At 40.6% G+C, this 211201-nt stretch overlaps 7 protein-coding genes across 12 annotated transcripts; 3 read left to right on the forward strand and 4 right to left on the reverse strand.

The window, feature by feature from the left end:
- Window positions 1–2490: 2490 nt before the first annotated feature.
- Window positions 2491–81164, forward strand: LOC117425956 (hydrocephalus-inducing protein-like). Its single transcript, XM_034043296.3, has 86 exons — window positions 2491–2562; window positions 3355–3518; window positions 4791–4916; window positions 7563–7682; window positions 10448–10582; window positions 11451–11650; window positions 14099–14223; window positions 23102–23303; window positions 23810–23993; window positions 24715–24814; window positions 26157–26275; window positions 28259–28482; window positions 29317–29384; window positions 29523–29755; window positions 31219–31319; window positions 31573–31708; window positions 32869–33033; window positions 33652–33804; window positions 41772–42010; window positions 42306–42561; window positions 43105–43248; window positions 44776–44919; window positions 45383–45696; window positions 47917–48018; window positions 48554–48704; window positions 49681–49791; window positions 50006–50215; window positions 50488–50628; window positions 50765–50942; window positions 51053–51183; window positions 51373–51503; window positions 51754–51890; window positions 52377–52504; window positions 52864–53058; window positions 53488–53637; window positions 53728–53967; window positions 54124–54268; window positions 54435–54590; window positions 54756–54929; window positions 55492–55665; window positions 56304–56530; window positions 57098–57235; window positions 57623–57806; window positions 58073–58214; window positions 58685–58853; window positions 58945–59649; window positions 59917–60132; window positions 60406–60596; window positions 61517–61699; window positions 61798–61917; window positions 62109–62268; window positions 62423–62595; window positions 63019–63217; window positions 63498–63597; window positions 63855–63954; window positions 64124–64292; window positions 64461–64702; window positions 65053–65104; window positions 65594–65798; window positions 66240–66475; window positions 66774–66925; window positions 67416–67611; window positions 67920–68031; window positions 68279–68533; window positions 68926–69071; window positions 69160–69378; window positions 69574–69734; window positions 69864–69976; window positions 70137–70350; window positions 70493–70714; window positions 70885–71023; window positions 71350–71515; window positions 71979–72126; window positions 72539–72746; window positions 73084–73305; window positions 73496–73659; window positions 74803–75001; window positions 75302–75460; window positions 75862–76142; window positions 76650–76869; window positions 77295–77507; window positions 77739–77902; window positions 78169–78319; window positions 78577–78807; window positions 79142–79366; window positions 79677–81164. The coding sequence occupies exons 2-86, from the start codon at window positions 3384–3386 to the stop codon at window positions 80157–80159; spliced, it is 15351 nt and encodes a 5116-aa protein (XP_033899187.3). The 5' UTR covers window positions 2491–2562; window positions 3355–3383; the 3' UTR covers window positions 80160–81164.
- Window positions 81165–90117: 8953 nt separating this feature from the next.
- Window positions 90118–144177, forward strand: LOC117425491 (N-terminal EF-hand calcium-binding protein 2-like). Its single transcript, XM_034042451.3, has 13 exons — window positions 90118–90452; window positions 95099–95123; window positions 105977–106085; window positions 112377–112402; window positions 112819–112916; window positions 125790–125929; window positions 127404–127522; window positions 130534–130613; window positions 134518–134574; window positions 140807–140919; window positions 141507–141584; window positions 142328–142419; window positions 143056–144177. Exons 1-13 carry the CDS (start codon window positions 90144–90146, stop codon window positions 143082–143084), a joined length of 1275 nt encoding a protein of 424 aa, XP_033898342.2. The 5' UTR covers window positions 90118–90143; the 3' UTR covers window positions 143085–144177.
- Window positions 144178–145285: 1108 nt separating this feature from the next.
- LOC117425158 (putative sodium-coupled neutral amino acid transporter 8) lies at window positions 145286–153977 on the reverse strand. Its single transcript, XM_058993848.1, has 10 exons — window positions 153712–153977; window positions 150346–150544; window positions 149731–149887; window positions 149137–149241; window positions 148428–148485; window positions 147325–147439; window positions 146795–146942; window positions 146377–146576; window positions 145674–145725; window positions 145286–145395 (listed from the first exon to the last, which is right to left on the reverse strand). The coding sequence occupies exons 1-10, from the start codon at window positions 153886–153888 to the stop codon at window positions 145293–145295; spliced, it is 1314 nt and encodes a 437-aa protein (XP_058849831.1). The 5' UTR covers window positions 153889–153977; the 3' UTR covers window positions 145286–145292.
- Window positions 153978–159834: 5857 nt separating this feature from the next.
- On the reverse strand, window positions 159835–165585 carry LOC117425062 (oxidative stress-induced growth inhibitor 1-like). The gene is made up of 6 exons (XM_034041723.3): window positions 165372–165585; window positions 163311–163415; window positions 162996–163132; window positions 162232–162423; window positions 161785–161876; window positions 159835–161569 (listed from the first exon to the last, which is right to left on the reverse strand). The coding sequence occupies exons 2-6, from the start codon at window positions 163375–163377 to the stop codon at window positions 160606–160608; spliced, it is 1452 nt and encodes a 483-aa protein (XP_033897614.2). The 5' UTR covers window positions 163378–163415; window positions 165372–165585; the 3' UTR covers window positions 159835–160605.
- Window positions 165586–167340: 1755 nt separating this feature from the next.
- LOC117425854 (membrane-bound transcription factor site-1 protease) lies at window positions 167341–185943 on the reverse strand. 2 transcript variants are annotated; one of them, XM_058993850.1, is made up of 23 exons: window positions 185697–185943; window positions 182556–183044; window positions 180065–180322; window positions 178884–179087; window positions 177839–177949; window positions 177594–177703; window positions 177317–177433; window positions 176728–176795; window positions 176336–176438; window positions 175784–175935; window positions 174916–175077; window positions 174288–174432; window positions 173788–173976; window positions 173406–173578; window positions 173012–173127; window positions 172693–172849; window positions 171178–171302; window positions 170908–170985; window positions 170570–170710; window positions 170092–170223; window positions 169597–169723; window positions 169380–169510; window positions 167341–168140 (listed from the first exon to the last, which is right to left on the reverse strand). In XM_058993850.1, the coding sequence occupies exons 2-23, from the start codon at window positions 182725–182727 to the stop codon at window positions 167944–167946; spliced, it is 3168 nt and encodes a 1055-aa protein (XP_058849833.1). In that variant the 5' UTR covers window positions 182728–183044; window positions 185697–185943; the 3' UTR covers window positions 167341–167943. The 2 variants fall into 2 exon arrangements, with proteins under 2 accessions (XP_058849833.1, XP_033899032.2); XM_034043141.3 differs by having other exon boundaries at window positions 178884–179090.
- A 261-nt stretch (window positions 185944–186204) lies between these two features.
- Window positions 186205–194246, forward strand: LOC117425782 (dynein axonemal assembly factor 1-like). Of its 5 annotated transcripts, none has more exons than XM_034043043.3 (12): window positions 186205–186254; window positions 186646–186815; window positions 188068–188170; window positions 188355–188446; window positions 188835–189056; window positions 189848–190014; window positions 190197–190318; window positions 190777–190943; window positions 191857–192054; window positions 192378–192487; window positions 192752–192811; window positions 193257–194246. In XM_034043043.3, the coding sequence occupies exons 2-12, from the start codon at window positions 186665–186667 to the stop codon at window positions 193617–193619; spliced, it is 1755 nt and encodes a 584-aa protein (XP_033898934.3). In that variant the 5' UTR covers window positions 186205–186254; window positions 186646–186664; the 3' UTR covers window positions 193620–194246. The 5 variants fall into 5 exon arrangements, with proteins under 5 accessions (XP_033898934.3, XP_033898935.3, XP_033898932.3 ...); XM_034043044.3 differs by having other exon boundaries at window positions 186211–186254; window positions 186717–186815; XM_034043041.3 differs by lacking the exon at window positions 186205–186254 and adding an exon at window positions 186270–186426.
- Window positions 194247–195174: 928 nt separating this feature from the next.
- On the reverse strand, window positions 195175–205232 carry LOC117425783 (serine/threonine-protein kinase H1-like). The gene is made up of 3 exons (XM_034043045.3): window positions 204503–205232; window positions 202502–203569; window positions 195175–197755 (listed from the first exon to the last, which is right to left on the reverse strand). The coding sequence occupies exons 2-3, from the start codon at window positions 203459–203461 to the stop codon at window positions 197447–197449; spliced, it is 1269 nt and encodes a 422-aa protein (XP_033898936.1). The 5' UTR covers window positions 203462–203569; window positions 204503–205232; the 3' UTR covers window positions 195175–197446.
- Between the last annotated feature and the right edge of the window lie 5969 nt (window positions 205233–211201).

Genomic DNA, 211201 nt, shown 5'->3' on the forward strand with positions numbered 1-211201 from the left:
AAATGATATGTTATCAATACCTGTCACTTTTGCGTCCAATTAAAAACTTACAATGTACATGTAAATATTGGTTCAGTTGATTATATATGTACAGTCATATCAGTATATACAGAACATTAACAATATAGAGCAGTCGACATGGTCATTTCACAAACTGTGTTTATGACTTGAAGAGCGCGGAACCTGGACCCGGATCTGTAAGAAAATGAAACATCTTACTGGCATTCGTTTGCCGGAAGCCATGGCAACTGCTGACAATTTTTATTATAACTAGCCTTTCCCTTTTTTCTATGTGAATACAGTAAAGGTACTGTATGATTACATTTTCCACCTATGTGACCATATGGCTGTCTAAAAAGCCATCAGAAATCACTTACATCTTGAAATTGTTTTGATCACACAAACAGTCCCTCCATCAACATATATTATATCTGCGCACATTTCCCTGCAAACCATTGCAATGTACAACCTTGTATCTTACCGGGCTGTGTTTCTTCATGTCTTTGCTGCACATCTGCTTTCATCTCTTTGAAATCAGGAATGGCAATACTGCTTTTTTTTCTTCTTCCAAACATCTGTTCCCTCATTAGGCAATGGAGTACACATAAATAAAACAGCGATCAACAGTATAAGATTGAGTACAAAGAATGGGGCAGATTTGCTAGGGCAGCAGTGTAGAGTAGTGGTTAGGGCTCTGGACTCTTGACCGAAGGGTCGTGGGTTCAATCCCAGGTGGGGGACACTGCTGCTGTACCCTTGAGCAAGGTACTTTACCTAGATTGCTCCAGTAAAAACTCAACTGTATAAATGGTAATTGTACGTAAAAAATAATGTGATATCTGTATAATGTGAAATAATATGATATCTTGTAACAATTGTAAGTCGCCTTGGATAAGGGCGTCTGCTAAGAAATAAATAATAATAATAATAATAATAATAATAATAATAATAATAATAATAATAATAATAATAATAATAACAACGCAGACAGACAGAAGAATGCTCATACAAGGTGAACATCTTTAAAACAAAGGAGCCACCACTGCTGAGCAGCATCAAACCACTGACTGCCTCACAATAGTGCAATGGCGCCACTATCGCTTCCTGTTCATCTGGGTTGCCCTGGCAGTCGAAACTGCCATCTGCCGCGACCAAGTCAATGGAGCCGGTCATCCATTATCATCATGCCATTGTCGTTGGCCTCATGGTAGGGGTTAAGAGTGTTGGCCACCCAGGTCCAGTCACAGTGCAGAGAGTTGGACTTGAGGTAGTGGTTCAGGCTGGCGATGAAAGCATCAGAAGCCTCGCAGAGATGCACAGAGTTGAGCTCGCCATTATGAAGGGCCTGTTCGGGAAGCTGGGGGAAGGTGCCCAGGATTTCATAGAACTTGCACCATGCCTGGGTGCATATTTCAGCGTTACCCGCGCTCCTCACATGGAAGATGACCTTGCCAGCCTTGTTGCCGATGCCACACTTCAAGGTTCTTGTCGCTGAGTTGATCTTTAACTTCATTCAGAGATTCTGGAGTCTCTGGTTCGGTTGTAGCTCGTACTTTAGGGCTTCGTTGGGGTCTGGGATGAGCCACTCCCCGGAGGGTGGTTTAGCATATGTAACAATTTTGCAGAACAATTTTGCTGATGAACCACAGCAAACTTTTTTCTAACTCCCTGGCCTCTGCTCATTTTCACTTCCTTCCTTTCTTTTTTGTTTATTTTCCTTTCTTACGCCTGAAAGAAGAAAAAAATCAATGACAAACTCATTAAAAAAAAAAAAACATGATCTGCTCCAATGTTAATTAAGCATCTCTATTGTATTGTATATAATGCTTGTATTTTTTATTGATTTATATATATCGGGTACAGACACAGAGGTAATGTCTCGTTCGTAAGGGTATCCTAGGCGACGACACAGCAGGTAACCACAATAAAACCCATTTGTTGCATCACATAAACATACATGCAGCTGGACACTTCCCTTTCTGATCCTACTTCTTTGTAAATATACCGACACGGTGTCTAAATCATAACCTTTTTTTAATAGGAATGCAAACAAATCGCGCTCTGCCCTTTAACTGCGGTGCAGTGCCTTGGTTTCAGCAACAGCGTAAATGACTTACATACAACGGGGCAAAACCTCAAAGCAAGTTTATAGATACGGCTACGTCACGCGTGCCATGCGTGACAATTGGGCTTCCATTCACACATGAAATTGTTTGGAAACATTCATATTGCACTGCAGTTCGGGTTGAGTGGAGAGCAAACACATTTAAAAAACACTAACACTAAGTATTTTCTAAAGAAGTGAAGAAAGTCTTATTACCGTACTCCAAAACTTAACATGGCCCAACTTTCTAAATTATTATCAGCACCTCCCTCAGCTTCATTCTCGTTTCCATGGCGCTCCCTGCCAGCTTACCAATCAAAGGAAAGAATAGAAACCGGCAACAGGCCAATCAGTTAACGTCATATTGAAACTTCAAGGTAGCTGCTGTCATGACAACTGATAAACAGTAACTGCAGGTAGGAAACTCATGTACACAGAAGAACCACCGATTTATACTTGTAAGTAACACGCACATGCCTTTGATTTGAAATTAAAGCGCTTTTGTTAAAAGTATATTTATTTACGCTTTAAAAATAAAAGGATAAAGTTAGGTCATTAATGGACCTATTGAAATGTAGCTAGCGTTTCTGAACTGTCACTGTACGTTATTAATGAGATTCACGGGACAAAACGTTTTTTATTAAACGGAGTTTTTCCTTTTAACATGTGTGTTTGCAACTAATATTTACTGACTTTATTTGATCTATTTCCCCTTTGCAACCAACAAACACTGTCAGTATACGTTATCTCATAAACCAAGGAATTAATTCTGAACAACCGCACTTTAAAGTATGTACATATAATGTCAAATACAATAGCCATTGTAAGAACTAGTTAAAAGTATTAAGATCATAAAGTTGTTTTCATAATATTTGTGTTTACTTTTTCAAATATGTTCTACTTTAGTGTGTTTCACAAGCGTTGGATCCTCGGTAAATAGGTCTACCTTCAACTGCCACCCAGTGTCACTAACATTTACAACATCTCATTAAAATAACTTCTTTCAGTCATCGTCCATTGTAATAGCTTTGCAGCTGTATGACAATCACATATCTCTCCAGAGTATATCCTTCCATAAGTGCTTTTCCTTGATTTCCACCAAAATCAAGCATCTGTTTGGACCATTATGTTCTCGCAGCAATATATCAGATATGGGATAAAGTGTAAACATTATTATTATTATTATTATTATTATTATTATTATTATTATTATTATTATTATTATTATTATTATTATTCTTTCTCCTCAGATGAAGTGAAACAATAAGGACAAGTTAAGATGCCAGCCAGTAAGGTTCAGGCACCCCCAGGGACGTTGCAGAATTTGTCTTTTAAAATGCCAGACGGGGTTAAAAGCAAAGTGGTAGCACCCCGTAACCCTAAGCTAGTTAAAGGGGAGGATAAGCACATAAGGGTATGTATATCATTCTAGTGAGCACTGTGTTTAATTTGACTATATTCACCAAATGTGTGAGTGTGTGTCTGTGTGTGTAGAATTATATATATACATATATAGATCTGTGTTCAACAACTATCATTTGAAAACAAACTTACAATATTCAATGTTCTACTTTAAGACCTAGGCGGATGTTACCAGTCACCAAAAGTAGTGATAAGCTATTTTTTCAAAACGAGATTGTTCTCTTGTTTTTAAATTACAGAAAGTTTTTCAAAGATTGGATGATGTTTCTTTAATACATAAATAACCACTGGGTATTAAAAATGCAATATATTTATTATTCATTTATATTGTAAGAGCAGGTCTTTTCTACTTCTAACCTTAAAATAAGTTGGTGTTTTTTTTTTTTTCATGTTTGTTGTACAGTTTAACAGAGATCCTCATTTGAGAAAAAAACCAAAAACAAAACTTAGAAAAACCTTCTTGGTATATAATGTCCTGTGTCCTGTCTGTGACATATTTAGTATTGAGCAATGACATTTAAGTGGAAAATAAATTTAACAACAAAAACTGGTAACACAACTGGAGTGACCTTATAATAAGTGCAGTATTTACCATACTGCAGTATGGAACCAAGTTATAAAACTAGAAATCGTTCTTTTACAATGTAAATTGTCTGTCTACCACCTGCAATCTACATTTTACATCTGCTTAGGTGCTGAGATGTTTTTTTGGGGAAAAAAAACAGGACTGATTTCAAATTGGCTTTAAATTAAGCCATGTGTTAGATGACTTAAGATACCTTTGACTTTAGCAAATGTTGCATAATGTCCTACTGGGGTTATATGCATAGAGTGTTATGTAATAACAAGCAAATAATGCACTTTGGGACTGCATTACCATGGCACCTAATCCCTAGGGGTGAACAGATCAATTACCAGCTATAGTCTCCCAGGTGTGTGCCATCTCAAAGATCGCAAATGAGTTAGTGGAGATATCTAGAGTAATTATTAAAAAAAAACAACTAAAACAGTCTAATCTTAATGTTAGTTAATAGGTGGCATTATTTAAATCTGATGCAATTAAGATAATTGAAATAAACCAAGCATTGACATTGGTTCTTTATTATTTACTCCTTTTATCTTTCTTTTAAATGCCTATTTTTCTCTTTTGCTATATCCCTGTGATCGGTTTAAAATTGAAAGTGAAAACTATATTAACAGAATGGGTCTTGAAGTGTTTCATCACCTAACATGTACATGGTTTAATCTTTTTTTGTAATCCCAGTTAACTCCGTCTGTGTTTATACAAGAAATGGCCCTCACTACAGAGCAGAAGCTGGCGAGCATACGTGAGATGCACCCACCTCGAATTATAGAGCTCCTAGATATGAGTGAAACGACTCATCAGAAGGTAAAGTCTTTGATCACTGTACATATAAACATTCTATACATATATCAAAAGATATATTTTTTTTGCACTTGAATAATCATAGTTATCATCATTTGTATGTTTCAGCCAGCGCTAGGTAAATCACCATAGGGACCACTATGTCTCAACTACAGACTAAAACCCGCAGTGCCACTGCTCACCAAACGTTTTTTTTGTTGCTGATGGCTCCCATTTCATTTCAAATCTTTTGACTGTTTACATCTGACTTGCAAAGCGTGTCGGAGTCATATTCTTACAATCTGCCGTACTGCCTTTGTTAAGTCTTTTTCAATGAATTGTCGTCATGCAAATCTTCATTTTGGTTGGGAATTTGTATAGAGGATCTGAGAGGCCAGCTGAACTGCTGCGGTTCCTTGCTATGCAAAGACACTTTCCATTCTATTTGACATATCTGGGAGGTTAAGCAAGGTTTACCTGGACCTGTACTCATACTGAGAGGGCGCAAACATGTGGGCTTTACGGTACCTCTAATTGCCCAGTAAGTGCCCTTGCAAAACTGATACTTTTTCACAGATTCTTTCCAGGTTTGACAGTCTCTGTCATTCATGGCCTGCTTTTAAGAAAAAGAAGTGAGCTCCTGTCAGCTTTTCTAACCTGCTTCGATTTGGCTGGTTAGTATGTGCGTGGGCTGGATTTATGCCTCAAGCAGCTGGAAACAGCTGAACGCAACTAATTAAATAAAATCACATTTTCTGAAATAGAAAAAAGGAAAGTGGAGGAGGGGGCCGGTTTCTCGTCTGTAGAGTTTTAATGTGATGTCTGATCCTTCAGTGTTAATGCAAAAGCTTTATTTTCTGTTGAATGATGGGGGGACACGAGAATAACTCGTATATCAGAAGCATACATGATGAGGAGACGGATGAGCCCGTTGTATCAATAGCCAAGTATAATCCAACTCAATTAATTAAATGAGATCCCGGGTTATTCCTGGTCTGTCATGGATGGCTAGGGTGGTGCGTGTGGGTGGTGATGTCAGACCAGGAAATGAAACACCACCACAGGATGGTACGGGCAAAACGGCGCTGCTACGCCCGTATTTAATAATAAACAAAAATAAACAAACAGTTTAAACAAAACACTCCAAAAGAAAACGGCACATTGGCCAAAGCAAAATAACACGCACACTAACAATTAATGTAAAAAACGATTACCTTTGTTCGCTGTAATACGGCAGCATTCGCTCTCGCTTTCTCTGTAGTTTCTCCTATAACTCTTCTCTCACTCTAAGCCCGGAGTGGGTCTTTTATATTGTGGCTGGAGCCTTAATTACCTATTTAAACGATGACCTTATTGAGGCTCCAGCCACATTCCCACAGGTTTTTCTGGGATGGGGTTAATCCTGCCAGCTACACTTTATGAGACCAGCTTTTTCGCCAGTCTCAAACAACAAACAACTTTGGATGGCTTTCGTCCGTCCGCACAAAAATAGAATTTATATATATTAATAATAATAATAATAATAATAATAATAATAATAATAATAATAATAATAATAATAATAATATTAGTAACAACAACAATACATAAATAATAAAAGGGGCGGGCATCTTGCCGCAACGCCTATAACTATTGTAATCTGACTAACTGAGTAATAAGAAGAACATTTCTGTACATCATCCTGTGAAATAAACAATTAAACAATGGCACTGAACAGTGGCTCAGGCTGCTACAACACAAACCTCAGCCTGCTGGGGTCACTATTAACAGTGGTGGAGAAATCAGAAAATGATATATATACTGTGTGTACGTGTATAATATATATATATATAGATATATATATATATATATATATATATATATATATATATATATATATATGGACTGGAGTGGAAAATTATTGACCTGAGTTACCAACAGGGGGCTATAATACCCGAAGCTGCAGGTAACAATAGTCTTCCCGAGGGGCATTTCATTTTTCACTATGGCTGAGTCTGCAGTACATATTGAATCAGTCAAGAAAATAAGTGAGGCAAGGTTGGATAGTAAATACGACTTTATATATTTTGTTTAAATATAGCTGATAAAACATAAGTAAATAAATAAATAACAGAAAATGTTTTTGACGTTCATACCGCATAGTTATCAAAGTTTTTTTGGCGTACAGCTCTTCGCCAGGTTTGCTGATTGCTGCATAATCCAGTTTATATCTCGCCCGTCATATTTGTTCTTGTTGAGTTGAATTTGTTTGAATTTCAGAAAGTCAGAGAACAGTGACAGTGACGTTTTAATCATCATTTTCTTTTGTAGTATGTTTTGTAATTAAGTTTTTGTTAAGTCACAGAATCAGTGTTCAGCCATTTTGTCTTGATGTGAGGAGTGGAGATGAAAGATGTTCCTTTGAAAAGGGGCGGGACTGTCAGTGAAGTGAACCAATCACATGACAGACTATTGCCCGGTGGTGTAAGGATGTCAGGGCAATAGTTAAATCTATTTTTGCTCCTATGATGAGGTTTTAACCAATCATAGGCCAGAATTTCCAACCACTGATTCATATATATATATATACATACATACATACATACATACATATATACATACATACATACAGAGAGAGAGGAGAGAGATTTTTTTTGTAATAATATATTTTTTCTAATTTTTATGTCTTAGTTTACAACAGTGGACATCGACCAGGCAATGTTCCAGCCATTCCCTTCAGAGATTGTGTTTCAGAACTACACTCCCTGTGAGACGTATGAGGTGCCGCTGGTCCTCAGGAACAACGACAAGGTGAGAAGTGCAGTTCATCATCACAGTACAGCAATCCTCTGCGGGACTGAGGAGAAAGCACGGGAAATTCTGCATTGCAGGGTTACTCAAATGTAAAAAACACATGAGGGATTTCATAAGCATGGCTTGTCATGTTAATTGCAAAACAGAGTACTGTATATGCACAATGAAAAAAGGGAGACTGCTAAAAAAAAAAAAAAAAGAGCTCAATATTTTGCACAGGATTAACCCAAACTGTCGACTGAAGTTTTATTTTAAAGATATGACATGAACCACGCTAATGCATATGCTGCTAGATTCACAGACAACCCACAACCCAACCTTACCTAAGGTGACATCAGGCAGACCAAGATTGTGCTTAAGGATCTCTGAAACCAGCTGATAGAGTTCTCAAGTTCTGAGTTGTTGGTTTCATTTAAGTTTGTTGATCCTACTGTGCACAATCATGATTACCCTTTTAACACCAGTTATGGCCATGTCTGGCACTCATCTGATGCATGTGTGATTGGAACATAGACAATTTCATGTAGCAGTTTTGCTCATGTTTTTCACAAGCAGACTTTAGCTACTAGAAAAACAAATGAAACACAACCAGTATATCATTTGAATAGGAAAAAAAAGGCAAACGACATACTCTAGCAAAGAGATACAGTATCCCCAGCAGTAAAGATGTATGCAGATATGCATGCAGTCATTTTGGGAGAAATATAGACTTTTTCCAACCTACAAACTGGTGGATGTTTTTCTCTAAAGTTGCACATGTTGCAACAAATACTAGCTTTTGTTTTTTTCATGCTGCCTGCACACATTATCAAGCCCAGTGATTTACATATTTAATCTTGTGGTTTGTTACATGTTTAGATTATGCAACAAAAGTCACTAGCTACATTTATTTTGCAACTGAATACTATCTGAAGAGTGACATCAAACCCCCTGTCAGCTCCTGATCACTCTGTATTAAGCGCTTGGCCTAGTTTTATAACAAGGTTGAGTGAACTATTCAGCATGCATTGCTCTTGTGCCATTGTAATGGAAACAGAAGAACACAGTACTGGTTTGTGGTATGCATGACTGAGCAAATGAACACCATGTGGAGTACAAGATTCATGGGTTTTAAATGAGGAGATGCAGACCATAAACCAAATCCCACTTACCTGCTTGATTTTTTCAATGATACCTATGCCAATACCGTCTCTATTATTCAGAACAGCAGGATACAGTATTTATTATTAACAAAAGAACTATCAGATGCTATTTTAGCAACAATCAAGCTTAAAAATGGTAGGTTAAATCTCATGTGAGTAGGAGGTTTAGATGTGTACGGATCTGCTTTATCTCCACCTATGATGAACAAAACTAGAGCTTGGCCCGAGGTTAAGTGAGCTCCTTCCTAGGAAAGTTAGAAAAACACAAATTACTGCAGACAGTATGTATTATTAGGGACTGGAGTATTTCTAATGCTTCATTATGCATTATCATGGACGAAAAGGGGTCACTCTCTTATTGGTAGTGGTATCCTTTAGGGCTATACCTGGTTATCATCTTGGTTTATACTGCTGTGTAGCTGGCTGCTGATCAGGAGCAACCATCTGCCGACAGTGTTGTGAAGAGCTTGAGGCTATTCCAGCCCAGCACGGCTTTCCATGCAATCAAGTGAAGAGGTCATCGTTTTGGATGAGTGGTAGACTCAGGGAGAAAGTAAAAGCCTTTTTAAAAACTGCATTCCATCATGCCTTGTTTTCTTTCTGCATCAACAGCACAATTAATGAACACTGAATGTGTTCATTTTCTGACATCTCTTTATTTTCTGAACCTGGATTGACCAAGCTTGCAATTTCTCTGTTATAAACTAGGCTAAAAATGGATCAAACATTGAGTTATCATTGTCTCTACAACGTGAACGCTCCCCGTATATTCCAGTAAAATAATGTCAGTCATTCATGAATTCATGCTAATCTCCACAAAGCCCCAAAACCCCCCAACCCTACTGTGGTAGAACACTAAAGCTTCTTTGAGGGTTATAACAACCAGAGTCACTTCCCTTGTTTTCAGTGATAATTGTACTCACAGGTTCACAAAGCCGGTACACCATCACAGCTCACTTAAACACAACTAGAAGCTACACATGGCCTTCCATGTGTAGCTTCTAGTTATGATTTAGGAATTTATCTTGTGTATATAAATAAAGAGAAGGCGTGATACCTTTTATTGAACAAACTAAACAATAATTAATCACAAGTTTCAAGACCTCAAAGGTCTCTTCTTTAGGTGAAAGTACTCCTTCTGTTTGTCTGTCATCTCTGGACTGATACAGCTACCATTTCATCTGTCAACGATCTCGTGCATATAGAATTATATATCTGTATATCTAAACCTTAATAATGTCCTCATCTCTTTGCCTTATTCACACACAGGTGTTCATTTGGGTTGCAATTCTTGCTTTAAGCTACTATAGAAAAAAACAAATATTACATTTACCTCTGTTTAAAACTAGAGGGACTGTAACTACTGACGCATTTATAACATCATTTCATCGTTAGCGTATTTAAATGTTAAAAAGAGGTCTTGTGATTTTTCATGTGGTTGACTTGAACAGATAAGTTTGGTGAGGTTTATAAATGCTAGGATATAACTGTGCTGCAGTTCTCGAGACATATCACAAATTATTCCACCACAATTGATTTTAAAATATATACAATCTTTTTGAGGTATTGGATTTTTTAATCTCACCACTCAGTTCTTCATGCAATGTTGTTTTGATCTAGATTCCACGACTGGTGAAAGTTATTCAAGAGACTAGCCCATACTTTCAAATCATCAGTCCCCTTGATGTGTGCAGCAAAGTGGCTCCTGGCATGGCATCTACATTCAACATTCTCTTTACTCCAGAAGAGAACAAGGTAGTGTAACTGCAGTGTGATGTGAGCAATGCGATTTCTGGTTCTGTGCTACATACACACTTCAGTGTTCAGTATAGCACAGTGCCCCTGCATTGTGATTTTTGTGTGCTACAATGCATGGTGTTCAGGTTTACCATACTAAATATATTTTTCTTCAAGGTTGTTGACTTTAAAGCAACATTCCACCAAATACATAGAATGGGAAAGCTAGATATTCATTAAAAAATAAATTATTCATTTTTTTTTTCCTTAATGTCTGGATATTCAGACCTCATTTCTCATAATGAAAGCCTTTGTAGAACAATATGTTGAAGCAAGCTTGTATACTTATTTATGCTCTTATAAACATCAACACCTCCATTTACAACTTGCCTTAATAAGCATGGAATCTGGAATTTCATTTCCTACACCCACATCCTATGAGGATCATCAATCAGTCAGCTGTGGTTACAATTTGTACATTCATAATTCCAAAGAAACAATTCATATTTTAAGCCTATTAAGTGCATGCATAGATGATGATAATCATCAATACACGTCTGCAGTTGGTGTTTAAAAAGTTTTGTTTTATCAATCTGCCTAGGAAACATTATTAGTATTTGTCCTTTTTGTGGTTCAATCACATATGTCACCTGCAGCTTATTCTTTATCACCAAATCTTACTTCTCTTGTAATGTGGAGTGATTATTTAGCTGGTTTCACAGACCTCAATTAGGACAAATCATAGACTAACTTAGCTTACCTGATGACAGGTAGCCCAAGATTAGTGCTAAGTGGGTGTCTTACATGTGTCTTCTAAGTAGATACAAAAAAAATGGTGGCAAGTTGTCCATCTCTGTGATTGAAATAATTGTGTTATTATTTGCAGGACTATTTGCACAAGCTGGTTTGTGTCACTGAAAGGGAGAAGTTTGCAGTGGCAATAAGAGCAATTGGGGCGCGAGCGCTCCTGGATTTCCCTGACCACCTGAACTTCTCCACCTGTCCAGTGAAGTGCTTGTCTCAGAGAACACTGCTTGTGCGCAACATCGGGAACAGTGAGGCCAGATTCACGCTGAGCACTCAGAGGTAAGGACGTGGAAACTTCCAGACTCACTTATTTACACTCTTTTTGTTTCTCTCAGTCTTTAATATATTTTTCTCCAAGTGAAATAGCTTTCCTATAAAGGGTTAATGCTTTCAGTACACTCCCCCCTTGCTTATACGGATGGCTTATGTTCTTGAGTTTGCCTCCTGCAATTATATGGACCACAACTTCCAAGGAGTGATATTCATTTAGAGTGTAGAAGCCCTCTGCTGTTGGTACAGTGAAGTACAAAGCCCGCCAGGGCAAGCTGTATATTAAAATGATTAGCTTAGGCATACTTTTGAGACCTCAAATTAACCTTATTTCACTTTGTAAATATAAAAGTGTCGTTTCACAGACCCCGGTTAGCAATAATCTACCTTACTAATAGGGGTCTCTGCAAAACCAACCACAACAGATGTATTTTTCTTTCACAAACAGAAGTGCAAATTGAATTGGGGTGTGAAGGACCTTTGTTACATGTGTACTAATTTGGCTTCAAGGCTGTCTATATTAATCATGTTACTTAGATGTACCTGTAGGGTGCACATTATGTTTATGGATATTTGGGGCCAAAGATTAATTATAGTCTGGTCTATGACAAGCAGAAATGTTAAGTGGATGAGCAGATGATATTAGCCAGGGATCTAAAACCACTTTGGTATATCCTTTATAGTATTATTTAGTACATTGTTAAGAAGTTGAAATAGTGAAAGAGTGGGCTAGATTATCAAAGCCATTGACTCCAAAACTTCATTAGCATGATATTTTTACAAAGTAATAACACAGCCAATAAAGTTACCAAACGAGAAATAAACAACTCAGACATTTGATGCTGAGTAGTCTTGAGATGTTTCTTACTCATTTTAGAATTATAAATTGTGTTTTTTCCCATCAGACAAAAATAATGCTCATGACGATTTGGAGTAAATATCTTTGAGAATCTCACCCTGTGATTGAACCTGAAGCTTCACCAGCATGCTGTATTTGTTGGATTATAGTGTACATAATGAGTAAAATGAGGGTACTTGTAGGCATTGGATGCATTTAATTGTTTGTCTTCTTAAAGTAAATACAAGTTGTTACAAAGGGTCAAAGCTTGACACAATTAATGGGAACTAGCCTAAAATGATGGAGTACCCCCCCCCCCCCCCAAATCAGTGATAATCCCCTTTGTCAGCCGATGTGAATATTTTAAGGATTTATAACAGATTAGTCCAAAAGGTTAGCAATGACACAAACATAAATAAACCTTAGCTGCTTTCATATGGCTTCATTTAGTGGAGATTAAAAATATGAATACATTTTCTTATTGAGCTGGTAAACATTACAGTAGCCAGGCAAATCATCATACATATTTTACTGCAGCAGGTGGTGATAAAACACTTTGACGGTCAGAGGGATAGAACTTGCAAAAGTTACTATGCAGCTCGGAAATGGGATGCAAAAACAACCTTACGGGAATTAAACTGAGCATCTTTTCTCAATGGCTAATTTTGACATTGGTCTTGTAACATTTACAAGTAATCTCAAAACCAGAGACGGCAACATACAATGGTTGATGATTTAGCTTTTGCAGTTGCCATAATACTTCATTTTTACAGTCTAATAATAACTAATCAACATGCTGTGAACAGTATACTGATATCTGTTGTTGTGCTACTCTGTGTGAATGTACAGATTTTGTTTGAATGCAGGTACTGCTCTTCAGGTACTGAAAATGTTAGATTTTTTATTAGATTTTGTTATTTGATGGACAGGGATCAGTAATGATATTTTGCAGGGCAAGGGAAGGAATAAAGTAACAACAGCTTTTTGAACAGGAGCTGGGACTAATGAGTTCGATATTAAGATCAGGTTGAAACAATAACTATGGGTGCCACTGGTAGAAGAGTAAACTGGTAATAGTCAATGCATTCATTTTCAAGCATTGACACTTGTGTAAATTGTCCTCCTTCTTGTCCACTGTTTAAACCAAGCTTGAACAAATTGGAACAAAGTGCCAAGAAGTTTTAATAAATATGCTTTCAATAAAACTGCTTTCCATAGCAAAAAGTACTGTTTTGTAACAAAATTAAAAAATGAATTGCTTGAACATCGCATTAAAATAAACAACCCATAAATGATTCCTCTTATGGGACTACATTTAATCATTGGCAACCATTTGAATTCACTCACTGCACCATATTAACATAATAGCATCTGCTGTCCTTGAATGCTACTCATTCTGTGGCTGCAAGTGCATGGGTGACCTTTGGGGCCAATCCCATTAGCTGGGGGAAAAAAAGTGCATTCGTAAAGGACCAGTCTTAGACAGGGAAAATGTGGATCAATATCTATTTGGATTGAATTAACAGATTATAAGCATTGCTCCACATTTGTTAGTACAATAAAATGAAATGAATAAGTAACCCCAATCACAAATGGTTTTAAATGTATGCTTCTTCCAGTCCTTTTTGTGTTGAACCCTCCCTGGGGACTCTTGGAGTTGGGGAGACCATGCAGGTGACTGTGGACTTTCTCCCGAAGCAGACTGGGGATCACTCTGAAGACCTGGTTTTACACTATGATACAGGTATATTAATAGCACACATTGTACATTCATTATCTCTTTCATTGTGAGAGCAGCATTCTAGAATGAAGGTGACTCATAGCACAAATTGTCAGTTCTTGGGGTTAAAGGAATACTTGAAGCCTTGTAAGTAAAGCAACTTTTTCTCTGCATTTTTCAACGGGCTTGCTAGACCAAAAATAGAAACCTATACCTTGAAACTGACAGGGCTTTACACCACTGAACCTCTCGGATGTCAGATCAATCAAATTGGGCCGAGAGCAAGTGAGGAATAAAACTTCTGCACCACTCAATTCTGAAGTGAAGGAGCTGGATGACTGTGTCACAAATAAGTTAAGCACAAGCGCATTAAAACTCTGGACATGAGATGAGAAAAATGAAAAGAGAACTTATTCCCCTGTGCACTGTGTGTATTATGCAAGAGCAAAGACAGTTAAATTGCTTTTCTTCAAGTAGCTGTCTCGGCACTGTGTATAATTTATCAGAATGCATTCTGTAACTAAATAGAATGAGAAGCTTTGTGTGTGTTGTGGGGGGGAGGGGGGTGAGTGAGTGTGTCAGGAGGTCTTTCGTATTTCTCACAGAGGATTTGCTGCCTCCTGGCATAAAATTGCAGGTCTGGCAACAGCATTAAGATTTTATAGTTTTCTTTAAAAATAACACTTTAGTTATGTCATGAGGGTGTCATTTTTAATGTAGCTTTTCAATAGCTTTTCAGAGGTTTAAGGTTTAACAACTCAAGAATCCCATTGTGCAGCTGTAGCTTTAATACAGTAGTTTGCCAGCCTGCCAGTTCTATTATTCTGTAACAAACGTCTCTGTAGTTAATTGCAACTTTAATGTTACTTTCTCATTTCCAAATTCATGTTTTACAGTGGGTGTGTTAAGTAACCGAGCCGCTCAGAGCGAGAATTTTTTGCCCGTAGCGCTCTGAGCGGCTCACTTACTTAACGCGCCCACTATGTCTTATCAGGATGTCTGTACCTCTGCAGTACTCAACCACTTCATTCCATGCATAATTGATGGAGATATTCAGTCTACTAATAACCCTTTGACCTTCTGGGCTGGGGCTATAGAGAATTAAGATTAAAGCTTTGAAGGATCTCCAAGACAGATGATCCCAAATTGCCCTCCAAGATTTGGTATATGGGGTCTTGTCTTGATATGAAGCTGTACAGTATAGTGGATGTTGTCAATTAGAGTACTGGAGGCAGATATACACTGCACTTAGAAAAGGTGCAGCTTGTACAGCATAGGAGTCAATCTTCATTAAGCCTCTTTTCACCCTAACATTAAACTGTAGAGGTAATTAGCTAATAGAGCAGAAGGACAGGAAGTAATTTGGTTTAGACTGGCTGGCTCTGCAGTCTACAATACAGCCAAGGCACCTGATTTGAAGCAAAAGGCCCGAGCAAGCACAGATACTTTTAACAGAAGAATAAGGTAAAGAAAATTGTAACGTGAGGAAATCCAACATCACCTCCCCACCCTTGCTGGATGAAAATGGGCAATATTTTGTTTTTGGATGGAATTTGATTAGAATTTTTATCTATTAAGTACACGTAACCTTCCAGCATATGTGGTTAGAGGGCTGTGTGTTTCATAGCTTATTGTTGTAAAGTGTATTTGTGAAAGAGACTCGTCCCGAGCAGTTTCCTGTACTGCTCCAGTTCATTGCTAGTTCATTTCACTCACCTTTGTCTTTGATGGAAAGCTCCAGCTGCTGCTGTTCTTTGCATGTCTGTTTTGTTTTTTTGAAACCATGTTTACTTAGACAGACAAAAAAATGAAAGCTAGCACCCCCTAAATAAACAAAGGATTTCCATGTTCACTTGTCATAATCCCTCGTTAAATATTCACCACATGGCTTTTATCTGATAAAATAATGTGAGTTAAAGACTTGTTTATCGTAGCATTGATGTTTTTAGAGCTGAAAATGTTGATATTAAAAAAATGTATGGTTACAATAATTCTACCATGTGGAAGTTTCAAAGACCATACAGCTTGTTTTCCTCCATCCCACTTTAGAGGGTCAGTTTTGATTGGCATCCAGTGGAGATCTAATAACCGTCATTGGCTCATAGTCTAGGTTTGCCTTGGAAACTTAACTCTATAGGTAAAAAGAGGAAGGCTTCTGTTGGGTATTTTTCAGTTTTTGTTTCTTTTTTCCTGCAACAAATACTGCTTATTTCAAACCAAACCCCACACACATACATATCCAGCAATTAATATTTTATCAAAAAAGCTGGTACCGGATATATATATATATATATATATATATATATATATATATATATATATATATATATAATATGAGGACTGATATACTGATTAACAGGAGATAAGAACCCAAGTATCTTTGAAGTTTGTAAAGAATTGACAATGCCACATGATCTAAGCTACATAGAATATATTAAGATGTGGGGAAGCAATGCAGTCACTTCTGTAAAAGGATGTCTTTACATTCATTGTCCATATAAAGGGCTCTTCTTGTCTTTATACTGCTCTAGATTTAATTAGATTTTAGACAAATGCTTCATTTTCTGTCTTTAATGAAGATGTGCATACACTCGAGGTTTCTCTTCCTCCTTAATATGCTTCTGTAAAGTCTTATAGATTTTTTAAATTCTACCATTTATTATCTTTGAATGTTTAGCTTATGCTCAGCTTCTGTTAATTGAGAGAGTTATTGTCAGGAACTGGTACTTAATCAGCAAAACGGAGACTCACAAACATGGGAATTACAGATTTTACCTGTGTTTTCATTTCAACTTTGGCAAGATTTGCATAAAACTTGTTTTTGATGTCTCTAAAGAGGTTTTGTGTCTGAAAAAGGCCACCATTTCAGCCTGCATTAAAATTACCAATGGCTTGGAATTTGGTTTGGAGCAAAGACCATCAAAGATATTTGATTGTTTTAAGAGCTCTTAAATGATAGCTATTTGAATAAAAAATATTTAACACATACTGTACGTGATTATAATGACGTTTCAGTACTTGTAAGTATCCTGGTTAAAGGACTGAATGCTGATTGGAACTTGCTCTTTAATTACCTTTATGATTGTGGGCATTTTATATAGCTGTCACCTCATATTTTTGCTGACTGAGCATTTAAAGCAGCCCAAAAGTACAGAGCTGATTTTGCATTTGTGTCAAGCTGCTAAATGGTCATGAACATATGACATGGTGCGGAAATGTTGTGGATTTCAAATAGAAAACAAACTGGGCAAGTTGTGGGGTGTAATACCAGTATAGGGTTTAGCTGTTGCTGAACATCTGTCAAGAGCAAGCTCACCAGCCATCTATCCAGAGGGTGGGAAACGTTTTCTTGGCAAGAACACAAATGCTATATAGAGACCAGAATTTAGTGTGTGGTGCCACAGCTACTGTGCTGCAGGGGGAGGTGAGGGTGCACAAGTCAGAATAATGAATCCCTCTGAGAATCCATGTGTACTCTGCTGCTGATCTACTGTGCTATCAGGCAGCATAGGGATACACATGCAGAGATACAGAGGGATATAAACATTGCAACGAAACTTTTATAGGCACTGGTTATTTACCCATTGCAGTTGTTCTGGACACCTCATGAAATACGGAGTAGGTAAAAGGTTTGGTAAGCTGCATACTTGTTATATACTCTATATGAAGCCATAGCCACTGAAAACACCAACAACCTATGCAAGCAACAGCAAAGAATGCTGTGCTTTACATATTTAAGAAAGTTTAAGCTCATGTTGAAAATATCAGCACTTTATATAGATATCAGTATAAGAAATTGCAGCAGTACACTTTCTACACAGGTTTGCGATAAGTTTAAAAATATACAAAACAACTTCAACTTGGGGAAACATTTAAAACACTTCTATTGAAAAATAACAAAATGCTTTAAAATATATTTGTAGTGCACAAAACCACGTACTTTGGTTTCTTGATAGCATGCTGGTTTGTGTACTTCCTGCTTGGCCTTGTTCAGAAATGCAGTAAATACAGTGCTAACACAGTAAAATGAACTGACTGTCTTGGCAGGTAAAAATATAACATTTCTCAACTCTCTAATGTTATTCATTCATTAGATTTTTATTAAACAAACCAAGTAGCTCACAAGCACAAAAAGGGTTGAAAAACAAAAGCGTACTTGGAGATTGAAATTGTTTATGCGGTTTTAAAATACTGTGCAGAGGAAAGCTTGCAGCACAGATCTTTGTATAAAGCTTTCATGCTCAGATAAAGGGGCTAACACCATCTATTCCCGAAAGCTTGCTACAAAGCCGTTTCTGACACGCTTTGCAGGATTCTCTTAACAGTACGTTTCAAAACCTGATGTCTCCTGTCAGACTAGTGTGTCAATCAATGGAAATGCTGTACACTTGATGTAGAATAGCTGCAATTGGGGTTAAAAATGGCAACTGCGTTTCAGCTAATGTAAACCAAAAATGTATGAATGTGTTAAAAGTATAGGAGGAGACAGAGAAAGAAGGAAAGACAGAACTGTCACCACTTCCTGCTTTTGCAATTATAATCACACTGGTAAATTAGAGAGAGTATTATGATAAACATATTATAAAACAAAAATACATACGACACAAATCAGCTCCATGTGGTTATCAAAATATCTACAATCCTAAAATGGGCACAGAGAAAGGTGACAGAGATCTATGACGTCATACCCCAGGGCTGTTTGCTTTGTACTGGCCCTTTACAAACACTGTTTTGGCTGTGCACCAGCTGGATCACCTACTGTACAACGTCAGTCTGTGGCATTATATTCATTTACAATAATATCTGACACGTCAGATTCATTCATTGTATGAGGATAGCAGTGTGGAGTAGTGGTTAGGGCTCTGGACTCTTGACCGGAGGGTCGTGGGTTCAATCCCTGGTGGAGGACACTGCTGCTTTACCCTTGAGCAAGGTACTTTACCTAGATTGCTCCAGTACAAACCCAACTGTATAAATGGGTAATTGTATGTAAAAATAACGTGATAACTTGTAACAATTGTAAGTCGCCCTGGATAAGGGTGTCTGCTAAGAAATAAATAATAATAATAATGAGACAAGGCAATCTGGTCTCTGCCAGGTGTGTCTGCCAAGTTCTCTTCACTTAGACCTACTCTTCCTCCCTGCATTCTCCTAGTGGAGCACAATCACATCTGTCCATTGTGACCAGTGAAAGCACCTCCTGTTTTTACATCTGCCTTTGTTCTGCTTTAAGAGCAGTGGTGTTTTTGTTTATTTAAATTTTATTTTAAGTGCATGTAATTGCCTTGCCTAGCTTGTTTGAAATTATTTTATACTTGTGTGCTTCTAGGAGAATATCATAAACTAATGAGTAGAGTAATATCCTTTGGTCAAGTGTTGCAGATATGTGCACCTTTATAGCAACTCATATATTATAAATAAAACCAAATCACAATGGGTTTTCCTTTATAGCAACTCATGTATTATAAATAAAACCAAATCACAATGGATTTTCCTTTCATGAAAGAAAAGGCACAAAATTGCATTTTTTAAAATAATTGAATGAATCTGATAATGTTCTATAAAGCTTTAATATAGTTGAGATAATTTCCACTACAGCGTTCATTTCATTGAAAGATGCATCTACTACACTCCATTTTATATCTAAAAACAAAAAAAGGTTAACTTCAGAATTTACAGTATGATAAATATTCTCATTTCCTATTGTTTTCATACACACAGAGGATCTAAACACATGTTTTGTTTGTCAACAGCATGTGTGGAATCTTAGGACATGCAAATATGTTCCCTTTCTGACTCAAACCAGTTTATTCAAATGGTACTATTCAAAACTGGGACACAGCTAATTCATGTGTTGTTTTTCTTTTAGTTTTTCTGATTAGCTTCACTACACATTTCTCTGTGTATTGTGCGAGATTCACAGGGAGGAAACGGCTGCTCTGCAGTATTGTACCTTCAGATGTGTTTCAAGTTCACAAAACATATTGTATTCGACATTAAAGATTGCACTTAAGAGTGATAAAGGAGGCAGTGAAAGGGGTCATAAAGAAAGCCTTCATCTCTAATAGCCCTCCTTTGTGTTTCTGAGGCACTGGTAAAAAAGGAAGCTTACATGATGGATTTAGGAATACTAATATCTTCAACATCGTTCTAATATGCTTCAGAAAAACTCTTGAAGGCTGATCGTGGAGAAGTGAGTCGGGGAAAAATATTAGCGTGCACAGGCCTCATCTACGGGGTTCAGTGCACAGTGCAGCACTTCAGTCAGGCTGGGGAGCCTTCATAAAAGCAGCTTTTTGCTGGAGTAGTTCAGTAGCATGGCAAACAATGATCTACTGTAGACACAACAATAGACAATCATACAGAACACAGAATATTAAACAGCTAAGAAATGAAATATTGTTTCCCTTTAATCTCCTTTCATCATGCAGTTAGACATTTTTTTGTACAGTGAAATCATATATATATATATATATACATTGGCTGAGAAGGAGCCAATGTATATGTTTTTTAATTTAATTTTTATCAGCAATGCTGCCTTTCACAGCAGAAAGGTGAATACCGAATCAGCAGAGTAATGGGAGATTAGATCTTAGTGTGTGTATATATATATATATATATATATATATATATATATATATATATATATATTGATTTGGCAACAGTTCATTAAATATCACTTTTTCAGTTTGCTTTCCTGACACTTTGCATTCTCACTTTAGATTAAACCACAGCTCCTGACCATGAATCTGTCAGCATCTCTGTTATTAAAAGCAGTTCCCTCATTCTGCACCCCAGACTTATCCGGGGGGGGGCGTCATTTTTTTTTTTTTTTTTACAAACAAATGAGATATTGAGCCGATAAGAGAGAACATTGATTTGATTAGGGGAGCTGTCATGTTCTCAGGATCACTGGGTTTTAGGTTAAATTGAAAAATAATTCCCCCATGCAAGAATGACTACCAACACTTTGATTCAATGCTTAATGATTATATCTCTCGTTCGAGATATATCTAAGCTGATGGGGAGCTTGATTTTGCTTGATGCACTGCAGGGATCCAATTGCAAATTACCTTTTTTCATTAAAATACGTTTAAAGAGAAGAAAAAGGTTCTGAATTGAATTGCAGACATAGGTAATCAAATGCCTTTGTGCCTTTTGCCAGCCACAGACACCCAGAGCTCGGTGACATCTCACTGGCAATAATGTGTGAACACATCTGCATAGCTTTTTGTACCTTGCGTCAGGTTCGCTCAGGTGATTTAATGAGGCAGTACAAAATAACTTGGCACATTTTTGTTTTGAAATGGCATGATTTTAAGGGGTGCGGCGTATTTAACAAATGTGGGGGACACTAGAAATGCAGAATGAACTTATTATGATGATATGTCTAATAAAAAAGTTGTCTACTTTTTCCATTTTTAACAACTTAACAAGAAAAAAAAAAAAAACCTTGAAAAAGAAAACGAAAAAGTGCTGTTTGTCCCTGAAGTGCTAAATCTACTGTACATACGGTGCTGTACTCTCCCATTCAAATCACATTGCTGTTGATGCATTAGTATCCAAAATTGCATTTTCAATAACTTGGTAACAACCATTAGCTTTTGATGTTTATGTCAGAGCCTTCCCTGACCCTCCCTGGGCACTTAGCCATTCAGTTTCACTGGGGCTAATAAGAGATTCATTGATATCAGATTGGGAGGCTGTCTGAAACACCACAGACCTTTCTTGTTTATGGAGATTTCCAATGTTTTATTTATTTATTTATTTATTTATCTATCTATTTATTCATTTATTTATTATTTTTTATTCTGCTTCATTGTAATGCTTCGTAAAGACTACGATATTGATCTGTATGTTTAGGATTTTAGCAAACTCTAAATCAATACAGTCATTTTGTGGAACATGTTTAAAGCAGCATGTTTATCAGACCTGACGGTGAAACGTGGGCCTCTTACTTTTTCCAACAGTTTCTTAACGGAAAGGGTTAAACTAGAAGAGTGTTTTTTTTATTCTAATATGGAAAGGGACTACCCTTAGCTCATACTTTTTTATGGCAGATTTCAGGAAGACAACTTACTAGTGGATCGAGTAACAATAAGGTGCCTTGGTGTTTAAAATACAGAAAGAACTTTCCACAGTATGTAATACACCGCTTGAAATTAGCTGGAGAGGTTGTTTATGTGATTCAGCAGATTTGCTTTGGGATGTGCTACCCTACACAACCCTTTTTTATTCCACAGAGACCCTGCTTTTAATCTGTTTGTCTATCTGTTGCGGTACTTTTCCACAGTGTTTTCAAATTGTATGCAGAAAAATAAACCCTGCTTGCATTAATCTACTGAAGAGAGTTATATTAAATACATACATCTCAAAGAAGATCACAGCTGTTAAATATATCAGTTATCCTTGTGGTTGTTTTTAGTGGCATCAGCTTCTGAGAATCTGTGGAACACTTTTAGTATTGTACAGTATTGCAGCATGTCAAAAAAAATGGTAAACACTGGAAAACGTGTGGTTGATACATTTGAGCTGTACAGCATTGCTGTGTTCGATTCTGCAGTCATGTTGCAAATTCCAACTTTAAGTTTGTTACATTTATTACAAATAATTTAATATGTGATTAATTATATGTATAGATACATATTTAGATGTAATTATTTGTCAATATTTCCATTTCTATACACATGCAACTGGCTTGGATTCCCAGTCACAGCCATGCTGTACAGTATTTGATGAAACTGTCCCCAGTAACATCACTTACACCTTCATGCACAAGAGCAAAAACAGCTTCTTACCCAACAACACCACCTAGGTGGCTCTCAATGGAACTACACTTTGTCCATAGTCGTTTATATTTTTGCCATCAATACTGTAATTCTTCTTTGATTTCTGTTTTCAGGGGAAGACATTTTTATCAGCTTATATGGAGCGGCAACAGACATAAATGTCCGACTCGACAAAAACTCAGTCATTATTGAAAAAACCTTTTTGTCCATGGCCAATCAGAGATTGATTACCATTAGTAACAGAAGTGATGTCATAGTCCACTTCCAATGGAAAGCCTTTGCTACACAAGAAGAAGAGGATCAACAAAAACTCAGGTGGGTTAACGTAAGCTTTCGGTGCTGTTTGAACCTAAAAGTGTTGAAAGTGTTATTAACCTAATTTTCATGAGAAATCTGCTTTTTTTCCTTTCTTCTGTCTCTCTAGTTTGGCCCAGGGCTTCAGAGACCACATATCTATATACAATCTCACAAATGAACCATACAGCTAGCACTTTCAAATCATTTGCTTTTACTTGCATTTTAAGGAAGATGTAACATAACCCTAGACGATTATACGGTATTGTATCTGGAAAACCTAAGGCTCAAAGGGGCTGCATTCATAAAGCATGTACAATTAAAATCATTGTAGTCTAATAGTTTCATTGGCATGCTAATGATTTCTGAATATGACACAAGGTGTTAAAGTTCTTTTTCCAAGGTCACGCAAACAGGGACAAGCAGAATGTTGAATTTGCTAAAAGGGCATCTCCCGTCTAGAAACAGGAGGGCAAAAAGCCTGGTCTTCAATTATGTATTTTGTGAGATTTATGTCTATCTTTTAGGTTCTCCTCTGAACTGCAAAAGGAGGAAGACGATGACATGGACTTCTTCCTAGCAGAGTGCAGTGCTGACCCTACACTCCGTGAGCGAATCTCTGTCCTGTCGCGCACCTTCCAGAACCGGCAGAGACTGCTGCAGGATGACCAGATGATCTTTTCTGATGACATCTTTCACATCGATCTGCTGGTTTGTAACTGTATTTAGATGTACTTGATGATTATTATAATTACTATAATTATCAAGCAAATACCACCCAGCAGTAATCGCCCATGTACTTAGATTCTTAAAGTTTTTAATTACATTTTTTAAATCACCAGTTACAATCAAGACACCTAGTAATCCTTAAATATCCGATGCCATGGTGACCCATGGCTTTCCTTGATCCAATCATCAATTAGATTAGGGGTTTCTTTTTCACTTGGTGCAAGGCCCATTCATGAATTTACATAATATTGATGGTACCTTTTAATTTATTTTTTATTGACCCAAGATGAGATGCTGCTTGTCATTTCTAGTGGATGCTTCTGTCACTGAACCAGTGTTACTAGCATATGTTGCACTAGAAGGTGTGGACTCTCAAGCAATACATGCAAGGGCTGTCAAAATGCAGAAACTCGTAGTACAATTGCATGACTCAGGCCTTCAGTGGTAGGATGCAGAGTTAGTGCATTGAGACATGACACCTTTCTGCATTCCCTGTTAACTTCTGCTCACAACATAATGTTTTTAGAAGTTTATTTTGGTACTACAAAAGTCTTCTGATCCTAAATCATTTACTGATCCTCAAAGTGAAATATAGGCAAAGGTACTAAAAATAATAGGGTTGATGGTTTTTGAGTATTATATTAAAATACAGCAAAGAAAATAAGATATTACTTGGCTAACCTATTTTCTGGTTTAATCACAGGAAGGTGACATCTGGCCTAATTCAACAGCTGAAGTGAATATTGTATTTAAACCAAAAGAGGCCAAGGTTTATCAGCAAACTATCTACTGCGACATTACAGGTAGGGTCAACAAGTTTGGGTGGTTTTAGCCCAGTTCTAGCACAAAATAATATTCTGCTGGCACTTTTGTTAGTAGAATTTTTCAGCGATGCCGAGGAATAGATGAGAATGGAAACTGAAATAGTCCCTTGTGATAACAATGGGGCCATTCATTATTATCTGTGGGATTTATAGTAAGCAAACGCTCGCTAAAACTAAGTGAACATGCAGAATGTATCTCATTTCATGATCCCTGAAGGTAGGGTTGAGGGGTAGATCAAATTTGCATCTGTCACTGCTTAACTTATAATAATATTGAATGATGGGCATACAGTATTAACATACATTTACAAGTCAAGCAGAATGCTCCTTAGTGAGCAGGTTGCATGGAAAAAGAATCACTGTAGGTGTCCTTTCAGTGCGTTGTCCTTCCTCTAATAATACAGGGGGCTGAACATTAATGTTTTTTTTTACTTGCATGTGAATTTCAGAATACATTACATATTTTAAAAAGGTCAATTACTTTTTAATTGCAATGCAGTCTTAGTTTGGCTGCTTCATGGCAATGAATGTAATCCTGGGAGGTCAGAGCCGCTACTCTTTCCAACTTCATTCATAAATAAGTTATTTTAATTGAAACCCAACCTAATTTAGCTGGCTGCTGTTCTGGTGCCAAGTTGTTAAGGTTCTCCTGATATCCAAATTACCTTGGTTCCAGATCAGTATAGCAACTAATTATTCAGTCTTGGTTACTGTGATCTCCTTATGCCAAAAAAACCCTAAAAAAAAAAAAAAAAAATCCCATGCTCCTTGATCCTTCTGATCACACCATGCCTCTATTGCAGGTTTAATGGGCTGGTGCACCTGTATATTGGAATGATACTTGACATTGCAACAAAATATAAAAAATATTATGAAGAGCTGCATGTTCAAAATCACAGAAGCATTTTGCATGTAACATCTAGACAGAATAGAGTCAGATTTCAGTAGGTGTCTGGCCCCATAGCTCATTAATAAACCTGTGCTCCCTACTGTGGACAAGTCTACTTTCCTACCCCTAGTAGGGGACCCCACAAGCAATGTATCTGAAGAAGAAAATCCTGTTGCATTGCATTAGCATTGTACCAATTCAATATAGATATATAGTTATTTAGTGTAGCTATGTAACAAACCAATGAATTGGCAATAAATAGAAGCAGGTTGCTGTTTCAGTGTTTCTGTTGTTGCATTGTCACAGCACCAGACACCAGACACAGTAGTTTATTAATCTTAAACAAGAAACCAAGGTTAGATCGGATTAGTTTAGGCAAGGCTATCCACCTCTAACTGAAATCTAGTTTGGCTTTCAAACACATTCCCCTAGGTCGTGAAACTCGTCTGCCCCTCCGGGTAAAAGGGGAGGGCATTGGAGCCAAACTGCTGTTTAATTTCGACCAGCTGCACATGGGGAACATCTTTGTTGGATCGAAACACAGCTACGAGGTAAAAACAGGCATTGGCAATACCCTCTACGTTTCCTGACTGTTTGTTTTATTTCCTAACCGTTTAATAACTATGTGTGTTCTCCATCATGCTGTATTGTTGTTTTAGAAATGGCCACCGGGGGAGTGCAACTGTAATTTCTACAGCTGTTACACCCCATGGGATTCAGCGCATATTCTTTTTTCTTCTAAATCTGCAGCAAGAAAATAATAATAATAAAAAAAAATCTGCAAGCAAAAACTTGAAAAATATATATATATACTGTGTGTGTGTATATATACATATATATATATATATACTGTGTGTGTGTGTATATATACATATATATATATATATATATATACTGTATGTGTGTGTGTATATATATATATATATATATATATATATATATATATATATATATATATATATATAATTTTGTGTGTGTGTGAAACGTTCTGCAGTTTTTTAAACCACTTGACTTCAGAAATACAGACTTTAGGAGTGCAGTAGTTGGTTTTGCTGGAATAGTTGGTATGCATATTAAATAATGATGTAAGCAAAAACAACAATAGAGAATGATTGGGAATACAGAGACAGAAACTGACTATTTAAAAAAAAAACAATATCCCTTTAAGGTTTTACAAGTGCTGTAAACCTACTATACGTCATTTGCACTACACAAATATGTATTTGAAGAACAAAAACATCATTTGTATTAATGGTTTAATTCACTTTTTTATTTCTTTTATTTTATGGTAATGTGAAATAAAAGTTGCTTCCAGCTTCTTACTGGATTATATTGAATGTCGTGGACTTTATTAAAAACATTTTATAAATAATTAATCCAATTACATTATTAAACATTTAAACCAGTGACCCAAGAGTGTCGTACAATATGGAAATTTCTACTGTGATTGAATGCACATGTTATATATTTTCATGCATTGTATTTAACATCTTAAATCCATAGTCCTTACAGCCCTAACGCTAAAATGTCACCCATCATTACATTTTTATAAATATAATGACATTAACCCAGTCCAAATCTTAACATGAGTTAAATCCCCAAATTAGAAATATGATGTGATTTCTATAACACATTGTTCTTGCAAATATTGGAATATTATATATATATATATATATATATATATATATATATATATATATATATATAGTCCTTTATAGTAGTAGCTAGTGCTTTGTATAAGTTCTTGGTATCACAATCTGGATCATGTCTGCGTGAGTTATTAACAATCTTATCGAATCTAATTATGTTTTTGTTTCAATAATTTATTCCACATTCAGTACTTTGATGTTAAGTTAGTTTATGTACTTTTCTATTGCAGCATGGGATCTTTATTGTTGAGTTGACTTATCATGGGAACTGCTTTTGATGAACCTGTGTAGAGACATTTTCAATAGATATTCTGTTCCTTGACATTTTAGTCATGAATAATCCAGAGTAATCATGTTGTATAATTTATAATTGATTATATTAACACTAGTTATAAGAATAAAGCTGAACTGACACATTTTATTAGATAATTAAATATTGATTAACAACTCCATCCATTAGGGTGTTTTTTGAAAAACAAAATCAATGCTTTCAAATAATTAACGATGATTTTCCAGTGCTGTAACTCGGCAGAAAGGACACAATTAAAGGAGGCAGTTGTCCAGAAAATGGGCACGTAGCCTCTGAGTACATAAACCACACATCATGCGATAAATTAAGTCATATCATTTCCCAGCGATATGGAATTGCATGCATGCAAAATTAGAAACTCTGCTTCATAAACACTCGATCAAATGATATATACTAGAATTTAAAAAAATAATAATAATATTGGACAATATTTCTATATTGGAAGGCACAAATTATTATTTTACATTGGGTTTAATGGAATGCATTAGTCCTGCTGTTTCACTGTTTTAGACAACTGGATCCTGCTGTTCTTATAGCCCTCTCTACCTCCACTCCACCCTTTCCCTGTGTCTCAGGCCATCCTGTCCAACAAAGGGGACATTGATGCCATCTTCAGCTTGGTGCCCCCCTCTTCTGCCCTGGGCTCCTGCTTCTCCTTCATCCCCAGTGAGGGCATGGTGCTGCCTGGGGGCTACCAGGCCATCGAGGTCTCGTTCTCCTCCAGCATTGTTGGGGACTTCCAGGAGGAATTTCTCTTCTCCATAGACGGCAATCCTCAAAACATCAGTGTTACGTTCAGGTGAGGCAAGGCTCGCATTTACTCCAGTGCATAATATGCGCCATGTTTTGGGGAAAGGAAAAAACAACACTATTAATATACTAGTTAGATGTAAGCCTATTTATTCCTGCTGACCAACGCTTGTCTTGTTGATAACCCTATATGGAGTCAATGGTGTTATAAATATTAAGTTAAATAGTGCTCTGAACAATGAGAGTAAAGTACTAAACCCTCTCTGAAACAGTAGAAAAGGGGTTGTATGAACTTCAAACTTGCTTTTATTCATTAAAGATCCTATAAAATAGTGCTTAAAACAGTCCTTAAAGGTTTTGAATAGGATTCAGTGCTACCTTGTGCTTTTTTCTATTACTTGCTGAAGCTTTTTTAATTTTCACAAGGTATTCCTCCTGGAAGCTAAGTGCATTCTTTTATACATTTTCTGTTGTACATTTCTCCCTGTAATGTACGAAGCCTTTCACCTGAGCCAATCATGAAAGATTGGCTGTCCGTGAGCTGCAACCTTTATTCATTTTCAATTGTTTTACTTTTTTTGTAGACATTTTTTTTCAGCATCTTTATGATTTAATGACATGGAACTTGCAAATTATGGTAAATGGAAGTGGTGCCTCTGAACCTGCATCTATTGACACTTTCACCTTGGTTGAGGTTCATTCTCATTGAAAGCTGCTGAGTGTAGCTACTGCTCCTGTCAGCCTCGGAACGGTCAATGATTTCTTTTTTTTTTTTCTTCCTCAAATAGTGACCTTCGCGCCTTTTCTGACGCATTGCTAATTGTTGCAGTGGCACATTTGTCGAATCTGCACATTTCTAAGATCTGCATAATTCTTTTAACAGGGGTTGCGTCATTGGACCCACTTTCCATTTCAACGTGCCTGTACTTAACTTTGGAGATGTGTCCTTCGGTGAGTTTATACACTTTTCTTGTGCCGTTTGGAAAGAAAAGCTGAGACAAAACATAAATTGTAACTGTGTAAATAAATACAGCACTTACTGTACAGTAGTGATACGCACACTAATGACATCTTAATTTTATGTCATAGGTTTTCCACACACATTGACATGCTGCCTTCATAACACGTCTCTGGTACCCATGACCTTCTATCTGCGTGTCCCTGCAGACGGTAGTGGAGACACTTGTGTGACGAGTTCAGCCCAGGTCTCAGACACCAATCGAACCATGTGGAGGGGCAGCGACCAAGCTGTGAGTCCCAGGGAGTTCACTGTGACTCCTAGCACTGGGACCATACGATCACAGGGACTCATGGATGTTCAGGTAAGGGGTAAACTGCAAGTAAAGCACAACAGCTGAATTTTATAGGTGTTACACTAGCCTATATAACGGACATCATCCCACTTAAAAAAAAAACTAACCATCTGACCCCTTCATGCTCTTTTTTGTGAAAAATGTATTACTATAGTTTATTAGGAATTTTAAATTGACACCTTCTTATGGCCACACAGTTAATACAATAGCAGCAGTGTTAAGAATATGAAACATCTGTTTAGTACCAACCAGGACCACTACTGGTAACTTCAGCATCTTTATATTGATGTCTCTGTGAAGTGCCTCCAAGCAAATCTTTCCCAACTTGTATCCAAGGAGAGTTGCAATATCACCCTGTTTATTATTCATGAATGTGTTTTAAATGTACTTCATGCTTGATAAGCACATTAAGCTCTCTTCACCTCATCCTGAAGTGGGCTCCAGGGTTTTCCCTTCTGTTTATCTGACTCAGATTCCCCGCGTTGCTCTCTTCAACAGGGTTTTTGCTCTCACTCATCAGCTGACTGCTCTATGAAACAGAGCTCTATTTCATAAATATTTTCCAGACTCCTCAAAACCACTGACAACAAATCTCCAGCTCCATTCACTTAAATGACACAGAAATGTCATGGCTGCACTTCAGAATGACTTTGGTTCTAAGCTCTACATTACTAATATAAATGATAGCAGCATGACATGTTAGCTGGAGAATGAGTCTTGAGCTTTCAGGATCTACGATCCTTATATAGTATTACTGTATTACCAGATTTGAGTTACTTACAGCTGCTACAAATACATTCTCAGGCAATTTATCAACTGTTCCAGCTTGTAGTTTCTTTAACTTTTTCCTTTAAGAGATGAAAGTGTCAGGACAATCTATCTTCTCACACCCAAACTCAAAATTGCTTCTAAGTAAATTGTTTTTACGCTGCTATATCGTCTCTTTTTCCATATAAACAGAACCATACATACTGAAGAGAGTATGTAATCACAGTGGTTTATTGCTGTCTTCACTGTAAACCCTCAAGTGAATTGCTTCCTTGTGTAACTTTTTTTTTCTTCAGTTTTTCACTTTAAACCTGCCATTATTCTAAATTCATGTGTTAACTGTAGGACCCGAGCTTGTTAATATTGTTATTTTTATTTTTTAACTTGCCTGGAGAAAAAGATCTGTGTTGAGATCTAAACATCCATCACTGAATCCTATTCAATTAGACATTTAGAAGTAATGTAATGAGATATTTAATGTGCAGGCGAGGCATTCAACATTATAGGCATTTATCCTAGCTGCAGAACATATAATAATAATAATAATAATAATAATAATAATAATAATAATAATAATAATAATAATATTTTAGTACCATCTTCAGAAGTACATATATAATTCCTGCTTACTGAAGTATCCCCTTGTGAAATGTGTCACCCACTCTAGGAGTTAAACCTTGTTGGCTGTACCTTGTCTCTCCCAGGTGACTCTGTGCTCCAACAGAGTTCAGAGGTATGAGTTGGCCTTGGTGGTGGATGTGGAGGGCATAGGGGAAGAGGTTCTGGCTCTCCCTATTGTTGCAAGGTATACATTTCCTACACATGTCATATGTACAGTATATACAGTAATGTCACAATGTCACAATTGACCTATTTTATATATATAAAGTCTCTAAGTGTTTTAAATCCACAAACACGTTGTAAAATAGACAGACAGCTGGATCCCTGTTTTGCTTGGTAATAGGGGCCATGTCCATGTTAATAACAGATTGATTGGGCAGCGATTGCTATACTAATTTGCAGTCATGTTAACACGTTTTTAATGTCTTGTTTTCTAGGTGTGTTGTTCCTTTGTTGCGTGTGGAGACTCCAGTTTTGGAGTTTCGAAGATGCTTCCTCAATTATTCTTATCACCAAACAATTCAGCTGGTCAACGACGATGACCTGCCTGCATGCTATGGTTTGCTCCCACAGGTCAGTCAGTTTTTTACATGCAGCATTTTGTTAAAATCTTAAATTTGGGGGCTCCCGAGTGGCGCACCAGCGACCCCTGTGGCTGATAGGGCCCCTGCGGGTCTGCAGTGGAGCCATTCAGATCTGTGTTGTCCTCCGGCACAATAGGTCTGGTGGCTTCGCTGTGGATCCGCAGTGCGGTGAACTGGGATTAATAATAACACATTTGGCAATTCTAAATTGGGGAGAAAAATGGGGTAAAAAATCATTGGCAACGACTAAATTAAAAAAAGAAAATCTTACATTTGATCTTAGTTCAGCTGCTTTTCAAAACCTGAAGAGGAATGTGTACAGTAAGTATCACTGTAGCTGAGGGATTTGACACAAATTCTTCCTACACTCCACATAACTAAATGCAGTCAGTCTTTTTTTATTATCTTTATGAACAGACCAAAGAGGCTGAGCAATTTGAAGTCTACATTCATAAAATAACAATAGAATCAGCTGTAAAAAAACACAGTAAGACATTGCATCACAATACTGTCGTCTGAATACACTCTTGGTTAATTTGTGCATATTGCCATTTGGACCTGAGAAAGCCATGGATACACATCATAACCGACTGTGCTGCATTATTTTTCTCTCTTTTTTCTTTTTCCTTCTCTTTTTCCTTTTGGGTTCAATTCCAAGATAGGGATCTACAGTATCTATACTATATTAACAACTCTGGTTGATAAAGTTCATCTCCGAGATGTAGGCAAAGTCTATTCAACCTTGTTTTATATTAGCTGCTGTGTTGCTGCTACTGTTTCATGTATTATGCTACTATCATGTATTATGCACTGATTTTTTTTTTTTTAAACAGTATAGCATGTATTATGCATATCTCTGTATTTAAAGTTTTATGGATTTTCTTGTTGTTACTGCATCTTGTAAAGTGCTTTGTGATGGTGGTCCACTAAGAAAGGCGCTGTATAGAATAAAAAAAAAGTTTGATTTGATTTGATATCCTTGAAGTCATTGAGAACGTTAATACTGGCAGCCAAAACAGGGGCAGAAACTTGTAACTGCAACTGTTTTGCATGACATTTTGGGAGTAGAAGTGGACATTTTGGGAGTTTGGATCTTCAAAAACGAAAAATATGAACACCATGTGTTTCTGGTTTCTTGGTGTACTGTAGGTCTATGAGGACAACTCTGCCTTGCTGTACTCCAGTCCCCAGCCCAGAGGTATCATTGAGCCGCACTCCACACTGGAGATCCCCCTGGTGCTGCAGGCTGCTCTTGTTGGAAGGCTGGACGCGGTGGCAGAGGTTGCCGTCTTTGGCAGTGAAGACCCACCGCTCGTACGTTTCTAAATAGGACTCCTTCAGACTGCGTGCTTGGGTTTATTTAGTTTTTGTTTTTTAATTTCAGCGGTTTAAATGATTTTAAACACGCTTGAGCTTGTTCCTCTGATTGTGCATATATTTATAATGAAATTAAGTAAAAATAAATAAAAAAAACAAGCGCATTTCAGTTAAAAAAAAAAGTGGGTTCCTGTATGAAAAGTTCTTGACTGCAAAAACAAAAAAGTGATTCATACCTTATTCATTCTGCTGCACAGAGCATGAGAAATAGAACATCTTGAAAAAGTCAGGAGCCAGTATCAAATTTAACAAAAAGAGTTTTGCGGTTATTTATATAACAATGAAGAGGGACAAGACAGCTGTACCAGCCTCTCGCAGCAATGAAGTAGAAAATCAGTATCCAGTACCATCTGTACTGTAGGAAAGTTAAAATAATAAGTTTAGTACCACATGTTGGACAACAAACAAGGCATAGAAATAAGTTTGTCTTCAAAGTGTTCATTTCAAGTGTGAATAATAACGCTTCAAATGAAAACGAATTTAGCCAGAATATCCAGTTTATTTTGCATGTCTGTATACCCCCCTGAATTGACTGTCCCTTTCCCACATTCCCAGGAGGTGCTCCTGTCCTGCATGGGAGAAGGACCTGTAGTTCATGTCAGTTGCATAGATGTGGATTTTGGCAACATCCCAGTACTGACAGACGTATCCAGGACACTGCAGCTGTCTAACCAGTGCCCAATCCCAGCCCACTTCCTGGCACAAATGGTGAGTATTTCAATCGTAGAACCAAGGGACATACTCTTAATCGTTAGCAAGTATAAGCATGTATTTAATTACTTGTGGGTTCACTGTAATTCTTTGCTAGACTAAGCTCAATAATTTACTTGGGGATCTTCTATAATTCAAGCCTCAATATAAACTAATTTATATTGGTAGTGAATGATCTAATTAATTAATCTACTTCATTCTGTATATTTATAGTGGAAGCTGTGTAATATTGGCAGGTTGGATATGGGACTAAACTTTACAGGATGACCCCTTGTGGAGCTACTCCCAGTCTCTGCTTTCACCCGCAGTATAAACATTCAAGTATGGTGCCTGCACCTAGTCCATTATTCCGAAAACTGTTTTTCCATAACATTCATTTTCTCTATAGGCTGCAATTGGCTGAACATCTAGATGTTTTCTGCTATTGTTTTACACCATGATCTCCTAGGTCCTGGTCTTGGAACTAAGTCTCTGTTAGATTTGTAACGTATATCCACTTGCCGAAAAGCAAAGATCGCTGTTTATTTCTGATTAATATCATCTTTTTAACATAAGCTTCTTTTCTACTTTAAGGCAATTTATTAGTCTTGAATTTATTTATTTATTTATTTATGTATTTATTTATTTATAGCATTTATATAGCTTTTTTATATATACTTTTATACAAAAGTATCACAAAGCATTCTACAGTACATAGCAGAAAAAAAGAACAAACCACAATACATTTGTATAGCATGTCACACATGCAGCTGCCACAGTAAGACCATTTAAATAATATATTTAAATAACAGTATACACATAATACAAAAGCAGCAATTTTAAAGTTACATTAAAACCCACTAAGATAAGAAAGCCATTTTATAAAAGTGCGTTTTTAGTCTTGACTTGAAAACTGTAACGGTCCCAGCTTCCCTGACAAATGAAGGCAGAGCATCCCATAATTGAAGGGCTCTACAAGGAAAAGCCCTACCTCCCGTGTTGCTTTTGTTGACCCTAGGAATAGCCAGAAGCCCAGCATCCTGTGATCTCAGAGTGCGGTTTGGAAGGTACAGGGTCAGTAACTCAAGCAAATAACTAGGTGCTAATCCATTCAGGGCCTTGTAAATTAACAACAATTCTATACTGCACAGGGAGCCAGTGTAAAGAGGCCAAAACAGGGGTAATATGTTGACTTTTCCTGGTTTTAGTCAGAATTCTAGTGGCAGTATTTTGAACAAGCTGCAAGCGGGATACCACACGTTTTGGGACACCAGAAAATAGTGCATTACAATAATCAATTCTAGATGAAACAAAGGCATTCATTAGTTTGGCTATATTTCTCAAATGTGGGTATTAATAACACCAAGAACATTTTTAATAGTTTTGTAGGACTAAGATTAAGAGAGCATGTAGTAGCTCTCGTATGTCGAACTAGCTCTGTCAGTTCCTGCAAGGTAATCAAAGAAAAAGCCCCCATAGTAGCCTTTTTAGGTGCAGCTGGTAAAATTGTGCTCCTTAATTGATGGTTTCTGTGGATCCAACAGGTAGTAGACCTGAGAGAATAATTCTGCATCTTAACTTGTTTAGAATCTTAGATATTCTGTTCCTTATGTCACAAATGCTCAGACTTGGGATTATTAAGTGTTCTGTAGTAGATTAAAATACACCCATCCACCCCCGCCATTTTTTTTCTATTATTGCTATTTTATACAAGTTGTTATGTCTCCCAGTGCTCAGTTTAATTTTGATTTTTATTATTAAAAATGTTCACATTCTGTTCTTGGAGTTAATCTACTTTTGTAATTTACATGCAGAGATTCTACAATTGATTTAATCTTGTTCAGATGCTTCTATTATACCTAAAAAATCTAATAGATTCTGCATGCAGAATACAGTATTGAATAGATTTGCATATAAACAGACCAGCTGGTACAACAAGTGATTTATGTGTCCCAAAGAGGGTAGAGATTAGTTTTAGTTTGAGATTTCAGAATTTTTTCGCTATTTTAGAGATTACCTTTATCTTGGAGGCAGTGTGGTATAATCATGTAAAGTAAAGGACTATGAGCTTGGAGGCCATGGGTTTAAACCTTGGGCAAGTTATTTGGTGTCCTTGTGACTAAGTTCCACACCATTGCCTCAGGTTTGTTGATGTTGATTCACTGTAGTAGGGCTGTGCAAGGTGAATTATTTCTAAATATACATTTAAAAAAGCAAAAGCTCTCTGCATTTTTTAAATTCCAAAGTGATTCACACTTCTGTTTACTTAATTGGCTTAAAAGCACTGGTCCAGACCACTCAATGATGGTAGGATACTAACCAGCACATTGCAGAGCTGGGCTATCATCCTGAGAATCATTGATCCAAGTTTGTATTTTGTAATTTATCACAAATACTATTTAAAGATTGAGAGGATGGGGTTTGAATGTAGAAGATGGAGATCTGAAATCAATAAGGATGATATATTGACACTTAGTAGTGGTCCAGACTGTGTTGACAATGTTGTTGTTGACAGTGCTTGACAAAGTGTTAAGGCTGATTCATACTTCAGTGGTGGGACCGTCGCTGAGGGTGTTTTCCAGTCTCTCTAGTCCATATCTCTCCCCTACAGTGCCACCAGTGATTTCCAACTAATTGCTTCACTGAAAGCTCTTGAGCCCTAATTATACGGGGGTTTTTTTAGTTTTTGTTTTTTGAGGAACTTGGAAAGCTCAGTGACATTTTGCTTTGCTTACGCCGATGTTTATACCAGATAAGTCAGAGCTGTCCGTATTGACAAGATAGACTAATTCACAGTTTTCAGGGTTTTTTTTTTTTTTTCAATCAAAATGTTAATTTGTTATAGCTGCCTGGCAAGAAAATGACATTACAATTTAATCAGAGTTCATTTTTTTTCCCTTTCTTAATAATCTGTGCTTCTATAATGGTCTAACACAATTTTTTCTTCTTTGCGACTGGCAAGGAAATGTAAAAGATGAAGTGAGAACCCTGATACTAGTGTACTCCCGGATTTAAAAAGAAGCCCTTAAATGATGCAGTTTAAAGCAATGAAGAGAATAAAACAATTGTGATGCATGCCTGATCAGATTATTTAAATCTCACTCTGTTAGGTGTTCAGCCAGATATCTGTTGTTACCTTTCCAGACATGTGTCCCTGGTTTTCTTGGTTCAGTCTTGCCCAGAACAGCTTTTGACTCACTTAAAGTTTAGGATGTTGCTGAATACTGTAAATTAACTGGCCAACAATATATTTTTTTTTAAAAAACTAGCATTTTAGAAGAAAGGGATACATCATATAATGAAAAATAAATAAATAAATAAGAAAGCCAGACAAGAATGTACTTGGCAAACAACAGATTACTGTTTAATTATGTATAAAGGGTTTTGAAATATATACATTTTAAACATATTGGGGCAATTTTCATCCTGTGCATAGAGCAGTTCTCCTACCTAAAAGATGACATCTCTTACTCAATAAGAGACACCTGTGAGTGTCTCATTACTGTAGTCTGTAAAGTTTGCTGCAATCTGTCTAGAGGCTCCAAAATAAGCAATTAGCATGTCTGCTTGATTTGATAGTCAGCCAAGATAATAAAAAATGTTGTTAATTAGTACACTCTACAGTAACATAAGCTCACAGCGGCACGATGTTTACAGCTTTGTTCTAAAGGAGGCCATTCGTTGTAAAATGACTTTCGCAGGGTTTATAAGCATCACTACAGAGGTGACCTATCACTCACAGAGTGCCTTGTGACTTCTCTCACAGTGCATTTAAAAAAACAGTTTGTTTTAAAATATTTTTTAGGTATATGTGCTCCTAATGTGTACAGCTAGCTACTGACCTGATGGCACGGTTGTAAATCCTTTTTTTTTTTCTTTTTTTTTTTTAAATAAATTTAGTAGTTACTAGTTAGTTTTTTGTTATTTTCTCCCCAATTTAGTAGTGTCCAATTATTTTGTTTAGCTCAGCTCACCGCTACCACCCCTGTGCTGACTTGGGAGGGGCGAAGACTAACACGCTGTCCTCCGAAACATGTGCTGTTAGTCGCCCGCTTTTTTACACACTGCAGACTCACCATGCAGCCACCCAGAGCTACAGCGTCGGAGGACAACGCAGCACTGGGCAGCTTACAGGCAAGCCCGCAGGCACCCGGCCAGACCACAGGGTTCGCTGGTGCGCGGTGAGCAGAGGACACCCCTGCCAATCTAACCCTCCCTCCCCTGGGCGGCGCTCGGCCAATTGTGCACTGCCCCTCCCGGGAGCCCAGTCGGCAAAGGAATAGCCTGGACTTGAACAGGTGACGTCCAGACTATAGGGCACATCCTGCACTCTACGCGAGTGCTTTTACTGGATGCGCCACTCTGGAGCCCCTATAAAGTCTAAACCTAATACATGAATTTACTAGTCCATTTAGGTAATTACGTTTTATCGGTAGGACCTCTCATACTCTCATTCAAAATATGTGAACATACCATATAATGTTTTTTGGGGTAGATTTCTAGGAAGGATTGAAACTTATGATAGAGTCATTGAAGATGTTAAGGACTGGATATTGCTAGATTTATATTCCAATTTAAAACGGGAACATGAATAGTGAAAGACCATGCAGGGTGCTGTGAGAGTTAAGGCCTTCAGCAGTAGTCTGCAGATTCCCAACCTAGCCTTTATATCAAGGAAGAACTGGTAGGAAAAACGTTTGTGATTACATTTATAATTACAGTAAAGTTCAGCTGAGTGAAGGAACCCGGCACAGCTGGAAATCTTGTGGTGTTCTATTCATTTTCAATCAGTCCTTCCTGAAATGGCAATTGAAATTGGATGTATTGGAAGGATACACATAGCACATATTTATAGAAGTGTATAGTTTTATGGTACTTGAAACCGACCTGTTAAAATCATCAACACTTGGATATCAAATTACCTAATGTATCCCACATTAATTTGAGGAATGAGGGGTGAAGTGCATAATTTGAGTTGTATTGAACAGCGATGCTATCAGACAGACTTGCCTTACTATCATTGGGTGGTTATAGGAGGCTCTGTACGAATTACTCATTTTATTGCATGAATTGAAAACCACGCAGGTTACTGTAGCACTCAATATGCAAAACCTAAAAAGAATCACTGGCATGATTGTGCTTACCTGGCCTCATCAGCATATCTCTCATTAATCTGGCCCTTAGCGGAGCCTGGAGAGAATAAATACTGTGCTAGGAAATCTCCCTCCTTCTGAATTTAAAAAGAAAGAATTGGAGGCAAATTGCTCAAAGCTGTGGGGATCTAAAATGGGCTGTGCGTAGGTGGATGGCAAACTTGTTTACCATTTGTTCTGCAGCGATGTAAAAATTAGAATAAGTATCTCTTTTTTAAATCTCATTTCATGAATTATTTTAAATGTATGCATTAGGGTAGGAAAAGCCAGGCTGAAATATGACATGTTATCTTTCATAGTGTCCTGGCGATGGTACAGCAGATTAGAAGCAACACATCGTTCATGCAATTAAATCACTTTGTTGTTCTCTGTTGCTTTTAAAACCATCTGTTTGTGTCTATTCCCAATAGGAAATTTAAAAAAGAAGTGTTAAAGAGAGATGTTTTTTCACATTAATAGTGTATCATATAAATGGGCCATTTTTTGCGAGTTCTGTGTATGAAAAAATAAATAAATCTATAGATTTAGTGTTTAGGAACCCTAGCTTAGAGTTTACTGTATGGAATAACCTGAAATGTCCTGAAGGTGAGACTATGGGCAATTATTGCTACTAAGCATATTGTAGGAACAATTCAATAATTGATAACTTAATGTTTATCTGGGTTGATTAGTTCTCTTATTAATAATATTTAATTAACGTGTTAAAAAGCTTCAGGATTTACTATGAACACACATTCATGCACAGACACAAGGAATAGCAGTATTTTGTTAAGTACACAAATAATAAACAGAAATCAGAAAAGTCAGAAAGTAAATGTCTTAGCACAAAACACAATTTAAAAACTGTCACTGCACTCATGCTTGACTAGCAGGCAATTGAAATATGACACCGCCTGTTTCCTCACACACAAACTGCAGCGCATGAGCAAGCTGTGACTAGCAAGTCACTCGCTCACGCCCACATACAATCACAGCCTCAACTGAGATGATGCAGACAAGCTCATTAATGGTATATAGATGAAGTATATGGCAAGTTTACTTTTAAAGAAATTCTTTAAATCTGAGGTAGATTACTTATACTTACTTCTTCAAGTTTCACTAAAAGTTAATTCACACGCAAAGTGTGCAAACTAAATAATTAACAGTTCAATTCTATTTGAATGTGTTACCATTAATTAATTTAGTTCCATGAAAGGAAAATGCAACTGGAATTATACTCAAAGGTTCCTTGAAGCTTACACTTTTGGTCTGCTGGCTTGGAAACTCAATCTGTTGAAGTGTCTAGTACAAAAACTCTCCTCTCCGCAATGAAGTCTTCAATCCTACATTGGATCAAACTCGGCAACAAAGCTTTCAATTCTCGATAGAATCAACAAACAGCTGCAAACAAAGTCTTCAGTCCTCGGTATAGGATCCACAACAGCTCCCGTCCGCTCTGTCCTCTTCCCTGAATCTTTTAACTACGCAGGTAGCAGGGCACAGTTTCTTTTGGATACTGTGGCTTTAAGTGTACAGCAGACCGAGACTGGTTTGTCTGATAAGTCTGTGTAAGTTTTACGGCAGTCCTTCAGCCGTGCCTCAGTCTCATTGCTTGTGGTTGTTGACTCGCTAGCAGCTTGCTTCCTCCTCTTGGGTCAGTTTTCAGGCAGAGTTCCGTCTTGGTTCAGTTTTTAGGCAGTGTCCCAGAGTTGCAGCTTTGTTAGCAGAGTGACAGCACCTTGTTTAGCATTCGATGTGGAGCACAAAATGTTCAGTTTTGCTTGGATATTTATATTTTTTTTCACTCTGCTAAATACCACTTTCATGAGATCATTTGTGTATCTTGCCTTTTTTTAAACTCACAGTCCTTCGATGTTTTAATGTCCTTTTCCACTGGGACATTAAAACACTGATGTCTTCCTTGCATCAAAATGATTGTTGTTGCACATGTGAATTATCTGTACATAATTCAACTGTCCGCTCAGCCTAATCCAGTTCAGGCGCCGGTCCTCTAATCAGTAGGTCACATAGTTCAGAATGTCTGCCAGGAACTAAGGGACTCTTTTTCTTACGACACAGCAGTTTCATCAATTAGTCCAGTTATATCATTAATACACGTTCATGTATTATCATATTCAGGGAATATGTCCCACAATATATTGGCACATTTATATTGGCTGCCTCTCCATATTGCCGTCAGTGCATTCTGTATTCAACAGAGCTTTCCTGCACAGGCGTGCAGTAAATTCTTATTAGAAAATGCGGCGTGCAACAACAAATATAGGCGTGGGAAGCCATTTTCCCAGTTATTACTTCAATGTCTTTGCAAGTGACTGATCTGCCCTTTGGATCAGATAAGGCTCTTTTGCTTGCTTTTGCTTCCCTGTGCGGGCTGCAGGCTCTCCTGTTCAATAGCTGATTGCTTAGCAAACATGGGCTCCCAAAGCATTTTGAAAGCTGTCTCCCCTTTGAATCTAGGGCAGCTTGCTCGGAAGAAATAGAAACCTAAACGTGAGCCTCAAGGGTTGCTATTGCTTCGAAATGCAATGCAGATAATCCATATAAGCAAGTGTTTAGTGTTGGGGTTAAGAGGGCATGTGCCTCCAGTCTATGATGTTTAGATGTACAGTGTGTTTTAGTACTCTTGAGGCTTTGTCTGTCCGGAGGCTAGGGGAATCCTGTTCACTTAGAGTAAATGGTCATGGAGACTAATGCTGCTGCCACATCTGACGATGTGATATGGACACTGAAGGCAGTATGCCTGTATATAATCTAAAATGATGTTTGAGTGTTACTATAATTGCCAGGGAATGGTGCCGGTAGCAAAGTCCTCTGTTGTTTGAACCCCTTCAGGTCCGCAGCAACTCGCACTGGCGATTGGAGCCCAGTGAGGGGGTGGTCCCTCCAGACGGGGAGACGGAGATCAGACTTGTGGCGAACTTAGACGACACGTTGCGCTTCCAGAACAAGATACACCTGGTGATTGAGAACAGTCAAACACACACCATTCCAGTCATGGCCACTGGAACTGGCACAACCATTGTAACGGATAGACACTTCGCTCCTGAACTCAGTCTGGGGGCTCGTTTCAGGTAGGGTTTCTCTGCTGTACCTCTTTGGTTTCTACATTAGCTAGCAGATTCCAACACATTATCTTCATTAAAAACAAGTCTTCTTTCCTTTTATTTCCCATTGTCAGAAAGCAGCACCTCAGTGTTGCTTTGAAATAAAGCATATTCAAGAATATACATTCAAGCATGTGCTTAACAGCTAAAACAGCTCATTATAGTTATTTGTAATGTGAACAATGTACCGTGGTCATAGACAGGGAGCTGTCATCCTGCTTACAGTGTCTCTAAATCTCCTTGTTCACGTCTCCTATTACAGCTCAGGGTCCTGCCAGTACCACTTCAAGCTAACCAACATGGGGAGGCGCTGCCACCAGCTGTACTGGATGACGGAGGGGTTCCCCCAGTTCCGCAGGCGTGGGCAGATACCCCTGGGCAGAACACAGGGCAGCAAACTGAAGAACACCGTGCCAGAGCCACCCAGCCCAGTCTTCAAGCTGCACCCTTTGAGAACAGAGCTGCACCCGGGGCAGTCTGTCGACATGGTGCTAGAGGGATCGTCTGACACCCCTAAGGTATTCATCTGCTTTATTAATATAAGAGGATCATCAGTCTGAAGCTGGTATGGCACAGGCGCTCCAAAGACAATCAAGGAAGTATGCTTCCCTCCTGCCCAGGTGGAGGGGCGATCCCTCGTCCCATTTATCCAGCTTGGCTTCACCCTTGCAAGACTGACAGTACAATTATGATGTGACATTGTGCAATAGAGATACAGCACATAGTGAGCTGTGATCGGCTGAGAATGTATCATGTAAACAAGTTGCAAACCACTGCTAATGTTTCCAATGCTGCCAAACATGACTGCAAGACTTTATTGATTTGACTGTGAGGTTTTATTTGGTGTGAAAATAGCTACAAAAATAAATCAAAGCTGTACCATACTGTATCTCGGATCCTTGCACAAATCTTGAACACTATCCTATTTTCAGTGCTTCCAGATAATGTATTTTCAGATTGCCCTATAAATGCGTCTCAACAGAAAGATATCCTATGCTCAGGGTTTCGTCCTTATCTCCTTCTGCAGGCCTGTGACCTGTCTTTATCTCACACACACACAGGTAGTAAAGGAAACGCTGATATGCCAGGCCATCATTGGGAAACAGTCTGGGAAGGAGCGGATCATGAAAGTGGATGTCACATGTGAGTTCATCGCACCTGTCCTGGACATTTCAAACAAACAGCTGAGCTTCTGTGTGGAAAAGGTGAGAGTTTCACAGAGTTTATTGAAGTTGCACTTGCATATAACTGTTTCATTTAATGTTTTTTTTTTTTATGTATTTTATTTTAATCTTTATTTTACTAGAAAGTCATATTGCAATAGAGCAACCAGCCTTGACCTCTATGGTGTGAAGTCATCTACCTCACAGCTTCTTCACTGGATATCTGATGAAAATCCATTGCCCTCTCTGTTGCTTCTGTCATCTTTATTTATTCCCTTCATCTTACAGGAGCTCACCAGGCAGTGTATTTCTCCACTGGAATTCAGTCTCTCTCACTCTTTTACTCATTTATAATATTAGCGAAGAAAGAATAATTACAGGAGTCTCCAGGTCATTTTAATGAAATGGTGCCCACTGATTTTCTGTCTCCTCTTTAATTTGTATGCGAGCCCTATATCGCTAAAGCTGTCTACTGCAGACAGCTGCTTTCAGGCCGCTTGCCAAGCCGTGTGTCAAAACTTAACATGCAAATTTATTTCTATGGCATTCTTTTATCTGAGGCTGCCCCATTCATCTCTGTGCTGACAGCTTGCTGTTTGATTTAAGGGACGCGAGCGAGGTAGTGCTATCTCGGATAAATAGCTAGACTGGTTCTTTGCACTTAAAAAGCTTTGTAGATCAGCCAGCATCTGCTGCAGAATTTCATTCCAATTTTTTTAATTAATTCAGAGATGCCTTTACACATGTAACAATGGAACAATCTGAATTTGTTAAAGTCAAGGTATAACTACCGTATGAAATCAAACCTCCTCCAAGGGGGCTGCTTAAATGAGACTCTTGGGTTTGGTAAATTCAAATGTGAATTTTAAAGGGGAGTTGATTTTAGCCATAATATTGATACTTATTTTTCTCACCTTCAACAGCAGCATCAATTCCTATGGTTATACCTGCTATCAAAGCTCAAAACCTATTCACAAAGCTTAGTCATGAGTTATTGAAAGAAAGTTTGTATAAAATAGTTTGATTTTCATGAACCTCCTCTTTTTTCATGAATAATTGTTACATATTTTAAAAAACTCACTTGCTGAATGTGATGCTGAACATGATACACTTTCACAGCAGTGTGCACATTAGATAAGCAGCTGTTTCTATCTGCAAGACAGCACATAGCAGCTGTCGGTACAGGCTGTGTGTAGACCAATCATGATTGTAACGTTTCAAAAATCATCATAATGCTTTCAGGAAAAGACTTCTGAAGTAGTGACACAAATTACATAATAATATTCTGAAAAAGCCGAAAGGAATATTTCAATAGAGCACCCTCATGTATTGAGCATTGCACTTAACTTTTTACAAGATCCCCAGACTTGATTAATAGGAGTGTTACACGTTTTGTGTTATGGACACATGTGTCACAGAGTTTCAGCCTTGGAGAATGTTAAACGCTTATTAAACGTTTTATGTACAGTATGTTTGGTTTGATCATGTCGTTAATCATTCTGGATTTTTAGTGAGACCTGAAGCTGAACCTAGTGAATAATGTCTGTGATCATCATGCCTCTCTTCCAGGGGCCCACTAATGTGCTGGTTCCTCAGTACAAGTCTGTCCTGCTGAAAAACGTCTCCTCGCTGCCACTCAACATGCAGCTGACCTTAGAGGAACCCTTCTCTATCTGTGACAAGCAAGGAGACCTCAGCCTTTCCACGTCAAAGGTACAGATTTTCAGATTTCAGGACTGCCTGATTCATGAGTTGAATTGAATAGTCATCCAGATTGAGGATAAGCTTTTCTTCACTTTCATTGTAAATAGCTGTATTTTTTTTATAAGGGCCGATCTAAAAAAATCTAGATTTTTGGGCAGACAGATGAGAAACATAAGGAGGCTGTGTGGTCCAGTGGTTAAAGAAAAGGGGTTGTAACCAGGAGGTCCCCGGTTCAAATCCCACCTCAGCCACTGACTCATTGTGTGACCCTGAGCAAGTCACTTAACCTCCTTGTGCTCCGTCTTTCGGGTGAGACGTAGTTGTAAGTGACTCTGCAGCTGATGCATAGTTCACACACCCTAGTCTCTGTAAGTTGCCTTGGATAAAGGCGTCTACTAAATAAACAAATAATTCAATATAGGTGATATCTCCCCTAAAGTCTTTATATTACTCCTCCACCTCTTTCCCCTAGACACTTATGCTGAGTGTGGGTGAGGAGGTGGAGCTGTGGGTCCAGTTTGAGCCCTCTTACCGGAAGGACTGCTACTCGCGGGTGGTGGAGGAGTGTTTGGTATTCCAGTACCTCGAGCACCCACAGAAAGACTACATATCCCTGCACGGGGAGGTCCACTTCCCCAACCTGCACTTCTCCAGCATGGAGGTCGACTTCGGCTGCATCCTCAACGACACTGAGGTCCTGAGGACCGTGGACATGTCCAACTGCAGCCCCCTTCCTGTCAAATATCGCTGGTCCTTCCTGGTAGACGACTGGGAGAACAAGATCAGGTAAGAATATCAGTCTTAAGGAATAGATTCAGTCAAAACACACTGTGCCATTTTATGATCTGCATTATTTTCCCATTCCCTGTTCTTTGGTGACATTCAATATCATTTTCCATATGTGTTAGCAAATTGATTGGCACCATAAAACAGGAGAGGTAGCACAGGTATTTTTGAGCAGAGAGACTAATACATGGACGAAGGCTATATTTACATCCTGAGCCATTCTAAAAAAGGTATAATACCACAGTGGTGACGTCAAAAAGTGATAATTCCTCTAGAGGAAAATATATGTGAACTTTGACTCATTCGGCTCCTCGACCATCACTTTCAATTCAAACACAAAATGTCTCGTTTTCACTCGACAACACCAACAGTACAGAAATGTTCATTAATGATCAACAAAATGAGAATATGTTAAAAAAAAAAAAAGATGTAAAGCTGGTACATTTGTATCTCAGAGAAACTGAACGGATAACGACACAGAACGTCCGTACAGCACTGAAAAACACTATTTAAAAAAAAAAAAGAATTGTAATGCTGAACCTCGTCTTCTTTATTATTAGCATCACAAGGGTATCCATGTATTATACAAAACAACAGATGGGCCTCTTCAGTGAGTTACAGGAAAACAATTCCATCTTGGGATTCTGTGATAGTTTATAAACTACTCGACCTCCGGTCTTGTAATTCACAACGTCACAGAAACCCTGGGTGAAATGATTATCCTGTAACTCACTGAAGCCCATCTTTTATTTTTTTATATATATATATATAAAACAGTGTTCACAAGAAACTGAATTAAAGAAACTACTTTAGACAACAGTTCACTCCTTTTTTTATATATATATATATATAAAACAGTGTTCACAAGAAACGGAATTAAAGAAACTACTTTAGACAACAGTTCACTCCTGTTGACAGTAAATGTGTCACATCCTCTGCGTCATAATTTAATGTGAAAATGGCAGATCAAAATTCAGATACCAGGAAATACTAGGCAACAAATTAATGGAGTGTTTACTACATTTATTTCTCTACTGTATGTTTGCCTTTCAAATTAATTTGAAAGGCAAACCCTGTTGGTTAGAGACCTTTTTTTATCAGTTTTCCCAAGAGCAGTCACAAATGCCATCTCTTCAAAACAGACCTGTGGTATGATTTTAAATGCGTCCAATATACATAGACACTTTGCATTTGTCAATCAGCAGCAAAGAAAGCATTTACGACTGAGACTCTGCAACAAGTCATGCCAGCAAGCACACTTTACTTTAGTGAATGTGTCTGAAGTGACCTTGAATGTGTCAGAAGTGACTTTGCACAACTGGAGTTTCACACCTGAGCAGGTTCGCGTTGGAAAAGCGATTGAATCATAAAAAGGAAAGCATGTTGACTTCAGGCTTGTTAACCAGAGCACAGTGCATGAATGCAGGGACCTGCATGCTTGTGTGGGACTAACACACATACACACACGACAGACACCCTGTACTGTGCTGGTGCTTTGCAAAACAGCTCTGCTGGTAAAGTATTGCAGTTGAACATAACCCAGTACTTCTGGGAAGGTCTTCCATCTATGAAAGGTTTATGAAGACGTATACTGTACTTCTAAACCCTCTTGATTTTCGATATTAAAATGAAGTACTTTTTTTCAGAGAGTTGTAGTTTTTATAATGTTACCTGGAGCACAGTTTTAGATTCCCTCAGGCTAAATCATTTTGATTTGGTAAAAAAAAAGTGATCCTGGATTCTTAAAATAAATAAATAAATAAAAGACCTATTATCATTTCCCAATAAGCAGCTGTCTGACTCCTGTTCGAGCAGTTTTTATTTTAAGTCAATGCAAAGGTACAGGGAAGGAGATTTAATTATTTGCACTTTTAATTTCCCACTGCAAAAAATCGACAGAGCAAGGGCCTCCCTCATCAATGTGGAGTGTAGTATATACATCTTTTTCATGTGTTGTTTTTCCTTTTTGTAATTGAAATATCTGCTAGCTGATTACATTGACAAATTAGTTGTTGATGAAAATGTAGATAAATATAGATAAGGCTGCAGCAGAACTCATTTGTATAAGTGTGCACAAATACATACTGTACAACTGTAAATAGATTTTAAAAATACAAGTAAAAATAACACAATAGGATTAGAAAGATGTAGAATAAGCAAAGCACTGGATTTATCTGCATTGTTGATGACTTGGTATTTCTCACCATTTACTATCCCCAGGTGTCAGAAACAAGGCATGTTTGCCCAAACCGAGGAAAAGACAGAGGAGCAGGGGGAAGAGAAAATGAGGGGTGGTGATGATGCCATAACAGATTCAAACAGGTCAGGAGATTGTGTTCACCCCAGTCTGCTAGTATGGGAATATCACATAATGACAGAAATGGGTCTAGAATTTATGTATTGACTTTGTTATATAATTTAAAGGTAACATAAAGCCTGGTCCAATGTGTAACTTCAGAATAAACATTTTGAAGCTTGTAAGTGATAAGAGGTGAACACATCGTTCTCTAAGGTGCTGAAGCTACATACAAGGAGAAATGCTCTTCTGTTGTGTGACCTGTATCAGATTTTGTTAGGAATTTTACACACAACAGTGCCACCTGCTGATTTTAAACCAGTTTACTTGGTTTATAAACATTTGTTCACACATCTTCAGTGGTAAATCAAAGAGCCGTTCACACATCTATGTTTATTAAAATGTTATTTATTGTAAATATATTGACAGAGGGAAAGGTGCATTGCGACAATAACAGGACTAGAGGAACAGAATGGTTAAGTGTGTATTGAGTTCTGAAGAAGTGATAATGGAATGCAGGTTTACTCAAAGAAATGACTGATTTTATAATTTTATTTTTAGAGAGATCGAGGTTCCCAAACTGACCTTTGCCTATGCAGAAGAGGAGGCAGATGCGGTAGAGAAGACTGATGAAGAGAACGAGAGAAGAGAGGGCGCGGGTTCCCCTAAAGACCTCTTGCCTTGTCTTAGCGCCCACAGCCTGATGAGAGAGGTACTGGACCTGCACCTTTAGATGTCATATACATTTGATCTATGTGGTGTTTCTTACATCTGCCAGTGGCAGAGTGGTGCTGGGAGATATGTTAATAAGTTATTGGTTGCACTGTAGTTTGCCTTATTTACTTGGAGGTTAGACATGATTCAGAGAGTAAACTTTTTCCATGTAAAAAAGTCACCATAATGTAATGACAGAAACAGAAAATGATACAAAGGGAATCTAAACAAAAATAATTCTTTTGATAAGATACCTATTTCTGGTCACTGGTCACCTCGCTACAAAAAGGATAGTAGTTCTGGTCACCTCACTACAAAAAGGATATTGCTGCTCTAGAAAGAGTGCAAAGATGAGCGACCAGAATTATTCCGGGTTTAAAAGGCATGGCATATGCAGACAGGCTTATTGAATCTATTCAGTCTTGAACAAAGAAGACTACATGGTGTTCTGATTCAAGCATTCAAAATTCTAAAAGGTATTGACAATGTCCACCCAAGGGACTTTTTCGACCTGAAAAAAGAAACAAGGACCAGGAGTCACAAATGGAGATTAGATAAAGGGGCATTCAGAACAGAAAATAGGAGGCACTTTTTTACACACAGAGTCTGGAACCAACTCCCCAGTAATGTTGTTGAAGCTGACACCCTGGGATCCTTCAAGAAGCTGCTTGATGAGATTCTGGGATCAATAAGCTACTAACATCCAAACGAGCAAGATGGGCCGAATGGCCTCCTCTCGTTTGTAAACTTTCTTATGTTCTCATGATATATCACACTCATATCAAGTTGATCTCCAAGGACAGGTTGGATAATTGAATGACTGCATTATTCTTGATTGCTGTATAACAGGTCAATTAATAAGTATTTTTTTTTCTATTATAGATTATAAAGTGAAACATTATAGATAGTCAAATACAAACAACTTTATTGCTCCAGTGTGAGTTGTGTTTTGTTTTTGTTTTTTTTAACTTCAGCCTGTAGGTTCAAGGGGAGCAGACAGACTGTCTCTATCTTACAGCCAGGATTTCACAAGCATGCCACTATACGAGCATCAGGAGGAACATCACACCACTGGTGTGGAAGAGGTAAGATCCAGTACCTTGTTTTATATCAAGGGTATTCGTTACGTCTGGGTAATTCAGAGAAAGTGAAGTGGATCAGCCTGGCACCAGATTACTTCAAGTCCTGCTGTTGCAGACACACATTGTGTTCATTGTAAGGACTGTACTGTATAGATGTCAGTATTAGGTCATGCTCAGTGACCTGGCTTTGAAGGTGTGGCTTCCCTCCCTTTGGCAGGTGTTTGATATTTTGCCGCTCTACGGGATCCTGCAGCCCAACGAGACCCAGCAGGTCGATTTCACGTTCTACGGCCACGCAGATATCAGCGGCCAGGTGCTGGCTCTGTGCGAGGTGGAGGGGGGGCCCACCTATGAAATCACACTGAAGGGAGAAGCATCGCTGGTCAGATACGCCTTCGACAGGAAGGAGATAGACTATGGGCAGCTGGTACAAATGTTTCTTTACTTTTTACCAGCAGTGGATATTTTCTTGTTGTGTTACTACTGAAGTATAATAATGCCTTTTAAAACATGTACATTAACATGGTAATTTACTCTTATTTAAATATTAAATAAAGCTGGATTACAGCATTCCCAGAAAAGTCTAATAAACAGAATTCAGCCCTTGCTTCAGCCATTGCTTCAGCCATTGCTTCAGATTCTGCCGTATGTTTGACGAGCTCTGTTGCTTGTATCTCTGCCACTTGTATCTCTGTCCAGCTGTTTGACCACGTGGCAGAAGCTGAGATCACACTGAAGAACACAGGGAAGGTTGGTTTTGAGTTCAGCACACTCAGTGTCCAGCTGGACTCCTCTCCCAACAATCCTCAACCTGGACTCCCACTGGTCATCCCCTCTTCGGTGGGTATAAGGAGCAGTCAAGCCTCAGGAAAATGGATTCATTCCATCAGCGTGCTAAAAGGCCCAACATATCACTTCAAACAGCTTGCTTCATTGTGTTTGTTTCCTTCACTACCATCAATCTTTTTCTATGCAGGGCTTTATTGAGGCTAATTCAGAACAAACGCTGTCCGTGTTTTATCTTCCTGGGGTTCCAGAGCATTTCCACAAGTACTTTGAGATACAGGTGTCCTACTTTGAACCAGATAGCATCTCTGTGAGGGGAGAGGGCATTTTCCCCAGGATCTACCTGGATCTGCCCAGAAATATTACAAGTAGGGTTTAACAGTTGTCTGTTAGTTTCTGGTTTAAACAAGTCCTACACGTTTTATCACCGTTTACATGTTTTTGCTACCCCCCTCCCCCACCTCTTCCCCCTCTGTAGGTAACAAGTGGTACAGCGCAATGCTAAAAGAGGCAAGGGGATCTCTGGAGAGAGAGACATGGAAGGAGGAGACGTACAGCCGGCCAGGGACAATGACAGGGGACCAGTCTGCAGAGGACTACATCCCATCTGTGAGTAACAAACATACAGAGTCATTATGTGATTCTAGCACTGGAGCAATATAATGGTTACTGCTTGACAGTCAAAAAATGTGGTTTTGTAAGCTTCCTACAGTACCTAATGTGCACCTAGATATATAAGTTATGCAATAATAACTGAAGAGCTTGCGGTAACATTTCCTGTTTGCCTCGTGTGTCCAGTATGACTCCCTGCTCCAGATGGAAGTGGAGCGTTTGCTGATGAAGGAACATGCCCTGGAACAGGAGGGCCTCATCTCTTCCTGCAGCGAAGACTCCAACCCCATCCAGCGATGGCGCAAGAAGCTGTCCAGGTAACCAATTACCGCTAATCAAACGGGTTGTACTTACTCTGATATGATTACAGTACACATTGTGTCTTTATTAGGACGCCACAATTCTGTTGTCAGATCATTTTTACATGCATTAAGTGGAGGGTGATTATTATTCTTATCACCCAGAGGGCCTGTCGTGTCAGCAGTAAAAGAGTGTAAATTGCCAGGAAAGAAATGGTTTCTAATGCCTTTCCCGCTAGATCATTCTTGTCTTGTGCTTTTAATCCAGATGCTGCTTAGCCGAGTACACCCTGGACTTTGGCTATGTGATTCATGGCAATGTGTGCACTCACATCGTTAAGGTGACCAACACAGGGCCTCTCCCTGTTTCCTTCCATGCAGACAGACGCAACCTCGCTATCAACGGTAAGGGGTGGACTTATCCTCGGGTGTGGGCTCGGACTTCATTGCTGAAATGTATTATTATTATTATTATTATTTGTTTTTGTTTAGCAGACGCCTTTATCCAGGCGACTTACAGAGACTAGGGTGTGTGAACTATGCATCAGCTGCAGAATCACTTACTACGTCTCACCCTAAAGACGGAGCACAAGGAGGTTAAGTGACTTGCTCAGAATCACACAATGAGTCAGTGGCTGAGGTGGGATTTGAACCAGGGACCTCTTGGTTATATGCCCTTTTCTTTAACCACTGGACCACACAACCTCCTGAATCCAGCAAGTTGTTCACATGTTATAAGAGTCACAGGCTTTCATAAAAACAAACATCCGTCCATACAAGAAAATGTATTAACACAATACGCTGCAGGTTTGTGCACATAATGAAATGCCAGGAGGGTAATGCTCAAAAATCTTTCCTAGATAAAGTGGTGATATTTTTTTTTTCTTCCAGGTTTCAGCACAGAACTAGACAGGGTGAAGAACCTTCCCTACTGTGAGACAGAAACGTTTGAAGTGAGGTTCGATCCCCGAGGGGCCAATCTCAACCTGGGAGAGATCGATGCACTGATGCCAATACAGGTGGGCATGTGACCATAAGGGGCTCAGTGGTTGGCAGGAGTTCAAGACCTGGTTTCATCTTGCTGCAAACTATTCATTCTGCATGAAATCTGCATGTTCTGTGCTGTCCTTGTTACAACCAGAAATTACTACAAAGACACGCATTTTACGAAATAAAACAAGCAATAGTTATATATGGAAACAGCAAAGTCTGTATTTTGTGGCATATACATATTGTATCTAAATACACACTGCAAATATAAGTGGTAAATATACATGAATGTATTTACTTCTTTGTATTATTAGTAGGTTGTGATAATACCTTGCACCTTGCAAGTTTGAAGAAATGCCAACATATCTTTGTTACCTGTGTTCTCCAGGTTTTGGGAGGGCCGACGATCCATGTCCGGTTGCTTGCTGTCGTGACCATGCCGTCCCTCACTGTCTCCACTGATAAACTGGAGTTTGGCACAGTACAATGTGGGCAGTGCCAAGTGATGACAGTACAGCTTTACAACCACCTGCAGGTCACCTGTGAATGGGCAGTCAAAGAGGGGGAAAAGACCAAGAAAAAGGTAAATAGCAGGATCCCCCCAACAAGAACACTTTTCACTGTCTGTATCAACATCCATAGATATCCAGTAAAGCCAGTTTGACTGCAGTGCTCCCTCTTCATTTCGCTGTGGCATACACATCAAAAAGAAAAAGTGAAATATTGTAAACAGTGACTTAGTGGAAGGCCTTATACAGGTAAATATATGACTTCTAGAATTTACTGTCAATGTGGCATAACAGTAAATTCACCAAATTAATGACTTATCGAATCGGGGGGGCACTGTATTACATACAATGTATTTTGTATCCATCATAATCATTGTATTGCAAAAGACAAGCAAGTTTGACTTTTTTTTCTCCCATTCATGTCCTATGATGTGCAGTTCCTGTAAAGAACACATGTACTGTACTGCTGTTTTATTCTATTGGTTGTTTTGTGTGTCAAACAGATTGACAAGTACATACCCCTCCACCTGCGACGCAAGGCAAGACAGGAGTTGAAGGCTGAACCTCTAGTGTTTGAAATGCTGCCCGCTTCTGGAGTGCTGCTGCCAGGAGAGCGAATCAACGTCCAGGTCAAATTCAGTCCTGCAGAAGAGGTAGAGACCACTTGACCTGCCATTTATTTTGATGAAAAAATGATTTCTTTGTTGCCATTAAATGCAAATTACTTTTTTTTTTTTTCCAAGAAACTATACAGTCAGCGCCTTGCTCTGTGCATTTCCCAGAGCAGCCACCGGGTGATGCTGTTGGCCCAGGGCAAGGGTCTAGAGCTGCGGCTTGATTTCAGCCCCACTGTGCTGGAGTTCGGGCCGATCCTGCCCCAGAACAATGGTGACGATGTGGATGTGCTGGTGAAGAATCCGTGCGCTTTCCCCATTGAATTCTACGCCCTGGAGTATGACAAGCAGTACCTGGAGGAGGAAAAGGTGAGACCCTCCTTCATTCCCTTTAGCTTGTATTATCCCCTGGGCACTAAGGCACTCTGAGTCATGACCTAGAAATCAGACCTAGGAATACTTTGTCAAACAGCACAGGATAGTAGGAAACTTTCTCTGACACACTTTGAATTGACCCCAATTCAGATTCTGCGGAAGATTAAGGGGTACGATTGTCACAACAACATTCTCTTACCCCCCCGGGCCCCAGGGGAGAAGCTGCCCTCTGAAATCCTGGAGTACTTTGAGGAGCTAAGGAGAGTGAGAGAGGAGCAGCCCAAGCAGGAAGGAGGTAAACCAGTTCAATTCCACATGACACTTTCTGTTTATAGACACCAGGGCTGCTGCTGAATCAGCCAACACAATCAAATGGGTTCATTAGGCTCAGGAATCTATTGGAAAGGAAAATGGGATTGTTTTGAAGGTGCAGTTAACAGGCAGGCTGATTTGGTCCCCAGGCTCAAAAAAGGAGGAAGAAGACAGAAGTGTGCCTGAGCAAGGGGAGAGGCGAGACCTAACTGGTGCCCCCAGTCTGGAGGAGAGTGACACCCAGCGGCCAACAGACACCCAGAGTGAGGAGGCAGACGTGGAGATGAGGGTGGAAAGAGCTTCAGGTATTGCATTCAAAACAAGCTAAGTAAACCAAAACTTAATGATCATGATGATATACTTTTTGATATGTAGAATTTTCAGTAAAAATAAACCACAGTAAGTCATAGCGTTCCAGACATTTCCAGCAAAGTTATGTTTTTTGGGTTTTTTTTTTTTCCCTCCAAAAGACACAAAGGCAGCGGTTACTGAAAGCAGCAGCAGTATTGGAGTGGGAGATTTGGATACGACCCCGGTCTCAAAGGTCATAGCCAAGCACATGGGCATTGACCTCTCCCCAGAGGGCCTCGCTGCCAGGAACAGGAGAGGCATTGCCATCATAGTGCACGGTGCCCCTCTGTCAGGTAAGGTTTGCAGCAATGCATCATCCATAAGCAGAACAATGAGGTTGCAGTGATGTAACTTTGGTTTCAAAAGTGTGTGTGGGAGGGGGGGGGGGGGGCAGTTTCTGTAGCTGGGGTATATAGTAATACAATTAAAAATAAACGTTCATTTCATTCAGATTGGTGTCTTTTTGCGGTCGTGAACTCCCTCTTCGGAGGACCGGGCTATTCACAGTCACTCTGCGACAATATGATTCCAATGTTCAAATAGAAAATATTTTGATAGTATTGAGATCATGGACATCTGAAATGGTATCACGATCGTCCCCCACGTCCCTCTTGTAAATTATGCCTATGACAGGTTGTGTACTAAACAGACGGCAGAACTGTTAGAATTAGCATCTTTGAATCGCAGGTCTTCGCTTTGATTTATGCCTGGGTTCATTCTTATAGGACAGGAGTATGCGGGAGAACTGTAGTGGCAGACAAGCCACCTGTCAGCTGTCACCTTTCAAGTTTACTCCGCCAACCAAATGCAGTGTATACATTTTCTTTTTTTCTTTTTTGTTTTTTTTTTTAACAGGGAAAACCAGTACGGCAGTGACCCTGGCGAAGCACTATGGCACTCCCTGTTTGAACATTGACAGCATGGTACTGGAAGCTGTCTCAAATGGGAACAGCCCCGTCGGTCTGCGGGCTCGAGAGCTGTGTGCCAGGGCTGCTGTGGAGCAAGCACAGAGGAAAGCAGAGGATGCTGGTGAGTGCACATTTCCTGTATTACAATGCCTGCAAAACAAAATCTGCCCTTCGCCAAGGGACTTTGCACAGAGCACAGGCTACAATTCAGCAGTTAATTTATTATAATTTGAAAGTCTCCAGGATGCTTTTACAACATGCATCTCAAAATAGCTGGATTGCAGCCTGCATTCTGGGATTGATCACAAGTTGAAAGGCAGGTAAATACTCTAAGGTATTAATGGCAGCAGGATAAGAAAATTATTGCTTCATATTTTGTATAAAGGCCTATTAAAGCACAGATGTCTGCACTGATTTTGTATTTTTATTTTATTTTTTTAAATGTATTTATGTGTTGATTTTTTTTTAAATTTTTATTCTGTTATGAGTTGGATTCACTCACAGGATGTTCATGAATAAAACAGTGACAGATGTCTCTCCTCTCTGAAAATGTGCATTTACTTTTGCACTTGCTTCAAAAAAGACCCTGTGCTATTTATATCCAGATGACTTGACATGCTAAATATATAAATCCTCATGCAATGCAAAACTACAAAATGCTTTCTAGAGGAACATCTTTGGATTTGCCGCTACAGACGGTCCTTGAAGCAGTTTGTGACTGTGAATGATGAGTAATGGTTTGCATTTGTTCCTGATCAGCTGCAGAGGCAGCAGCAGCAGCAGCAGGGGCTCAGGCTCCTGGCTTCCTCAGCGTCGAGGCAGTTACCAAACACACAGCAGAGGGCAGCCAGACCAGCGAGGGCAAACAGGGGCCTCACTCCTCTATCTCCACCCGCAACAAAGCCAGCACCGTGGGGGGCAAAGGAAAAACAGAGAGCTCCCACACCCACAAACAGCAAACCTCCGAGCACATCGCTGTCTCACAGGTACTGTGCATGAAGCTGCTGGCTGTGGCCCTTTCACTGTATACTGAATACATCTTCTCCTGGCTATCTAGATATTTATTAAAATCATCAATCCACACATTGCCTCATCTCAGAAGTGCATTATTATATTTGCACCAACAGGGATTTAGATGTCAGCACCCGTTTTCCCAAAACACATTTTAATTCGGTTGTTTTTTATGATTAGATTTTTTAATAGGAAAAAAGAAAAAACTTCTACAATTAAATACCTGCTATACACTATGCAGGGTGTTGATAGGGGGAGTTAAAACACTTCTAAAAGCTCAGAGGACCATAGATGATTACATGACATATTACAGATATTTATGTCATATGCTTTCATGTGAATTTGAATTCTGCTTTTTATGTAAAAAGAACATTAAAATGAAATGCTGTAGCATGTTGGCTTGCCTTGTTGGAAATCCTTTGGTCCACTTGAGCTGGAAATGGATTGTATTGTAGTTTGTCTGGTATGTGCTGTGGCTTTAGTGAATCTACTCCACCTCTTATTCTCACCTGTTATTTGAGTCCCTGATGTTTGTGTTGCAGAGCCTCAGTGTCCCTGTCCCTGCAGGGCTGCCTCAGCGCAGGCTGAGTGTCAGTGCCAGTGTGGCAGGAGAGTTGGGGCTCCTGAGCTGCACCCTGCCTGAAGAGCTGCTGGTGGATATTCTGACCGAGAGGCTGCAGGTACAGTACAAGTTTGAAAGGTGACGGGGGAGAAATCTGTAGGGGAAGAGTCTGCATCTTCACCAGCAAATAAAGACTAATACTGACCAAGACCCTCACTGGCCAAGCACCTTCGGGATTCCAGACCGGAGCTGCTTGAGGGGGTACAGCAGTGGTGAACTCTGCAGTGTGTCCAGGGGCTATGCCACAGCTCACAGGATAAACAACAGTTGTTTATGATGTGGAGAAACCCCATCCCCTTAAACCCAAACCTGATTTTGTTACTGTTCCTAAATCCATCTGTTCTTTACATTTTCCCATGTGAGTGCTATAAAGACCCATGCATCATTCACAATGTCAGAGCGTCCTGTTGTGTATTCTGACTGTTACCTTTCTCTCTCTCCTCAGCTTAATGACTGTCACCGGGGAGTGGTGTTTGACAGCCTGGAGACCCTTTACTCCCGCTCAATGACAAGCACTCTCCATGCCATCCTGAAAGCTCTCAACAACCGCCGGTACATCTACCTGATCAACCTCAAGCACGACTACGCAGCCTTCAAAGCCAGGGAAAAAGCCCAGACAGAGGAGGAAGGTAAGGCCAGCTAAAGGGGGGATGTAAGGTCATGCTGATTTATAAAACAATGTAGTTTCTGCTTTTGTGGCTTAGAAGTTAGTGTACTTTTTTTTTTTTTTTAAAGAAATTGCATTATCTCTCCTCACATAAATACATTTTGAATTTTACGATAACCCAGGCATAATCCATTTAAAAGCATTACATGCCTTTCAATTATAAATAGGCAATGCTAAAGATGTTCAGGGCGTTACCTTTACCATTTCAAATCTGCTTTTCGCTCTCAGAGCGATTGCTGAAGGAGAGTATTGAGAGGGAAAAGGTGCATATGGAGGAGATGGATGAGGAGGAGTATGATGCGCTTTCAGATGAAGAGAGAGCCAGGATCGACCGCAGGCGTTTGGATGAGATACGAGAACGCAAGCGCAGGTGAGCACACCGCACAGGTTCCTTCACGGAGTACAAGCTCTGCTGTATGGCATCTCTCTGTAAAAGCACCATGATAGTCATTTCATTACACCCAAACTTCTGTAACTGCTTTCACTGCTAATATGTGCTAACAGCATTTCATTTCTATTGTATGACACATGCAACACTTTCAGTTACAGGCCCATTCTACGTTATGTGTGTTTCAGTTTGGAGCACACCCTCCTAAATTGTAGTGTAGGCTGAAAACATGGTGGAACATATATTGTTTTAAGTTATATAGCCAAAAGCTTCTTAAAGGACTACTTAATTACAATTTTTAAAAACATAAGGAGTGATTTCCAGAGTCCTTAATGTTGCAGTAACAATATATAATGTGGAATAGGCCTACATGAATATGAACTACTATCTTAGAAAACTCCAAACGTCCCTGTGAGCTTTGAGCCCTCTGTTTTTGTGTCCCACCCCCTCAGGGAGCAACTCAAGCTGGAGCGTGAGATGGAGGAGAGGAGGCAGCAAGAGGAGCTGGAGAGGCTGCGAGAGGAGGAGGAGATGAAGAAGAAGAACAAGAAAGGAAAATTGAAGGAGCTGAGCAAAGAGGATCAGCTGCTAGGGAAGAAGAGCCAGCAGGGTGTTAAACAGGTACAGCACGCAATCAGAACCCATTCCCTTTCTTTTTACAGATTTACAAATAGAGAAACACATTAAGACTTGACCCTGTTAACTTTAATAGGCGACAAACAATTCCGGGGGGCGCTCAGACACAAAGATGGAACAGCTTATCGGAGAAAGAAAAATGTCCTACCAGGAAAAGCCTGAATCCCTTCCCACCGAACACAGTGATGTAGAGGACGGGAACAAGAAGAAAAAGATCAAAGAGGGGAAGGATGGGAAAGCTGCACCTCCTGAGGTGAACCCTTCCTCTACCGAGGAGGCTGAGAAGGAGCCAATGAGTGAGGGTGAGAAGCTGCTCGTGCAAAGGTTCAAACTGTACAATCACAGCCAGAAAGCTATCTCCCAGACTCTGGACTACTGGGACCGGGTGCAGGGGATCCTAATACACCCATTCGCCCCTGATGAGACCCCACAGGAGGGGGAGGAGCCCATCCCTGAGAGGCCAGTTCCAGAACGACCAGGCCCAGAGCGAACAGTCCCCTCGGGCAAGAAGGGAAGGAAGGAGCGGGAGAAGGAGAGGGCAGAGAAAGAACGGCTAGAAAAAGAGAAGATAGACAGGCTGAAAGTGGAGGGAGAGTTCAAGGCCTGCCTCTCCCCAGCTCCCAGCCCGCAGACGACAGACGGAGACGGGGTGGAAGCAGAGGAGCAGCTGGAGGCCAGGGGGGAAGTGGGGGTACCCCACATCCTATTGAACGTCATTGGCCAGGACGACCCCAGCGCCCAGAAGGTCCTTGAGAGCAAGAAGCTGCCTCCACTTGATGAGGTACCGTTTCCATATGTTCAGTCAACACTCATCAACTAGCAAAAATATGTATCAACTCTTTATAGCGATAGCTTATTATACATTGACACTGTATATACAGTACAACACCCACTGAACTGATAACATGCATATTGTACATAAAACACAACAGCTAATAGTGGGCTGTAATTAAATTGCCAGAATGTTTTTTTTTTTGTTTGTTTGTTTTTAAATATGTATTATAAAAGCTTTAGAAATATACCTTTTTTCTTCTTTTTCTCTTTCTAGGTTTTAGACGGCCTTGGGCAGGGTCCCAAAGGCCCTCCAATACCACCTTCAATAATCTTCTCAGTGGTGCCTTACCCTGGGAAGAGGACCCCCCCGAATGGCCAGGATAACCTGAGCCATTTCGAATTCTTGGTACCGTTGTCAGAGGATGTTGCAGAGGACAAGAAAGAGGCAGAGCTTGAAATGGACTCAATGGGCTCTATCAGCATCCTCAAGGTAGACTTTCAGGCAAAAGGAAGGGCAAATTCTACTTCAGGATTGCGTTCTATGTTTTTGTATGGCTGACATTCCTCTGTCACTGCAAACACTTTACATTTAAATACGTGAAAGGGTTTATTAAAAATAATACTATTCCTTACAGAGTGGCACCAGATTTGTTGTGGCCATTATTGATCGTTAGCTTAATGTTTTGAAAGAAACATTGGCAGTATATATGCAAGGTGTATGTATGTGTATATATATAGTGTATATGCTCTGTATCGTTTTCAGGAGGATGCGGTAACTTCTACCAGAGGCCGTTTGAAGAAAGAGAAGGTTGACCCCCAGAAGCTCCGTACAACCACCAGGAAGGGCCAACGAGGGGGTGACACCCACTCCCCGTCACTCTGCGCTCTGACCCCCGTATCTGACGCTGACCAGAGCAGTATCACCGGAGAAACCCTCCATGACAAGAGCCAGAGGTACACATGTTAGCCCACTGCCACCTTACAGCCTGTTCAAAACTGCTGTAACAAGGGTTAGAAAAAAGTGAAGGGAAACGTATCTTCTATTGTGAAACTTGTAGAAACCAGCCAGGTCAATTACAGTACTGCGATACGATGTGTGTCATGATTAATACCAGCCAGGTCAATTACAGTACTGTGATACGATGTGTGTCATGATTAATACCAGCCAGGTCAATTACAGTACTGCGATACGATGTGTGTCATGATTAATACCAGCCAGGTCAATTACAGGACTGTGATACGATGTGTATCATGATTAATACCAGCCTGGTCAATTACAGTACTGTGATACGATGTGTGTCATGATTAATACCAGCCAGGTCAATTACAGTACTGTGATACGATGTGTGTCATGATTAATACCAGCCAGGTCAATTACAGTACTGTGATACGATGTGTATCATGATTAATACCAGCCAGGTCAATTACAGTACTGTGATACGATGTGTATCATGATTAATACCAGCCAGGTCAATTACAGTACTGCGATACGATGTGTGTCATGATTAATACCAGCCAGGTCAATTACAGTACTGTGATACGATGTGTGTCATGATTAATACCAGCCAGGTCAATTACAGTACTGTGATACGATGTGTGTCATGATTAATACCAGCCAGGTCAATTACAGGACTGTGATACGATGTGTGTCATGATTAATACCAGCCAGGTCAATTACAGGACTGTGATACGATATGTGTCATGATTAATGTGATGGTCCCGATAGGCTACTCGTATGATGTCAAAAGACCATTCAATAATGGACCTATTTTGTTAAAATACAAAATTGAAACAAGTTACACCCCTAGTTCTTATATGCAGAGTTAAGTTTATGATTTGATCACTAGCAGTCCAATTTGCTATGTCTCCCCCAGACTGACCACCTTTCGCTGGCTCGTCCCACCGAACGGAGAGGTCACTCTGAGAATTCACTTCAACTCCACTTTGGTGGGCACGTTTGACCAGACCCTGAACTTTGAGCTGACAGGGACCAAGAGACGCTATTCACTTTACTGCAGAGGAGTGTGTGCCTTCCCATCAATCAACAAGGACCCCAGGTAAGTGCCACTGTGTTGCATTCTCATTCAGCACACTGTTCACGTGTTACTCTTTTCTTTTCTATCTCTGCACACACGTTTTTTCTCACCTTTTTCAGGGTAGTGTTCGCTCACCGTCAGAAGATGAGCCTGCCAGACAAGATTATCCACAAGAAATTCATCATGAAGACAGATGTGTTTGAATTTGGCCCACTGCTCTGTGGAAAAACAAGAGACAGGTAAATACTGTGCATTCTGTAAGTTCTGTACACATGTTTTGAGGAAGTATATATAACCTGTGGGGTTTTTGCTGCATTTTTTATTTTACTTCCTCAACATGGTGAAATTGTCTATTAACACAAATGCACGCTTTATAAACTGTAAATCTTTTTTAACACTTTTTTTACAACCATCTGGTTTTGTTTGGCAGGTACAAGGAAGGGAAATACCCAGAAAACATGGAGAAGCTCACAATCCACAACAACTCCCCCTTCGATACAGAGATTTTCTTCTGCTTCCAAAATGACATGAAAGCCACCACTTTTCTGTTGGACCCGCCCACTATATCCCTCAAACCCAATGAAAAACAGGTATCTGGGACCACCATGATTGTATAAATGGATGGTTTATATATATTTTTATTTCAAATGTCCGTGTTCGTTTATACTTTACGTACTAGAAATCAAACATATTCAAATTGAATGTGGTAGTTCACCTGGTAATAAAATGTTTCTTCTTTCTCAGGAACTGTCTGTCTGGGCTTACCCTACCACCCCGGGTGTGTTTGAGGACACTGTGGTTTGCTGCATCAAGGAAAACCCAGAACCAGTGCTGTTCAAGGTCTCCTGCCAAGGAGTGAGACCTGAACTGGAACTAGACCGGAAAAGTATTCATTTCGACAGAATCCTCTTGCACAGGTCAGAGGTCATAATTGAATGTGCGTGTGTGTCCGTGTGAATGTTGGGATCACTAAACACTTTTTTATAACCTGTCCCCTGGCCTACTAAAATGCTTTTGGGGGGATAGATAGCAATCTGGTATCCAAACAGATAATCTGGTATCCTCAGATGCTAGATGTTTATACCGTGCATATGTCAATTGCTATACTAACCAAAACATTAAAAAAAAAAAAAAAAAAGCTAGACATTACTATTTATTGAGAAAAAAATAATACCAGCATTTATGTGAAGCAGTACACTGTTGTCTCATTTCACAGCCACTGATTAGCACTAATCACGGACTACCTAATGTTACCTTCACAGTGTGAAGTGCGTCTGTGTAACCAGAAGTATTATTTGTTTTGTAATTGCCTTTGTTTTTTTCTTTCCTTCGTTCCACAGAAAGGATACAAAGACGATCCACCTAAGAAACAGCAACCGGCTGCCTGTGGCCTGGAAGCTTAGTGGGTTAGAAATGTTGGGGGATGAATTCTTGGTGACCCAGGACCAGGGGATAATCGAACCCAAATCTGAATTCCCTCTACAGATGCACTTCAAGGCAGTGAAACCTATCAACTTGAAAAAGGCCGTCAGGCTCGAGGTACCCTAGACTGCACCAGTTACCCTTGCTTATTGTTAGCTTTGATACTCATAATTTACCCTTTAGAAAGTCACTTTGACCAGAAAAAACGATAAAACAATGCACAAGGAATTCAAATGTTATGTCCTGCATAAACCAAAATATATTTTCATATTAAATTGTGATAAGTTCCAATCATTAAGACAATGAATTAAAAAAAAAAAAAATCTGGGACTACAAAAAGATAATGTAATACATCTTTTGTGTCTCTCAATTTAAATTTTTTTTTTCTGATTGCCAGGTGTCAGATGTGGAAAATATTCTTGGTATCGTTCATACAGAAAACATCCAGATCCATGCTGAGGCCTATGATGTGGCGCTGGACCTGAGCTTCCCCAAAGGTACGCTTTTGAGCAAAATCCATGTACAGTAGGAATTCAGCTGGGCTATTCTTGGTTGACATTATGAAGTAAATTCAAAATGAGTTGGTACGGTAATAGATCATTAAATATTACAAAATGTTTATGCTTTTTATAAAGTTTGAGTACTACCTTCAATATGCAAATATGCACCTAGTTTATTAAAGTATGTTTTGGGGAGATTTGAAAGTAAAGAAGCATGTATCTTTGTAATTATCTTGTCCTTTGTTATTGTTCAGGTACTGATGGTGGCCTTGACTTTGGGGTTATCAAAGTAGCAGAAGAAGCAAAGCTGACTCTCTCTCTGAAGAATAAAGGCAAATATGAGATTGCATACAGGTAGGATGAGAACAAATGCAGTGCCAGTCAAACAATATTACCTTTTGTGAGATTTGCAAAGAAGCGCATAACACACAGAAATAAAAGGATAGTGTTTAAATGTGTGTGGTACAAACAGATGGTACCTCACTGTATTGTGATGTTGTATTTGGCATGCCTTGTTTTTCAGTTTTACTCTGGAGGCCACAGAGCCTGACATGCCTGACCTGCACTCTCTGTTCACCATCCAACCCCACAAGGGGACTCTGAATCCCAGTGAGCGCCCCATGCAGGTCCAGATCCTCTTCCGCTCTCGCAAGGAGGTGGTCATCAAAGACCAGGCCATCTTGCGCTGCAAGGTACTGTTTAATGCAACTGTGCATCACACTTTTACCGTTTTTTTCACCATTTTTACCCTTATTTCAGACAGTAATAAAAATGTAATGGATTTGCAAGTCGTCCAAAAGCCAGCAGTGGTGCAGAATATATGCATGTAGAACTAATGCACATTTTATGGTTCCACCCAGGTGATTGAGCCCAATGTGTCTGAAGGGGGAGAGACCATTGCCTGCATTCCAGTGAAGGTCTCCATTCGTTCTCTGTTCAGCAAGTACAGCTTCGTACCGGGTAACGATCTCAACTTCGGGGCCATCGTGTATGGCATCCATAAAATCCGCACCTTCACCATTGAAAACAAGGGGGAATTCGAAATAAGATACACCATCTTCAAAATGATGAAGGAGCTGCCCGTGCTTACACAGAAGAAATGGTAAGTAGCTCCTCATTTCAGAAAGGATCCCTACTTTTTGCAGGGCAGTACCATGGCTAAAACTTGTTCCTTCTTCTAATAGCTTAAAATAAATCTGCAAGAAGCTGGCAAGAAAAAAAAATAGTGCTGCAATTGTTTTTGGTACACAAATTAAAAAAAAAAAAAAAATGTGTATCTATAATTGAAGGTAGTACATACTTGTTTGTAAATCAATTAGGTCATTATTAATAATACTAATCAAAAGAAATGGAACAGAACTTCGAACGAGCTAATCCGGTAAAGTTCTCATGCTAAAACCTTTTTGGTAACGTTGCAATGATGTTGCTGGTCTTTGTTGCTTCCTCCTTCAGTGGCCCTGCCAAGCGCAACCGTTCTTGCGAGGATATGGGCATCACTCCTCAGGTGGGTACTGACTTAACGAAGGTCACTGGGGAAAAACGGCCCCACTTTCATTGCAGTGAATTCTTTTAATCTTTGTACAGTAATGTGAACCCAAGCTCATTATACTCATTATATTGCACTGGTTTTACTCAATACTGAATAGTATATAGTTATATAAGTAAAGCTTCACTTAATTTTACCAGCATCTATCAGTGCTTTTAACCCTCCCAGTCCTGAATTATTTTATTTTGCATTTATTTATACGTGAAGTTCCAACGTGATTTCCGAAGACATATGTTAACATACGGCACTAAGATAAGGTGGGACTGAAAAGGTTAAACACCAGAAAAAAGTCTCCTTTTGCACCCTGTCCTATACAGTTCCTCGATGAGTCACCAATCCTGTTCACTTTGTAATATAAATAAAGAAAAAGGTCACAGTACACAGTTTGCATGTTCTGTTAGTAGTTTGTCGTACGAGATGTTGTAATGGATGCCTCTGTTTCCACAGGCCCGGTTCACTGTGGGGGCATTCACTGTGTCCCCAGGGTTCGGAACCCTGTCCCCTGGGGGCCACCAGGTCATATCAGTGGATTGTGCGGCAGACCAGGCTGGGAAGTGCGAGGAGATTGTGGCCATTGACATCTCTGACCGAGACCCTGAGGACCAGCCACGTGGGATAGCCTACAGGCTTGTGGCTGAGGTCTGCATACAGAGTAGGTGTGAAACAAGAGTCATCACCAAAACACAAGGGAACGGAGCGTGCTTATAAAAGAGTTATCACCAAAACACAAGGGAAGGGTGACAGGGTCCAATGTGATGGATTGTATCTACAGCTATGGCCAAAAGTTTTGCATCTCCCTATAGAATTATAGAATTAACTAATTTTGCTTCAGAAAGTCGAATGAAACCTGCTGAAATAATATTGCGTTAACATATTGAATTGCATACCACTTTGTAGTTTTCCATACAGGTACTTAATAAAAAAAAACTAACAAAAAATGGAAAAATGTGACATTTTGAAATCTAACATGAAGTACTGTACTATTATGGCTTCCGGTAGACGTTTGCAATATCATTTTGTAGTTTCTTTGATTACATAATTATACATGTAATTTCCATTGCTGTTTCCCCTTTGTTTCTGTATTGGCTCCTAGGCATTGTGACAAATGACATAGCCTCCATCTTTGAGGAGCACAGGATCTGCAAGAACATCAACCTTTACCAGTCCTTGCAGACTATGGACTGCGGTGGGATCTTTGTGGAGGATGAAAACAAGTTTCTGTTCAACAATGTCCTGGTGGGGCGGCAGGTCAAAGCACGGTTTAAAATCATCAACACGGGCAAAGTACATTGCGACCTGTCTGTGACAGTGAAACCTGTATCTAGCAAGGTAGGGTTTCTATGAACAAAAGTGACTACAAACACCATTGTTGTAATGCATTTATTTTCTGCATCAGTTACAGTGATAATCAGATTCTGTGATCTTGCACATATATAACGTAACATTAATATAACATTTCTTCTTGAAAAAAACACTAAAGAAAGTAGCACAGAGAAATGTGTCATATTTCTTGGATAGGGTATACATTTATTTCCATGACAGATGATCAGATCCTTTTTTTTTTTTTTTTTTTTAAGATTAATAAATGTTCCTGTTTCAGAAGATATAAACAGATTCTTACTTTCAGGCTGCTGCTCGTATCACTGAAGTATTTGAAGTGGAACCCACGCGAATGTGTGTCCCGAGTCACTCACATTCGTTTGCCGTGGTGACATTCAGCCCGCAAACCATGCAGAACTACCAGTGCATATTTGAAGCTGCCGTTGAAGGATTCACAAGGTATCCCGACTGGCATGTCTCAAAATTGTCTGTTTTCAGTCCATCAAACAATAAAAGCCAAATCCAGTTGCCTCAATGCTACTACCAAGAATAATACAGTACTAGAAAACTCTATCATAGCCAAACTGACTTAAATGAATTAGCTCTTTCCCATATACTTTCCTCTGTTGGTCACTATAAAGGCGAATATTTTTTAACACAACAGACTTCTTTTAAACTTGTCGATACTAACTACCTCCAACAGGGAATGGGAATTTTACTTAATATACATTAGGTTACTACGTCGTCTGTAGCGTTTTCCTTATTGTATAAGAGATGTTACCTAGTGCAGTGGAGGGGATTTGAAAGTTTGCTGTGCACACCTTTTCAGTAGAAGTGTCTCTGGATGTTTGTACTGTGTATGGTTGGAAAGTATTGCTGTTCATTACTGATGCATAGCAAATGTATTTGGAGTTGTATTGATATGCAGCACAGTCCATGTGTCTTTTAGTTCCGGCTCTCCTACCAAGACAAAGTCGTTGATGTTCGATATAGCAGGGGACGGGAACCTTCCTCGAGTGACTGTACTTCGCCCTTCACTGCGGAACAAGAAAGGAAACCCACTGCTGCTATTCAGGCGCCTGCTGCTGGGGTGCTCTGAGAAACTGCCTCTCCTACTGAAGAACGACAGCAATGTCCCTGCCCAGGTGAGAGGAACAGCAGCCCTTCCACTATGAGAGTGATCGGTTTACAACATTACCTTTTGTTTCTATTGTGAAGTTTGGGGAAAAAAAATAATCTTGTAAAACCTTTAATAAATAACTTGGTCATTTAAATTGAAAAGCACCAGTATAAACTGTTATTTTTTCTTGTTGGTTCTTTAAATTATATTACTATTTTACAGTACATTATAGAACACAAAAAATGTTAAAAGCAATCATCGACTAACCTGTGAGGCTAACTAACATATAAGCCAGTCCAATGTCAGCAAGCTGGTGATGTTCTCGGTTCATAGGTTAACATTGACCTGCTGGATGAGCATGGAGCATTCACTCTGCAAGCAGCTCCAAACACCCATTGTACCTACATATCCCAGTCCAGGAAGGAGGACGACAGCATCGTGTCAGGTAAGAGTGATCCTAAACCCACATTTACCCTGATAGCCCAATTGAGATGCCAAACCTCAGGGTTTATTCAGTTGTTTAATTCATTAATGCAGATCATTCTCTGTTCTTTTTTTTTTATATAGAAAAAAACACTTAAGAGCCTCAGTTGCACTGTTAAGTGTTTGATTTGCATCATGTACATTTTCAGACCGGTGGGTAATAGCATTGCGAGCTGCTCTGTACTAATTGTTTTTGCTGTTTTTGTCAGGGAGAAATGCGCACACGTCCTCCCTCAACCTGAGCCCTGGGCAATCTGCAGAGTTTGCGCTTCTGTTCAGCCCTTCGGCAGTTCGGCGCTACAAAGTGACCCTGCGTCTCCTGGTGGTCGACAACAAGTACGAAGAGACCGTCGTCCAGCTGTTAGGGGAGGGATATCAGGATGAAATCACCCTGGATAACATCCACAAAGCCGGACAGACCTGGGACATCCCAGAGTTATTGATAGACCAGGACACAGAGGAAGGTAAGAGAACCACTGAGTTCACAGCTCCGAACCGTAGGATGATGTGTGAATGAACGATGGGGATTCAGCAGTAATTATATGTGGTCTATATGGGCAAATACCTGTTTCTGATTAAAACACACAAATCTGTATAGAAGTCAGTGAGAGTAGCAGAATACATGATGCCTTGTACAATGTGTACCACAGCCACAACTACATAAATACTTAAAATAAAAATATCAGAACACCTTTGAGTTCCTGCCGCAATAACTGGACAAATACATACAAATCTTTAAGTAATCTTTATTTGTGCATAATACAAGTTAAAAAAAACAAACACTGGACAATACAAACATCCTCTGGCTCCTCCCCTGAGTAGTGGTATGACACTATACTTACCTGTTCTATTTCAGCAAACCATTCAGAACACATTTACTTGGGATACTGTCACATCGGGAGAGCCTATCAGGAGACCTTCACTATGACCAATCACAGCAACGCAGACGCAGTGCGGTTCGAGTGGCCTGCAGACAGCTCTCAGCTCAAGTTCTCCCCACAGGTTCTTTTGGCTATTCATATTTTACTTGATGTTTTCAAACTTCTATTTGGCAATACTCTGTATTACATTTGTGTATACCCTTGCTTAGGTTGGACATCTCCATTCTGGCTGCGCAAAGGATATCACTATGACATTTCGGACTGAGACTCCGGTAACCCTCAGAGCTCAGCTAGTGAAATGTAAGATCTCTAAGATAGCCTTCCAGCAGCCTGTGGACCAGGTGCCAGACTGGGACAACAGGCAGCGAACAGTTAAATGGATGGACATCGGGAGACAAGCAGCAACACACAGGCCTGCCAAGAAAAAGGTAACCTATCTATATATCTACCTATCTATCTATCTATATTGCTGACATTTTTCATTTAGTACCAAGATTAGTGTCTACTTATATAAATGTAATATTTCTTGGAGGGAAGGAAGTGATGTGAACATACGTGAACAATAGATGGAGCGCTGCAGGTTTTATTTTGGTGACTGTGCCTCTTAACTGGCCGTACCTCAGGTGATCGAGACTGACCCAGAGCCTGCGCACACTGTGCTGGAGAACACAGCTCGAGAGCTGCCACTGCAAGTCAGTGCAGTCGCTGATTACGCACAGATCGAATGCAAAGCTGAAACCATCCGCTTTAAAGACACCCTCCTCTTCCAGACTAGAGTCTTTGAGTGAGTGTGTGACCACTTATTATTCTTATTATTCTTATTATATTTCAAGTTAATACCGTATTTCTCAGCTATTGTTGAATACATCTGTTCAAGCTGGAGAGCATATAATTATTGTTTTTCCTCTTATAGATTCCAGATGTTGAATAAAGGCAATGTCCAGCTGGAGTTCTCCTGGCAGGTGTTAATGGAGAGCTGTGGAAAGGGGGTCAGCTTCTCTGAGAAGCACGCAAACCTACCAGAAGGTAAAGGAAATTATCGGGCCTTTAAAAAACTTAAATAACATTTACTCTAATTCATAAGTTATACGTTTGATGAACAAATACACTAATGAAGGTCACTAGACTCGGGTGAATCGCATGAACTTTGAGTAGTCTGAACCGGGAAGTCTCTGTCTTTCCCCAGGTCAGGGCAATGGCACTCAGCCATTGAGCCGCTCAGGGACCCGGCCAGTGAGTGCTTTGGAAAGTGTCTCACCCCTCCTCACCGGGGACCCCGATCTGCCTCCCTTCATTGTGGAGCCCAGCACTGGAGTGATAGCAGCCAGGAAGAAGCAGGTCTTCCTGATCAAATTCTCCCCTCTGGATGTGGCTGAGTTTGAGGGGCGGCTAGTCTGCAGGTCAGTTTCCACATGGAGCTTTATCAGGAAAATGTCTCGTTGAGACCGATCCTGATTTTTTTTTTTTTTTTAAGAGACAAGAACCTTCTCCATTCACACCATTTTAAGCCTCAGTATTGTATGTTGTGATGTTGTGTTTCAGTATACCCAACCTGAAGGATGCCCAGGGCCCCACCATGTCTGTAAAGGGCCGGAGCCTCCTCCCTTTCTGCCACTTTGACCTTGTGGACTCTGATTACATCAGCAGTAACCAGAGAGACCCTGAGCTTAGGGGCCCCCGTGGGGCACCTCCTCGGGCCACACTTGACTCTAACACCAGGGTCATCGAGTTCTTCTCTGTCGGACTCAGCACAACCATCACTAGGTACTCCTTCCCTTCCTTTACACATGTATGCAGTACTTCTTTTTAATACTACTAAACAATTTGTCATGTGATTGAAAACAATGTGGTCCCTCTCTGTACCATTCCGTTTAATAACCTGTACCGCAGCTCTGTTCCAAAAAAAGCCTTATTAGAACGTCTGTCTCTACCAGAACCTTCGACATCATGAACCCCACCAATGTAGCCTACTCGTTCCAGTGGAGGTGTGACGATCCAGCAGATCTGAGGTTGCAGCCTGTGTTCCGGTGCCTGACAGAGAAGGATACCATCAGGGCTGGCAAGAAAGTGGAGGTGTGTGTGTGTTCATCCGAGTTCTTCCACATTGTATTAATCTATAGTTATTTATTTATTGATTTTTAATCAAAATAGCCCCTCAAGCTTATAACGTTTGCTAAAGATAAAGACTGATCACATTATTTAAATGAATGTTTTGAACCTTTGACTCCCAATTATCCGCGCAAACTACTGGGCTGGCTATGAGCAGTTTTCACAGCATGTTAATATGACGATTTATGTTGTGAAAAGGAAGAAGCAGCTCAGACAAAACAAAATCTAAATTGAATTTAGTTTAGCATTTAATACTCACAGATGGTTTTCATGACCTGTTCTTGTGTTAGAACACCTTTGAGTTTCTGCCGCAACAACTGGACATCGCAGAGTCTTTCTGGACCTTCCTGATTCCGGAACATAACATTGCTGTGCCTTTCCTGCTGGTGGGCCACGCGAGAGAGCCATCCGTGTACTTGGACCGATCCTACCTCAACTACAGAGCTCTCCTTATTGGTATGGCCACACATTTTAATCACAGCCCTCTTAGATCAACCTTTAGGTACAATGTACCTTTGGACAATGCCCATCCAATTGTGATAATGCCACACCATTCTATATCCATGGATACAGTTTATTCCAAATTATGTCACCATGCTGCTATGAGCGTCTTTGCTGGGAAAAATGACAATTTGCAGCCAGCACAATGGGCCCTTACCTTCTACTCTTCCAAGTTAAACGCTGGTAGAGCAGAAGAGCTATTCTGGAAGAGGTGGAGGTCAATGGAGTGGTGAAGCAGACTCTACCGCTCTTCTAGAAGAGACAAAGGAGTGTGCTCCTAGCTTCACAGTGATTGAGCTTGTCTTTATATTCCTCTTCACTGTTGTCATCCAGTGTTTGACAAACACAAAATAAAGTGCTTCCTGTCTAATCTAATCGTCCTTTTGATTCCCTTTCTAAACCTTATCATCATTTGCAGGTCTAGATGCCCATGAGACTGTGTACATAGTAAACAGTGAAGAAACAGCATTCAACTTTTCATCCAGAGAGACCTCCCGACACTCGGAGGGGTTCCAGGATAGTCTCACCTTGCAGCCAATGGAAGGAGTAGTGCCTCCTAAGAGCAGGTATAAAGGAGAAGGCTAGGGTTGTTCATCTTAGTATTCCTTTCTTGAAACGTTGTATTCTTTCATGATGTTAAGCATTTGTAATTGGTGCTGGATTGACAGCACTTTAGACTGAATACCTCTATATACCCACAAAGCAGGCTTCTCCAATAGCTTCCTTGCCAATGCGCATCCTTTCAGTCCACCCATTCTACGAAGGAAAAGGCTAGTTTATTTTCCATGTCCAAGCAGTCATCAGGATCTCTGAAAACTTGGACTGAATCACTGAAGTGACACCAGACTAAAGAATGCACTTATTCTGCCTGTTCATCTTATTATTATTATTATTATTATTATTATTATTATTATTATTATTATTATTATTTAAACAAAGCTGAAGGCAGTTTCATCACAAATTCTCGCTATTGCCCAGGGTCCCGGTGGTAATCTCCTTCAACCCAACACACGAAGGGAAGGTGAACATTAACCTGATGTGTGACGTGAAGGGGAAAACCTTTCCTTTGACCATGAACGTGAAGGTGGACAGCTACTCCATGAATGCCAGTCTTCAATATGAGAAGACAGAGGGGGAATTGAACCAGTTCAGCCTGGACAAGGTCAATGAGATCAACTTCCAGCAGGTAAAGGGTTGAGTCATAGTCTCAGTATCACACACACATACCAAGCGGGTTCTGGCTGAAGTCCACAGTAATATAACAGCATGGGTATCGAAAAGATGTTAGAATAAAGTTTCATTTCAGATTCAGCATACACAGTAGTCACTAAACCAACATGAGCAGAAGGACATAACGGTCTCAAATAAATGTTTGTTTATGTTAAACTTTTAAAATGGCCAGTTTACTCATTTTTCATTGACAGCACTGCGCACCAGCTCTGTAGCTATGTTATTAATTAATAATAAAATAGAAGACGTTTTGACTAAAGGTTCTGTTTCATTACCCTAACCCTAAACCGCAGGTGGAGCTGAACGAGAAGGCGCATTGTAATTTCATTGTCTCCAACACTGGCAAGTTCATCCTGGGCTTCCAGTGGGAGCTCTGGGGTCCAAAGGAGCTGCTGCGATTCCTGAAGGTGGTTCCAGAGACTGGCAGTGTGGTGGTCGGCCAGCAGACTCGATCCACGCTCTCCTTCTACCCCCTGCAGAGGTGTGTGCTGAAGGATGTCGGGCTCAAGCTCAAGGTAAAACAGCACTGCAGGAAACTGGGATGCAGGGAAGTAACTGGTGCTATCATACTGCAGAGGTCGTCACTTCTAATAACGCAATCATGTGCTTTGTGCAACATGTTGCAGTCATGCTGCTTTAGCCCCCAGTGGTAATGGGAGCCTTGATGAGCTGTTTACTCAAGTCCTGCCTCATGTCTCCTTGCAGATAAAGAACGGCCCTACATTTAACTGCACGCTGGCTGGTTCAGCTGTACCTCCTGGTGTCCATTTCTCATTCACCAAACACAACTTTGGGATGAATTTCATCGCTGGTCTGGTTCCCTGCTCGCAGAAACTCGTCATTACCAACAAGGGGGAGAAAGAGGCCAGGTAATGCAAGAGGCTCAAAACACTGTTAAAGCAGGTTATAGTGAAATTGAATTGCTCATCTATCTGAAACACGCATGAAGATGTAGAAGTACCAACTACAAAAAAGTGTGCAGTAAATGTATGTGATACCCCTAAATATATATTATTTATTACATTACCATTAACATATTGTTAAGTTTAACTAAGAGTTAAGCTAAGAGAACACCCCTCGGGAAGCAAGCGAGGTGTTCTCTTAGCCGAAGTGTTCTCAAAGACAAAGCTGACCACCGGACACAATATGAATCAATAAATAAATGTATATTTATTACTTGTCATGACAAACGTGCATCAACATATGAAATGAACAGAATAAGAGAAAAGCAATAGGCAAGTGTATGTTAATAAACTATAATAATAAACTGTCAAACTAAATTAACACAGCACCCCTACACAAGTTAAAAAACACAGCAGCAGCTCTAGATTGAGCACGTACAATATTCAAGACATGCACACAATTATTTAACAGAATGGTGAAGCAACTCACCAGAACGGGAAACACCAAATTGCTTGGCAACTTGTGTCAGGTTTTTTTCAAGAACTTGAACAAGTTACAACTTTTTGTAGCAAGAGAAACAGCGGCGTGTTTACATGCAGCGTTTGTTTACATGCCATTTTGTAGCGATGAGGTGCGCTCGTGGAAATCAGAATAAAAAAATGAGTCAATGGTACGACTGCAGCTCTGGATAGATTTAATAAAACAATCAGTGTGCCTCAAGACACTCTCACGATGACAAGTCGTTTTTGAAAAGATTGAATAAACCATTTCAATTTAAGTTTGATGATGATGAGTTATCAGGTTACAAAACAGTACTGTATCAGTTGTGAACGAATCAATATCAGTGCCAAAAAGGTGTTTCTTTAAGTGAAGTTCCTGTTCCTTTAGATGGAGTATTTACAATGGGAATAAATCTGTTTCACCACAAGGTTGTTCCCTAAGCCGTTCTCTTAGGAGGTGTTCCTATACGCTGAGACTACTGTACAAGGAAATGTATTACATTACCTTTTTTTAAATGTAAAATGAGATATCCATAATAAAAAAATTAAATAAATAAATAAAAAACACTGTGAGCCTAGTGTAATTAAAGAGACCCCCCTCATCCACAGCATTGAGTGTTTGTTCACCAATACTGCCTATCTGGTGGTGGGGCACCTGTCTGAAGTGCTGCCCCCTGGAGGAGTGGTGGAAGTACCGATAACCTTCTACCCCAAAGAGGCCATCAAGTACAAGGAGACGGTCACCTTTGAGATCAATGGCTTCACCCAGCAGAGCGTGGAGATCCTGGGTCAGGGCATTGAGATGAAGGTGAGGAGACTTCCAGGCTGGGCAACACATTAACAACTACTCTTAGTCAATTACAATGGGCTAACAATGGCTTATTGGGAGATATTTACCTGGGTAAATAGTCAGATGTATTTCATGAGTAAATCTCTGTTTCTTGGTTATACAGTGTATTTCTGGTAACAGTAAAAAAAAATATGTATTCCCCTTTTTGAATAATGGTGTCAAAAACCTCTTTTGTTAAAATACAGTTGATAGACATCAACAAGCCTAATGCCTTTTTATTGCTTATGGTCCATCCCTCCACTTTCTCTTTTCACTCAGGTTGAACTTGGAGACCCGAAACAGAAGATGGTGAATCTTGGGGCTCTGCGAGTCGGGCAGACAGTAAAGAGATTGATTCCTCTGGTCAACAACAGCCATGTCCCCTTGACCTTTAACCTGGTTGTGAATCCTAACCAACAGGCACTGATGGACCCTAAGGTACATGATACAGTCGTCTTTAGAGCTTTGAGACTACGTACATATGCCGCTTCATCTGTGGAGCTGGAAAAGAAAATAGACGTCAATATTTTCAATGGGGGATGAACCTCAGCCTGCGTTGACGCAGCACCTTCTCTCAATTCCTCTGTTTGTCTGTCCACATGTCTGTTTGATTAGGTAGGTAGTGAGATAGGTTGATGAATATACTGCTTATATAATAATTCACTGATTGACTGCCCTTTTGAAAACGTATGCTCAGATTAGCACCTCAGATTTTGCATACCAGTAAAGCTTTTTGCACTCAGGATGTTACTCGCCAAAACAAATTCATTATCATTAATTCATTTAAAAAACAAGAAAACCTGCATCACTGTTATGAAACAAATTTGCGTTTACTCCAGGTGTTCAGCGTCAGTCCCCAGGGAGAGGTGACTCTTAAGGCCAGTGGGGGGCGCTGTCTTGTGGAAGTGGTGTTTTCCCCAAAACGCAGAGTGCCCCCCTTCACAGAGGAGGGGATGGTTGAATGGTGCGGGACGTCCCGCTCGCTTTTCATGCTGCGTGGGTGCTGCCAGGCGCTAGAGATCAGCTTGGATCAGGACTACATTCCTTTCGGGGCTGTGATCATGAACAGCCAGGCTTCCCGCAGGATTCTGATGCAAAATACAGGAGACATCGGAGCCAGGTAGGGACTGTTCTACAGTAGGTCGAATGTAAATGTAAAAAACGTTTTGGCACTAGCCTAAATAAAACTTTTGTCTACTAGTTTCTTAAAGTTGTATCTTCTTCCATTCTGAATGAGGTTCAGGATGCACAGTAGATCTCCAATCCCATGATATAACTCAAGTCCAAGCTTTGGACCCGGGGAGCTTCTGTTTAACTGCACTTCAATTAAAAGATTTAAAAAAATAATGCTTCAGGTCCTTGCTTTTGTATATATTAAAATTGAATAGTTTAACTAACATTCTGTGAGGTTGAGTGTGTCCTGTGTCTGTGAGCATGTGCTATAGAGACTACAGTGACATAATAGATCAAATGATGACATTTCAATCAACAAACTTAGAAATCAAGTACATGGCTTAAAATGCATAGAATAGAGAATTGAAATGTCATGTGTCAAGTTACCAAACATCTTGTGTCAAGGGAACTTCACAAACTTCGGATTTGTTTCCCATGACCTTCTTTTGTTCAGCTTTAAGTGGGATGTGCAGAAATTTGCCCCTGACTTCTCGATCAGCCCAGTGGGAGGGTACATTTCCCCTGGAATGGAGGTGACCTTTGATTTGATCTTCAGCCCCCTCAACCTGAGCCAGGACATCCGCTATGATAACCTGAGTTGCTTCATCGAGGGAGGCAAGCCCCTCAAACTGACCCTGACGGGATCCTGTGTGATGGCACCTATAACCAAGGAGGTAAGCAGCTCCACACAACACCTGAGAAACAAATGCAGCGCAGAGAACTGTCTAATAATAAAGCAATGTCTCTTTTGCAATGTCCATTTAATCACATCATCTTAAATGTCTGCTGGTTGTGCACTGTGCTGTATACTAAGCAATAGAAAAACTGTACTGTTTGTCTTTCATTGCTAAAGTTTATGGAGTTGTTTAAAAGATTAAAAAAAAAAAGTATTTTGCAGCATTCATCATTTTAAAGTCAAAATTACATTTAAGTGGTTAACATAGATGTTCAGATATTATTCCCATGATACTCTTTTTGAAATCCACGAATGGGTGGCTGTTATTTCTTTTTTGACAGCAGTTTAAAGAGCGACTGGAGGATTTGGAGTGCTGGTTTACACTGCTCTTTGGTCTGACTGTCCAATTCTTTCTCCTCTTAGGTGGTGAATTTTGTGTGCCAGGTCCGCACCCGGCAGTCCCAGTCGATCCTCCTGCAGAACAAAACAAACCAGCTGTGGAACCTGCGTCCAGTCATAGAGGGGGAGCAATGGAGCGGGCCGCCCTCTTTTGTTGTTGAGCCGCACCAACAGAACAAGCCCTACGAGATCACATACAGACCGCTCACCATGACCCTCGATGGGAAGAAGCATCAGGTAACAGGACATGTACCAGCTCCAGCACAAAGCTTGACCGTTCAATGACAAACAAACTACAATATAACTCGGAATGTACATTTTAGGGCTGTTGTGCACACAGAAGATTATATGCCTTAAAGAGAAGCATGGACACTCTGTATATCATTTTCTGTTTCAGTTATCACGTCTCGATGGCTTTTGTACACCACTGTGGCCTCAGTAGAGCTGTGTTTGTGTTTTCCCCCCCAGGGCTCAGTTTTCTTTGCCTTCCCCGATGGTACAGGACTGCTCTATTTGTTGCAAGGCTTTGCTGAACCGCCAAAGTCATCTGGCAACATCACCCGTGAGGTGCCCAGCAAGACATCCTACTCTGAGCTCCTTCCCATTAGCAACTGGCTCCCCAAACCACAGCGGTAAGATTGTGGGGACAACAAAGGGATTTCATGTAATGCTTTTAACACATCAAGCAGACCTTTTTTTTTATTAATTTATACAGTTCAGCTTTTGTTATTTTCAGTCTGACACAGACTTTCTGAACAAGAATGGAATGGCAGAGTTTATTTTAGTGAATGAAACACACACATGTCTACTAAACGTACGCTGAGCTTACACAAGTGTCTGGCTGAGCTCTGTGTATATTGTGTTACAATAGTATCTGTTTTTTCTGTACCCCTTCCAGGTTCCGTGTTATAGTAGAATTGATCAAGCCTGATAAACTGGACTATACAACTCTCCTAAAGGGCCTCGACTACATTGAGGTCCCGGCTTTAACCAAGAGGGACTACAAGCTCAACTTCTTCTCATACAAGGAGGGGCAGTTCAGTGCCAAGGTGGGAATAGGGGGTTGGTGGGGTTTTTATCCTGGTAAAACGAATGAAGCTTCCAAATGCATTCCTATAGTTTTTAAAGAAATAACTTTCATTTTATTGCACTTGCATTTTTGCACTGTCACGATGGGCATTTGCAATGGTGCTTTCATTTGTGTTCTTTTTAGGTCAAAGTTCTCATTCTAAAATATTAAAAGTCAGGGCATGCTTACTAATTCAGTGGGGATCCTATCATGACTTTTCTTTCCTTGGGTTCCAAGGTCACTTTCCGTAACGAGACAACCCAGGAGTACCTGTACTATACTGTCAACTTCAAGGCCACACCCCCTGGTATAATTAGTACCATTGAGATGACATCACCGGTGCGCCAGTGCACCTCAGCCGTTATTAACGTGGACAACCCACTGCTTACACCAGTCACCTTTACTACCGACTGTAAACTCCAAGACATCAACTTCCCAACACATCTGACAGTCCCAGCCCAGTCAGAGGTAGGAGCACACAGGGAACAACGTTCAATCTGCAAACTACAGACCAATTACTCTGCTGGCAGAGTCTCTGGGGCTGATTCAGGATTTAATCAGTGGCAGCACTTAATACCAGCATCTTTAAATTGATAAACCTGATTTTACGTGCTGTACATCATTGTATTCATTTTGCTACGCAGGTCAGTTAATCACCTCCTAAGTGGGTCAGTAAACACCGACAAGATTATTGCAAAAGGGCAGCAGTATTTAGATCAACCACTATTAATGTCATTAAAATAGAGAACTCAATAGCATTCTGAAGTAACATTCACATTGTGCTCACCCAACACCTTTCCAGGGCACTCTGATGTTTGAGTTCCAGCCTCTGAAATCGGGTGAAACCACGGGCCGGCTGACCCTGCAGCACCATGACCTGGGCATCTTCCAGTACGAGCTGGTCCTCAAGGCTCTGCCCGCCGGGCTGGAGAAGCCGCTGTACTTCCGCACCATGCTGAGCAGCAGCCACGCAATCAACACCAAGTTCATCAACTTCTGTCGGGTAAAGACCGAGTACACCTGCAAGGTAAGGAGAGAGGGAGAGGAAAAGAACAGCAGCCCACCGATTTTTATTTCGATTGTAAACACATTGTTTCTGTATTTCTTAAACAGCATATCTAAGTAGGCTAAAAAAAAACAGTCATTTTAAAATGAAAAAAACAAAAGGAAAGTGCATGTATACTTGAATTCTTACAGAAATTCATAATCCACTTAATTGCCCCTAATGCCAGTGGGAAAACAATTACTGTGCACAAAAAAAACATAGTAAACATTGGTAGAGGAGTGTTATATTTATATTATTCCAGTGTTATAATTCTTACCCTTTCCCTTTTCAGATCGACAGTCCTGACTTCCACCTGGAAAAGACCATTAGTGCTGCTCCAGGGTCCCAGGGGGGTACGGAGGTCAGTGTGGAGGTGATCTTCGAGCCCAGCCAGCTTGGGGAAACCCGGGGAGTCCTGAGTATCTCCTCTCCCGTCGGAGGAGATTACACCATCCCACTGTACGGATCCTGCGGCCCCCCCAAAGCACAGGGCCCCTTCCCTATCCGGACTGGCTCCACTGCCTCTATCCCCTTCAAGAACATCTTCCTTCAGACCACCGCCTTCTCCTTCCAGGTAGACAACCCAGCCTTCACGGTGAAGCCTCTGGAAACTGTCCGCTCCAAGAAGACCCACAGCGTGCTCGTCTCCTTCGAGGGCAACCCCACTGGCGCCAAGACACCTGTGAGTGGAAAAATGACTGTATCCTGCCCTCGCTCCGAGGGGACTGGCCAGAGCATCAGCTGGGTGTATTACTTAAAGGGAGTCACTGTTTAACATGTCTTATGGCACTAATGTTGTAGTATTGCACCTGATATTACTGCACCTCAGGTAAGGTAGTCCAAATTGTTAATTCAGTTTTTTTTAAATTCAAACAGGACCTAAATATGATATTTAAGACATAGTGTAATCCAAATTAAATACATATATTGCTGAGGACCAAAAAAGTGGACTATAAGGGGGACCCAATGTATCATAATAGATTGCAGGTTCATGTTACTATGGTTTTACATACAATTTCTGAAATGGTTAGTTGTCTGTAACATGTACGACCATTTTGATCTGAATTCCAATCTTAATTTCTAAATGCAGGACTGCACTGTGAACAGATATTTAGCTTCACATTTTTAAACATTTTGTGGCCCTTTGCTAATGTCTAAATACTGTAGGTACGACACATGTTATATTTATATTTATATATTTGTGTTGGTAAAGGTATTTTTCACATTGTAGTATGTACAACCAGGGCATGTTAATGGTATTGTTTCTTCTTTTTAGTTGCATTTCACTGAATTAATAAAAAAAAATATATATTAATTGCAGCACCCAAAGGAATCTGTGTTCTCCTTTTTGACAGTGGCTTCCTTCCCAGTCCTTAGAAAACTCGAACCTACATGGAACTATATTAATCATCAGCAGTAGTGGTCCCATAAAACTCATAAATCGTCTCTATCTCTACTATTTCCATTGCATGTGGTGATGTTAATTAGGGGATCAGTAGATTACTCATAAGCAGAGCTGCAGTAATATCATATTAAAGGGCACCAGTGTACAGATCTGCTGCTGTTTACATCATTAAAATGATCTCCATGATTTGTCATTGGCTGAGCTGAAGCTCCTAACTAACAGCAATACGGTCTCTGGTGTCTGATGCTGTTTGAGCTTCGGTATCAAACAGCATTAGCAGACTTTCATGTCATGCAATTAATGATCTGTATAAGGGCTTTTTTACTGTATACAATATGTATTCCAGCCGCCAGGTATTGAAAGATGGACCATGATGTACCAAAAAGCAAAAACACTTGATCATGGATCTTGTTACTCTTCTGTAGAGGACTGTCCTTGCAGTCTGCGTCAGGTGTAATTCCCCTTCAACAGGTGTCTTGTATAAATGTTTGTGCCACTAAGTGGCAGCTTATCCCTAAAGGAATTTGTATGAGTGTCTCTATGGGAAGGGTACCACGCCTGTACTTGTACACTGAGCAGTCTTTTCATAGTTGTTCTGGATGGGCATTCGAGGGAGTTTACAGCTTTATGAATTGACTTTTTTAATTATGATTCACTGCATTTATTCAAGGTTTTATTACTTTTGAGACTTTTATTTCTTTCTCACACTATAAAAATGATGATGTGATCGAGGAAGCCTTTAATTAGGCTTTCTATCAGCAAGGAACATTATAGCCTTTTAACAGTGTGCAATTCAGGGTTTTCATTTACTAGGGTAGGTCTTTCAAATGAGCAGGTGTGCTTTAATAGGGACTGTTTAACATGGCTGAAATGTAGTTGTATTTTGTTTTCTGTTATACCGTTCCAATGATCTACCGTTCCTAGTAACTGGAGAGGGACCGTGACGTTGCCCACAGAGTGAGAACACTTAGTTTGTCAGTGAGGCATCCGGCAGTGTTCATATTGATTAGTTCATTGATTGTTTATTGATTTTTCCCCCAAAAACAAAACTCGCTCCTGTTGTCCACTACATTGATTTTTTACTTTCTAAAAGCAGTTGGTAATTTTGCAAATTACCGGTATTGTGACACTTAAGAAAATGCATTTTATTGTTTTTATCACACTGTTAAATGAACACTAGGATACAAACTGAGATGGCCCTGGTTTAGTCAGCTACCATCAGCACAGTAGTGTTCCGGTGACAAATGCCTCTAGGTGGAGGACAGTAAGGTTGAGTTGAAGAGATATTGTCATTCGACTATACTGATTGCTGTCCTTCTCCTAATACATGTTTGTTTTTTTTTTGTTTGTTTTTGCTGCTAATCAGTCAAGTCTCTTGGAATAAAACAGTTTCTGCTCAGCGCTGTGGCGACAGGTTCTATTTTACTGCAAACACTGACAGTGCACATTTTAAAACAGAAAATAAAATCCTTCCGAAATTCATCTGGGAATCGTACTGTCATCTTGCTAGAGGCTCGTTTAAGGCATCATTTGGAGCGATAAATCTCTGTCGTTATAATCCTTAATGAACCCTGCAACTCTCTTCAGAAGAAACGTAGTGCAGTTATTTTGTCTTTCAGGCGTCTCAGATCCAGCAGTACAGTATGTGCCCATAGGAACCCAACGTATACGAATGCAATCTGCTTTCTTTTAATCTGTAGCTCCCAAGTCTCATTTCTTTCCTTGTTTCACTCGCAAAACAACAAGATTAAAGTGTGAAAAGATTATAGTTTAAATGATGTGAAGTGGCAGGGAGCGAGTGTGAATGTTGTGAACTGTGCAGTAAGTAAGGTATTTCAGGACATCCCAGGAGTGATTCCAGGGGTGTCGTGTAAATTTACAGCTAAGTGGGTCCAAAACATTTAATTTAATCTGAACATTCGTGCTGCCAGTTCCCCTATTTATAAAGATAAATGCTTCGACAGAATAGAACAGGGATATTCGAGATATGAAGGGATGTGTCCCTTCCAATCCACATTCTTACCAATTCCCAGAACTCATCTCAAACCACAAGGCCATCTTATTGCATACAAATCCTTTCTCTGTCTTCTGCAGACTGGGATTACTGCCCCCCCCCCCCCCCTCCCTCTTTGCATAAATCAATTTAATATCCCCATTATAAATGCATGTGATATACAATTGACAGAAACATTAACTTGCTAATAGGGATTTGTGTTTGCAATAATTTGTCCCTGTCAGCTTTGCACCGGAGCATGTTATTCTGGAATCTCGTGTCGTTGTGGGATAAATAGACCCAGCGTGTTAAAATCTGGACCTCATCCTGGCGGAGATTAGAGCGTATCCTGGGACTGATGACTGAGAAAGGTTCATAAATCCTGGGTATCTGCTTGGAATTTCATATCCACTAAACACCAATACGAGCAGCAAGGTGCCAGTGCTGATTGAGAGGTTGGCATTATGAAGTGCAATAAGACAAGGCTGCTTTCCAAAAAAGAAGTCTATAGAGGGGGGGGGGGGGGATTAAACCAAGCCCAGATATTCAAACCCTTGTTAGAGGTCAAAGTACACTGCTAAAATGTAATAGTATGCATTTTATTGGTTTCATGTCAGAGTTTGCTCAATTAAAAAGTCATTTTTAAACTCTCCTTTTCATCTAATTAGTCACTAATCAGCAAAACTATTGATTGCACATAGCTTTGAGCATTTATGCTATTTGTTTGTTTCTTTGTTTGCTTGCTTGCTTATTTTATATATACAAGAATCCAAATCTTAAAATACACAGCATTTCAATAGATTTTTTTCATCTCGCTCAGTCTTTACTATCTAAAATACATCACATAAAAAAATAAAATAAAAAAAATAACAACAGGCGCCTCTGGTCATTTTTTGTTAATTTAATAATGAGAACTGAAAACTACGCATGGAAATTCTACACCTTAATATGTACGTTAGGGAGCCAAAAAATACAGCTAAAAAGCACAGCGAAACATTGAAGTGTACAGTACAATATGCTGTGGTTTAACAAGGCAAGAACGGCAAACCCCATAGAATTGGGTGAAATCTGTGTTCTAGAACTGTATTAGTGAATAGTGAACTGCTGGCAGCTCCTAACCCTAACAGGGTTGCTATGGCAACCAGATCTTCATTCCCATAGCGAGCTCTCTTGACACAGTATTTCAAAGGAGCCATGTTCTATACGGAATGTTTTCAAGGATCATGCAATTAATAATGACTTTGGTTTCTTATGCATAATGCAGCTATGTTTTTTTGTGCACCTTACTTACCTGGGCTTTACCAGGATTGACCCTTTCATCCAGGCTTTACTACTTTCAGGAATTTTCATTGGCTGCTGCGTGCACGATGTGCAATAAATCCCCTTCAGTTGCATGTGCATAATTGCACTATGTTAGGTTTCCTACCTATGTATTTATTTTACAGTGCAATTATGTTTTGGTTTTTTTTTTTCAAAGTTTTGGCAGGGCAAGTTCTTGAACTCCATATAGGTCACACAAACTGTTATGAACATTTCTAAAAATGAAATTTAAAAATCGTGACAGAAGGGGATATATGCGCAATACAAAGTGCAATGGACAGATATGTTTGTACACAAGAGCAGAGACTGAGAGCATCTCTCTAGATGACATTGATTAGGGCTAGATTGCGAAAGAACACTCATTTCTAATGTAACCTCAAATAATTAATTTTCTAAACTTATAATTACTGATGTGTGTGTGATCAGAATATGATTAAAAGGTGTTCTCTTGAGAAGAAAAGATTCAATTGCCTTTTTATATATAGTAACATATCTGTATGCGCTAATAGACACTGGAAGCACCATGGCCCCACATCAGTGTACTTGATCTGTTTATTGTTATTGTTTTGTATGAAGTGCCCTGAGATTTCTGCTATCAAATACTCTCTGTGCTGCGTTGTTCAGTGAATTCAAGCGTGCAATGTGTAGTTACAGTTCGCTCCATGAAGGTTGTACGGGCCAGCGCAGAGTGGGCACGCTGCAAACAGCACCCCGCTGCTCCACAGCCAGCTACTCCCTGTCTGGTAATGGGGCAATCAGCAGAACAGCATGAAAGCACAAGTTATAACTCGGCGACACACATCCTTTCAGAGTAAAGCGCTGTTTTTTTTCACTGTGTTTTTTTTATTACGTGTTTCCATGGCCTGTGGCTGATAGTCTCCTGGCACCTCAGCCGAGGGATCTGATTGTTCAGCATAGCCTCCCACTGGGGCCGGCTAGTTAAAGGGCATGGACCCCTTTGGGCCTGTGTTTAATGCAAAAGATCCATGCCAGAAAAAATGTCTTCAAAGACCAGTTTTTTTCTTGTGGCTGCAGTAGACTGTACAGGAACAGACATGAACAACACACAATATGCACTGCTTACTATCTCTTCCCTCTCTGTCCCTGAGTTTCCTGGGCATTGAATCAGTGAGGGTCTCACACCTCGGTCCAGGTTTTGTTCAGTAACCAGGAGAACACGCTTCTTTCCCTGTATTGCAGATTTCCAGGGCATGGACAAGAATACCTGTCAGACCCCATGCATTTTCTCTGTGGTGAATGCCCAGGCTCTGCAGAGGTCAGGGCAATCTGTCAGTTCAGTCCCTTCCCCAGCCTTTCTGACGGTCCATTGATGGATGCAAGTTAGGTTCTGCTACCCAAATGGTCTTGCGTGACTTGTGTTTGAAAGTTTGCATACAAGATACCCCTTAAGTGTGCTTGCTAATTCCATATCAAGTGCCTCCTCTCTGATGCTTGTATTGGAGAGATTTGACAAAAGCACTAAAATACAGAATAATGTGTTTAAGCTGTACAAAAGAGTTTTATTGCAGCCCCACCCCCATCTCCCCATTTCCCCTTGCAAATAGACAACCTATTGGGCCGGGAGCACCCTCTTTCATAGCTTGACTAATCAGATTGCTTCATTAGAACATAAGAACATAAGAAAGATTACAAACGAGAGGAGGCCATTCGGCCCATCTTGCTCGTTTGGTTGTTAGTAGCATATTGATCCCAGAATCTCATCAAGCAGCTTCTTGAAGGATCCCAGGATCCCTCAGCTTCAACAACATTACTGGGGAGTTGGTTCCAGACCCTCACAATTCTCTGTGTAAAGATGCACAATGATGAAGCTGTCACTCATTTCATAAATAATATATAATGCTTAGGTATTCAACAGAAAAATAGTAATAGGTTCACATTCTAACACATATCAGTCATATTCTATATTCAAATATTGTTTTATGTAGAAAGTGCTCTGAGATATCAGCTGTCAAATAATTTCTGCACTGTGTAGTTCAGTAGATTCAAGCATGCAATGTATTCTAGTAAAAAATAAAGAAGAGAGAGAATAATGCAATTTGAATCCTTCCTCTCAAGAGCATGGTCTATAAAAGCTTTATGCATCTGTTTTTTTTCTTTCTTTTTTTAAATTCCATTAGAAAAAATAAAAGCGCTGCAGGCTTCTAATGAGTACATCTCATTATATTAACCGTGGAACCACATTACAGGATAAAAGCTCTTGCAACTTCCAAGACTGTGCTGTGCTGTGGCTGAGAAGACTAGCCCACGGTTCGTATGCTTCCAGTCAGAATGATGTTATAATTAAGCTTGCGGATTTAGGCATTCATTTCAATCACTTGTGCTTAAAGCAGTCATTATATCATAACAAAGTGGGTTGGGATTTTTTTATTAACACGTTCAATGATGAGTTTATCGCTTACCATTTTCATTGAGCACATGTTTTTTGGGTCTTTCCTGAAAGGGTGTATTGAATTGAATTGAATTGCCCCCCTCACCCCTGAGAGGATCTGCAAGGAAGACTGCCAGTGAAAATCTCACCTTGCCCCTGCGTGCACTCCCTCTCTCTCTCTCTCTCTGTGGGTACAGTACATTGAAAGGACTGCCAGCACCTTGTAATGAGTGCTAAAAGGGTGAACCGTTTCCTTTACTGTTTCAATCTGTCACGCTGTAGCAGAGAGACTTTGCGCCTGCCTCGCTGTGCTGCTGCATCTATAAGAAATGGAAGAGGCCTAAATAAGTAATGAGCTCCTCGATATCTGATTAATAAATAAACACGGCACTCCTTCCTCACCTTCCTCATTAGAACAGAAAGCGCTCAATTGGCCATATTGTAAAACGACGAGCCAGCCAGTGAGCAGTGACTGGGGTTGCAGTGCCTCTTCATGCTGGGGTTGCAGTGCCTCCATGATGGAGTTGCAGTGCCTCCATGATGGGGTTGCAGTGCCTCTCCATGCTGGGGTTGCAGTGCCTCCATGATGGAGTTGCAGTGCCTCCATGATGGGGTTGCAGTGCCTCTCCATGCTGGGGTTGCAGTGCCTCCATGATGGGGTTGCAGTGCCTCTTCATGCTGGGGTTGCAGTGCCTCCATGATGGGGTTGCAGTGCCTCCATGCTGGGGTTGCAGTGCCTCCATGATGGGGTTGCAGTGCCTCCATGATGGGGTTGCAGTGCCTCTCCATGCTGGGGTTGCAGTGCCTCCATGCTGGGGTTGCAGTGCCTCCATGATGGGGTTGCAGTGCCTCCATGATGGGGTTGCAGTGCCTCTTCATGATGGGGTTGCAGTGCCTCCATGATGGAGTTGCAGTGCCTCCATGATGGGGTTGCAGTGCCTCTCCATGCTGGGGTTGCAGTGCCTCCATGATGGAGTTGCAGTGCCTCCATGATGGGGTTGCAGTGCCTCTCCATGCTGGGGTTGCAGTGCCTCCATGATGGGGTTACAGTGCCTCTTCATGCTGGGGTTGCAGTGCCTCCATGATGGGGTTGCAGTGCCTCCATGCTGGGGTTGCAGTGCCTCCATGATGGGGTTGCAGTGCCTCCATGATGGGGTTGCAGTGCCTCTCCATGCTGGGGTTGCAGTGCCTCCATGCTGGGGTTGCAGTGCCTCCATGATGGGGTTGCAGTGCCTCTCCATGCTGGGGTTGCAGTGCCTCCATGCTGGGGTTGCAGTGCCTCCATGATGGGGTTGCAGTGCCTCCATGATGGGGTTGCAGTGCCTCTTCATGATGGGGTTGCAGTGCCTCCATGCTGGGGTTGCAGTGCCTCCGTGCTGGGGTTGCAGCTCATGTTCCTCTGGGAGGTACACTGCACCTTGAGAACACCTCAGTTTGTGTCATTTTAGGATTTGCAGCATTGAAAACTGAAGCCATCCATGTTTCCCCACAAAGCAGGGTCAGTGCATTGCTTAAAAGTCTGTCCTTTGAATCCATTATACTATGTACTGTAGGTTTACCACATTATTATTGCACAGTATTTTAACAATTGTGCATTTACCATAATTTCCCTGGCTTGCCATGTTTGTTAATATGTTTTACCGTACCTATTCTTTACAATGCTTACCAATGCTTTACCATGCTTTCACCGTGCAGTATTACACGTTGCTATGCTTTTACAATGGTAAAGTTATATAAGGAGAGACCTCTTTCTTAAAGCAAAAAGAGCTCTGTATAGTACAGGGCAATGACGGAATTCAAGCAGCATGGCTTGGCTTGTGATCTCTCAGTTAAAGCACAAGCACATATACGAATATATACAAGGCCATTCACAGCACAGTGTATCACAACATGGTAGTGCACTTTTAAATGCTTTGAAATGAAAGCACAGTGAAGCACAGATCATGGTAAAAAAAACATGTAAAAACCAGTAAAGGAAAACAAATGTATTTTAAGGAGCTTATTTCCCTCAGTGGAAGAATCTAAAATCGGATAAGAAACCAAATGAAAATAAAACCCACAATCATACAGCCTTACAATCAAACAGAATTACACAAGAACAGCAGAATGGCTTCCCTGTCTAAATGTTTAGCATGGTGCAGATAGAGAAGTAGTGTAGGAGTCAAACAAACCAACTAAATAACACCATTGTACAGTATAGCTATGAGAATAAAAGTGAACCTTTATAAGATTAAGCAATAAGCAAATCACAGGTCAAAACCAGTGCGGTGCCTCTCGTTCTTTAATTCCCTGTGTGCCGGGGGCCCAATCAACAGCCTCTGCCCATGCAAAGTGTTGGTCTAAGTAAGTGGCCAGTGGAATGGCTCTGCTTCTTGGAGCCATCAGTGCACGATAGGAGCCTGTTAATGAATGGTGCAGAAGGGCAGTGTTGCACTTCCTTTGAAGTGAAATGTCACATTTACCTTATGCTGCAGAGACGATAATGAGAAACAGGCTAAAAGCAAACTAATACTGATGGAAAGAAAGAATCTTCTATTACACAAAATAAAATAAAAACACAAACAGCAGGTTGAATCGTGTTCAGTTGTTTGTTCCAGCACCATGTCTTCAGTTTATTAACGAGCAGACAGTATTAACCCTGAACCCAGGTCCTGATTTGCAGCAGTAAAGGTATGCCTTGAATCAGTAATAAAAAAGCAGCCAGTTTACCCGATCAGTGCTACTGATTCCAGTAGTCCACATGCACGTCTCTCACCTGTGGGCTTGTGCCTTTAGGGACAGATAGCTTGTGTTCAATTACCTAATGTAATAGCTTAAGAATCCTATCCTCACCTTTACTCCAGACCCATTTAAACCCTTTCAGTGCTTGTATTAAATGTGGAGTCAGTGAGGTTTTGAAATCCACTTATAATGGCTTCCTTGTACAACATTCTTTGCTGTTGAATTTTTCATTTTTAAAGCTGTATGTCAAAAAAATGGAACCAATTAAACCTCCATCCAGACCCTGAAGTCTATCATTTTGCCTGTTAAACCTGGAGTGGATTGACCCTTCGGTACTGTGGTTGGACACACCTGCATGTATGTAAAGCTAATGTGATAATTGTAAGTCGCCCTGGATAAGGGTGTCTGCTAAGAAATAAAGAAAGAAATAAAGAAAATAATTGTAGCAGAAAAAAATAGCAAAATGCAAATCTTGAGTTTAAACGTCCTAATAGGGAATTATGGTGTAGGAATGACATGTTTAAATCACTGTATGTATTCTGACTTCAGCCTAGCCTTTTAACTAAAAGTACACGGTAGAGCCAGACAGCAGAAGTATCTGGCTAATAAGGTATTAAATAGATTGTCATTAAAACCCAATATACGATTTTATAATAGAATAATAGTTTATACTTTATGAAGTACTTGACATGTGGTTCACAGGTTAAACCATTTCTTTTTTAACTACCGTTTCCATTGATAGCACTATCGTGGTTTAATGTATTGGTAATGTTGCCTGCTCTAGTTTTATACAGTATCATGTATATATGTGTATATAAAAGTATTTTGTGACTGCTGCGGTCATGATGTAAAATGAAAGAGGTGTGTTTTCGAGGGGTGTACCGGGTGATGTAGCGGGGTGGGAGGGAATACCCCAAAGCTCTCAGCATGAATGCTCTGTGCCGAACCCGAAGCGATGTGTGAGCAGGCTGCCCGTTACTGCAGAGACGGCGTCCACAAGCTACTCAGCAAAGAACAATCCAAACTCCGGTCTCAGAACAGCGAGACAGAGACGGCAGCGCAGACAAGCAGCGGCGGAGCTCAGCTCGGTGGAATAGACGGGCTAGTCCGCTGGATAGTCACCAAGATGAGCGACAACAAAAACCTCTCTTCCCGGGAATTCCTCAAGGAGGAGTCGGCGGTTGCACGGGAGAAGTTCTTCAACCCGGAGCCACGGAAAGGCATCTCTGTCATATTGGATGTAGGTATCCTACCTTGTCATGCATGTGTACTGTTACAGTCTTACTGTAGTATAGGCGCATTGGAACACGCACCGCTTCTCATCTGCTGCATTCTTGCGTAAAGAAAGAATTTAACTTAATTTAACTTCGATTTAACTAGGATAGAGGAGTGATTGAAATAACAATGCAATAGTTAAAAGTACGAGTTTTGGTGCAAAAAAAAAAAAAAAAGATTTAAAACAATCTATGAAAATGAGAAGCTGTCTGAAGAAAGCAAGCTGCGAAACGTTTTGGGGTTTTTTTAGCAACTGGAAAAATATAGATGTAATCTTATTCTTGGATGAAGTTTGTAAGATTGACCTGCACCTGAGTTTAAATGCACCCGAGGTAAAGGATGTATGACATTTTAAAAGCATAAATAAAATACATTATTTGCCCGGGTGAAGAATAAAACGTAAACGCATTTTGCTTTCGATTTCTTCTGTAAATGACAACTTCAAGGAACACAGTTAAGATGCTGTGATACCGCATCGGACCTATGAATGAACCCTAGTTCAGATCCTAGTATTCCTCTTTGTCGACAGCGGTATTTTGTGAAAATGTAAAAAGCTATATTGATTTCACTAGAAACTTTAATGCAAATAGTGTTATTGATATTTTCATACATATCATGGACACTTGTGTATTATTACACCTTACAGAAATCAAATTCGTAAATACTACTACTACTACTAGTAATAATAATAATAATATATATATATATATATATATATATATATATATATATATATATATATATATATATATATATATAAAAATACCAATGAAGGTTCCAGTATTAGCTGATGTGTTAAAAAAAAATCTATAGCGGTACAGTATATTTTAAAATATGAGAGGGGCGTTGCTAGTTTTTTTTCTGAAATTAATCACTTTAATAGAGAGAAATGTTAATACCACCGCGTTAATATTTACTTTCCCGTTTTCAGTTTTCAAAGTTAAAGTAGTAAACTTTTTTTTTTTTTTTTTAACTCAACACAATATGTATGTGTTTGTGTGTTTATGTATTTGTCTGTATCGCAATACAGCTGCAGCACAAAGCGGATGTACGCTGTAGGGCATGTCACAGTAAGAGATATCAAAAATAAAGACAGATGTTACAAACAGAAAGGCAGCTGTTGCCTATGGTTGCACAAAACAGCTTCTAAATACAAGTACCCATTTCCCTGCCTCTAAGCTCAAGGCCAGTACAATATAAATACCGGTACTTATCTTTCTTCACCCGCGATGTTAAACTGCCGGTAGACCAGGAGCAGTCTGTTAGGGGTTTCTTAGCGGCAGTAAGTAGGATTTGTACTGGTAATAAAATCCCCCAAACAGCTGCTCCCAGTAGATTTTCTACTGGCTCTGGCCAAAGATAGTCCTTGACTCACCACTGGCAATGCGGTTCATATGAAATGTGTTGAAATAGAGACATGTTATAAGTGCAGTGAAGGGGATCCATATCCACATAGATAGACACATCTGGAAAGAAGAAGAAGCAGGAATGCACATCTGTGCATTTGTATTTATGTATTGAAATGTTAGGGAGCTCTTCTTGTAGCAGAGGGAGGTTCCCGTGCTCAATAAAATGCCCGTGATCAATATTGCGCTTGGCTTTGCTATCCTTCATGTACTTTTAATAATTGATCAGAAAATGTTGAGGTTATGTAATATGTAATCCTGCTTCCATGTATGTATTCATATCTGCATCCATCAATATTGCTGATTGATTTCTGCATTTTTTTCCATAAATCTATATTGGAATACACACAGTACTTCAGTACATTTACTGTACTTCAAGTATAGATATAAAGTAATTTGTTCACATGCTGTGTATTGTATTTTTAACACATCAGCTAATATTGGAACCTTCATTGGTATTTTTTAAATTTATTATTATTATTATTATTATTATTATTATTATTATTATTATTATTATCATTATTATTATTTTAGTAATATACAAGTGATTGTGTTCATTTGAAATTCTCAATGCAGTAATTGCTGTTTGTTAAAATGAATTTGAATGATCATTTTTTCCTAATTAGACCTTGCAGGGATAGCTCCTTCTTTTAAATGTTGCTGAGTATGAAAGCAGTTTCAGTCTTTTTAGCAGTTTAATTGAAGGTGATAAGAAATATCTGCTGAAAAAAAAACAGTAGATAAATCTTTTTTTTTTCTTTTTATCTTAATATGCATTTGCATAAGCTGTGATCATTTTTCTTACTGCATGACTACCCAGTTTGCTAATTACTAGAATAAAATCCATACTGCATATCTTAATGAGATACTTTAAGAATCACATTAAGAATCACAGGGTAGACAGAACAGGCCGGGTCAGGGGTTAGACCTCGTTCTACCTGAAACCAGCTGCAACTTTTTTTGTATAAAAGAAACAAACCTGTAAAAACACAAGCAAAGAATCCAACAGAAGAGAAGGGGCACCACTGCTAATACGAGGTAAGGACATGGATTGTAAAGTATTGATTAGCAATCAGGTAACATGTATTCTTACCAACAATAACATGTTGTCCGTTACTGTAAGACATGAGTGCACACATCTCCTCCTGGTCTGTGTTCCACCCATGCCCTACATTACCTTATTGAACCAATTTACCTTCTTTCCAGGTCCTAATCAGTTGCAATTAAATTCTGTCTATAAAACCTGGACCTTGAGGATCAGATTCGTGCCCCCCTTCTGTAAGATATCCTGGCTTTGCACTCTTTCCAGATTGTAGATGGTAAAGATAAAACCATGCTGTGGTGCAAGGAAATAAAAAGAACACAAAGACTGCAAGGCTCCCTGCCCTGCCCCCTCCCCAGCGCTGGTCTTTCCCTCCTGCCTGCTCTGCTGTTTATGTAACCCTGGGAGTGCTGGAGCGAGGGGGGGTGGGTAGGGGGGTTGCCACTGGCTCATCTATAATTTATTTACAACGAGAGCTACTGAACTGCAGATGGCTGATGTGTTTATTATGCTGCTTTAACCTCGGAGGAATAGATGCAAGTTTTTTTTTCTATATTAGCTTACCTTTTCGATACACTACAGCATGTCGCACGTGCACTTTTTAAAATGTCAAGCACTGAAGAAATGCGTGTTTTTGCAAGTGTATTGCACTGCATGCGCATGCACAAAGGCATGCATACTGTGCGTTTCTGTACACTGTGTGCATAGCTATATATAAGTAAAATATCCCACATGAATATGCAGGGAGTGAGGTAGCAGTGGCACCCTTTCATTTCATTCGAATCGCAGCAGTGTTTTTCTCTCTCGCTCTCAACCTGTACAGCGTTTGAAGTGCTATCGAGCAGTACTGCAGTAACATGCCGAGCATTTGTATGGAAATCTCAAAGAGATCAGCCCTGCTCATTTATTTGAGAACACCAGGAACATTTGTGTGTTCATTCCATATCTGTGGAGGGTTAGAAATAAGACTCCTATTGCATAGCAGTTTCACCCATTCCAGGTTTTACTACGAGCTTGATTAGCCACAGTAACAAGCTCAGGGGTGTCTTATTAAACCAATAGTAAAACCAGGAACAGCTCAAACTGCTATGCAGCGAGAGTCTTATTTCTGTCTCCGCTGTAGTTTGACTCCTGGCCAGAGGTTAAACAGGTTCTTGCTCGGGATGACTGCCCGCTGCCCCCAGCCGTTCCGCTACTTGACTTGCATCTGCTGTGCCAGTCTGAGCACTGAATGAGACGTTAACAATCTGGATCCACTGGCGCTCGGCCACTTACTGCCAAACTGACAGTAGAGCTGCATCTGTGTACTGTACACGCACGCACGCACACACACACACATAGAATAAAAAAGAAACATGACTGGTGACAACCGCCACATCTGTTAAATAAGTGGTGTAGCACATCTCACTTTGTTGAATGTTAAAAACATGAAAACATGACTGATGATTAGAGACAGTGCTTCCTTACCAAGGCTTTGAAGTCCATTTCTTTCCTCTAGCCCTAGCAGCATTATCACAGGCTCCCCTTTCCTTGTGCTGAAGTGTGGAGGAGGCACCAAATGATGATTAACAAGGTTCCAGAACTAACGTTCATTAATTGCTTAACATGGGCACCCTTTGTCTATTTGTAAATGTGCAGATCCAGCTTGATGGGGGGAAAAAAGGACAATGTTAGTGAAACCACTTCTAGCTATTGAAATTCTCTTTTTTTTTTCCAGGCCATTGAGGTTTCGTCAGGCCATTCAAGCACAGTTGCAGTTACATGTGCAATGATTTCTGTCTGAATGTCTTAAAGACAATAAAACAGAAGCAGGGTGGTTGTTAAAAGGTGTGGTGCCCAATATACAGAACTGTTCTCTAGAAAACTGTTTATTACATAAAGACAGTTTCCTCGTGTACTGATAGCTACAATGTAGACAAAGTGGACAGTGAACAAGTAGCTGTGCTCTGCTTAAGTAGAGTGAGCATGAGGCTAAAGGGCTGAATGCAGTATTAAGGGACACTAAGGAATTCTATTCTAGTGTGAAGCTGTCCCTGACTGCGGAACACGGCTGCTTCAATGTGACATGCTGATTGTGCCAGTGCTCCCTGGAACCTCATCAGGGATGTGCTGAGAACCTGGATCCTGTTCTGATGTCGCTGTGTTCTGTTTGTTTCGTTTCAGATATTCCGAAGAGCAGATAAAAATGGTAAGTGTGTGGCATCTCGTTTGGGTTCTGAAGTGGGCTAGTTCATTTATAGCCGTTGTATGAATTCAAAACTGTCTTGTCTACTTTGTGTGTGTGTGTGTGTGTGTATGTCTATATATATATAAGTAACAGGCTGATCTGTATTTGAAGTCATTCTGAGCCACACACGTCAGCCAGATGCTCCCTCACCTTCACACTTAACATATTCGCCGTCCCAGTCTGCAGATTTCCAATCGTACTGTAAATCTGAATTAATGATGATATCTGACAGCTTGGGGCATGGAGATGTAATAATGAGGCCGCTAAACACCGCGGCAAGTCAATCACTTAGTCTTCGGATTAGCCGTGTTTGATAGAGCTGAGCTTCCGGAGAACGCTCTCTTCATTAGCTGTGCTGTGTGTCGCAGTGGCAGCCGTGCTGGATAGAGCTGAGCTTCTGGATAACGCTCTCTTCATTAGCTGTGCTGTGTGTCGCAGTGGCAGCCGTGCTGGATAGAGCTGAGCTTCTGGAGAACGCTCTCTTCATTAGCTGTGCTGTGTGTCACAGTGGCAGCCGTGCTGGATAGAGCTGAGCTTCTGGAGAACGCTCTCTTCATTAGCTGTGCTGTGTGTCGCAGTGGCAGCCGTGCTGGATAGAACTGAGCTTCTGGAGAACGCTCTCTTCATTAGCTGTGCTGTGTGTCACACTGGCAGCCGTGCTGGATAGAGCTGAGCTTCTGGAGAACGCTCTCTTCATTAGCTGTGCTGTGTGTCGCAGTGGCAGCCGTGTTTGATAGAGCTGAGCTTCTGGAGAACACTCTCTTCATTAGCTGTGCTGTGTGTCGCAGTGGCAGCCGTGCTGGATAGAGCTGAGCTTCTGGAGAACGCTCTCTTCATTAGCTGTGCTGTGTGTCGCAGTGGCAGCCGTGCTGGATAGAGCTGAGCTTCTGGAGAACGCTCTCTTCATTAGCTGTGCTCTGTGTCGCAGTGGCAGCCGTGCTGGATAGAGCTGAGCTTCTGGAGAACGCTCTCTTCATTAGCTGTGCTGTGTGTCGCAGTGGCAGCCGTGCTGGATAGAGCTGAGCTTCTGGAGAACGCTCTCTTCATTAGCTGTGCTGTGTGTCGCAGTGGCAGCCGTGCTGGATAGAGCTGAGCTTCTGGAGAACGCTCTCTTCATTAGCTGTGCTGTGTGTCACACTGGCAGCCGTGCTGGATAGAGCTGAGCTTCTGGAGAACGCTCTCTTCATTAGCTGTGCTCTGTGTCACAGTGGCAGCCGTGCTGGATAGAGCTGAGCTTCCGGAGAACGCTCTCTTCATTAGCTGTGCTGTGTGTCGCAGTGGCAGCCGTGCTGGATAGAGCTGAGCTTCTGGAGAACGCTCTCTTCATTAGCTGTGCTGTGTGTCGCAGTGGCAGCCGTGCTGGATAGAGCTGAGCTTCTGGAGAACGCTCTCTTCATTAGCTGTGCTGTGTGTCACAGTGGCAGCCGTGCTGGATAGAGCTGAGCTTCTGGAGAACGCTCTCTTCATTAGCTGTGCTCTGTGTCACAGTGGCAGCCGTGCTGGATAGAGCTGAGCTTCTGGAGAACGCTCTCTTCATTAGCTGTGCTGTGTGTCGCAGTGGCAGCCGTGCTGGATAGAGCTGAGCTTCTGGAGAACGCTCTCTTCATTAGCTGTGCTGTGTGTCACAGTGGCAGCCGTGCTAGATAGAGCTGAGCTTCTGGAGAACGCTCTCTTCATTAGCTGTGCTCTGTGTCACAGTGGCAGCCGTGCTGGATAGAGCTGAGCTTCTGGAGAACGCTCTCTTCATTAGCTGTGCTGTGTGTCGCAGTGGCAGCCGTGTTTGATAGAGCTGAGCTTCTGGAGAACACTCTCTTCATTAGCTGTGCTGTGTGTCGCAGTGGCAGCCGTGCTAGATAGAGCTGAGCTTCTGGAGAACGCTCTCTTCATTAGCTGTGCTGTGTGTCGCAGTGGCAGCCGTGCTGGATAGAGCTGAGCTTCTGGAGAACGCTCTCTTCATTAGCTGTGCTGTGTGTCGCAGTGGCAGCCGTGCTGGATAGAGCTGAGCTTCTGGAGAACGCTCTCTTCATTAGCTGTGCTGTGTGTCACAGTGGCAGCCGTGCTGGATAGAGCTGAGCTTCCGGAGAACGCTCTCTTCATTAGCTGTGCTGTGTGTCGCAGTGGCAGCCGTGCTGGATAGAGCTGAGCTTCTGGAGAACGCTCTCTTCATTAGCTGTGCTGTGTGTCGCAGTGGCAGCCGTGCTGGATAGAGCTGAGCTTCTGGAGAACGCTCTCTTCATTAGCTGTGCTGTGTGTCGCAGTGGCAGCCGTGCTAGATAGAGCTGAGCTTCTGGAGAACGCTCTCTTCATTAGCTGTGCTGTGTGTCGCAGTGGCAGCCATGCTGGATAGAGCTGAGCTTCTGGAGAACGCTCTCTTCATTAGCTGTGCTGTGTGTCGCAGTGGCAGCCGTGCTGGATAGAGCTGAGCTTCTGGAGAACACTCTCTTCATTAGCTGTGCTGTGTGTCGCAGTGGCAGCCGTGCTGGATAGAGCTGAGCTTCCGGAGAACGCTCTCTTCATGTATTGAACAAGTGTTGGTACAATGTTTGTGTTTAATTAAATAATGTGCAGAGGTTAAATTAATAATGGCTGTTTCAAAACTACCTGATTCCATTTGTCTTAAATCATCCATGGGGTATTTGAAATCTGCATTGCTTTACATTACGGGTAAAACAGATTTAATCTGCTCTGATACTTAATTCTATGGTCTGTGGAGGGTGCAGTACGGCACAGGGTGTCTGTGTACATCTTCTCAAGAGGATGGGGTTTTTTGTTCAGCGTTGAAGGTATATTGTAGGATAATTATTTAATATTGAAAATTGACAGGAAATGAGTGTCCTTATATCAGCTTAATTAATATTGCGTGGCTTTAAGCTTGAACATTCTTCTGCAATGACTTATTTGTTTGAAATGAAACACTGAGCAGTGGTTCTGAAGACAGGAATGATGAGAGACACTTAGTTTATTTACAAGTAGCTCAGAGAAGAAGCTGTCTGATTGCTCTCTGAATAAGTGTATACTGAGCGCTTGATTTTCAAAGAGATGAGCGGGTCTCCTTGACATCACAGCCTTCCATTAAAACCATTTCCATGGATTGTTAAAACTGATTACCTAAGCTTCTGACAACTTACTGCAGAAGAGTTTCTCGTTTCCATATGGAACAGGATTTAGGACTGCTGAATTTGTTATTCAGTGTCTTCTGTGTTTAATATACTGCTGTTCAGTGGACTGCTTTTTAAACTTTCTGGTAATGAGAGCTGGAGCCTGCCAGCACATCACAAGTGAATAATTGGACTGGATTGCACTGAAGTGGAAATATAAAGATCTAGCGTCCGTTTATAGAAAATGAGACTGTTAGTGCAGTACGCTGTTTCCAGGATTAACCAGCCTAATTTACTGCACATTGCACGATAATGAACAGAAAATCATGCTGGTTATCGGGCTTGCATTGCGAGGTATACTGTATTATTTAAAAACAAGAAGAAAACAGAGAGGACAAGACTTACTCAGTGGGGTCCCACCACAAGGGTGAGAGCTTGGATCCTCGCTGTTCCTCGTTTATATAAATGACACACACTGCAGGATTGTTAAACCAAACCAGGGGAGCAGTGGACTCAGAGACCGTAGCCAGGCTAATTCAAAGAGATTTGGATCGTTCTTGTAACTGGGCAGACTTGTGGCACATTCGTTTCAGTGTTAAGTAATGAAAAGTATTGCATGTAAGAAGTAAAAATCTAAGATATAAGAAATCATTTCGCACTTATGAGTGAATACGTGTTGTGTAAGGTGTGTCCTTTTGCATAACGGATGATGGCATTGTGCAGTTTGGGGCGAGACCTCAGACGTTACCAAGTGATGTCTCTTATGCAACAAGAGATTTACAATGAGGCTGTGTGTTCCATGCACAGGGTGACGTCTGTACACGCGATTGGTTGATTTGTCATACATGCACGTGATTTATCATCTGTATTTCTTAATAGAGAGCTTCACAGTGGCTGCAAATTGCATCGCCGCCTGGTATAGTAAACTGAGATTCTCAGTGAATACACCTTCAAGGTCGACGCCGGCGCTACAGCACAGGCTTTGAGGACACCTGGTCACCTCACAGCTGTTACAGGGAGCTGCCAGTGGAGAGCTATTCTGGGAGTAACCCAGACAACCGGAGCACAACTTCATTCTCTTTCTCCAATTAAAAGAACAGCATGCATTCTTTTTGCAATCATTATCAAAGGTAAATAACGGTTTAGATTACATTGGCCCAATACTAAAGCCTTAACACAAAAGATTTCAAGACGCAACTAAATAAACTTGTGTAGCCAATATCGAAAACGCTGTTGAAGTTTACATCGTGAAGTGTCACTGAATACAAAGTGATCTGCTACAAAGTGATCTGCTGTGTGAGACATAAGCATGCGTTTGTATGCAGGACTGGTTTACAAGACTTGAGTCTACCCAAAATCTGGTATATAAATCCAAAGAAGTAACTGCACTATCACAGAGAACAGTATATAAGCCCATACTGCAAGCCTATTTGCATGATTATACACCAAAGCGCCATGAAATTGCTAGGAATGAAGTGTACATAAGATGCAAACCCTGCTGTGAGATTGGGTAGGATTTGCATACACTGACAAAGCAAACACGGCACACATAAATCCTGGCTTATTGTGCTTTTAAAATGAAACCTCTAATCCGCTACATGATATTTAATTGCCGTCATCTACAACTGGCCTTCCCACTAAGGGCAGAACTGCACTGAAGATGAACGCAGTGCTAACAGCACGCTGAACATTTATGTGTTTCTTTTTCTCTTAACGTTCATTCACGCCGTTCTTACTTCAGGCGTGCTATTCAAATGCAGCTGTCATCTGAGCTCGAAAGACTCCACTCTGAAGCAGCAGAACCGATGTTCATAACTAATTTCCAGTCCCTGAATGCCCACGCAACTTATAACATGAAAGCTGTAGTTAAATATTCATGGCGTCTCAGTTAGCCGACGGGGTGGAAAATAAATAAGTTTGATCTGCGCTTGTCCAAAGGAAATATTGGTTTGGATTACATTGGCCCAATACTAAAGCCTTAAAACAACAGATTTACAGATGCAACTAAATAAACCTGATGTCCATATCAAAATGTGTATGGAAGTTTATTAATTACGTTGGTATTCTTACCACAACTTGAGTCTTTAGCCACAAGCTGGTACATAAACACAAACAAGTAAAGTTAAAAAAAAAATAAAAAAATTTACACTTGGATTTACACTTGGACTTTCATCTATGTTACGTATGTTCTTAAAAGTTTATCTTGCAACCTTCCCTTTAATGTATTCCTGCAATTTAACCCCAACTGCTGTCCTATCATCTTATAGTCTTTTATTTGTCATACTCTGTGCTTAACTTTGGCAGGTTGAGATAGCAACACCTTCTTTACAAGCATGTCCCAAGAGAGCCGGCAAGTCTTCTCTCCTGCTGTTGAATGAATCACATCCAGGGCCGGCACCAAGAGGGGACTTTAGGGGTCCGTGCCCCCCCAGTTTAGATCTGGTGCCTCCCACCCTCCAGTTCAGATCCCAGATTGATCTAAAAATCTGGTACCCCCCCCCCCCAGCACAAACTCTGCCACCAGGCCTAATCACATCCCAGCCAAGCAAGCTAGATAACGTTCCGATAATCCCCAGAAGAGGTGTAAAACTGGGAATTGTATTTCTCCTGGCCTGGAGTATAAAATGTGCCAAGCTGTCCAAATGCATTTATGCATTTCAAGCAGTGCAGATACAGTAATCTGCTGCACACAGCTTGTACCGCCTGCTGCAGACAAAAGAAGCTGTCCGGAAACTGACATTGATGTACAATGCTTATTAATGGCCAGAAATCCTTAGCAGAAACCAACCAAAAAAACCCCATTGCTTCCCCTGTGTGCTTTGCTGTCCCTGTATTAAACAATGCAACAGGACTGAACTAGTTTAATATAGTATGCTTGTGGTCATGGACACAAATATAAGGTAGCACATTGTGTGTGTGGTGTCTCTTATTGTATGAGAGATGTTATCTCACAGAGGCTGTGGCTGTCAAAACCATTCAAAATGTGTATAAAAAGAGTCACCCTTCACACAACTTCACTTTTTATACTGTGAATCACACCAACGGATCTTGCACTCAGAGACATAAAGTGTTTATTTATTTATTTATTTTTTTACTTTTCATTGCTTACTGAGAGCCTTCAGCACTCAGATAATGTCTCTCTGCCTAGTTAACACCACTTTCCTTTGCTGGCTGCACAAGGGCTTTAACCCAGCTGTGCAGCATAACAAAAGCATTCAGTGTCTCGGCTGCAAAATAAGTGAAACGAGAGAGAGAGAGGGGGGGGGGGTGCAGCTGGGAAATCCTGACTCGAAGCAAGCTGCATCCAGAATCTCGTTATCCTGGAGACCTCCATGCTGAATCACTGCAGATTAAAAGAGCTGTTAAAACACTTACAGATGATTCAAAGCGAGCTGATCGGGATTACAAGCAGGGATGTCTGATGGAAATTGAGATAACGTCTTGAAACGTTTTTTTTTTTTTCATTAAGGCATTGTCTGCGTCGTGCCAGAATGAAAATAAGTTCAGTTACTGCTTTGACTGCCTCTAAAAGTTTGTGTTCAGAAGCAATTAAAAGGGTTATTGGCAAAGTCCTGCTAAAAGTAATATATATATATATATATATATATATATATATATATATATATATATATATATATATATCACTCTACCCCTCTCTCTCTCTTTAATTAGGCAACACTGATTTATTTTGTTTTTTCTGATGAGAGCTGTACTGTATTATTATTATTATATATTTCTTAGTAGACGCCCTTATCCAGGGCAACTTACAATTATTACAAGATATCACATTATTTCTACATACAATTACCCATTTATACAGTTGGGTTTTTACTGGAGCAATCTAGGTAAAGTACCTTGCTCAAGGGTACAGCAGCAGTGTCCCCCACCTGGGATTGAACCCACGACCCTCCGGTCAAGAGTCCAGAGCCCTAACCACTACTCCACACTGCTACCCTTGTATGACTGTTACTGTTTGTTGGGTTGCCTTTTAGGTGGGAGATTATTGGTGTTTTCACTGCTTTTATGGTGCTGGAGAGTACACCACTTCTCTGTGTATTCTCAGCGTAATTGCTATGTTGCTTGTAATTAAACAAAAGAAAATCATTACAAACAGTGACTTCAAATGTAGCATCATAAAAACATCTAAATAGCTTGTAAATTATACTTTAATTTTCTCTAAGAAATATATACTCAAAGTGCTCCTATACACAAGGCATGTAACCCATGGCCACTCTGTCATCACACACAGTGTGCGTTATATTCTGACGTTCGTGGGAATGCAGTCTAACAGGGCAGAGGCTGGGCTCGAACCAGTGACCCTGCACACTGAAAGCGAGCATCTAAATCCCTATGCAAAAGAGCCCTGCTCATCTACATTCATGATTTTAGAGCTTTTAACGTCATCGCACCGACAGAGGACAGAATCTGTAACGGCCGTGTATCACACAACAATGCCCATTACAGCAGCATACTGTAGGTTCAATGATCTCATACCTGCGGCCAGGATCTGCTTTGGTTAGATACACTTCTGTGGGCCGGAACAAGCTGGCTCATGGGTTTCCAGAAAAAAATACTTACACAAGCTACAGTATCTAAACTGATGCATGGACTTCAGAGGTGCGCAAATAATTGACATCAGCTATAGAAACCTCAACCAATTCGCAAAGCATTAGAAAATGGTCTTTCGAATAACCGTGCCTTTGGAGCAGACTGAAATTTGATTGAAGCCAGTCGAGAGCTCTAAAGGTTAGGGGAATATTAAGACAAGGCTAATTTTCAAGTGATTGATGTAAATGGTCAAATTAGCATTTCTTTCGAGGGAGCCGAGACTTGCGTTTTTGGTTTTTTGGAACCCATCGTTTCTGTGGTACGTTATCTGTGTGGTTTGTTGTGTTCATTTCCATAATCTGTTATTTGGCAGGAACAAAGAGATGAACGGAGTGGATAGGAATGCACTCCTATTTGCCTCACACAGTATTAAATCACATATTGCTCTGTAATTGTTTGCAATCCCTGACTGGATATCATTTTGAATGTCGTTTCTGTATTGAAACCTATTGTTTCTGTGCTGATGACGGCTGTATTTATTTTCTTAATCTTGCGTGCCCGTGGAAACTCTCAAGGGGGAACGAATTCTCCTGCTGCCTGGTAATATGTTTTGAAATGAAAGCCTAGTAAAGCTGGAATCTCATCAATCTCATCAATCTCATCTGAAGTGCAGTGGCATGTGCGAGGTCTCCAATTCTATTGATAGAAACATCAGAGCAAACTCTGTTTTCATTTTAACAATGCAATGTTTGATACTGTAGAAAAGTTAATAAAAAAACACCATTGTTCCCCCTTTATAATGCAGTAGTCAGGAGCTGTCTTGCAACCAGAATGCTAGTGCTAGTGTAATGGTATTATGGGACAAATGGGAGCCATGACCGTGCCATCTTATAACCTGTTCCACAGTATAAAGATTTGCCTTATAAACTGGGAGCACTGAATCTCACAGTTTTCAAAAATGTCCTTTTCCTGCTTGTACTTCCTGGGGTCTTACATTCCAGGATAAGTCAATTAAAGTGTTTGTAGCTAATAAAATGAATTGGTAAATATTATCTGGTGTGTACTGTTCATTACACAGATTTAACGTATGTCCCGTTTTGAAAGAAAAACACGTTATAGTCTTTTAATTTTGAAGCATGATATCTGGTTCTACACTTGGTTAAAGAAATCTCTGTCTGCAAGCCATGCTTTCAGTTAGTTTTGCACTTGCTTGGTCTTTTAACCTAGAAGGTGAAATTGTCCCCACCCCGTCCGACAACTTTGTTCCTGTTATTAACAAATCAGCTGTTTCCCCTTTTGACTGACAAGCTTTCAGCCAATAACATGCTTTGACCCAGGAGACACCGCAGAAAGTGCAAACAGATACCCTGAGAATAAGGCATACAAACTGAGAACTTGTCTTAACCTAAAGTAGTACCAAATGTTTTAAAATGAAAACGCATGTGTTTCTTTCAAAACTGCACATTGTTATACCTATGTAGCTAATGAAAGTGCATTACAGGTAAGAATAATAATCATATAAAGTATTATGGAAATATTAAGGGAAAATGCAATATACAGTTGTGACTTGCATTTCTACTTTTAGAAATGCTAAATCCTCATTTAAACGTATCATTTCTAAACACATTATGAATACAACAACACAGCATTAACGGTAAACCTGGGTTCATTACATGTTTAAACAGTGTGGCTTGTGATTTTAACCAAAGAGGAACACGTTGATAGCACCCAGCTCAAACTGAGGCTTAAACTTAATTGTAACTTTAACTTAATAGAATTTCATTATCTACCCAGCCAGGAAAAGAAAGTGCACTTAATTGAATATATATTTTATAATATTTCAGATATCGTGCAAGGACTGTATAGACAGGTACCATGTGCAGTGCAGTATTTCAGTGTTTATCTGTTTTGACACAGAGTGGGCCCACTCACTCACTGAGTCACTCACTTACACACAAACTCGCCACCCTGAAACCATAGCTGTAAACTGGGTCATCCTTCAACTCGCTATACGTATCAGATACCTAGGATTTCGAAATGGATTTATTCTGTTATTGGGAGGGCTGACTGCATCCTCTGCTCCTCAATAATTTAAACTGGCCTTAATATTTTTTTTTTAAAAAGCAATCTGCTGCTGTGATCCGTGTGTGTATCAAGCTGTCACTCACTGTCGTTAGCCTGTCATCAGTTTAATTGGAACGCGGAGATGTTCTCTCTTAATCAGGAAGTTAGCTTGGAGAAGAGACCCCTATCTGCTTTTCTGCTCCGAAGAGGGCTTTCAAAAAAGCTGTGGTGCGAGCTTGAGAAAGTGACAACTTGTTAGCCTGCCCATAGCTACAGCAGCACTACACCAGAGAGACCGCCTGCCCATAGCTACAGCAGCACTACACCAGAGAGACCGCCTGCCCATAGCTACAGCAGCACTACACCAGAGAGACCGCCTGCCCATAGCTACAGCAGCACTACACCAGAGAGACCGCCTGCCCATAGCTACAGCAGCACTACACCAGAGAGACCACCTGCCCATAGCTACAGCAGCACTACACCAGAGAGACCCCCTGCCCATAGCTACAGCAGCACTACACCAGAGAGACCGCCTGCCCATAGCTACAGCTGCACTACACCAGAGAGACCACCTGCCCATAGCTACAGCAGCACTACACCAGAGAGACCACCTGCCCATAGCTACAGCAGCACTACACCAGAGAGACCGCCTGCCCATAGCTACAGCAGCACTACACCAGAGAGACCGCCTGCCCATAGCTACAGCAGCACTACACCAGAGAGACTGCCTGCCCATAGCTACAGCTGCACTACACCAGAGAGACCGCCTGCCCATAGCTACAGCAGCACTACACCAGAGAGACTGCCTGCCCATAGCTACAGCTGCACTACACCAGAGAGACCGCCTGCCCATAGCTACAGCTGCACTACAGAGAGACCGCCTGCCCATAGCTGAGGTTATAAGCTCTAAAAACCCCTCACAAATGCAGACAAGCCCAGTTCTTTTGCACTGTGGTTAAGACGTTTGCTTGCGGCGTGCAGGGTCATCGTTACACACCTCTAGTACCAACTCTGCTTCCGTACTTTTTTGGTGCAGTTTTTATATCACGCAGCAGTCACCCAGGCTGACAATGTTCCTGACTCTTGTCATTCTCTCCCTTCCAGATGATGGGAAGCTCTCCTTGGATGAGTTCCAGGCCTTCTTCTCTGATGGGACTCTCAACGAGGAGGAGCTGGAGAAACTGTTTCACTCGATAGACTCAGACAACACCAAGTAAGAGTTTGTTTGAGATATATTTTATAAATATATACCGTACACTATATTGTGTCCCCCAAAGGTCTTTTGTGTATATGTGTGTGTGTGTGTGTGCCTGTATATATATATCAATCATCCTATATGATACCTTAGGAGGACTTTCCATTGACTGCAATACATTTTAAACCCTATGGTTTGGTATGAGAGGTGGTGGGGAATACCCTGCTCATTACTAACTCTGGGCCACCTTGGGGGTATCCAACAATATTCTGTGGCTGTGACATTAGTAATTTCGTTCCCACACTATATTGTGAACCCCAAAGATCTTTTGCAGATAAATATATGTATATATTAGGGCTGTCATTCGTTTATAATTTTTGATCGGTTAATTTATGGGCATTAGTTGATTAACCGGTAGATTAATCGGTAGCTGAATCAGTCCACATTTTTAATGAAGGTAACGATCTTATAGTGGCTGTCCTGCATGTAATATCGATTGCTTAACATGCAGTCGTAGTCAGAAATCAGAGACAGTAATTCCACATAATTACCTCTGTTTGGGGCCTTCATCGTGCCCTCTGAATGCCAGTTCTTGCTTGCCAAGATAAACAGCAGAATCAATCAAGCGTTTAGAACCTCATGATTTTGTCTTACTTGCTCGTTGTGATGTATTGTATCCCTATGCTTCTGCTCATCCAGTTGGACATCAATCTGGGTTTTTCTTTTGAATGTTTTTGTGCTGACTTTGATAGACATCCTAGATTGCTGTAGCCAGTGCTGTTCCATATCGCCTTTTCTCTAGCAGTATTGTTTTTTTTAATTGACAGCTACCAGTAAGCCACGGATACCTTTTATAATTTAAATTTTGGAAGTGGCGAGTATATCCCTTCCCTTCCTGTGTTGGTTTGCATATTTGTGGTGTGTATACCTTCCGTTTTTTTAACAATCTCCAATTTTTTCGGAGAAAGTTCTTCTTGAAAATGGATTCGTAACCAAATCAACTACGGTGTCTCTGTTGTCTGATGACATTTTTTAATTGTAAAAAGTAATTTGAAATATTACTTTGAAGTTCTCAATATAATTCTCAATAACGGTCTCTATAATAAGCAATATCGCGCAAAATTCAGCTATTCTTGCACCGTTAAACCTAGCATATTTATGTCCCGCCTCTGCTCACTAATGATTGGACAGCTGCAGAACCAGGGCAGAACTTTGACATTACTATTGGTTAAACTCCCAAGACCTTCAACTGAAACGGAGAATACCTTCAGGTTTATGTCCCGCCTCTGCTCACTCATGATTGGACACCTGCATAACAAGGGGCAGATCTTTGAATCTCTCATTGGTTAAACTTACTCAAGACCCTACAGCCGAGGCAGAGAATACCTTCAACTGTTTATGTCCCGCCTCCACTCTCTTACGATTGGACTGCCACAGAGAAAATATTCTATTGGTTGATTTTATTTTATATAAACAAAACAAAATTCATATATATATATATATATACATACACCCGTAAGTCGAATTAAGAATGAATTCCAGTCTCTTGGCTTGAAAGTCGCACTAGCGATACACCCAGTACTGGGTTTCAGAACTTCCCTTGTTTATGCTCCAGGTTAATCTGCCCTGAACTGATCTCCTTTATCACAGCATGAATAAATCACACATGAATCTAGGTTTACTAAACTCCTGGCTCCTGATCATTTAAATAATATACTCAATTGAGAGGAGTTCTGAAACCCAGAACTGGGTGCAGGGTTAGTGCGACTTTCAAGCCCTGTCATCTGTTTAAAGTCTTTTGAATTTGCATTTTGATTATTTAACTAATAATCTAATAAGTGTGCAGGTTCTCTTTTGGAACATTGAGTGCTGTCTGTTGGTAGGTTCAAAGGGTAGCCCTCTTCTTTAGATTTTTAATAAAACCAAGGCAACGGTACTGAATCTGTCATCCCTGAGTGGGAGGTAAGAGGGTAAACATTCGCAGCCCATACTGCAAAGCAATGCAACCTCACCTCCTCTCTACTGTGAGATGGGTTACACTGTCAACAAAAGCGCAGGGTTTGACCTAGCATTTAAATTAAAGCTGCTGCAAGCTGTCCCATTAGGAATTGGTGATGAGTATTTCCAAATAGCTAAAACCACAAGCCGCTACATTATGTAAATGTATATTTTTTTCTTCCCTAGAGGCCCAGATGTAGGTGTTTGTACCTTTCAATACAAGCCACATCTTACGTGGGTTTGATCCACACAGAACATAATGACTTGAATTGAGAGCGAGCACATGGCTCCCACCGTGCTGGCCCCACCAGTGTTAGGTAACATCTGTTTAGAAGAGGTTTCGTTTAAAAACTTGCCTGGACTGACCCCTACTCCTCTGCTAAGCAGTGAAGCCTATTGCTATGGGTTCTTTCTATTGCCTTGTAGAATTTGTGACTCTGCTGTTTGCTGTTCAGAGGGAGGGCTGGCTGCCGATATTGAGTCAGTTTAATATTTTATTTTTATTTTAACATTTGACAAGTGTTCAGAACGTCCAGGAAAACAATAATTAAAGAATGTCGCAGAAAGCATGTTGTTTTCATCTTGTAGAGTAATTTAGCCAGACATATCCATGTCATCGGAAACTCTAGTATTATTATTGTTTTACAAATATGCAGCATTGATGCATTTGTTTTTTTTTACTTATTTATTTTTGTATCTGTCATTCATTATTTATTTTTGAACACATTCGGTTCTTGCTGAATAACTTTCCTGGCGACAAGCTCAAACATGTTTAAACTTTATTCAGATGTTAAATGTTTCAAGTTGTTGTTCCAAGTTCCACTGACAAACTCGGTCCTGGGGACCCGCTGTGTCTGCTGGTTTTCGTTCCAACTGAGCTCTCAATTGCTTAATTAAACCCTTAAATGAACTGATAATTTTCTTAATTAGACCTTTTTACTTGTTTTCAGCTCTTAACAGTTGCAGATTTCAAGTTAGCTGTAACATTGTATAAGTAACTTGAACTCTTTGTGGGAGCTGAGAACAAGTGAAAATGTCTAATTAAGCAAATTATCTGTTCATTTAAGGGTCTTGTTATGTAATTGAGAGCTCAGTTGGAACAGAAACCAGCAGACACAGGGGGTCCCCAGAACTGAGTTTGAGAACCCCTGACTTAGTAAGTTGTAGCCAGACTTGGGCAAAGGAATTACTCGGACATGAAACCAGATTAGCCGAGGCCAGCGATATTCACTGGGCCCCCTGTTGGATATGAAGGTTCGATAACGGCTGACGGGTGGGTTATATTCACAGAAGATAATGGCAGAGATGATTTTATGAGAGGTGCGGACAGGCCTGCAGATTGCTGTTGAAATGAGTTGCATTAGCATACAGTGATAAACCACAGCTGGACATCACCATTATAAGGGCTGACAGCTTTCCCAATATCTTTTAGTTATTTATGCATTACCTATTTCTTTACTTGTCATCTTTCTGCAAGCTGAGTTTTATTTGTCATCTTTCTGCAAGCTGAGTTAGAACATTCAATATTCCTCTGCACAGAAGTGGTTATAACAATCACTCAACTGTACGTTCTGCATACTGAAATAGGAAACATGGCATCCTAATATACTGTGCAAATAACCATAGTCGTCGTGATCCAGAGTGTGTTGGGACAGATTCATAAATGCAGAGCACCTGGGGGTGGCACATTTCTTTTCTATTTAACCCTTTCAGTCCCGATTTATTTTTGTTGAGCTGAAGAAGAAACTCCTTTATTGAGTATACATGGGAACAGGACAGCATTGTTTTTTGTTTTTTGTTTTTTTTTTACATATATTTCTACACTACCTCAGACTGGGACTTAGGAGTCTGACAGCACATGTTAACAAACGAGGACTGAAAGGGTTAACCCCTACTTCAACCTCTTGCTAAATGGTATCCCTGAATAGATCGTCCCCTCTGCAAATATATGCAATATTTTCATGAGCATTACAAGGGCAGTGGTACTCATTCACAACCTGTGGGGATGGGACATTTGTTAATTTTGCATCAAAAAATGCACTCTGCAATGTTGACCGACTGTCAAGACTGGTGCCGCATTCAAGTTGAACACCACCCACAGAATGAAAATAGATGCCAGAATGCAAGGTCAGGTGGTTTTTTTAGTTTTTGGAGAGCATCTTTGTCACTGGTAGAGATGTTCTCCTTCACATAAACAGGATGTGAGCAGCCATGTGAGAGGCTGGCTGCGCTCATCGATGTTGTAAATAAGCAAAACAACAATGAAAGAAAACCAGCAAAGCGGCACGTGTGATTGGAATTGAGATCCGTCTCTCTGCGAAATTAAACTATTGATCGACCGGCCCGCTTTGCTCCGACCTGTGCTGTTTATCCTCCCCGTGTCCATCAGTCTACCAAGTTTGGTTGTTTTACTGTTGGGAGATTTATTACTGCAGCCTGTGTTTTCCCTTGGGTGTGCCTTGCCGTGCAGTGCTGCACTCTACTGAACTTTGCTGTTGAGCGGATTCATTATTTGAATTGCTTCAGGTTGATTCCTTGCCTGTGTGAACATGGCCTGTGTAAATGTTTCATTTCTTAAATAAAATAACCAGACGGCCACCGCCTGTTAATGTCACAGAAAGTATCTGAAACAAGACTGGTATTTAATATTATATTATAATAATATAAAATTAATATTAGCTCAGCTTTTTTTTTTACACCTGTATTTTGTTTAGCATGGCTTGCTCTGTGCCAGCACCAAAACTCACTCTACATCGGTTAGATAAGCCACAGCATGTTGGGATACCCCCCAAACGACTGTGTGCCAGGCCTGTATACATCACATGCTTTGAAATGACTGACGCGATTGCAGTTGCTGTACCACCGACAGAAGAAAAGGGCTTCAAAGAGTGTAAAGGGCAGACCGCTTCTAATGTGGACACCACTTCAGATGAGCATGCTGGGATCAGTGAGAGCCAGGCTGGGCTTGCTGCGACCACTCTGCTCTGGTATCGACAGAGCACTGTTCTTTTGAAAATGCACTTAGTGCGTTTGTGTGTGTGTGTGTGTGTGTGTGTGTGTGTGTGCGGGTTGTGAGTCTGTGTACATGTGTGTGTTTGTGAGTCAGTACATGCAATTTGTTGTAAGCCTGTTTGTCTGTGGGCTTATGGAGAAAGACAGATAGCACTTTAGTTTAGGGATCCATTCTAAGTGGTTATAAACAATAGCAAATAAAAACAATGGCAAAAGTGTATCACAGTCTTATTATGTCTAATCTTATTCTATAATGAACAGCATAATTAATAACATGTTTATAGCTTGGTTTATAATCACTTATAACGAATATCTAAACTAAAGTGTTTTTTTTTTTTTTTTACATGAAGAAAATGATAAAAACCACAGCTACATGCAGTAGGCTGAAAAAAGAACAATTTCATTCCCAATAAATCAGTTCCTTCTGTTATTTATAAAGTGAATTATCTTGGCGTTAAGCAGGGCTGCTCAATAGAAATCCCTCTGCGATATTGTACATCAGCGCATATTGCTCTCAAAATTATCTTGTCTCTCACATATTTCATCGCCTTGTTATGCAAATTGAAGCCATAATATAGAAAGACTGCATCTGTTGTGAGTTAGTTTCAGTCACAATGGGCAAGATAGGGGTTGACTGGGGGCTCCACAGGGGAAATGAAACCTGAACCCTTGAGTATTACATGAGACTGCTGGTCCATAGAGACCTGTTCAGGACTGGGCCCTGTTTCTTTAAGCTGGAGATGGAAGTGGTGCAACAGAAACAGAAAAAAAAACAACTAGAACTGCCTTAAAAAACTAGCAAGAAAGAACTTTGTTCCAGGAAGAGGCAATTACTGTAACAGACAAGTGTCTTGCTACTAATGCTACTGTACTTTGCTACTGTTTTATTCTTGCCTTTGCACTTGCTTCAAAGCGACAGTGTTCATTGCCTTGCCAATGGCTTGTATGGCATTGTTCCCCTTCTGCACAGACCTGAACGCGCCCATAGAAACATCTGGGACTCCAGGAACGTGTTCAGTAGACCTGTACATCTGCAAAACTTCCAGTGTCACACAGTCCACTCAATGGAAGCCATCGACTGAGTCCCTCTTTTATATGAAGCAGCTGTACATTCCTTTTAAAAATGTAAAGTGCAAAACAATGACCCCTGTGGTGTTGAAGTGCATGCAGTGCAGAAGAGCAGTTCATCTTTTCCATGTTTTTCTGACTTACCCCTTTTCTTCTTTCTTTCTTTCTTTCTTTCTTTCTTTCTTTCTCTTGTCTCTTGCTGCTGCTGCTTGCCTCCCTGCGGTGTCACAGTAATGTTGACACCAATGAGCTCTGTGGTGAGTAGCCTTCCTATTCTTGATATGACCTTTTGATTTGCTTTGGAATTGAAATTATGTCTTAAAAAATTATACCATGAAGCAGGGATAGAAATAAGACTCCCATTGCAAGCTGTTTGATCCATTCCTGGCTTTACTATGAGTTAAGTAAGACACACCTCAGCTTGTGTGAGTCTAATCAAACTCCGAGTAAAACCTGGAATGGGGGAAACGGCTATGCAATAGGAGTCTGATTTCAATCTCCAGTGAAGTGACCCCATAGCCCTTGAGACTGCCTTTTATTTGATCCAAGCACTGCTTCCATCGATTCACCCCCATCCTTTCTTTAATTGATCTTCCTGATTCTTCCCTCATGCGTGCTGCTCTGTTGCTCTCCCTGCTCCTGCCTCTCCACATGACCCCTCTTGTTCCCTCAGATTACTTTGCCTCTCACATGGGGGACTATGAGGAAGTGCTGGCCTCCCTGGAGACCCTCAACCTGTCCATCTTAAAGGCCATGGACTACACCAAAAGGGTGAGTGACCGTCTTTCCTCAGTCGGGTCTATCCGACCTCGTCATCAGGCACTCCCCTACATATAGTTTTTGTTTCTGTACATATTCATGGTATGCTGTTAAACATACCCTTATAGATGTTTCCCATAGTAAAAGTAGGGTTTTATATATATGTATAAATGTGTGTGTGTGTGTGTGTGTGTATCTGGCTGGTTCATGCTATGCGTTTTGTTATATTATTCAGCATTGGTTGTGATCCTGAGTGGGCGTTTTCAATTACACTGTATTCTGAACCTCTTAGCCCATATCCCACTTGCAGCACTGCAACAAGAGCAAACCCATTGCATTCAGAATGGAGAATCCCTCCTCCATTCAGAGCACTAGCAGGGGATCGTGGGCATGGTGCCCCATTAAAATACCCTTTCGAGATTTCACTAACAGACACTGCACGCCTTTTCTAGGGCTGTTTTGCAGAGGGACAACAGAAATGATCGTTGTGGGTTCAGTCAGTGGTTGACAATGCGCTGCCAAGCAGCAGATAACATCACTGCTTAAACTGAAAGGAACCAAGCTGTTGTATACACCAGCCACACCAATCCTGGCTGGATGCTAACCCCTGTGTCTCTTGCCCCTTTCCAAACAAGTAGGGATTCCTCTGAAATTACACTTCGGAACAGTTTCCCAAAAGCATAGTTCACCTTATCAGCTGGTTTGCAAAATGTTTTAAATCTTTTATCATGAACTTTGCAGTGCTTTTTGTGTGGTGTTGTATCTGGAATACGGAAAGGGAATCAAAAACAGCAAAAACAAAAAATATGAATCACATTCTATACCGGGTAAGCCCTGCTCCTACTGCAGCAGTGTTCGGGGTAGTAAAGGTTCATTATACCGGGTAAGCCCTGCTCCTACTGCAGCAGTGTTCGGGATAGTAAAGGTTCATTATACCGGGTAAGCCCTGCTCCTACTGCAGCAGTGTTCAGGGTAGTAAAGGTTCATTATACCGGGTAAGCCCTGCTCCTACTGCAGCAGTGTTCGGGGTAGTAAAGGTTAATGGCCTTTGAAATCAGCTTACATTCCTTTGAATACCTGCCCAGCCTCCTTTATAGTCGGGACTGTGGTTCTGATCAGTGGGCTTTTCAACAGCACTTTAAATCACTGGAACTGCTGACTCCACAGCAATTCATACATTGTGTATCGCATTTAAAAGCTGTTTTATACTTGGCATGCATTGCTTTAGAGCAGCGATGGGGCAGGGCTTACTGCTGAGGGGTCAGGAACCCTTTCATGCCTGACTCGCTGGCAGTGCTTTCAGTCTTGTCACAAGCAATAGAAAACTGTTTGTGTCTGTGGAGACGGTAGTAATGGGTTTTATTTGAGGTGCTAGTGGTCATCACATACTCCCATTGCGTAGCACATGATCCATCCCAGGTTTTGCTGTGATCATAATAAGCTACAGATAGGTATCTACCTAACCATAAACGTTTTAGGTAAATGCACATGAACACACACACAAGAAAAACTGCACATACACTGACAAACACACACACACACACACACACACACACACACACACACACACACACACACACACACAATGTTATGGTATTCCTATCCATGTTATAGCTGTTTGTCAGCACAGCAAATGTATCAGTTGCTAGTTTATAATGAGAGTACAACATTAACGCAATAGAGCAGATTGCATGTAAAGATGTTCTATTCCCATCTCCACAACTGTGAAATCTTTTGAAAAGGGAGAAAAAAAAAACAATAAAATGAAATAGTTGGTTTTTTTTGAGCAGGTTGATTTGTGAAGCCCCTCCCGGGCTTGTTCTGCCCTATGCCCAGCCTCTCTGCTTCTCAATACAAGCGTTAAGAAGATCTGCACCCGTATTCCCCAGCTGTGCTTCCTGCAGTGCATCCCTAATTACTGCTGCAGGGTCTGGGAGCTTTCCAGGGCTAACAAACAGAAACTTCAGAGAGGTGCAATTGGAAAAGGGAGACTGTATGTGCGTGTGCGTGTTTACATATCTGGGATCTCTTTAAATAAGAATAACAATTACATTTAATGAACTGTAGCCTTGCTATCACTCCCCCGCCTCCTATCTTGCAGCACAGAGATTACAGCGCGGTAGCATCTGAACATGGACTTACAATTCTGAATAATCTGCATGTGTGGTGAATTCCACAAAGTTAATACTTAGAGCTGTGGTCATTTACACTCATTTGCAATTTATCAAACCTATTTCACTGGGTCTCAGGTGCAAATCGTCTACAATATTAATGTTTTTGAGAACATTTGGCAATAACACAGGAGAAAATGCATGAGTTGCTTTTGAAGATTTTTGCATCGAGCAGTGGTCATCATTAAACCCACTTAGTGCCCAGACGAACATGACGGCATTTATACATTCTGTTATATGAACAAACATGATCATTTTTGTCAGTTTCAAGCAGTGCTTGTCCATATTTGGGAGTCTCTGTCCCAGAACCCATTCCAGTGCTGGGCTGCAGCGTGTTTGCCTTCTTTTTTAGGATGGAATTCAGCACATCAATACTTGAACAAACTGCATAACTATCAAAACTGTCACACTCATAGCTGGCTTGGAGCTTGCTTATAATGTGTTTGGCAAGGTATGCTCAAGAGAACACCACCCCAGCCTGTATCCCTGGGGTCCAAACGAGAGTGTTCATCTAACTGGGGGATGTCCTGCTGAAAAACATATTAAATACAATTAAATAAATAAATAAATACTACCAATAAGCACAAATGTCTGTGTGAGTAAAAAAAAAAAAAAAAAAAAACTCTAAGCAAAAAGTCAGCTTCTTTCCAAATTAGCTGATTCTTTGAAACCCATTCCAGCTTTCCTCTGATAATTCCTGGATGTTAATCAGGCAAACTATTTTAATGAGCTGCTCTCAATAATTCTCTGCAGCCTCTCAGGATGGAGTGGAGCTGTATTAATACACTGGATTGACCAGGGAGGCTTTTCCAGGACATATTTAATTTACTGATTAATTCCTTCAATGCATTCAATACATATTGTCTGCAAAAAAGTCTGCCTTTTAAAAAATAAAAAATAAATAATAATTATTCATTTTGAAAGGAGAGGTCATTGAAGTTGTTTCAGCAATTATTCTGGTAACAAATGTGATCTTTTCCCATGCGAGAACCTGTCTCTCAAACGCTGTAGTGATGCCCTAGATTTATTTTTTACAGAAAGGAAGAGGCTTACCAAAATAAATTGGCAGCTTTTGAAATCGCAAATAGCTTTGTTTATTCATGAAACTTTGTTCTTGGTTTTAAAGAGCGTTTGATTTACCTTCCTCAGCTGTTTCTGAAGAAGGCTTAGAATTCATTCTTGTGTTTCAAAAGTAAAGGGCATTCTTTAAATAAAGCAAGAGTTATTTATGAGCCCAGTGGATGTTGTTGTTTCAGCTGTCAGGTTTGGAATCAAGTCTTTCTGAAGGCGGTTTATCTTTGATGTGGAATCGTCTAGTGTCATTCAGAATGCAGAGCTAGAGTAAAGAATTTCTATCTGTGTTTGTGTGCCGAGTTTTCTTCTGGGAGTTTGTCTCTGGAATCTAGAATGCATGTGGTGTGTCTGTGATTTTGGCACATTTACAATACATGCTCTTTATATTGCCTAATACAACAATCTAATTAGGCCTGTTATCGTTCTCTCTTTCTTCCTCCCCATATCTTAATACACTGTAAAAATCCTAACGCCCCAGGGTGCATTTCTTCTCAGTAACCGATATTGATAAATGCATAGATTAGAAAATGTCACGCTAGATCTGGGGGGGCACTAGATCTCAGTTGGGGGGGGGGGGCAGTCAGTGAAATACAGTCTACAAGTCTCTCCACACAGGAGTGTTGTTTTCCAAGGTATCACTACATGCCTGCTGATATGTATCCAGCTGTGAGTGATGTTGCTAGGAGACCCTGCCTCCAGGCCATAGAGAATACAAGCCGGGCTGCGTAGCCTCTGATTATCTGTCTGCTTGACACGCGAGAGAATGGTCTTGACAAATGATTTATTTTCAACTGATTGGATTTTGCTTTTTCAAAATGATCCTTTACCCAACAACCCCAAGGAGGAGATATGGGATTCCTGCCTTTCAGATCTCGTTTAGGGAGACGCAGAAGGTGAAGTAATGCACTAAATGGGCATATTGTTGACCGATGAGCTGCCTGGGGTTGGTTCACCTCCCTGTGCCACAGCACCCCCTACTGGCCGTGCCAGGGTTTGGTAGCTTGGCGACATCTGCTGCTTCGGTTTGTCTGTTTATATGGTGCAGGTTCAGTATTCCTTTGATTCCCGCGAGAGCTTCTCTGCTCCACTGGCTTTTATCCAACAGAGATCTGCTCTTTGAAAGGCCCTCATGGGAGGAAGCTCACCCAACAGGAATCTGCTGGCATAAAAAAAAAACACAACGGAGAGTCATGTAAAGAACAAGGGGTTTAGATGACCAGACGGTAGCGCAGATATATTTCATGTACAAATTGCTCTCGGGCACCCACTTTGTATTTACAGTAATACTGTGCATCCTTTAACTGGGTATATTAAGAAATAAATAATAATAATAATAATAATAATAATAATAATAATAATAATAATAATAATAATAATAATAATAATAATAATAGTGTAATTTGCTTAGTTTTAACTTACTAAAAGCTTGCCTGAGTGTGCTGGCATAGCACGGCAAAATTGGACTTGAAGATATATGGCAACATTATTATTTTGACTCTGTAAATGCAAGTGATTGAATAGAAATATGATAGCTACTGTGTCTGGTCTGTGTGTGTGTCAGAGATCAGGCAGCCTGTCTGTATGAGTTTCCCAGTAGCCCTTATTGGTGGTATTGACTGAGGTGCTGAAATGCTATTTCTGGCTGGCATCCCTCGGCGTGGTGCCTGTTGTTCTGAGCTCTCAAGGGGAATCTCAAAGGTGAGTGTTTGAGGAGCGCTAATGCAGCCTGTTTAAATGATCTAATTAAGCTTTTAAAGATGCACTGCACCTCGACAGCGAGGAGCAGCTTGTGGCTCTGCGCCACCGCATTTATTTTCATAATGCTTACTTTGAATAAATTACAAGGTAATTTACAAACGAACCAAAACATTTCCAACTACATTCTTTTAACTGATTATGCATTCACTGCTTATTCATGCTGAAGTATTTAATGATGTCGTTGTTTTATCTGTTCAAACTGGAGTGGAATGGCCCTCCAGGACTGTGATTGGACAGCCCTGATGTAGGGTTTTGAGAGTGATTTGGAGTATAAGCCATCTGTCCCTTTAGGAGTTGGCAGTCTGTTGTAAGTGGTCTGGTTGCAATGATTCAAGGCACATTTGAAGCATAAAGTACAATACATGCTTGCTGAAAAAAAATAAAAATTCTCCTTAACAGCTAAGGTAATGACGATCAAATGAAACACTAATTATTCTGTAGTCTTAAGGCTAATAAATGTTATTACTTTCAAGGAGATGAATGGGGTTTCTTTAAAGAGCTGTCAGGCACCTCCAGAGGAACAGCTTGCCTTATAATTAATGGAGGAAGGGAAGAAAAACAAAGATTTCCTTTAGCTGTTAGAAATGGAAGCGATGGATTCGACAGATTTTAACAACATGCCTTTGCACATTGAACCTGCGAGATCCATTGGAAACGGCTCCTGTTCTTGACTTGCAGGTGCTTTGAGGCTCAGCTGAGACCCATCTGACTTGTGAATGGCTGTGTGATGTTCAGCTGGTCAGTGTGAATGTCTGTGTGATCAGCTGGTCAATGTGATGTTCTCTATGGTAGTGTGAATGGCTGTGTGATGTTCAGCTGGTCAGTGTGAATGGCTGTGTGATGTTCAGCTGGTCAGTGTGAATGGCTGTGTGATGTTCAGCTGGTCAGTGTGAATGGCTGTGTGATGTTCAGCTGGTCAGTGTGAATGGCTGTGTGATGTTCAGCTGGTCAGTGTGAATGGCTGTGTGATGTTCAGCTGGTCAGTGTGAATGGCTGTGTGATGTTCAGCTGTCAGTGTGAATGGCTGTGTGATGTTCAGCTGGTCAGTGTGAATGGCTGTGTGATGTTCAGCTGCTCAGTGTGAATGGCTGTGTGGTATTCAGCTGGTCAGTGTGAATGGCTGTGTGATGTTCAGCTGGTCAGTGTGAATGGCTGTGTGATGTTCAGCTGGTCAGTGTGAATGGCTGTGTGATGTTCAGCTGTCAGTGTGAATGGCTGTGTGATGTTCAGCTGGTCAGTGTGAATGGCTGTGTGATGTTCTCTATGGCAGTGTGAATGGCTGTGTGATGTTCAGCTGGTCAGTGTGAATGGCTGTGTGATCAGCTGGTCAGTGTGAATTGCTGTGTGATGGTCAGCTGGTCAGTGTGAATGACTGTGTGATCAGCTGGTCAGTGTGAATGGCTGTGTAATGTTCAGCTGGTCAGTGTGAATGGCTGTGTGATGTTCAGCTGGTCAGTGTGAATTGCTGTGTGATGTTCAGCTGGTCAGTGTGAATGGCTGTGTGATATCCTGGTCGGTCAGTATTAAACTTGCCGCATTTATCTGCCCACAGGATCGATTACACTACAGAAAGACAGCTTTATTTAGAAACTGCCTTTTTTCACAGACGCCCCACTGTTCATGTCTGCACTAATGGTGTAAATCTGGAAGGATCATCTGTATGTGCTGTCAATTCTCTCGCTGCTTTCAAGGTATCTCTCTTTGTTGGAGAAGATTTAGTGTAAAACTGTTTGTGTTTCATTGATTATCTTCCTAAAACACATTGTGTGAAAAGCTGTTTGCTGTAAATTTACTGGAAATAGTGGCCTGATTACATCAATATATTCAGATCAAGCTAATGCAGGAGCAAATGTGCCTCCCTCTGCTCTTCTGAACAGAGCTTTTTAAAAGCACCCTGATGCAATCCTCCCCCATTATCTATGACATTTGCCACCAGCAAGTAATAATCCATAATCACAATTTATTTCAGACGCTCAGTGGTCTTTTGACTTGACTTGCTGGCTGGATTCCCATCCTTTTTAATCTCCTTTATTCTGATATTTGACATTTTCTCGACAGTGACATATACACATTCTCGCGTCGTCTTGTTGAAATGTAAGATCACCCACTGATCCCTGATTTATGCATCACGTACAGTAGTTCAGTACCGTACTGCTAACATTTTGCTATCTAGGTGTTGCTGTCCCCGCTTGATCTGGTTGTATTGTTATTCAGCGCTGTCGATGTCAGTATTTTTAATATAATACTACCTATGGCATTGGTATACAGTGGTCTGTTTAAGTTTATTTCAATCAGGTGTACCTAATTTGAGGTGCAGGATGCAGGATTCTGAATCTGCAATACAGCATGCTTGCAGGCTATAGGGGAACATCCCTTAAGTGGTGAACAACCATTACATAAAACCAACTGTTTTCTTTTTTTACTTTAAAGCCGTAATAATTCAAACAAATAATTTGAAGTGGAATGCTATCAGCCACCCGGGGTTTATTAAATAATGGTGTGCACTGAACTGGCAGGCTCTATCTACAGCCTCTGTATCAAATGGAGGGCTAACTAATAAACGAGAGCCACAAATAGACTCTCTCTGAGGATTAATCCTAATGTAAGAGGAGCAACGAGGCATACGGCTGCATGCTGTGGAGTAAAGCCAAGACATTACACAGCGGTACATCAAAGACCGGCGCAGAAACGGCTGAATTGTCTGTTTTTTTAATTTCTTTATTTTGAAGAGAATGAAACCAGTCCCAGGCTGATCTCTACTTGAGCCCCAGTCTGACCACAATTCATCCTTGAAAAGCAGGCTCTTTAATGCTTTCGTTACTGAGTCTTTATCTCTCCACCCCCCTCTCAGATTAATTTATTTTTCATCAAAAGCCATTATCACCTTTACTTGTAGGGGTCCTTGCTTTAGGCTAATCTTGAAAGAATTAAAAAGGCATTCACTTACATACATCTTATAATTATTGAAGATAGCGTATCCCATTTCATTACTTTTATATATATATATTTTTTCTTGAAGGACCCTTTAATGACAAATCAAGAGGAACAAGTTCAATTGTTCTTGTCCTTTTCTAAAGTCACACCAAGGTCCTACAGTAAATACTATAGACAAATTTTGACATCAGTATTATTAATATGTTTGCGCATGCTGCAGTGTGGCTGTAAGTACTGTATATCACAGTATTTCAGATTCATCATCTGTGCACACTGCTGCTTTTTGAATGGCCTTGCAGTATCAAGACCCCAGGAATGTTACCAAACGTTGTGAAGAGTTACGATGTTGTTGTTGTTTTGCTTTGACAAACTGCAGTCTCATTAAGAATACTGTATTAAAAAGAAAAGTAACAGTGGAACATTGATCACAGTGTAGACTGGAGCAGTGCATTGATCACAGTGTAGACTGGAGCAGTGCACTGATCACAGTGTAGACTGGAGCAGTGCACTGATCACAGTGTAGACTGGAGCAGTGCATTGATCACAGTGTAGACTGGAGCAGTGCATTGATCACAGTGTAGACTGGAGCAGTGCATTGATCACAGTGTAGACTGGAGCAGTGCATTGATCACAGTGTAGACTGGAGCAGTGCACTGATCACAGTGTAGACTGGAGCAGTGCACTGATCACAGTGTAGACTGGAGCAGTGCACTGATCACAGTGTAGACTGGAGCAGTGCATTGATCACAGTGTAGACTGGAGCAGTGCATTGATCACAGTGTAGACTGGAGCAGTGCATTGATCACAGTGTAGACTGGAGCAGTGCATTGATCACAGTGTAGACTGGAGCAGTGCATTGATCACAGTGTAGACTGGAGCAGTGCATTGATCACAGTGTAGACTGGAGCAGTGCATTGATCACAGTGTAGACTGGAGCAGTGCATTGATCACAGTGTAGACTGGAGCAGTGCACTGATCACAGTGTAGACTGGAGCAGTGCATTGATCACAGTGTAGACTGGAGCAGTGCATTGATCACAGTGTAGACTGGAGCAGTGCATTGATCACAGTGTAGACTGGAGCAGTGCATTGATCACAGTGTAGACTGGAGCAGTGCATTGATCACAGTGTAGACTGGAGCAGTGCATTGATCACAGTGTAGACTGGAGCAGTGCATTGATCACAGTGTAGACTGGAGCAGTGCATTGATCACAGTGTAGACTGGAGCAGTGCATTGATCACAGTGTAGACTGGAGCAGTGCATTGATCACAGTGTAGACTGGAGCAGTGCATTGATCACAGTGTAGACTGGAGCAGTTAATTGATCACAGTGTAGACTGGAGCAGTGCATTGATCACAGTGTAGACTGGAGCAGTGCATTGATCACAGTGTAGACTGGAGCAGTGCATTGATCACAGTGTAGACTGGAGCAGTGCATTGATCACAGTGTAGACTGGAGCAGTGCATTGATCACAGTGTAGACTGGAGCAGTGCATTGATCACAGTGTAGACTGGAGCAGTGCATTGATCACAGTGTAGACTGGAGCAGTGCATTGATCACAGTGTAGACTGGAGCAGTGTAGTGTGGCGCTCGATCATGTTATTGACTCGAATTTCTGCAGCCTGTTTACAGACAGGCCGGGCATGCCAATGTTAATAAAAGAAAAATGATGCTATTTCTCATCAGACGTTTAATCAAGCAAAGTGCATCAATTAAATGCAATTACTTAGTCATTATTAATTATCCATTCTGAGAAATGTGCTGCACAATGATTTTTTAACAGCCTTGGCAATACCGGCTTCTTCAAACTGGAGTTTCATTTCCACACGAGAACCGAGTGCCTAATTAATTTTGAAAGTGTAAAAAAATCCCTCCTCCATTTTAAACAGACTTACAGCCTCGGGAAAAGCTGCTTAAGCTTCCACCGAAGGCCAGCCCAGAGGAAGTCATTTGTAACAATTCTCAGCTTTTCCTCTTCCAATAAGAAATCATTCAGATAGTAGTGTCTGTTATTATTAGTTATCGAGGGAGGCTGTACTGCATGGCACCTGACAGCAGTGCTGATGAATGCTGAAGTAAGCATTTCTGCTGACGCCGTCAATGTTTTTACCCGCAATCAACTGATGTTTAATGGTCCGTCATCGTTAACAGTGAAATATGACACTGATGGATCTGCTGGCCCAGTCCCTCTGCCTGGGTGGTAGGGAGATTGTTCAGAGGAACGATTTTCAAATCTTTATGAATTCAAAGTGAGAAATTCGCCTGTTACTAAGTTACAAAACTGGAACTGTGCACATCAAGTGTTTCATCAAGTGTTTCAAGTCCTTTTAAAGCACCTATTTATTATTCTTTTTTATATATACTTCCTTCTCTACTGCCGTCTTCAGAGTCACCCAGTCCTATTTTGTTTTTAAAATATTCATCTGGCTTGAAACTAGCTGTCAGAAATGTGTTGGAGAAATGTGTGTGTGGATGGCAGCTCAGTGCCACAAAAACCCATAAAGATTTGAATCTAAAGCCCTTTCATTTAGTGACCATGTACCACCCGCGATTTAGAAGGAAGGAAAAATAGAAGGAAAGTCCTTGAAGATCGGGGGAAACTCTCTTAAGAAGAGAGAGATCAATCCCAGTAGGACTGCAGCCTACACTTCAATAAGGTTCTTATAAGCTGGAGAGTCTCATCATGGTGCCCTGGAAACACGCATTGGAGCCTGAAAACCATTTCACTCCAGGCAGATTCTCACCCCCTGAGGAGAAAAGCTAGTGTGTAAACCTAGGTCCCCCAAGAGAGGGGTTTTAAAAACGCTGCTGTTGGTTTTATATCACCATTTAAGAGGTTTCTATATTTCAAAAGCGTATATTGATTACTGCATCAAACTGCAATATCATAAGCAACAAAGATCACTATGCAAAGCTGTCAGAGTTTATTGCTCCAGAGCCCTGTGCCTCTTGCGTTCCTTCACGGATTGTCAGATGCTTGTTCCCGGGACGCAGCTCATCTCCTGTCCCCTGTCGCTACTCATTGGGTTACACCTCGTTGTCACTGTAAGGGTTAAAGGGCGTGCTGTGCTTGTCCAGTCTGATCCCCCGTGTGTCCACGGATGGCTGGGATGAATAATACATTCTGCAATGCGGGAGGGTAGAATGAATTGTGATACAGTGCTCTGCTAACACCTCTAATTAAAATTGATGTGAATATTCATCTGAATTGGAATGTCTGCAGGACTGTAAGAGCACAAGGGTTTGATTGAGCTGAGTCAGAGTGTGGGCTGATTAAGCATTTAACTAAAAATGCAGTTTCTCGTTCTTCATGAAAATCAGTAATATCAATCCTGCATAGCTCTCTGCCTTATTTTATCATTTATCATCTATCACCATTAAGGGTTTGTCAGATATCTTATCCTGTGTACAGATGTAGAACATACCCCACAGTTCCAAAGTTAAAAACAGTAGTTTCTGAGTTACTTACAAGACAGCATATACTAGCACTAATGGATTGGATTAACAGTTCAAAACTGTTTATATAATTTATAATTTGAATCCTTGACGCATACTTTTTTCCTATCAGTGTTTTTTAATTATTTATTTTGTTTTACTCATATCCTGTACATAGCGTCTTGCCCTTCTTTTTCAACTTTTATACCACTGTGAAAATATAGCATTTTCTACAAAGCGTTTCATGTGCAGTGCACATTTTAATAAGATGCAAATCAGATCGAGGGTTCAGTGTTTTTGACCAGCTTCCACTTACCAGATGCATTATCAAACACACAACCTTTGCCTGACCTAAAGTTTGAGGAAGCGGCTGCTTTTTTAATAGGACTGTTGATGAAATGAGAGAACTTGTGTTTCTGCTGGAGTCAGTATTCTTCCACAAGAGAGCCTAGTCCTGTTTCAACTCGTGGCTATTTACTACTAATTACTGTAGTTAGAAGGACCAAAATTGCTCCCTTGCTTTTAAGTTACTTTGAAGTAGGCCTTTGTTGTTGCCTTAGACCATGGGTGGTCAACCCTGGTCCTGGAGAGCCACAAGACCTGTTGTGTTGACCAATTAAGAAAATAATTGATTAAATGAAGTAATTGAAGTCAGGTGGAAGGACCCTGCGGCTCTCCAGAACCTGGGTTGATTTGTGATAGCATGAACTCTCTGTATTTTTTTTTAATGTAAGTTATTTTGAATAGATTTCACTACCCCCGAAATGTAATCTTGCTAAAGCCAGCATGCAAAGGAGTAAGAGAGCAGTCTGTTAGTGCCCTGAAATTCTCACCTGCCAGAAAGATTCTTCTAAAAGCTTTTCTTTCGAAAAAATGACACTCTTATTTCAAATAAAGAACCATTCAAGTGCTTGGCTTGCCCTAAGAGGTTGGTAATGACAGCTTGGCTTCCCCTGTGAATGCTTTCTTCATGTGTTGCTCCATGGGAAGGTAAAGAATTGTGCATCTGCTTCTCTGCAACAGAAATAATTGATGCCGTGGGTTTTAGTGCCGGCTGGCCAGGGCATCGCTAAATAAGATTTCAGAGGTGAGGATCTTACCTCGAAGCATTTGCAAACTCGCTTTAGTTTAGTCCTTGATTATCCCCTGTACGGGATGCATGGATGGTGCATGTATATTTTAAAGAGAAAGCAGCAGCAAAATACATTTTTATTATTTTTTTGTCACTGTCCCCTTCCCTCTTATGTTTGCAATCATTCTGAATGGTTCTTATTATTTGAAACTTGGTAAGGACATTCTTTATTCATAATGGAGAACTTTTGTCCTTTTGTGGGAGATCTTCAGACTTAAGTGGCTTAACAGTGAGCTGGATGCTAGGAGTTTGCTGTGCCTCGAGGTCCTCCTGTTACATTTAAATTGGACTGTATCAAATGCTGGTACAAATATACACTAAGACCTGCATTGTCTGCATGAAACCCACCCACGCAACATGTTTCTTCTCTTGCTCTCCCAGGTGTATGAGCGAGGCACCAATGTGGATCAGTTTGTGACCCGCTTCCTGCTGAAGGAATCATCCAATCAGATTCTGTCCCTTCTGAACTCGGTGGAGAGTGCGGTCGATGCCATTGAAGAGCAGACCTCCCAGCAGACGGGGTAAGCGGTGTTCTGAAGGGCTTTCTTATAACATGAACAACTGCTCGCTGGAGGAGAGCTCCCTTGACAACTGGGTATAGGCAGAAAAGTTGTTATTTTATTACCGTAATTCTCATATATATATGTGCATAACTGTGCAGAGTTGGGTTCTATCCTTTGTACAACACGCACCTCTTGCATATCAAAAATGTCACAGTATATTTTGTACAACGCAAGTATACTGTGCACCTTGTATGCAATGTGCTACCAGTATATAACATGCAGAAATTCTCCTAAAATTGCGTGTTATATTGTTGTAATTTATTAAACAAGAAATCCAGATTTCAATGGAGTTTTTATATGCAAATGAAAAATCCAGATAATTCAGATTTAATGAATTTGTTAATTAAGTGTCACCATCATCCACGTGAGGAAGATAGAGGAGGCGGGGTGAGGGGGTGGAAAGAGAGAAATGGTAGAGAAATGGAAGGAGAGAGAGAGAAAGAAAGAAGGGGGCTGCAGAACCAAGACAGAGAGCAGAGGAGTGCTGCAAAGCAAACCCAATTAGTGTGGTTTTGAGGAGCGCTCGGGTACCTCTGAAGTAAGACATGGAAACAGGCTCATTTAAAAGCAGCGAGAGAAGCGCTGGATTTTTCTTGGCTTCTCTTAATGTTTTTTTTTTTTTTACTGCAGACAAGGAGGAGAACGAGCACTTTGCTCCTAGACTTTGAAAAGACTTTCCAGCGCTGGAGACAGCTCTGTCCTGACTGCAGGATGCTGTCATTAGTCCTGTTCAAAGCAGGGCAGTGTGTTTATGTGCAGGCGAGGGTTGTGAGGCAGGCTTTGGCAGGAATGTTGATCGGTGTCAAGATGTTTTTTTTGTTTCTTTTTCTAGAAGTGGGCGAGTTGTTGGCTTAGATCTGAACTGTCATTTTGTGACAGACTACAGAGCGAAACTATTACAGCCCTACATTTTGACAAAACGCGAATGCTACAGACAAGGACTTTTAACTTTACTGTAATACATGCGTATATAGTGCCGAATCTACACCCACGTCTTACTCATGCATATATATAAAGTTGAAATATAAATTTTTTTGGTACTGCTGTACTGTGAGCTGTGACATGCACAGTATTTTATGGCTCAAATGTTAACAGCCTTGCAAGTGTGCGTGTGAGTCTATGTGTGCTTGTGTATATTTGTGAATATGTGTTTGCACTTGTGATTCTGTGTATTTGTTTGCGTGTGTGTTTGTGAGTCTGCGTGTGTTTGTGATTCTGTGTTTAATTTGTTTGTGAGTCTGCATGTGAGTCTGTGTGTATTGTTTGGGTGTGTTTGTGAGTCTGCGTGTGCGCGTGAGTCTGTGTGTGCAATTTTTTGTGAGTCTGTTTGTGCGTGTGCTGTTTGTGATTCTGCTTATGGAGATTATAGAGAAAGGTGTGTAGAATATATATAGCCTGGCTTGGCCTCAGTGTGCTGGTTTCTCTCACACAGACACTACCAGAATAAAGGGGGTCACCACATCTCGGAGGCCCGGTACGAGAACCCTGTCCATGAGTACCCCCCCAACAACAGGGTCACCGCCATTGAGCAGAAGAGGAACATCCAGACTGGTAATGGTGCAGCTTTCTCCTCCTGTCCTGTTTCATTACAGATCGACACATCTGGCAGCAACGTCACAGTGCAGTAGATCAAGAGAGCTGGAGGTCAATCGATAGAGAGCTGCCATGGTTCTGTTTGCAAAAGAAATCTGCACAGACAGTGATGCAGAGATGTGTTTGCGGAACATTGTTTTTAATAGATTTGTGCACATCAAGTTATTGGAATTTGGCATTCTGAAATGGCTTCATTTAAATAGGGATCCAGTTCACAAAGCTCAAACTTATTTAAGTTATTTAAAGACTTTTTGAAAGTCTATTTTAATGGTTACAGCGACATCATGAAACAAGACTTGTTTTGTTTTGGTTTTTTTTCATGGGTAATCATGTAGATGATTATCCAGTAAATCCCTGCGTGGCTCGCCTTGTAAAGGCACGGCCGCGTGGTGTGCAGGGTGAGTACTGCAGTCAGGGGAGCCAAGGTGTGCCACGTTGTTGTTCTTGATGGCACTCCTACAGGTAGAGGAGGGAAGATCATTATAGACCGTTTATCCGCACCACGCTACGGCAGCCCTTACTGCCCAGGCAATGAGTGAGCTTGAGTCTGCAGGGCTGGCCTCTGTCCTCCAGGGGCTGGCAGCTCTCTGACATCCCCTGCCGTGCTCCTGGGTGTAAAGAAGGGATTGGCTTGGCGTTGGGATCAGAAGATACACACTGACCTTCAGTTCTCCTTGGCTGTTGTGAGGAGTCGCTACAGTGACACAGAGTAATTGGACATTATAAATTGGGTCAAACAAAAAAAAGAATTGGACGCTGTAAACTTGCAACAGAAACGATAAAAAGAAGGAGATGAGAAAAGGAAAAATACCGTCCTGTAACCTACATTCTCCGAATCAATTACACTTTCCAGAAACTAAATCAGGCTCTGTGTCTGCCTTCACTGGTTCATAAACGGCTCCTCTATTTATAAACACATCTACTGCACACCATAGTGCTGATTTATTGTAAAGGGTCTCTAAAAATAGATTGCAACCGTTGGTAAATAGCTTCATTTTTTGTAAGCATTTTTTTGCGGATTACTTGATTAAAAAATATGTCCTGCTAAATGTGACAGTGACTGCGTCTGCTGCTGGGAAAAGAGGTTATTTTGCCTCCTTGTCTTTTGGTTGTATTATATTTCAAAGAATAATTTAAATAAATAAATCACTTGATATGGCATGATATAACTGGACATTCCAAATTGGGGGAAAAATAAATTTTGAAAAATTATAATTGGGCATTCCTAAATTTAAAAGAAAAGAGAAAAAAGTCTTATCTGCGTAACATATTTTTAGAACAGTAATAATCAGGGGTTGGGGTCGATTCCTGTTTTTCAAATCCAATTCCATTTCAATTCCTTTTTCCAATCAATTCCCAATCCTTTGAAGAAATTGGAATTGATAGGTTTTAGAGACAGAATAATTGTCGTGATTGTTCAACTTTCATTTGAAGCCAATTGAATTGATTAACACTAATCAATTTCAGTCATTTATTGCCTCTGTGAGAAGCTCATTTTAACAGACCACTGCTAGTTTTGGTCAGTGATGTGTTGGAATTGATTAAAAGGGAAAGGGAATTGGAATTTGGAATTGAGTTTAAAATGGAATTGGAACTGGAATGGAAAAACAGGAATTGACACTAACTCTGGTAATAATCAGGTCTGCCATCCTTGTACGCAAAATAAAGAAATACAGCTTAAGGGAAAATGCACAGTTGAACTGTGGGATGAGGAACGATCGTTTGTGTTACTTTGGACACTACTGTTGGCAGATCTGGCACATTGGAGTAAAGTGCTCATAAATCACAGGGAATGGGCTCCAAGCAGCACCACGCCTGAACTGTTGTCAGTACCATTCATCACTGTAAGGAGCTCCGGCTCTCTCAGTGGAAGACAGATGTACATCTCAAATCACTGCGGCTAGTCCTTGACATCTTTCATCCTATTGTGCGGCTGCTGAGAAACCTGTCCGATGAGCCATGCTAATCGACAGGGCAGAGCACGGCATTCTCGTCCCTTCTGTTTCATTCTGACATGTGTCACGCTTGCGGTTATTAGCTACGTCCCGTGATAAGCTTGGTAAAAGCTGGTCTGAAGAGATAAAGCTTGATTTTTCAAGTTTAGCAGCACTGGGAGATGTTGTCACTTTGTCCCAGAGGCAAATGCTACAATGAAGAGCCACAGTTCCAGGAGCATCTACACATAACCCTTATCCAAACCTTTATCTTAATCCTAACTGTAATAACAAATTGCAATTCAGTCCCCCGGTGAGACGACTGAAGCAATGTTACAACAAATGCTATTGAGAGTGTGGCCACTCCCGGGGCATTTACTGTACTCTCTTACTCTCATTTTGTTTTACACTGCACATACCTAGAACTTTAGTTTTTTTTTTCTTAGTTAAATAAATATGTTGCAGTTTTCAACATAACTTAACAAGGCAAAGAGAAAGATCCAGCCCACTGATCCCAGGTACAGTAGGCACCAGGTGTTAGAGCAGCCTTGTTAGCTCTGGGTTACTTTAATGAATCGCTTGTACACTGCAGTGGAGCACTGCAGTGTCACCTGGCATGGCATTAAGGTCTTGATCCGCCTCACTGACACCTGTCTCTAGTTTGTCTCGTCTGGATCTGCCAGCAAGCACACAGCCAGGATAGAGCGCAGGAACTCCACAGGAACGCAGGGGTTGTTTTAACTTGAATACATTTTTTTCTGGTTTTATGTGATTATTAATATTCTTAATATGACAGAATCAATCAGGTTATACATAAAGGTTATGTAGTATAAAAAGCCAAAATAGACTGTAGTATGTTTGTCCCATTTGCAGTTCAGAAATGATCAGTTTTCTGTCATCCATCTATTAAGTATTATAGAAGGCAAAGACACTAGGGGAACAGAGCAAATCAAATCCACCCTGTAATACAGTGTGAGTTGTGCTTCATCTGTTTCCAACATTTCAAGGACAACCCTTTCTTTTTTCTCCACCCAGGTCCAGTGGAGATCAGAGAAGAGGGACTGGAGGCCCAGATAAACAGACTGTCCGAGCTGATTGGGAGATTGGAGAGCAAGGTAGGAAACCAGCTTGACGAGGCAGCGTTTTTATGCACTTTTTATACCTGAAAAACACAGAACTGACTTCATTACCAGCTCTTCATCTTAACAGGGAATAGCCAAGGCTTTAAAAACATTTTAAAAAACGTGACGCATTACTTGCGGGTCCCATTTCATTTTGTCCTGTAGATTGTGTAGTGCAGTTTGTACAACTTTAAGTGGTTGAAATAACCATAGAAATACCAGTATGTGTTACAAATCAGTTGGTTACACTGTGTTGGGATTGTTTTCCATTCCTATTAAATACAAATCCGTTGCTGAAATAACCCATCGCTGAGAGAGAGAGAGAGAGAGAGAGAGAGAGAGAGAGAGAGAGAGAGCACCTTCTCAAGCCTGCTGTCTCTTTTAAGTACCTCTACTGTCACTGACACACTTGTATCCTGGTCTTACCAGCACTGGCCCTCACTCCACACCTTCAGTAAACACCACAAACAGAGCAAAACAATTTATTCAAACTGGGGGTAATTATTCTCCCAGGATTCACTGCATGACAATGCCATTACATGTCTGTTTCTGTTGAGAATGGCCTCTGGTAAGCCAGTCATTTAAACCGCTTGCTTATTACTGTTTTGCCTCGGCTGGGGCTGTCAGAGACTAATTACTGGGGCTTGACATCTAATTGTGGTTGAGTCTGCAGCAATTTCTTCAGCCTGATTTGATGGCCCTCCGACTCCCATCTTCCCATGCGCTGAAGATCACCAAATGGAGTGTCTACTTTATATTGTCATTGTTAGTGCAATTTCTTCCAATAATAATAGCAACCCTGTCGTATTATTACACACTAGACGAAGCAGGCTTCTGATGTAACAACAAACTAACCAACACAACATCTTCATAACCCTATTGTAGACCAAACAAGTTCATAGCTGTAGATTTTGCTAATTAAAGAAATATAAAACGGGGAATGCCGGTATAGTGCTGGGAACTGCATTTCTAAAAGCATCTGTGTTTTGCGCATTGTGATATGAAAGGAGTTGTGACGGAGCTCAGCCTGGTTCTTATTGAGAAGATCATATTGTAAACGGACACGCAAGCTAATAGTCAGGCATTGCTGTACCTGGGGCATATGTTGGTGTGAGTGGAGCATGGAGACTGAATTTCCCTTTGCCTCCTGTAGAGGGCAGATTTGAGACGCCTTAGTCCAGGGGTCTCCAACCCTGGTCCTGGAGAGCTACAGGGTCTTCTGGTTTTCATTTCAAACAAGCTCTCCTCCTCATCCTGTACTCCACTATTGAATCATGCATACACCCACTGAGTGAAGTCATTGCGCAGTGGGTCTGTGCTGTTTACCTATCAGAATACTTTCTTCTTTCCTTCACCAGCTGTTTCTGCGTTTTGCATACGCATTTACCATTTCATGCATGGTGACCTCATATGGGGGCCGATAAAAATCAAAAAATCAAAAAATCTTCATATGAGGACATGGAAGACGCCAATGCATGATAGCCTCATATGAGGATGTCATTTTCCCCCATATAAAGCAATGGAAAACATTGACAAATATATTTATTATGAGTTCAAGAGAGACATCAGCTGCTAACACAGTCCTGGTTCCCGGTACTGCTGCTTTCATTTTAAAGAGACACAGCTGGATAGTGTGGTCTGCATTGTCTAATTATCTTTCTGACAGTTTCTTTTTTTAATGTTTTACTATTAAATTACTTTATTGATTTTCTACTTTTTTGCAACAAAAGAACAACAGGCTATGAATGAAGTATTATTGCAATGTATAGGATTATTTGTATACATAACCAGTTGAAAAGAAAACATAAAAAATATAATAATACTAATTAAACAATAATACCCATGCCCAGCATGCAGAAAACAGTAAAGAGAAAGAAACGTGCCAGTGTCTTAAGCCTGTCTCCCTGAGAAATTCCAGATGTCTAATATTTCTGTGATACAAGCAGCCACTCATTAAAGTATATAAATTTATGGTTTTCAAGTGGATTCGGTTGGCTCTCTGTATGGATTGGTACATTTAAAAATGCCCAAAGAGACCCAAATATCTGGACCATATTTTTATATATATATATGTATATCTGAATGTGGTGGCCCTTTGACAACCCACAAAACAGCCAACAAATTGGAAAGAACAGCCCACAAAACCAGCTTTAGTCAAGTGTTATATATGCTACAGGCATCAGAAATATAATAATAATTAACTTTGACTAGTTTAAAGCCATAAGCTGTTTAAAGGCAACCACCTTTAAAATAGTTGTGCATTGTGTGTATCTCTTGAGCACAGTTCAGCTTCCCCCCCATAGACATCTGTTCAGTGAGTAGTTTGTGGTGCCAAGCTTGCATTCATTGGCATTGACACATAAACACACACTAACATGTAAACGCAAGCACATTGTTATACTAACTGGCTTTGCAATGTCTTAGGCAACTTGTCACAGTAAATATCTTGTAATAGTTTTTCTTTTGTGATTGTTTCTTATACTGCTGATAAAAGGCACTGTATTAAATCAATATAGTTCTTGCACATTTCCGATGCCTGCAAATGCATAGCGTGGAGCAGTCAGGGGATAGAATTGTGCAGAACAGAATGCTGTGCTGTGCTTCAGACCAGCTGGTCTGTCGAGCATGTAGAAACAGACTAACTGCGCTTGGCCCATACATCTTGATAACGTATCTTCAGGACTCTTACAATTGGGCAGTGAATTATTGAATAGCCCTGTACCTTGGAGGCACATCTCTATTACTAGTGGTTCTCCAATTTACTGTGCTTTCTCTGCCCCAGAACTGAAGCTGCCAACTGCGAGGATGTCAGATAAATGGGGTGCAGTGCTTAGCAGCTCAGCTGCTATTGTTTTTTTTACAAGCCATCTAAAGGTTTCCACCGACCACGTTACATTTTTGTTGATTTCCTGCAGTTAAAGCTTGTGATAATGCACTCACAGAGAGTAGAGAGCCTGTGCTTTCCTTGCAAGAATCATTTCACAGTATAATGAAGTCAAACATCCTCTACAGTAATGAAAAAAACCCAAAGCAACACATGTCGCACAGAATCATTAGTGTAGCTGTGTACAGTCGGTTGGAAAGGACCCCTTTAAACACTGAGGTGTGTCGCGTGTCTCCTGCTACATCACAGCAGCCCACGTAGTAGCAGTGTACTTATCGATCATGATTTCCACAAGTTCCAGTGGTTTTAAAGGTTTCTTATGAAGGTAGCTTCACTTCAACTTGTATTCGTTATCATTAGAGGTAGCCTGTCCCAGTGCATGTATTTCAACAGCAAGATGAGGTTGCGCCCAAAACCTGAAGGTGACTTTAACCCAGGTTCATTCCTGTTAATATACAGTCGACTATATTGAAATGGCCTCACCCACCAGTCAAGGTGGCTCATCAACATTGGGACAATGTCAGCGTTCTGGAGTGTTTATCAAAAGACCCTTGTAAAAGTATTGCTCCAGTTCTTTTTGTAAAGTTTCAAAATGGTTGTTATTATTTATTTCTTAGCAGACGCCCTTATCCAGGGCGACTTACAAGATATCACATTATACATTATTTCACATACAATTACCCATTTATACAGTTGTGTTTTTACTGGAGCAATCTAGGTAAAGTACCTTGCTCAAGGGTACAACAGTAGTGTCCCCCCACCAGGGATTGAACCCACAACCCTCCGGTCAAGAGTCCAGAGCCCTAACCACTACTCCACACTGCCCATTGTTCTTTTTTTTTTAGAAAGGACTGGTGCAAACTCTCCTGTTAAATCTACTGCAGCCCCCCATCCCCTGCTAGGGATCCTAGACTTTCCTAGAGCGTGACAGTGTTCTGCAGTGCTGAGGCACGGGGTACTGTACCCTCTGCCCAGTGGATACTCATGTGTGGTTCTCTGATGTTCTTGTTGCAGACTGTGTGGCTTGACCTGCACCAGAGGCTGACTGACACTGACGGCACAGCCTGCGCAGTAAGTAGCATTCCCTTTTGAAGTTTAAAGAGGTCTCCCGTATGTCCCATGTGGCTGAAGTTGTTGCACGTATTATAAAGAATAACAGATGGCATGTATATTAATATTCTTACTGTACCGGTACTACCTCTGACATCTCGGGTTCAGCCTTTGCACCCCTCCTACCATCCCAGCAGTGTTTTAAAAGCACCTTGATTTCATCACTGTTAAGTGCAGGTCTACCTTTTTCACCCTGTGGAATACATTAAAGCAATTCCAGACTCAGTTTCGAGAATCCGAAATTGATTTAGGCTTGGCGTTAGGCTTAAAGAATGAAAAATTGAATAATGCTTTATATATATATGTATTGCTTTCGCCCTTGTCAGCTTTTACATTCTCTCATGTACACCTCCAAATGAAATTACTAGCAGCTTACCTGGCAGCCGGCGACTGACTGGCATGTGGATGTGCTCTCTTATTTATTTAGTTTATTTTGAAATTGGGACGGATTTCGCGATCAGGGCAGGGAATGACAGCAGGTTGAAAGCTCTGCTAATACACAGAACTGGCAGAGCACACCCCACCCCTGTGTGTTGGTGTGTCTCCTGCAGTTTCAGTGAGAAAACTGTCTGGTTGGGAATTTGCCCTCATTTCCTAAGACTGTCCGGACACCAGGATGCTTATTCAAAACCAAGACAGTCCTGGTCAGACTAGAGCAGGCTGGATAGTGGTGCAGGCTGCCTGTCAGCTGCCATAGAAACACAGACAGATGTATCTGGGGGAGAATTAAGACAGCATCTCCCAATCACCATGGCAACTGTTGTGCATGACTATTCCTATAAAAGGCTGCCCCCCCCCGCCCCACTAGGGGTCCACGTTACCTCCCACGTTCTCAGTGAGACCACCACAGGCCTTGTTACCTCGTGCTCAGAAGACTGCAGGGAGCGAGAGACAGGGGCAGCCTTTCTCTGTGGGATCATGCTGTGGTATGTTTGTTTGTTTGCGTTTTCTACCAAGACGTGCAGTTTGTGACTCCCATTGCAATAGCATCCGAAATACAAATGTGGTGCCAGTCCACTATAATTACTGTATCTGTTTAAACCTCAGTACATTGCAAACTGTCAGTTATATACGTGTGTGGGAGGCACTCTGAGAACAACACATTGCTTAGCTGCTGATTACTGAGCACTTTTTTTTTTTTTTTTTTTTTTCGCATCTGTGAGGAAATTGTACCGAATTCCTTATGGTTTTATTACACACCCCAGGCGTAAATGTGACTAAAATGAAAATGTGTTTGAACACAACACTCCCTGAGTGCGTCTGTTGAAAGGGAATCTGATTTCATTTGAAAAGCACTGGGGCTCAAAGATTTATACAGTGATCTGTAATTCCAGTGTGGAAATGGGATCTCTTTGAACTAGCAAGAACCCCTTCCTCCCCTTAGATCTATGTAGGAGCTCTGGCATCAATAAAGTGGGTTATTCGCTGCATTTGTTAAATGTTGAATACATCTAGCCCAGTTGTATATGGAATGGCTAAGTCGTTTGTATTTTATGTTGAAGGATGCTAATAGTGTAGCCAAAACGTGATGTTTAATGCTCACCAAAGCTGCCAGTTTGTACACAGTGTTTTTGGTCCTGGGCTGGACATGCACTTCTTTGTGGAGAAATCCAACACTGCTTTTAAAACACACCTTCATTCCCAAAGCAAAGGGCTATTAAATATCGGAACAGCTGCTTCTCTGTTTACAGACCTGGGCAATCATGTCCGTTTCAGAAAGGACTGTGCACATCTGGTGAGATATTGAAAACGGTTGCATTTATGCAGGGGAAGACGCCTGAGAGTTTTACAATAGGTCTTTGTTTATTTGTAATGTCGGAGGTGGAAATCGCTATGCAGAGCAGGAGAAAGTGTTTTGCTGCTTACAAAGGTTACTAATGGTTTCAATTTGTTTTCATGGCTCCCACCTGCCAACCACTGCATATAAAAACAGATTGGAAAATCAACAAGATGAATCCACACACACTCCCTCACTGTCCTGGAGAGATCCTGGCACACAGCAGCGAGTGCAGGCGGTTCACATACCAGCTGCTCGCTAATGAGTCGTTTAGAACTGGAACAAAGGAAGCAATGCAATTTAAAAAAACAATTAAAAACAAGAGAACAGGCCAGTTATTATTATTATTATTATTATTATTATTATTATTATTATTATTATTATTATTATTATTACAAAACTATAAAATAACAACTTGGTTGCAGTTAGGAACTTTTGAATTCATTGTTTTGAGTTTGTTCTTGCTAGTTTTATAATGTAAAAAGGATGACTACAACTACACAGAGTGAGAGAAGGGAAAATGACGTACGCTGTTTTCTGTGTAAATGCAGCAACGCCTTTGGTTTCATATATAAAGCCGAGTGTAAGCAGCCCCATGCTTGACGATGAGTGCAAATAGTCATGGGAGGCTAAGATGTCTATACATTTGTGTTGCTTTATAAAAGCATCGTCATTTGTGTTAGTAAAATTGCTTGACCATATTAAAGCATTGTGGTGTCGGTGGTTTTCAAATAGATTTCACTAAAACAGTCCCACGTGCTGCACAAGCCTGCGCGCTTTCCTGGTGTGTGAACACACCCTCCTGGGTGCACCTTCTTGCTCGATTATGCAGTAAAACAAAGATGACAACCTGAGGTTTTTAATTAATGTACCTGTCGCCCGGGGGGTGCTGTATGAATGACACTGTTTATTGGGAGAGCTCTATTTAACTGTCTCTGACTGATGGGTTGAAATATTTTCAGCTCTGATTTTTTTTTTTTTTAATGCAAATGTCAGCAATCAAAAAAAAAGGGGGGGTGGATTAAAATGAAAAAGACGTCTCTCTCTCTCGCGCGCGCGCTCTCTCTCGCTCTCTCTCTCTCTCGTGCTCTCTCGCGCTCTCTCTCTCGCGCTCTCTCTCTCGCGCTCTCTCTGTCTCTCATGCTCTTGTTCTAGAAATGAGCTCAGTGCTTTGCCATCAGAGAGGATGAGGGGGTGGCATGTGGGAATGAAGCGTAACTAATCAGTGGGAGCAGTACCGCTTCTAGACGACTCATACAGTGTTTGTTTAATGAAATCCTCCTTTATTGCACCGGTAACGTCTTCCCCCCCACATATGCGTACAAAGGGTTATTGAAAGGTCATTGCAACTAAAATTGCAGCAATATGTTCTCAATCATCATTGTACAATAGTATTCACATGCACAGATACACACATCATTTAGGCTATCAGCATCATGCAAGATTCTTGTTTGTTTTTAATGTTCTGGGTGATTGCTGTGCATTAGATGCCACCCCATTGAGAGTCTTTTATTTTTTTGGTATGCTGGTGATTTGTTTTAATCATACCAGTGGCGTGTAGTTAATTTACATTGATCATAATAATTGAATTAGTGAAGGCTAGTTAACAGCGGAACAGCCCTGTCGCGTTTGCAATGTTCCTCTTGCAGTAATTCTAATGTACTGCGGATCACTTGTTAAAGATGCAGGGCTAATTCCCATCAAGAACAAAGTGGAGGAGAACTGAACACAGCCAAACAACATTACCAGTAGTATCAGATATGTATATACTGAGCACCAAAAGAAACTTATCACTTATATGTGAGCACCAAAAGAAACTTATCACTTATATTTGGATAAAATTCACTAAATATGATCAAAAAATTGACAAACTGTTTTAGAGCCGGTGCAGTGACTTTTTATTGTGCTGATTAACAATTGACACTTTACTGTCTAAAGTGATTGGGGGACGGGGGATACTGCCACAGGCTAGTCGCGTGTGTGGCACCGTTGGAAGCAATACAAGCAGTACATCTGAGACGCATGCTTTGCACCAGGTTTCGGATGCTGTCTTGTGGAATCCTGGCCCATTCCTCTTGTAGTGCCTGGATAAGCATCTGCCTGTTCAGTGGTCTCCGAGCCCTAGAAGCCACACGTCTCCCAGTTCATGTCATTGACAGAGTGTGTCTGGTTATACTGTCTCAGCAGGTTTAAAATTACTGGCTGTGAGCACCCAAGACCGCGAGTCACAGTACGCTGCCCTCGTCCAGCCTCCAACATGCCAATTGCACGAAGGCGCTGCTGTCTTGACAGACGTGGCATATTGGTGTTTTTCAGTGATTTTCTTTATTGCTTTTATTCAAGTTTGCAATTCAACAGCTGAAATCACTCCATATCCAGTGTCCAATCAACTGTCTCACTAATCAGGTGATTAAGTGCATATGCTTCAGTCATAGTCACTCAAGCGTGTCATGGTCCAGGATGAATGATCGAGTGATTAAAAAGAAACCAAAAACATTTAGTCAATGTCCATCATTTATGTACCTTATTTTTTTCGAAAATATATGTGTTATAATAGTGATAAGTTTATTTTGATGCTCAGTATGTATACACACTGCTGTGCAATAGTCTTAGACATGTTGCATTTTTTTTACTCTGATGCATTATGAGCATCAACAATTTAGTCAAATGTTTTCTACTATTATAACAGTAGTTATCCATCCATCAACAGTCCAAATCACCTTTGACCATTGTTCCATTGTCCCATTTCTGTGTTCTTGTGCATATTTTAGCCTTTTAGTCTTGTTCCCCTTTCTTAACAGAGGTATTCTTACTGCAACACATCCTTTAAGTCCTGATTTCAAGAGTGACCTTCGTACTGTTGATTTGATGGACAACGACACCTGTGCCTTCTGCTAGTTCTGTTGTCAATTCAACTCTTGTCTTAAGGATATTATCTTCAAGTATTGCTCATCCTTGCTTGACAGTTTTTTGGGTCTTCCAGTCCTGGGTTTATCAATTACAGATGATGTTTCTCTGTACTTGTTGATTATGCTTTGGATACCACACCTTGAAAATCAAGTGATGCAAGCTATTTCACTCAATGTTTTTTCTTCTTTATGCAAGTCAAGGTTGTTATAATAGTAGAAAACACTAGTGGAGGCTTTGACTGAATTGTTGATGCTCATAATGCATCAGAGTAGAAAAATGCAAAATGTCTAAGACTTTTGCACAGCAGTGTGTATATATATATATATATAAAAGCGTTCTACAGTACAAAAAAAATGTGCATTCTTCATTGCCGTTTCAATGTCAGGGTTGTTTTTGTCAGGCAATCTGATAGAGATTTATTGTGGCGCTGGGAGAGAACTTTTAGTGCATTGATTGACTGACTGTGTCTCTGATAACAGATCATTCCAGATCGAGAGCTGGGATGTGTGTGTGTGAGTGTTTGTGTGTGTGTGTGTGTGTGTGTGTGTGTGTGTGACTGTGTGTTGCATCTTCTGTTAAAATAACCCCCCCCCCCCCCAAAAAAAAAGTAGAAAAACCTGACAAAACCAACCATAGTGTTGAAATTTATATTTAAAAAAAAATGTTTTTTAAAGAAAGCAATGCAACAGTATTTCCTTTGGATGCAGTATTTGTTGGTGAGGCTGTCAGTGTTCCACTGTAGTTTCGAATAGTAATTCTACACTATATGGGAGTCAAATTAACATGTGTGCGTCTGTGTGTGTGTGTGTTTCTTCATAGTTTTAGTAAATTCCTCCTCATCATCATTTGTGTCTGTGTGTTGGTGTGAGCCAGAATGCTGAAGCATTGCCTGGGATGTGATCAGATTTCTAGCTAAGTGTCGTTTTAAGGGAACTGCTAGAGGAGTTACTATGAACCCTGCATAGGGAAGCATGGCCAAAGAAAAAATAAAGTGTAGTAAAATGTGAAATGATTAGGGAGAATTGCAGTGCTCAGCTTAGGAGCAGTTTAAGAAATGGCAATGAACATTTTCAGAACAAGCTTGCCTACTAAACGAGAAGCATTAAGACCTAAAGAGAGACCCATCAATCACTGCAGTTATAGAAAACAAAAGTAGCTTGGGAGGGTTAATGTCAGGATCCTTCTGTAATTAGACTGCGGTGCTTTTCTTGTGCTGATTAAAGAACATGAAAGGAACTGATTGAAACACAATGCTGGGTACTGTATCAGGTGCAGATTAGTGAATTAGTGGCCATCACTTTCTGGCCAGATTGCAAATGAAATTAAATGCAAAGCTACCAATTCAGCAGCAGATAACACTGCTGTAATTTCGATTGAATGCAGGTCTCGCGTGAGCACTGCTGGTTCACACCAGACCGCTGCAGCACACGTGTTTTATACTTGAGGACAGTGCATGAGAAAAGGCACATGCTAGCCGTGACCGTGTCTCTCTTGGTTTTTTCCCAGTCCTTGTACCTGGTCCGTCAGGAGATGAGCGTATCCCAGAAGCACCTGGGAGAGTTCTGCGAGGCGCTGAAGCAGTACATGAAGAACGTCTCGGCACAGAGGGATTGCTTTCAGTAAGTTCAAGAGCCTCGGTGCACCTGGAGTGTTGGCTCTCTGGATTCTTCAAAGCAAATCAAGATTTCCAAAACTGATCTTAGCCCTTAGCTGCATCCCACCACCCCCTGTAGTTCACCCAGAGTGCTGGCCCTCGGCCGATACCTGATGAAACTGGCAGTGGGAGATGAGTAATGGACGGTACTGTCTACTGAGTAGGTTGCCTGTTACACTAATGCACCACCCACTGCCAAAGTCATAGAGGGCACAACTGTGGGAACATTGGCCTTGTTGAAATCCATTTAGTTTCCAAGCACACCTCCTTATACATGCCTGCAGTTTTTGGTTTGTTTGTTTGTTTTTTAGAATATCCTGCCATCTAGTGCTGTCTTTTTAAAAGATCTTGATCAAACTTCTACTCTTTCACGCAGCTCTACTGTGTTTAGAAAAAGAAAGAGACTTGCTTTTAAACCTTTGCTGTGCGAAGCCCTCAGAAGCAGTTAGGTCTCCTTGACAATATACTGTACTGTTCATTCTACAGAGCCTATTGTTAACGTGGATCTGAATCTGTTTTTAATCTTCGTTTTTCTACCCCCTTCCCCCCCAGTGTTACTGCGGTGAGGCTGCCTGATGGAATCACCTTTGTTGTATATGAGTTCTGGGAGGGAGAGGAGGAGTGGAAGAGGTAATGTACATTGTATATACTTGTATACAGACATTGAGTAAGGGTGTGACTATTGCAGTGAGCGCTCATTCCAGGATACTTGGATCAGTGGGATTCCCAGTGCAAACAGTGTAAAGGCCATTTCCCTGTGGTGATGGGCACAATCTGGATTAACAGCCAGCACTCCACTTTCACAATTCTTGCATTTAGTTCAGGTTCCGCTGCAGTTATCGACAGCGTTACAGTTATTATCGGCTTCGTGCCATTTAGTAAACACTATTGATTTTCTGCCGACAGCCTAGATTTCAGTTGCTTTGATTGCCTACAATAAGTACCCAGGCTTGAACACTGTTGCTATGGCAGCGCTATCAGTGCCTTATGTCAGTGGTCCACTTTCTGCAAATCATAACTAACGCCACTGGAAGTCTGTTCCATTTGACTGCTTTCTATTTTTAATACTGATTCTCTGCTAGCGGTCCAGTTTTTAACTGGGACATTGGATTCTCCTTTAGCATGATTGATGTTTACAGTATCGCCTAATGAGAGTATCTGCTTTATACCGTCTCACATGAAGGTCCATGAAGTGAAGTGCATCTTTTAAACACTCCCCTGTGGAGCGCTCTACTTCAGTGAGGGGGAATTGAAGTGGCTGGTGTTTTAAAGTCACTGAGTATGGTTACACGGCTAGGGTTAGTAGTTAGGATTCGTGTGTGTGCGTGCGTGCGTGCGTGCGTGCTAATGCTCTTCGGCGTCTCTCCCATCAGGCACCTCCAGAGCTCTCCCTGCAAGGTGTTTCAGCATGTGAAGGTGGACACTCTGACCCAGCCTGAGTCCGTCTCCAGCGTCGCTGTACCAGGTGAGCTGAGCAGCCTGTCACACACATGGCACCTCCATTCTAAGAGCCCCCCTTCACGAGAGACTGCTCTGTTTGAACCATTGTCTGTCAGCATCACGCACCTTGCCAATCTGTTTGAAATGCAAAAGCTCCAGGAGCATCCACTCCTCCAGCAGCTATACATAACCCTGATCCGAATCTTATTCATCTGGACCTATTAAACACTCAACAGTGTGGTTTACAGGCTTATACTGCCATCTGGTGGCAAAAAAAAAAATATATAAACCCCTAAATCAGGTGTGGCCTAAGTTGTCCCTTCCACTCCTGGGCTTTGTTCGACCCTGGTAAAAACGGTTTAATTGAACCAATTTAAACTTCCATCCAGACCCTGAAGTAGTTAATTGTATCATTTTACCTGTTAAACCTGGATTGGATTGGCCCTCCGGGACAGTAATTAGATACCCCTGACCTAAATACAACAGTTATACTTCTGTGCATCATCCTGAACAGTTAACATGTGTATGGATGCTCATATCTGGTGTGTATGGATATTACTCCCTGCTGATGGCGACAGTCTTGTTCAGGTTACAGGTAATAAGGATTGATAATTCAGAATTCATCCTGATCTGTGTGGTTTGTTTCCCCTCCCTTCCTCAGCTGCGTGGTGCTCCCTGAACCAAGACTGACTCATCCACCCCGCCCCGCCCCGGCCCAGCCCAGCCCAGCCCAGCCCAGCCCAGCCCAGACCACCCTTCTCTCCAGTAACTGTTCACTGAATGCTCTTCCCTCACTGCTGAGGACTTACTTGCATCTTTTGTAATGACTCGTCTCCAAGCAGTGTCTGTTAGATACTTAACCGAGCACACCGCAGGGAATGTAGGGTCTGTGAGGGCTTTGTGATTTACTGTTAAAGTGAAGGAAAGCAAGCAACCCAACAGAAACAGAGTGCCTCAGTGGAGGCGTTCTCTTTGAGTGCTTCAGCATTGTGTGTCTGGGAGCACAGGTGTACCGTCTTTCACTCTCCTTTCCACCCCCGATTCCTCCCGTCCTTCATGCACATACACACATACACTCCCACATACACAGCAATATGATCCAGGTAAAAAAACGATTACAGAACATTTGCTTTCAGGTTTACAAGAGGAGTGTCATGGTGGGAGGGAACACATGCAGTGTTTTAGATTTTATGTGAGCAAGTCATGTGCAACATGCTCATAGTGCAGCAGATCAGACCTGCCATGAAAAGTATTGAGACGGGCCAAAGCCAGTTCATTTAGGACAAAACTGAATACCTGTGCAAAGCAAATTGGTTATGTAATAATAACGTGATAGGATACCTATAGTGCTGGAATCTACAGCCTCTATACAGCATCCCGGGCCTCTCTGGTTGCTTTCCTTCACTTTATATCAAGTGCATGTGCTCTGGACGTCCAGTCAGTTATTTGCAGTAGAATTTAGCCGTGCTACTTTAAATGGGTTTGTGCATTTCTTATTTGCATTCTTTTATATCCTATAAAAAGGACAAAAAAACAAAAACAAAGCGGTAGTGAAGAATGAATCTGCTTGAATCACGTTTACAGCATTGTTTAAATAAATACTACTTATATGTTTGAGTAATCTCCCCGTCTCTGAGCATAGGGAGTGCAGGGATGCAGGCAGTATTATATTCAGTCTGATATTAGTTAAATTATTACAGGTAATGTACAGTAAAGTTAATCCAATAAAACAATAATAATAATACAAATTATAATAAAGTATTGGGGGAAAAAAAACAAAAAACACTGTTGTCTGTTGCCACTTCTTTACTAATCCGGTTCACACACTGGTGCTGCTGAGGCATGTTAACAACCCTAAACAGCAGTGCTAGCGTTGCCTGTGTAGGAACGCTTGTTGCTCATGTTGCTTCATCAGTAATAATGAATTGAAAGTGGAGGTAGTACAGTAGTAAGGAGTATTTAAGTTTACTGCATAGTGGAATGACAAGAGAAACATCCAACTTTTACTGTTTCAGCACCAAGAAACGTTGCAGAAAGTCAACCTGCTAGAAGTGGAATTATTTCTGCTGCACAGCTTCACATTCCACAGCTTGACCAGGGACACAATATAAAAACTGATTTTCCTATGGAAGCCAGCATGGTTATTATGTTTATGAAAGGTATGAACACTCATAGCATGGACCATGGACTGGTATTTACCTCATAGACATACTGTGTAATAGGTTTGGGTTTCATAATCCCTCCTCTCTTCAGTGGCATGAAACTCTGCAATTGTGCAATAAGATCCTGAACTGTGTGTGCAGTCCCTGAAAAGGGCCGTTCATCTCATTTACAAGGTTAGCCTGCTAGACTGGAACAAGCTAATTCACTAGTATGCTGTTCTGTTCTCATGGAGTACAGGGTGCAAATCCTTTTTTTTCAAAGAATTTGACTTTCCTATATAGATAATGTTAAAGGATACTTTTCTATATAGACAATGTTAAAGGATACTTTTCCATGAAAGTGAGATAGCACAGTGGGCTAATTCACTAAGATGATGGATTGCTCACCTTGAGGTACTGGGTTCAAATCCTGCCGTCCTTCCTTTATTTTCAAAGAATTATAATCATGTGTGAGAGAAGGATTTCCTGTAGGAGTTGGTGGCGCAGTGGACAAATCCCGCAACCTTCTCTCGCTAAAAACAGTGGTTCAAATCCAGCTCCTGGAAATGAGTTCCTGAGAAGTATTGATGTTGGTTGTGTTTCCACAGATGGAGAATTACCAGTATCCTGATTCTTCAAAAGCATACAATTTCTAATAACAATACATTAAAAAAAATAAATAAATAAAGTTTTTTTTTTTTTACATTTTATTCTTAAAATTTAAAACACTTTAAATAAAACATAAAAAAGACACAAGTTAATATTTGTTTAAAAGTTCCATGATGGCGATGGCTGTGCTCTGCCCGAAAATGAAGGCTCCACACAGGAGCGTAATGACACCCCACACTGTCAACCAGAGTCTGGAAAGTAAAGAGAGAGAGAGGGTGAGAGGGTGAGAGACATGCGTTCAGCTCAGTTACCTACAAGAAGACGAAATGCCTTGTTGCATTGTGAGCTGATCCTCAAATACCCACACCGGTCCAGGTTTTTATAACACAGGTTACAGAATATTATTATAGATATGAACACTGAGCTAGAAGCGGGATATCTATCCATTCAACGTCAAAGCTGCCAAATTGCTGCTTAGTTTATTTTTGCTCAGCTGAGAACAGTGACGCTGTTTATAGTTCAAGTTTACCTTGTTCGTGGAGAAACTGGCTCAGTTTGCATTGCAAATATCAAACAGAGACCTGCAGAGAGAAAAAAAATTAGAAATGAAACAATAAAATGTTATTAAAACACAAGTGTAATTTCACTGTGCATTCGCTGCCAGCTCAGATCAAGATGAAGAAGAAGCAGCGAGATGCAATGTGCACAGACTGTTCTCTCACAGTAACGAATGCCTGGGTCTGTCTAACCTGGGGCCTTATCCCAATAATCTCTAAGCTTGTTATTTTGTCAAACAATATTTCAAGAATCATACTGGATATCCTTGAATAGTATAACTGGGTTTCAAACCAAATGGAGCTCTGCTGGGTATAGAAACACAACAGAGCTCCAGGCCAGGAGCAAGACTGGCATACAAGGCTGTAACATTGAGTGGTGAAGTGTAGTGAAATAAATCTTTACCTTATACAAACAGTATGGCAAACAAAAGTGTATTGTGTTTAACAGGGAAAGCACACAAATGTTACCTATAAATCAGAACTGGATTACAGCAATGCTAAAGAAAAACTCAGCAAATAAACGTAGACAAACGGTAAATGTATCCCCAAGCTTCTTTCTTGTACTCCTTCTGTACATATTGGGAGTGTTTAAGGTTATGGAGTACATGACTACAGCCTGCAGCAAATAAAAAGAACACATTGACAAGTGCCAGGCAGGGGGTCTTATCTGCTGACCTGGGAAGATGAAGATGAAGAACGCGCTGATCCCCCCGATGACACTGATGACCTCGCTGATGTCCGGCACGAACAGGGCTATGATCAGGGTGACCAGGATCCAGGCCACGGTCAGCGAGATCCGCACCCACTTCTCGTAGGACTGGGTGACCATGCCACGCCGCCGCCGGTCCCTCACCAACAGGTCCTGGATCACAGACCTGCAGAGAGACAGCGGGCAGGGTAAGACAGCAATGTGAGGTGACTGCTTACTTTAACCAGTTGAGTGCAGATTCAGCATGGGCCCAACTGCTTTAATTGCAAGCCCCCGGATCTCTTTTCTACAACGAATCTGCAAGGTGTCGATCCTCCAAGGTAACCTGTGACGCGCCCCGTCTCTCTTTCATGAGAAACACACCCAAGCGATCGAGTGACCAACCTGCCGAGCAGCAGGATGATTGGGTAGATGGTGATGATGGACAAAGCAAAGAGCACCCTGGCGACAATGATGACTACGTCGTTTCCAGGATATGACATCAGGATGTCAGCAGCGACGCCCTCCCCAAACGTTAAAAAGCCAAAAATGCCTGAAATGGAAAGAGAGGGGGCTTAGTGACTTACAATACAGGGATTATAATTAAAAAGGTGCACCCTCATACACAACAATAAACATCTTATTCGTCAATACATTCATAGGAGAATATGTTCATAAGACACATTTAGCTGGTTTTCACTTTATGAAAATGTAAAACTGGCAAATAATGAATTTCCCAGTTCTCCAGGTAACTAACTGGGGGGTCATGTTGGGGTACAGACGGAGAAGAAGCTCCCTTCTGAGACACCCTGTAAAACTGGGGAAGCTTGTGCTGCTATCTGCAAAACTACACTTACATTTGCAGCCGTTTGACTACTGTAGTTTCAACTGCTGTTTCCTATACTTATTTAACACAGACGCAGCGCTCTACTAACCAGTGAAGGAATAAATAAGCAGGCAGAACAACATGGAGATGATGGAGATGAGAACCCAGTGTGTGATCCTTTTATTCTGCATGCTGCTGTAAATGGCAATGCAGGCTTCGTGGCACTAAAACAAAACACAGGAAAATCATTCCGTTTTCTGATCAAATGTCACCGTTTTTTTCTTTCATATATAAATTATTTTGAAAGCACTTGGTAAGGGAATATTTTTCATTTTTAATGGAACTTTTGCCCCCATAAATGTCACTACCCAGCTAAAGGTGCTCACACAAGCATTGCAGAACAAATACCAATATGTCTGGTGCCTTACTGCAGAAGCAGTTTTGCTTCATTATAAAAGCTGTGTGTTTCATACTCTTTGAAGTGCCAAAAAAAACACGTTTTTGCATGAAGTTTAGAAAGTGTTGCAGAGCTCTGAATGACAAGGGGGAAACTTTCTGTCTGCTGCTTGATAAAGAGAGCGAGACTATAGTGAAACAGACAGCCAGCTGTGCAGAGCGACAGCCAGCTGTGCTCCCTTTCAAAGAGGTTTGTGAGAACTAGGCATGAGCATCTAACAGATGGGCTGTAAAAAAAAAAAATAATAATAATAAATTTAGAAAAAAAATTAAAATGTAAATGTCATTTGTGATTTACAATACCACTAGAAATAATTCCACTTCCAAACACATTTTTCATAACTCTGTAAATCACAAGTTCCAATTTCACGTTGCTTCATTATTTCAAGGGGAATGAACACCGCCTTCAGTCCGTAACTCAACTGTTTTGACATTTACGTAATTCTCCTTTTACTTTCCCCTTCGTTCGCCTGGATCGACTCTCTCTTTTATAAAACCGATCCCTCTGTGCTTCTCTTGATATTCTGGGACTGTATTGAAAGTGGTCGACCGTCAAGCTGCAGGTTACAGAGTTACTGTGACAGGGCGGAGGCTGGGCGTGAACCAGCGGCCTCTCGCACCGTAAACAGAAATCTTACCACAAAGCAAAAGAGCCGCGCTCACCTGCATTCCTGATTATAGAGCTTTTAACCTCACCTCAGCAGTGTGTCACACATAAGCACCAACACGTAAACCAGAACGATGGCTTTTCCTTACCTGAAACCCGAAGCATATAGTGGGGATGACACTGAACATGGCTGCCCAGGAAGAAATGCTGAAAGACCAGAGAACAACGCAGCGTTAGACATAGAGCTGCACACACACAACTAAACCCCACTGGCTCACCAGCCATTGGTGACAGAGGTTTCAATTCCTCAGCCACTTCACTGAGCTCACAGGCAGGTTCGCCGTTTTCTTACAACTGTATTCTTCATCTTCATTTTCATTTTCTTCAGTACAAGGAGTTTGAACCACCAGAAGCACTCATTAAAGACTGCAGTGAACTGTGATGTACAGTATAGTATACACTTCATACACAAAACTATACCCATCTGAAGTTGGTTATTATAATAAAGGCATAACTTTAATAATAAGAAACATTTAATAGTACTGAAAAGAAGAATAAAAATCTGAAATTAAGATGGGAAGTCTTTATCAAAATACATGTATGTGTAAGGTTTACATTGTTGATGGCACAAGCCTTGATTAAGTTTCTATAAGTTTGTACACGGTGATGGTACACTGATGTTGTGAGAATAGCATTGACATCCACCACGCTGCAAATGTGCCTGCCGATGAAAGGAAAACATTTTCAACATTTAAACCTTTTTGGTTTATAGTTTCAGATACGACCCTTAAATTTAAAGACGTAACAAAAACACAGACAGACACATGAACGGCTGCACAGCCAGTCCAGTCCACTCACCCGCTGGCAGGAGGAGGGTGATAAACCACAATGTGATCCTTCATCAGGTAATACTTAATGATGATCACCACTGTCAGGTATGTCGCTGCCAAGGTACCTAGAATACTTCAGAAGAGAGGTCTCCATTACTAACAACACGTTCACGAGTGCTGCATCCCATCAAACCCTTCTCATGAGAGGACCATGTCTAAAACGTGGCTTTGCATTACTGAGATACTGCGCCAAGGCATTCACACTGCCCCCTGAGATTCACTCATCCCCCATTCGAACAGAGGGCCCAGAATGCCAGATTCTGTTTCATCTCCTGAACTTTAACATATTGGAAACATTGTGGCCAATCAGAGACGCCATCCTGAGGAGTCCACAAATAGAGTGCAGTTATTTTTTGATGATACACTGAAAACGTATGTGTACAAAACTGACTGTGTACAGCATCTATGTGTATATGGAAAATATGAATATGTAATTAAAAAATATATACTGGACAAATACAACCGCATGAACACGAAGGCCAACTTCTATATTTGACACGGGTATTTTCGACAATGGTTTAGGACTATGATATCCACGGCACAGGCTGGGACCCCAGCTTACCTGGTGTATTTCTGGAACCCGATCTCCTTGGGGATGGACAGAGGCAGGATGACCAGAACGCACAGAGTGGAGAGAGCGACGTGCTGGTCTGTGTACCAGTGGTACGGCACTGTGGTCTCGGGGGACATTGTGGTATTCAGGTACAGAGAGTCGCACACTGAAAGGGAGGAACGAGAGCCTGGGTCAGCGGCACTGTCCAATAGGAGTGTAAAGATTCATCGCACATCGATGAATCGTGATACTTTCTTTACATGATATATCATATCAGAACAGAGGTCTGTATTGTTTGCATCGTGATACAAAACCGAAAGCACAACAGAGCTCATTGGAGATCACCAAATGGTTCTCGAAGGAAGAATAAGTGCGTTTTATAGTTGCTATGGATACATATCATTTAATTCTTTTAAGAAAATGGTCCATCCTTAAAATGACCGTTTGATCTTATTATGCATTATAAAAAGTCGCCAATCAGGACTCCCATGCATCGTGATATATCCTGTATCGTGACCTGTATAACGCGATACATATCGCGTTGTGACTTGTGTTGGATTTCACAAACTACATCCAGAGATCTGCATGGCAGGGACTGATCCGAGGTTACGGGGGAGGTCTTACGCTTTGCCAGTTGGTCCTCCACCACCACCAGGAAGGCCACGGAGATCATGAAGAGGTTGAAGACGAAGCAGACCTCGCACAGCTTCCCGATGGCCGAGCCGCAGATCTCCCGCACCACGTCCTGGTACGTCGAGCGGTTGCTGATGGAGGAGGCGTAGCCCAGGATCACCAGCCCGCTGATGAGGAAAACCAGGGAGACCTGCAGGACGAGAAGCACCGCTTGAGCCCTCAGCTACTCCACCGCTTTACCCCTTCTGTGCCAGAAGGACCATGAAAAACCTCCTAGATGGGACTAAGGCATCAACCCCTTCCCACACCCCCCAAAGCTTGTAAAACAGCAGTACTTAACACAGCGCCCCAGCAATTCATATCTGTGATGCCTAACAAACATCTTAGTTACTGTATTGAGCTTTTCTATGATTGTGATGAAATGTTCTTCCTACATGCTAGAATTGCTTAACTGTAATGCAACCATACTGTATGCTGCCAAACCCAAATACAATGCAACCCCCCTCCCCCCAAAAGAAAAGTTTATTGAAGCAATACAAGTTGTATTATTACGAGTGTTGCAGTGTTTAAAACAATATCCACACTAAGTATTTTGTTTAGTTTGTTGATAGTGCTCTGTAAGATAAGACACCTTATTTGCAGGTTCTGTACTGTAGTCATGGCAGTAACATGAGCTACGGGTTAGTTACAGAAGCTGCACATTTACAATGGCCACTGAATCGACACCCCTAACTGAGCAATCATTGGGTTCATATGAGGAGCCATCGGGGGCTCTCCACTTTACAGAACCACTGCAGCACATTTGACGGGTCCATGTCAAATCGAGTTTCCATTAAATAAAGTCACACATACAGTTAGTGAAGTTGTTGCTACAGCAAACAATGACTCGTGTTGGGCGAGTGTCAAAAACCTGGCAAACATGCAGCACACTTTCAGCAGTTCATTGAGCTAGCTTTGGAAGTCATCTTCCTTCTGATGAGGAGCAATTACCCCTGATCTCATTGGAATCAGCAGTATATGTCATGTATATGGTACAGTATACTGACCTGTATATGCACGATATACCTGTATCCAATACACGGCAGTCACACCATTATTAAAAACTAGGAAATTCGAGAAATCCCACTCTCAAACAAAATCCGGGCAACTTGTAGTGGCTGACAATCAAAATGACTTTACTAACTCAAGAGGACACAAGAAACTCAAGACTTCACAGGATTCAGAAGGCAACTGCATGGACCAGCAAATAGCTAATTGACTCCTTCACCCCCCTTCATTAACACATCTATGTGAGAGAGACAGCTCTGTATTTGCACCACACTGAGTAAATTCAACAGGCAGTGATCATTTGAAAGTCATCACTATGTAAAACGCAGACTGAACTCAACTGGAGATCGGAACATAATCGCGGTCAAACAAAAAGTGACCTAGAAATGGCCCAATACTCCCAATATTTACATCGCACATCTATTCATTCACACAGTGGCTCTGCTGAAATGTGTTGATTTTACGCAATGTTTCAGTACGGCTGGACTGCATGGACCCCACCCACCTCTCCAGGGATATCTAAAGAACACACCAGCAAATTCAGCTCTCTGTTGGCTAGTTTGTTCCAATTTGTTCCAGGTAAACCCAAGTCGCCGGGCTGAGATATATTGTATGTTTCAAGAGATTTGATAGTGTCTTCAAGCCAAGGTGTCATCAGCCAGCAGCACAGTCTGGAGATGAAACTTCAGGAGTTGTTAACGTCAGCGTATGGCGTTAGTTACAGTGAAGCCTCGATACAGGCATACAGATACCCTCTGTACTGCAGATGGCTCGTTATTTTTACGGCACCTGCTATTACAAAGCTCACTGTGTATGAACAGTTTGCAATGCAACTTGAGTAATCTATAGAGGGGGGATTCCCATAGGAAACGGCACTGCTATTGTTTGGGGGCCTTCAATTCTGTTCAACTTCCTAATAAATGTTTAAGAACGAACATTCAGTATTCAAAACTATTCTGTAATAAAAAAAAAGTAAATTCAAAAAAGCTAAGCAATTGATCTGATCAACAGATCACCTGCTAGATATTTTTTGAGCATTTTACAGCACTGGAGAAATCAACCCTTACTGCATCACCCATTATCCTGGGATTACGTTAAGAGGTTTATGTAATCAATGGGAGCCCCAGCCCCAGCCCCAGCTTTGGCTCCTCATCACGCTTTGCCTGCCAACCCGATGGATTAAAACTGCAGCTAACAAGCGTGAGTCCATTGCAGACCCGCCTGGGAATACTACTCTCAACAATACCTGGCACAGTCCACAGTGCTGCACAGTTAAACTGGCCACAAAGAAAACTATACAAATACACAGGAAAACTGGAAAGATTTTAAACAAGTGCTTTGATGTGAAATCTTTAACAAGGTCATGGTGAGATCATTTCACCACATTTAAGAGAAAGACTTCTCTCCAGTTATCTTTTCTTCTATATCTTAACATTGAGTGAACAATATGCACTGATTTCAAGATCTCTCTTGGGAAACAGTACACAATAGATGTGTTTAGCCAGTCACAAATACACCTTAAATCCAGCTGACCTGGGGTCTCCTCTCAAAGCAATATGAAAATTGCATTTTGAACCTGTAACCCCTGTGTACAGCAAGTAGAAACAGGGGGTAGCATATTAAGCACACTGAGCAACAAGACTGGCGATGTCATATTCTGAACTCTTTGCATGGTCAAACTCGCTGTCACAAACATGCCGCATAGTAGAAGATGATGCTCGTTATATAAAAACGTAATAAACTCACCCGGGAAACTTTGTTAAATAGCAGCTATACAAGTAATCGAGGTATTTCAAGTACAATTGTAAAGAAATGTTATGTGGGTAGGGCATCTATAAAGTCTCTGTAAACCCTGAGCTCTCCAGATTGATCAACACAGCCACGTGGAGTGCACGGAGCCTGTTGGAACGCCGCCGCGGAGTGCGCGTGCTGCTGTACATCGTGCACAGCGCGCGTTTGGATTAATAATGTAATAACAGTGTAAGAACATCTTGAAATTTAAAACACATTCAATTAAATAAACATAAATGGCTCACAACATGTTTTACTTTTCTTTGTCAATTAATGTAAAGCAATGTAGAACAAGACAGAGTTTATATTGCAAAATACATATATAGGCCTATATGCGCATTTCAAACTAAACAATGTTACTGATAATAATCTAATGCCATTACCTTTTACAGTTAAGTGCTTATGATTATTTACTGGGTAAATGGATTGCACGAATGCATGTAAAATAATGAGTTAATCCGCAGGATGTTTTGTTCCATGCTTTCTCAATTTCTGCCCATTTGGGGCCACAATACTCACCAGTTCTACACCAAGAGCGGTATTGACGCCTCCAGCCTTGTTAAAAGCCCATGGAAAATTAAGAAGTCCAGCGCCTAGAGCTGACTTCAACATGATGAAAACCGCTCCGAAAGAAGACAGCCCAGAGTCTACGGGCTTGGACAGTAAGCTTATGCTCTCCCTCGCAAGCTCCTCCATCCTTCCAGCGCGGCTCCTGCTTGGTACTGAGACGTCTTGGTGCCAATGGATGAGGGGTTTTTTTGGTAAAATAAACAAATTCTACACAATGAAAAAAAAAAGTTGATGGAGGTGTGCCAAACTTTTGAAACCAATCAAAAATATAAGTCGCCCCCCCACCCCCAGCTCTGTCACCTGATTGGACATGCTTCTTCAATCACACTGTGAAATATATTAACCGTGTACAGTTTAAACAGACTGGTGCGAAACCTGTTAAGGGGGCGACAACATTGTTGCAACAGGTTGGTCTTCCAAAATTTCATTTGTGGAGCCGGTGCAACACACACGACTACGGCTCAAACCTATACCGCAACTAGTGTATCCACGGGGTCCTGTGGACCCAGAGCTCTTGTATAATGTCCACTGCTCTGCTACACGCAGCTGCTCAATGTTCCCTGGTAGTTTCATGCCAGTTGTAAGTGGCGTTCTTGCTGGGCTGGCTACTCAAGTTTCTACACAGGTGGGTATTTGGCATTTCCGTGGATAGTATTTCATTAACTTTTTTTTAGTGGATAATAGTTACGGGTTAAAGATATTTAACTGCGGTTGTACTAAAACACTAGCTTTGTTTCACTTTGAATATGATACTTAAAAGCAGCGTCAATGGAAATATAATTACCGGTGTATCTCATTGGTTGCTGGGTACAGTTTATTCTATTGATTAGTTCCTTGGTCTATTATGATTCGCATTAAAAGCGTGATGTGTTCCCCACTATAACCTATATTGTTTATTATTTTACAATGCTACCTTCTTCAAGTAAAGTCACAATAGTGACTTTTTTAAAAAAATTGTTTTTACAAATACCTGCACAAATATTTTGAACCCCCACCTGCCAGGTGAGCTGGTGCCCAACACTCAAAAGATGTACTCCAAAAGAACCCTGGAAACGTTTGGAAAGGAGAGGAGGCTGTTCAGCCCACCCTTTCCCAGCAAGCCATGTAGACCTGCTCATGGGAACGCAATAAGACACAATCGAATTGTTTGTTCAATATTCATTGTGTTTGAGATGTTCGTCTGGTTGGCTATATTTAAAACGCTCGGTGTAAAAAAAAAAGAAAAAAGGTGTTTCCTGCCTTCTGTTCTAAACCTTACTAGTACTTCGCTTCCTACTCTCTGTGCTAAATTGGAAGTCATGGCTTGGGTGAGAGCTGTGCTGGATTCTTGGGTGAGAGATGTGCTGGATTCTTGAGTGAGAGCTGTGTTGGATTTTAGGTGAGAGCTGTGTTGGATTCTTGGGTGAGAGCTATGCTGGATTCTTGGGTGAGAGCTGTGCTGAGAGCTGTGCTGGATTCTTGGGTGAGAGCTGTGTTGGATTCTTAGGTGAGAGCTGTGTTGGATTCTTGGGTGAGAGCTATGCTGGATTCTTGGGTGAGAGCTGTGCTGAGAGCTGTGCTGGATTCTCGGATGAGAGATGTGCTGGATTCTCTGATGAGAGCTGTGTTGGATTCTCGGATGAGAGCTGTGTTGGATTCTCGGGTGAGAGCTGTACTGACAGCTGTGTTGGATTCTCGGATGAGAGCTGTGCTGGATTCTCGGGTGAGAGCTATGCTGGATTCTCTGATGAGAGCTGTGTTGGATTCTCGGATGAGAGCTGTGCTGGATTCTTGGGTGAGATCTGTGTTGGATTCTTGGGTGAGAGCTTTGCTGGATTCTTGGGTGAGAGCTGTGTTGGATTCTCGGGTGAGAGCTGTGCTGAGAGCTGTGTTGGATTCTCGGATGAGAGATGTGTTGGATTCTCTGATGAGAGCTGTGTTGGATTCTCGGATGAGAGCTATGCTGGATTCTCGGGTGAGAGCTGTGCTGGATTCTCGGATGAGAGCTATGCTGGATTCTCGGATGAGAGCTGTGTTGGATTCTCGGGTGAGAGCTGTGCTGGATTCTCGGATGAGAGCTATGCTGGATTCTCGGATGAGAGCTATGCTGGATTCTCGGGTGAGAGCTGTGCTGGATTCTCGGATGAGAGCTATGTTGGATTCTCGGATGAGAGCTGTGTTGGATTCTCGGGTGAGAGCTGTGCTGGATTCTCGGATGAGAGCTATGCTGGATTCTCGGGTGAGAGCTGTGTTGGATTCTCGGGTGAGAGCTGTGCTGGATTCTCGGGTGAGAGCTGTGCTGGATTCTTGAGTGAGAGCTGTGCTGGATTCTTGGGTGAGAGCTGTGCTGGATTTTTGGTGCATAGCGCTCAGTGCAGGTAAGTCATGCACACTCTCACTGTTCTGACAGCACCAGAGTATTTATTGCCGGAGCAACATTTTGTGATGGAGCTAGCTGACCCTGGGAGCGACCTCACAGCAGTCCTGACATGGGAATCAGAGGGTAATTAGCTGAAGTTATTTACAGAAATTGCCATTGGGCCCTGAAGCATGTGCAAGGAGGTTAAGTTGATTGCACTGGGTCTTTGATAGGATTTATTTGGTGCTGGGCTGGTATTAGAGATTCTGCATAGTCAGAATACCGTATTACTATGATAAAGCTGGAATTGCTAATGGACTGGTCAAGCTCTGCAGCACTGGTTTTACCCTTATAAAAACATACCATAGGAAAAGCATTGTGCAATAAAGCATAGTTAAAGAATAGTGAGGTATGATAAAGCATATAAATAAACATGGCAAACCATGGTAAGCTATGCTACATGCATAGTATAAGCATGAGAAAGCTGCAAAAATACTGTGGAAAAATATCTATATAATGATAAGCCAGAGCTGCCCAGTAGTGCTGTTTCAGATGGACATGTGAAATGCTGGCTCTGGAAATAAACATTTGATCTAAAGTCCACTCACAGTAAACACTATACAAAAGTGTCAGAGATATCCTAGGTTACACTGTACACATAGATTTCCTCACTTAGATTCTACAAAGAATAAATGGTTGTGACATAGAGAAATCGAGCTCAGGTAATGATTTACCTTGATACACTCCTGTGTAGCTCTTGTTGGGTTTGCACTTCTCCCTGCACACACACACATCTCACAGTGAAGACAAATAAGTTCTGCGCTTTGCAAAAAAAAAGCTTTAAAATCACACCTGGGTGCTTTCTTGCAAGTGCACGGAGCCATTTCCACAGTGCATATTTCTGGGGTCTTGTGGGGACCACATGTTACACACTGCACTGAGAGCCGAGACCAGAGCCGAAACTCGCAGAGGCCTGGGCGGGCTGTTGGTTCGAGATGTCAAAGAAAATCACCGCCTCGCAATCACAACCTAATGACTGGAAGAGGAAGTTAGGAGAAGGCTTGGGAGCCTTCCAGGGAAATAAAAGGGCATGTGACCTCATTTACAAGAGATTCAAAATCCTGTTAACTGCAGATACTGGTCACAGGGTCAGTTCTCATGTTTTATAGATATTTAACATTTATTTGAATTGCCAACGAAAGCGGCAATGACATTTTCACAGGGCACTAATTCCTATTAAAAGTGGATCAAATGGTTTAAAAAAAAAAAAAAAAAGTGTAGACCTCCATCAATGGAATTAGGTGACTAATAGCTGGGAAGATGAAAAGGACAGCGTTATGGCTTTTTCCATAGATGTTTTGTTTTTTTATAAAAGCACCCATTAGTATATATAGTTAATCCTCTCCCTCCCGAATCAAGATCAAAGAGGCTTTTACACCTGGCAGAGTTAACATTCCTCAAAGGTAGTGGGGGGGGGGGGGGTCTATTAGTATTTTGTGCAATTATAAAATGCTGCAAGATTCAAAGAGGCACAGAGACAAGAAATGGGTTCAGGGTTTTATATAAGAACAACTGAATTCAGTATTCTTGTAATAAAGAATAGACACACTTTCCTGGCTTCGATTCTCTTTCCAGATGAAGGGACGGTGGAAATGTTTTCCAGGTTAAAGTCCATTTTTAATAGACTTGTTTATAGTATGTAAACAGTTTCAACTTTGTTTTAGTCGAAGTTGTCTTGTAATCTTTGGCTTAGTAAGGTGATAACCACGAGTGCTCCTTCATTACCCATATGGAAGCACACACGCACACATAGAGGGAAAGCATTTCTCAAACCCACACTTTATTTGAAGCTAACACTGTAATTTCACAAGCAGTTAAACAGTAACCTCAATTAGACACTTACTGTGTCAATGTCTGGGGCTGGCTCAGTCCCAGGGAGGGATGTTGGTCCCTCTGTTTCGGTAAAAGTCTTTGATCACCTCCACGCGGCTGTGCTGTTGGGACGGAGCCTCGAGAGGCTTGCGTCTGCCGTACATGGAGGAGGACAGGAGAGGGACCCCTCGGCTCTTCTCCTGGGGAACAAGGGTGTGGCACTGTAAAACCAGAGCTGCTCAAACTCGGAGGGAACAGAAAAAAAGAACCACCACCATTTTTTTTTCCATTAACCAGAAATACATTTTTTTCTCCCTCCTCACCACTTACCTCTTCACCGACTTGCAGTTTCAACCGCGCTGCCCTGTCATCTCTGGACAATTTCGGAACGTATCCTTCCTTGACGTGAAATATGCGGTCGTACAAACACTTTTCTTCCAACTGGAACCAGAATCATAATCAGAATTATGAAATCTTTATTCTAATACGTACCCATGTCTTTTATATTCTGACAATCTTGATGATTTAGATTTCAGACAAAAGAAAAGTATGCAAGGGATTTTTCTCTACATATAATTCAAATGGAATCTTTGCATAGCAGGCACACAGTGCCACTAATGGCCACCTTGTGTAATTGCAGTGTATCTAAATGGGATTTTAACTTATCACTCAGCACCGCCAGATGGCCAGATTCTGTAATTGCACTTAGATCTTAATTTAGTTTTGCCTTGATAATATCATTATTTGAACCTAAATTGTTAATCTGTAACTAAAACACACAAAACAAATAAAAAGTAGACAAAAGTCTCAGCTACGGCAGTGTATTACTCGACTTGGTTTTTTATTACTTGTTTTGTTATCCGATTGCTTGGTCCTTGCTTCTCCTGTATGGTACTCGTTTCCCAGTGGAATGATGAAGCAGACGTACCTTTTTACTACTGCTGTACAAATAGGAAGGAGCGGCCACTCGTTCAATTTCCTTAGATGCCTTTTGGGACCCGCCCCAGAACTTGCTTCCCTCCACTCCTTTGTGTGCTAGGTGATGCTTAGCGGCATTTTTCTGAAGCTGCGGATGAAAAGCGTATTATTGAGAGCAAGCCAAGGCAAACATTCTGCTGTATGTCAATGATGTAACAGTAAAGGCTGCTTTGTAGTGAAGGTGAAAGGGTTGCATGATGTCATCCCTGTTGAATCAACCACACTGGTGATGCCACCTTGATGGAAAACTGTTAAATAAATGCTCACATGGAATAACCATTTGTTACATATAGGTTGTATATTGAACCCATTCAACCTATATGGATGTTCCACATCAATAGCAGAAAAAAAAACACCTCACCTGAAGTTCTTGTTCCACGAATCTGATACGTTGTTGTATGGAAGGAATCCAGGCCTCTTTGGACATGATGCTGTTGGGTTTACACTGGGGGGCCTGGGGTACCACTTTCCACCTTCAACCAGCAGCCAACCTACTGTACCCCCCCCCCCCCCCACCCCAATGACGTAAACACCGTGTCATAATACTGAGCTGATGAGGTCATGGACTGGCTGCTGTGTCCCAGTACCAAATGATGAAACCATTTCCCCTAAAGTCTGCCAGAGTGAGGCGAGGACCATGGGAGTGAGCTAGAGAGACAGACCTGTCCACGGAACTGAGGTCATAGAACAGGAAGTGAAAAGGAACCAGGAAGCAGACCAGAGTTGTGTTGTTAGAGCAATCTGCATTTTACAGCATGGCTATTATAATCACACTGTTTAGCAGTCATGTGATTAAAAATGAACTTGCATCCAGACAAAGAAGATGCCTTAATGTCTTTGAACTACTACAGCATTAAAATATGAACAAATTAGAAAAAACACTATTCTTTTCCAAAAGGTATTTTATTTAACACTGGCTTGGAAATAACTATGTAGTAAATGACATCACAAGCACATTAATAGATTTAAATAGAAACTAAGGAGTTTAGTTACCATGGTAGCAAAAGCACTGTTTGTTTTCAAACACACTTTCTCTCTCTCTACTGACATTATAGACCAACTTACTTACGCACACCCTGTCGTGGGTTATTTCTTACATATACACTGTATGTATGTATGTATATATATATATATATATAAAACCCTTTCACAGAAGGATTTCAATGTCCCCACAAGGCCTCAACACATTAGATCCAATCAATATAAAAAACTGTACATCTGCACAGAGAACACTTAAACATATTTTTAAAACACGCGGACAGCACACGTTTATGCAAACATAACTCTTCCATAGTGATATAGGGAATTTGGGTGATTTTAGTTATGGCATGGATTAATACAACAATGAGTTTTATCATATTTTAGATAAATGTTTTTAAAAAGGCACTCAAATTATGCTTTCTACTGTTGAAAATAATACATCATGTTTGAATGTTTCCCACTGAGGTACCCAGCTCAGAAAAAGTGCAACTGCCACAAAATACTACATTTAATATTTTACATAAAATAACAGGAATCAAGTTAAGCAATCAGTTGAAGAACAACACACATGCACTCAACTGTGAGTATTCCTGAGAATCATATCTGGAGAAGGAGCAGTAGAAGTGCTGAAGGGGTGCTTACAGCATACTGTTTTTTGTTGCATGATCCAATTGTCAATCCATTAAATCAACGTTCCTTTTTTTAAGCAAGGAGGCTGTCACAGCCAGTGCCCCGCCTTGCAGAAACCTTACAAAGCTGTCCCCTGCCAGGGGCCCCAAAGCATACAGCCCTGGCTCCTGAACGGACTCGTAGGTAAAGGGGTCTGTGTCTATGGGGTTGCGTCGAGAGTTAACTGGCTGCTCTGGATCCAGAGCCAGGTGCTTCCCATGGCTGGGCAAGAAGGACAGGTTGGGGTTTGAGCCGATGAGGATGAAAGCCATGGAGATGTTGAAGACGGTTCTTTTCCCACTCGCGTCCTCAAGGACACACTTCTTGTCTGCGGAGAAGCGTACAACACGGTGCTTTGGGAGGCTTGAGTAGCCTTTATAGGGTCCGCTGGAGGTAAGGGATTGCTCAGTCATCATCTGGTGGACCTTGTGGTACTCTGGGTACATCATCTTGGGCAGCTGGTTGAAGACCAGGCCGGAGTCCGATACTGCTCTGCGGAAGGTGTGGATGACCGGGACGTTGCTGTGGCGGGCTGTGAGGACAGCGTCTGCCGCCGTGAGTCCTGCCCCGACTATCAGGACTGGGTCAGAGTCCGGACTGAGCCTCTGCTTCTGCAAAGCCGTCTCCAGGTCAGAGATCTTGTGGAAAACGTAGGGGAGGTCCTCCCCATCTTCCCCCAGCCAAGCTGGGCTGTCGTAAGTCCCTGTTGCCAAGACCACGTTCTCTGCATGAATGCAGAAGGGGCTCTGGAGTCCTGCAGCGGTCTGCTGGAACCCCTGGATCTCGTAGAGCTTGCGGTTTGCAGTCAGGGGTTCCACACGGTCTTCCTCTGCTGAACTAGCGAGGAGAGGCTTCACAGAGGTCACCACGGTCCCGCTGGCAAAGCGCTGCTGCAGTCCCAGGACCTTCACGTAGTGCTCATAGTACTGAGCTATATCTCGAGTCGTGGCTCTGTCATTCCTCAAGTTCCTGTAAAAAAATAAATAAATAAAAGGACATTTTGTTTTGGTCAAGTGCTTTTTCTTTCCCTGCTCAATGATTTAAGTTTTTTTTTTATATATGTATTTATTTATCTCCCCCACCCCCCAAAAAAACATATATTCTTCTTGGTATTGTCTAAAATTATATTACAAAAAAAAGTGCAGAGGGAGATCCTGACACTCATATTGTATTAAGCTGCTTACCTTCTTCTTCTCCTCATCCAGTCCCTGAAGTGAAGGCCAGGCAGCTCCATCCAGTCTCCGAGGCTAAGTGTGAACATGGAGCCCTCAATAGACTGCAGGAAGGGTTGGGTTAATGTGTTTTTTGGATATCACTCATTGCATCTTCCAAACAGTGAGCATAAGTACAGTCCAATGCAATACAATACTCTTCTCTCATGGAGAAGTACTCTATCTAGTTGCTCTGATTCCTGGTTGCATGTAATCACATGACTCACAGGAGACAAAGTGATTACCTACAAAGACTGCTCAGAGCTGGAGTTCTTGGGAACCTTCAAATGCTGTGTCTCCTATAAAGCTGGGCTCTGTCTTAAATTCTCGTTTTTTTTTGTCCAGTCCTTCAATTTGATTGGCCCGTTCAAATTAAAGATTAATTAACACAACGAAGAACCACGAAAGCAGTGCACTCACATGCCAAGCCCCTCCCGGGGGACCCTTGCCCAGGACCAGGTGTGGAACGAGGTGCTTGGGCTCCAGTCTCCAGGTAAGCACCGACTCCGCCCTCCCACCCAGGTCACCATCCGGGCGAACCACGGCATCGAAGAGCACAGCCAGGGGGTTGTGGGAGCGCCCTTCCAGCCCCTCAGACAGGAACTCCAGGTCCTGAACAGAGTGGTGAGAGCAAGGAAACCAAGGGGTTAGACAATCATGATCAAAGTGGGGGTGAGGGGTTTCAGCTGGTTTCACAGACCCTGATTAGCACAAATCTTGGACCACCTAATGTTACCTTAGGTAAGGTAGTCCGAGGCCAGTGCTCATCGTGATCTTCAGGTTTATCAATTAGATGTTAAGAGATTAAATCCAGTGGACGCACGTATGCCAACTATTTCTATATTGTTATATTACTGAGATCAGTCCTCTAGCTAAACACATTGGGAATGTTAGATGATCAGAAGACTGAAATGTCTACAACTTCTCTTATTACTATCATGTACAGGCATGTGTACTTTAATAATACAAGCTTCCAACTTTAACCTAATAGTAATAAAAAGAAAACAGTCAGCCAGGAGAGCTGAGCTTCACTGCATCGACAGCAGCCAGGATCCAGGAGACCTGTGTCTGGTTTCACGTGGGGTTCTTAACTGTGAGGCTCTTTTTTAAATACTGAAGTTAACTCTTATTTTATCATGTCACCCCACCCGGCTGGCTGCTTCTACATTGCCGTTTGCTTGTACCTGTTCCACTACGGAGCTCCCAGCGATGTCCTGCAGCTTCCTCTGGAGTATGGGGTTTGGATGGACTGCCCCCTTCCTCACATAGGGTCTATGGCCAGACAAGAAGTAGGAGAGGCAGATTGCAGAGGGCCCATTCCCTATCAGAAAGATCCCAAACACACACAATTACAGCAGTGACAGCACCCCAGCGGGGCTCAGCGCTGGATCACACAGCTGCTGGCTCTTTACTTCCCATTCTAGTTTACTGTAGCAGGCCCCATATGTTTTTAACTGACAAGGTGTAGGTTTGTTTGGGGCGTTATATTGAATTCTTACCTATTATGACCACTGGAAGAGGCTGCCGCCCGCTTGTTTCAGGAAACTGCTCCAGCCCCGGAGACATTGCTGCTTGTGCAAGTGGAAGGTCTATCCTGTCGCAATCTACAATGAATGAAACATTTAAAAAGAAAGCATATATAAGTGATACACAAGAGCAACAGCTTCCCCAGTGATGATCCATTGCAGCAATATGATATCCTATCCGAGCAGGACCACAGGGTCCATTTTAATGATCCAAACAGTGGCGTATCCAGACACCATCGTCATTGTTAATCTCCCTGGTGTTTTTCACCAGGGGTAAGATTCAGTATAAACCCATGTTAGTAACACTACTGAAGCCAATACAAATACAAAGGCAGAGCGGGTGTATACATTCTGGGAAGGTGGTGTTTGGCTCATTAAAATAGACCAAAGTGTCCCATAATGCTACTGTGTGGTCTGCCAAAGGCATCTGCTCTAGAAAGAGTGCAAAGAAGAGCGACCAGAATTATTCTGGGTTTAAAAGGCATGTCATATGCAGACAGGCTAAAAGAATTGAATCTGTTCAGTCTTGAACAAAGAAGACTACTTGACGATCTGATTCAAGCTTTCAAAATTCTAAAAGCTATTGACAATGTCAACCCAGGGGACTTTTTCAACCTGAAAAAAGAAACAAGGACCAGGGGTCAAAAATGGAGATTAGATAAAGGGGCATTCAGAACAGAAAATGGGAGGCACTTTTTTACACAGAGAATTGTGAGGGTCTGGAACCAACTCCCCAGTAATGTTGTTGAAGCTGACACCCTGGGATCCTTCAAGAAGCTGCTTGATGAGATTCTGGGATCAATAAGCTACTAACAACCAAACAAGCAAGATGGGCCTAATGGCCTCCTCTCGTTTGTAAACTTTCTTATGTTCTTATGTTCTTATCTCCAGGGTGACGCTAGTAACATTATCCAAAGGGTACGGTCTTCATAGCACTCTGTACACAGCACAGTACAGGGCTAAAGGCATGAAAGGATTACATACTGCTAAAATCAAACATTGATGACTTGACCCGTTTTTCTGTTTAACTCCAGATAGGGACCCATTTTACTGGATTAATGGTTAAGCTGTTTTATAACTTTATCCAATAAAGTAAACATCCTGACACATGATCCCTGCACTGCAAAGTGTCAAGATGCACACACTCAGTCATATCTGAGAAGGTCACACTGCACCAGTGACACTGGGACAGAGATCTAGGCCATTAAAGACACAGGTCTGTTGAGCGCGATTCAGATGGATCCTTTCCCCACCTTCATTCATGGCTTCTTTGACAGTGTTGTGGAAACAGCGTGTAGAAAAGTTCTACACCAGCTTTTCCAGGCAACACCACGTGATTGTGATAAATGAAACAATCATATCTCAGCCTAAAACCCTTTGATCAAGTAGTGCATTTACTGTGCATGGGCACACACAATCTCACAGTTCTCTGAAAAATATATTGTTTTCCAAAAAGTAGTCCCTATTTCAGAAGTCACATTTTTCAGAGAAAAAAATCTGAATACTGTCAACTGTTCTTACACAAAACTAAAGTTCCCAGTAAAAAACGGCACTTTCCACCTCATGTCTGCCTCACGTTGAGTGGAGCAATATGATTTTAAACAGATCACGATTGACACTTTTCAGGTCTTAACCAGAACAGGCTTGTTTCCTGGTTATAACAGCAGGGTCATGACTCTCTGTGGTTGTTCATTGTGAGCTACAAGGCAGATCAAGACATGGAAAGCCACAGATAGCATTGAAAAAAGAAACCCACTCCATTCCAACACAATGTAAACAATATCCTCAAATGTTCCAATTATCTTCATCTTACACATCCATAATGCAATTAGAGTTTACAACCACCAGGTGTCACCATGTGCTATGTAGCCCCCCCCGGAGGGAACCACTTGCAGTGTAAACACTAGCTCTTTTTATGAGAACTGACATTTCCTGCTGTACATTGTATATATTGTTACCATTTATTTAAAATAATAAAAATGCTTAATGTAGTTTTTAAATAATAACAACAATAACAATAATGACAGTGCCTACCTTCTATCAAATTGATCTATTGTACACCAGTGGCTCTTTATGGAGAAATGTCCTTGTGTGAGATTGCCAGTGCTGAAGAAGCAGTGTTTAAATACATGACCTGCAGGGAGGAGTTACAAGGCTGGGAGGTGGAGCTGGAAACATTCTGCCTTACTGGCATGAATCAGCAGCACCTATAGCATTTCAATGGGTTTAAATTTACTGCGTTACTCAGCATCCCAACAGTTAACTCAAAGCTGGGAAACATGCCAACAAGAGCAAAGTGTCTCCAGGAGCTTCTCTTAAATAAGAGTACGATGCATGATTCCCTTGTGTAATAGTTAACTAAATAAACTAGATACGAGTACAATGTAACTACAAAACTACAGACCACTAAACTAAACACATAAATATGTTATGTATCTTTGCCCATTTTTAAGTTTCAGTATCAAACTACCTGTCTATAAGTTATCATTGGGCAGTCTCTCTGTAAATTCACTTAGTGCAGAATGACAGGCTTACTCTTCTTTTACACAAAGTCCTAGAGTGCCTTTATCAGGGCTTTATTCCTACAGTCCATAAACATGACCATTAGCCCAGTGCGGATTGGGAAACAATAAGATTGAGAAGAGATAATTCTTTAACTACCTGGCCTTTATTACAGCTGTTCAGCAGAACTAAATCTAGCCTTGCTATTTAGTGTGATAAACAAACACTTGAGATATAAGATGGGCAGCAGTGTGGAGTAGTGGTTAGGGCTCTGGACTCTTGACCGGAGGGTTGTGGGTTCAATCCCCAGTGGGGGACACTGCTGTTGTACCCTTGAGCAAGGTACTTTACCTAGATTGCTCCAGTAAAAACCCAACTGTATAAATGGGTAATTGTATGTAAAATAATGTGATATCTGTATAATGTGAAATAATGTATAATGTGATATCTTGTAGCAATTGTAAGTCGCCCTGGATAAGGGTGTCTGCTAAGAAATAAATAATAATAATATAAACAGTGCTCTTTTAATTTTGCTATTCAGTAATTCACAAATGACTTCACTTTACTGTGCAAGGACTCCACCAATTCACACTATTTAACTCACACAGATCTTACTAGGCATTAAGAGTTCAGTAATATGTTGCTAAATTACATATATATTTTTGGGGGATATAGTTTGTTGAAACAAAAAATGTAAGGGTATGATGCAGTATTCATGGCCACCACTGTCCCTGAGCTACGCCTTCTATTCCAGGTCTTCAGTATCAAGGGATTAAAACACAAACAAGCACATGCAACATATAATATAGCAAAATAAAATATTTAAGTGGCATTTGTAATAGTAATTTTCCAGGCCTTGTGCTATATTACTTGAGTTAGACAGGTATTATTAAATCCGAATCCAAACTAACTGAACAGGGACGATTACAGCCAAGAAAGGAAAGTCAGGAATTTACTGCATGATCATCTTACGGATGTATTTTTAGATCCACTAGTGTGTGTTGCAAGGACATGTTAATGGTTAAACTCTGGTGTATTTCATCTTTTCCACCGAATCAATTTATGGCCATACAACAGATGTGGAGAGAAACAGCTTTAATATAAATGCATCAATGTTATTGTACCAGCTTTGTGCTGGACCTTTTTTCATAAATAATTTATTCTATAAGAATACAATACAGGATGTATTTCATTTTTTTGTTTAATATATATTGGAATGTATATGTTTAGTGAGAAATATTTCTAGTGTACATTTTTTGATTTTTAGAATATGTAACCAGCCTAATTTTGCTTTGAAATTCTCATTGGATCTCATTACAGTCTCCTATCCTTTTTGCCCGTACATTTGTAAAATTTAAAAGAGGTTTACAGATAGATATGCATTGTTGTTCGTACAATTGATCTAAAAACAGAGGATATGTGTGTTGCTACCTATGATAATCTACACTTGTAGTGCCTTGAATGTTATTAAATAAAGTCAGAAATGAAAAGCCAAGACACATTTTTCAGCTTCATAAAATCGATAACATATATTTGAAAACCTGCTCCACCAACAATGGTGAAATGAATGACCAATATTTACAAAATGTCATGGTAGATGCCATTTTATAATAAAAAAAAAAATTAAAAAAAAAACACACAGGAGGAGGGCTCCTAGTAACCATTATTTTACAAAAACACAATAACAGTATATTATTTAAAGATCTCACTAAAAATTGAGTTTATTTGTTCTTCAGATCCCCAACCCATCCAGAACGTTTTGGACGGAATGGCATTCAATTAAGAGCGATGTAAAACAATAAATATTAAACACATTGAACACACAGGAAATGTGTCCTCATTTTGGTCAGTACGAATTGAGCTCCACTTTACGTGTCAGTAGGAGATCTAGCTGTAGAGAATGGAAAGACATCCATGCAGAATCCACCTTAGCTGCCAGTCATACCTCCCCTGTATGGATGTGGGTGCCAGATTACAACATAATACAACTTGAACAGATGGGTGGGATACTGATCAACAATGCAGCCAACTAGTGACTTTGGTGGTATCCTGTGCACAGCAGACAGCCCAGTCCTGTGCCATTGTCTTTGGCTGGCAAACCTACTCAGACAGACGGCGTTTTGGGTGGGTGTGGCTGCTGTAGGCACTGTGGACGCTTGACCCGTGGTTTCCTTCTCTTTGGCTTGCTCTTGGATTTGGTGATCTGCACTACAAAGAACGCCAGCACCACCATAGCCCCCAGAAATGCAAACACTGGGATGGTCTGCCCCACATCCTGGTTATAGCGACCAGGCATTATACCTGGAAAGAGAAAGAGAGTGAGTGAGTGACACACACGCCAATAGGCCTTTACCTATAAAATATGGCATTGGATATTATGAAAAAGAGAAAGTAGAATTTGGATATTTCTGTTTGGATTAAAAGGGGCTCCCCGGGGGCGCCAGTGTGTACTCGGCTCACCGCGCACCAGCAACCCCTGCAAGTTGCCCAGAGCTGCATGGTCCTCCGACGCTGTAGCTCTGAGGTGGCTGCATGGCGGGCCTGCAGAGTGAAAAGAAGCAGACGGCTGACAGCACACGTTTCGGAGGACGCTTTCATTAATCCTTTGAGTAGTGAGTTATAAAATGCACTGCTGGTCCTACAGGAGCGAGATTTTTTTTTTTTTTCAGTCTTCTGCATGCGCTTGATTATTACGAGTACAGCGTACAAACAAGCTGAAAGCTATATGTTTGTATGTATGTAATGAATACTGATGAAATACAGACAAATCATTTTTACCGTAATTTTTTTTTTTTTTTTTTTGTCATAGGGAAAGGTTTTGACTAAAAAATAACATTTAGGCAATAAACAGGTTGGAACAACCACAACACGTCCTAACAAAAAAAAAAAAAAAGGGGTAAGCGAGAGAGAGACATGAATTTTTAGTGCCTGTATTTGTAACGTTTTGTGTCATAATCAAAGTGTGATTCTCTGTTGGAAAAACAAAAAGCTCCTAAATAATTTAATTTGCATGAAATATAATATTTGGAGAACAATATCACTCAAAACCATTCTGAATGGTTTTATAAATTTACCAGAATGTTGGTTGTTCTACATAAGAGGATCACAATATTGTTCAGTACCATGCTGAATTGCTCAATTGTGCATTACTGTAAACTCATTACAGATTATTTTGTTAATAGAAAATGTGTCTGCAGAAATAAATATATTCTTCGACAACTTATTTTGTTAATTGACAATTTATATGCAGGAATAAATACATTCTTCAATGATATACCTGCATTTAATACGCTTCAGTAAATCATAAGGTTAACTGGTCAATGTCTGAAATGTCTTCATAATTTCTGACATTTACCACCTTATTTGGTAAATGTTGACATTTACCAGTAAAACTTAAGACTGACCAGATTCTGACTTACTATAACACATACATTTGCATTTATTTATGCTTTAGGTACCGAGCACATTTGTTATGGTCTCATGGTATGGTGTTTAAAAAGAAGCTTTGACCAAGTCGCGCACACACTGGCCAGCACTTACCCCCAGGAATATCCCAGGCACCACTCTCCCCAGGAGACAGCGGCCTCACTTGGGGCCGGTTCTGTCTGAAGTTTGGTAGAGCCACCTTGTCCAGGTCTATCGACAGCAGTTTCTGGTGCTTCCAGAGGTTGCTGTAGTTGAGAGAATAATATTTCAGGTTCAGAGAAGAGATCCAATGAAGAAAGACCAAGCTGGTGTGCCTGGAGGGAATACTGACCTAGGGGCAGTCTCGTTGAGAGGCTGTGGTTTGGCCCACGACAGGTGCGGACAGGCAGGAAGTGGGCGTGGCTTCGGGTCTCCCAGGTGAGCTTCCAGTACCTTCGAATAGCGATACAAGTGGTTTCCTGTGTTGGAATTAGAAGGGAATTAGTCTAAATTTTCCAGACATAGGAAAATCCATTCTATGCTTTCAGAAACACATTATACCAATTACTATTAAATTCTTTATAAAAAAAAAACAAAAAAACTACACACTAACAAAAACTGTTTAAATGATCACAAATCAATGATAAAGTGTAACATACAACCAAACCCAAGACACTTATTTTTCAAAACAAAAGTGAGGGTCACTTAAATGGCAGAGCTTAAACACTATCAATGGAAGTCACAGAATCAGTAAACTACCAAACTTGTCACATCACTTTTAACCCAACTCTAAATGACATCCTCTGACACAATCCCAGGTGTCCAGATTGCAGAGCTACAGCCTTACCTTCCAGTCTCTCCGGCAGTGGATGCTCACTGACTGTGGGGGGACGCTGTCTGTTCTCAGAGTGACTCAGACTGGGGGGCATCACGCTGTGCGAGGTGTACTGAAGCAGGGAATCCAGGAGCCAGAAACAATCTGAACAGGGAGAGAGCCATACAGCTTCAGTAAATCAGCATTATCAACAGTCTGAACAGGGAGAGAGCCATACAGCTTCAGTAAATCAGCATTACCACGATCAGTACTGTAGCTTTATCTCAATCTTAAATAGCATTGTTGCCTGCAAGTATGTTAAAGCCCCATCACCCCCACCCTTCATACTTCAAGAGTGCAAGTTCATCACTCCACTGAGAGGGCAACAGCTGTAGTGCCAGGCTTCCCCCGACACGATCAGTACTGTCCTTGTCCTCTTTATTGTCAACACCACTGTATTGCTGGTTTACTGCTGAGGAAACACATCTTTAAGCTGCTCAGAGCCCCACACCTTTCTGTCTGTGACTGTCGTCTATACAGTTGGAGTCTCCATACAGGGCTATACGACCCCCTCCTTCCGAGGGTGTTTGGTAGAGACCCAGTATAGGAACATTATCCACCACTGTCGTCTCCTGTTTCAACACTCCCAGTCCTGCAGAAAGAAGACAGGGAAAAAAAGAAGTGACACATTGAAAAGAAACAATAAAGATGACAATGATTTCCAGGGAGGAAAGACTGCAGTGTGTTGGAATGCACAATAAACTAATTAACAAAAGGCCTAGTTGATGCAGGATAAGCATGAACCACACTTTCAGATGTGGATGTTTAGGATGTGCAAAAATCAAATACCTTGGTCCTTCAGGGTTTGGGCTATGACAATTCCATCTTGAGGAAATTTGGCAATGCTGCATCCAGAGGCATAGTACACTGAAAGAAATTACATATTTTAAAAGAATGACTTAAGTATTTAAATGTTCAGAATAAAACATGTACAATTGCAATGGAAGAAGCACAAAAACACATTCCATTAGCATGGCTTGAAGTAAATCAGCCTTTAGAAATGTCAATCTCTTCACTGTTGGTAAATGCATTAAAAGGAAAGATCAATGGAGCACTTACTGTCATGGTTTGCCATTGAGAAGTCTCCTTCATACAGACCATCACTGAATGCCATTCCCCAGACAGAGATCAGATCATTCAGAGCTGGGATATTAGCCCCACCTGTGTCCGGCATCCACCACTGCCTGCAACAAAACAAAGAGCGCAACTCAGCAGATTCCATGGCAATTAACCAGCTGCAAAAGCAGAGTGTGTGGGAAACAAACTGCAGACTGAAACTGCTGAAAATCCTGTGTGAGGCCGGGGGAGAGAAACACCGCTAGAGGGCTCCCTATGTGAATAAATATAAATTCCATTTTATATTTCAAGTAGTGCTGGGACGAACACAGGATTTTCATGTTTGGATATTCGCTCATAATTTAAATAAAAGCCATTATACTGCTCTGAACGCAGGCAGAGACAGCACAGCAGCAGGGTCAGGGGGTGTCCATGGAACCTGTGTGTGCACCTTTATTTTACAGCAAGACGTTCCAATATGTAACATGTTAAAATAGAAAAATATCCCAGGAGTAAAGAATACGTTGTGTAAGCCTTACTTTACCCCAGTGAATTAACTACAGAACAAAGGATGCCAAATAGCAGCTCAACTTACATGTTGTTTGGTTTATTCCCGTAATAAATAGTACATAAAGTTGACAACGTATTTTATTTATTTTTTTCATTCCTTGCTATTGCCGTTTCTTCACAGTAAACAGTGGCTATCGACATGTTATCATAAAGCAATAACATGAGGTTTACTTGTGCCTTTTTGTAGCTGAACAAGCAAACAAAAACTGAAAATTCAACTTTAAAACACTTCAAATAAAACAAAACGTGGAAATGGCATTGTAAAGTGAAGGTGGGAAGAAAAAAACTCAATTTGGTTCTAGTTTATTACATTCCACATAACAGAAATTCGCAACAAAATATATGTAATATATACAGTCTATATAAAAATCACCACACAACATTGTCAGGAAGTTGGGTACTGTTTAACGAGGCACTTCAGAAGACATGCTTGCCTTTGTCTCATGAGATTCTGGCTCGCTCTAAAGCAGCACAACGCATTTTTGTCCCAGACAGCTTTCCATACCGATCACTACGCGTCTGCGCATATAATCTGGTTGGTTTATTTTTTGCTGTCTAAAAACTTTTAAATAGAGGCTCAAGAGCTGCTGTGTTGATTCTGTGTTTTTTTATATATATTAATCCCACACGTCACACGGAGCTCTTTTTCATTTGCCAGTTTTTGAAACTGTCGTGCAAATTCTGGTGAGACGGTAAATAAGTGCAAGGTATTTTTGTCATTGGTAGCGAATACGAACATCTGATTTTTGTATCCGAATACATGTCAAAAAATATTCTTTCGAATATTCGGATATTTGTCCCAGCACTAATTTCAACTACAGACCAAAATTGGAATACAGAAAAGATTCACTTAAACTCCGCTCAAAACACTAAAACTACTTAAGAGTTATCCACAGGTTTTATTTCAGTAAAGAAACAAAGTCAATGGTTTCAGGCAACAGGTCCTACCTTGTGTTTTCATCGTAGAACTTAACCTTCCTCATGACAGAGGTGTTGTACCAGTCACTGAACACGATCAGAGACAGCCCGTTGTCAATGTCTCTCCGCAGTTTAATGATCTCCTCTGGGAAATACTCCTCCTCACTGTCCACCATCAGCAGGGTCCCTGTCCACAAACAAGCGCATGGCATTCAAAAGCAGGTTTCTATGGCACCTGTCAACATTGTGCCAGACCGGCCAGTGTTGCACACGTTTTTTTAGCTATGCAAGTATTTTACTGGGAAGCTATTCCATGAAATGCTGCCGAGCAAGTTGCCCAATTCCTCACCATACTGGCTGGCATCAAAACATGTGATTGGTGCTCCTAGGACTTCCACAAAGTACCCCATACTCCTCAGGTGCTGGTACATATCCCTGAAGTTTGTGTGAATATGATCTCCGTTCCTTTAAGAGCAGAAAGAACAAAAGGATCTGCAACATCTCCTAATCAATAGCAAAGACACACTGATGCTCATCTTCAAAGCATTTGATTACACATGTTAGTCAACAAAAGAGAAGCTTCTTGGGTGTGTGTGTGGATCAAAATCCATTACAGGGTTTAAAAAAAAAAAAAAACACAACACCACCACAACTAAAAAGCACAGAATTAAGTCATTTATACACATACAGCAAACCTGCATCTTAAATGGAGAGGACAGAGTATAACTGTTTTTAAGCCTTACCAGTCCAGGGGGTCATTCTTCATCCGCAGGTTGTCCCGGGGAAAGTATCCCGGCGGGTAGCGCAGGTTGTGGTACTGATCCCACAGAACCCTCTTACTGCGCGGAGGGGTCGGAATGATCTTCACTTTAACAGGGAGCTTCACTGTGGAGGTCTGCTCCGCACCCGTTTCAGACTGAAGGAGGAAGACGAAGCGCATTGTGTTAAGGCATTAGAGCAGTGTTGGTGTTTCATGATCATTTTTGTATTAATGTTGCATTTTAACCATTATGGAAAATATTTATTGTAAAAAGTTTGATCATGCATCTGCAGTTTATAATTTGCAGACACACTAAACCCTACCTGGTGATGCACTGTAATTGAAAGCCACGACGCAACACTTACATCATTCTCCGCTGGCGATGCTACAACCACCATCACGTGCCCCTGAGCGATTCCCTCCCACAATGCAGCCTTCTTTGCAACGGTGATGGAGACAGCAAGGTAACCGGACCATGGCCAGAGCACGTGTGAATAAGACACAGCCACCTCAATGCTGTCGCCGTTCTGGGGCAAATAGGGCTGCCAGATGGGCTGCAAGAAAGACAAAAGTCATCATCATCAGAATGGCTTGCAATAGAAAAAACATTTACTGCACACAGGAAATTGTTGGTGGTGTGATTAGTGTATGCATGTCAAGAGGGACTGTATTAAATGATTAATAATGGAGGTGGTCGAGGCCTGAAATGAGCATCACACCACTCATTAACCTGTTTCAGGCTTCATTTTAGGAACAAGACTCTAAACCTACAGCTGTGCACGTACAGAAGGCTGCAGCTAGATACACCTTTATAATCAAGAGTGCATGTGACAACACAAAAGCTAACAATAGCTTTTTCATTTACCTTGTCAACGATCCTGCCAGTAACGCCCATCCCGTTGAGAATGGTAACATTCACAATTGTTGGCATTCCTCCATAGTAGATGGGCTGGGAGCAATACGGCCACATATATGGGCACTCAGTCAAATCAATGTAGCTTGGACTCAGGCTAAAACAAACAAATGAGTTCCAGCCAGTTCAGGAAGAAAATGGTGATAAACATACTTGGCTGACAATGGCAGGCAAAATCCACTTTTCACTATAGAAGTTGGTAGCTGAATAATATGGCCTTATGCAGAAGCTTAGGGAAATAATGTAAAAAAACAAACAAAAATATTGCTTTTAAAGCTTGAGGATAATAGTTTTCATCTTGAAATTACCAACTAAGTCTAAATTGTATACCTCACCTTGTGCAAATGTAAATTTTACCAAGTTCTGTAAAGAAAGACAACCATTAACATGGTGCTCTTAAAATGAACATTTCTTTAACTTGCTGTTGGACGAAGACAATCTTTTGTCACATTAACCTTGTATATGACTTATCCAAGATCATATTAAAACCTGTAATGGCTCAAACTAATGCAATCCGAGTCCCCAATTGTTAGAGGAATACAGCAGGACTTCCAGGAGGAAGCACTGCAGTAGGACTGACCTGGCCTGGGGCCGGTAGCTGTTAAGTATCTGGTAAGCCTTGAGGAGATCCAGCTTGCCATGCCCCTGCTCAAACATGTTGACACCTGGGAGCCTACGTGCCGAGGCAATGAGAGCCTGCTTCATGCTGGCAGGGTTGACCAGCTCCCGATTCTGCACAGTGCTGCCAGGGGAAACACAAAGGTTACACTTCTAAATCTTAGAAGGTGTGGTAGCCGGACAGCCCCCTGTGAACACTGATGTCGCAGTAATGACTTGGCCAGGTAATGAAAAATGAGCTGAAAACCGTCACAGGCAACAGAAACATCTAGCAAACTGAACTTAAGCCAATCCTTTCATCAGCGAGTAAAGACATTTTCCTCCAGATTTGATAGCGCATGCATGCTCAAAGAAACTTAAGACATATTGCATTATGTCCTGTTATCTCGCTGCCCCACCCATCTTTTATTTACAAGTCAATTACTTTCAAACAGTGGGTATACCAGCAAGCAGTTACATTGTAAAACAGCAGACAGGAGTCTGTGCTTTTGCCTTTAAATTGATTTACTGCATTTTTTTTTTTTTCTTAAGTTCAGAATTTCACAAGACAAGAGACTCTGGAGATATCCATGCTGGACCACATACAAGCTGTACAAAGTGTTGTTTTTTTGGCAATACCGGTATAAAATTCACTCGTTTTGGAGAGCACAACATTCTCTTCATCAAGTGAAAAGTGGAAGAAAAAGAAAGTTCCTCCCACGGGTGGGAAGAAACTTAAAGAATGAATCAATATGAATATCAAAAATATAGGCGCCTTTAATACACCAGTGAGGTTCCATTCTTATTTTGTTCACAATTCCACCCCTCAGAGGTACAACGTATCCCCTCACCTTGCCAACAGAGTGACTGCACCAGCAACCACTGGTGAAGCGACGCTGGTTCCAGACAGAGACCGACACCCCCCCTTAATGCCAGACCCTCGGACCCCAGACCCATAGGTGACAATGTCCGGCTTCACCCTGCCATAACCACCGGGCAGCTCCTGTGAAGCAGAAAACGAAGCAACTGTTACCCAGGACCTCATACCTAAATTGTGTGTGTCTGTGTATCTGCTCCAGAATCCATAATATTCTGCAATATAAAAAACACAAGCTGTTGCTATCAATTGTAACCCACGATGCCCTGGGTCCCATTCATTTTTGCAATTTAAATTCCTGTACGTTTTCTTAAGATAAAAATGAAGTGAAATGCCAGGAATTAAGGTGCGTGTATACAGTCCAACTGTTCTAGCTGAGCATTATAACCAGAAATCTTATCAGCTAATACCTGTTAATCATTGTCGCAGCCTCCTGCTGTTGCAAACAGTTTTGCAAACATTTGCAGATATGTTCTGAGAGTTTAGAAATGTAATGCATTGCTATTAATAATTCTAAAACGCTTACCCAAGTTGTCATTCCTCTAGAGGAAAACCGAGCAATATTATCTTCAAAATCAATCCCACCCACTCCGATAACATCCATCTGGTCTGCTGGGTTATTTAGGGTGCTGCACAAATAAATCACAAAACTAGCTTAAAAGCTGTTTAGAAGACTTCTAGTGGAAACATTTTGAAATACTGTAAGAATAAATCAAGTCTAAACACCGATTTAAAAAAATACATAAATAAAATAAAACCTTGCAACACCAGTTTTGAGGTGTGCTTAAAATAATTATCAAAAGCACAATAAATCAGGTTCAAAGTTTCCTCCTAAAGAGCACCACAAAACGATATCTGATCAATAAAAGGTATTGTTAAAAAACAGATTTCTGTTTCAGTTCTTGTCCATTTACTCACCCATAAAGAGGACCATCGTTTCCAATGGCAGAGACCATAATCACCTTGTTGGCAGTCAGTTCCCAAACCTACATAAAACAAATCTATTAAAAGCTTTACTCGCATTTACTTGTTTAGTATTGCCAGTGTCCTAGTAAATCAGGAGAACAGGAATGGGTCTCCATGACCACAACTAAATCCAATTAAACATTTCTAAGAATCAGAATACTATTACATGTGTATATATTTGTATATTTTTATTTATATTTATATATATTTTTTTATTTATATATTACACACACACACAAATAGTGTATACATACATACATACATACATACATACATACATACACACATAGGATGAACTGGCAATAAAAAGCATGCAACAGATTTAAATCTCAGGCTTTCTGTATTCATTTTTAAATGTTGTATTCATTTTTAAATCCATTCTTGCTATTTTCAGTAGGACTGCAGATGAAACCTTTTATTAGCACTATCAATCGGTTTGGGACCCAACACTAATGACTTCAATTTTACAGATAACAGCAGTTTATGATACGCATGACGTTCCCAGCCTACTGTAACAGGATGCAGCTGCTATAAGCCTCACCTTATCAACAAAAGGATGATCCATGAAGTCTGGTCCTCCTATGCTGAGGTTTAAGACATCTATTTTCTTCAGGATGGCATAGTTAAAGGCATCCAGGAACCAGGATGTGTAGGAGACCTGAGAACAGCAGAACAGCAGTAATTCTACAACTGAGGGGTTTTGTGTAATATCATAACATTTTTCATTATATAACATGTGAAGGAGAGACATTTTTAAAATGAAGCTATTCTATGGGGGGGGGGGGGTAAGAATGGCAGTTTCCTGGTGGAATGGGTACCTGGTTGTTGGTGAATACTCTGAAAATGTGCAGCTCAGAATCAGGAGCAAAACCCTGGCACTCTCTCATGCTGGCTATCACGCCTGCCACAAACGTGCCGTGACCCAGCCCTGAGAACAAACGCAGATAAAGGAAGACTTCCTGTTAACAGAATGTGCTGATCTTCAAATAAAGATAACAAGATATGCAAAACTTTGACAGCAATAAAAAACAAACAAAAAGGAAGAATTTAGCAACCAGCGTACCATCATCCAGGGTCTTTTCATTGGTCCAGTTGGTTCTTTCTTTTACATTCTTGAAATGTGGATGCTTCTCACCGAGCCCTGTATCGAACACTGCTACTTTAACACCAGCCCCTAAAAACAAAATGCATGTGAATAGACTTTGCTGGTGCTCTCATGTAAAAATAATGATACATTTCCACAAAGTGCTTACCGAAATATCCATTCTTCTAGAGGAACACTGAGCAATATTAAAAACTAAATCTCACAGTATTTCACCAAGTAGCAGTATCTAAATAATGCAACATATATCAATTTTATGCAATTCCTGGCTAAATATGCATTTAATTTAATACTCAGGCATCGCGTTCAACATTATTTCCAGTCTCCAATTATCATATATCAGCAGCTGTACAGTACCCTGAGGATGACTACTTTCAGAAATACGTATTATATTAAAATTGTCTCTGATATTTAACAGCACAACTTAAAAGGAACTAATCTTACAAGATTAAGGTGGGAGGGGTGCCTCTTCCCATATCATTTGCAGCTGCTCAGAATTACAGCAGTTATAACAATGGAAAGCAACCGCTAACCCTTTTAGTTTTACACAGATGAAGTCAAACAAATTACTAGGCCGGACACATGTTCCTGGATTGCCTAACTGCACATTTGCATCCATTCCTTACACTCAAGAGTCTGGAGCCTACAGGGGCTCCCAAGTGGAGCATCCAGTAAAAGCACTCACGTAGAGTGCAGGATGCGCCCTATAGTCTGGATGTCGCGAGTTCGAGTCCAGGCTATTCCTTTGCCGACCGAGGACAGGAGCTCCCAGGGGGCGGCTCTCAATTGGCCAAGCGCCACCCGGGGGTAGGGAGGGTTAGGTCGGCCAGGGTGTCCTCGGCTCACCGCGCACCAGCGACCCCTGTAGTCTGGCCGGGCGCCTGCGGGCTTGCCTCTAAGCTGTGTCTACAGAGTTCCCAGAGTCCGCTGAAAAGTCTACTTTGTCTCAGCTAGTAAAATGAGAGTGTCAATCACAGGGCTGGCCCTATCCTTCATCACTTCCTACCTGTGTACCCCATCTGCCAGAGCACGTCAGCCTGCAGGGTCTGTGCCACCTGCCGGGGGATGGCTCTGAGCAAGCGTCTGCTTGAGTGTCTGCCAGTGGCGTGCCAGAACCCGGAGCCCAGAGACAGACTGGTTCTCCTCAGCGGACGGGAAGACTGCCACTTCTGGGTCCATCGGGTGTCGTTACAAGGCACCACCTCATCAGCTGCTGAAAGTTCCCAAAAAATTAAATAAAAATTGGTTTAGTTTCCAGAGAAAAAGCAAAGCTACACCAAACTGAAAGATAGGAAGAACAGCTCGACTGATGTTTATATTATGGTAGAAATAAGGTCAATCTTATTTAGAAACTGATTGTAGGAAGCACTTTCATTCTATTATAGTTTCTAAAACACCAGGCACCATTATATATGGCAATGAACAAGGAATTTATACTGCTGGTGGCGTCAATTATATCCTTGCCCTAGGGCTAAACCTACAATATTCTTAATCAAAAGTATCTACATATATAACAACTTCAGTTCCCGTTAACTGCTGAGGACTCAATTCACATTGTATATTTTAGACTGTGATTTCCTTACATAACATAAGAGACATTCTTAAAATAGCCACACTAATTTAAAGAACGGATTACGCGTATGCATCTGCAGCTGGAGTCATTAACACTGTATTTACCGCGGCCTCACTTAAAAAGCTAGAATTCATGCAATTCAGATGGTGGCTCAGAAGGCAAACTGTTGGGTGTGTTCTCTTGTAAAGTCGGTATTTTGAAAACACAAATCAAACTCAGTTCTTTTTCCCAATAATTACATATGACAGACAATAAATTAAATGGTACACATCGCACAACCTCCCATGCAGCGCTTAGTGAAGAAATATAATGATGCAAGCTTTCTTTGTAGTCATAAATGTGTTCTAAAGACCTGTTGATCCATAACATTGGCCTGTATGTTAATGCTATCATATTGAACTATAGTTAAGTAGTTAAGTGTAGAAAATTAGATCAAGATAAAACAAGTAGGTTCCTGCTATACAGAATGGTGAAAGGATACTTGGATCTTTGTCAATGGTTCAAAGTTTCTTTGATACTACTGATTATGTAAAAATCCTAACAAAACGGTGGACATTTCCAATAGCATTTCTTTGTGCAGTAACAGAGGCACTGAATGGGGGTGCTTTACTCACAGTTTGTGAATTTGAGGGTGCGGAAGACCTTTCTCTGTGGTGTGACTCGTTTAATGTGCGGATGGTCCTGCAGTGTCAGGAGCCCGTCTCTGTGCGCCTCTTTGATCTGCACTACCTCGAAGTCGCTGGGGTAATCGCTGGCGGGATTGTCTCGGGGAATAATCTTCCAGTCCGCCACGTCAGAGTTCTTCAGTGCACTCGAAATGAACTTACTCCTGGCTTTGGCAGTGAAATATCCTTTGAAAGCAACTATGTACTCTGTGCGAGAGGGAGGGGGAAAAAAAAGAAAAGTTATTTATGCAAGCCCTTTTTAAAGACCAGAAAGTGTTCAACAATGTTAGGATGGCAATCCAATACAAGAATGTTCCGTGCTGAATTCTGACTCATTAAGTTAAACCTTGGCAGACAGACAGCTGTTGTGGCACCAACTTCTTAATGAATAATGAACAATTAAACATAAAACATGCTGGGGTCAAACCTATTCTAAAAACTAGAATATCACCTTCTATGCATCACACTGGCACCAAAAACACATGACTGGAAGTTGCTGATGTTATTTATTTAGTTATTTGCCTGGCATGTACTATATGCCCCAGCTAAATATTGGTAAGCATTTCTTAACATGATGGGCCATTTGCTATGACTGAAACAGCAGCATTTTCTGCACTGCCATCACAGCTGCCAAGTTGGCTCTCACTCGTAGCTGAGACACAATCATCCCTTCACAATGAAATACCACTCAGGATTAAGAATGCATTTCCTGTAAAATAAATAAGCATTGTATTTCACGAAATGGCCTGGGTCTCTATTGAGACACTGCTGCTTTGAGAATAAGGCATTTCCAGATTCTGGGATGTCAGCCAATAAATACCAAGTCCTGTAGAAAATTGAATCCAATCCATTATTATAAGTTCGGCTGGAGCTGCAGCCCACCGACTCAAATCATGAACTAACTAAAGCATAAACCAGCGTAATAGGACTCGCTAGTGTGGTGTCGGCGTGTGTACTAACTATCTCTCATCGATCTCTGAGGGATATCCACTCTCTGAAGATCTTATCTGATGCAGTATTCCAGACACAAACAAAGTTTGTTGAGGGACTTCCATTACGTACTTTGTAACAACTATTCAAAATCATGGTAAACATGTCCACACGTGCAGATTGATATATGAAACTTCTACCTTTGCAGTTAGTTATCAATTATTTTGGTAGATTCATAACTTAATTGTGTGAATCACCATTAACCAAAAAAGACCAATATTATTTACTTATTTTTATTTCAGCTGAATCTGCTTTATTTTTTTCACTATCAGTACCGCTGGTTGCCAAGCAACTAAATTGAATGATCCACACCTCTTTGCAGAGTGTGTTTGCACAGTGTTTCAGTGCTGTACAAACGTTCTATGTCATTATCCGTTAGTGCTTCAGCTTTATTTGGATTGCCTTTACCTTGTTTTAATTTCCCATTCCTCTCCAGTTTCTCTGTGATATAAATGTATAAGCTTTACATCATTTTTTTTTTTTTTCGTATTCTCATTTTGTTGATCATTAATGAACATTTCTGTACTGTGGGTGTTGTCGAGTGACTGAAAACGAGACATTTTGTGTTTGAATTGAAAGTGATGGTCTTGAGGAGTCGAATGGGTCAAAGTTCAAGTATATTTTCCTCTAGAGGAATTATCACTTTTTTGACGTCACTATTGTGGTATTATGCCTTTTTTACAAATGGCTCAGGATGCAAACATAGCCTTCATCTATTATTATTATTATTATTATTATTATAATAAGTCAACAGCACAGCACAGAAAGAGTCAACGGAGGAGACTGGTTGCATTCCCTTGCAGCCAAAGCCCTTTCCTCAGCTCAACTTCCTGTTTTTGATGTTGCAGGTCAACTTCCAGCCATCATGAGCTCACTCTTTGCAGTCACATGATGAGATTCAATTATTACAAGGGTCTGTATTCATGCTAGGGTAGCAGGGGGTTCAAACTTTATATACTTCCTGCCCCAAGGGAAGAAATACCTGGGGGATTGACTGCTGCTCTAACTTCACAAACCTAATGCCAAAGTTTACATTGCCTCAGCTTTTACCAGCGAGAGGGGTGTTTAGACAGCTGCTTCGGAGGAGAACGAATCGGACAGCTAGGGTTCAGCAGAGGACCACTTCAAATGTCACAGCCTCTACTCCAAAACGTTAAATCCTTGTTTAAACCATTTAAAACAGATACTTTTTTTTTTTTTTTTTTTTAAACATGCAAACAGCCATCCCCCAGCCATTTCCATCAACTTACAGCTCTCGGTCTAATATAATACCACACATCGCATTCTGTAATCAGATAGTGTACAATAGTTACATTTTTAAAAAAGCAGTGCATTGCCATGATCACAGCATTCAATATAACATTATTTTAGATATTTATAGACCTCAATAAACCTGCATTAAAACATATTACTGGTGTACAGACAGCATTAAATCACTTGAGCACCTTACCGTGTTCCACCATAGCGGTGGAGAACTCCACTTTCAGGGTGAGGTGGGTGCAGTTCGGGCAGAGGAGACCCTGGTGGTTGGTGATGGTGGCATGGCCCAGCTCCAACCCCACAGGCTTCCTGCTGCACAGCAGAAACAACAGCATCCACAGCCAGGCACTCCCCAGCCTCATGGTCAATGTAGCACTGTCACAGCGCCCACAAATCAAATTCTTCTTTTCTAAAAAAAAACACTATAAAATCTGTATATGTTCACGGTTGAAGCTAAAACAAAGTTTTAAATAAATATGCACGATAGAAAGTTCAGGTTCCATTTCAATGCAGCCTGGTTTAAAAGGCAGTTAGTTCAATTTCTTTCTGCGTTTCTTCTCCATTTTGGAAGGCCCCTTCTCCACGTTCACTCATGCAGCTGTGTGTGCATCTGGGACTCCATTCCCACAGAGAAGAGTTCGAACGGAATCAGAGAAAGCTGGCAACTCAACACCTTAACCTGTCAAAAAAGAAAAGAAAAAATAAAGTGAATTTCTGAAGGCTAATTAATTCCAGAAGCAAGTTAACTATGAACCTATTCACACACACACACACTGCTGTCCTTCTATGCACCAGAATAACAGCATTTTGCTTTGTTGGCCATGGCTTTAGAGGAACCATGGTGCACACAATTCACTTTGCAATGCTGCACGAGTGGGGGGCCTCAAAGCAGACAATTCCAGGAGTAAAGGGGTTAATGCCCACATTTGCGAGGAACAGCAATCAATCCTGAGTTCCACAAGTACTAGCTATGCTAAAACGCCAACACACTGGCCTATCAGGTCTATCTAGTAGCCTAGAGTGCTAATAAAGTGATTCCAATCCTCAAAATCAGAATATGTTATTACAAACCCACATCAGACTAAATAAGACAGACAAGATGCATCACTGTGCTTCTTCTCTGGAAGTGGTACTGCAGACATATTTTATTTTATATTTATTTTTGTACAGGGCCGACCCTTAAAATTGCTGGTTTGCTGTAAGCCAACACAGGTCTCTAAAGTTTTCCCATTGCATTCAAGCACATTGAGTTGGCCTTCTGTTTTTCTGCGTCATGTCTACTTTGCCTAATTCCCTATTTTTAACTGATAAGCACCCAAAATACTCCTCCGTGACTACTGGAAGGATACTCTTGAGTGTCATCTAAAAAGACCCTGACGTAGATGGATGGGAACCATAATCAAATACCTTTCATAACTGTTTCTCAGATTTAAACAGCCAAACATGCCTATCAGATGTGACCACACAGTGACTAAGCTGATGCAGGAATCCTCAATCCTAACTACATAGTTGAGATTTAGTTGTCGAACAAATAAAAGTAATAGGGGTGCTGAATTTAGGGTTTAATGTTATCCATTTAGTCAGGAATTTAAGAAGAAACCTGTTCTGTCTTGGAAACTAAACTGCTTCTAAACCACCCTATAAAAGTGCAACTACTCCTGTAAAATGCTATATAAAAGCAAGTCAATAAAATACAAAACCACAGCTTTCAGGATCACAAAGAAGTTAATCAACGTGACCAACTGTACATCCAACATTTGTACATGGAGAGACATGAAATAGGGACAGGCAGGTTCCTTCATTTATACCCAGGTTTAGGAGCAAACAACTGGTGATAAAGAAGAATGTGCCTCCCCGTTACACCACTACATGCCAACCCAGAGGAAGACCTGTCAGGACATGCCTTCTGCTTGAGACCCTCCCAGAAGCACACTGAAAACCGTGGCCTCATTGCATTCCCAGACCATGCAGTTTTGAAAGGGCGATAACGCACTTACCCTGGTGATCCGAATTGACATAAAAACATCTACAGCTGCCTCTATATTTATTTATGGTTTTTGATTAAATGTAGGCTGTAAATTTCAAATTAAAATAATAATAATAATATCACTGCCTGTTGGATAACAACTCGGTAGTCTGATTCCAAGTGACAGTGTATTGTACATATGCATATGAACTGTAACTAAATCTGATGCCGCACAAGCCCTTTCCAGGTGTTCAGTAGTTTTTACGCAGTTGTGGACCTCGCTAGACCAGTAAGACCACTTCATATCTAGTATTTCCTCACCTGACAGATAGCAGAAAAAAAGTGCAGCTGAAAGTAACAAAAGAAACAAATGTATAAAGAAAAGAGCAGACTTGAAAACAATCAGCTGTAGAGTAGCTATTTCGTCTCACGTCTAAAGGCGCTGGGCAAACAACGATGTGTACTTATAGGCCCGATGCTGGGCTTTAACCCTGCCGCCTGTCAACTCCTGCTTGTGTGCAGAGCTGAATGCATTTTGTGCAGCTCTTCTCTTCAACGTTTATGCAGGCAGCAATAACATCCCATCTGGCGTTTCAGCATTTTACGGCACTATGTTTGCTTTTCTTTCTACACATTTAAAGACAGGCCAACTTATTATTAATGCTTATCTATTTGATACTAGATTTAAAATATATAGTAATTCACTTTTGAGTATATACTCCAGTTGTAGAATGGCCCACCTTGGCAAACTACGAGATGTAAAGTAGCTTTTAATAATATTCAATAAGCTTAAAATACGTGTCCCACATTCTAGAATTTTCCGATTAATCAAAATGACGATATGTTGCTAGGATTATAAACCTCCTGAAAGTTTGTCTCGTAGTTGTTTTCTTTTGATCAAAGCATTGGACAGTGGCAATAATGCACGTTTTTTTACATCAATAATAAAAAAAAGAGATTTCTACCGACAAAATCAAACGCACGAAGGCGAAAACTAGTACAAAAATGTTAACAATTTTAAATGTATTTTGAAAGCTTGCAAATCTGCAACTTTGTGATAATGTAGCGTAGATGCGAGTGTTTGTGTGCGCATCGACGCACGCTTTCTCAACCAAAACAACGATCAACAAACGCGAAATCTATCCGTACAGCTTTAAAGTGTGTACTTTTACGCTCGTGAACGAAGGTAGTGTGTTAAAACAGTGAAAAGCATCGTTAAATGGGTGAATTATATCGACTACTGGCTGGGCAATAAACCATTTAGGCCTTATGTTTACCTAAACTCCCCAATTATTATTATTATTACTGCAGCATCTGCACTATCGTTAGAAATGGCGATACAGAAGAGCTGAATATCGTTCTTACCTCGGCGTTTCAGAACCACGACCATTCTCTTGTAAAAAATAAATGCGATTCGGCTTTTGTCGGGGTTCTTTGTTTTCTTTTATTTAGTAAATAAATTCAAGAACAAAATTCTTCGATTCCCCCAATACTCCCCTTTACCAACCCACATACTGCAGCATTGACTACCCTCAGGAGCGAGTCTTCCCGCCCACAGTGGGATGGGCTTAAAGATAACAGACTTCCCTCGTGAGCAATCACAGACGCCAATGGCGACAAGTTATAGGTCTAACCAATCCAAAAAGGGAATTTTATTACAACACGCCCCTTTATACTTGACTGGCGACTATCTTCACCAATTGAATAAGATTTTAAGTTTGACCGTACTTTTTAATCAATAGATGTAAATTGACTTTAACCAATCGAAAGAGTGATCGGCAGAGATGTTCACCAATCAACGACGAGAGATAAGATGAGTTGCAGTTAGTTAGCTCGACGCTGTGTTATCCGTGTGCTCGCGAGGCTCATTATTGCCATGGTTACAGTACAAGCGTTGTTACAGAACTGTTAAGCACAAACAAGGTGAGCGGTATAAAATTGGATTCGGCATATGAACATAAATTATGCCTAATTTAAAAAGGCTTAAACTGTGTATTTTAACACTGTGCTGTTTTACCGGTTATTACAATATAAAGGTTAACCGTTTTTTTGTGCGCCCACACTTCAGTGAGCTGTTTTGAGTCCAGAGTTGACGGTAATTGAATACAATTTCTCTTGTGAGTTGTGTTACAAATCACTTGTACGCTTTGTTTTTCCAAATATCGTTTAATGTAACGTTTCCAGTAAACTGCATGCGACATCAAAAAAAATGTAAATGAAAAATAAAAATCCATTTGTGACATCATAACCATATTTCGATAGCATGGAATATCATATTATTATCGGAGTGATTTTTTTTTTTTTTTTTTGAAAGATTTTTTAGTGAAGTGAAAATGCAGCCACAACAACAGGAGTCCGTGTCTAAAGAAGCCGACGCTGACACAGGACACAGTTTGCAAGGCAGTGATGCGGATTCCCTGAAAGAAACTGGAAAGTCGCGAATGCTGATGGAAGGAAGAGTAGCAGACGTTACCCCTGAAAAAGGCAAACCAGCAACTCACTGACCTGCAGACTGTATGATCTTCTGTCATTACAGTTAAACACCTAGACTTGTTTTAAATGTCACTAGTACTGTACACCGTGGTCATGATGGCTATGTTTTTCTTTCTTTCTTTCTTTCTTTCTTTCTTTCTTTCTTTCTTTCTTTCTTTCTTTCTTTGACTGGGACAACGTACCATTTTTTACATTTCTGACATATCATAAATTGGATTGCACCCAGATTTAGCTGTGAGCTCATTTTCATTAGGGCAGGTGTACAGAAAGGACGAAAATAATTTTAAAAAACCCACAAAAAATGGAAAAAGAAAATAATACAGATAAAGTAGGCAGCAGTGTGGAGTAGTGGTTAGGGCTCTGGACTCTTGACCGGAGGGTCATGGGTTCATGGGTTCAATTCCCGGTGGGGACACTGCTGCTGTACCCTTGAGCAAGGTACTTTACCTAAATTGCTCCAGTAAAAACCCAACTGTATAAATGGGTAATTGTATGTAAAAATAATGTGATATCTTGTAAGTCGCCCTGGATAAGGGCGTCTGCTAAGAAATAAATTATTATTATTATTATTATTAAAGTAGCATTTCAGAAGGGAGCGATTTGCAATCGACAGTTTAAATAACTTGAAGTTATCTCCTCAAGCATAATGCAATTATTCCCTCCAAACAAATACATAGTTATAATAACGAAAATAAAACAGCTAAAATTCATAGGACCAAAATAATCCCTGATTTTAATAATGGCAGTACAACAATTATTATTTTTTGTTTTAACCACACTTTTAGTTTATTAGTAAAATCTTTAAAATCACCTTTAATGTTGTCTGGTAAAGAATTCCAGAAAGTTGCACCTTTAAGTGAAAATGCAGTTTGTGCAAATTTTGTAAGTCGTCTTGCCTCCATGCAGTTACCTTTATTATCCCTTGGAGGTGAATATTACAGAGGAAAAGATGTATTATAGGGGAGGGAGCCATACATATGTTAGGATAGCAAACTTTTAGCAAGAAAATATGAATACATGTATGATACGGTAGGATAAGGCCCTCTGTGGAGAGTCACCACAAAAAAAAACAAAAAAACACATTGTACTCAATTTACCAGAAAACTTATGATGTCAGGCCACAGTGATTCCACGGATAAAGTTATTTTGGAATCTTAATCTTCTTTCATAATAGGGCACAAACATATGCCCAGGCAGCAGCTAAAAAGATTGATTCTTCATTTCTCTCTCCTTGTCACTCAAGCTGTTTCCTTTGCTAACGGAGACACAGATGGAAATATTCCCCACAATGAACAAAATAATGAAGCCCAGCAACCAACAAAAAAAGAAAAGGACTTTGGTCCAAGGTATTTAGGATGCTGTTGTATTGTGTGCTATTAAAAACTTAAAATTAAATAAAATAACAATAAATACATAAATACATATTTCAACCTGTAACACTTATGTCAGAATCTATGCATGGGATTTTCTGACCACTGTCTTTATTCTTTAATTGAATTTTGACATAGATTTTTTCCTAATTCTTTATAGAATGACCAAGAAATTCCTGAGAGACCATTGCAAACAACAGAAACTGTACGTGACACCTTACCTGAATGATACACTCTACCTGCACTATAAAGGTTGTACCAGCAGCTGTTTTATTATCTCTAATGTAAATTATGTATCTGTCCTCCCTTAACTTCTGGCCACTTCAAGGTTGTTTCATACTTCAGTCCTGTGACCACCGGGAGACAGGTGTGCAACAGACCAGTAAGAGTTGAGAAAAATGAAACTCTGACTATCCAAGGGTGACTGTCACACGACTAGAGAGTCTACAAATCTCCTTCAGCAACGGTATCACTATTAAAGTATGAACCAGACTAGAATTCACATTTGAGAATTATGACTGATCTACAAATATATATATATATATATATATATATATATATATATATATATATATATTTTTTTTTAATATTTCCCCCAGTTGCACATGAAGATCCTGAAATGTTGTGTTGCATTGTTTAGGTTTTGTCACCATTGAAAATCTGGAGGAGTATACAGGTTTGAAGTGCCTGTGGTTAGAATGCAATGGCCTGCAGAAAATCGAGAACCTGGAAGCACAGACTGAGATGCGCTGCCTCTTCATGCATCAAAACCTGATTCAGAAACTGGAAAACCTTGAGCTGCTTCAAAAACTGGATTCACTCAACCTCAACAATAACTACATTAAGACTATTGAAAACCTCTGTAGGTGTTCATTGTGACCGTGTTTGTGGGTCTTTAGATTAACCGGAGGGCTGTTGCTTACGTTTATTATTATTATTATTTATTTCTTAGCAGACGCCCTTATCCAGGGCGACTTACAATCATAAGCAAATACATTTCAAGTGTTACAATACAAGTAATACAATAAGAGCAAGAAATGCAATAACTTTTGTTCAAGCAAAGTACAAGTGTGACAAACCACAATTCAATAATACAGCAGATAATAGTGATAGTTACATCAGGATATGATTAAATAGTGATAGTTACATCAGGATATGATTAAATACAAAGTACTACAGGTTAAACACTTGGCAGATTACAGTATTCTGAAGTACAGGATTAAATGCAGTAAAATAGGGGGCAGATAAGAGCAAAATAAAGCACATTTACATGAAGGGTGATAATGTCCCAGGATACAAACAGAGGAGTTCTACAGGTGCTGTTTGAAGAGGTGAGTCTTAAGGAGGCGCCGGAATGTGGTCAGGGACTGGGCAGTCCTGACATCTGTAGGAAGGTCATTCCACCACTGCGGAGCAAGGGTGGAGAAGGAGCGGGCTCTGTGTAAAAGGAACATGGTTAAAGTAGGGTTATTCCACACTGAAAATATATACACAAAAACAGGATCAAAGTCTAAATTTTTGCTAGTAAACCTTTTAGTTTTCATGAAAAAAACATACTGTACATTTTAGGTTTTGCATAACTGGCTAATCAAAGCAGGACCAACTATTTCTTTGTTTATTTTTATTTGATTATTTCCTTTTTTATTTGAATAGCCTGCCTTAAAGACTTGAGTACTCTGCAGCTGGCCCACAATAAGGTACAGACTGTCCAGGATATTGAGCATTTAAAGGACTGCCCAAGCATTAGCATTCTTGATCTCTCTCACAACAAACTGGATGATCCAGACATCCTTTATGTCTTTGAGGCCATGCCTAACCTGGTAAGTCTGATAGTCTTATATATATATATATATATATATATATATATATATATATATATATATATACTGTATATATATAGCCTTAATACATGTTATTAAAATCATTACGTGTCAGTTTTACTGCATAGGCATTTTATAGTCTTGACTACTGTTTTCACTGCTTTTGTGTTTTCTGTTAACAGCGAGTGTTGAATCTAATGGGTAATGAAGTGATTAAGAAAATCTCCAACTACAGGAAAATTTATATAGTCCGTCTGAAAAAGCTGACATACCTGGATGACAGGCCTGTGTTTCCAAAAGACAGGTAAGTACAGAGAGAGTGCCCTGACTGTGAAAAAAAGGTACATTAGAAATTTCTGTGACCCTTACCTGAAGGACCCAATTCAATCAATTTATTGTAAGGACAAATAATTTTAAGCAAATAAAAATCGATGCAATAAACAAACTGAATAAGGAGCAATATTTATTTTGATCTAATTAACACATGATGTTGAATAAAAACTGTAATTACAATGCTGAACTACTCAAATGCTAGTCCAATCACAGGCAGAGCATGGGTTATTGATTTTCCTTTTGCAATTATGCTGTGGTTATTACATGGGTTATTTCTATTCTCCTAAAAACCCTTTCCCCTGCTAAATATTAATTGAATTGGGCCCTTTGTTTAATTGTTTTCAGCAAAAATATTAATGAAGACTGGTTCTTAAGATAGTACACTGGTGTTACTTGCAGTATTTATTCATTTAAACATGTTCTTGCCAGAGCCTGTGCTGAAGCGTGGACCGTAGGAGGCTGGGATGCAGAGAAAGAGGAGCGGCAACTGTGGGAGACAAGAGAAAGAAGGAAGATCCAGGACAGCATTGACGCTCTGTCCAAAATCAGGAAGAAAGCAGAGGAGAAGAAGAGGCACAAGGAAATGAAGGAAAACGGTATCTATTTGGAATTTCTTTATATTTCATCTTCATATTTTTATAAACTTTAACTTTCTTGAAGTCTCTTTAAAGAGTAAGCATCAGGTTCTGGAAAATATAGCTTTAAACCTCCCCGCGTGTTGCTACAACTGTTTAAATAATGTACCTGCTGTTTTTCATTTCATTGTTAACATCCTAATAAACTTTTAAAGTCTGTTTCAAAGCTCTTTTGAAAAGGATTATTGCTCACATTGTCAAACAGGTAACACAGCAAGAACGATCCATGATGTGGTACAGAACAGGAAAGCCAGAGCACTTTTTTTTTTTAATTGCAGTGATTTAGAGGACAGATCTCAAACACCAGTGTACTAGAGTGGCCATTTTGAAAAGAGCTCTGAAACAGAGTTTAAAGTTATGTGTAAAAAGTTGTCATAATGTTAACAATGAAAAGAAAAATGACAGGTACGTTATTTAAACAGTTGTAGCAACATGTGGGCACACGTAACGCGACATTTTTCGGAACCCCGCTACTTACTTTTTAAAAGCCTGTTTTGCCAAATCAAGCAAGGTTTGAAAGCCTTCTAGAAACCCTTTTAACTGTTTGTGGAGTGTATTCTTGTTTTACAAAATACTGCTTTATAGAAAATGTTCTCAAACATGTATTTAAAGTGTGAGTTAAAGTTTTATGAATTGGGCCTCATATATCAATATGAGTTATCATAACAAAATGCTAAACTAAATTGTATAATTCTGAATTAAGACATTGTACTAGTGTTCTAGCTTTCTTCTTAAGTAACTGTGTTTCCATGTGTCTTCTGGTATATTTAGAATATGGTTCATGAGATGTTTTCACTTTATTTCCTGGGCAGTGAAAATCTACCCATTAAACAATCCACTTATTTATATTTAACCCTTTATAATGTCTTTACAGATGAAGGTGTTTTCTCAGAGAATGGTGTTGGACAAAATGTGGATATTCCTGGTGAATCTGCTGACCCTGAAATGGCCGGAACAGCCAAACAAGACCTCCAGGAAAGCTCAGAAAGAGGGAAAGAGCAGCTCGCATCAACAGATTCAGATTGTAATGCTGATAAAGATGAAGAAATACCATCAGCAATCCATGTGGCAGGTAACAGTTCAAGTCCTGATGAATACATTTCATGTGTGTATCTTGTCAAAGTTTGTAAAGTGAAATGGGAGCTTTATGTAGGTACGGGGTTTCATGGAAAGCTGTGGCACATAATGATGTGGTTAATTGTTTCTCTAGTGTGGTTTGCAACAGTTATATCAAAGGGCGAGACCTCAAGCATTTAGATGTAGCCCTTAAACTTGTATTATCAGGAATTACAGCATTGCAGCAAATACTATTAGTGGAATAAATAACTCCCAAGACAAGATCAGTTTCACAAGCGTTTTACAAACTATTTTTGTTTTCTTCCCATTGTGTAACAGAGAAACAAACCAACAGTATGGCTACATGTGGTGCCCTGGTAACAGAGCTGGAAAACAGTGAGACAATCGAGACCATCGACCTGGAGAATCACGAAAAGATTTATATTGCTGTGAGTACTTACCTAGGGCCTAGTATCTCAAGATATGACAGTGGCAAAAACTGGACAAAATGTTGATGTTTGTAAATGTAGCTCAGAGTAACACTGGGTTATATGCATTTTGCACTTTTAAAGGCATGGAATCCCAAATGATCAGGTTCCTTTACTGGTATTAATTCTCCAACCAATACACCTCAGTGTATCCACTGAAAGTGCGCCATCTCTTTCTTTGTTTTTACTTTTTTTTTTTTTTTTAAATGTTCATATTTTTTAAAGGATCTGCCAGACTTGGAAGAAGTAGAAATATCTGAAACTGAAGACATATTAACTTCACAGGTACTGTATTTTTTTTTTTTTTTTTTTTAATTATTATTATGCTTAGTCCTCACACAACAGGGGTTCTTTCTGTATTAGATTGGATTTGTTTTGCTTTTGGTTTTTATTTCACCTAAACCTGTACATTAATATATCAGGATTCCTAATTTATTTAAGAAGTTTAAGTAGGTTAAACTGTATGTTATAAACAGTCAGAAAAATATTTAAAGAGGTGTACAAATAAAATAACCCAGAGTCTGTAGGGAAAACAAAGTTATTTGCAAGATTCTAAAAAATGTATATATTTTACCCATTTACACTCTTATTTGCCAATATAAAAATATGGGATATTCAACACTGCTGCCACCTATTGGCAATCCGTTGTTATTACAGGACTACTTCATTATCATTATTGCATTTCTGCTATACATTGTAAATTGAAAAGTATTTTTTTCTTCTTTTTTAGCCAGTGTATCGACCAAAAATAGAGGTGATTTCTGCAGCGAGCTATGAAAGTGACTCTGACTTGGAAGATGTTGAAAAGTTGCCAGCAGGGAAAAATTTAATAGAAGAGATTGAAACTACGGCGGCTAATCCAGAACCAGATTTGTTTATCAGAAGCTCAGAAAGACAGAAGCTGTTAAAAAAAAATAAAAAATCTATGACCATACAGGAGATCTTGCTGGAACCTGTCAGTAATAATGCAGAGACAGTGGCAGCAGACGGCTTGCAAGCACCACTAATCCAGGAGGTACTAGAATGCTTGGATACATCAGACATGAATGAGCCTGATAAACCAACCACATGTCTAATAGAAGAGTTAGATTAGGGAGAGGAGACGACCCCACGATCACCAGGCAACGTGATCACAGAAAGCATGCACTGCGCTCACGTGATAATAGGATTCCAATTTAAATGGCTCCTTAACAAATGAATGTAGTATATTATTATTGCCAATGAATTTGCTGCATTGTATTGTATCATCTATATAATCAATTCAATATAGTTGAATTGCATGGCTGACCATTTTATGATGGCTTACCAGTGTCATTAGCCGTGGCCTATTTCACCCTTTAAAATACTTAAAGTACTTTTCATATCAGTTGGGGGAATAGCACGCTGCAATTATTAGTCATTTGTTTTATTTTTTTTTAATGAAAAAAAATGCTTATGTTTAAATATTTCATTGTCACAGTTCAAAAATAAAGCTGTTTTTGTAACAATCAGTTACAATATGAAAATATTTGCTTTCAGATTTGACATTTACATTTATCAGACATTTATGTATTCTACACAAACTTGTTAGTTTCTTGTTACAGCCTGCAATTTCAATACCATTGAACTTTAAAATAAATAGGATTATAGAGGTAATAATCATTAAAGAATGTTGAATTATCTATCCATAACAATTTACACATTGCCTATCTTTGCTGTTCATGGTAGTCTTCCACACTTTTTTTGCCAACATCTACATGGATAAGACAAATATATATTTTGGTATATGTTGGTGTTCTATCTATGTATTATAGTAAAATAAAACAATTCTGCAAAAACATTGCAAAATTAAAAAAACTGCCATAAGAACAAATATTTAATGACTTGAGATGCCTAAAAAATATTAGTATTTTGCGATATGCAGTAATAAGTTCATGCCACGAACATAAGCAGAATATTGTGTATTAGAATTTAATTAACGCATCTTTGATGATATGTAAATGAAATCGGAATGTAATATTGCTCCACATCTGCTCTGCTTATTATTGCATCAACTTATTTGTATCCCAAGAAAATTAATTGAGCTTTTGGTCAAAGTAATCTTCAAATGCGTACCTATCCCTGAAATAACAATCCCTGCAAAGAACATTTTTCAGGTTTTTTTTTCCCCTCCTTCAGGGACCGGTGCTAAATCCGTCTCATTTCTAAATATTTCAGTAGTTCTCACTTTTAACAGTTTAAATGATACTTAACCCACATGACGGCTACATATCTCTCTCTCTCTCTCTCTATATATATCTATATTGAACAAGAAGCTTTAGAATGGTGTTACAGAGCCTGTGTGCAGTATTGTAAACCGGCGGTATCCACTTCAAGGATTTAAACTGGCGAGATTGGAAATGGCCGATTCCAACACTAAAACGGTTGACATATACAGGGTATATGGCGATAAGTGGTCTTCCTCCATTTACTCACCATTTTGCCACATTCAGTGCACAGGAGGGTTACTAAGTATTATAGAGCAGCATTTCAGATTTAAAGGGAATCATTTAAAGGGATGCAATGGAGGAGGCATAATAGGGGGTGTAGGTCTGTATTAACAATGTATGCAAGTGTTGTTAACCAAGAATTACCTTAATAGGGGGTTAAATTCATATATAAAATCCATGTTCATTGTAAATCAAACACAACATTATATAGTTTATTTTCTAGGCACATTATGAACAAGACAGAACCAGTTCATTGTTAAAGTAAATTAATAAAATCTATTCATTATTAGCCATCATTATAAAATATAAAAACATATCAGTGACATAAACAAATACACAAATCTACAATTTCAACCTTTGTTAAGGAGAAAGTGCTGTTTTTTCACTTTGTACTCAATGGGGCAAAATGTCCAAATGTAAAAAAAAATGTCAAAACATTAATTGCCATAGTACAAAACAAAGTTTCTAATTTAATTAGGCATGCCTAAAATGCCTTTTCAATATTTGTAGTTTCTAACAACATTTGTTAATTACACACAATTATGAAACTCACAAGCCTCAGTGTATTGGTTCAATTACTTTTCCTTTTTTTTTTTTTGTTTTTTAGGAAATCAGTGTTAATCTTTCAGCAGCATTTAAAAAGCCATGAGAGGCTGCAGAACAAACTTCTGAACTTCTAGATTTGTCCGAGAGATACTAGGCTGTGGCCAGCCGAACTGATTTAACATTTGTAATCCAATGCATAAAGATATTGGGTTATTCCGATATTGGCAATGCTGTGTCATCAATTCATTCTTTGATGATGGAAGTTGAGTCACTATGCCACAAGCCTATGGGCTGCCCGGTCTATAAAGATCATTTATTAATTACAAGTACCATTTCTGAGCCCATTGTTCACACTGTAGGTCCCTTTAAAAGTGCTGATGATCAGTACAAAGTTTTTTTTTTTTTTAAAGTTAAATCAGTACTACAGGTACGATCCAGCACAGCCACCTTGCTTCAAACAACCTGCTGCTTACCTTTTAAACACATTTAGAATTTTACACCCGAATCGGCACGTTTTCTTTCTTTTGACTCGGTACTAATAAAATTAATTCCTGGATGAGACAAACAACATGACAATGAACATGTTGCATATATGGCATTTATTAAAGAATGCCAGATGCCCTTGGGTAACCGAGTTATGGGACTGTTTCAACAGGTCAGCGAAATCCTAACTTTTTTCCATAACCTACCCACGAAAAATATGTAAATTCTCTGCAATTTAAGTAGACCCATTATATATATATATATATATATATATATATATATATATATATATATATATATATATATACACATATACACACAACACACGCTATAGCCTAAGGATCAATAATAACCAAATTGATAAATGGTGCAGATAATTATAGACAAGTGTTATGTGAGTATTTGACTGGTTAATGTTAAGCAATTCTAAGGGTTTTTCATAATGCCTTAATTACATGTTTTTATAACACCACTGTTACATATTTTCCTTCATATCAATTGTAAATGGAAACTTTTTTTTCCTCTTCTAAATAATGGAGTTGGTGAATTGATGAAGAGCCCAGACTCAGATTTTTTGGACTAGGTCTAAAATTAAGAGAAGGTACAGTAATATATATATATATATATATATATATATATATATATATATATATATATAATCTAAGATTCCTGCAGTTCTCTCTCAGTCCTCCCTCTTACTGCTGCTGGTAGTGCAGGTTGAATTCCTGCAGTTCTCTCTCAGTCCTCCCTCTTACTGCTGCTGGTAGTGCAGGTTGAGTTCCTGCAGTTCTCTCTCAGTCCTCCCTCTTACTGCTGCTGGTAGTGCAGGTTGAGTTCCTGCAGTTCTCTCTCAGTCCTCCCTCTTACTGCTGCTAGTAGTGCAGGTTGAGTTCCTGCAGTTCTCTCTCAGTCCTCCCTCTTACTGCTGCTGGTAGTGCAGGTTGAATTCCTGCAGTTCTCTCTCAGTCCTCCCTCTTACTGCTGCTGGTAGTGCAGGTTGAGTTCCTGCAGTTCTCTCTCAGTCCTCCCTCTTACTGCTGCTGGTAGTGCAGGTTGAGTTCCTGCAGTTCTCTCTCAGTCCTCCCTCTTACTGCTGCTGGTAGTGCAGGTTGAGTTCCTGCAGTTCTCTCTCAGTCCTCCCTCTTACTGCTGCTGGTAGTGCAGGTTGAGTTCCTGCAGTTCTCTCTCAGTCCTCCCTCTTACTGCTGCTGGTAGTGCAGGTTGAGTTCCTGCAGTTCTCTCTCAGCCCTCCCTCTTACTGCTGCTGGTAGTGCAGGTTGAGTTCCTGCAGTTCTCTCTCAGTCCTCCCTCTTAGTGCTGCTGGTAGTGCAGGTTGAGTTCCTGCAGTTCTCTCTCAGCCCTCCCTCTTACTGCTTCTGGTAGCGCAGGTTGAGTTCCTGCAGTTCTCTCTCAGTCCTCCCTCTTACTGCTTCTGGTAGCGCAGGTTGAGTTCCCGCAGTTCGCGCTCCCGCACGCGCCTCGACTTGTTGGATTTGGTGGAGCGGCTGGAGCGCGTGGACTGAGCAGACTTGGTGCTCTGGCAGCGTGACGACGCCCTCTTCAGGAGGTTCTGGGAAATGGAGCGGTGCAGGTTCTTCATAGAAGAGGAGGCAGCCATGGTCACGATCCAGGGGTGCTTCAAGGCTTGGCTGGCCGTCATCCGCTCGTTGGGGTCGACAGTGACCACACGGTCAACAAAGTCTTTGGCAAGGTTGGAAACACTTGGCCAGGGCTGAGGGGTGAAATAAGGAAAAGAAAGAGGAAATGACAAACCCAACTTTCAGGCTTCAAGTTTTTTTTAAGATACTGTTCAAGATAAAAACGCTGTAGTGGCGCTACTTCTGTTTGATTTTCACAGGTTTTTATAAGAAATAAAACTTGCACTTTGCTAAATGCTACATGGAGGCAACAGTCATCAGTCATATTTTAACTTCTTCAATTTGCTATGGATGCAGTGGCACTCTCAATATACAGTATATACACGTTACTCAGAATGGAGTATACTGATTTCTGACTCATCCTAATAACAGAAAATAATGTGTCAATAGATGGCAGCAGAGCACAAGTTTACAGATGCCAAAGAAAGCCATCAACGAATGTAACATTGCTGTAACTGCTAACCTATAGGCTTCAATAAACACATAGGCTATACTGCATCACAGTAAATGACAGGTACCAGTTTGAATGCGCTATTTGCAGTTTCAGCTTTACATGCTTTCATTCAGGTATATTTATTTATTTAAATAAAGTGCTGTGTTCTCAGTTCCATCTTCATGTACTATTCATGGCAGTTCAGTAGGTTCCCCACATGACTAAGGGAGAAATATACTTTATTACACTTTGTTCTGTATGCCGCACATACAAAATCAACTTTCCAAATTAGCAATTAAAACTATGCCCCCAGCCGAGCTGTTACTGTACCTCGCACTCTTTGGGCATGAAAACATTAATTAAAACCAGGGAACGGTAGGACAAGGTTTCACTACGTTTCCTAGCATTCACAGCAGCAAGAGCAGGTCTTTGATGCGATCAAACAGCAGCATCAAAAAGAACTGCTATAACAGAAAATGACTCAAAGATCCAACTACAGGTCAGTAACACACAGACTTAACAGCATCAAAAAGCATGTTTGATCCCAGTCCTCAGTTCTGTCGTGCCGGCCATGTTGATCTGCGTGATGTCAAATATCATTAACTTGATATTATTTGAAGTCACTTGTGTAGGAAAGTGTTAAGCATGGGTGCCTATTTCTGCAAAGTAAAGGGCTTCCCCTTCCTAACACTTTAATCTCCCACTGCAACCGATGTTTTATACTATAGAAGCACAAGTATGAGGCACCAGAAGCTTGCACGTTGACATGTGGCAGTGAAATGGTTTACTTACAGACCATTGACAATCACATATTCCAACTAACATCCAGGTAGGCGCCACAAAAAAGGAAGTGTGGATCACCCTTCTACTTTAACCAATAGAGAGCACAAAGACTTAACAGGCAGATAACACACATGGTCAGAAGCAAGAGAACAGTATCCAAAGCTGGCAATGAACCTTCATCTGATCAGAAGATAACATTCAGTGCCAAAATATGCATAACTAGTAAGGTATAGCCAGGAGGGCCAGACATTGACACTCAGCATGCAAACACACCTGATTTTGAAAATTTCCATACAGTGGTAGCACGCGATAGGGCTGAGGTCCATCAATTGCCTGTCTGTATAACCTGTTTAACTGGAAGATCGCAGTTTAAATATTGCAGTGTAAAAATGTGAGCTCTAATGGAATGCATAGCACATGGGTGGATAAATTCAGGTCAGACTTTCAATCCTAGCACTGATTCTGACTGGAAAAAAAGATGCAGGCAAGCAAAGCAAACAAAGTGTTGAGGTTCGACAAAACCACCTGCCTGTGTTAACAGACCATAGCCTGCCCGTTTCTTATCACTATCAAAGCACTAGCATTATTCTTTTTAAGATCTGTTGGTTACTCAAGCTGCAAACTGACCATATGACCTACAGAAAAGGCACCAGGATGCAGCCATTTATCTATAGACTTGTATTTTAAATATCTGCATATCCTGAATACATGTAAAAAAAACAAATCAAGAACCAAAAAAAACTACCTTAGAACAAGTAATTAAATAGTGTCTTTTACTTGTTTCCGTGACACAGATGCATGTATTCATATACTAGATGAGTTTACCGCTCTGCAGTTCTCTACTGTCCAGTTGCAGTGCTGAAAATGTTAATAATGTTAATAAAGCTGACATGTAACAAGAAAATTGATTTTAAAGCATTCCTTGAAATGTTTAGTTATGAAACTTTGTATCAAAACATTTTGTATTCCTTTTTAATGAAATATAATCATAATACAGCCATTCATCTTCTGACCCGAGTGGTCGTGTTATTCAACAGTACCACTGAAGTTGGAGTTATTTCCATGGTCTGTCTGAAAACGATGATAGCAATCTTTAAAGGGTCACATTTTTATACTGTTGCCTTGACCGCTAAAACAGATCCTTCTTTATTTCTTTTTTTTATATAAAAAAAGATAATCAATGCATGCCATTTCCTTAGAGAAAAAAAGTCTACCTTTTATCGTACAGACTGTTTGACATAGAAAATGTAATCAGGACATTGAGACATTGACAGTAGAAAAATCTAACTGCTGGATGAGAGCAGAATAAATAGCAGACTTGTAACAAAGAGTTACCCGAGTTAGTTTTGGGTTTAAAGAGCGCTTTATTTGATTTGCTGCCCTTCTTTTGCTTATTAACCTGTGAAAGTCTTTATAAATGTCTTCATGTTGTATAACTTCTGAACAACTTAAGCATATACCCTCTGCTTAGTAATAGGTCTATGTGCACGTTTGCAAGTGCACATTGGCCCTAATAGATTCAAAATAGACTCTGGGTTGGCTGCTGTAGTTCCTCTTTCCTACAGAGTGTACAGTGGATGTAGCTGTTCTTTATGCGGTTTACTTTTGTAACTGAAGGGCTGGTTTTGCAGATCAGTGCACACCTGTGAGCATGCAAGGCCGTGTCGCTGGTTGTGAGCTTGTCTCGTGGACGCTATTACTTTACAACTTTTTCCTGAACTGATTCCAGTGCTGCCGACTGTAAACACAAAATCCACGAAGATCATCACCTGTGAGGCACAATCCCAATGGGAAGGAGGGCTTACACACAGATTGCTCGTAAACCTTTTCTACCAGCCAGGGAAACCACTGTAACAAGCTGCCTTTTTAAGATGCTGTATTTAGTTACACAAAGCTGTCCAGCGTTTTGTCTTCCCAGTGCAGTACAGCACAGCTTTACTAGTACAGGAGTCATGCATTCATCTCCTGCGGGTCACAGTGTGGCGACGAACGAATATTTATTAAATTGTTAAATATAGTACTCTAATTGATCTCTAAGCTTTACTTGCCTTGATTTTGCTCTACATTCTCTTTTGGTTTGAGCGTTCCTGTTTACACTATTATAGTGTAGTTTAATAAAATATAATCAGATTGTAATGTGACGTGAACTTTAAGTGCAGGCTTTCACTTTTTCAAAAGTGAGGTGTGTTCAAGACAAGTGTTTTATTGCTTCTTGCATGTACTTTTTTTCTACTCTTGACCCTCTTGCTAACACGGAGATTGCTTCCATGGAACAATCTTTCTCATGGTTGCAACCGTAATGGATTTTACCACTCCGCTATTGTCGATCAGCTAGAAGGACAACGACATTACATTTTGTCAGTTCCACCTATATCAATTTAACACACATGTAACAGAGAGGCAATTCTTCAGAGCCTGGATGTGTTTCATCCGTTTTTTCTTTATTTTTTACACTTCACTGCTGAAGCTGTCATAACCAAAGCTGTGAGAGATGACAGATCTGCCGCAGCCCCGTCATTCACTCAGCAGGAATGCAGATAACACAATTAGGGAGACCTATGCAGTGGATAACCTCTCCATCTACCCAGGCAATGCCACCACCTGGTAGGCAATTGATGAATGCAGTGCAGTTTAAATCAGGAGCTGCCAACATCCCAATGCTTAGGTGCTGGGAGGTTCAGCAGACTGGCAACGGATTACAAATTCTACAACTCTCAGTATCTGTTTCAGTTTTCATTTTGAATGAGGAATGAGTTCCTGTGTTGTATGTGACTCACATACATAGTTAAAAACATATGGACAGGAATCTCTATCTGCAGAATCTGATCCTCAATAATCTGTGCTAAAGTATGTCCTAAGCAAGTTTCATCACAATTGGATAAGTGGTTCCCTAGTAAAGCGTATGTAAATTTCACATGCGTAATTGCGTACTATATGTCAATGCATTTTTCTATGTAAACAGTGCAGTTAGATTTTTTACTGACATGTAACCATCACTCACACATTGAAATGTAGAGATTACTGGGATCTTGATCACACAGTATAGGCCAGTTGTACTTTAAACACTAAAGACAGTGACAACTAATGGACTGCGGACGCTACCAATCCTGATTCTTTTTTTTTTTTTTTGTTTAATCATATATGCTGCTATTATCTATTTGTCCTTTATTGAAATTAACTGGATTGATAAAGCTTTAAAATAGATAATGTTCCTGAAAATAAAAACACCAACGTTACCTTCTCATTTAAAATAACACATAAATAAACAAATAAATAAGCCTTAAATAAACTACCAAGTCTCTTGCTCCAATCCCACTTCCCCCAGCGCAGTGCTGTGCTCTCATCCTATGACAATACACACCTCTGCTACACACAAATATTTAGCCATTATTACAACAATGAACTCTTCTGTGATTCAAGTTTTTTTACTTTATGCAAGGTGCTCAACCCTATAGAAAACATTGAATTATATGGAATGTTGTTTTCTTATCATGCTATGCAGACACAACAGCAATGTAGCATACGTAAATATTTTTTATAATTATATATATATATATATATATATATATATATATATATATATATATAAAAATACAATTCTTACCTCCCCCGAGTAACTGTATTTTCCCTTCAATATCTGCCTGTACAGCCGTGTCCTATTATCATCTTCAAATGGCATGGTGCCACTAAGCAGTATATAAGAGATCACCCCCAGTGCCCACATATCCACAGCGTTAGTGTAGGGCTTCCGCACAAGGATCTCGGGGGCAATGTACTCAGGTGTGCCGCAAGTCGTTTTCATAAGGCACTCATCCCCTTTTTTACGGGTGCTGGCCAGACCGAAGTCTGTGATCATGATTTTGGAGTCGCTGCCCGGGTGGTAGTACAGCAGGTTCTCTGGTTTCAAGTCGCGGTGCGTGATCCCCAAGGTGTGCAGGTACTTCACCCCGTCCAGGACCATCTGCAGGACCCGCGTGGCATCCCGCTCGGTGAAGGAGCCCTTGGCGATGATGCGGTCGAACAGCTCCCCGCCAGTGGCCAGCTCCATAACCATGTAGACGCGCTCCTGCGTCTCAAACACCTCGATGAGCTGGATGATGTTGGTGTGCCGCACCCTGCGGAGCACGTTGAGCTCCGACTCGCACACCTCCCGGCCCTCCCTGTACCTGGTCTCGATCATCTTGATGGCGTACGGCTGCTTGGTGCTCTTGTGCTCCACCCTCACCACCCTGCTGAAGCTCCCACGCCCGATCAGGGCTTTGATATCGTACTTGGCCGTGACCCGAGAGTCAAACTTGGCCCGGTACTTGGCCACCTTGTTCCTTCTTGGGTCGCCGGGGTCCGGGTGGCCGTTGGCCGGTCCCCCAGGGTAGGGGTTGTTGGTGGCCTGTGGTGGGGAGGGAGAGCCCATCTTGTCAACAGCCTTGCCCCCGCTGCCATCGTCCTTGATGAAGTGCTTGTACTTGTCAGTAGTCTGGCCGGTGTAGGGCTCCACCTTCTTGACCAGGTCCAGCTGGACATCCTTGGGCGGCTCAGGAAGTACTTTGCTCGCCCCACAGCCCATCACATAACGATTGCGTCGCTGGTCCAAGTGGGCATGTTTACCGCAGTGCCATTTTCTAGTCTGGCGTGCCTTCGTTATTAGAAGTAGCAGTTTTGCTTTTTTTCAAATCTGCAATAAATGAAACAAAAATTATACAATATTTTAATTGGAATTGTCTCATTTGTAGCTACTTATAGTATTTGTATAATGCAGGATGGACTGTCATAAAGTACTGCTTTCAAAACTATTTTATTACAAAAAAAGGCCATACTTAAATCTTAACTTTAAAACAGTTTTAGTATGAATGCAATTACTGAATCAACTTAAGTACCATATGACTAATCCATTGAAAGAAACTTAAAGATTAGTAATTTACCAATGGACAGCCAAAACTAGTGCCTAAATGTGAAACAGAATTAAAAAGTTGTAGACACCGAAATAACACACAGAACATGTTTCTCTAATGTGTACATTGATTCATATACATAAAAAATAAAATTAAAAACTGCCGACATGTAGACACGGCATCCAATTAAAAAGGCGAGTTTACCTTACAGTACAATTACTTAAAAAAAACATGTCCAGATACATTACAATATTGCCCTGAGCAACACACAAAGAAAATAAACTGAAACACTAAGATAACAGAGGGCCTCGGGAAAAGCAGTTAAAGCGACATTTCTGCAGGATTAAAACAATATGTAGATTCAAAACTTGTATCTAACTTTGTATACTGAGCAGCGCAAGACTGTACTCTAGGCCATGTAAACATCAAGGAATATTTTCTACTTCAAACTCGACAGCTGACACAACAATGGAGATTAGCGTGAACTTGTCTTTATAAAAAACGACTTAAACCAGTTATTAGTTTTACGTCCTGTTATTAAAAATACGACGTGTAAATTAAAAAAGAGAATTTGACATCTTATAATTATAATAATAATAATAATAATAATAATAATAATAATAATAATAATAACAACAATCTGTTGCATTAGAAGTTTTTTTTAGGTCATTGTTTAGTATTTTTGTGAAGATTAATAAAAAGACGACGCACTTTACCTTTATAATCTTCGGGATTTACATCCGTTTACAATCAGGTGTGTTTCTTAATCCCGCAACTTCTCCCTGCCTCTCTCCTCTCTCTTCTCTGCTTGTTACTCTCTCCATTTTTGGTTTCTACAAATTTTTTTTTTATTATTTCTCTTCTTCCGTCGTTCCTCCTAAACTAAGTAGAATAATAACATGTTTTATAAACGGCGTTGGAAGGCCTACAAAATTTTAGTTTCTGTGTTGCATGGATATACAATTAAAATATTGAAAGCTCTTTTTTTTAACCTGCATCAAAAGTGTTTTTTTTTTGTTTGTTTGTTTTTTAATTTAGGTCTTAAACCACCCCCCCAATTTTTTGGGGGAAAAGTTTTTTTTTTGTTTTTTTTTTTGGAAAGAACTCGGCTCTTTCCGATCTTAGACCCACAACTAGACGAACTCCCACTGATCTCACTTCCTGGATACCAAACGCAGCTCCTTGGATTCGAAGCTTGTTGTTGGCGGTAGATGCTAGGAAACGGCATCCCTGTTCTCGCCATGTTGGCTCCACGGCGCCGTAGTTTAAAACACGACGTTCTCTATTATAGAGCCAACATGTCGCCAGTTTCCTACCCGCCTCGACTTTATATCGCCCTTCAGCAACAATTCTCAGCGCTCCATACATTTTTGTGAGAGCTGTCAGATGCCGTGCATTCCATCATGACAGCAATCTCTCTTTCCTACTTTTCACCCGAAGAAGTGATGTCTTGACAGCGTCTGCTTAATTATGGTTTAGTTAGTCCAATAAAATGTATCACATCCCCTTCTCTTTGTCTATCCTCCCTGGACTGATACGGCTACCGTTTCATCTATACATTCCTGGAGACCGAAACACTTACATGTTTAATTAGTTTTACGAGGAATCTCTTTTTTTCCTGTTTTATCTTTATTTGCAAAAGACCTACGTACTCACACGGGGCGAGCCAATCCACACACAGGCGGAGGGCGGTGGGACACATTTTAGTAACTGTTCAGTCTTTAGCTTTAATGACCATGCTGGCTGTTCATCAAACAAAGGCTAGTCCTCTTTTCTTTCTTTCTTTTTTCCTGAGGTACATCAACTTGGAGGTTTTATAAATGCATGTTTGTGACACACAGAGGAAGCCACCGCAACTAAAACTAACTTCAGGAAATGTAAGCAAACTGGACTGTCAACACAATGGTTTCTGCTAAACCTCTTGCACCAGGAAGTTGGATAGGGAACAAAACCAAAAGGAAGCTTTTTGACAGCAGCACCCTGACACTACTGACCAACTCTCTGCTTTATTGAGATCATTTGCAAATTATATGAGAACTGGAAGTTTAAAAATACTCGCAAACAAACAAAAAGTGCAGTCAAACTAACATGAACATTATCAGACCTCGTGCTGGGCAGAAGGAATTTCAGGCAATCATTTCTTTCAACTTAATGGTGAATGAGCTTGCTGCAGTACCCTTTGAAGTAGCTAGAGGGCGCTTGGTTACTGAATCTTGTTTTCTGTTAAATATTCATATGCATATATGCATATTGTAAAAATTGAGAAAGTGCACTCTGGGCCAAACATTTTTATTTAAAAGCTCTGTTTTATAGTCACAAGTTCTGATAATTTCTTTTTTTCTTTAAAAAAAACTGCAACTCATGCACTGGAAAAAAAGCATAGTAAATGTGTTTTAAGGTGTGTAGCCTAGTACTGTGGTTAGAATGGTAGGGTAGCTGGGGGGTTGTGTGTTTCAATCCCAGTGTAGTTAAACTGTAGTGCACTCTGCTACTATCTGTGAATTACACAACAGCTAAACTGCAGTTCTGGAAACAGCACACACTGTCACCACACACACACACACATGCACACTCACTCACAGACACACACACACACACACCAGAGTTTGGGATTCTATGTCTGAGAAAGTAAATTACGCTTAACGATGTACAAGGGTGGGCTGAGTTTAAAAACCAGTTCATGTTTTGTTCTTTTTTGTTTTTTTTAATGCATTGACCCTTAACCTCAACACAAGGGATGAATGCATTATCCTCTGAAGAGCGAAGGAAATTCAAATCATTCCATGGGTTGTCTGAGTTAAGCCTGTACTAGACCTCAGCTGTGGGTTTATTCTTTCATAATCAATTTCTAAAGTCATATGTTATTAAAGGTATCAGATGCAGCTAATGATATTACTGTATAATATTACTTTCCTACAGATGTCAGGACTGCCCAGTCCCTGACCACATTCTGGCGCCTCCTTAAGACACACCTCTTCAAACAGCACCTGTAGAACTCCTCTGTTGTATCCTGGGACACTATCACCCTTCATTTAAATATGCTTTATTTTGCTCTTATCTGCCCCCTATTTTACTGCATTTAATCCTGTACCTCAGAATATTGTAATCTGCCAAGTGTTTAATCTGTAGTATTTTGTACTTAATCATATCCTGATGTAACTATCACTATTTAATCATATCCTGATGTAACTTTCACTATTATCTGCTGTATTATTGAATTGTGGTTTGTCACACTTGAGAATTATTGTATTTCTTGTTCTTATTGTATGACTTATATTGTAACACTTGAATGTATTTGTATTTGCTTGCGATTGTAAGTCGCCCTGGATAAGGGCGTCTGCTAAGAAACAAATAATAATAATAATCATTTAATATATATACCGGATACCTTTTTTTTTGGTTTTTTTTTTTAACCAAATTAATCATCAGTGTTAATCATAATGATGACACTGTTTTAATTAATTTCTACTCATTGTAGCTCTTGCTCTTCCTGTAAATCAAATGATGTCCCGGTACTGGAACAAGAAAACAGAAAACACAATCCCTCAGTCACCTGCATGAGCATTGATTGGGTAGTTGATTTAAAAAAAAAAAAATCTGGCTTCAGTCGACATGGCCTTAAACATGCATTAGCAGCGGGGGGATAACCCTCTTTGCAAACTCCGTGCTGAAGCCCACCCTGAATTCAGCCTCAAACTCCGTGCTGAAGCCCACCCTGAATTCAGTCTCAAACTCCGTGCTGAAGCCCACCCTGAATTCAGTCTCAAACTCCGTGCTGAAGACCACCCTGAATTCAGTCTCAAACTCCGTGCTGAAGCCCACCCTGAATTCAGTCTCAAACTCTGTGCTGAAGCCCACCCTGAATTCAGTCTCAAACTCCGTGCTGAAGCCCACCCTGAATTCAGTCTCAAACCCCGTGCTGAAGTCCACCATGAATTCAGTCTCAAACTCCGTGCTGAAGCCCACCCTGAATTCAGTCTCAAACTCTGTGCTGAAGCCCACCCTGAATTCAGTCTCAAACTCCGTGCTGAAGCCCACCCTGAATTCAGTCTCAAACTTGGGATTTTGAAAGGGCCACTAATGAAAAAATATGTAGATTATCCAGAATTGCGGTTCCCTTTAAATACAATAAAACCAGCGTTACAGGGATTTAAACAGAGAGTATGAGGTACTTAGCAATGAAAGCCTTAAACAACAGGAAATAATTAAAACCAGTGGCCTTCAGTGTGGCAGCTGGGATTGTTTGTGAGTGAGCAAAATCCATCTGCTGTAATGCTGGGTTCATACTGGATGCCATTCTTCCAGACCAGCCCCACACTGCAGCCATGCACACCTGATCATCACATTATTCCAGTCCAGCCCCACACTGCAGCCATGCACACCTGATCACATCACATTATTCCAGTCCAGCCCCACACTGCAGCCATGCACACCTGATCACATCACATTATTCCAGTCCAGCCCCACACTGCAGCCAGCCAGCCATCTCCAACTGCTTCTGTTTCCCAGTCTTGTATCCGACAAGCTCTTATCATTCATCTGCGTCTTGTCATGAAGCTTATTTTTCTCTTCATGATATATTTATTTTCGTGCATGTTGCTGGATTAGCGATCTGAAAACCACAGAGCAGGTATAACATAGGCAGTGGCAATGCAGGCCACTCTTTCTAGGGAGGGACCGCATTGTTAGAGACTGAGAAGGTAGCCCAGGCCTCCTGTGCAGTCCCTGTGGTTTTTATGACATGGACACCTATCCACATCATCAAGATGTTGATGCAGTCTTCTAGAAAACAGTGGGGGCCCAGAGTCTCTCCCAGTGAAAACTCTGCTGTTTGTAGTGCAGAGTGAATCACACGAGTGAGATTCCAATCATACTCACGCCAAGTTATCGATCTTGGCAAGGGATTACCCCTATAATAGGAGGTTTATGGCATACATTTTATGCAACTCAAGTGGACTCCATGGTACTGTAAAAATCTCTTTTAAAATCCAGCTGTCGGGGTATAGATTGATCAAATCGACTCCGTAGTCAAAAAATTCTGAAATCCCAATTTTTGAAGCTGGTTTACTTCCATATTCCCCTTTATAATTAAGGGAACCCAGGTTTATTCTTAATGCAGTTTTGCTAGAGTGTTGTGCAGATTGGACCATCCCAAAATCAATTCTCCAGCGCTATCTCCAGACGGTGATGAGGTTGCTAATGCTAATAAGAGGAAAGAAAGTCGATTTTTATCACAGCCTCGACTATTGCTCCTTTAATCATCATTAGTTCATTTGTGCAGCTATTAAAATGCTTGCTAAGCATCCTGATTCTCAATGAGCTTAATGTTACTGGTACTGCTCACATCCTCTGCAGTGCTAATCTACAGGAACCTGCTTGCAGGCGGATGTGGTTATTTAGGAGGAATTCAATATATATATATATAATAATTGCAGTTCTTCTCTTTACCCTTCTCTACTGACCAAACAACAAGACTGAGGCTTAAGCAGAGTGCTTCCTCCCAACAAAAGCTTTTAAGCGAGCAGAAATCCATCAATTAGCCAGGGCCTGGTCCCTCTGCAACCCCCAACCCCAGATTCCAGGTCTATTTTTAGACGCAGAAGCTTGCTAACCTGCTGTTATTCGAAACAGGGTTTCATGTTCCTCAATGGCGAGATGGAAGGAGCGATGACACTTTCAGACATTGAATCTGCAGTATGTGTGCACAGTACTATAATAGCCACGCACTTAGGTTTGAAGATCCATTAGTACATATTTCTGAATGATGTTGATGGTGCTTGGTGTTTTAATGCCTATTATAATGTGTAGTGGTACCGCTATAGACTGTTCATAATGACAATAATAATTTCATGTCTTTAGGATGCAATGTGACAATTCGTTTAATTCAAATTAAATTCCATTAAATAAATGCAACTATGAACTGTGAATTTAAACTGAAACAATAAGGCAATTTCTTATTTTTTTACATACATAAAACACCACCCAACTGCTCTTTGTTATTTGATTATTCCAATAACTGCTTTACTGTATTACACGGTATAAAAAGCTAAAGACACATTTTGTAACACAGCTGACTTTGAAAATGCATCTCTCTTAATCCTGCCTACAAGGGGCTTGGCAGTAACTGGGTCTCCTTGGCCCTGCTAATGCCACAGATCTAATCGTTTCAGGAAGTGATTAATCGTTAATAGTTTAAAGAAAGAAAAGCGGTATAAAAGATAACGCCTGAGCCATTGTGACGTTTCCTGCTCCACTTGTATAACTCCCCTTTAAAACAACAATCCTGCAGCTCGCTGACTCCCGCTTTCAAAGGATTCATTATTGATTTATTTTTGTATTCTGCATACAGAGCGTTCTCTGGCCTATCACAGTGTTTTTAATAATCAGGGAAAATAAGGAAGTATGATTTCCACTGGCACTCACTAACACTGTTCTGTCCGCTGCATCAAAATGAAAATGACAAAAAAAATGATGGAACATCAATCGCATTGAATCGGCTACCCCCGCTCACCCCCCCCCCCTGCGTGTTTAAGGTAATCAGATGTTACTAAAGCAATATTATTTTTACATCTGCAGATGACACATAAGCAGATCTGACTCTTTATCCTGTTCTTGTGTTTGATATTCCAGTAACTTCCCCCCGTACCCCAGATGGCCTCAGACACGCATTTGTAAAGAGTGACAAAAGCTGTGGCAGTTGCTCTAGGAGCCAGCCTAACTGCATCTCTGATTGATTTCCGGATTCAATATTTCATGAGGTAAATCTTCACACCCGTTTCGATTGAAAGCACTCGAGGATGTCTTGAAACGGAACACGATACAAAATATATTTAGAGGTCTTTAATACAGATCTTAAAGGAGAATCAGTGCAAGGTGCAGCACTAAAACCCAAATAAATCTGGCCAATAAAACATATTTTCATTCAGAAAACCAAATCATATAAACACACACATATATACGTGCAGCTGTCGAATATGAAAAATGTGTGAAGACAGGCAGTCGGGGCAAGCAGGGAAAAAATAACGTGATCCAAAACATAAAGACAGGTCACTTCAATACTGCAATCACTGCCAGTTCTGGAGCATCAGGGCAGTGAGCGCAGGAGCGGTCTTTCCTGCCTGCCCCTGATAGTCCTCTTGGCTCTTGTAACCGGACAGCCCAGCAGCAGGAGACCCTTTGGATTGAGACTGTAGGACGTTGTTTGAGAGGCAGCCTGGATATAAGTGTGAAAGAGATTCTTTTGGGTGAAGGCCCGGGACAGGAAGTGGTTGAAGTTCACGCTACAGGAGCTTCTCCACAGTGCTCTCTGGAACAACTTCCTGAATCCTGAACTCAAAGCCAGACTCCAGGGGTAAAGAGATAATGCAATGGGTTGAATAGTCTCCCAGCCAAGTATTTCTCATAAACAGTAAATA

This window comes from Acipenser ruthenus, chromosome 20 (genome assembly GCF_902713425.1).
Source record: "Acipenser ruthenus chromosome 20, fAciRut3.2 maternal haplotype, whole genome shotgun sequence".
NCBI lineage: Eukaryota > Metazoa > Chordata > Actinopteri > Acipenseriformes > Acipenseridae > Acipenser > Acipenser ruthenus.

Coding starts and splice junctions, on each gene's coding strand:
- LOC117425956 (XM_034043296.3), top strand. CDS start 3,384: ATGCCAGCCAGTAAGGTTCAGGCACCCCCAGGGACGTTGCAGAATTTG. Junction 10,583..11,450: donor TTACTCCAGAAGAGAACAAG/GTAGTGTAACTG, acceptor TATTATTTGCAG/GACTATTTGCACAAGCTGGT. Junction 51,504..51,753: donor TGGCGCAAGAAGCTGTCCAG/GTAACCAATTAC, acceptor CTTTTAATCCAG/ATGCTGCTTAGCCGAGTACA.
- LOC117425491 (XM_034042451.3), top strand. CDS start 90,144: ATGCTCTGTGCCGAACCCGAAGCGATGTGTGAGCAGGCTGCCCGTTAC. Junction 90,453..95,098: donor GCATCTCTGTCATATTGGAT/GTAGGTATCCTA, acceptor GTTTCGTTTCAG/ATATTCCGAAGAGCAGATAA. Junction 127,523..130,533: donor GAAGAGGAACATCCAGACTG/GTAATGGTGCAG, acceptor TTCTCCACCCAG/GTCCAGTGGAGATCAGAGAA.
- LOC117425158 (XM_058993848.1), bottom strand. CDS start 153,888: ATGGAGGAGCTTGCGAGGGAGAGCATAAGCTTACTGTCCAAGCCCGTA. Junction 150,545..153,711: donor CCGCTCTTGGTGTAGAACTG/GTGAGTATTGTG, acceptor CTCGTCCTGCAG/GTCTCCCTGGTTTTCCTCAT. Junction 145,726..146,376: donor CTTCATCTTCATCTTCCCAG/GTCAGCAGATAA, acceptor TTCTCTCTGCAG/GTCTCTGTTTGATATTTGCA.
- LOC117425062 (XM_034041723.3), bottom strand. CDS start 163,377: ATGTCTCCGGGGCTGGAGCAGTTTCCTGAAACAAGCGGGCGGCAGCCT. Junction 163,133..163,310: donor TCTTCCAGTGGTCATAATAG/GTAAGAATTCAA, acceptor TCTTTCTGATAG/GGAATGGGCCCTCTGCAATC. Junction 161,570..161,784: donor TGGATGAGGAGAAGAAGAAG/GTAAGCAGCTTA, acceptor ATTTTTTTACAG/GAACTTGAGGAATGACAGAG.
- LOC117425854 (XM_034043141.3), bottom strand. CDS start 182,727: ATGAGGCTGGGGAGTGCCTGGCTGTGGATGCTGTTGTTTCTGCTGTGC. Junction 170,224..170,569: donor CGACAGTCACAGACAGAAAG/GTGTGGGGCTCT, acceptor CTCCCTGTTCAG/ATTGTTTCTGGCTCCTGGAT. Junction 168,141..169,379: donor TGCCTGGGATATTCCTGGGG/GTAAGTGCTGGC, acceptor TTCTCTTTCCAG/GTATAATGCCTGGTCGCTAT.
- LOC117425782 (XM_034043043.3), top strand. CDS start 186,665: ATGCAGCCACAACAACAGGAGTCCGTGTCTAAAGAAGCCGACGCTGAC. Junction 189,057..189,847: donor TAAGACTATTGAAAACCTCT/GTAGGTGTTCAT, acceptor TTATTTGAATAG/CCTGCCTTAAAGACTTGAGT. Junction 192,488..192,751: donor ACGAAAAGATTTATATTGCT/GTGAGTACTTAC, acceptor TATTTTTTAAAG/GATCTGCCAGACTTGGAAGA.
- LOC117425783 (XM_034043045.3), bottom strand. CDS start 203,461: ATGGGCTGTGGGGCGAGCAAAGTACTTCCTGAGCCGCCCAAGGATGTC. Junction 197,756..202,501: donor AATACAGTTACTCGGGGGAG/GTAAGAATTGTA, acceptor TTCACCCCTCAG/CCCTGGCCAAGTGTTTCCAA.